The 288358-nt window shown below is 39.2% G+C and overlaps 3 protein-coding genes, 1 non-coding gene and 1 pseudogene across 6 annotated transcripts; 2 read left to right on the forward strand and 3 right to left on the reverse strand.

The window, feature by feature from the left end:
* Nucleotides 1–14324: 14324 nt before the first annotated feature.
* LRP6 (LDL receptor related protein 6) lies at nucleotides 14325–187971 on the forward strand. 2 transcript variants are annotated; one of them, XM_027592991.2, is made up of 23 exons: nucleotides 14325–14660; nucleotides 37935–38328; nucleotides 79330–79527; nucleotides 110412–110608; nucleotides 112339–112470; nucleotides 115034–115430; nucleotides 116564–116735; nucleotides 133559–133775; nucleotides 134347–134636; nucleotides 135924–136150; nucleotides 138727–138911; nucleotides 139561–139887; nucleotides 147402–147604; nucleotides 149469–149680; nucleotides 150744–150934; nucleotides 158713–158922; nucleotides 161347–161472; nucleotides 171690–171926; nucleotides 172783–172893; nucleotides 177399–177629; nucleotides 178849–178985; nucleotides 179645–179742; nucleotides 182528–187971. In XM_027592991.2, exons 1-23 carry the CDS (start codon nucleotides 14606–14608, stop codon nucleotides 182820–182822), a joined length of 4842 nt encoding a protein of 1613 aa, XP_027448792.1. In that variant the 5' UTR covers nucleotides 14325–14605; the 3' UTR covers nucleotides 182823–187971. The 2 variants fall into 2 exon arrangements, with proteins under 2 accessions (XP_027448792.1, XP_027448793.1); XM_027592992.2 differs by lacking the exon at nucleotides 172783–172893 and having other exon boundaries at nucleotides 182528–183214.
* LOC113923195 lies at nucleotides 56198–56304 on the forward strand. The gene has a single exon (XR_003520204.1). It is a non-coding gene; the product is annotated as a U6 spliceosomal RNA (small nuclear RNA).
* Nucleotides 187972–195810: 7839 nt separating the features above from the next.
* LOC113922287 lies at nucleotides 195811–199314 on the reverse strand (annotated as a pseudogene).
* Nucleotides 199315–201142: 1828 nt separating this feature from the next.
* Nucleotides 201143–235902, reverse strand: BCL2L14 (BCL2 like 14). Of its 2 annotated transcripts, XM_027591719.2 has the most exons (7): nucleotides 235800–235902; nucleotides 234127–234181; nucleotides 214699–215135; nucleotides 210502–210675; nucleotides 208337–208407; nucleotides 205871–206137; nucleotides 201143–201955 (listed from the first exon to the last, which is right to left on the reverse strand). In XM_027591719.2, exons 3-7 carry the CDS (start codon nucleotides 215126–215128, stop codon nucleotides 201917–201919), a joined length of 981 nt encoding a protein of 326 aa, XP_027447520.1. In that variant the 5' UTR covers nucleotides 215129–215135; nucleotides 234127–234181; nucleotides 235800–235902; the 3' UTR covers nucleotides 201143–201916. The 2 variants fall into 2 exon arrangements, with proteins under 2 accessions (XP_027447520.1, XP_027447521.1); XM_027591720.2 differs by lacking the exons at nucleotides 234127–234181; nucleotides 235800–235902 and adding an exon at nucleotides 220592–220782.
* Nucleotides 235903–243693: 7791 nt separating this feature from the next.
* Nucleotides 243694–244680, reverse strand: LOC113922180 (40S ribosomal protein SA-like). Its single transcript, XM_027594096.2, has one exon. The coding sequence runs from the start codon at nucleotides 244637–244639 to the stop codon at nucleotides 243752–243754; it is 888 nt and encodes a 295-aa protein (XP_027449897.1). The 5' UTR covers nucleotides 244640–244680; the 3' UTR covers nucleotides 243694–243751.
* Between the last annotated feature and the right edge of the window lie 43678 nt (nucleotides 244681–288358).

Genomic DNA, 288358 nt, shown 5'->3' on the forward strand with positions numbered 1-288358 from the left:
AGAACATAGTCTTGAAGAATAAGTATGAAGCAGCTGAGAGAAAAAGAGGGAGGTATATGCTTCTGCTGAAAGGAATAGCATAATCAAAGACAGGGATTTCCATCAGGACAGCAAGTGCTGGGACTAGAGATTCTCAGCAGATAGCACTGGAGAGAACCACATGCAGAGCTAGAGAGGGAGTCATAACCATACCTGTCTGATTTGACCCAAAATAGTCCCAGCTTTAGCACTGAAAGTCCCCTGTCCCTCAGTTCTAGACAAACCAGGAGGGTTGGTCACAATTGGCTAGAAGCCAGGGTGCAGAAGGTCAGATGTGCCATGAAAAGAGGTACATACTTGATCCATTAGGATGTCACTAAAGACACCAGGATATATTTGGGAAAACTTTACACGGCTGCATTAACAAGAATAGGGACCCCAGTGGGCTAACCCTAAGCAAGAGAAGCAAAGGCCAAGGCAAGCCTCCTGGGTTTTCCTGTCCCACACAAGTGGGAAAATTAAAACACATATAAAAAAGGCATTGTTAAAGAGGGAGGAAGGAAAGGCAAGAAGGCAAGGAGGGAGGATAAGACTTGAAGTCTGGAGTTCTGTGTTCATTGTTTGCACTTACTCACATACATTCTGTAAGCTTCAGCTTCCACATCTGTGAAATGGGATAATACCTACCTCCTGGCTTCGTTTTGATGATCAAACAACAGAGTGCATGTGAAAAAGCTTTGTAAACTATAAAGCACTGTATGAGTATTACTAATAGGAGCCCTATCAAACTCAAAATATATCCAACCACATCAGTCTAGAGAGTGCAATTTGGGTTGTAATTGCATCACATTGCTGTCTGCTTTTTACCAGCACTGTCATCATTAAAACTCCTGTATGTCAGCTGGCTTCAGTGGGGTTGAGGGTGGCTGGGGAGAAGTGCCAAGGGAGAGACAGTCCAGATTCTTCCTTCTCTTCCCACATACCAGAAACATTCAAACCAGGCGAAGTGGGTTTAAAGAACAAGGGCATAGGGACAGAAAGGAATGGAAGGGATTTGTTCTAGATCCGAAAATGCCATTCAAAGGGTTGATATCAGATCAGATCATGCCCTGTCTATGGCCTTTTAATAATTCTCTTTTGCCTATGGGCCACAGCTCACCCTTGTTGATCAGGCCCTTGTTTACCACTCCAGGTTGTCTTTAGTCCTTCCTCCATAGGCGATGTCACAACCACAACAAACTGCTAGCCATAGTGAAATTTGTCTTGGTCTCTTCTTGCATTTTGCTGACTTCCCTCCTTAAAACCTCCAGTATGGGCTCATATGCTACCTCCAACGTGTAGTCTACTTTGGCTTCCCCAGGCAAAGCCAAGCATCAGTGAGCCCGAAGCATCTTGGGTACTTTTCTAGGACAGGGAGGGTGTAACCCTGTGCTGCAGACAAGAGCACAGGGTTTTCAGTCACACTCCGGCTTTTATGGCCAGATGGGCCATTTACTTTTTGGGGCGAGGCATAAGAGAAGCACTGGAGTGGATTGTGAAGAGCAAAGATTCTGGAGTCAGACAGCCTGGCTGTGGGAACTGGGACTAAGCTCTTGGTCCCTAAGTATCCCATATGTCCAATGCGATTAGTACACATAGCATAGGGCAGTCATGAGGATAAAATGAGTTAAAATAATAAAAAAACACTGAGAACGGTGCCTGGCATGTACTCGTTAGCTCTTGTTATTAATCTCACAGTTTCTTCTTTTGTGAAATGGGACTAGCACTCACTGGAGAGAGCTAATATGAGAATTACTCAAGATAAACAGAAATGCTTGGCTTAGAGAAGGTCCGTGATAAATCTTTCACTTGCTCTTTTGGCTCTCGCCCTTTGTATTATACTTCTTCACTTAAGGATGTTTTCACCACTAAAAAAACTCTTAGCTCCTCCAGGGAAGAGAGACACTCATCCATCTTTGTGTCCTCGGTGTCTCTCACATACTAGGTGCTCAAGAAATACTTGGCAAGTGAATTGATAAAAATTTAGTCCTGGAAAAACTCAAAATGGCCTTAACTTTCCCCTTAGCAATATCCTAAAAGGCCACAAAATAGGAATTAAATCCCTAAAAATCTGTATTTTTATAAATCTGTGCAAAATGCATAGTTTGATAATTAGTTTTTTGTGTTTTGTGTTTGTGTCTCCCGGTTGCTGTTTTTGCCTTAGCCTTTTCTCTTCCGTATTTTCATCTTGGGTAGGGTTTCTCAATCCTGGCACTAACAATTCTTTGTTTTGAGACTGTCCTGTGATTGTAGGCTGTTCAGCAACATGCCTGGCCTCTACCCACAAGATGCCAGTGGCATCTCCCACCCCTAGTTTTGACAACCTAATATGTCTCTAGACATTGCCAAGAGTCTGGGAGAGGGGGCAAAATCCACCCTCATCCCCCACCATTGAGAACCACTAGTCTAGGGAATCTGCTTAAACATTTTCAGATAAACTAAATTTTGCTAAGGACTGATTTTTTTTCCCTCTTTTTCTCCAAGGCAAACATTCGGTTCATAAGCTTCCAAATTGAACAGATTCTGACAATGGTGAAGGAAAAGGAATTCTTCCTTCCCTGACTGTAGTATTCCTCTCCCACATCATTCTCAGAAATGGCAAGGTTAGGGGATGGGGGTTAGGACCGCATTTTATTTATCTAGACATATGCCCCCCGAATAGCAATTGCATATTTCTTTTATTTCATTCTGTGGGAAAACGAAAAGAATGTAGTGTTTTACAATTCAAATTAAAGCTAAAAACACAAGCTGTCTGATTTTCTGGGAGTGAGAAGTGGGGGAGGGGTTTTATTATGGTATAGATGCCTGAAAACTTTTCAACACCAGAAAAACTTTTTACGGCATGAAAGAAAAATGTGTATGTTGAGAAAGAACATGAATGCTAAAAACACATTGTTACTATAAATTTCAAATCTGAGACACAATTCACAATGCTGCTTTACTAATAGTGCAATTTTAAACCTATTTAAGCTGGGAAATTTGTTATCAGGTGACTCATACATGTGGGGAAATCCAGTTCATCTGTGCCAAAGATGAAAGAAAGTGATTAGGTGTTTAAAATGTTAAGATTCCATTCAGTCTTGTGAATGAACTGCAGTAATCTTGGATGAGGAGAAAAGAAAGGGCAGTTATTCATCAAGTTGAAAAATGTTAAAGGGCTCTCTGGATTTAAATAATAAAACCTTATATTTATAACACATTTATCTTCCAAATACCATAAGTACTTCTATTTCTTTTTTATTTCGAAACATTCACAAAGTTAAAAAAAAAAAAAGTTAAGCACAGTACAAAGAACTTTTTGTCCTTAATCATTTGGGAGTAAATACAGACCTGAGGCCCCATTACCCACAAATACTTTTTTCTACAAACGAGGACTCCGTCCTATATAATCACGATGCAACCATTAAAATCAGACAATTAACACTGATGCATGACTACTATCCAAACCTCAGGCTCTACTCAAGTTCTGCCAGTTGCCTCAGTGACATGTTTTCTGGCGACAGGATCGAGTTCAGAATCATGCACTGCATGGACTAGTCTCCCTCAGAGAACAATTCCTTGGTCTTTCTTTGACTTTCATGACCTTAACATTTTTGAAGAAGATAGGCTAGTTATCTTGTAACTTGTCCCTTAATTTGGGGTTTACTGGTGTTTCCTTATGATTATATTCAGGTTACACAACCTTGGCTGGAATGTCATAGAAGTGATGCTGCTTTCATCTCATTATCTCCGGTCCCGTGGCACATGATTTCAATCTGCCCCATTACTAATGATGTTCACTTTGATTCCTTGTTTAAGGTAGTATCTGCCAGGCATATCCTCTGTGAACATATTCTTTTTCCTATTGAAACCATGTAAACATCCCATTCCTCATCAAACCTTTGATGTACTCATTTATTTACGTCTTCTTACTTGTAATTTTCTATTTTATTCAGTGGGTGATAATATTTTACTGTCATTTTTAGTTTTGATGCTCAAATTGTTCCTGTCTTGGCCAGTAGAAGGCCCTTCAAGTTGGCTTCTATGTCCTTTTGACACATTCATGTCATTCCTTGAGCCCTGCCTTCCTCTGACTCAGCAAGGTGTGCCAGACTCATACTTTCCCTGCCCCAGATGTGGGATCAGTCATTTCGCTAAGGAGCCCTGGTTCCTCTCAAAGGAAAATGTTATTTAGAAGCCAAGATCTTGATACTAGCTGTGCTCACTGCTATCGGGCTATCACTGCCCCCAAACTTGCGGTGGTGCCTCTAAAAAGGTGTCGCTTGGATCTCCGGCTACAGGGAACATAACTGATTGACAGCCCCAATGATTGCCCCGTGGATCTACCACCTGCTTGCAGTGAGGCCATACTTCCCAAGGGTTACTCCTTGTCAATACTTAAGCACAGCAGGCTCCATGGGCCCATTCCGGCAAGACATAGGGATTCTTCAATGGACAACTTTGACTTGGGAACTCCCCTTCTACCTAGTAAATCCGTTCTTGGAACTGTGCTGCTGTTCAAGCCTTGTCGTACTCTAATCCTTCTGCAAATGTCAGAATATATCTCAGTCTGAAGGATCTCTCTCCCTTCTTGTTTCCTACTGGTATTAGTTACCTCATCACCGGGTAGCAATTTTCCCTGAACTATGTTAGCTTAAAACAAAATAAATATTTACTATTTCACAGTTTTTGCAGGTCAGGAATTCGAGAGCAGTTTCGCTGGTCTGGAAACTCTCATGATGTTGCTGTCAAGATGTCAGCCATAGACAGCATAGTCATCTGATGGCTTGACTTGCCCCTGGAGGATCTGTTTCCAAGATGGCTCACTTGGCTATTGGCAGGAGGTCTCAGGTCATCCCCACACACACCACTAGGATTACTTGAGTGCCCTTGTGACATGGCGGCTGATTTCCTCCTTACAGCAAGTGCTCTGAGAGAAGAAAGCAGAAACCACTGTTAAAAACAAGACAGCAGGTCCAAAATGGGGTCACTTATGCTAAGCCCCATGTCACCAATCTGAGACTTAATTACAGTTTTGGCCTCTCCCAGAAATGAGATCTTACACTCATCATCAGGAATCACCTGGTTAGCACTAGTGAGGTAATCTGCCTGATAGACCCTTGCCATTCCCTGAAGGAAAGTAACTGTGCCATAGCGAATCCACTTTTTGCAGTATGACTCTCTTGTCCCGCTCCCTTCTGCCTATAAAAGTCTTCTGTTTTCTATAGTTCCTTGGAGCTACTTTCTAACTCCTAGATGGGTTGCGGCCCGATTCATGAATCGTTGACTAAAGCCAGTAAGGTCTTTAAAATTTACCCAGTTGGATTTTGTTTTTGTTTTTTGGGTTTTTTTTTGTTTGTTTTTTAATACCACCATGTCTTTTATTGTCTAACCTTAAATTCACACTGTGTCATTGCAGCAATAGGTCAGCTTTATTCAGTGTGGGAGGGGATTTCACAGGGATGCGATGCCAAGGAGTGAGACTCGTTGGGGGCCACCTTGGAGGCTGTCACACGCCTCCAGTACATCTCTTGCACATCTAATCCTGTCTTGGTGGCTCCTTCTCAGTAAACAAACTGACACGTCTGCTTGGTGGACAGAGGTAGGGAATACCCACACCTGTGCGTGCACACACGGTCACGTACACATTTACAGCTATGTTTATTTCTGTATCTATCCACATATATTGAAAACTATGAATTCATATCAGTACATACATACCAATACAGCATCACAGCATCTGTTCTAGTTTTTTCTGTTTCTGTATTTGTAATTCCTTTGTATGCGTTGAGGTACCCGGACCCGTACATTCATCTATTTTATCAAATATGGGAAGTTTTTGGCTCTGATTTCTTCAAATATTCCTTCTGCCCCTTTCTCTGTCTCCCTGGGAACCCTGGCTGTCACCTTCTATGTTGCTGCAGCACTACAGAAGGAGGGGCAGGCAAGGGCAAGGGAAAACATGACAAACCGCTCTACCACGTTTCAGGGCTTGTTCTCTTGATTAAGCATTCGCTTGGTTGCTATAAACCTTTGACTATCTTCTAGAGCTCTGATAAAGGTGATTCTGCTAGTTTTTGCCAGTTTTTTTTTTCAGTGTTAATGGGAAGAGACAGGCCCTTAGATTTCCCTACTCCACCATTTTCATTGACATCGGCAGCAATCTATTGCCCTTGTATTTGTAACTCCCTTCTCCAACAGAAACCGAGCTTCCATTATCCTTAGTTCTTCGTTCGATTAATCTCTCTGGATGTAACCAATATTCTGATCCCATTCTCATCCCCTTCCCTGCATGGACCCCCTCCCCCCTGCTCTGGATCCGATTCCCTGTGACAGAGTACCGTCCTCTGTAGATGTCCTTTCCTCCCGCTGGGGCTAACTTAAGTACTTTAGTGCACAGTATTTTCATTTATCGCTAATTAAAAAAATGTATTAGGCTCAGCCACTGGGTGTCTGCCTTTGGCTCAGGTCATGGTCCCGGGGTCCTGGGATCGAGCCCCACATTGGGCTCCCTGCTCAGCGGGAAGCCTGCTTCTCCCTCTCCCACTCCCCCTGCTTGTGTTCCTTCTCTCGCTGTGTCTCTCTCTGTCAAATAAATAAATAAATAAAATCTTTAAAAAAAAAAGTGTTAGGTTTTACTGGGGGCTTATACAGCCAAGGATGAAATAAGAAACAAGTAGTATTAGACACAAAGGATACTTCTTTTCAAACTGTAACTATAACTAGGCATCCCATGCAATACTCTCAAGCTATAGCCAGTAAAAAGTATTATTCCCATTCAAGGACGGAAAAATGGAGGCAAGAAGGTCACTTTTATGGTACGCACCAAATTTATAGTAGGCAGCTGCAGGCGTACCCTTTCCGATGTTAGGGAACCCTGTAAAACGTCCTTTGTTGCTTCCCTCTTCCAGCAGCAGCAGCTCTTCTAAGTCTTCATCACTTTCCTGAAACCCCCACTGTATTCTTACTTCACTCTGAATAGATTAACTTTGCTTTTTGATTATAGTGGTCCCCCTTCACCATGGGGCATACATTCCAAACCCCCCAGTGGGTACCTGAAACCATGGAGTGTACTGAATCCTACACGTATTATGTTGTTTTTTTTGTTTTTTTTTCTAAACATACCTACTTAAGATAAAGTTTAATTTACAGATTAGGCGCAGTAAGAGATCAACAACAATAACTAATAATAAAATGCAACGGGTGCCTGGCGGGCTCAGTAGGTGGGGCAGGCAACTCTTGATCTTAGGGTTGTGAGTTCCAGCCTCACATTTGGCAGAGAGCTTACTTAAAAAAATAAATAAATAAAATGCAGGGCGCCCGAGTGGCTCAGTCGCTTAAGCACCGACTCTTGATTTCGGCTCAGGTCTTGATCTTAGGGTTGTGAGATTAAGCCCTGTGTTGGGCTCTGTACTCAGCAAGGAGTCCGCTTGAGACTCTCTCTCTCTCCTCTCCCTCTGCCCCTCCCCACACCCGTGCCAAATAAATAAATAAATAAAAGCTTTAAAAAAATAAAAATAAAATGGAACAATTATAATAATATACTGGAAAGAAATTGTGTGAATGTGGTCTCTCTTTCCTCAAATATCTTATTGTACTGTACTTACCTTTCCTTTTGTGATGACATGAGTTGATGCAATGCCTACGTGATGAGGTGAAGTGAGGTGAATGACTAAGCACTGTGACATAACATGAGGCTACTCTTGACCTTCCGATGATAGCGACTGGGGTTGGCTGTGGGTAACTGAAACCGCAGAAAGTAAAACTGCAGGTAAGGGGGACTACCACAATAAGAAAATAGAGGCAATCAAATCAAATAAAGGCAAAGTCTTTTGAATTTTTGTCTCCATTATTCCGTTGCCCCCAAATGTATCACTACAAGGGGCAGATTCGGGTTTTGTGATGCCTGAGCATATACAGTCAGGAAAGGAGGAATTAAAAAAAAAAAGCATACAAAGAAATTTACCTTTGTAAATTTTATAAAAACACATGACCATGTTATATCATTGCCATGATCCCTCCTATGGCCTCTGGGAGAAGCCTGTGAAAGTGCGGGTGGAGGAAGGGAGCTGGAATTTCAGCAGTTTTTGATAGGCACTCTCTTTCTCCCTTATCCGGAAGTGGTGTTCCCCCTCCTCCTCCTATCCAGGGCCAATCCATCCAGTGTTCTCCCTCTCTCTTCTTCTCTCCCTTTCTCCCTTCCTTCATTCCTTCTTTTCCTAAACAAAATCCCACCACACAGAACCTACAGTTCTCTAACTTGCTCTTTGATTAACAGTATATTATGTCTATACTTCCAAATCAATACATATAAATCTACATGATTCTTTTTAACAGCTGTATAGTATTCCACAATGAGGATATACTGTTGTCTACTCAACTATTCCCTATTGAAATGTGTTCAGATTTTTAAAAATTAGATTGAACCATATAAAACTACCATATTTGTAGGCTTGTTTTTTTTTTGCTTTGTTCATTTTTTTTTGGTTTATTTATTTATTTTAGAGCAAGGGGGGAGGGGAATAGGGAGAGAAAATCTCAAGCAGACTCCCTGCTGAGCATGGAGCCTGACACAGGGTTCGATCTCATGACCTCAAGATCATGACCTGAGCCGAAATCGAGAGTCAGATGCTTGACCAACTGAGCCACCCAGGAGCCCCTGTTTTGTTCATTTTCTGTTGCAATGTTATAGTAAATATCTATGTACATATATCTCTGTAAACTTTTGTTCCTGTGGATAAATATCAAGAGGTGGGATGTTAGTTTAGAAGGTGTGTATAAGGCGAAAGATTTTACTCCTTGATTGCATCCCTAAAATGTTGGCATAATGTATGCTCCCATCAGTGACCTTTTTGGAAGTTATAAGTCACAGTGATCTCATTTCAGTGCTTCTCATAGGAGACTTCTCCACCGTACCCTGTATTTGCCATTATTTTTTAAAAAATATTTTATTTATTTATTTGAGACAGAGAGAGAGAGAGAGCAGGGGGAAGAGCAGAAGGAGAGGGAGATCATCTCCAGCAGACTTCCCGCTGAGCATGGAGCCCAACTCGGGGCTGGATCCCATGACCCTGAGACCATGGCCTGAGCTGATCCCTCCGTTTTTTCCTAGATATTTGTATTCCACATGAATCCTCTCGCTTACTTTTCTAGTCACACTAACTGCTCTAAGTAAGGTTAGAGGTTATGGCTTAAGTAAGTAAGTAAGTAAGGTTATGGTTTAAGTAGGGTTATGGCTTCAGGTATAATCTTTACCCTTAGCCCACCAGTGAAGTGGCCCAAAGTTGCCTTCACCTGGATTAGAAAATGCCTTTCTTTCCTGATGTCCTACTGTCATCATCCAGAAAACTGTGGTAGTAGCTATTCAATCACTCTTCAATATTCTACAGTACATTCCTGGGTTGTGTGGTGTGCCAGCTCCACAAAGATCACTGAACAACTCTATTTTCCATTCCTCTCCTGAGTCCAAACTTCTACATCAAAACTGCATACTGGCTATCTCCAGCTGGGTGTTTTTCAGAGAGGACCAATATAAAAGACCCATTGTTTAACTTATCATCACCTCTTTTGAAATCCTCCTCATTTATGCATTTCTTAGTAAATGAGACTCTCATTCACGTGGGTGCATAACTTAGAAACCTGGAACTTCATCCTAGACTACTTCTGTCACTCTTCCTCTCTACCTCCACCTCCCTCAATTCAGATCTGATAGGTTACCAAGTCCTGCGGTTTCCGCCCATATTCCTCAAATCCATGACTGATCTCTTTCCAATCCCCAATGTTGCTGTCCTGACCATCTCTTCCACAGACTAGAAATAACTTCCTCTTTGGTCTTCCTACTTTTTGCCTTGCCTCCCTTCTATTAGACACACTGGGGTCAGAGAAATTATTTAACATGCAAATCAGTTCTCTACCGTGACAAAAAGGCTTCAATGTCCACACTGTCAACAGGCTAAAATCTAAACTTCTAAGCATGACTTCAAAAGCTATTTATTATCCAGAGGCGCCTGGGTGGCCCAGGCTGTTGGGCGTCTGCCTTAGGCTCCGGTTGTGATCCCAGCATTCTGGGATCAAGCCCGCATCGGGCTCCCTGCTCAGTGGGGAGCCTGCTTCTCCCTCTCCCACTCCCCCTGCTTGTGTTCCCTCTCTCTCTATGTCTCTATCTGTCAAATAAATAAATTCTTTAAAAAAAAGCTATTTATTATCCAATATCTACTTAATGGTCTGCCTCGTTTTCTGACGGTCTCTAGAAGCACCCCATGCTTCAGCTATATGGATCTACTTTCAAATCCCCAACATGCCAAGCTCTCTAATAATTCAGTGCCTTTGCACCTGCTACCCTTCTGCTTGGAATTCCTTGTCAGTCTTGTTGGCCTGACCAACTCCGACTTAAATTTCAAGCCTCAGCTCTAGGGTTATTTTCCTTTTTTAAAACTGTGCAGGCAGACAAACGCTTCAGGCAGATGAACACTTAAGTTCCTTACTGATATGTTAACAACCTTCACCATAGCAATTTTAACATTTTAATTATTTGTCTTTATCAATTAGTGTTTCCAAACTAAGTTGTAAGCTTCTTGAGGGTAGGGACCATGATTAATCTCATCTTTGCTTCCCCAGCACTTAACACAGTGACTGGTATTGAATATTTTTAATAGGCACTTGAATGAATGCAAAAATAAATTTGTTAACTAGTGAGAATAATGTGCAGGCTAGGGTCTAACTGTAAGCCATAGGTTTTCACTTAAGTACATTTTAAAAAATTGGAAAAAATATAGAATATATTAATGGAAACTTAAGAACAGAAAAGTAATCTCATACTCTTTTACCATCCTTTTTTTAATTTTTAAAGATTTTTATTTATTTCTTTGACAGAGAAAGACACAGCGAGAGAGGGAACACAAGCAGGGGGAGTGGGAGAGGGAGAAGCAGGCTTCCCGTGGAGCAGGGAGCCTGATGTGGGCTCCATCCCAGGACCCTGGGATCATGACCCTAGCAGAAGGCAGACACCCAGTGACTGAGCCACCCAAGCGCCCCTTATTTTACCATTCTAACGCCTGTTTCAACACACTTATTATTTACTTTTGGTCTTTGCTCTAATATGTGGTAAATAAAAAAATATATATATTTATATTTTACGTAGCTAAAATGTACATGCACTTTCTTATGGTTTTGTTATTTTATTTTTTTTTAAAATGAGGTGTGCTTTTTTTTTAAAGATTTTATTTATTTATTTGAGAGAGCGAGAATGAGAGAGAGAGAGAGAGCACATGAGAGGGGGGAGGGTCAGAGGGAGAAGCAGACTCCCTGCTGGAGCAGCAGGGAGCCCGATGTGGGACTCCATCCCGGGACTCCAGGATCATGACCTGAGCCGAAGGCAGTCGCTTAACCAACTGAGCCACCCAAGCACCCAAAATCTTATGGTTTTAACTGTAAACATTTTCCAACACTGTTGCAAAGTCATCTAAACTATCATTTTTAACAATGTATAATACTTCATTCCCCTACTTAGGTTGACAGCCTAAAGAGGTTAGGCTGTACTCCGTTTCCTATTATAAATAGGAACAGATCCAGGTTTTGTGGGACTTGAAATTTATACAATTTTGAGAGATGTTTTCAGAAAAGAATACAAAATTATCTCACTTTTGCAAACCATCAACCCATTCTTAGGGCTCCTCCCAGGGTTTGGAAGGGGCCTGTGAAAGTGAGGCATCCTGAAGGTTAATTTTCATCAGTTTCACGGTGATTTAACTCCAATTATAAATAATCCTGCAGTAAGTATTTTGAGCATGTGATTTTTTTCCTCTCTCCCATTATTTTCCAAGGTTTCCAAGTTATTATGACACCGTTCACCTTGAAGAAGTTGAGAAAGGAAATGATCACTTATTGAGCACCTATTATATATTGAGCATTTTATATATATTATTTAACCTAATCCTTACTATAAGCCTGAAGGAGGTATGATCCCCACCTTACAGATGAGAAAACTGAGGTGCAGTGTATGTAAATATCATGTCCAAAGTCACACATCTTGAAAGTGGTGGGGTTTGGATCCTGTCTCAGTCCAAAGCTCATGCCTTCTCTTTTCCACTACATTGTGGTGTCTCCACAGCCTTGCTAGCTTCATAGTAATATTTTCTAGGCTGTTGCTGAAAAACCTGGTTCTCAGTTACCTGTTTTGAGGAGGCCAGAAGACAAAACTTGCAGTCTTTTTTTTTTTTTTTTTTTACGATTTTATTTATTTATTTGAGAGGGAGACAGTGAGAGAGAGCATGAGTGGGGAGGAGAGGGAGAAGCAGACTCGCGTGGGGCAGGGAGCCCGATGTGGGATTCGATCCCAGGACTCTGAGATCATGACCTAAGCCAAAGGCAGACGCTTAACAGACTGAGCCACCCAGGTGTCCCAAAACTTGCAGTCTTGACAGGGTTCTTGGAAGAAGGTGGTTTAAAACTGTGGTGGTTAGACTTTCTCAGGTGAATTTGGGAGAAAGTGATTATTTCTGCCCTCTGTCTGCCAACAGACATGTATCACCTTGGTTCAGCACGCATTTCTTGGAAGGAGCATTATCTGAAGTTGAAAGACCTGGGCTGGGTTTGAGTCCTGCTATTCGCTACTTGAGTGGCCTTGGTAAATCATTGAACTCATTTTCCTCCCACATGCAATGAGGATAAGTAACAAAATCTGCCTCACTCCAGGCTAGCTTTGAGTGTCCAATGGGATGATGTGTGTGCAAGCACCTAGTGAACTCCAATGTTAACTGAGGTACAGTAGTGGCCCCTTATCTGAGGTTTTGTTTTCCGCGGTTTCATTTACCGGAGGTCAACCACAGTTGGGAAGTAGATGATTCTGACTATTGTCAAAAGATCAATAGTAGCCTAAGGTTACCTCACAATACGGCATCATTTCACCTCACTTCATCTCTCATGGAGACATTTTATCATTTCACATCATCACAAGAAGTGGGAGTACAGTACAATAAGATAGTTTGAGAGACCACACACATAACTATTATAGTATTTTGTTGTAATTGTTCTATTTTACTGTTAGTTATTGTTGTTAACCTCTTATTGTGCCTAATTTATAAATGAAACTTTATCTTCGGTATGTATGTCTAGGTAAAAACAGTATATACAGGGTTGGGTACTATCCATCGTTTCAGGCATCCACTGGGGGTCTTGGAGGCATCCCCTTATTGATGAGGGGGGACTGCTGCATTAGTAACATTGTGGGAGTTGCTCCACTATCCCCGCCCATCTGCCTCCAGGTAAGTGCCTGTGACAGCTGGACAGAATGCACCTGATGGCTCCATTACGGTTAACTCCGGCTGGAGTTCCTTCCTAGGCTGAAGCTGCCACTTCTTTTTACGGGGGGGAGGGGGGGTGTCTGGGCTGTTACACCTGGAAGCCCAGTGCATCAAGGGCAGCGGAAGCTGTGCAAAACCAGTCTGAGATTCTGGTGAATCTTTTCCTCCTCAAGCTGCGAGCTGATCAAAAATGCCAAACACTTACCTATAATTGCAACTTGTAAAATCCCAAACACGGTCCTTACCAATTGTCCCTTTGCTCTGTCTTAGGTGCTGACGCATTTATCTTGGAATTTTACCTGCCAATTTAGAAATCTGTAGTCCTTGTTGGACCTAATTCTGGGGACAGTCTGTAATTCTGCAAAGCCAGGAAAAAAGAAAAAGCTCTGCTTTGAGTTGGCGTTTGAACATCCTTCACCGTATCACGTTTAAAGCTGGTGTAAGCAGCATTCGTCTTTATTTTCCCTAAAAGAAAAAGGCTTAAGCCCATTTCCAAGCCCGAAGATTGAGCTCACCGCCCCGAGTCGGGACCGGCGCGGCACCCCGAGCACTGCCTGCCGCTCCGCCGGCCGCCAGCCGGCCGCCGCCTCCCACACCCCCCGGGCCAGGTGTCAGCCAGCGGGTGCCCGGACCTCCACCTGGCTCGGCCGGCGGCGACCGCACAAAGAGCGGAGCAGGCGGCGGCCCGGCCGAGCCGCAGAAAGTAGTCCCGACCACGCCGGGCCGATGTTGTTCGACGTCGCTTCACGCCCTCCGCGGGGAGGGCCGCAGCGGCCGGCCCAGGAAAGAATCCCATAGGAATGCGCCGGCGGGAGACCCTTTCCCTCCAGCTCGCCTCTGCTTGCCTGGCGGATCTCCCGGGGTCTCCAAGCAGAGGCCGTGCGCGCCGTCCCCCACTTTCTTTCGTAGCTGCACGGGAGGCGGTGCCGAGGGAGGGGCTCGCCCGCGCGCAGGGAGACCTTCGCGGCGACCCGTGGCGGCGGCGGGCCCGCGGTATCCCTGCGCCGCTGCGTGAGAGGAAGAGGCTGAATGAGGAGCTGCGCGGGGGAAGCGGGGCGCCGGGGGAGGAGGCGGCGGGATGGAAGCAGACGCTGGCGTCGCGCGAGCCCCCGGCAGAGCGGCGCGGTAGAGAGGGCGGCGGCGGCGGCGCGCGCGGAGCCCTGACGTGCCCCTTTCTTTCTTCTCTCTCTGGAAAGCTGGGAAGCATGAGCGTGCAGACCTGCCGCTGCGGCGGCCGCCCCGGGTCCTCGCCTCCCCCTCTTCTGGCCGCCCCTCGCCGGTGAGAGAAGAGAACGCGAGAAGGGAAGATGGGGGCCGTCCTGAGGAGCCTCCTGGCCTGCAGTTTCTGTGCGCTCCTGAGAGGTGGGAAGGGGGGGGCGCGAAAGTTGGTGGGATTTGGGGGGGAGGTGGCCTTGTTTTGTGTGTGACTGGGGGGAGGGGGAGGAAGGGAGAAGGGGAAGAGGAGCCAGGAGAGGCCTGGTCGTGGGGAAGGAGAGAGAAAGGGGCCCGGGAGAAGGGGCTGTGCGCTCCGCCTGGCCACAGTGCAGACCCCTTCCCAGGGTTCCGGCCCTTCCCTGGACAAATCGGAGCCTCAGTGCGGGCTGCTTGTCTAGGTGAATCCCTGGAGCCCCATTCTGTCGCAATGACTGAGGGTCTGTGTGTGTCTTTCTGCCAGGAGTCATCTGGGAGAAGGGTCTTTGTATATATTTTGGCTTTTAAAATGTTTGAGCCCAAGATGCTTTAACGTTGGTCTCCTCTCTCGAAGCCCCCACCTTTTCCGTGTCTCTTACGTGAACTTTTGGAGCCTTCTTACTGTTTTTCCAGGCCTTGTTACTACTAATGATTGGCTTCCGTTGGGGATATAATGATCCTGGGTGAGAGCACAGTTGGAAAGTGACTCCGAGGTTATAGGTCGAGCGTTTCAGCCCTGGGATTCTTCTGAGCTTCAGCCCATGATAAAATAGAAACGTTGCCCTTGTAACCCCTGGTGTTCAGGACTTGCCCCTATTTTCAGAGCATGCAAGTGTACAGTTGGCACTAAGTAGGAAAGTCATCCTTGTGTGAAGAGGAGCCCGTCCTGGGACCTAAGTTATCATTTGCTGCGCTCTCCTGGGGACTGCTTGCACTTTGGTAAATAACATGGGCTATCCTAGATAATTTGCTCGGAGAATCGCATACATTCGATGGCCCTTTAGTTTTTTGAATTGGCCTGTAAAGCTGTCACATACGCTGTGACTTTTATTTTGTGACAGTTCACTAAGGTTTTGATTGGCCCGCAAGATTTCAACAGCTCTTCTCAAACTTACCAGTGTTGAAGAGGTGATGAGTCTGGTGCTATTGAGCATTTACCAGCCGAGGAATTTAAGTACGGATCGATGCAATAGCTCTGGCTTTGGTTTTGTTAAAATTCTCATTTGTGTTCATGGTAAATTCTTTTCAGGTATAAGACCTCTTGAGTCTATGGAGATTTTTGGCTCTTAATTTAACAAGCTAAACTTTTGTTAAGCCTCCAAAACTCGCTAAAGTTTACAGGGCACTTATGATCTTGCACAAATGAGCCCAGTATGCCATTTCTGTGTGTGTATATTTATTTTGGATGAATGCGATTGACTTTTTTTTTTGGAGGAGGAGGAATTTTTTTCCTTTGGTTACTCTTCTTAAGGATTATTACATTTGCATGTTATATCTACTTATACTTAATAATTATTGACTCACTGTAAGCATATTCCAAAGCATTTTCACATGTAACCCCTTAAAGATAGCGCTCACTTAATTTTCTTGGCAGAGAATTTAACGCAGTGTTGTGTCTTTGAGAGGTTTAATAAGTGTATGTTTATTTCATTATAGCATACTCTGTTGAAAGGCGATTTTGCTATAGCTGTGAGAAACGTATTTGACATAAGAATATGTACATTTTTTAAAACAGAAAGTAGAGTTAAATATGAGAGTCAGCTGATTGGTTAAAGTCTTGGGGAAATCGAAGTCCATAACCTGGGATACTTCTGGTTGCCCGGTTGTATTTCTTTGAGGGTAAGAGTGTGATGTAAATGCCATTTGTTTATTTTAACACCAAATTTGAGCCTAGAGTTGGGTTTGTTCCTTCCTGGAGTTTAGAAAAGTTGCACTTGAAGTATTAATTTGAGGTATGGTGTTATGTAACAAGACCTAAGAGTTAATATTTTAAACTCCCTCATTTCTAAGGGATGAAGGAGTCAATAGTTTAAACTCCCTCATTTTCTTAGCAAAGTTTGCATAAGTAGACCTCTCATTTTAAATGTAGCATATTAATGCTGTAAGGTGGTCCTCGAATTTAACAGTACTTGACTGTGAGTACATATTATTTGAACTAAAATGGTATTTTGATGTGAAAGATTTTATTCATATTTTAGATTCGTTTCATTCCTCGATAATGTCGTTCTCTGTTACAATAGTGGCATTAGTTAACCTTGGACTCTGAGGAGAAAAATGTGATTAATTTGTTGCGTTGAAATAATTTTTTTTTCACAGAGGAGTTGTTAACATTGAGAAGTTAACATTGGGATGGTGGGATGATGAGAGGGTTTGGGAGACCTTTTGTCCTGTAGTGCTGTTAAATCAATATCTGAAGGCCAAGGAATAATGCTGTCATCCTCTGGGCTGCATTCCTATCCCTACCATGGGAGGACAGAGTGTGATGGAAAGATTTGAAGATTTCGACACTAAAATCTTGGGTTTTAAAGTCTGTGCTTCTCTACTTAATAACTTTGTGATTCTGGTCTAGTCAATTTCTCTGGGCCTCAGTTTCTTTACCTGTAAAATGTAGGTAGTAATACCGATCTGATTTGCATGTTTAATGGGCATATTAAATGAAATGATGAATATCAATGATTTGCTAACGTTATTTTTGTTATAATTTTTTATTGTGGACATATCCTCAAATGCTAGGAATTTGAGATTTAATTTGTGTAAGATCTATAGATTCTTACAGGTAGAAGAGATCTTGATTATTCTGTTCTAACAGCTTCATTTGCAAGTGGGGATACTCAGATTCAGAGAGATTATGATTTGATTAAGCTCCTACAGCTAATTAATGGTAGAGGGATACTAGGGATTTATTAATGGTAGGGATTTATTGTTCATTCTTTTAGCAAATATGTTTGGAATACCTACTGTATATCAGGCTCTGATGTTATAGTGGCGAGTAAAATAGACATGTCCCTGTTCTAGTGGACCTAACAATCTGGGTTGTCTTCCTTACTATTCTTTTAGTTCCATCTAGGTACTGATTAGAAAAGATTATGTCTCTGATTTTCTAGAGGAAATATTTTTATAAGAATAAATTTTGGAATACCGGTTTGTGTATAATCTGCACATACTTTGGGCTTGAGGAGGTTTTGTTGTTTATAAACATTTTCTGCTACTTAGTTTTTAAAAAAGTATATTAGTTTTGGTGGGATGGTGGAAAATATTGTGCAGACAAGCCACTAGTGTTTTCCATCTTAGAGAAGTGGTCTTTGGAAAAGCTTTTTCTTTAATATCAAATATAAAATCTTGAGGAGGTAGAATGAATTTTGGAGTGGGAATCAGGAGAATTAGATTCTAAGTTTGCTATTAATTATCTGTGTTGTAACCTTGGATAAGTCGCTTAATCTCTGTACCTCTTATTTGCGTGAGGATGATGAATCCTTTTGGAGATGTGTAATTCACATTAACATGTTAAGGGCTCTGAGAGAATGTGAAGTAGAGAGACCAATTTTAATTTTATTTAACCCGCTGTTTTCCAAACTTGATATTTTTTCCATAAATCCTTTTAACATTCTACTGAACCTTTGATCCAAGGAACACACTTGGAGAGAGCTGGACTGGATGGCCCTTTGAGCATGAGGTTGATTAGTGTGATTGATATTTGATGATAATTTCATGTAGTTGAATTTGATAATTCATTCCTACTTCCTTATTTGGCCTTTGGTTTCCTTATCTGGCTAGGGAAAAATTTGATTGGTTATGTGTAAGGTTATAACTCATTGTTATCATGAGGCCTAACAGTGATTTCCCATGGTTTGGTTTCTCAGAGACTTTTTTGTTTTGCTGTAATTGGAGGTTTTTCCATTTGCTAAACTGAAGCATTCTTCCATACAGTTATACATGCTTTGGCTATCAGAAAGGACTGTCTTTTTTTGAATATCAAAGAAGACTGTGTGGAGGGTATATAAATGGAGAATATTTTATGTGAACTTAAAATTTAAACATATTGGAAAAACACAGTAACCTGTTTAGGTCATGGGTAAATATTCTTGAGAAAATTCAATCTCATCATGGAAGTTTCATTGCAAGTTTATATTCAAAGAAGATTATATAATGGGGCACTATAGCAGGAAGGTATGGGCTTTGTTGATAAACCAAGGTCAGATCTTCTACTACTTTATATAGCCTTGGACAAGTTACTTAGCTTTAGTGTCCTCTTCTGTGAAATAGGGATAATACCTTATAAGATTTTTATGAGAACTGATGGAATAATATTTGCAAAGGGAGAGTATAGTGCATAGTCAATAGTAGACTTTGAATAAATTGTTGCTCATACTAAGGTGGCTAAGTTAAAGGAAATATTAATGCTCAGGAAAGACTGGTAAAACATTTAAGTGTCAGGCACTGTTACAGGGAGTCAATAGTTTTAGGCCAGTGGTTTTTGAACTTTTTTTTGACTCTTCTGCAACCAAAGCAGAAGTTCTATGAAATACTTTCACTTCTGATATTTTCTTTTTTAAGTTTTTATTTATTTTTTTAAGTAATCTTTACCTCCAACGTGGGGCTCAAACTCATGACCCCAAGATCGAGTCACATGCTCCATCATCTGAGCCAGCTAGTCATCCTGCTTCTGATATTTTCTATTTTATATAACTAAAATGGCCACTATATTAAATTTATTTTACCTTAAAGAAATGCAGCTTTAACACTGTTCTAGGTGACTATTATAAATAAACTAGAAGGTAAATAGTGCAGCTGATTGTGATACTCATTTACTTATTTAAGAGTTAAGTATAGGCAAAATAATTTTATCAAAACATTGTTTAATTGACAAAATTTTTATTGTATTATTTCGTTACAACAGTTAAAATTATTCAGTTGATAGACTTTTCCCTGCAGGATGGGTAAATGCTATACTGAGTTCCTGCATTGCATGTTTAACTCTTTGTATGAGAGTATTTATATATGTTCTGTAAAATGAGCCTCATCTTAATGACTAGAACACCTCCATGTGAATAACTTCGAAATTTAGTCAAATACGTAGACCAGGCAACCTAAGAATAGGATATTTGCCCTTGAAATTACTAATTTAAAATATAATTCATCATAAATGCAAGGAAAATAATGTATTTGATATTATTTACACATACTTGTTTTCTCAAACTTGTGTTATTTGTGGCAGTGACTATCCTGACAAACAGTTCAAGACATTCAGATGTGAGACAGGAAAATATTAAAATGTGCCTTGGCTCTATTTGGTGAAAATTACTGGTATTTCAGTGCCGTGATCCTCTTAGCTGTAATGTAACTTGCTAAGTTTTTTTTTTAAGATTGTATTTATTTGAGAGAGAGAGAGCACATGCATATGTGGGGAAGGGGAGGAGCAGATGGAGAGGGAGAAGCAAACTCCCTTCTGAGCAGGGAGCCTGAAATGGGGTTTCGGTTCCAGGACCCCCCGCTCATGACCTGAGTTGAAGGCAAATGGTTAAAGTGACTGAGCCACCCAGGTGCCCCATAACTTGCTAACTTTTATTTCTGTGATACTTTGCTTGGAAGGGCCAGGAGATTGGGGATGCAAAGTGAAATCATATTTTTAGGCAAAAATTTTATTAAGTGAATCTTTAAGTTATAAATTGACATTAGGCCTAAAGTTATTGATTATATTCTTAGTAAAAATAAAAATGCAGAGGTAAATATGATTTGCAGTAGTCCTGTTTTTCAAGAAAGTAGTCATTCATATATTAGAAAACTGTACCATTATCAAATTATGTATGTTTGGCCAGGAAGCCATTTTTCTCTGATGGCCTTGGTTAGTCATCACTTTATCACTGTTAGACCAAAATCACATCAAGTACAGGGTATGGGTATAGGAGTCTTTCTCATTATTGGCCAGCTTTATTGGGAGGTGTAATTTAAGTGTATCCATATATCCAATTTAAAGATTCTATATTTTGCAAGTCTGAGAAAGCTACATCTGAACTTCATTAACATGAACTCCTAGCTACACTCTTATATGGTCTGTATTTGTAAGTTTCTTGATTTATGCCAGTGAACACAACAGCTCTTTGTTAGATGTAAAGTGTTTCAGGAATAGATTTTTTTCTTTTCATATACCACTATGAACCAGAGCTTTGCATATATGAAGTATTCTAAATTTTACATTTAAAGCAATATTAAAAGATGTGAATGTTTATGACATTTATACAGTCTGTTTGGAACTTCATTTTGTGTTTTGTCTCAAATTATTTATTAGACATGGTATAAATTTGTAGCTACTATAATTTTTTTTAGCACAGATTAGATAGAGAAAAATAATTAGAAATAAATCAGTGTGTTTATATCTGAGACTGAATTTGAAATGTGGATTATGTAATGTGTTTTCTGGTTTTAGGATATAACTGTTGCATTGGTAATATAATTAGCATGCTCAAGCACTTTTTTAACCCAGTTTTTTTTTTTTAAAGATTTATTTATTTATTCATTTATTTATTTATTTGACAGTGAGAGAGAGACAGTGAGAGAGGGAACACAAGCAGGGGGAGTGGGAGAAGGAGAAGCAGGCTTCCCGTAGAGCAGGGAGCCCGATGCGGGGCTCAATCCCGGGACTCCAGGATCATGACCTGAGCCAAAGGCAGAAGCTTAACGACTGAGCCACCCAGGCGCCCCTTAACCCAGTTTTTTTTTTTTTAAAGATCTAATTCACATACTATAAAGTTCTCCATTTTAAAGTGTCCAGTTCAGTCGTTTTTAGTATATTCACAGGGTTGTACAGCCATCACCACTGTCTAATTCCAGAACCTTTTCATCACCCCCAAAAAGAAACCCTGTACCGCTTAGCAGTCACTTTTCATTTCCTCTTGCCCCAGCCTTTGGTAATGACTAATCTCCTTTTCTGTCTCTATGGATTTGCCTGTTCTGAACATTTCATATAAATGGAATCCTACAATAGGTGGCCTTTGTGTATGGCTTTCACTTAGCATAATATTTTCAAGGTTCATTCATGTTTATAGCACATATCAATACCTCCTTTTTATGGCTGAATAATATTCCATTGTGTGGATACAGGAAATACTTTCTAATGAGTGTGGGTTTGATCATTGGGATCTTCAGAAATTATTTTTGAAATCTCTTTTTGAAGTTATAGAAATAAACATGAAAAAAAAATCTAAGTTCTTGCTTTTCTGCTGGAGAAGTACTCAGTTCACCAGCATCTCGTTTCTGTGTATTGACTTACATAGAGCCCTGTCTCAGTTAAACTTTTTTACCAAATGCATATTAGATTTATAGAATAGAAGGGATATTAACAATTACTGGCCCAAATTCTTCATTTTATAAAGTAGAAAGGTGAATGACTAATGTTAAGTCTAGGTCGCTGGTACTCTGGACAGTAATTTCACATGCAGTGCCTTCTGTATGTACCTCATTTTACTTGGGCCTTATTACAGTTTTGGAAATGATACCAGTCATTTTTAATAGAGGAAAGTAAATGTCAGTGTTGTTTTGGAGTTTGCAAATAGGTGGTTTGTCATAAAACTGTTAAATAAAAACCAGTCTGGATTTAGGTAAAGAGAGACTATTCAAGATGATTATTAAAATAAGGAGAATGCTCTGACTGAAAGATCTGCAAGTGTCTCAAAATCAAGCACAAAAAAAACTTGCGTAGAGAAGGCTAAGCAAGCCAGCAGGACCTTTATATGGGGGTGAGTCAAGAGGGTGGGGGTAAGCAGATTACATGATCAGGATAACTTAACTGGATTTGTTTTCCCCCTGTGGTCAGCTGATACTTGGAATGACCTGTTAAGGGAGGAAGTTCTGTATCTGCTTGCTTAAACTTAGAGCAAGCCAAAGTTTAGGGGCTTGTAAGCCAAATCAGTGGATATGTAATGAACAGTTGTGAGCACTTGGTCAGTTCCCCTGTTTAAAACAAAATTTTTCACTATTAGGGTTATGTTTTAATCAGTTGAGGCTTTTAGCTTTTTGCTATAACAAGAAGAGTATAGACTGGGTGGTTTGTAAAATCCACCCAGTTTATATTGTTTATAAACAATAGACATTTATTTCTCGCCGTTCTGGAGGCTGGAAGTCCAAGATCAAGGTGCCACCATGGACAGTTTCTGGTGAGGATCCTCTCTGGGTTGCATACTGCTGACCTCTCTTTGTATCCTCACAGGGTGGATAGCAAGAGAGAAGAAATAAGCTCTCGGCTCTTAAAAGGGTACTAATTCCACTCATGAGGACTCCATCCTCATGCCCCCCCTTTTTTTACCACTCTTATGACATCATGTAAGGAGGCCTAAATACTCCCCGAAGTCTTCACCTCCCAATACCTTCACGTAGTAGGGGTAGGGTTTCAGTGTAAGAATCTTGGGGGACACAAACATTCAGTCCCTAACAGGGTAGAAGAAGAGTGATTGTGAAGCTGTTATCATTAGATTTGACCTGATTATTTATGTAGGTATAGGCCTTGTGAGTTTGCCTTGCTGGACGTTTTTTTTAATTTGTTTTTTAAAGATTTTTTTTTTTTTAATTTATTTATTTGACAGAGAGAGACACAGCAAGAGAGAGAGCACAAGCAGGGGGAGTGGGAGAGGGAGAAACAGGCTTCCCGCTGAGCAGGGAGCCCGATGCGGGGCTCGATCCCAGGACCCTGTGATCATGACCTGAACCAAAGGCAGATGCTTAACGACTGAGCCACTCAGGCTCCCCGTTTTTTTGTTTTTTAAAGTTTTATTTATTTATTTGACAGAGAGAGAGACAGTGAGAGAGGGAACACAAGCAGGGGAGTGGGAGAGGGAGAAGCAGGCTTCCCGCGGAGCAGGGAGCCCAATGCAGGGGTTGATCCTGGGAGTCCGGGATCACAACCCGAGCCGAAGGCAGACACTTAACCGACTGAGCCACCCAGGCACCCCTGCTGAATGTTTTTGTAAGGAATCTTGGATTGGACTTGAAGAAAAAATGATGATTAAAGTATAATTGACATGCAGTGTTAGGTTAGTTTCAGGTATACACTATATAGTGATTTGACAGTTCTGTACATTACTCAGTGCTCATCATGATGAGTGTAGTCCTCCTCCATCGCTGTACAGTGTTACTGCAATATTATTGGCCATATTCCTGTGCTGTCCTTATCACCGCTGTGACTTATTTATTTTGTAAGAGGGAGTTTGTACCTCTTAATTTCCTTCATTTTCCCCCATCCCCCCACTCAGCTTCCCTCTGGCAACCACCAACTTGTTCTTTGTATTTAATAGTCTGGCTTTTTAAATTTGTTTTGTTTTTAAGATTCCACATATGAGTGAAATCTTATGGGTCTTTGTTTGACTTATTTTATTTAGTGTAATACCCTCTAGGTCTCTCTGTGTTGTCACAGATAGCAAGATTTCATCCTTTTTTATGGTAGAGTAATAGTCCATCGTGTGTGTGTGTGTGCGCGCGCGCGCGTGTGCATGCACACCATATCTTCATCCATTTATCTATTGATGGATACTTGGGTTGCTTCCATATTTTGGCTATTAATAAGTTACGCTGCAGTAAACATAAGGGTGCATATGTCTTTTTGAATTAATGTTTTTGTTTTCTTTGGGTAAATACCCACAGTGAAATTACTGGATCATATGGTATTTCTGTTTTTAATTTTTTGAGGAAACTCCATGTTGTTTTCCACAGTGGTTGCACCAGTTTACATTCCCCAAAACAGTGCGTGATGTTCCTTTTTTTTTCATATCCTTGCCAACGCTTGTTTCTTGTCTTTTTAATAATAGTCGTTTTGACTGGTGTGAGGCGACATCTCATTGTGGTTTTGATTTGCATTTCTCTGATGATTAATGATGTTGAGATTGTTTCATAATCTCTCTTGGCCATCCATATGTCTTCTTTGGAAAAATGTCTCTTCATGTCCTCTACTCATTTTTTAATCAGATTTTTTTTTGGCATTGAATTGTATAAGTTTGTTATGTATTTTGGATATTAATCCCTTATCAGGATAAATGATTGGCAAATATCTTCTCCCATTCAGTAGGTCGCCTTTTTGTTTTGTTGATGGTTTCCTTTGCTGTGCAAAAGTGATTCTGGTGTAGTCCCAATGGATTTTACATTTTTTTTTTTAAAGATTTATTTATTTGAGAAAGAGAGTTCCCCCTCTCTCCTCTCTCCTTGAGAGAAACCCAAGCAGACTCCACACTGAGCAAGGAGCCTACACAAGGCTTGATCTCATGACCCTGAGATCACAGCCTGAGCTGAAACCAAGAGTTGGATGCTTAACCGATTGCACTTACCAGGTGCCCCTGGATTTCACTTTTAAAAAAGCCTCTTGAAGGGCACCTGGATGGCTCAGTTGGTTAAGCGACTGCCTTCAGCTCAGGTCATGACCCTGGAGTCCCGGGATCGAGTCCCGCATCGGGCTCCCTGCTCGGCGGGGAGTCTGCTTCTCCCTCTGACCCTCCCCCATCTCATGTGCTCTCTCTCTCCTCATTCTCTCTCTCTTTCAAATAAATAAATAAATAAATCTTTAAAAAAAAAAACAAAAACCTCTTGAGCCAAGGAACCCCAAGTCAGGAATTCACTATCAGGTTTCACTTGTAGTACTTATAGATTCTGGTGAATTCTTGAGGTTCTCAAACATAGCGTAGAGTTCCTGGGCCTGCCTGGAAGTGATCTCGCTTACTTCACCTGCGAGGCTGGGAACTTTAGGCCAGGTACCAGTTTCCTAAGAGAACTGTGAGCGCTGGCTTCATGAAGTCAGCTATAGCTCCTTAAAACTCTCTGGTCGTATTTAATTAAATGAGCACTGCTTTCAAATACGGCATTCCAGTCAAAACCTCAGTTGCATAACCAATGTTTCCACCTAGGGGACAGACTCTTATTGAACCTGTGCAAATATTTATATTGCTGTGAAAATAAGAATACACAATAAAAGTTTTTGAATTATGGAAGAGTCAGGCAGGGAGAAAAAGATGTTTTATTTCTGTTTACAAAAGCATATTCTGCTTTAAATCATTAATGAGTTATAGATAACATAAAAGAAAAAAGAGTTCTTTATATCCAGAAAATAGAACATTAAAGCATCAGCAATATCTTAAATAAAACTCGTAGTCATCCTTCATCAGTTTATTCTGTCCTATTCTTGTTCGGCTACATCTTTGGTTAGTAGTCTTATGAATCTATCTGCTTCCCCATTAGCTTTTTGGAAATCCTGACTTAGTCCACTGGTGTAGTCTCAAAGTTATTTAAGTGATGCCATCAGAAGTCCAAGAGTACCTGGTTATAGTCCTTTTTCAACAGTCTTTTTTTTGTTGTTGAAGATGAGCACTCTAGCTTATAGCTGATTTGCAAGCATTTTCAGAGAAGCATCAGAATAAAACAAAAAAATTATCTGTAGATGACAAAAGACTTAAAATGGTAGTGATTAAGTTACTCTTGATAAATTAATTGATTAATTTTTATTTATTTATTTATTTATTTTTAAAGATTTATTTATTTGAGAGAGAGAGAATGAGAGATAGAGAGCATGAGAGGGAAGAGGGTCAGAGGGAGAAGCAGACTCCCTGCTGAGCAGGGAGCCCGATGTGGGACTCAATCCCGGGACTCCAGGATCATGACCTGAGCCGAAGGCAGTCGCTTAACCAACTGAGCCACCCAGGCGCCCTAATTGATTAATTTTTAAATGAAATAATCTCCGTGCCCAGTGTGGGGCTCAGACTCGTGACCCTGAATCAAGAGTCATCTGCTCTACCAACTGACCCAGCCAGGTGCCCCAACTACTGATAATTTTAATAGTGAAAGATCTGATGAGAGTTTGTTATAAAACATAATGTGAGTGATGAGGAAATTTGGTTGTTTTGTGGCATGCAAACCAAAGTCAGTTCAATCCAAAAAAGTTTTAGACAAAATATCTATAAGCATAATAATTAACCTTATTTTATTTTTTTTTAAAGATTTTATTTATTTGAGAGAGAGAATGAGAGAGAGAGAGAGAGAGCACATGAGAGGGGGGAGGGTCAGAGGGAGAAGCAGACTCCCTGCTGAGCAGGGAGCCTGACGCGGGACTCGATCCTGGGACTCCAGGATCATGACCTGAGCTGAAGGCAGTCACTTAACCAACTGAGCCACCCAGGCGCCCAATTAACCTTATTTTAAAGAAGAGTGGATATTACATCTAATTTATGTTTATAAATGTATATGATCTTTGCAGAGAATAAAACCATAAAATATGTAATAATCCTGAGCCATATGTCCCATCAAACATATAGTTAGAGCACATCAAGAATATATCAAGATTAGGAAGGGGTGGTGGTGGAGCAGGGTGGGAAGGGAACCAAAAACAACCAAAAGAATATATCAAGATTATTAAGTAAAAAATTTTAGTAAGTCTGGAATAAGTCCTAAACACTTGTATAATAAAATTCCATAAGTAGGTGATGAGAATTCTGATTGAGAAACACTGGCCTATCTGGTAGAATATAGTATATTCAGATATACTGTATATGACCAAGTTAACATAAAAAAATATATATAACTGAAATTATCAGTGATGATACAACAGTATTGTTATCTAATATTAGGCAAAGCAGCACCAGGACTCCTGATAAATAGAAACATATCATGGATGATGAGAGTATTGATAAATTTCTAGACTTCATATAACTTCAGAAGTAATAATAATATTTTACTCATATAGATTTAACCTAGGGAGGGTAAGCATCACTTCTGATTTTGACAGTGCTTCCCATGCAAATCATAACATTGATCAAGTAAACCTAATTATTATTTTTAAAAAATATTTTATTTATTTATTTGAGAGAGAGTATAAGCAGGGGGAGAGGGAGAAGCAGACTTCCCACTGAACAAGGAGCCCAGTGTGTGGCTTGTTCCTAGGACCCTGGGATCATGACCTGAGCTGAAGGCAGAGGTTTAACCAACTAAGACACCCAGGCACCCCAATCTAATTATTTTTAATACCTCTCTTTACAAGGTAAAAGAAGAAATTCTTTGTGGATTCCCAGGAACCCTTTGGGAAATTTCAATAATAGTCATAGGGGCAACATACATCATTTAGGATTTGATTTTGAAAAGGCAGAATGTCAGAAGTTGTCAGGAGATTTAGAGATTTGAACATTTGGTTAAGATCATGGGTCAGTGAGAAGAAATACTTGGCTACCTATTTTACTAAAGTGTCAAAAAATTTTATTTAAAGTAAACATAGGAAGGAACATGATGAACCAAAGCTCTTTCAAAAGTGAGACTGTTTTTTTAAACATCAAGGTAATGATAAAGTCAATTTCAAGCACTGGAAATTCTGATAAGGCAGTTTTTGCCTTCTGGGGAGAGTACTCAGAAGGCAAAGAAAAACCTTTTATAACCTTTATTCATTTAAGATTTATTTATTCATTTTAGAGAGAGAGAGCCCAAGTGGGAGAAGGAGAGAGAATCTCAAGCAGACTCTACATGGAGCCCAGTGCGGGACTCCTATCTCAAAACCCTGAGATCATGACCCGAGCCAAAACCAGGAGCAGACACTTAACCGACTGCACCACCCAGACCCCCCTTATATCCTCTTTATTAAGAACAGACCAATGACTCAAGAAAATTTTGTCATTTAATAGAAGATCAGATTTTCATTTTATGCAAGTAACAATATTTGATACTAAAGCACTTTTCAAAACTCTTACAAAATAAATGCATCAGATCTTAGCCAGCTTTGACCACAACAAAAAAAATTTTTTTCATAAACTTTTTATAACTTTTTTTTTTTTTAAGATTTTATTTATTTATTTGACAGAGAGAGAGACAGTGAGAGAGGGAACACAAGCAGGGGGAGTGGGAGAGGGAGAAGCAGGCTTCCCGCAGAGCAGGGAGCCCGATGCGGGGCTCAATCCCAGGACCCTGGGATCATGACCTGAACCGAAGGCAGACGCTTGACGACTGAGCCACCCAGGCGCCCCAACTTTTTATAACGTTTTATATCCATTCAGGTTTTGTCCTACATCTTGTTCTTTCTGTTCCAGAAAAATTAGTCATTTTACTTTGGGATTATTTTCTTTTTCTTAATAAAAACACATTATACATATCCCTATACAAAGTTCTTTTCTGTCACTATTTCTCCTGTTAGAATCTCTTTTAAATATAAGATTATGACTTATAAATTACTGCTGTTTTACAGAGAAAACGGAGTTGCATAACTGTGAAGAGTCATGCACCATCATTTTGCAGTAGACTGGCAGAGCTTATGAATATACGTCTTACAACTTTTTATTAGCTGTACACTTCTCAATATGGCAAAAATGAATACGCCTATAAATAAACTCAAATATATATAGCTGCTTGGTACCATAAAAGTAAGAGGGGGAAAAAAGTATAAACTTGAAATGCTTATGCTTTATTGTTCTGTCTTAATTAGAAATGACTTTGGTATTTAATAAATACCCATGAATTAATTTACCATAGTTTTTTTTTTTAAGATTTTATTTATTTGAGAGAGAAAGCATGCACAAGTGGAGGGGAGAGGCAGAGGGAAAGGGAGAGAGAGAAACAGGCTTCCCACTGAGCAGGGAGCTTGATGTGGGGCTCTGTCCCAGGGTCCTGGGATCACGACCTGAGCTAAAGGCAGACACTTAACTGAGCCACCCAGGTGCCCCTCCAAATCATATTTTTAACTCAGGTCCCTGAGAGCCCCTCATGAGTCTCTAGTAGGGAAAAGGGAGCCTTAAAGTTCAGGTGACTATAGGGAGTTGAGGGTTTGGAGTGAGAAGGGAAAGGTCTGATACGGTAGATAGAGGGTTGGAGGAGATTGGGGTATTAAAGGAGGATAGATAAAGGATTCAAGAGAACTGACAGGAAGGTTGAGGGTGGTAAAAAGGATAGAGGAAGAGCAGAGGGTAATGGGAAAGGAGAGGTTTTAGCTGAGCCAGTTTGGGGACGTCCCAAGTTTTGCAAGGAGGACATTGAAGTTCTAAATTGTCTCTAGTAAAGTTTTGCCATTTTTGAAGATACTGAGTTGAATTAGTGCTATAATGGTGAAGCATGCAGTCAATGGGAGAAGAGGGTTGGTGCTCAACAGAATGGGAGTTACTTATGGGATTAAATGATTAAATCAGAAATAAGAGTTCAAAAGAGCTGGGAAAGAGTACAAGTGTACCTTGCAGATACTGTGGGTTTGCTTCCAGACCACCATAGTTAAGTGAATATTGCCACAAGGCAAGTCAAATAAATTTTTTAGTTTCCTACTTCATATGAAAGTTATGTTTACACTGTACTACAGTCTTTTAAGTGTGCATTAGCATTATGTCTAAGAAACAACACATATGCCTAAATTTAAAAATATTTTATTGCTAAAAAATGCTGACTATATCCTGAGCTTTCATTAAGTTGTAATCTTTTTGAGGGTGGAGGGTCTTGCCTTGATGTTGATGGCTGCTGACTGATCAGGTTGATGGTTGCTGAAGGTTGGGGTGGCTCTGGCAATTTCTTGAAATAGAAAACAATGAAGTTTGTTGCCATCGATTGACTCTTTCATGAGCGATTTCTCTGTAGCATGTGATGCCATTTGATAGCATTTTACCTATAGTACAATTTCTTTAAAAATTGAAGTCAGTCCCCTCAAACTCTGCTGCTACTTTATCAACTAAGTTGATGTAATATTCTAAATCCTTTGTTGTCATTTCAACAGTCTTCACAGCATCTTCACCAGGAGTGGATTCCATCTCAAGAAACCACTTTCTTGGCTTATCTGTAAGAAGCAACTCCTCAGCTGTTCAGGCTTTATCATGAGATTGCAGCAATTCAGTCACATCTTTAGGTTCCACTTCTAATTTTCTTTTTATTTCCATCACATCTGCAGTTACTTTCTCTGCTGAAGTCTTGAACCTCTAAAAGTCATCCATATGGGTTGGAATCCAAACTCTTGTTAATGTTGATATTTTGATCTCTTTCCATGATTCATGGAGAGGTGGCATCTAGAATGGTGAATCCTTTCCAGAAGGTTTTCAATTTACTTTGCCCAGATTCATCAGAGGAATCACTGTCTATGATAGCTATAGCCTTATAAAATATATTACTTGAATAATAAGACTTGAAAGTTGAAATTACTCCTTGCTTTGTGGGCTGCAGAATGGATGTCATGTTAGCAGGCGTGAAAACAGCATTAATCTTGGTGGACATCTCCATCAGACCTCTTGGGTGACAGGTGCATTGTCAGTGGGCAGTAATATTTTGAAAGGCATTTTTTTTTTCTGAGAAGTGGGTCTCAACATTGGGTTTTAAACATTCAGTAAACCATGTTACAAACAGATGTGTTGTCATCCAGGCTTTGTTCCATTTACAGAGCAGGCGGAGTAGATTTAGCATAATTCTTAAGCACCCTAGGATTTTCAGAATGGTGAATGAGCATTGGTTTCACCTTAGGGTCACCAGCTGCTTTAGCCCCTAACAAGAGAGTCAGTCTATCCTTTGACATTTTGAAGCCAGGAATTGACTTCTCTCCAGCTGTGGAAGTTATAGATGGCATCTTTTTCCAATATAAGGTTGTTTTGTTTACGTTGAAAATGTGTTGTTTAGTGTAGCCACCTTCCTTAATTATCTTAGCTAGATCTCCTGAATAACTTGCTTCTGCTTCTGTATTAGTACTTGCTGCTTTACCTTGCACTTTTTTGTTAAAGAGATGGCTTCTTTCTTTAAACCTCATTAACCAACCTCTGCTAGCTTCAAACTTTTCTGCAGCTTCCTCACTTCTCTCAGCCTTCATAGAATTGAAGAGAGTTTGGGCCTTGCTTTGGCTTAGGCTTTGGCTTAAGGGAATGTTGTGGCTGGTTTGATCTGTCTAGACCACTAAAACTTTTTCCATATCATCAATAAGGCTGTTGTGCTTTCTTATCATTTGTATCTTCACTGGAATAGCACTTTTTTTTTTAATTTTATTTTTTTTAATTTTATTTTATTATGTTAGTCACCGTACATTATATCGTTAGTTTTTGATGTAGTATTCCATGATTCATTTTTTGCTTATGATACCCAGTGCTCCATGCAATACATGCCCTCCTTAATACCCATCACTGGGCTAACCCATCCCCCCCATTCCCCTCCCCTCTAAAACCCTCAGTTTGTTTCTCAGAGTCCATAGTCCCTCATGGTTCATCCCCCCTCCAATTTCCCCACCTTCATTTTTCCCTTTTAATTTCCTTCAAGAGCTTTCCCTTTGCACTCACAACTTGGCTAACTGGTGCAAGAGGCCTAGCTTTCAGCCTATCTCAGCTTTTGACATGCCTTCCTCACTAAGCCTAATTACTTCAAGCTTTTGATTTAAAGTGAGAGATCTGTGACTCTTACTTTCACTTGAACACTTAGGGGCCATTGTAGGGTTATTCATTGGCCTCATTTCAGTATTGCTGTGTCTCAGGGAATACAGGGGCCTGCGGAGAGGGAGAGACACAGGGGAATGTCTAGTTGGTAGAACAGTCAGAACACAGAAAATATTTGTCAATTTTGTTGTCTTACATGGGTACAGTTTTGTGGTGCCCTAAAATAGAGTAGTAGCATTGAAGATCACTGATCAAAGATTACCATAACAAATAAAACAATAATGAAAATGTTAGAAATATTGGAAGAATTACCATAATGTGAAATACGTACGTGAAGTGAGCAAATGCTGTTGGAAAAATGGCACCAATAGACTTGCTTGATGCAGGTTTGCCACAAATCCTTAATTTGTAAAAAATGCAGTATTTGCGAGGTGCAATAGAGTGAAGTGTGATAGAATGAGGTGTGCCTGTATTCCCTGAGCCAAGGAAATTCCCACTGTAATCTCCACTGGAGGAGTCAAGGGAAGATAGAATAGCTGGGAATATTCCTACTCAAGAGTTGGTGTCATTCTCAAAGAGCCAAAGAAAAAAGTTTCTCTGCCGAAAAGCATCAAAGTACCATGTTGCAACAGACTAGATGTCTGGAGCACTGGTTCAAGAGTTGAACTTAAGGAAAGATACATGAATCTCTGGACGGGAGAGGAGTTTAAATAGCATTATCAAGGTGGGAATGGTGTGTGTGAAGTCCAGTCCTCATCCAAGTCATGTCACCATACAAATGTCAAAAATAAATCCCTACTCAGGGAGATTATTCGAAAAGGTTATTGTAATAGGTAGAATTCTCTGACCACAAGATATGTTGGTATCTCAAAATCAAACACAAAAAGACTTTTCTCTTGAAGTGCCAGCAGGATCTTTGTGGGAGAGTGGGATAAGCCGGTGGGGGTTGGGAGATGACATCACCACGGTAGTTTAACAGATGTTTTTTTTCTTGTGGTCACCTTATACTCAGAATGATTCCTTAAGAGAGGATGTTCTGTGTTGTTTTGCTTAAGCTGAGAGCTAGCTAAAGTTTAGGGGTCTGTGGGGAGGAGATAAGCCTGACTAAACTTTGAACAAGTCAATAGGTAAGTAATGGGCATTTGTGAACACTTGGCCAGAATTAATGTAAAATTCTTTTGGGTTTATGACAAATATATTGTTAGATCAGGTTCTGGAGAATTCCTTTTAGATATTAGTAGATCTGTTTACCATATCTCTCTAAGGGCAGTGAACTCTTTCTAGATATTGGGGATAAACTTAGTTATATTGCTCCTGTTCCCAAGGGGCAGAGATCCTAGTTGAAGTAGAAAATATATTTTTGAAAATGCTAATAGCAAAAAAGTGGTAAAGACTGTAAGAGCTCCACCTTTTCAGAAGGAAAGCTGAAGCAATTGGGAAGATTCATGGAATAGATAAGATTTGAATCTGGCCTTGAAGAACTTGCTTGTTGGGATAATGAGAGGGAAGTATGGAGTGGGCAGCAAAATGAATACACTGTAGTGAATGTAGTATGATGTGCTCACAGTCAGTGTCTTCAAAACCAGTTTGTATGATGCAGAGGCTATAAAATTAAGTTAGAGTCTTAGGTAGAAGTCACCTGGTGGTGGCCTGAAGTATTGAGGCTTTTTATTTTAGGCAAAGGAAATCAGAAAACTTTTTGAGTTGGATAAAGTAGAAGAAGTATTAGAAGTGGAAAATGGATGGGAGAGTGTTGAGATCACTTACTATTAATGTAGTTTAGGCATGAGGTCATGAAGGTCTAGAGTAGGATAGTGGTTCTGAAAATGGAAAAGAGGCAGATTTAAGGACATGCTAAAGAAGAGTCAGCAAGACAGTATTTGGCAGACTGGGGGAAAAGGGAGGTGTCAGAGGGATCCACTGTGTACCTGTAAGATTAGGAGAATGGTACCATTGACTCTTGAAGATTTTTTTTGGGCAGGTTGTGGGGGAGGTTATGAATTTAATTTAATGGATGGAAGAGATGGCCAACAAGAAGTTATAGGTGCAGTACCTAAGTTTAGACTGGAGATGATGATGATTTGAAAATTACCTGAATAGACTTGACGAGGTGAACTTGCACATGTTCTCTTCTGTACTTTGCATTTCTGGAACAAGAGAGAATCTTGGGGATACCCATATTTGAGAAGTAGGAGGAAGATTTGAAACTAGAAGGCAGATGAAGCATGACCAGAAAAACAAGAGTAACAGTGTAGTATAAGGAGAATTGTACATAGGTAGGGATATGGTCAACATTGTTGAATGCTACATAGAGGTCAAAAATAAGGACGGAGAAAAGGCCATTGGATTTGTGTGCTTCTGGAGACTTGGAGAGAGCAGTTTTAGTTGAGTGATAAATGGAAAGTTAGTCTAAGTTAGACTAAGATGGTGGTATGAAGTGTATTCAATATTGTAAGATTTTGTGGGGTGCCTGGGTGGCTCAGTCGTTAGGCGTCTGCCTTCGGCTCAAGGTCATGATCCCAGGGTCCTGGGATCGAGCCCCGCATCGGGCTCCCTGCGCAGTGGGAAGCCTGCTTCTTCCACTCCCATTCCCCCTGCTTGTGTTCCCTCTCTCTGTCTCTCTGTCAAATAAATAAACAAAATCTTTAAAAAAAAAAGATTTTGTGGTTAGGAGAAATATAATTCTTTTGGTGATAGCAAGGTTAGTGTTATTAGGACAAAGTTTTTTGATAGGGACCTGGCAGGAGCCATTGAAGAGACAAGAAATAGGGAATAATCCGTAGAGCAAAGTTGCAGAGAGGAAGTAGGGAGACTGAATCAAAGTATTGCTTTAACCATAAAGGAGAAAAAGTAACTTGTCATTTGAGACTGAGGACAAGATAAAGGAGGATAGGTGGGATATATAGAGATTTCTGAGAAGTTTAAATTAAGATGTTGGGGATAATGACATTTACCTTGCTCCCTGCCTCACTGAGATTATTTTAGGAGATGATCTGAGATGGAAGGATTCAAAGCATGGAATTTGTCTTCAGGAAAGCAGAAAAAGTTTAGAAAGGCTACTAGAGAAAGTTTGGTAGAAGTTAATAAAGGAAAATGAGGATTCCTAAGCACCTGTGCAGGTTCCACTGAAGGGATATGTTGGCAGATATTTGGGTTATCTGGCTATTTGGAAGTTAGAAGGTAAGCTCTTTGGAATGGAAGTTAACGGAATGCATGGCATATATGCTATAACTAGGGGTGTGTGTGTGTGGATCCAGTGTATTTCTTTCATAGATTAAAACAATATTACCAGTCAAATTATACCTTTCAGATACCCCATTTAATATATTGCTGAATATCTATTGGTACCAATATCTATTGGTTGTAATATAGTAGAAAGTTATTCAAGTATCAGAAGGGTGGTTAGGGTGAACCCTGGGATTTCCTTTTAATAGTTGGTAGGTTTACATGGTGTTCTTTCTTTATTTTTAAAAAAAAAAAAAAGATTTTAAAGTAATCTCCACACCCAACATGGGGCTCCAAACTCACAACACCGAGATCAAGAGTCACATGCTGTACTGACTGAGCCAGCCAGGCACCCTTACGAATAGTCCCTTAGAAATCTTAATTATAAATAGTACTGCTGGGGTGCCTGGGTGGCTCAGTTGTTAAGCGTCTGCCTTCAGCTCAGGTCATGATCCCAGGGTCCTGGGTTCAAGTCCCGCATCAGGCTCCCTGCTCGGCAGGAAGCCTGCTTCTCCCTCTCCCACTCCCCCTGCTTGTGTTCCTGCTCTCGCTATCTCTCTCTGTGTCAAACAAATAAATAAAAATCTTAAATAAATAAATAAATAGTACTGCTAAATTAAAAGAAGTTAACCCATCCCCCCCATCCCAACCCTTTTTTTTTTTATCCCCTTGTACTTAGAAGGCTTTTGAGGTCTTAAATGATCAGAAAGGTTCTTTGGATTTTGTAGACTAAATGTTCAGTAGAAATATTAATGTTTGACTTGAAAGTGATAAACAGACTTAACAGATGTAGCTAATACCTGATGCCACATACACATTTGGTACACAGTTTTCCAAGGATAGTGCCATAAAGAAAGGTGCTCAATAAATATTAGATTATTATCACTCTTGGATTTTAAATTGTAAGTGCTCTCAGGCAGTTGCTTAGCCCTGTGTAGTACTTAGCATTGTGTCCTTAACTAATAGAGACCCTTTTCCTGATTTTTATAATTGGCTCATAGCATGAAGGGCTCAATATAAGACACTGTGAGTACTGATAAATCATTGTGATGAATGAAGCCTTGAAATTAGTTAAAAGTGAATCTGTGAGGGAAATTTATCAATTTGCCAATAGCAGTATTAGATATATAGAATAAGCAGACAGGGCTCTTAGTCACTTTTTTAAAAAGCTATCTACCTGTTTGTTTTTGACTAAGACAGATGGATTTAAGCTTAGGTAGTAGAGAAATTAATGTTATACTTGTAGATGACAACCACTTGGCAGCCATAATCCATAAACTGGATGAACATCACTTTTTTTCTTTATACTTTTTTGACCTTAATTTTTTTGAAATTAATTTCTTAAAAAAGAGATAGTGATTACTTTTAAATGGTACTTGGTATTGCCTTTGGATGACAGAGTTTTAGACTTTTAGTTTAGTAATCATGAGAGAAGATTATGTACATTATTGCATAACTCTGGCATCATTTTTCCTTCCCTCATTTGTATTCTTCATCGCAGCCTTTAGATCTGTGCTATTCAATATGATCGCTTGTCTATTTAAATTTAAATGAATTAAGGTTAAATAAAATTAAAGATTTGATTTCTTAGTCACACTAGCCACATTTTAAGTGCTCCCTAGCATGTGGCCAGTGGATACTGTATTGCCCAGTGGAGAGTGTATTTCTGTCATCCGAGAAAGTTCTTTTGGATAGTTGTACTCTAGATCTTTAATTACTAATGATGTCAGGAACTTGGAATAGATACTTAAAAACTCCTCAAACCATAGAATTTATACAAGTTCAGTCCTAACAGCTTCAGCCTTCTCAAAGTTTAATATTACTTCTTTAGGATAGGCTTTATATTTAGTTTTGATATTAGGTCTTATTTAGAGGTCATTCTGATGATAATGTAAAACAATAAAATAGTTGTGTCAAGAACTATCCGCCAGATTGTTTATTTAACAGGTTTATTAAAATATAATTGAGAATACAATAAAATGTGCATATGGAAAGTGTATTTAATAAGTTTTGATATATGTACCTCTCACGAACCATCCTCATAGACATAATATACCTATTACCCACAAGTTTCCTCATGCCTCTTTATAATCTTTCTGTATAATCCCTGTTCTTCTTCACCCTCTTTGTCCACCTCCAGACAACCACTGATCTGCTTGCTGTCACAATAGAGTAATTTGAATTTTCTAAAATTTTATATAAATGGAGTCATTCAATCTGTACTTTTTTTTGATCTGACTTCTTTCACTCTGCATTATTTTGAGATTCACATGTTATATCAGAGTCCATGTTACATGTACAAATAGTTCATTACTTTGTATTGTATGGATGTATCACAGTTTGTTCATCCACTAGTTTGTTGATGACGTTTGTGTTGATTCCAGTTTGGCCTTATTTCATATGAGCTGCTATGAACATTTATGTATAGGTCTTTGTATTGACATATGCTTTTATTTCTCTTGAGTAAATACCTAGGCATGGAATGGCTGGATCATATGCTAGGATGTATGTTTAACCTTTTAAGAAACTGTCAAACTGTTTTCCAAAGTGGCTGCACCATTTACATGCTCCCCCGAGTAGAGTGTGAGTGTTCCACTGGCTCCATATCCTTGTGAATTCTTGGTATGGCCAAACTTTTTAATATTATGCGACAGACTGTTTTAATAAGAAAAGATTGTCCTAGTAGAATTATTTCTTTGCTCTTGCAACTTTTTGTATTTAAATGCTGCAAAAATAGTATTTTGTTTGTGAAGACTTTAAGACAGTCTTCTATAGAAGATTTATTTACTCTTATTTTTGATAGTATTTGTTCACTAATGCTGATTTGAAACTGAGTTTATAGGAACCATTACATTTCCTTTCTTTTTACTTACATATTTTTCTTTTTTTGTTCTAGCGGCCCCTTTGTTGCTTTATGCAAACAGACGGGACTTGCGATTGGTTGATGCTACAAATGGCAAAGAGAATGCTACGATTGTAGTTGGAGGCTTGGAGGATGCAGCTGCGGTGGACTTTGTGTTTGGTCATGGCTTGATATACTGGAGTGATGTCAGCGAAGAAGCCATTAAACGAACAGAGTTTAACAAAACTGAGAGTGTACAGAATGTTGTTGTCTCTGGATTATTGTCCCCTGATGGGCTGGCATGTGATTGGCTTGGAGAAAAATTATACTGGACAGATTCTGAAACAAATCGGATTGAAGTTTCTAATTTAGATGGATCTTTACGAAAAGTTTTATTTTGGCAAGAGTTGGATCAACCCAGAGCTATTGCCTTAGATCCTTCAAGTGGGTAAGTTTTATGCAATGTACAAAGCCTATTGCATCTCTGTTTCCTGGTTTCTGTCCGCTAGCATAGACAACCCTCCCTAACCCTAAGAGATAAGAAAGATCAAAAACCAAATTTTAGATTCTTTGAGCTTCTTTGTCAAGTAGACTTGAACGTGGGAAATTATGTTGTGGTCTTAAAGTAAGATGTTTCTGTAAATATTGTAATATTGTGTTTCTCACATCACTTATGGGATAGCCATACATAGAGTTCTTGGTCTGTTTTCTGCATTGAATAATTACGAGAGGATAATTAGAAGGCAGAGAAGGGATGAAGACTTAACAAGTACTTGATAGCTCAAGACAACATAAAAAATCTCACCGATCTTACAACTTTTAGTGTATATGCAATCATTTTGTTATACTAGTGTCTTTTTATTAAACTCTGAAGTGTTATTTAATATGTCAGTATTGAATGAAAAATAAAAATTAAGTTGTTAAAGAACTCATTTCTAGTTAGTTAAGCATATATTTGCTGTAAAGGTTTATTTCTAATGAGAAGGGAAGCTTAAAGCTATGGGTAAATCCCATTAGAAAATGTGAACTGTGTCCTCACATGCTTGTTACTGTGCTTCGCTTCTGCCACATACCATTCCTTGATACTTGTTTATTGAATATGTTGTTATGCCAGAGTCTGTCATGGTAGATAACTAAACATTAACCTGAAATGAGTTACTCATAATTGTTTAAAATGTAAAGATAAGTAACCTGCAAATAACCATTTTAACACTTTGTTTTCTTTGACTTTCAAGTATGTTGGAATGCTTTAAAACATATTTATAGAAGGGAGTGGATTAATAGTATGTAATAGAACGTGGGGGAAAATGAAAGAAAGGTTTATGTGTTCCTTTGTCTTGATATCAGGCCTTATTTGGTGACAAAGTTTAAAGAAGATGCCATGTTGTAGGAAAATTAAAAGATTTGTCTGTCCATGAAAGATAATGTGGGCAACAGTGTAGTGAAACTTTAGGGTGAGAAGTTCTGGAACACACATATATATAATTTATATAATATATAAAAAATTATATTTTTAGAGGGACGTTAAGAAGTATCTGCTAAAGTCAGATGGTCTCTTAATAAAGCATCAGAAAATATAGTGGCTCTCGTGGTAGGAAAAAGGGTTGACTGTCCCAAGGAGGAGGTCAGAGATGTTGGATATGCAGTAAACCGTACTGATGAAAAATTTGGTTGTTGAGAACTTGCAAGATATTTTTGAGAAATGGAATCTGTGTTTTGCCAACAAAGTTTGTGAGTCGCAGAGAGTATTGAAATGTTTGTGAGGTTACTGCTTTATAGAACACGGGGTTTTGGTGCTTTCAGTGGTCATTAGGGAATAGTACTTTGGAGAAAAGAGAAATTTTTTTTTCCAAGATTTTATTTGTTTATTTGACAGAGAGAGATCACAAGTAGGCAGACAGGCAGGCAGAGGGAGATGGAGAAGCAGGCTCCCCCCTGAGCGTGGGGCTCGATCCCAGGACGCCGGGATCATGACCTGAGCCGAAGGCAAACGCTTAACCGACTGAGCCACCCAGGCGCCTCAAGAGAAATATTTCTTAGAAAAATTGTTTTTGACAAATTTAATCTTATAACTGTAAGGGCGATGATGGCAATTTAGTGAACTGTCTTTTAAGTAGTATGTTCAGAGCTCTGTTTTTTGTACTCTTGTTGGGGAGAGAGGGGGACCATCTTTAAGGATTTACAGTCTAAGGACAATAAACTTGGACGAGAGAACTTTTCCTTCTTCAAAAGCATGTTTATTTGTATTATATAGTATGTATGTGGAGAGAGGAAGAGTGTTAAAGGGAATTGGAAGAGCCACAAGAGCTCCTAAGGAGGATGGGTGGATAAAATTGCTTGATTACCACAATTCCAGAGCAGCATCTAAGTCATTTCTACAAGTGATAATGATTTTATGATAGTACATATTCAAGGGAGCTGAATTTATAGGTGATTCTTGACTGTTCAGGATCTAATCATCTAATGATTAAATGAATCATTCTCATTTCGTGCCCTAAGCTAATGAGCTTTACTTCTGGGTGTCAGGTCTGATAAGTGTCTTAGGAAATAAGTTTACCATATTATTAAAAACTACATTAGAGTTTCTGTGGCTTTAGTTTACCCATGAAACATCCCAGTATTGAAGGTGAGAAACTGCCAGAGACTCAGCTGATCAAGAATATTACTGGAAGAATCAATAAAAGTGTGCATTAGCGTTTCTGTGGCTTTAGTTTACCCATGAAACTTCCTAGTATTGAAGGTGAGAAACTGCCTGCCAGAGACTCAGCTGATCAAGAATATTACTGGAAGAATCAATAAAAGTGTGCTTTGAAGGTAGAAAGTAGTATTATTTAAGCTTCTAAGGGATGATCAGTGAACACTATTTTTCCTGAGACCTTAAGTTTTGGTCAAACAGTGAAATACTTTTTTCATTATTTTTGATGGTTGTGGTTCGTGTTGCTTATGTGTATGAATGTGTGTAAATTTCCCCTCTCCCCCCTCTTCTTAAAATCTTTTTTAATTTTTGGAAAGTTATGTGTCATATGGCTATTTTTAAAATTTCACAACTGAAAATAAATAGAATGCAGCCAAATGGTATACATTTTGGTATTTTGCATGATAGAGTGTAAAATTATATTTTAAACTCATGCATTTAAAAATATATTCTATCAGTCTTCGGTGTTGATCTTAGATTTATGTGGTTTTACTGGAAAAGTAATTTTAGATGGAGTATATCACTTATCAAACGGAAGAGATGATTTCCAGATTTATTTTTGCGGGGAGAAATGAAGTTTACTTTCCAGAGAAAGTACATGAAAACAGTGCTGAAGAAAAATGTAGGCTTTATCAGAGTTCCAGTATCCTGGGTTATAAGGTTCAGAAGAGCTGACTGAACTCTCTCACATCAGGTTATGTAAAAGGAAAGCTATTGAATGACTGGTATTGTTTGAGCCCTGGGAACTAGTGCAGACATCTGTGTGCTTTCGCATGTATGGAGTTCTTTGTGTAATCAGTCCATTTAGACTGAAGGAAGATTTTTATTTCCCTACCTAAATTTGGCCTCTGTTAGTCTGAGATTTTTTTTTCTTTTGAGTGATGGCAGTGTAGAATTCAGAATAAGGAACAGGAAAACATGTGTACAGAAATTGTTCCAGGAGTGAACAACCATAGTTACAGGAAGCAGTCCCCTTATGGTAAGAGGTAATTCCTGTTTGGCTGCTCTACCTGTGGAGTTTCTTAGTCTGTTCCACGACTGTACTACTCTTAGTGATGTTGAGGGCCAGCTGTTTCAGGTACAAATAAAGTAGTTTTAAGGGTTTTTTGTTTGTTAAGGATCTGTTCCTATTCCAAATTCTTTTGGATATTTTTTTAAAAAGTTAAACTTTAGTGATTCAGTCTGAAGTGAATTCATACGGAACAGCTTTGAAAGATACTTATTTTTAAAATACATTTTTATCATCTTTAAGAATAATATTTATAACACTAAAGTTCTGCTTTAAAAATGCTTGCAGAACTAACTCAATGGAAAAAATAATGTATAATTTCCCTAACAGTTATATACATATAATTGTCATATCTTGAGTATGTTTAGAAGTATTTTCTACACTGGTGTGTTCCAGATGACTAAAATCATTCCTACCACATAACGGTGTTCAATAAATATTTTTTGAGTGACTGGACCTTATACTTTCTTTCATAATCCTGTTAGTTTTCCCTGTTAGTTTTCCTTGTTAGAGGAGAAAGTGTTTTCTAAGCAAATACAAATTTTAGCATTATCTCGTGAATTCTACCCCAGTATGGTTTTGATTATAGTTGTTTATTTAAAACATATTTAAGATTTTTAGTTTTTTCAACTCAGGTTATCAGGATAATAGAGCTTGTTTTTGTCACATCTAGCTCTCTTATTTACCAGCAAGTCACTTCATTCTTTTGGACTTCAGTTTTCTCATCTCTAAAATGAGGATTCCTTTTAGTTTCGAAATTAAGTTTAAAAAGTGAGGTGTTTAAATAAGTATATTGATTTTTAAATTTGTATTTTACACTTACACATTATGGACATTATACAAGTCCCTAATTTAGGTATGCTACACTTAGAATGTGTTTCTGTGGAACAGATTCTTAAAATTTTGTTTCTACTGCCCTTATTGTATAGGTCATCATACTCAACCTCTTTTTTTATGGCTATTTGACCCCTAAAACCAGTTTGCTGATTTCCACTGGATGTAAATTAGAAAATACTTTAAAATGTCAGAAGATTCTTTTTGTTTGAAGAATGAAAACTGTAGCCAGTTACTTTCAGGCAGATTATATAGATTCAATATAGTTTGGAGGTGGGGTTTTTGAGATTATCCCAAATTTAAGAGCAATGTGTTAGAAAAGCCACTAATCCAGGAAGTCTGGATTAGTGGCTTGGCTTTACCAGCCTCTGGGATATGGTTCAAGGCCCTTGAAAATGGAAAAACAAACAAACGAACAATTTTTTAAGAATAAGTAAGTGTGTGTATATATGTTTATTCTCAAATGTTAGTGTAGGGTTTTTCCCTTTACCTAAAAAACATCTTAACCCTCATCCAATTTTTAGTTCTTTATATCTAGTGATATCTATTACCCTTAGACTGAGTTGTAATAATGTAGTCAAATTTTTTTATGTCCCATATCTCCAGGCCCACTTTCATTGAAGGAACATTGAAAGGGAATATTTGTAGTATAACTAATGACTTTACCTAGCCCTGTCTCTTAATAGCTTTGCTTTTTAAATAAAAGCTTTCCTTGCTTGCAGCACTGACCTTTTAATTCAGCCTTAGCAGAAAGAAGAATGAAATTTTGTGAGATTCAAGAATAGGATACCTTTAACTGAGTATTGGCTTTCTGTATTTTGGTGATCTTATGTACCCTTGCTGTATTCCACTGTGACTGGCTCTTTAGAAATGTAGTTAAATTAGTTTTGACTGGCACCAAGTATTTGTGCTATTGAGCCTTTAAGATTTTGGGAGGAGGAGTTTGCCAGATAGCTAATTTGTGAAATAGGAATAAAATGGTTGTCTTTTTTTTTTTTAAGATTTTATTTATTTATTAGAGAGAGAGAGAGAGCATGCACGCACAAGAGGCAGAGGGAGAAGCCGACTCCTCTTGAGCAGGGAGCCCAACGCGGGGCTTGATCCCAGGACGCTGGGATCATGACCTAAGCCGAAGGCAGACGCTCAACCGATTGAACCACCAGGCGCCCCTAAAATGATTGTCTTTAGTATTGTTTTTTGCAGCGTTTAATATTGATATTATATTCCTTTTAGAAATTTTTCTCTTAAGACTTCCTGATTTTTATACTGTTTGGTTTTTCTACCACTTGGACCGCCCTTTCCTTCCTTCTTCATTAGCTCTTGAAATATGGAACAGTTTAAATAAAGTACATCATTTTCTTTATTCTTTCCCTGAGATTATATCCATTTCCACAGCTTTTGCATAGAAGCAGATAGCCAATTATCCTAAAATATAAAGCTTCATACTGGACTTTGCTTTAAAAGCACTGGTTCTGTGTATGAAGGATCTTGCTCCAAACTCTCAACAACTTACAGTTTTGAAAAATGTCTTGGTAAACTGGGGAAGCCTATTTTCTATCGATTAAATCCTAGAACTGATAGGGAATCTTGAGGATCTTTTAGCTAAATGCCTTCACTTTGTGGCTGAAGAAAACCAAGGCCTTGGCTAAAATAAGAGACAGCCAGATTCTTAGTTGAGATTTTCCAATTCCACATTTGGTGCTTTTTTCTTCATGAAAAGTATCTTGCTGAAGCAATGTGTTTTGTTTTGCAAATTGAATTTCTTTAAAAATGCAACATGATAGCTTTATTTAAAGGAGGATTTTGTAAATTCTTTGTTTTTAGATATACTCACTGTATCCGTTTCTTATTTTACCATTGCTTTTTGCAGCCACTTAATCCATTTGGGTTCAGTTTCCTTCTGCTTTAAGTATGTTCTTGAATATTTCCTTCAGCAAAAGTTGCTTAATAGTAAACTCTTGGTCTTCATCTGAAAATGTATTTAATTTACCCTCATTCTTGGATGATAATTAGTTGATGATAGAATCTGGGTGATAGTTATTTTCACTGTTGTTGGAGGGTATTATGATTTTCTTGTTGCCGTGAGAAGTCTGGTATTTCCTAATTATTGTCGCTTTGTAAATACTTTATCTGTTGTTGTTTTCTGGTTTTGATATTTTGCAGCTTTTCCTACCCTGTGTCTAGATGTGGCTCTATTTTTATTTATCCTGCTTAGAATTCGTGTTTGTAGAATCTAATCATTATTGTTATCCAGTAGTTCTAGAAACAGATTATGCATTATTTCTTACTTTTCCTTCATCAACCTTATATTCCCTTGGAACTCCTGTTTGATGTACGATGGACTGTCTAATTTTGTGCTCCATGCCTCTTAATCTTGCTTTCATATCATCTATCTCTTTTGGCTAGTATGTGGTTTATTTTTTCACTTGTCTTCCAGATAACTAATTCTTTCCTCAGGTGTGCTTAATTTTGCAGTTTAATGAATCCATTGAATTCTTAATATCAGTGACTATATTTTGCTCTTCTAGAAGTTTTTTGTGCCCCTCATTTAAAAGACTTATGATGAGAAAATGTCAGCTTACGTGAAAGTAGAGAAAATAATGTATCAATTTTAGACTTACAAAAAAGTTAGAAAAATAGTACATAGTTCTTTAATATAATATATATTATATAATGTATATTTATATAATTAATTAATATAAGATAATGTAAGATAATAAGATAGATAATAGACATAAAATAGATTATAATATAGTACATATATATTATATATATAAGATAATATAGATAATAAGATAGATAATATAGATATAAAATAGATAATAATATAAAAGTACATAGTTCTGAAATATACTATACATAGTATAATTTTCACCCAGCATCTGTTAATATTAACATTTTATTTAACCATAGAACAGTTATCTAGACCAAGAAATCAATGTCAATATAGTTATTAACTATCTGTATATCATATTCAAATTTCTCCAATTTTCCTACTAGTGTCCTTTTTCTGGTCTAGGATCCCATATTGCATTTAGTTGTTATCTCTGTCGTCTTTCCTGTCTGGGACATTTTAGCAGTTTTTGCCTATGTAACCTTGACCTTTTGAAGATTACTGGTCAGTCATTTTGTAGAATGTCTCCCACTTTGGGTTTGTCTGATGTTTTCTTATGATTTGATTAAGGTTATACTTTTTTGGCAAGAATACCACAGGAGTGATATGTGCTTTTCTCAGAACATCATTATCAACAGGGTGTACATGATGTGGATACTGGTGATGTTACATTTGATTACTTACTTACAGTGTTTGCCAGAGTTTTTTTTTAAACTGTGTTTACTATTTTTTCCTTGTAATAAATATTGGAAGTTATGCCATTATCTTGTTTCTCATTATACTTTTATCCACTAATTTAAGCATTCTTTGATGGTGTTTGCCTGCAACAGTTATTGCTATGGTGTTTGCCACATGGTGATTTTTCTAGTTCCATTGCTCCTCCCACATGTATTTTTAGTTAAATTCTACTTTAATGAAGAGCTGTCTTGTCCTTTGCACTTATTTATATATTGTTATTTATATTAGTATAGACTCATGGGCATTTCTTTTATTCTATAGATTATAGACCATTATTGTCATCATTTCTTGCTCAAGCTGTCACAGATTTGGCCATTGGGAACTCCTTCAAGTTTGTTCCTGGTCCTTTTGATAGGCCCTCATCATTTTTTAAGGACTTTTTTTATGGTCTGACAGCAGATGTTTCAGACTCGTCCTTTTTCTGCTTCATGCTTGGAATCAACCATTCCTCCAAGGAGCTCTGTCTCCTTTTATTGGTATTTAGAAACTAAGATTTGGAAGCTAGGTGTGGGGGTCTTTGCTACTAGGTTTTCATTACCTTTTTTTTTTTTTTAAGATTTTATTCATTTATTTGACAGAGAGAGACACAGCGAACGAGGGAACACAAGCAGAGGCAGTGGGAGAGGGAGAAGCAGGCTTCCCGCCGAGCAGGGAGCCCAATGCAGGGCTCGATCCCAGGACCCTGGGATCATGACCTGAGCCGAAGGCAGACGCTTAACGACTGAGCCACTCAGGAGCCCCGGTTTTCATTACTTTTAAGCCCTAGACATAGTTAAGAAATACATGGATGTGTACACATACACGTAGTGCTGTGTGTTTTCATCCTTATCTATATATTAAAAAAACATGAGTTCATGTGGGTATCTCCATCATAATCCAGTTCCAATCCACCACCAAAATATTACATTATAGTCTTGTCCCTTTTCTTTTTTGGTCAATTCTTTGATAGTGAGAAACCTGGTTTATCAATATAAATATCAAATATTTATCAAATATACAATATATTGTCATATATTGTGTGCAACCTATACTCTTATGAGCAACATATTTACTGTCTAGAATACAATACTATGAAACTACTATCTGCAGAGTCGAAACACTGTTTTCCAAATTTATTTAGGTAATTTCTTATCTGTTGCGTGGCTATATTATTCATTTATAATACATTTGTCATAGTTTGTATTCATTTTGAATATCTCCCCCAATATCCTAGCTGATTTTAAGTATTGGTTTATATTGGAGTTATGTGAAACAATTGCCACGTTTTTAAGAGTTAGAGATGACATAAGTTATATTCTGTGTAGTGTCCTTCTTCCCCATCCCTTCTACCCTGGTCCTATTCTCCCTTTCTTTCTTATCTGTTTCCTCTTATTTATAGATACCTTACTTTCATTAATTTTTGGTTTTATCCTCTTGAAAACCTTTTTTTTTTTTTTTAAGATTTATTTATTTGACAGAGAGAGACACAGCGAGAGAGGGAACACAAGCAGGGGGAGTGGGAGAGGGAGAAGCAGGCTTCCTGCTGAGCGGGGAGAGCAGGGAGTCCGATGTGGGGCTCAATCCCAGGACCCTGGGATCATGACCTCAGCCTTAACGACTGAGCCTCCCAGGCGCCTCCCTCTTGAAAATAGCGCAAATGAACTAATACATGAGTGTTTTCTTGTATTCTCTTTTTTCTTACATGAAAGGGTAACATACTAAAGTACTCTTTTGCATTTTCTTTTTTTTTTACTTAGCAGTACATCCTGAATATCATTCCATAGATCTCTTTCTCATTCTTTTTTGCAATGATAGTAGTATTCTGTTGTATGAATGTACCATAGTTTATTCAGCCACTCTCTTATGTTTAGACATTTAGGCTGTTTTGTTAGCTCAGGTATTTTAAAGCAAACCCACAGTCATCTCTCATTTGTGAATGCTTCATTTTACATTTCTAAAAGAGAAAAACTTTTTAAGATTTTATTTATTTGACAGAGAGAGACACAGCGAGAGAGGGAACACAAGCAGGGGGAGTGGGAGAGGGAGAAGCAGGCTTCCCGCCGAGCAGGGAGCCCGATGCGGGGCTCCATCCCAGGACCCTGGGACCATGACCTGAGCTGAAGGCAGACGCTTAACGACTGAGTCACCCAGGAGCCCTGAGAAAAACATTTTCTTTCATAACCATAGTACCATTATCTTCCACACACCCCAAAATGAACAATTCTTTAATATTATAAATTATTCAGTCTATATTCAGGTATGCAAAATAGTCTCAGAAATGTCTTTTATGGTTGGTATGTTTGAATCAGAATCCAAAACAAGGTTCACAAGTTGTATTTGGTTATACCTCTTAAGTTTCTCTAGAACAGCATCCCCTTGCTACCCCTCCCCCTACCATTTTTTCCCTCTCATCCTGTTGACTTATGGGAAAGATTCTATAGTTGTCCATTAGAATGTTTTAGATTTTGGATTTTTAAGAGATTCTTGTGATGTTTGACTTATTTTTGTCCTTTATATTTCTTATAAAATGAGATTTAGAATAGAAGACTTAAGTGACAAATTCAGTATTTTGCACGAATGCTTCATAGGCAATACAGTACTGAGTACTTTGTATTCATCACATCAGAAACTATATAATGTATTGTCCTACTTGTAGTGATACTGAGATTGTTCGGTAGGTTCAGATGGTGAAAGTTAATATCTTTATTATAAAGTTGAGTTTTTCCTCTTGTATCCTGTAAATAATTTGTGGGATGATCCTTCTGTACCATACCAATATCCAGTTCCTTATCACTTAATTGTTTTACCACTCACTGAGGATCATTTTCTTGTATTATTTCATTAGAGATATTTGTTACTGTTTTATCTCATGTATTTTTATTCCATCTTTTATGCATTTTAATCATTTTAAATATTTATAATTTCTATCAGATTGTTCAGTTGTCTGAAATTCTTAGAAAATCACTTCTGTTCTTTGTTATATTTGCTGATTCTTGCTTAAGGTGAACTGTTTCCTTAGATGTCGTATAGTTTTCGATTATGAGCTGATCTTCAGAGGGGTTGTCTGAGAATCCTGAGTGGCCTCTTGGGGGTGTATATTCCTCCAGAGAGGTTTTAGTTTGCTTCTGCCCAAGCACCCTAGAGGTGTTTCCAGGAACAACTTTATTTTTTTATTTTTAAATTAAAGTATAATTTCTATACAGTAAAATGCACAGACCTTAATCGTGCAGTTTTGACAAATGTGTACATCTATATTATCATCTCGTTCAAGCAGAGATTACTTTTTATATTTAATTTTTGGAGTTAGAAGTTCCTGTACCATGTACAGAGAATTAATTCAAACTCTAAACCTATGTGAGGGCAGTGTTGTGGTTACAGAATTTTTGGGGATTTTTTCCCACCTTTTCAGAGCCTAGGCCAAGACTGAAAAGCTTCTTTGCCTTTCTTTGCCAGTGGCAAATTTTTCTACTTCATTGCTCCCCAAGGGTCTGTGCTTTGCACAAGAATCTTACTTCTAATACAGTGTTCTTATGTGTCAAGGCTTTATCTTCTTCCCTGTTTTGCTGTCGAAACAGAAGTCCCTCAGTTTCTGAGATGAGAAAATCCTACAGGATTGTTGTAGCATCAAACATGCACTGCTTTTTACCTCCCTGTTCATTTTTCGTTCTCTGGAGATTTTCCTACTTTCTGATATTTTAGCTGTACATTTAAGAGTGTTGATATATTTTTATTTGGTATATATGTATGTCTTAATCTTTTTGGGCTGTTTAACAAAATACTACCCAGTAGCTCATAACTGAGTGGCTTATAATGACAGAAATTTATTGCTCACAGTTCTGGAGTCTGGGCAGTCCGAGATTAGGATGCCAGCATGGTCCCCTTCTGGTAAGGGCCGCTTTCCTGGTTCATAGCTGGTGCCTTCTTGCTGTGTCCTCACGTGGTGGAACAGCTTAGGGTTTGCTTTGTAGCTCTGTCCTTATGACTAAGCACCTCCCAAAGACCCCACATGCTAATACTGTCACTTTAGAGCGTTAGAATTTCAACCTGTGAATTTTGAGGGAACACAAACATTCAGACTATAGCAATGTATATAAATCAAATAAAAAGACTAACCAGTGGTTCTAGAGGTTTTGTGAAAGGAGGGATTTCTGGTTATTTTGTTACTAAATTATCAGAAATAGAAATTCTAACTTTATGTTTTTAAATATTGCCTTTTCTTACTGTGGATGTATGTACATGATAGTTGAACATTATTCATACTTTCTAATACGTGTATTAATGACTTCTAATTATAGGTAGGATTGTATAAGTAACTTCAAGGATCATGAAGTGATTTATAGATCTGGTTCACTTCATTTTTATGACTCAATTCTAAATGTTTTCTTAATTAGCCACCATTGTGTGTAATTACATCTTGTAAAGGGTGAAAATTTATCCCTTCAGTTTAGGTTTATTGAAACTGAACATTTCTGAATATTTTTGTTAGGGGAAACTGGATTCAGATTGAGTAACACACTAGATGAGGGGTTTGTGAATATTTTGCAAAATTTATTTTACCCTTGCCTAATTGTAGACATATGCTTTAGAATGTAATAAATTTGTATAAAATAAATTTGTATAAAATGGCTGGAATGTAGTCTGTTGGTTGAGGTATTTTTATTTTCTGTCATAAGACAGTTTGATGTTTTGAAAACTTAATATTTTCTTTACCTACTATAATTACTTCCTAATTAAAATAAAGCCTCTGTCTTCTACCCTTCACTTCATTTAAAATTTATTTTCCAGAAAGTATTGCAGTGGATATCAGGCCAGATACAACAATAAAATTACATTTGTATGGAAACTAGTGAACAGCATATAACAACCTGGTACTGGTTCATGATTTTTGATGAATAGCAGATGTGAATACTATCGCAAACTGGCGCTGTAACCATATATATCTAATTCTTCAGTATCAAGTAAGAATGTTTATCTTCTCTTAAGTCAAAGCCAAAATAGAACCCATTGAAGCCAAAATAAATTAGGGGCCAAATAGACCACATAATTGGAGAGTTAGTAATAATTGTTGCTGAAGAGAGATTTCTTCTATATGAGCCTGTATAGCCTGGCTTTTGAGAAGCCACAGGACATATTTATCAAACACTCTTTTGTTTCCTAAAGGATACTGAAATTGGCTTTTAAAAATAATGCTGATAAAAAGCCTTTGCAGAATGTATGACACGGCTAGTTGAATTTAGCAACTTTACTGTTAAGTACTTTTAGGTTATCATAGGTTTCTAAGCCAGGTTAAGTGCCCAAACAAAACAAGTAAGCCAAAACAAACCTACTCCTTAATCTGTGTACCCTAATTATTTTTTATTTTTGGAAAGATATAGTGATGTAGTCAAGGAGTTTACCTCGTAGTCTAATTTTTTCTTTTTTAAGATTTACTTATTTATTAGAGAGAGCATACGTGTGAGTGAGGGGTTGCAGAGGGAGAGAATCTCCAAGCAGAGCCCTACACTGGGCTGGATCCCTACGCTGGGCTTGATCCCATGACATTAGACCAATGACCTCAGCTGAAACCAAGAGTTGGATGCTCAGCCGAGCCACCCAGGTGCCTCAACCTCGTAGTCTTAATTTTTAAGTCTCTGATTTAAGGGGGAGATTTGAAGCCTCAGTGTCAAATATTCCTTATTCTAATAACAAAATGTTTATGTCATATCCTAACAGAATATGGAGGATGTTTTTTTCCTCAGGAATCTTCTTTTTTCCCTTGCGTCCTGAAATCTCTACTCTGCTATAGTCTGATGTTTTATTCTACTAGTGGATCTTTAAATAAGAAGTTTACAACTTTCTCTTATTGGCTGGTGCCCAATTCCCTTTAAAGATTAATCCTGTATTAAGAATATCAACACCTAAATATTGCTCTTTATTAAGTCTGATACTTTAGTGTGTCACTCAGGCTTTTAGCAGGTGCCCTTTGTCGTAACCCGCTTGATTTCTCACAATCTCTTATGCAGCCTAACGATTACAGCCAGACTTTGTATATGTTATATATTTTAGTGCTGGAAATGGCTTTCCCTTCCCTTTCCGATGCAGCTATAACTCTTGATGACATATTTGACATTCATTGCTCCCCATGATGCTTTGTATTGGCAGCTCTAGCTGTTTCTGGAAATTTCGAAGTCAAAATTATTTTGAAAAATGACAAAAATCCCTAAAGGATCCAATTTTGTTTTCAAATTATCTGTATATAATAAATTGATGTGAAAAAATTGGAAAGTTAAAGTTTATTGGGAATTTTTTTTAAGATTTATTTATTATTTATTTATTTTTTTTAAGATTTATTTATTTTATATATTTATTTTATTATATGCACGCAAGCAGGGGGAGGGGCAGAGAGAGAGGGAGAGAGTCTGAAGTAGACTTCCTGCTCAGTGCAGAGCCCAACACAGGGCTAAATCCCACAACTGGGAGATCATGACCTGAGCTGAAATCAAGAGTCGGACGCCCAACTGCTTGAGCCACCCCGGTGTCCCATTTACTGGGGAATTTTTAAAACTCTTTTATAAACTTGTAATTTTTTTAGTTCAGATAATCTTTCTGACATATAGAATGGACCTTTACTTTCTTTTAGTACCTAGATGTCTGTTACATTTGTAGGGGTATTTTGTCTTTGTACCATGTCTGGATTATGCATATTTGAGGGCAGAACATGCTAGTCTTGTCTTGCACTACACTTATACTAAGGGATATAAATTGGTATTCATTTGATAAAGTTAAAATACTGTGACTCAACTTTTTCTCCTCACGTGGCCCAAATAAAGTCCTCAGATAATCATAACCCAAGTTACAGAGTAAATCTTCTTTATCTACATTGGACACAGAAGATACTTTGTCTAATTTTGGAGGACAAATCCCATTAGATGCTTTCTTTTCTCTGTCTAGGGTTGTTCTCCTCCCCTCATGCTGAATGATGAGTTTGGGTTTGCAAAATGGTACTATCCTTGAGATTAGCTGCTGTAGTTCTCCAACATCACATCCCTGTATAGGGTCCTCTCAGCAGGGCTCAGTAGCTTCCACTCCTTTTGGATCAGCTTCATTGATGCATCCTTGAGTGCCATGAATGCTTCTCTCCTGACTCTCTAGGAGTAAAATTGCTATTTTACTGCACTCCTTGGAGAAGGACAAAGTCTGATAAGGCAGATTCTGAGCCTGAAGCCTAGGGAAAAATATTGTGTGACTGCTGTGGAGAAGACCCAAGCACAGAGTCTCATTCTGCTGTCAGGTCATTGCATTACTGGAGACACTTGTTAAATTTTAGGAATAACATTTATTTATTATGGATACATAATAAATTATGGATAAATAAATTATGGATACGTAATTTAGCTGCCTTTGGGAAAATGTACCAATTGAGGATTTGGTACCAATCTTACTGACCAGTACAAATGAGCACCAAGCTTTATAGAACAGCAAACTGAAACAGACCGGTCTTTGTCTTTTTTTTTTTTTTCTTTTAATAAACTTTTTTTGAGAGCAGTTTTTGGTTCACAGCAAAATTGAATGGAACAAAATATTTCTAATTCCTCCCTTCTGTAATAAAAGTTTTTATTTCATAATCACTTTATTCCTTCTCTAATGCTTTTCCTTTCTTTAACGTAGACCTAAGTTTCTTACTTATATCATTTTTCCTTCTCTCTGCAGAACTTCTTGCAAGACAAGTCTATAGGCAATAAATTCCCTCAATTTTTGTTTGAGAACATCTTTTTTCACTTTTTGAAGAATAATTTTGCAGGGTACAGAATTCTAGCTTGGTAGGTTTTCCCTCTTTCACCTCTCTCAATCTTTTTACTCCAATCTCCTTGCTTACATGGTTTCTGAGGAGAAGTCAGATGTCATTCTTATCCTTGCACCTCTATATGAGGTGTTTTTTTTTCCCCCAAGATTTTTTCTGTATCTTTGATTTTCTAGAGTTTGAATATGATATGCCTAGGTTTTTTGTATTTATGCTGCTTTGCTGTTTGTGAACTTCTTGGATATGTGGATTGGTATCTGACATTTGGAGAAATTCTAAGTTATCACTGCTTCGAATATTCCTTTTTTTCTTTTCCTTCTGGTATTCTCATCATGCATATGTTATATCTTTTGTAGTTATTCCACAGTTCTTGGATATTCTGTTCTGTTTCCCACCCCGTACCCCCCCTTTCTTTTTTTCTCCTTGGCTGTTTCTATGGATATATCTGTAAGGGCAGAGATTCTTTCCTCAGCTGTGTCCCACCTACTAATGAGTCCATTAAAGGTCTTCATTTGGGAAACCTGGGTAGCTCAGTCGGTTAAGCATTTGCCTTTGGCTCAGGTCATGACCCCAGGGTCCTGGGATCAAGTCCCGCTTTGGCCTCCTTGCTCAGCGGGGAGCCTGCTTCTCCCTCTACCCTTCTCCCTCTGCCTGCCGCTCCCCCTGCTTGTACCCTCTCTCTCTCTCTGACAAATAAATAAGTAAAACTTTTCTCTTTAAAAAAATAAAAGGGCATTCGTTTCTGTTACAGTGTTTTAGATCCCCAGCATTTTTTTGGTGCTTAGAATTTCCAGCTCAATGGTCATATTATTCATCTGTTCTTATACGTTGCCTGTCTTTTCCATTAGAGTCCTTAGCATATTAATCATGGTTGTTTAAAATTCATACTCTGATAATTCCAACATCCCTACCATATCTGAGTCTGTTTCTGATGCTTGCCCTGTCTCTTCAAGATTTTTTTCCCTTTAGTTATGCCTTATAATTTTTTGTTGAAAGCTGGCCATGATATACTTGGTAAAAGGAATTGTAGTCAATAGGCCTTTAGCAATGTGTTGAGGTGTTGGAAGAGGAAAAGCATTCTATAATTCTGTGAGTAGGTCTCAGTCTTTTAGTGAGCCTGTGCTCCTGAGTTGTGAGCTTCACAAATGCTTCTCAGTTTGTTTTACCCCCCTTGGTGGGGCAGGATGGCTGCAGGATGCTGGAGTTGGGGAATTCCCTTCCCTTAGATCACTTAGGCCCTGATAAAATCCCAACTGGTTAGGCTCTGGTAAAATTGTTTTTCTTGAGGACAGGCCTTGTTAAGAAGAATAAAATGTGCTGATGTATTTAAAAATGGCTAGCTTATTCTTCCCGCTGCTGGAAGCATGAGGTGATTTTTCATTGATCTTCATTGTGAGGACCTGGTAGAGTTCTTGGAGGTAAAACTTACAAAAGTGTGAGGGCCCCCTCATGACTGGTTCCCTCTGGAATTTTTAACTTTCAGATGTGTCCACACTAAGCCTCTTGCAAGTCAAATATAGTCTCCAGTTTTGAGGGCAGCAATTTGCTTTGTAACCCTACTTCTCTGATGGATCTTAGAATTGTTGACTTTTCAGTTTGTTCAGGTTTTTGCTTGTTAGAATGGAGTGATGGCTTCTCAACTGCTTGCATGCTGGACTGTTACTTTTTGCATTGAAAATCTGAATATATGAAGTATGGGAAAAGACTAATATGATATCTATTAACTAGAAGGATCTTACATAGTATAGTCTGGAATTTTAATTTTGATAGATGAGTTCTGGGAATATTCAGAGGTTTTTATCTGGATTGGGGCAGGCTTTCAGGAATAGAACCTATATACTCTTATTTATACCCTCAGTCAAATTCCTTGAACCATTGGTATTGGATCTAATAATACTGTTATTTATTAAAATAGTTTATCTACAGTAAGCAGATACTGTTTGGACTAGACTGGCCTTGTTTAAAAATCTTTATAGTGAGACTGAGCTGAGTAAGTGAATCTACATCATCTCAGTTTATATATAGGAAGACCAAAGTGGAAGTGAAATCAGTAAAATGAATTCGTAACTGTCTATAAGCTTTCGTTTCTTTATTAATGATAGAAGTGTAAGTGAAACTCTCAAAACTTGGTTGTAGGGGCGCCTGGGTGGCTCAGTTGTTAAATGTCTGCCTTCAGCTCAGGTCATGATCCCAGGGTCCTTGGGATCAAGCCCGGTTTTGGGCTCCTGGCTCCGCAGGAAGCCTGCTTCTCCCTCTCCCACTCCCTCTGCTTGTGTTCCCTCTCTCGCTGTGTCTCTCTGTCAAATAAATAAAATCTTTAAAAAAAAAAACTTGGTTGTAAAATAAGATGAAATCTGTTTTCTTATGTAACTGTAACATTGTTTTATTCGAAGCCTAATCAGGAGCAGACAACTGTTAGTAATCTGGAAGCAAAGTTTTCTCAAATGAGTCTCCTCAGAGATTGTGAAAAAAGTAGTATGTGCATGGAGATAAGACTACAAACATGTAAATCTGTATCCTGTTTAGTAGAATTGAAGATGGCTTTGGAAATGTGTGTGTTTGCCTGAAGTATGAGTGGTAAAATCGTTTGTAAGATGTTTTATATTTATAGAAGATGAGAAGCGTCATAAAAAAGCACACTGTACATTTGTCAAGACCCCTAGATCTTGTGCTCGCTTTGGCAGCACATATACTAAAATTGGAACAATACAGAGAAGATTAGCATGGCCCCTGCACAAGGATGACATACAAATTCATGAAGCGTTCCATATTAAAAAAGAAAAAAAAAAAAAAGACCCCTAGATCTTTACCTCAGAAAGTGAACCTTAATGTATGCAAAGTTTAGAAAAATCATTTAGGAGTTTGGGGGATCCCAGGATATATTGCAGATTGAGACAGAAGAATCTAATTCTCTTAGAAGTTATGAAAGAATCTCACTGGATAGAGTTGGGGAGGAAAAGTGCTGACCTAATTAACTTTGGAAATGCATGGAACCTGCAAGACTAAAGGCAAAAGGAACTGCACATAAGCAGTGTGCTCTAGTTGTCAGTGTTGCTTCCCACAGAGGTACAATGAACAATTCTGATTGCATACTAGAATGAAACAAATAAAATAGATGGTATGTGGTGGGAACCTGGTTTCTTACTGTTGGAGTGGGAAGTTACAGATAAACAATGAGAGGAGGCTAGAATGAACTGAAGACATCAGTATGAGCTCATATTTAACTTAATATACAGTGTACATTTTAAATGAGTTTAGTTCATTAACTTCAAAGCAATCAAAAGTAAAAATTTCAGCCCTGGAGCTAATGTACAGTTTTTTTATAATTAAGGTAGGACTAGTAGAGAAGTATGTTGTAGTTAATATTTTCAGCATTTGGTTTAAAAAGTATTCTAGGATTTGTCACGTCTCACAGAATGTGGGAGAGTCCTAAGTCCAAACATGTGTATTACCATATTGTTGAATGATTTCTGATGAGGGAGATTTGTATTGATACAAACAAATACATAACCCTTGATCATAGAATAATGATTATATTTTGCAGTATTTGTAACTTTCTTTAAATTACTGTTAAATTTATGTGGTATGCTGCTTGCTTCTCTTTCATTCCCAAGAGGAAACACAGAAACAGTTTTGGTGTAGGTAATGCTTGTACCTAATTTTAAATTAAACAGTTTGTGGCAGGATTTGTAGAATGGCCGTTTTCAAGTCCTTGTGGGAGGCTGAGATAAATGACTATAGCGTGCCATATAAGGGCTTGGGAAAATACAGGTCCTCTTTTTTTCTTTTGATGAAATGAAGGGCTTGAATAAAATAATTAGGGAAATAACTTCTTAAAAACCTTGGAGCATCTTTGTAAGTTGTATTATGCTTAGCTAATGGCATGAATGCCTACCACATTTTCTGGGAGAATGATTTAAAATACTTTATCTTGGTGTTGGACTGTGTCAGCTATAATTTTGGGTTCAGAAAATGCAGTCACAATATCATTGAGATTTAATTGATGTTTTTTCTGAATTGATGTAGATTTATCCTAGAAATACTGCTTAGTGTTTCCTAGAGTTGTGTATATTACTTCTATTATTATGTGTTTACTGGGTGTTCTCTGATGTTACAAAGACATATTTATATGGAAAGGTAACCAATACTTTGGTTTTGTTCTCCGGTTACAATAAAGATTTTTTTTTTTTAAATATTTTATTTATTTATTTGAGAGAGAGAATGAGAGAGAACACTAAAGATTCTGATTTAGTTCAGGGTAGAACTTGAGATTTGCTGAGGCTGTTGGTACCTGGTCCACATTTTGAGTAGCAAAGGGTGTGCAGAAGTTTTCTAGAAAGGTCCAGATTATAAATGTTTTAGTCTTTGTGGGCCACATATGGTCTCTGTTGGATGTTCTTTTTTCTTTTTTCTTTCTTTCTTTCTTTCTTTCTTTCTTTCTTTCTTTCTTTCTTTCTTTCTTTCTTTCTTTCTTTCTTTCTCTTTCTTTCTTTCTTTCTTTCTTTCTTTCTTTCTTTCTTTTTCTTTCTTTTTTTTTTTTTTTTTACAACCTTTAAAAATATAAAAACCCTTTTTAGCTAGGGTCATACAAAAAGCAAGGCATGGGTTGGATTTGACCCCCTGACCATAGTTTGCCTATTTTTGCTTTAGAGAAAGGGTGTATGCATTTAGTTGTTGATATAAGCAAAAATTCTAGAATTGATGTTTGTTGTGACTTTTCTGCATTTCAGATGACCATATGATTTTTCTTTTACATATTAATGAGGTGAATTATCGCTGATGGTTCAGAAGTTGGTTGCTGTGGGTTTTTTTTTCCTTAGTTTAATTGGGGTATAATTTTACATATGGTAAAATTCACCCTTTTCAGAGTATGATAATATGAATTTTGACAAATGCATACAATTGTGTATCGCCAAAGATGAAAAAGCTGGACCCTAGTTAAAACAGTAAGAACAGATTTTAATCAGTAATATATTATTGCAACATGGAAAAGAGTACGGCATAAATGGAACTCTACTTTGATTTGTACATGGGTAACTCAGTATTTTAAAGGGAGAATGAGGGAGTAGGGAGGGGGTGAGCAGGGGTTCAGTAGAGTCAGGGGAGTGATAAATTACAAAAAGCTGGAAGGGGAAATTGGTCTATGTGAAACCATCTGGGTTGGCTAACTGGCACTTATCAGAGGCTCCTCTCCTCCCACAGAGATGGGCAGACAGGGGCCCTGTGTTCAGGTGTTGGCTGGAACAAACAGTAAATTCTTTTGGCAGCAGTGAGTTTCTCAGGCAGGCACTTTACGAGGGACTAGGGTCATCTTAGGGATGCAGCCTTGAGCTGTTAGAAACTGTTAGTTAGTATTTTGTTCAAGTCTTTTTTGGCCAAAGTTGAGGCCTAGCTGAGCGACTCAGTGGAGCCTGGCTAGAGTTCAGTCAGAGACTCTTTGTCAATATCAGCACCACAATTGAGGTACAGAACTGTTCCATCACCCCCCAAAATTTCCTTATGCTTTTTTGTACTTACCGTCTTGCCCCCACTCTCAGCTCCTTGAAGTTAACTTGTTTTCTGTTCTGTAGTTTTCTGGAATGTCATACGAATGGAATCATACAGTATGTATAGCCTTTTGAGATTGGCTTTTTTGACTCAGCACAATACGTTTGAGGTTTATCTATGTTGTGTGTATCAGTAGTTTTGTTGTGGCTGAGCAGTATGTATTACAGTTTGTCTATCCATTCATTAGTTCAAGAACATTTGGGTTGTATCCAGTTTGGACAATTAAAAGTAAAGCTGCTATAGCTATTTGTATGCAGGTTTTTGTGTGAACCTAAGTTTTTATTTCTCTTTCATTACTCTTGGGTAAATACCCAGGAGTCAGATTGCTGGGTTCTGTGGTAACTATAATTAACTTTATAAGAAACTGAAATTTTGCCAAAGTGGCTATACCATTTTTTATTCCCACTAGCAGTGTATGGGAGCTCAAGTAACTTTGCATCCTCACCAGTACTTGAAATTGTCAGTTAGTTTCCTTTAAGCTATTCTTATATGTATGCAGTGGTATCTCATATGTGTGTGTGTGTGTGTGTGTGTTTTAAACACTGTCAAATCAGCTTTATTATTCAGAGCCACTTTGCAGAATTCATAGTATACAGCATATTCATTTCATAGGTTGTTTACAATTATCATTCTAGAGATACCAAAGGAAGATTCAAGTATAAATGCAGTGGAGTCTGAGCCTTGCCATATGCTGCTTCTATGCGTGGAGGGTGGTGTTTCCCAGCTTGGTGGGGGCAGATGGCCCCCATTCTGAGGGCTGATTAATCCCTGGGTAAAGTTACCAACTTAGGCTCTCTCAATTTAGGCATATAAGTCAGGGTATGGCTAGTAAAACATAAACTACTCTAGGTTTTTTAGACAGAAACATTTTAAAAATTATATTCCATAATTATAATATTTAAAAATATAGTACTTGGGGTACCTGGGTGGCTCAGTGGGTTAAGCATCTGACTCTTGATTTCCGCTCAGGTCAGGATCTCAGGTCATGAGATGGCGCCCCCCCCATCAAGTTCCGCACTGGGCATGGAGCCTGCAGATTCTCTCTCCATCTCTCTTTGAGTCTTCCCCCATTCCCCCGCCCCATGAATACTCTCTCCCCCCACCCAAAATACAGTTCTTTCTAAAGCTTTTAAATTTAGCCTACAGATCTTAGTTTTTAAATTGTAGTGTAGTTGACATAAAATATGATAATAGTTTGAAGTGTTTAGCATAGTGATTCAACAATTACATACATTATTAAAATGCCTACTGTGATAAGTGTAGTTACCATCTGTTGACATACAAAGTTATTACAGTATTATGGATTATATTCCTTATGCTATACTTTTCATCCATGTAACTGACTTATTTATTAACTGTAAGTTTATAATTCTTAATCCCCTTCACCTATTTTGCTCATGTCCCCCTCCCTAAAACCACTCTCACTTTTGACACCAGTTGCAGATTGGGGGTCCACAGGACTAACTTTAGGTTCAGTAATTTACTAGGACTCTCAGAATTCACTGAAAGTTGTTATATGCTAGTTATGGTTTATTTCAATATGAATAAAAATCAGCCAGGGAAAGAGGTGCACAGGACAGGGTCCACTAGAGTTCCAAATGCAGAGCTTCTAGTTGTCTTCTCCCAGTGGAGTTAGTTGTGTGGACAGCGTTTACTTCTCCCGCGCTGTGTGACAACATGCAGAGTAATGCCAACCAGGTCATTACTTCCTGCTTGACTGACTTTAGTCTCTAGCCCCTCTAGAGATTGGACTTAATACTGAGTGGCCCAAAGCTCCTACTATAAATCACATTGTTGGCCTAGACTATCTGAGGTGGCTCATGGCCTCAGATAAACAAAAAGACTATCTTCAGACAGAGTCTAAAAGACTCTTATCAATGAGATAGTCCAGGGGTTTAGAAATTACCTCTCACTGGCTGAGGGCAAAGACCAGACCTCTCCTAGGGCAAGGTTAATCATTTACTGCATATATGTATATAGAAGTATATTGGTTAGTTTCCAAAGTTTTAGGATTTTGTAGATAATGTCCTCTTACAGGGGCTAGTCTAATTCTCTTGTGGCCAGAGAACTTACTATATATGATTTCAGTTCTTTGTTGCATGGCCCATATTCTTGTGAATATTCTATATGTACTTGAGAAGACTGTTCATTCTGTTTTGGAGTGTTTCCTTTTCCTGTGCAGTGCAGTAGTTTTTGTCTTAAGATTAGAATTTTTTGGTCTTTGAGAATTTTAGAGAGTTTACCAGTAGGTATGTGGGCTATGTCCTCCCTTTTTCTCCCACCTGGGAAAGATAAATTTACTCTCTTGATTTTATTAGTAGTTGTATCTTATTCAGGTTTCTAAAAACTTGTCTTGATATAGTTTTGTAAGCTCATGTTTTTCCTGTGCTTTTCTCTGTGGTGCTTTTTTTTTTTTTTAATACTTTGGGGATCTCTTCTCCCTTTATTTTTCTTATAGTTTCTTTGGATTAGCTCTTTACTTTTCATCCTTTTAGCTTTTAATAATTTAAATGTCTTTAGTACTCTTTTTACCTGTACTTCAAAGTTTCATTATTTGCATCTAATACTTCTGTAATAATATAATAGATTTCTTTGAATTGTGTTTTATTTTTTAGAAATGTGAATCTTAATTTCCAGACAGACAGATATGGATTTTTTTTCCTAGTTATTATTTCTAGGTTAATTAATTACATTTACTCTTCGACATGTGTATTAGTCCTATACTTAAGGTTTGCATTATGGTCCAGTGTGTGGTTATATTTAAAAAATACTCCATTTGGGGCGGATGGCTGGCTCGCTCAGTCAGTGGAGTATGCAGCTCTTGCTGTCAGGGTTGTGAGTTCAAACCCCACTTTGGGTGTGGAGTTACTAAGAAAAAAATAAAAAATCTTCAAAAAAATATTCCATGTGTGCTTGAAAAGACTGTATATTTTGTGGTTTTTGAATGCAGTGTTTTAGATGTGTCCATTAAATCAAACTTGTTTGTACTGTTGAAATTTTCTGATTCCTAACTGATTTTTAAGTCTGATTTATTAAGAGAAGTGCGTTAAAAAATCTTACACTTGGTAATTAATTTGACAATTTCTTTTTATAGATATGCCTATTTTGCTTTATGTGCATTGAGGCTGTGTTTTGAAATACAGGTAGATAAGGAATTTTCTTCCTGATGTACCTCATACCATTATTTAGTGACTTTATTGCTACTACTGCATTTTGCCATAGAGTCCTTTTTGTTAGGTATCACTTGCTATATCCACTTTCTTGTAAATTTTTGCATCATATATAGTGTTCCATCTTTTTACATTATGTGTGTTTATATTTTCTAGGTGTTTCTTTTTTAAGTAGCATATAGTTGGAATTTTTGGTTTGATTTTAAATCCATCATTAAAAATGTATCTTCTAGGGGCACCTGGGTGGCTCAGTTGGTTAAGTGTCTGCCTTTGGCTCAGGTCATGATCCCACGGTCCTGGGATTAAACCTGGCATCGGGTCCCTGCTCAGCGGGAGAGTTTGCTTCTTCTTCTCCCTCTGCCCCTCCTCCCTGCTTTTGCTCTCTCTCTCTCAAATAAGTAAATAAAATCTTCAAAAAAAAAAAATGTGTCTTCTACTGAAGCTTTTTTCAGTCCTTTTACAACTTGTGCTTATTGTAATTGCTAATATAGCTGTACTCATATCTGACTTCTTATTTTGAGTTCCTTCTATTTGTTCTGCCCATTTCTTTTCTTTCTTGTCTTTCTTATTGATTATATTTTGTCAGTTTTTTCCCTTCTACAAATTTGCAGTCTTTTTGAGAATAAAAAAAATATCTTATTTGGAAAAATTTTTTAAATTCTGGGAATTTTTAATATGTACACTTAGGAAATTCTTAGTATACTTTACCTCTGTTTATTACTTTCCTGGCTTATATATTATCATTATCTTGAGTTTAGGTTCTGCTTCCTTGTTTCTAACCCATAAGACATTATTTTTAAAATTTAGATTTATCATTCTATCTTGCATGTTAGAACTCTGGGATAATTTTTCTAAATCTTTAGAATTTCCTTTAGTGAAGTCCTGTTGGGGGCAGACTCTCTCAGGCTTTGTTTATCTGAATCTACCTTTATTTTGCCTTTGTTTTAAATTTTTTTGTATAGGATACAATTCCAGGTCAACAGATATTTTTTCTTACCATGTTAATGGTATTATTCTGTTGTCTGATGGCTTTCTTTGTTGTTGTTGAAACTATCCATTATTACCATTCCTCTCTGATTACAGTTTTAGTGTGATTTATCTAGTTTTAAAAAAATTTATCTAGATTTTTATTATGCTAATTGGTATTTGGTTTCTTGATTCTGTGGACTGATGTCTTTCATCAGTTCTAGAAAACTCTCCTAAAATATTGCTTTTACATCATTTTTCTTTTCTTATAGAACTCTTAACTAGACATTTGTTTTCCTTACTCTTCTAACCTCTCTTTCATGAATCCATTTCTTTGTGTATTTAGCACTAGAGATTATCCAGAATTATCTTCATGTTCATTAATTATGTCTATTATAGTCAGGTATTTCTACTGTTTCCGTGTATGTGTGTGTGTGTGTGTTTTCCTTTTAGCTTACCCATTGAGAGTGTTTAAGTTGGGGTTTCTGGCATTATGTGTATTCTCTCATCTAAGGGGGCTACCTTGTATAGATTATAGAGACCATCTCTCCTCTCCTCCTTTCTCAATTTTTCCTTTCTATGTTTCCTGTGCTCAGAATATTTGCTTTAATTTTTATGGGTACAGACATGCATTTAAAATATTTTTATACTTTTATCTGTCATTTTTTAGGTGCACTTTAGTAGGAAGGTTTCTCTGGGCTTCTAGTCTGTCATTTTGCCAAAAACAGATTTTATAAGTTTTTTTTGTCCTCTCCATTCCCCAATATTTACAATTTCTTTTCTGTACGATTTCATATGTTGCACTGTTTCTAATACTGAGAAGCGTTAAGTATGTTCAGCTTGCTGCTTCTTTTTTGTTTCAGCTTTTTTTTTTTTTAAGATCTTATTTATTTATTTGAGAAGGAGAGAGAGAGCACGAGCAGCGGGGAGGTGTGGAGGGAGAGTGACAAGGAGACTCCCTGCTGAGCAGGGAGCCCAATGTGGGGCTTGATCCCAGGACCCCAGGATCATGACCTGAGCCGAAGGCAGACCCTTAACCAACTGAGCCACTCAGGCACCCCATATGGTTTAGTTTTTTTGTATATTTTAAACACTCATAAACTTACATTTCATACCTACAAAAAAGATAAAAAGAATTACATAATGAACAATGGTATGCCTACTATACAAGCTAAGCAATAGAGTAGTATCAGTACAATTTGTTCTTCATACTGGTTGCTTCCTTGCTTGCACCATACATCATATTAAATTCTTTACTTTTGGAGATGTGAAGTAGAATGAGACTCTAAAAGAACCTCCCACCATGAGTTTTAAAAATATATACTAGATTTCCAATTTGATAAATTTTGAGAGTTGGATTAGAAATTAATTTGTAGTCTGCTCCCATTTTCTTTTTGTCATTTATTTCAACTGAAGGAAAAAGTTTATTGTGTAGCTTTCAGATGATTTTGTCCTTCTTTTCTACATGCTTCCCATCTCTGGTAGATTAATGAATGCCTACTGAAACATACTGTTCAGCTTTTTAAGTGGTGTTTATATAGAATTTATTAACAAATTAATATCTTACCCATTGCTTTGTGTTCTTTTGCAAACTAAATCTTTGTGAAATGAACCTATTTAAAATATATGTTTCTGGGGCACCTGGGTGGCTCAGTAGTTAAGCGTCTGCCTCGGCTCAGGTCATGATCCCAGGGTCCTGGGATCAAGCCCCACATCGGGCTCCCTGCTCGGCAGGAAGCCTGCCTCTCCCTCTCCCACTACCCCTGCTTGTGTTCCTGTTCTATCTCTTCTGTCAAACAAATAAATAAAATCTTTAAAAAATATATAAATAAAAAAGTAAAATATATGTTTCTGATGTTTTAAAAAATAAGTATTAAATAACTGTTTCTGTCTTGTTTCTTCTGTGGTTACCTTAAAGTTTTTTCTTTGACTTGTTTGACTCCAGGGTGAAATTAGAAGTAACTTATTCTTGCCTTTTGGCCCTAGATAGTATCTAGGTAGCTCTAAAATTAGCACCATTATCAGAAGACTGGAGATCTTCTAGATCATATTTCACCCTGATTTTTGGAGTCTCAGAAAGAAATGGACTCAGTAATATTCTCAAAGAGTCTTAATGTCTTCCCGACCTCCACAAAGAGTGGGTTGGCTTTAGGGTGTGTCTGTCTAGCGTGGGTGTCTGATTAAGGTTGCAGACTTTTCTCTACTTGATCTGTGTGGATTTGAAAAAGAGAGTAATAAGTGATGACTTTTATTTTCATGAGTGTTTAAACACTTGGAAGTATACCAATTTTCCCTGGTGAAATCTTAGAATTATTAATTGCTTTTTGAGTAATGCAGTTTTGTTAAAGGCTTCTTTTTTTAATTTTAATTTTTTTTAAGATTTTATTCATTTGACAGAGAGAGAGAGAGCACAAGTAGGCAGAGGCCGCAGAGAGAGAGGGAGAAGCAGGCTCCCCACTGAGCAGAGAGCCCAATGCGGGGCTTGATCCCAGGACCCTAGGATCACTACCTGAGCCAAAAGCAGCCGCTTAACCGACTGAGCCACCCAGGCGCCCCATGTTGGCTTCTTAAATATTGATCTCCTACTTGACTGGACCTACTGAAGTACAAAACAAAAAAATTATAATTATTTTAAAAAATGTTAGTTTTGTGATCTTTTTCACACTTTAGTTAGCATAGCTAAGGGTAGATGCAAGTCACCCAGTGTCAAAGTAATACAATGTCAAAGTGACTATTGTATATATTTTTATGAAAATCATAGGTAACTTAACGTGCCTTTTTTTAAAGCATTTTGACAGCATGTTCTAAACTGAGAATAAGAGCTCTAAAGGGATATTTATTATATTCACTTGTTCATATCCTATAAGTAAAATGAGACTCTCGTGTGTGTAAGATCTTCAATGAATAAGCAAACTTAAAACTCCATTGAGGGTTGCCAGTAAATATTTTTATATGTAAAGAATTGGAATCTAAAAGTTTGGAAATTTGTAATAACAATTTGAAAATCTATTTTCATCCTTACATATCTTTGGATATTTATACTTAGTACAATTTAAGCAGTAATTGTGAAGTCTAAAAATCCCATTTCTTAAGTTATAAAACTTTTGAGGGAAATATGGAAGACTTGTGTGGGAAATAATTTATTTGGTGCTTTGCTTCCTTATATAATCTTCCATAGCTTTAAGAGCTACTTATTAAATAATATTTAGGGCCAGCTGGTTAGTGAGTTAAATATATTAACATCACTGTAAAAGAGTGCTATGGATAAACAGATACTTCAGGAAGTCAGATCCCTCTTCACTCTTTCTAGACCTTAAGTGAGTTAGAATTCTTGGAGGAGCTTTTATTTTTTTAATTAAAGAAAAAATACTGTTTGTTTTGTTGTCCACCTGTTAATGTCCGAGCAGAGTGGGGAAGTGCCCTGGAATTGGGCAGGCAAGCAGGGTGGCTGGTTCGCAGGCCTACACCTAACCCCAGGAGAGGATGCTAGGCAGTGGGGCCTGGCCCAGGCACACCAAGGGCAGTACCAGGAGGGTGGCCCAGGCAGGCAGACCCACCAGGGAACCTGTAAGGCCAGCCCTTGAGAAAGTATCTAAGCCATGGTACGTGTCCAGGCCAGAGCCTAACCCAGGGAGGCAGGGTTGGGGCTGGTTGGTGGCTCCCAGAGCCTAGGGCCTGGCATTTCTAGGGACCTCCCCAAGCTGCTGCTGGAACCCAAGGCATGTCTACCAGTTGGACTCAAGCAGCTCCTGAAGGCAGACATGGAGGTGGTGGTTCTTGTCCTCTAGGTGGTCCAGACAGGAGTTGATCTGATCCACCATGGAGTTGATGGCAGCATATTCTGCTTTCCCAAGGCCATCGTCCTTGCCTCTTGCACCTGCCTCCACCAGCATGCCCAGATCCTCACTGGGGCCCGGCACCGTGGGCTCGGATGCCACAAGGGCTGCGCTGCAATGGAACGTGCCAACAGCCGGTGCCAGTCAGAAGGTCAAGGAGCTTTTAGACAATATTGATATGTGGGTCCCAACCCAGACCCATTTAATGAGAATCTCTGATGGAAGAGCCCAAGTTGCTGATATTTTTAAGAGTTTCTGAAGTCCTTCCCAAATGCTGCCATGACTGAAAATTGGCATCATCATCATCATCACTAGTATTATTGTTATTACTGTGTTTGTGTGTGGAGCGGAGAGCACAGCCTAAGAAACACTGTGCTAAAGAAAACTTGTATTAGTCCATTCAGGCTTCTACAACAAAATACCATTGCTGGTGGCTTATAAACAGCAGAAATTTATTCTGGAGATTGGAAAACCCAAGCTCAGGGTGCTGACAGTTTGGGTGTCTGGTGAGGGCCTGCTTCCTCCATGGCTGTTTTTCACTGAAACCTCACAAGGTAGAAAAGGATAAGGGAGCTTTCTTGGGCCTTTTTAATAAGGGCAGTAATCCTATTCATGAAGGCTCCACCCTTATGACCTAATCACCCCCAGAATCCCTACCTCCTAATACCATTACATTGGGAGGTGAGATTTCAACATATGGGTTTTGGGGGTGACTAGACTTTCAGACCATAGCATAATTGTTAATTATATTTATAATTCTAGTTTCTGAATATTCAAGAACTGGTTATGTCATGGCCATTATGTATTAATGATTATTGGGTTTTGAAATTATGAAAGTGTGAGTAAATCAAACAGGTTAGTTGAGTTTTCTTTCTTTTACACCTCATTATTTCATTGTTTATGGTGACATAAATACCAAATTTTAATGTTAAGTTGGCTTTTCTGTCTGTCACAGAGTGTTCCCTTTATATCAGTTTTCATCAAGATAATGTTTTAGATAAGTGTACAGATGGAAGGTTCAGGATGTAATTTGCCTGATAGTTCTCTGCCAGTCATTCTTATGAATGTTGACATTGGCCCTTAGGAGAGGAGTCCCAGTAGATTGAGGGAAGAGCTGTGAAACTTTTGAACATGCCATTTGTAAGATGTTGGGATGGGGGGACTTCTAACATAAGAGGCTTTGTTGGTAGAAGAGTTGAAGTGACCATCTAAACTTTTAAAGTGATGCTTTTGGATGGTATTGGATCTAAAAATGCATGTTAGTGTTCATAGTTTTAAGTAATAGAAACCTCTGTGGTTTAAACAGAAAAAGTATTTTTAAAGAGGTTATTGGGTTACTCATAAAATTTCCTAAATCGTAGAAGAACCAGGCTTGGAGTCTGTAGCCAGGTACAATGCTAAAAATCATACCACAGACCTGGCCCAGTGATGGCACCACTGTTAGGTAGCATGTTTACCACCGTTTGTACTCTCACTGACATGAGGCAACAGATACTCCTAAAGCTGTTGCTAGTGCTTCCTTCCAAAACTGTATTAAAGAAGGATGAATTAATTCAAACTGGATTTAATGAGCCTTTGCTATTGCCCCCAACCTCACCAGCATGGGTTGCTTGTGGTCCTTGCTGCTGCTTCTCTGCTGTTGCTTCCTTCTCTTCTGCCTCCACTTTCTCTTTTTCTCGGTTTGTCTGACAGGCAAAACCCAAATATTATGCCCCCTGTCCCGACTGCAAGGGAGATTTAGAAAGCAAGTAGCTTGTGCTTTCAGGACGTGCCTCTGCCTCATGAAGCAGAGGATTCTTTAAACACAGGAAGGTAGATGAGACACTCTATAGCTCCCTAAAATGCCAGGTATCCACAGCAGACATTTTGTGAGTGCATGATCATAGGACCTGTGGATATCTTTGCTGTGATTTGTGTATTGTTTCTATTTTTCCCCCTTTTTAGTGTTGAAAAAGTGAATGAGGTATGATGGTGGATATAAAGGAAGACAGTTAACTATAAATTTTGTAACTGGAATGGGCCCCAGGAATAATGTAAGCCAATCTAAAAAAGAAAACACTAATTTTAAGGGTTAATGTTCTTTAGGTAGATGTCATTCTCTGAGAAATCATATTTACTCCTGATAATGAAACCTATTTCTACCCCCATTAGTACTCATAAGAAAGCTGCTATAATACCCACAGTGACAAATGTCTTTGGCATTTGTTCCTGCTGTATCAGGGCAAAGTACAATATAATAAAAGCAGGTAAGATGAGCTTGAGAAATGGGGAAAAACTGAGAGCTTTTCCCCTAAGGTCAGGAACACGGCGGGGATGCCCACTATCACCACTGCTATTCAACATAGTACTAGGGGTCCTAGCCACAGCAATCAGACAACAAAAAAATAAAAGGCACCCGAATCGGCAAAGAAGTCAAACTCTCACTCTTTGCAGACAATATGATACTTTATGTGGAAAACCCAAAAGACTCCACCCCATGGGCGCCTGGGTGGCTCAGTTGGTTAAGCAACTGCCTTCGGCTCGGGTCATGATCCCGGAGTCCCGGGATCGAGTCCCACATCGGGCTCCCTGCTCGGCGGGGAGTCTGCTTCTCCCTCTGACCCTCCCCCCTCTCGTGCTCTCTGTCTCTCATTCTCTCTCTCTCAAATAAATAAAATCTTTAAAAAAAAAAAAAAACTCCACCCCATAACTGCTAGAACTCATACAGGAATTCAGTGAAGTGGCAGGATATAAAATCAATGCACAGAAATCAGTGGCATTCCTATACACCAACAACAAGACAGAAGAAAGAGAAATTAAGGAGTCGATCTCATTTACAATTGCACCCAAAACCATAAGATACCTAGGAATAAATCTAACCAAAGAGGCAAAGAATCTGTACTCAGAAAACTATAGAATACTCATGAAAGAAATTGAGGAAGACACAAAGAAATGGAAAAATGTTCCACGCTCATGGATTGGAAGAAGAAATATTGTGAAAATGTCAATGCTACCTAGAGCAGTCTACACATTTAATGCAATCCCTATCAAAATACCATCCACTTTTTTCAAAGAAATGGAACAAATAATCCTAAAATTTGTATGGAACCAGAAAAGACCCCGAATAGCCAGAGGAATGTTGAAAAAGAAAAGCAAAGCTGGTGGCATCCCAAGTCCAGACGTCAAGCTCTATTACAAAGCTGTCATCATCAAGACAGTATGGTACTGGCACAAAAACAGACACATGGATCAATGGAACAGAATCGAGAGCCCAGAAATGGACCCTCAACTCTATGGTCAACTAATCTTCGACAAAGCAGGAAAGAATGTCCAGTGGAAAAAAGACAGTCTCTTTAACAAATGGTGTTCAGAAATTGGACAGCCACATGCAGAAGAATGAAACTGGACCATTTCCTTACACCACACACAAAAATAGACTCCCAAAATGGACGAAAGACCTCAGTGTGAGACAGGAATCCATCAAAATCCTAGAGGAGAACACAGGCAGCAACCTCTTCAACCTCAGCTGCAGCAACTTCTTCCTAGAGACATCGCCAAAGGCCATGGAACCAAGGGCAAAAATGAACTATTGGGACTTCATTTGCACAGCAAAGGAAACAGTCAACAAAACCAAAAGACAACTGACAGAATGGGAGAAGGCATTTGCATATGATGTATCAGATAAAGGGCTAGTATCCAGAATCTATAAAGAACTTATCAAACTCAACACTCAAAGAGTAATCCAATCAAGAAATGGGCAGAAGACACGAACAGATATTTTTCCAAAGAAGACATCCAAATGGCGAACAGACACATGAAAAAGTGCTCAACATCGCTCGGCATCAGGGAAATCCAAATCAAAACCTCAATGAGATACCACCTCACACCAGTCAGAATGGCTAAAATTAACAAGTCAGGAAACGACAGATGTTGGTGAGGATGCGGAGAAAGGGGAACTCTCCTACACTGTTGGTGGAAATGCAAGCTGGTGCAGCCACTCTGGCAAACAGTATGGAGGTCCCTCAAAAAGTTGAAAATAGAGCTACCTTACGACCCAGCAATTGCACTACTGGGTATTTACCCCAAAGATACAAATGTAGTGATCCGAAGGGGTACGTTCACCCCAGTGTTTATAGCAGCAATGTCCACAATAGCCAAACTATGGAAAGAGCCAAGATGTCCATCGACAGATGAATGGATAAAGAAGGTGTGTGTGTGTGTGTGTGTGTGTGTGTGTGTGTGTGTGTGTGTGTGTGTGTGTGTGTGTGTGTGTGTGTGTGTGTAGGCAGTGGAATATTATGCAGCCATCAAAAGGAATGAAATCTTGCCATTTGCAACGACGTGGATGGAACTAGAGGGTATTATGCCAAGTGAAATGAGTTAATCAGAGAAAGACAAGTGTCATATGATCTCACTGATATGAGGAATTCTTAATCTCAGGAAACAAACTGAGGGTTGCTGGAGTGGTGGGGGGGTGGGAGGGTTGGGGCGGCTGGGTGATAGACATTGGGGAGGGTATGTGCTATGGTGAACGCTGTGAATTGTGTAAGACTGCTGAATCACAGACCTGTACCTCTGAAACAAATAATACATTATATGTTAAAAAAAAAAAGGTAGTAAGAAGGGAAAAATGAAGGGGGGGGATCGAAGGGGAAGATGAACCATGAGAGACTATGGACTCTTAGAAACAAACTGAGTGTTTTAGAGGGGTGGGGGAATGTGGGGATGGTTTAGTCTGGTGATGGGTATTAAGGAGGGCACGTATTGAATGGAGCATTGGGTGTTATATGCAAACAATGAATCATGGAACACTACATCAAAAACTAATGAGGTAATGTATGGTGACTAACAAAAAAAAAAAAAAGATGAGCTTTAGAAGTGAACTGAGGAAATACTCAAGGGTGGTAACGGCAAGATTCTCCTCAAAAACTAATTTCCGGATTCCTGTAATATATCAGACAGTAATTAAAGGCATGACTGAAATAATTTTATCTTGAAAAAAGAAATTGTCTCTACCAGACCATTAAGAAAAAGTCAGTTAGGCTATCTATGTAGAGCTTCTAGCTTTGGGTGATGGGATATTCTCGTATACCCTCTGAGGTGGCCTAGTAGCAAAACGTGTATAGAATAGACAAGTTATATTAGTAGACTCTCTACTAAATAGATAGACTAATTTAACTATCTAAAAATAGATTAGGTATAAACCAGTTTTAAATTTACGGAAATATTGTTGCAGTAAAGCTTTATAAGTATTGTTATAGAAATCTGTACAGTGGGGGAACAAAGGAGAGAGTACTCAGTTTTATTTGGGGAGCTATTTCAGGTTGGCATTTTCTAGCTGAGCAGTTGTTTTCCAGGGAGACAAGGTAATAGCTTTTAGTCAGTAGGAACACTATGTGCCAGACTCTCATGCCATTGCACATTCAAGGAATAGCAAACAGCTTGTTACGGGAGCATAGTAGAAGAATAATGATATTCATTAAAATAAAATTCTGCCTTTATTTTTTAAGGCTATGTGCTCTGTAATAATACACACAGAATGGCCCAAGAGCAGGTGAGTACAGACCATTACTAAGCATTTGAATGCTGACTGTAAATACACTTGCCATTATATGAGATTGTTTTAGGATAGAGGATACAACAATAAATAAAACAAGGACCTGGAATAAGAAGAGGTGGGAAATGTGTAAACAGTCCTAATATTGTATTATTTGAAATGTACAGAGGAGAGTGTGCTTGAGGGTGTTATGAAATGCTTCACCAAGGTGTGGTGACATTTGAACTCTTCTGAAGAATCAGGATATTTTGAAAGTATAGAAGGAGGAGAGAGGCATTCCAGACAGTTAATATATCATCATTATTATATTTAGAGGAGCTCAAAATGCATCACCTACGATGTATAGAATAGACAAGTTATATTAGTAGACTCTCTACTAAATAGATAGACTAATTTAACTATCTAAAAATAGATTAGGTATAAACCAGTTTTAAATTTACGGAAATATTGTTGCAGTAAAGCTTTATAAGTATTGCTATAGAAATCTGTACAGTGGGGGAACAAAGGAGAGAGTACTCAGTTTTATTTGGGGAGCTATTTCAGGTTGGCATTTTCTAGCTGAGCAGTTGTTTGAACTCTTCTGAAGAAGAGTTCTTTCTGAAGACTTCTTTCTGAAGTTCTTCTTTCTGAAGACTTCTTTCTGAAGAAGATTTCTTCAGAAAGAGGATCGTAGATAACAGCAATTTGGGAAAATGCATAATTTGGAGATAATTGGGGGTTCCAGATGACAGCAATAAAGTGAATATCACAATGAAGTGAGTCAAGGGAACTATTCCCAATGCATATAAAGTTATATTTACACTATCCTCTAGTCAGTTAAGTGTGCAGTAGTGTTATGTCTAAACCAACTGTATATGTACCTTAATTAAAAAATACTTTGTTGCTAAAAAAACACTAATCATTTGAACTTTGAGCCAGTCATAATCACTGATCACAGATCACCATAACAAATATAATAATGATGGAAAGTTGAAATATTGGGAGAATTACTAAAATGTGACACAGAGACATGAAGTGAGCAGATTCTGTTGGAAGATGGTTCCAGTAGACTTTCTTGATGCAGTGTTGTCACAAACCTTCATTTTGTAAAAAACATGATATCTGCAAAATGTAATCTAACAAGGTATGCCTGTACTATAGCTAGCAATTTCTTTGATAATAGTAGGGAACTAAATTGATTTAGTATGTTGTTTATTCCCAGGTTTATAAGCTTTATCTTCTAGTAGTGGTATACAGTGTTATTTCTGAGTTAAATATATTCTTTGTATTATGTCCACTAACTTTTAAAAATTAATCACCTAGACTGGGCGTTTAAGGATCATTCTTAGCAATCTAATTTTCTCTGGGATAACCAGTTTATACATGTAGAATTCTGTTATGATGGATATTGTCACAGCAAAGCCATCTCCATGTTCTTTCTTGTCCCTCAATAGAATGATTACTGTACATTTTCTTTAAAGATGAATCCTCTAAAATGAATGCTTTCACTGTCTTATTAATCATCACTTATTATTGAAATATGATACCAACACAAATAATCAAGTAGAGGGGAAGTGTGGAGTTATAGCAGACTTAGTCACAGTTCATTTTTTCTTTATAGTTCTATCAGGAAACATATCCTTGAAATCTCCAATCTCCTCTTCATGTAAAAGCCCAGTTTACTTAACCAGTGTAAGATGGAACTGGCTCAGGGATCAGGAAGAGGAAGGATGCGTGAATTTTGCATGATACCTTTTCTTTTCACTCTCATTAGAATTTTTTTTCCCACTGGTTGTAAAATTTCACCATGTATCTGTCCCATTATGTTCCTAATGACTCTTACACTTTGGGACTGGTTTGGTTTCATATGCAGCTTTTTATTGCAGTTTCTTTTGCCCTGTTACTGTAGTCCAACTTTTTTTGACTATTAACATCCTTTTAATTTTATTTACCTTTTCTATCCTACTTTCCCTTAGTTTTTACACTAGTTTTTCTTTTACTCAATTGACTGGTTCTTTGGATATATAAGGAAAAACAATGAGATGAAGATACTCATTTCATCCTTATCTGAAGTCATCATGTTGCCCCCTAAACTGTCTGTATTCCATATTTTGTTGAATGACACCAACATGGACTCATTCACATTTGCCAACTCTTGAGAGCCATCCTACTCTCTCTCTCGTTTATCTTTCTTCTCTCACACTGATCCATCTTTCAACTTTTGTCTTCATTAGTTCTCATTTGGAATATTTCAGAAGTTTTGTGCTTTAATTTTCTTTCTCTAATTCCTTCCCCCTCTAGCCAGTCCCTCAGTGTTATCACCAGTAATTAAAAGGATAATCTTAACCATTTTACTTTTCTGCTTACAGTCTGAAGTCCCTTCTCACCACCTGTAGGTTATACAGTTCAAGTTCTTTGTACAGCAGAATAGGTCCCTTCTGTGGGACTTCTTTTTTTGCCTGGTGTCCCCCACGGCAAATACACTATATGCTGCAGCTCTGCTGATCTTCTTGCTGGTTCTTGAACGTGTCATGACTTCTGATGTCTTTTGCATATGCTATGTCTTCTTCCTGGAATGCTGTTTCTCATTTTGGCAACTGCCTAAATAAAAGTATTGTTCTTCTGGTAAGCTTTTATTGACAACTCTTTTAACATTTACTAGCTTGATTGGGTATCACTTCCTTGTACTCTTATAGCACCCTGTTCATACATCTCATGCTACATTTATCACTCCTTACTTGGGATGCAGTTTTCATAGGAGCAATTGTTTTGCCTTGCTTATTTTTGTATTATGTCAAGGATGATGCTTAGCTCCTAATAGGTACTTAGTACATTTTTAAAAATTGAATAATATCTTGGCAATTTATAAAACACTTCTCTGTTTTTCTACTTCCTCTGCCTCATTCCCTTTCTATATTAAATTTGTAATGAGTTTTTAATTTAAATGTTAAATAACAGGGAAATTTTAGTATTTATAGATAACATTTATTTTGCATTTTAAATATTTGAACAAATGAAAATATCTGCAAAATTCACTTAAAAATTCTAAACTTTAATCAGATTCTCATCTTAACAAATGTCTGTTTCCCTCTTTGTATTTGAAGCCTTTATCCTTGAAGTAACATGACCTGATCTATTTTTTTACTGTTAAGTAATGTGAGAGTTACCTATTAGCTTTGATAAGCAGCAGCATGTACATAATCTTAGTACTAAAATTCTTGTTGAGCTAAATAATTTTATTAACTTTTTATTTCACCATAAACTAGACACTGGATTCTTAATTTATAAGTTTAATGCTTAGGTTAATGACAATTGTGAGACCTATCTAAATTATATTATACAGAATAGACAACACCACTTACTGCTGTATCCATCTTGATAGTGTGCAAACTGCTGATGTTCAGTCCATATGAGTTCTTCATAATTGATATACGAAGTGTGATAAGTACTATAGCACAGTGAAACATGCTCTAGGAGCACCTAGGAGGGAGAAACACTGGGCAAGCTAGGAAAGGCTTCTACAGAAAAGAAGGTACTTTTGAATTAGCTTTTAAAAATTGTCTCTTGTTTCTTATTTGTGTTTAGGCAACTTTATTGAGATATAACATATGCAGAAATATGCATATTTTTATATTTATAGTTTGATGTTTTGATAAATGTATTTGTCTACCATTACTCCCCCCAAATTTTCCATCACCTCACTCCAGGAAGCTGTTCTAGTCCCTTTCAAGTCAACCTCTGTTTCTACCCTAGTAACTAATGATCTGATTTCTATCACTATAGACTAGTTTTGCTGAATCTAGAACTTCATATAATAGAGTCATGAAGTCACTACTCTCTTGAGTCTGGCTTCTTTTGTTCAGGCTAATTTTAAAAATTCATCGTTGTTGAATGTAAGAATAGTTACTTTTTTTGTATTTCTAAGTAGTATTCCATTGTATAAATATACCAGAGTTTGTATATCATCCTATTAATGGATATTTGTGTTGTTTCTAATTTTTAGCTGTTATGAATAAAGTTTCTGTGAATTTGCATGTGTAGTTGTTGAGTGGATATGTTTTTATTTCTCTTGGATAAATACCTAAAAGTGAAATTGCTGATTCACAGAGTTAAATGTACATTTAACTTTATAAGAAACTGCCAAACTGTTTTCCAAAGTGATTAAACTAGTGGTGTACGAGAGTTCCAGTTGCTCGTCACCAACACTTAGTATTGTTAGTCTTTTAAATGTCAGCCTTTTTCTAGTGAGTGTGGAGTTGGTATATTACTAAGGTTTTATTTATTTATATTTTATTTTTTGTTACTATAGTTCCAATTTCCTTGATGATTGATGAAATTGAGCATCTTTTTATCTGCCAAATGGCTATTCATGTATCTTCTTTTGTGAAGTAGCCAGTGTAAAGTCTTTTATTTGTTAAAAAAATTAAAATTTACCTACATTACATTTACACTTTTTGGACCAGTATTGCTTGGGATAATAGCCCTCCCTGATTGTTTGCCATGGAGAGCACTCTTATTTTTTTTTTTTAAAGATTTTATTTATTTATTTGACAGAGAGCGAGCATAAGTAGGCAGGGAGGCAGGCAGAGGGAGAGGGAGAAGCAGGCTTCCTGACATGGGGCTCGATCCCAGGACCCTGGGATCATGACCTGAGCCGAAAGCAGCAACTTAACCAACTGAGCCACCCAGGTGCTCTGAGAGCATTCTTACTTTTGACAGCATTCCTGGGTATATAGATTTTTCCATTACTTCAAATAAAGTCAGCATCCTCTTGCAGGGCCATGTAGCTGCCAATCTTTAGGGTCTGCCACGTCTGCTTGGGGTAGCGCTTTTGTGCCATAAACCTAGCAGCGTGGGTGGTGGTGTGAGTACCTTATGGCTGAATTATCACATTTCCTCCTGAGAGTTCATTTTCTTTAGTAAATGCTTTTCATTTTGTTGTTTATCCTTTGATCATGTTTCAGAGACTTTAATTATTTTTGACCATCTTTTCCTGTTTTTACTTTGGTTTAGAGGAGAGCCTCTGTGTATTCTTTTTAGTTTTCCTCTAGTCTTTTTCTACAGTGTAGCCAGTTTCTTCTTCCTCAGCTGCCCTACTCCCCCAAACAAAGCCAGTCATTTCACCTCCAATCTTAAAAGTCTTCAAGTGTTTTTAATGTTGCTCTCAGAATAAAAACCCAAAATTTTAACATGGTCTAAAATTGTCTGCCTTGCTTTTTTATATAGTTTTATCTTGCATAAATCTAACCATTCCCCTGCTCCTCATTCTGGACAATATCCAGTCATTATCTTCTTTAGGGAACACTTTGCCTTCTCTTCCTTATAGATCAAGGCCCTGACCTGTGGCATAAGAATTGACTTTGGAATCTGGGGATGTAGGTTTGAATTTCCGCACTTATTAGCTCTGTGACTTTGAGCAATATACTGAGTTGTTTCATCTGAAATACGTACGGTGATGGACAAATAATATTTCATGACACTGCCTAAGTGAGATAGTATATGTAAAACCATTAGCACAATGCCTTGTGTCTAGGAAGTATGTTATTCCCTACCTGCTATTCTCTTCCCATAATTTCACTGAGTAAGCAGTTTATATGAAATATGTATTTGTACAAGTGGAATTATTTTAGTATTACCATTTCACCAACTTCTTGAGTAAAATTTCTACTTGAATTCCAATTGTGTGTGAACACATTTATTGAGTACATAATATCTAGTTCATAGCACCCTCATTACCTTTAAAAAATATGTCTTTAGGGCACCTGGTTGGCTCAGTTGGTTAAACATCCAACTCTTGATCTCAGCTCAGGTCTTGATCTCACAGTTGTGAGTTCGAGTCCTGCATTAGGATCCACACTGGGCATGGAACCTACTCCATGAAATATAACACACTAAGAGTTTTACCTTTAACAAGGAAAATTTTGTTTTTACCTTTGGTATGAGACTATTAATAATAGACTTCCATTTTTTTTATTTTGAAAAAAATTTTAAACTTGTAGAATAGAAGCAAAAATGGTACTATGAAATCCTATATACCCTAACTGCAGTATAGTGATCATATTTAGGAAATTAACATCAGTACACAGCTGTTATATAATTTGACAGTCCCTCAGATTTTGCCAGGTTTCCCAATAATGTCTTCATAGCATTTCCCTCAACTGATCAGTCCAGAATCATGCACTCTATAGTTGCCATGTCTCTTTATTCCTCTTTAATCTAGATTGTTTCTCGGCCATCCTTTGACTTTTGTGACACTGATATTTTCAAAGACCAGTTGTTTTCTAGAATGTTCCTCAATTTGGTTTTCTCCCTTTCCTCATAATTTTGTTCAGGTTATACATTTTTTGGCAGGAATACTGTGTAAGAGAATCTGCATGAAAGATGGTTTGTCCTTGCCAGTGCACCACATACATGACACCAGTTTGGTCCCTCTCTCGATGATGTTAACTTAGATGATGTGCTTATACCATTTTCCCTTTTGTCCTTAATAAATAATCTGTGGGGAGATACATTAAGACAGTGTAAATACCCTTTTTCTCAGTAAACTTTGATCACATAGTTTTTTGCTTGCTTGATGATGCTTGCCTAAATCAGTTATTATCATGGTGGTGACAAAAAGGTAGATTATTAAAATTTTGATAATTTCTAAGGGTTTCAGTTTTAATGTTCCTGAGAGAGCTTTCTTTGTCTAATCGTGATAATTATAAAATACTTGGCTGTTAACCTGCCTTTATATCATGGGTTTATTTGTTTATATGGTTTTTAGGTTCATGTATTGGACAGACTGGGGAGAAGTACCAAAGATAGAACGTGCTGGAATGGATGGTTCAAGTCGCTTCATTATAATAAACACTGAAATTTACTGGCCAAATGGACTGACTTTGGATTATGAGGAACAGAAGCTTTATTGGGCAGATGCAAAACTCAATTTCATCCACAAATCAAATCTGGATGGAACAAATAGGTAAGCTGGCCTCATAAATTTAATTTTAAATTTTAATTAAACATCATGGTGTTTTGATATCATAATCAAATTATAAAGCCTAACTTTATTAAGAAGAAATTAATGTATTTTTGGCTGTCAAAGAGGAAGAAGAGTAGACTTTTAGTTTGCTCTTAAAAGAAGGTAACTACATTTTCATCTATCTTGGTAGGATTTAGAATTTACCGACTGTATTTTCTTTTTCTTTACTCTGAGCTAATTAGTTCTTTAGTGATTCTTAAACAGGGATTGTATTTCTCCTCTCTCCCAGAGTGTGGGAAGTTTTGGTTAACGAGGAGTGGGAGTACTGCTGACATTTTGGCTTTAGTTTATGGGGGGCCAGAGACGCTAAACATCCCGCAGTGTGCTGGACACCTAGCACAACAGTCATCCTACTCAGAACTATCCATAGAGCCCCCAGGTGCTGCTCAGGGAAGCTCATTTGATACATCTCTAGACTAGGAGAGGGCCAGATAGTAAATATTTTAGGCTTTGTGGGTCATAAGATCTCTGTTGCAACTACTTAACCTCTGCTGTTGAGGTGTGAAAGCAGCTGCAGATAATACATAAGGGAACGGGCACAGCTGTGTTTTAGTAAAACTTTATTTACAAAACATATGATAAGTCAGTGGGCCATAGTTTGCTGACCCCAGGACTAGGAAAAAATCTGAATGCATGCTGCACACCAATATTCAAGGAAAACAAAGTTATAATACATAAACATGGATTTTCTAGTCAGATCATGTTCAGATTTTTAAGGGCACTATCTTTTTATGTTCTTGTGTTTGATTATTTTGGTTTCTGGTGGTCTCATTCTTAAGGTCTCAGCAGAAACAGAGTCTTAGGTAGTTGAAGGAATTTTTTCCAAGTGTAAACATTTGTGAGTTATCTGAACTGTGAATCAGGAAGCATTTAGAAGTATTGAAAATCATTGAAGATTTAAAGCATTTATTAAAATAAAGTTTTTGTAATTATGGAGTTGGAGTATTTTTTTGCCTTGTTTTAAAAAAGAATGAAAAGACAACAAGGTGGTTTAAAAATAAGTAGAAATAAGTCAAGAGAAGTAATAAATATATGTTGAATATAAAATGTAATTGCTTTGAATTTCAAATTTGGCTTTAAGAGGGATGGTAGGAAGTAAATCTGGCCATATCATTTTTTTTTTTTTTTTTACTTCCTTGGAAGACTCACACAAAAACTAATGAAACTAGATAGCAAATCCAAAAACATACCATAAAACTAACCTCAGGCATCCAGAAATAAAAGCAGAGAAGAGCAGACCACTAACAGCTACAAGACCTCCCTAGTATTACTGTTTGTGCAAAAGTATGCAGAGAGAGTTGAGTAGGGTGTTTCATAGAACTTAAAAGCAGGAGACCTCCAAAATAGCCTCAACTATTTACTAGACAATGTGGTGGACTATATTAAGAGCAGCAGCTGAAATGAGATGGGGGGGGGTTTGCCCAGTCCAGTATCAACCAAGTACAGTGTGTTCATTGTAAAGACAGGATAGAACAATTTGGCTCCAAATAATTCTTGAAATGAAGCTGCTAGAGATCTCTACCAGCACAGGGTTCTACACTGAATGGAAACAAAATTGAATACAATAGTAGCATCAAAATTGAGCAGAACAGGGAAAATTAGAGGGTCAAAAGAGGAAGAAAAGAGAAGGTTCAGATAACAGCTGGGAGTTCTCAGAAAGGAAACTACCATGTTGTTTAACATTACATGAAAACAACAGAAGAGTGAATTTTGTAAAGTTAGAAAAACTACCTTGAACACCACCTTCTTCTAAAAATTCAGGAAAACTAATTATCCATAAACATGAGACACACAGCAGTATCAAGGTAAAAATCCCATTTAGGGTTATTATAAAAAACATATTTATAACAGTATTTTAAGCTAATAACAACTTTGAATGCATCTTAAGCTTTATAGTTTTTACTCTGCCTCCCACATTTAACGTTTCTGATGTCACAATTTACATCTTTTTACCTTGTTTCTCCATTAATACATTATAGTTGTTTTTACTATAATTTTTTAACCTTCATACTAGATTTGTAAGTGATTTACCCACCAGTATTACAAAATTAGAGTATTCTGAATTTAACCATATATTTAGCTTTTTATGAATAAGATTTATACTTTCATGTTTTCTTGTTTAGTAATTAGCACTCTTTTGTTTCAGCTTGGGGAAGTCCCCTTAACAATTCTTGTGAGGCTGATCTAGTAGTGATTAACTCCTTCAGCTTTTCCTTGTCTCAAATTCTTTATTTCTCTTTCCATTCAGACAGCTTTGCTGGGTAGAGTATTCTTGGTTGGCGGTTGCCACCCTCCTACCTTGGCACTTTGAGTATATTTTGCCACCCCCCTCTGGCCTCCAAAGTTCCTGCTGAAAAATATACTGATGGTCTTACAGGGATTCAGTTGTGTGAAACAAGTTCTATTTCTCCTGTTGCTTTTAAGATACTCTTTTTGTCTTTAACTTTTGATATTTGAATTACAGTGTGTCTTGATATGGGTTTTTTGGGGATTCATCTTATTTGAAAGTTTGTGGGTTATATCTGGATGTCTATTTCTTTCCCTAGGTTAGGGCATTTTTGGGACATTTTCTTTCAGTAAACTTTCAGTCCCTTTTGCTTTATCCTCTCTTTCTGGGACCCTTATCATGTGAGTGGTGGTCTACTTCATGGTCTCCTAAAAGTCCCTTAAGCTATCTTCATATTTATTCTTTTTTCTTTCTGCTTCTTTGGATGACTTCTATTGCCCAGTCTTTGAATTTGCTGATACTTTCTTCCACTTGATCTAGTCTGTTGAACCTCTCTATTGAATTTTTCAGTTTGGTTTGTGTTCTTTCCCTCTTTGATTTTTTTGGTGCTTTCCTATATTTTCTGTCTCTTTGTTGAAATTCTCACTTTGTTCATGCATTGTTCTGCTCACCTTGGTGAGCATCTTTATGACTGTTATTTTGAACTCTTTATCAAGTAAATCATGTATCTTTGTTTCATTAAAGTCTGTTTCTGAAGTTTTATCTTGCTCTTTTGTTTGGAACATGTTCTTTTGTTTCTTCATTTTTCTTGACTCTTTTTGTTGGTTTCTATGCATTAGATAAAAAAGCTCCTTTCCCAGTCTTGATGGAATGGTATTCTGTAGGAGATGAACCTTATTAACAGCCTGGCCTGAGTTCTTGGTTTTCTCTCAGATTTTTGTGATTGCCCAAACTGCTTTCTTTATTCTTAGTGGCTCCCAGTAATTGAGGTTGTGCCAAGATTTGTCAGGTGTTCCAAAGGGTAGGATCACAGCACCTAGATGTAGGTTGATTGGAAGCTGGATCCCCCACGCGGTAACTGGGAAAGTATATAGTTAGGGGCCTTCCAGGGAGAGACTCGGAGATGGACATTTTTGCCTGCTCCCTCTGCACTGGACCCAGGTATACAGCCACTGAAGAGGTTGCTATTTTACCATTTTTAAGAACTACTTCATTGCTACAGTCCTGTGCAAATTATGAATGCAAGCCCCATTGGCTTTCAGAGACAGGTGATCCAGGGCCCTTCCTTTGGGTAGCATTTGTAAAAGCTGGGGCATCAGATGTGTGTATAAGCTGATTGTGTGGAGATACTGGAGATTTGGATTAGGCTAGAGAGAAAAGGCAGAGGTGGTATCTGCAGACTTCCCTGGTCTCCTGGGAGGGTTGCTGTCAGCCCCTGGTTGTCTGCTAAATTAGAAGCCTGACCTCAGGCTACTTTCAGGGAAATAGATTTCCTACAGGGGAATATTGGGACACGGGTGTTTCTGATTGTTTCCTCTGCACTGAACCCTGCTGGGATCAATGTCTAATGTAAGCCTCCTGGTAATAACCAAAAGCAAAAAATCTGTATATATAGAAAAGATTAATAGGAATCTAAGCATACTGCTACAGAAATTCAAATCACAGAGCAAGAGAAGAACAAAGGAACAAATAGAATACAAAACAGCCAGAAAACAATGAACTAAATGACAATATTAGGTCTATACCTGTCAATAACTATATAGAAATGGACTAAATTCTTTTATTTATTTATTTGACAGAGAGAGACACAGTGAGAGAGGGAACGCAAGCAGGGGGAGTGGGAGAGGGAGAAGCAGGCTTCTTGCTGAGCAGGGAGCCTGATGTGGGGCTTGATCCCAGGACCCTGGGAATATGACCTGAGCCAAAGGCAGATGCTTAATGAGTGAGCCACCCAGGCGCCCCTGGACTAAATTCTTTAATGGAAACATGTTGAGTGGCTGAATGGGTAAAAATACAAGACCGCTTTAAGAGAGCACACACTCTGAAAGTGAGGGGATGAAAAGATATGTTACATGTGAATGGAAACCAAAAGGAAGCAGGGATAGCTATACTGCTATCACACAGAATAGACTTTAAGCCACAGACTGTAACGAGAAAAGAAGGTTTATTATATAATGATAATGGGGGTAGTCCAGTAAGAGGATATAACTTTGTAAATATTCATACACTCAACATCATAGTGCCTAAATGACATAAAGCCAATATTAACAGATTTGAAGAGAGAAATAGAAAGCAATGCAACAATAGTAGGGGGCTTCAATATCCCACTTTAAACAGGTAGATCACCTAGGCAGAAAATCAATAAGGAAACATTGGCCTTATTACCTGATAGGCCAGGTGGACTTAAGGAACATTTAAAAACACTCCATCCAATAGTACCAGAATACACATTTTTCTCAAGTGTATATGAAACATTCTCCAATATAGGTCATATGTTAGTCCACAAACAAGTCTTAATAAATTTAAGAAGGCTGAAATCATATCAGGCTTTTTTTCTGACCACAGTGGTATGAAAGTAGAAATCCATTACAAGAAGAAAAGTGGAGAATTATCACCTCATACCTGTTAGAATGGCTGTTATGAAAAAGACAAGAATTAATTGTTGGCAGGCATGTGGAGGAAAGGGAACTCTTGTGCTCTGTTGGTGGGAATGTAAACTGGCATAGCCACTGTGGAAAATAATATGGAGATTCCTCAAAAGGAAAAAAAAAAGACTACCATGTGATCTAGCAATTCCACTTCCGGGTATTTATCTGAAGAAAACAGAAACACTAACTTAAAAATATATATGCACCCCCATGTTCTTTGCAGCATTATTTATAATAGCCAAGATATGGAAACAGCCTGTGTCCTTTGATGGATGAATGGATGAAGAAAATCTTTGAATTCCAAAAAAGAATATTATTCAGAAATAAGAAAGAATGAAATCTTACCATCTGAAAGAACATGGATGGACCTTGAGGGCATTATGCTAAGTGAAAGAAGTTAGAGAAAGACAAATACTGAACTCACTTGTATGTAGAATCTAAAAAAAACTGAAAAAACAAAACAAAAAACCCCACAAAACCACCAAGCTCATAGATACAGAAAACAGATTGGTGGTTGCCAGAGGCAGGGAGTTGGGCATGGTCAAAGGATGGATGAAAGGAGTCAAAAGAAAAAGGTCCAAACTTAAATTATAAAATAAATAAGTCAGGGGGATGTAATGTACAGCATGGCAACTGTAGTTAATAATACTATACTACATACTTGAAAGTTATTAAGAGTAAATGTTAAATGTTCTCCTTAGAAGAAAAATACTCTGTAACTATGTATGGTGATGGATGTTAACTAGACTTATTGTAGTGATCATTTAAAAATATATACAAATATCAAATGCTTATATTTTGCACCTGAAACAAACATAATATATATTATTCCTTAATTTTAAAAAAAGAAAATTGGAAAATTTACAAATATATGGTGATTAAACAAGATCTTCCTGAACAATCTGTGGTTCAAGGAAGAAATCAAAAGGGAAATAAAGAAATGTCTGAGACAAATGAAAATGGGAATTCAATATTCCAAAACATAGGATACAACAAAAACAGTTCTAAGAGAGAAGTTCCTAGCAATAAATGACTGCATTAAGAAACAAAATATCTCAAACAACCTAAATTTATACCTCAAAGAACTAGATAAGAAGAAACTAAGTCCAGAGTTGCCAGAAGGAAGGAAATACCAAAGAATCAGAGTGGAAATTCATGAAATAGGGACTATAAAGACAGTAGAGAAGATCTGTCTGATCAAGAGGTCTTTTTGAAGAGTGGAACAAAATAGACAAACCTTTAGCTAGACTTAACAAGAAAAAAAGACTGAAATAAAATCAGAAATGAAAGAGAAGACATTACAGCTGATACCACACAAATACAAAGGATCAGAAGAGGCTACTATGAACAAGTATACACCAACAAATTGAACAACCTAGAAGAAATGGATAAATTCATAGAAACATACAGCCTATCAAGACTTAATTATGAAGAGGGGCACCTGGGTGGCTCAGTCAGTTAAGTGTCTGTCTTTGGCTCAGGTCATGATCCCAGGGTCCTGGGATCGAGCCCCACATCGGGCTCCTTGCTCAGCAGGAAGCCTGCTTCTCCCTCTCCCACTCCCCCTGCTTGTGTTCCCTCTCTCACTGTCTCTCTCTCTGTGTCAAATAAATAAATAAAATCTTAAAAAAAAAGAATCATGAAGAAATAGAAAATCTGAATGGAGGGGTGCCTGGGTGGGTGGCTCAGTCGTTAAGCGTCTGTCTTCGGCTCAGGTCATGATCCCAGGGTCCTGGGATTGAGCCCCACATCAGGCTCCTTGCTCAGCGGGAAACCTGCTTCTCCCTCTCCCACTCCCCCTGCTTGTGTTCCCTCTCTCGTTGTCTCTCTCTCTCTGTCAAATAAATAAATCTTAAAAAAAAAAAAGACTTAATCATGAAGAAATAGAAAATCTGAATGGAGGGGTGCCTGGGTGGCTCAGTCGTTAAGCGCATCTGCCTTCGGCTCAGGTTATGATCCCAGGATCCTGGGATCGAGCCCCGCATTGGGCTCCCTGCTCCCCGGGAAGCCTGCTTCTCCCTCTCCCACTCCCCCTGCTTATGTTCCTTCTCTTGCTATGTCTCTGTCAGATAATTAAAGAAAATCTGAATGGACCAATTACTTGTAAGGAGATTGAATTAGTAATCAAAAACCTTCAACAAACAAAAGTCTAGGACCAGACTGTTTCACTGGTGAACTCTACCAAACACTTGAAGAAGAATTAATACCAATCCTTCTTAAAATCTTACACAAAATAGAAGGGGGGGAACTCTTACTCATTTTATGAGACTATTATATTACCCTGATAGCAAAACCAGACAAGGAACCTATAAGAAAGAAAAATTACAACATGTATCATACGACCTCACTGATATGGGGAATTCTTAAGCTCAGGAAACAAACTGAGGGTTGCTGGAGTGGCTGGGTGATAGACATTGGGGAGGGTATGTGCTATGGTGAGTGCTGTGAATTGTGCAAGACTGTTGAATCACAGATCTGTACCTCTGAAACAAATAATACAATATATATTTAAAAAAAAAAAGCAAGAGGGGAAGAATGAAGGGGGGGAATTGGAGGGGGAGACAAACCATGAGAGACAATGGACTCTGAGGAACAAACCGAGGGTTCTAGAGGGGAGGGAGATGGGAGGATGGGTTAGCCTGGTGTTGGATATTAAGGAGGGCACGTTCTGCATGGAGCACTGGGTGTTATACACAAACAATGAATCATGGACCACTACAACAAAAACTAATGATGTATGGTGATTAACATAACAATAAAAAATTTAAAAAAATTACAGGCCAGTCTTCTTAATGAATATAGATGCATAAATCCTTAACAAATACTAGCAAACCAAATTCAGTAGTACATTAAAAGGATCATACACCATGATCAAGTGGCATATATTCCATTGACAAAATTCAGTATTCATTCATGTTAAGTCTCAACAAAATGAGTATAGAGGTAACATACCTTAACATAATAAAAACTATATATGACAAACCCACAGCTAATACTATACTCAAAAGTGAGAAGCTGAAAGCTTTTTTTTCTAAACTATATATGACAAACCCACAGCTAATACAGTACTCAAAAGTGAGGAGCTGAAAGCTTTCTTTTCAAACACTCTTGCTATTATTATTCAGCTTAGTACTGACGATCTTAGCCAGTGCACTTAGGCAAGAAAAAGAAATAAACAGCATCCATAAATGAAAGGATTAAGTAAAACTGTATTTGCAGTTACATGTTATGTTATATGATGTTATATAGAGATAATTGTAAAACCACCACAAAACTATTAGAATTAATAAATTCAGTAGAGGTACAGGATACAAAATCAATATACAAAAATTAATTGCATTTCTATACACTAGTAACAGTATCAGAAAGAGAAACTAAGGGTGCCTGGGTGGCTCAGTTGTTTGGGCGACTGCCTTTGGCTCGGGTCATGATCCTGGAGTCCTGGGATCAAGTCCTGCATTGGGCTCCCTGCTTGGCAGTGAGTCTGCTTCTCCCTCAGACCCTCCCCCCTCTCATGCTCTCTCTCTCTCTCTCTCATTCTCTGTCTCAAATAAATAAAATCTTTAAAAAAAAAAGGGAGAGAAACTAAGAAAACAATTGTATTTACTATAGCATCAAAAAATATATGTATATAGCACACAGTAATAGATTTAACCAAGGAAGTGAAAGACTTGTACCTTGAATACTATAAGGCACTGATGAAAGAAATTTGAAGACACAAATAGATGGAAAGATAATCCGTGCTCATGGTTGGAAGAATTAATTTGTTAAAATCTCCATAGTACCCAGAGCCACCCACAGATTAAGTGCAATTCTTAACAAATTCCAGTCAAGTTTTTCACAGAAATAGAATGAACAATCCTAAAATTTGTATGGAACCACAGAAGCCCCCTAATAGCCAATGCAGTTTTGAGCATGAAGAACACAGCTTAGAGGCATCATGCTTCCTAATTTCAAACTACATTACAAAGTTACAGTAATGAAAACAGTATGGTATTGGCATAAAAACAGACACATAGATCAATGGGACAGATTAGAGAGCCCAGAAATAAACCAGTACATATATGAACAATTAATTTATGACAGAGGAGCCAAGAATGTACAATAATGAAAGGATAGTCTCTTCCATAAATGATGTTGGCAAAATTGGGCAGATGCACAAAAGAATAAAACTAGACCTGTATCTTATACCATACACAAAAATCAACTCAGAATGGGTTAAAGACTTAAATATAGAACGTGAAACCATAAAACTCCTAAAAGAAAACATAGGGTAAGCTCCTTGACATCATTATTGGTGTTGATTTTTTGGAATTGTCAACACAAGCAAGGCATTAAAAGCAAAAATAAACAAGTTGGACTACATCAAACTAAAAAGCTGCACAGTAAAGGAAACCATCAACAAAATGAAAAGGCAGCATTCAGAATGGGATAAAATATTTGTAAATTATATGTTTGAAAAAGTTGCTAATATCTAAAATATATAAAGAACTCATACAGCCTGATAGTAAAAAAATCTCATTAAAAAATGGACAGAGGAACTTAGTTTAATTTTTCCAAGGAGGATTTGCACATGGCTGTCAGCTACAGGAAAAGGTGCTAGACAAAGATGTGTGGTATGTATATATTCAATGCAATGTATATATCATTCAGCCATGAGAAGGAAGGACATCCTGCTGTTTGTGATAACATGGGTAGACCTTGAGGACATTAGGTTTAGTGAAACGAGCCAGATAAAGACAAATACTACATGGTATCATATATATGTGGAATCTTTTTTTTCTTTTAAGTTAAACTCATAAAAACAAAGAGAAGAAAAGTGGTTGCCAGGGGTTGAGGGGTAGAGTAAATAGGAAGAGCTTTTGTAAAAGGGTATACACTTTAAGATATAAGATGAATAAGGTCTGAGGATTTAATATGTAACATTGTACTTATAGTTGATAACACTGTACCGTGTAATTGAAATTTGCTAAGAGAATAGAACTTAAGTGTTTCCTCCTCCCCGATAAAAAGAAAAACGAAAAATGCGTGAGATGTGATGATTAACTAGATGGGATCTTTTTACAATTTATATGTGTGTTATATCATCGCTATGTACATTTTAAACATCTTTCAGTTTTATGTCAGTTATACCTCAATAAACCTGAAGAAAAAAATTATTATAAGGCGAAAGAATGAGGAACAGATTAATGTCCTTACACAGAAAACTCTCCAGAAGGATATGCCCACAGAACAGATCAAACCTCCATTTAAAAATGCACTGTCAGTAATTGAGACACCAATATCCCATGTCAAAAACCAAACAAATTAAAATCAGGAAGTTCAGAAATGAGGGATGCTTGGGTGGCTCAGTCAGTTGAGTGTCCGACTCTTGATCACGGCTCAGGTCTTGATCTCACAGTTGTGAGTTCAAGCCCCATATTCGAGCTTCTACGCTGGGCGTGGAGCCTACTTAAAAAACAAAAAAAAAAGTTCAGAAATGAGATGACAGAACTAAGAATTCTAAATAAAAGAAGAAAAATTATTTGAGTGAATAAACAGAAAAGATCTTTAGGAGTTGAAAAGGAAGAAAAATTTAAAGACCAAAAGGAAATGTTAAAAGGGTGGGAGAGGAAGTGACTAATATTGAAGATAGTCAAAGAAGAAACAACACAGATAAAAGACCCTCTTAGGAAGATAACCAAAGCAAGGGAATAGAATACATAAGAAAAACTATAATTCAGGAAAAGTTGCTTAAAACAAGATTTGAAAGTTCAGTTTGAAAGAAAACACTATGGGGGCACCTGGGTGGCTCAGTTGGTTAAGCACCTGACTATTGATTTCAGTTCAGGTCATAATCTCAGAGTTGTGGGATTGAGCCCTGTGGTGGGCTCCATGCTGAGTGGGGTATCCACTTGAGATTCTCTTCCTTTCCCTCCATTCCTGTCCCTGCTTGTGTGTGCTATCTCTCTCTCTCTCAAATAAATAAGTAAATCTTAAATAAAAAAAAAAAACTATGTACCTGAGAATAATAGTCAAAACAAACAACACCAAGACATATTCTAGTAAAATTATTCTGTAGAGAAAAAAAGTACTCTTTCGGCCTCTAAAATAAATTACTTGAAAAGAAAATTGAATTAGCATCAGACTTTCCCACAGTTTCACTTCACGTCAGAATTAAATGGAGTAGTATTTTCAAGATACTCAAGAGTGAAAAAAATGTGAGGCAGGTTTTTTTAAAAAAATACATCACAACTGACTCCTAGTCTGCCACTCTTAACCAACATGCAGGAAGTCAAGAAATACTATTTCCCTGAGTCATTCCTGAAAATGTGGTAGTGTCTGAGCTTTAGACCACCAAAATGATGAGTGAGATATCAAAAAAGGTTTGATGAAGAACATTAAATATATAATTACTTGTAGTATGAAAGTTAAAGGATTCAAATTGAGAGGGTATAGTATGTAACAATTACTTTTAGATAAGGTAAAGTACCACTATAAAAAACTGGAGGGAAAATAGAGGGTACTACATGCAAAAATTTTGTAAAACTCTTCATAGTAACTACATTGGTGTATTGATATTAATACTCATTCTGAGGTTTTTTTGGTGTGTTTTTTTTTTTTTGAGACTGTTTAATGTTGGATTAAGAGAGTAATCATTGGGTGTATTCTATTGCCCTTGCATATGCAGGATTTTCAGTGTGAAAGGAAATAAATGTAATACTCTAGAGGTTAACTGAGGAAAACTGATAATTCTGAGTTTTACTTGGAAGTACTGGCATGAGCTCATTAGGTATTTTATGTTACATGGATAAATACACACAAATACATTTATTTCCTAACTATGACCACTGAAGAGGAATGGGAATAAAACCACCCATATTATAATCTTGGAAAACTGTTCCACCTTAAAAGAAATCATATCTTTCAGGTGAAATTGTTGATTCTGTGTCTATGGCAAGAAGTGTACAAGGTGAGCTAGAACATATGGCATACCAGATAGCAAAAAATCTGTTACAGACTCTAGGGTTATTTTAATAAGCTTGAGAATATTTTAATTAATTATAATTTATTTATATTTATTTATTTGTATATATATTTATATATAAAAATATATTTATAAATATAAATATAAAAAATATATTTATAAATATAAATAAAATATTAATATTTTAATAAACTTGAGAAGCCTCTCTCGGTTCAAGAACGGAAAGAAACTCATCAAGTATGTTTAAATCCTTGAGTTCATAATGATATTGTAGAAAGGAAGTGGTCAGTTTGAAAGGATGATAGGAAACCAATTCATCATTACCCCTAATGTTGGTAATAAAGGAAAAGAAGCAATTTATTTTCCCTTTTCTACGTGAATCTACCAGTAGCTAACAAAAAAGTAGATATGGGAAAGCTGTACCCACTAATACGTGAAAAATAAATGATGTAATTAGAATATCAGCATTTTATAACTTCCAATGAACTATTGAATCTAGGCAGTGAACATCAATGGCTGCTAACATCACAACCAGAAAAAGAATAGACATTATTTGCCTTGCTGTTGGAAGAAAAGTGCACCATCTTTCATTTTGCCAAAGGTATCAGTTCAACATGAGTCTGATTGAACTTGGAATTTGCAGGAGAAACAGAGGACAGAGAAACATATTCAACTGCTATATGAGTTTGCATCAGTGGATATGGACACAGAGGTCAAATATATCCCAGGTCCTTCAACAGATAAACTGTAAAAATGATGATGGAACCTGTAGATTAAAAGAGACTTAAAAGAGGGTTGAGGAAGGATGAATGGGCTGAGCACAGGGTTTTTAGGGTAATGAAAATAATTCTGCATCATACTATAATGATGGATACATGTCATCCATTTGTACAAATCTGTAGAATGGACAACATCCAAGACTGAACCCTAATGTAAACTATGGACCTTGGGTGATTATGATGGGTCAGTGTGGTTTCATCAAGTGTAACAAAAGTACCACTCTGGTGGGGGATGTTGAGGATGGAGAAGACTGTGAATGAGGGTAGGAGGTATGTGGAAAATTTTCTGGGGCGCCTGGGTGGCTCAGTCATTAAGCGTCTGCCTTCGGCTCAGGCCATGATCCCAGAGTCCTGGGATCGAGTCCCACATTGGGCTCCCTGCTCCGCGGGAAGCCTGCTTCTTTCTCTCCTACCCCCCCGCTTGTGTTCCTGCTCTTGCTGTCTCTCACTCTCTGTCAACTAAATAAAATATTTTTTTCTTTAAAAGAAAATTTTCTGTACATTCTCATCAATTTTGCTGTGAGCCTAAAGCTACCCTAAAAAAAATAAAGTCTTGAGACTTAACAGACATAGGAAACAAAAAACAATAGGTCATCAAGACTAAACTTTTCTGTGGATGCACCCTCAGCTAATAAAACTAAAAAGTAAGGAAGTGATTACTGTAAAGTCAGAATAGTGGTTACTTTTGAGGAGAAAGAAGGGTCGAGAAGAGTTTTCTGAGGTGATTAGCAAATTTCTTTCCTGATTTGGGTGAAGGTTACAGGGTGTCTGGGTGAGGATTACACTAGGTTTTTCTGTATCAGCCTTATTTTATAAAAAAAAAAAAAAAGATAAACAAGTTACCTTGAAGCTTCTTAGCAGATAAAGGAAAATGAATTACCAGCATACATTGGAAAGGTGGCAACTTAGGAGTTCTTTGCAAGAAAATGTTTTCATCAGATTAAATTTGAGGAAAAAAATTTTCACATGTAGTCACTAAGGGATGTAATGTATTTTAAAAATGCAGTTTTGTGTGTATGTTAATTTTATATTACTTTCCTGTGGTGGTCTCTGTTTAAAATTGGGGCATAATACGGTAGAGGTAATTCTACAAATGATTAAGCTAATGTTATTTGAGATAGAAATCTTTTGGAAGTTAAGATAAGGGTAGACCTTAGAGTACCCAGGGAAAGAATAAACTCTATATCCCTTAAATAGCCTTCCTTCAGTCATCAGTGTTTTGATTTTTGCTTTTGATAAGAGCATGTAGCAGACCACAGTACCTAGTACTTATTAGGTGTTTAGTAAATGTGGATCAGATGATATTATTTATTATAGAAGAATAATTGTGTGCTGTTCTTTATGAAAATGGTGCTTTCGGTTAGTCATCAGCAATGCATGATCTTTTTAGCTGCTCTTCCAGTGATAATGGATTTGTTCTTAAACTTCCACACTCTCGGAGTTCCTTTTGAGAGAACGCCAATGCGTTTGTCAAAAAGCCATACAAATACTTGAAGGATGCAGTTTGGTCTTGGAAGGAGTAAGCCAATTGATCATCAGTTGAGAACAATATCCTTAACCTTAGATCTGTTACATTCTGCAAAGAAATCTCACACAGAAGTAAAAAAAGTGTCTTAACCCATTCAGTTCTGGGAAAAGCTACATAATTGTTGATTCCAAATCTGAAAAACCCACATGAGCTGTATGATTTCCATGATGAACTGCAAAGATTCATTACTGCCCCTCTTCCTTTAAAGAAAATAAACAACAGGAATTTTTAGTGTATACTTAGTTATTTATATTTGTATATCTCCTTTCAAACAGTCTTCATATAAGCTATGGAATGTAGTTGCTTTTGGACACAGATAACTCAAGGCTCTCATATGCATTTCCTAACCTACATTAATACTCCTAAACACTGTCTTTGCAGAAGGTACATTACCTGTGAGACTGATATGTGCTTTGTGAGATATAAAATTCATAGTTCATTCATCTCCAGTTGCAACAGTGGGAAGACTGCAGTAGGAAAGACTGCAATATTTAGTTTTTAAGAAAAAAGTTATCAACGGGCGCTTGGATGGCTCATTCAGTTAAGTGTCCAACTCTTGATCTCAGCTCAGGTCTTGATCTCAGCTCAGGTCTTGATCTCAGGGTCGTGCTGGGCATGGAGCCTGCTTAAAAAAACAATTATCAATATACAGTTGACCCTTGAACAACATGGATTTGAACTGCACAGGTCTACTTACATGTAGATTTTTAAAAATAAATACAGTACAATAAATGTATTTTGTCTTCCTTATGATTTTCTGAGTAACATTTTCTTTTCTCTAGCTTACTTTATTATAAGAATATAATATATAATATATATACAAAACATTTGATAAATTGGCTCTTTATGTTATCAGTAATGCTTCTGATCAACAGTAGGCTATTGGTGTTAAGCTTTTGGGGAGTCAAAAGTTATGTGTGGATTTTCCATTGCATTGGGGGTCAGTGCCCCTAAACCCTGCATTGTCAAGGGTCAACTGTATTGTTAAGGTGGCATTTCTCCCTAAACTGATCTGTAGATTCAATACAGTCTCAACAAAAATTTCAAAGGAGTTTTTGAATGTGTGTATGTGCACATGCTTGTGCACACATGTGTGCATACTTTTTTTTTAATGGCAAGTTGGATCTAAAATTTGTATGGGAATGTCTAGAACCTATTAAAATAGTTCAGTTGATTTTATTAAGGTAAAAAAATGTATGCCATCTTTCAACTTGATTTCAAGATTTACTGTAAAGATAGAATAATTAAAACAATGAGGTATTAAATCTAAGGATAGAGACCAATGGAACAGAATAGAGTTCAGAAACAGGTGCATATACAGTAAACCGATTTTAAAGTAGATATCAAGGGTGTAAATATGCTATTTTAACCTGCCTTGACAGATACTGAAGAAAAATAATAAACTTTAACATCTTGAGGGAGTAATTAAGGCCTTTTTGGAAAACAATTCCTAATAACTAGAGTCAGGTTTTTAAGTTAAGGTTATTAAAGAACACTTTGTTTTGTCAGTGTTATTAAGCAGCAGTAGGAAATGTGGGGGAATGGTTGGAGGCAAGTTTAGGAGGATGGGTAGGAGCCAGATCATGTGGGTTTAGTATTCTAAGATAAGGCATTTGGAATTTTATCCTGAAAAATAGTAGGAGTCATTGGAGATTTTCAGGTAGCAAACTGACCTGGCTAGATTCATCTTTTAGAAATCCCAATTTGATAGTTGTATAGAAAATGGTTTGAAGATTATTTGTAATTAGTTCACTTCCTTAAATCTTCCAGTAAATCATCATTATTCTCAGGTGAAGTACAAACTCTTCATTGCGACTTAAATGATCTAATTCCTTTATCTCATTTTAGAAAAACGTCCTCACCATTTCCTTCCTTGCACACTAAGACCCAATCCTGATAAACTACCTGTAGCTCCCTGAAGATAGATCTGTGGTGACTCCTTTTTCTGCTTTGAATGGCTGGTTAGATGGAAGTGCCATTCCTTTGAGATGGATTCAGAAAAGTAGAATAGGTTCTTTTTTCTTTCTTCTTTTAATGTTGGAAGAGAGTGAGGTTGAGTTCAGCTTTAGACATGTTTGCAGTTGAGTTGCTTAGAGAAAACTATGGTTATGAAGTCTGGAGAGCTTTGGATCTGTGCGCCTGCAGCTCAGTAGAGCAGTCTCACAGGGCGATACAGATTTATAGTCATTATCAAGTTAATGGCTATTAAAACCATGAACTACAAACATAGGGGAATTTTGTATCAGTACCAGAGACTTAGGCAAAGGTAACAAAATACCAGAAACCTTGAAGAATTTCTGCAGGGTTCAAGATTGAAGGATGTCCCAGTCTGACTGAGCTGTTGTGTGATTAACCATCCCTTTTTGCCTGGGTTTCAGGAAACCCCTCAGACCTAGGCAGACTGACATGGTTCATTACATACTGAACTTGTGAAGAATCTACTTCCCAAAGAAGCAAGTGGAAGAGACTTGCCCAAATAAACAGTAAAACCACAGCTGTCCAGAGATGATGTCTAGAGGTGAGGGTGATGATGAGGAGGAGGTGGGCTAGGGTGAAAGTAGGCCTCATCTGGATTCTGTTAGCACTTCTGGGAGCCATACCAGGTACTGAAGGACACATTATGTTATGGCAACCATACTTGACGTGATTGAGCATGTTAGGCAAAGATCAGAGGTGTAGCTAAAGCTGGCTGTGAATTAGCACAATGGTGTTGGAGAATAAGCAGACTCAACATATATTAAAAGACTTTCTGGTGCTACCAGAAACATGCAAATAAAATACATGAATATGCTATTATTGCTAGCCTCAAATCCTCCTCCCCTCTGTGTGATTTGGTTTCCAAACTAAGTAAAACTGCAAATTGAAAATTTATTTACCTTCTCTCTTCTTGATCTGAAAGCCTGGACCAGGAATTTTTAGGCTATAACAGAATTGATCTCAACTTCCAGTAAAGTACAGACCTCCCTCTGAAATACAAGCAAATAGGGAAAAATAAAAAGGGGCACACAAGAAGATACTACAGTCCAAAGAATGACCTGTATCAAGGAATCAGAGCAAATGTCTTCCTGTAATCTCCTGTAAGATAGAGGAAAAAAAAAATTATCAGAGTTTAAGAGGACACAGTATACATGCAAATAGAGTAAGTAGTATGAAAGAATACATTTAAGTTCAGTAAAAACAATGATAATAAAAAGCATGATTGTTTAAAACAGTTTAAGCATTGAGGACTAAAAAAAACCCAAAAAAGTCAAATCAGTGGAGTAGAATTTAACCTTGAGAAATTCTCCCAGAACTTGGAGAAACAGAGATGAAAATGATGGAAGAAAAGATGTGAGGTCTGGAGGTTGATGCAGGGGTTGTTCATGTGTTACTGCAACAGAAAGATATGAGATATGTAAAGAATCAAAATATACTATTTCCAGTGCTCTTTCCGAAAAAGTTATTTGGTATGCTTTAGAATTAAAATGTGGAGCTTTAGTGAGGAAGTCAGATAATTAAATATTTTTGAAGAATGAAACTAGTTAAACGTGGAGTTAAATCTAGTAATTGCTGTTAATGTGTTTTTAAAACTTAGACCATGAAATATTTTGAAATAGAAGATTAAAAAGTATATAATATGTAAATATCAAGTGTTAATAGTAAAAATGAGAAATGATGATGGGATGGTTAGATGAGGAAGAAGGGCCTGCATGAGTAAAACCATCTTAACGTCTTACCTTCTACATGGGGCTATCAGGAGATACTGCCTGTTCTTGCAATTGATAGTTATCTAAATTGGATCAAATATGACTTAAAGATAATTGAATTTGAGTAAAACAGTTTGTATATCCTCCAGATCCCTAGAGACATAAAGGGAGCACATAAACTCAATTTGTGGGAAAAGTCCATGAAAAAGGGGAAAGGGGGAGAGTAAGGAAAGAAAAATGGGCAGCCTAAGAAGGAGTAGGATCCAGCAGTTATGCTGTTAAATATAGATGCAAGATATAGATTCTATAATCTGAATGTTGAACAATATCTGTTTTTAACCATACTGCCCTATTGTGAAACATTTAAGTTATAATTTTTTACTTCTATAAATATTGTTGGAATAAAGAGGAGCCTTATGAATCTGTATCTTTGATTACATACTTAGAATTAATTACTAGAAGTAGGATTTGTATATCAAGGTACATAGAGATTTTAAGGCCATTTTTTTTCATGAAATGATTTTAATGATTTCCACTGTCACACAGTGTATGTCTGAATCTCTTATCATTTTTTTTTACATTAAGAAAAAAATTTTATCCATTTTGAAATTTTAAATGTATTTTATTGTATTTTTTCGTTACTGGTAAAAGCGAGTATTTTCCATAGTGTTAATTATAGTGGATTCTCATTATTCATGGTACTTAATTCTTTAAAGTTGTTGCGAACACTCAGATAGTGAATACAGAATCAGTGCTCTTGGGAAATACAGAATTAGATTCCTGCTAGCTTGTGGTCAAAACATTTTCATCAGCTGATCATTTCATAATCTTTTTAATGTATGTTTCTGCTTAAAAACACTTCAATATATAATCTTGAGTTTTGAACAATATGGATGTTTATAGCACAATCATTCAATGTAGTGTTATATAGCCATCAAAAATAATGTGAAAGAAATGTTTAATAACATGGTGAAAATCTTTACAATTCGTTGTTAAATGAAAACAGGTCATTATGGTGCGGTAAATGCCACAAATTTACAAAAACTCATTTTTGTAAAAAAAAAATCAAGATGAGAGGATGAGTTGGAGTCTTTCAAAATAACCATTTTTCTCAAGGCAGATTAACCACTGTTGAGGAGAAATAAGGACTTTGGGGCCTTGCATATATTCCCAGTGAAGAAGCTGAGTAATAAAGGGTGCTAAATGCTCTTTATTCTTGGCTTAGTGCAGGTACCTCCATCATTTCTTGGTTTGGCTCAGCTTTTTTCTTTTTATCCTTCGGGGGCTATGATTTAGAGCAAATGGATTTTTACCAAATTTTATTTTATTTATTTTTTAAAGATTTTATTTATTTATTTGACAGAGAGAGACACAGGAAGAGAGGGAACACAAGCAGGGGGAGTGGGAGAGGGAGAAGCAGGCTTTCCGTGGAGCAGGGAGCCTGTTGCAGGGCTTGATCCCAGGACTCTATGATCATGACCTGAGCCGAAGGCAGACGCTAAACGACTGAGCCACCCAGGCGGCCCCAAATTTTAAATTCTAAACCTTTTTGGTTAGTTGGTTTCCCGTTGTACCTTAACTATTATAAAAATAGAAACCAGTTTTTCCATTTCTTGATGTTTGGGAATTGCTTGTATTTGTATATATACATGTATGTATTGTACACATGCTTTAATAAAGGACTAGATGTTCTCTCATTTCTCTTTCCAAATTTTTGTGGGGAACATACATGTATTTCTTTATATAATCAGGAAAAAATAATTACTTTGGAAAAAAAGTAAATACCAGATTTTGATGAAATGGTTTAGATGCCTTTAATGTTTCTCTCTTCTTTCTACTCAGATATAGTATTAACTTTACTTCTGTCTGGCCTACCTACAGTCTTCTTGAACACAGTGTAGTTCCTTCATGTGAGGTCCAGTTAGATGTATAAGACACTATTCAAGTTGTTTATCCACTTTTAAATTATTTATCTTAGTTGTAAGAGTTTTATATATTCTGGAAACACTTTTTTCACTGCATATATGATTTAGAATTATTTCCTTTCAACCTGTGGCTTTTGTTTTTATTTTCTTGTTGGTGTGTTTTGAAGCACAAAAGTTTTTGATTTTGATAAAGTGTAATCCGTTAGCTTTTTCTTTTGCTAAAAGTGTTTTTGATGTCTTTAGAAATCGTCTAATCCAAAGTCATGAAGATTTACAACTATGTTTTCTTTCTACGAGTTTTATTGTTTTAACTCTTATATTCAGATTTATGCTGCATTTTCTGTAAGGCATCTTACACTCTTATGTCAAATGTATTCTCAGGTATTCAGTTATTTTTTATGGTGTTGTGAATGAATTATTTAGTTAATTTCAATTTATGTATTTATTCTTTTAAGATGCCGTATCTAAATGAGGTCATAGGGCGCCTGGGTGGCTCAGTTGGTTAAGCGACTGCCTTTGGCTCAGGTCATGATCCTGGAGTCCCTGGATTGAGTCCCGCATCGGGCTCCATGCTCGGCAGGGAGTCTCCTTCTCCCTCTGACCCTCCCCCCGCCATGTGCTTTCTCTCTCTCTCAAATAAATAAAAATCTTTTAAAAAAATGAGATCATAGAATATTTGTCTTTCTCTGACTTACTTCACTTAGTATAATGTCCCCGGGGTCCATTCATGTTGTTGCAAGATTTCCTTCTTTTTTTTTTTAATAGTTGAATAGTAATCTGTTGACATATACACACCACATTTTCTCTATCCATCCATTTGTCCATGGACACTTAGGTTGTTTCCGTGTCTTGGCTACTTTAAATAATTCTTAGTGAACCTGGGTGTACAGATACCTCTTTGACGTAGTGATTTCGTTTCCTTCAGATGTTTACTCAGAAGTTGAATTACTGGATCATATGTTTCTACTTTTAAATTTTTTTTAAAAGATTTTATTTATTTATTTGACAGAGCCAGAGAGCACAAACGGAGGGAATGGCAGAGGGAGAGGGAGAAGCAGGCTCTCCCCACTGAGCAGGGAGCCTGATGCAGGACTCGATCCCAGGACCCCGAAATCATGACCTGAGTCGAAAGCAGATGCTTAACCATCTAAGCCACCCAGGCGCTCCTTTATTTTTAATTTTTGAGGAACTTCCATACTGTTTTCTGTAGTAGCTGTACCAATTTCTATTCCCACCATCAGTGCACAGAGGTTCCCCTTTTTCCACATTCTTGCCAGCATTTGCTATCTCATGGTTTTTCTTTTCTTTTCTTTTTTTTTTGTTAATGTGTGTCTAGTCCTGTGGAAAGGACTACTGGGGGGCCCATGGTTGAGCTGATTGATCATTTTCCTTGTCCCCATGAGGAGGCTTTTGCCTCTTTCCTCACTGTCCCGCATGGCTTGGGACTAAGCTTTTTTCCCATTTGAAAAGATTTGAGATTCTGTCTGTAGAGTCCCTGTCTGGGTGAATCCAAAGCAGAGATCGCTGAGGGTGAGCATATGGGACAGTCATCAAATATATAGGAAGCCCCACTAGGTTCAGGCAACTTTCTCGGCACTGACCATGACCATAATCCAGTGCACAGAGCAAATAACATTGCTGCCTTCCAGAGGTCCATTCTAGTTGGGAGTCAGACAGTTACACAGTGCAGCCAGTGTGACATCATCCTGCCTCCTTCTAGATATGGGTGAATCTTCCTTCCTTTTTTTTTTATCGAACAATCTTACATCAGTTTCAAGTGCACAACATGGAGACTTGACAAGTTTATACTTTATGTTATGCTTACCACAAGTGTAGCTACTGTCCGTCACCAAATAATTCTAGTACAATACCATTGACTATATTCCCTGTATGCTATCTCTTGTCTTTTTAATGATAGCCATTCTAAGAGGCATGAGGTGATACCTCATTGTGGTTTTGATCTGCATTTCCCTGATGACTAGTGATGTTGAACATCTTTTCATGTACCTGTTGACCATCTGGATATCTTCTTTGGAAAATGTTGTTTTAGGTCTTCTGCCTAATTTTTTTTTTTTTTAAAGATTTTATCCATTCATTTGACAGAGAGAGACAATGAGAGAGGGAACACAAGCAGGGAGAGTGAGAGAGGGAGAAGCAGTCTTCCCATTGAAAAGGGAGCCCGATGCAGGGCCCGATCCCAGGACCCTGGGATCATGACCTGAGCTGAAGGCAGATGCCCAACGACTGAGCCACTCAGGTGCCCCGGTCTTCTGCCCAATTTTTAATTGGATTATTTGTTTGTTTTTGATACTGAGTTATATAAGTTCTTTGTATATTTTAGATATTAACCCCTTAGCAAATACATGATTTGCAAATATTTTCTCCCACTCTGTAGGTTACCTTTTTATTTTGTTGATCACCTCTTTTGTTGTGTAGTGCTTTTTAGTTTGATGAAGTCCCACTTGCTTATTTTTGATTTTGTTCCTAGTGATTTAGATGTCATATCCAAAGAATCATTGTCAAGAACCATGTCAAGGAGCTTTTCCCCCCTATGTTTTCTTCTAGGTATTTTATGTTTTTCAGCTCTTAGATTTAAGGTTTTAGTCCATTTTGAGTTAATTTTTGTAAGTGGTATAAGATAGGGGTCTAGTTTCATTCTTTTACATGTGCATGTCTAATTTTCCCTGTACCATTTATTGAAGAGGCTGTCTTTTCTCCACTGAGTATTCTTGGTTTTCTTGTCAAATATTAGTTGATCATATGAATTTCTGTTTTTTTTCATTGCTAGTATATAGAAATGCAGTTTATTTCTGTGTATATATATATTTTAAATTCTTTAGTATTTTTGTTTTTAGAATCATGACACTTATGAATAATGGCAGTTTTACTTCTTCCTTTCCAATCTAGATGCCTTCTTTCTATTCCTGTTTTGATAGTACTGACTAGATCCTCTGTTACAGTGTTGAATAGAAGACATCCTTGCTTGATCCTGACCTTTGGGGGAAATCATTAATTGTTATTATTATTATTATTATTTTGCCATTGAGCATGATCTTAGCAGTAGGTTTTTTGTAGACACCTTAATGAGGTTGAGGAAGTTTCCTTCTATTCCTAGTTTCTTCACAATATATACCATGACTGGTATTATATTTTGTCCAGTGCTTTTTCTGCATCTATTGAGATGATCATGTGATTTTGTTTTTTATTTTGTGAACATGATGAATTACATTAATTGTTTTTAGTTGTTAAACCACTCTTGGATTCTTGGGGTAAATCCCATTTGGTCATGGTTTAGAATCCTTTTTAGATGTTACTAGTTTCAGTTTGCTGACATTCTGTTGAGGACTTTTATGTCTTTATTCATTAGAGGTATTGGTCTGTAGTTATTTTTCTTATTCTGTCTTTGGCCTTGGTATCAGTATAATACTAACTTCATGGAATGAGGTGGGAAGTTCCTCTTCCTCTAGGGTATGAGATAGATAGTATTTCTGCTGTAATATTTAGTAGAAGTTATCTGGGCCTAGGGATTTCTTTATGGGAAGATTTTAAGTTATTAAGGCAATTTCTTTAATTGTTCTAGGTCTTTAGGATTTTTTTAAATTTCTTCTTGAGTCACTTTTTTTCTTTTTTTTTATTTTATTATGTTAATCACCATACATTACATTAGTTTTTGATGTAGTGTTTCATGATTCATTGTTTGTGTATAACACCCAGTGCTGCATTCAGTACATGCCCTCTTTAATACCCATCACCAGGCTAACCCATCCCCCTACCCCCCTCCCCTCTAGAAGCCTCAGTTTGTTTCTCAGAGTCCATAGTCTCTTATGGTTCATCTCCCCCTCTACTTCCCCCCCTTCGTTTTTCCCTTCCTACAATCTTCTTATTTTTTTTTAATTTTTTAAATTTTTTTCACTTTTGTTAATTTGTTTCTAGGAATATTTCCATTTTGTCTAGGTTGTCATAAAGTTATTCATATCTCCTTATAATCCTTTTAATTTCTGTAAGGTCAATAGTGATGTCCCTCTTATATTCATGATTTTATTCACAAATTTCTCAATTTACGTCTTTTCTCTTTTGGGGGGCCCAGTCTACCTAAAGGATATTCAGATTTGTGGATCTTTTCATAAAATTTTCATGCAGTTTTACTGAATTTTTTTCTCTACTGTTTTTGTGTTGTAATATTTCATTGATCACCACCCTAATATTTTTATTTTCTTTCTTTTGCTAGCTTTGCATTTGGTTTGCTCTCTTTTTCCCCTAGTTTCTTAAGCTTGAAGCTTAGTTTATTGATTTGAGATTATCTTCTTTTCTAATACAGACACTTAAGGGGTTAATTTATAGAATTTACCCTAAGCATTGCTTTGGTGGTATGCCATACATTTTTTTTAAAGATTTTATTTATTTATTTGACACAGAGATAGAGAGCATTAAGTGGGCAGAGCGGCAGGCAGAGGGAGAAGCAGACTCCCCGCTGAGCAGGGAACCCGATGCAGGGCTGGATCCCAGGACTCTGGAATCACGACCTGAGCTGAAGGCAGATGTTTAACTGACTGAGCCACCCAGGCGTCCCTCCCATACATTTTTTAATAAATTTTTTATTTGCTGTGTTTTCATTTCCTTTTATCTGAAAATATTTAAAAGAATTTCTTGTGATTTCTTGGACCCATTGCTTACTGAGAAGACATTAAGGAAGAATTTAGAAAATTCTCATTTGTGAATTTCTCAAATTTTGTTGTTGATTTATTAATGAATTCTGTAGTTCTCAGAAAATACACTTTATATGATTCAGTCTTTTTTTTTTAAGATTTTATTTATTTATATGAGAGAAAGAGAGAGCGCACGTACGAGCACCCTAGGATCATGACCTGAGCCAAAGACAGATGCCCCTGATTCAGTCTTTTTTCAAATTAAATGAGATTTATTCTGTGACTTAGTATGTGGTCAGTCCTGGAGTAGGTTCCATGCATACTTGGAAGAATGTATGTTCTCCTATTATTGGATGAGAATTTTCTTTAGAGGCTAAATTGGTTGATGATGTTCAGATTTCCATACCCTTGATGATTTTCTGTCCAGTTGTTAAAAAAAATTTTTAAGTAATCTTTGTACCCAATGTGGGGCTCAACCCCGAGATCAAGAGTTGCATGCTCTAGGGGCACCTGGGTGGCTCAATCATTTAGGTGTCTGCCTTCTGCTCAGGTTGTGATCCCAGGGTCTGGGATCCAGCCCTGCGTTGGTCTCCCTGCTCAGCGGGGTGTCTGCCTCTCCTTCTCTCTCTGCCCCTCCCCCCACTCATGCACACTCTCTGTCAAGTAAATAAGTAAAATATTTTTTTAAAAAGTTGCATGCTCTATCAACTAAGCTAGCCAAGCATCTCATTTCTGTCTAGTTCTATCCTGTGAATATAGGATGTTGAGTGAGACCTTGGACTGTTAATGTTGAACTGTTTATTGCTCTCTTCACTTCTGTCAGGTTTTTCTTCATTTGAGGCTTTGTTTTTTGTGTGTATATGTTTATAGTTGTATCTTCCTGATAATTTGAATCTTTGTTATTATAAAATGTGCTTCTTTACCCTTGTATATTTTTTGTCTTAAAGTATATTTTGTCTGATAGAGTCACTCCATCTCTCTTAATGGTTACTGTTTACTATGACCTTTTACTCTCAAGTTTGTATCTGTGAATATAAAATGTGTCTCTTGTAGACAGCATATAGTTGAACCTTGTTTTGTTTTACCCAGTCTAACAATCTTTGTCTATACATGTAGAGGTATTTTTTTGAAAAGGAAAAACTGTATATATTTAAGGTGCTCAAACTTTTGCCTTTTTTTTTTTTTTAGAGATTTTATTTATTTATTTGACAGAGAGAGAGGGCGCACAAGCAGGGGGAGTCGCAGGCAGAGGGAGAGGGAGAAGCAGGCTCCCTGCTGAGCAGAGAGCCCAGCTCGGCCTCCATCCCAGGACCCTGGGATCATGATCTGAGCTGAAGGCAGAGGCTTACCCGACTGAGCCACCCAGGCATCCCCCAACCTTTTGCCTTTTGATTGAAGTGTTTATTCACATTCAGTGTTATTAATGATACAGTTGGGCTTACATCTGACATTTTGATGTTTGTTTTTTCATATCTTTTTTTGTTCTTTTCTGCCTTCTTTTGTATTAAGTAGATATTTTCTTTTAGTTTTCGTTTTTGTTTTTTTTTTTAAGATTTTATTTATTTGACAGAGAGAGACACAGTGAGAAAGGGAACACAAGCAGGGGGAGCAGGAGAGGGAGAAACAGGCTTCCCGCTGAGCAGGGAGCCGGATGTGGGGCTCAATCCCAGGACTCTGGGATCATGACCTGAGCTGAAGGCAGACGCTTAACGACTGAGCCACCCAGGCGACCGTTGTTTTCTTTTCTTTTTTTTTTTTAAGATTTTATTTATCTATTTGACAGAGAGAGACACAGAGAGAGAGGGAACTCAAGCAGAGGGAGTGGGAGAGGGAGAGGGAGAAGCAGGCTCCCCTCCTCCCCGGCAGCAGGAAGCCCAACGCGGGGCTGATCCCAGATCATGACCTAGGCTGAAGGCAGATGCTCAACAACTGAGCCACCCAGGCGCCCCAAGTAGATATTTTCTAGTAGATAATTCCTTTGTTGATTTGTTGTTGTTGTTTTTTTTAAGAGTGGGAGAGAGAGTGTGATGGGGCAGAGGGAGAAGAAGAGAGAATCTTAAACAGGCCCCACGCCTAGCACATAACCCATCCCGGGGGTTTGATATCACAACCCTGAGATCATGACCTGAGCCGAAATTAAGACTTGGACACTTAACTAACTGAGCCACCCACATGCCCCAATTTTTGAACTATGTTTTTGAGAATAAAACAGTTATAGTGTTTATTCTAAGGGCTGCAATATGTTTTTTGTTAAAATTGACTTTATGATAATACTGAGTTAATTCCTTTATAGAAATTTTACTCTAGTGTGTCTCCATTCCCTCTCCCTTCCTTTTTGCTGTTGTCATTTATTTATTTTTTACAAAAGATTTTATTTATTTATTTGACAGAGAGAGAGACCATGAGAGAGGGAACACAAGCTGGGGGAGGGGTAGAGGGAGAAGCAGGCTTCCCGCCAAGCAGGGAGCTGATGTGGGGCTCTGTCCCAGGACCCTGGGATCATGACCTGAGCCAAAGGCAGATAGATGCTCAGCTGACTGAGCCACCCAGGTGCCTGGAGTCTTTTTTTTTTTTTTTTGCCTGGAGTCTTTTTGTATTAACCTACATATTTGCTGTTTCTGGTACTCCTTAATTCTTCCTGAGGATTTAAGTTACCATTTGGTCATTTCCTTGCTCCAGGATAATTCTGTTCTCTCCCCTGTCCTTTGTATTTCATATCTTTTTATTTTTAAAAAATTTCTTGTCCTGGCAGCTTGCTTTCTGACATTTCCTGACTCTGATTCCTTTTCCCACTTTTTTTTGTACCTTATTTTTCCATTATCTGTCTTGTACCTATCATTCTCATTTTTCATTCTGCTCCCAGTAATTTATCCTCAGTATGGGGCTTTGTCTGGAAGGGAGCCCCGGAATGTCAGCTTTGAGAGTTCACAGTGGGTTAAAGTGTACTAGCCCTTTCAGCGCCAACCATGAATTCATTGTATTCACTGGTTCTTGGAGTGGCCAGAACCCCTCCTAGTCAGCTGATGTTCTCGTATTTGCCCTACATTTCATTGTTACCTATCTTGTGTGCTCTCCTGTTCTTAGGTCTCCTGAAGGTCCTGTTTCTTCTTTCTGATTCCTCCTGCAGAAGTACTGATGCCAGTCAGGTCTTATGGCTGTTAGTAGTTTTCCATACCTTTTTGGATTTTGGATTTTGTGGTAATATTCTTTTACTTAGCTCTGTTGTGAATGTTGTCCATGGGTTTTTGGTTTTGCTGCCTAGTTGTGCTTTCATGTGGAGGGCTTGTGGAGATTTTCCAAACCAGTGCTGCTACCACTGGTAGCAGTGGTATATATATTAGGTGTTATAACAGCTTCACCATATAACAATGTATTAGGTATTATAACAGCTTCACTACGATGAGGGATACTCCCTTCCAAGGTTAGGTTCACATGTCAGAATTCATGACAGTAGTGCTTTGGTATGACCAAACAAAGATTTATTACCCACACAGGTGGGGGAATTCTGAAACAGGGGCAGAGGACAGCTTTCTGGGAAGAGGTCCAGAAACAGAAAGTAAATACAAGTGCACAGGTGTTCTATAAAGGGTAAGTCCAGTTGGTGCAGAATTTGAAAGAGGCATCCATGAAGCATGGAATACGAAAGAGGTAGCAAGTGGCTCATGTACTTGGGGGTACTGGTGGGATTGAGCCCTATCAGTACACTGCTGAAAATGACAGACACAGGGAAGGGATGATACTCAGAGGTTGTCAGCACTAAATCAAAGTATCAACAGCGGTCTCAGTTTTTTTCCTTTGGTCTTCATAGTAGAGATCCATTTTTTAACTCCTGTTGTTGTGACATACTAATGAAGAACTGGGCTTTGATCTTGCCTGCCATGTTTGTTTTTGGTACCCATGATCAACTCCTCCTTGAAGAAACTTACATTTTCAGGGAGAGACCAAGAGGTGGGCCTACTTAGTAATCCCAACCAGAGAGATGAAAGGTGAAGACTATGTACAGTTATCTCTATTTTCAGAAACAAGTCACCATTGCTTGGATGAATCAATAAATACCAAAGAATATGTTAAGAATGAGTGATAGCCTTCTTAATTCTGCTTTTTGTTCAGCTCTGTTAATTACATATATCATTTAGATATTTAATTTTATCAAGCATTTACTGAGTGTCTAATCATTCCATTTAATTTGTGTACACAGTATTGTGTGAGATCATGGGAATATAAATAAGTCAGAGTCTAGTATTTACTTGATTCTAATATGATATTGATTTTAAGAACTTTTTATTGATTTACAAACTAATACAGGAAATGTACACCTCAGTTGTAAAATGTTACCCCATCTCAGGAATATTAAAATATTGAAAATATATATCCTAAAATTGAGGGATTATTTGTGAAATGTTTATTAAGTACCAAGCATAATGCTAAATCCATTTGCATATATTATCATTTAATGTTTACAGTAACTCAATGGGGATAGATTATTATCTTTCATTTATAGATAAAGAAAATAAAGTTTGCAGAAACGATGTAAGTAGTAAGTGTCAGAGGGACATTGAACTCAGGTCTGTCTGATTTCTTACCAATATATAAATGTTTTTAGTCAGTATATAAAGTGAGTGTATCTTTTAGGGAAGGATTTTGTTGTTCCTGTTTATTTTCCTGTGTTAACTTCTCTCTCTGCCTCTCTCTCTCTCTCTCTCTGTCTCTCATGAATAAATAAAATCTTAAAAAAAAAGAGTGAATTTTAACTTTTTATTTAATAATGTACAAAGGACTTAGAAGGCTTTTTTTTCTTCCCAAAGTTTTTCAAAGATTTGATTATGGAATTTGTAGTTCTTTAGGGTGGTTAATGAAATGCTAAGTCATTTATTACTATTCTTCCTTTTTCAGTTGTGTTACTTCTTTCTTGGCAGCTTCTCAGAACTCTCTTACCTTTACTGAATTTTGGTAGATTTTAGTGTGAAATATGTAGACCTATTTAAATTTGGATTTAAACTATGATTTCATTCCTGTAAATAACATAACCACTTTGGTAAAAGCCATTCATTTAAAAAGTGGAAGAAAAAAAAATAAAAAAATAAAAATAAAAAGTGGAAGAAACCACCTCAGAAGTTGACATTGTGACAGTTCTTCTAGGGAAATGAGAAGGAAAAGTAATCTGCTAGGGGAAAAAAAGAAAAATGAGAGGAGAAAATTGTGGTGATGTGGGCTGGCAGAGTAGGGATGAGTGTCTAAAACAGAAAATTTGTTTGGTAAACTGGTCATGCTAATCTTGTATTCAGTTTTTTAAAAATCGGGCCTGAATTTAAAACACCTTAGGCTAGGACCATTCCATGTACAATAACAGATATTAAGTCTGCTTAGATAAAAATTATCTTATTGCTCTTGAATTTAATTTAGTATGCTGGTGGTCTCTTCAGTATTTTAGATCATCAAGTGATGTCCAGGACCTAAAAACTGGATTATCTTCTCTAAAATATGTGATGTTCTTTATTTCTCTTCAGTTGCTTATACTTCCCATTCCTCCCTCCCAGTCTCTTTATGAAAATATTATATTTGACATTAGATAAATATCGAGTTTTTTTCTTTAATATTATTTTGGAGCAGAACATGATTTGTTCATTTTTCAGGAATATTTACTAATAACTCTCCATGACACTGCAAAGTTCTCTGGTTGAGCACTAATCAGGCTCTCTGCCTTTCCTTTCATATAGTATGGATTGCTTGAGAGATTTTTGGGTCTGTTTCGTCTCATGAACATATGATGCCTGTGGCAGCACTTGTTTGTTTGTTTGTTTTTGCTACCTGACTTGTGGAGATTAAGTAACCATATAGCAGAAAGCAAGCAGAAATGATGCTTTACCAGAGCTAGACTGGGGTTTGCAGAAAGAGCTCCACCAGAACACCTTTTTTAGCCTCAAGTATATGTTTTTACTTTCACTTACCAAAACCATATGAGATGATGGAAGAAACAGGCTCAGATTCTTTGTTTTTACACATCAAGAAGGGGAAAACCTATTGCAGATTTAAAACTACTTCACAGTGCCAACTTTAAACCTTGGGATTTTTCTTTTTGCCCACCTGTCTTCTAACAACATGAATTTTGTGGAAGGATGGAAGATGTGAGTTCAGAGATGGCAATTGACAGCAGTGCTAGTACTTGAGCCTTCTCTCTACTAGTTTGTAATGATCCTGGGGCCTGTTGCCAAGTACTTGGTTGGGAGTTTTGGACACTATGAAAATATATTCAAATTTATTACGTGACTTATTTTTCATAGGTGTGTTTGACCTTGAGATATGTGTTACTTGGGATTTGTGTGTGTTATTGTAGAAAACAAGATGTTTTAATGGGCAAAAGCAAGTTTTGATAAAAGAAAATTTAGAAATGTTTGAGTTTTTCTGTTTTTGTTAATAGGCAGGCAGTGGTTAAAGGTTCCCTTCCACATCCTTTTGCCTTGACATTATTTGAGGACACATTGTACTGGACTGACTGGAATACCCACTCCATTTTGGCTTGCAACAAGTACACTGGCGAGGGTCTGCGTGAAATCCATTCTAACATCTTCTCTCCCATGGATATACATGCCTTCAGCCAACAGAGGCAGCCAAATGGTAAGTGATCCTGATTTTTAAATTGCAAGTTGGAATAGCTTTAGCACTCAGATGTCTGGCTTTAGTGAAGGCAGGAGCAGAGAGGTCATATCCAAAGGTAGTAGGAAGGAATAAAACATGGGGAGAATGTCAAAATATAGTTCAGCTTAAATGGCAGCCTAAACCATTTGTACCTTGTTATCTATGACTGTTGACCACCTCAGCCCTTTGTTTGGGTCTGGGGTTAGGGTGTCTGAGAAGAGAGAAATAAAATAAGAAATTGAGATAGCTAAGCTTATACACAAATGCATTTCTTCTTTATATTATTTCTCTCTAATGTGTTTTTAAAAACAAACAAGCACTTTTCTTAAATAGAAACCTCTGTGAATCTAACTGGTGAATTTAAGTACCTTAGGTTGCCTAATAAAATACCTGCTTTTTCTGTGCACACTCCCCCCACCCCCCACGTCCCTTTTTCTTAGTTTTGCTTCTATTTTTGGTCAACCTTTGCAGTGACTTGGGCTTCGGCTGCTGGCAACAATTTCTTGTAAGAGAGGAGTAGAATTAGGTTTAAAAGGAATATGAGAATGTTAAGTGTTTGGCACTTGTATATAAATAAATGTCTGGCATGTGTCTAAGTATATTTCAGATTGTATTCCATAGCCAAAAATAAAGGATTTGGATTCTGCATTGCTTTGTATTAGCTCTATCCATTTAGGGGGAGGTAGTTAAATAATGAACATATTATATTGGAATCTGATGATCATGAGTCCATAAAAATGTTTTTAAATGTATGTGTTGCCCTTTTGTAAAAGTATTGTATGAATTTTTTATTTTCATGTTTAGCCCTTAGGAATTTCCCTGTTTGTTTTTTGTTTTTGTTTAATGGCACTGTTGATCCTTTATATTTTACTAGTTTCAAAATTTGCAGTTATCATTGCTTTATCTTTCATATTTTGTTGGTCTCCATCTTATGTTGATTTTTTATGAATATTATTATTTAAATCCATCCCTTTCCATAGTTTTGACAAAAGTGCTAATTAATCTCTGCTTCTCATTTTAATCTATTATGTATATCTTTTCCATGTTAATCTTTCCAAAGTGGATTTTTCAACATTCTAATTACTTTTCTTGGCTTTCAGTGCCCTCCACCACAATTTGTTCCCATTCTCTGTGCTCACTCAGCTTTAGCTCTTATTAGTCAACAGAAACCTTAATATCTAGTTAGACTATTTGCCTTATTATCTCTCCCAATGTACAGCCTCAAAGCTTTTATTTATACAGTTTTACCACATTTGAAATGTCCTCCTATCAGTCTTTCCTATCCTTCAGAGGTCCTTTCATGTCCTATGTCCTCCCTGAAAGTTTTCTTCTTTAATCCTTAGTGATTTACTTTCCATTTGACTCTATACTTATTGATGGTCTATCATGTGCAAGATAGCACTTGGTTTCATTGTTTTGTATTTTCTAGTTTGTTAATTTTGGCATACTGACTAGATTGTAAGCTCTTTTAGGGCAGGGGTCTCCTTTATTTCTTGTGTATTCCTCTTTGGGTACAAAATGCTAAGTCAGTTGTCACTGATTAATTCTCTTCCTTGCAAATGGTTTGGTAGTCAAGCACCTGGATGACATTTGGTAGTAATTTGGTTTATCGCAGTTGCTCATGTTATGGTTGTTAACCTTTGTGTACCTAGAGTGAGGGAGGGCATCCATAATCATTGGTATTAATCAGTGTGATTTATATTTGACAGCTACAAATCCATGTGGAATTGATAATGGTGGTTGTTCCCACTTGTGTTTGATGTCTCCAGTCAAGCCTTTTTATCAGTGTGCTTGTCCAACTGGGGTCAAACTCCTGGAGAATGGAAAAACCTGCAAAGATGGTAAGAAGATGGTCTCCAAGAAGGACATATTTCAGATAGCAACTGGAATTCTTTATGATTTATTTTGTTTTCTCTATAATAAGCTCTGTAGGTTACAGTGTTGGGGAGACTGTTGCTTAATCTTTGTCTTCACAATCAGTTCTATAACAGGGGTGTTTTGTGTTTTAGGGCATCTCTTTAATACTGTTTTATAAGTTTAGCATTTTAACTAAATCTTTAACATGCTATTTTTGAAAAAAATTAGGTGCTATTTCTTTTTTTATGAAATGTCAGTCATTGATACCACAATTGATTCTTGTGAAAATGAGTATTGCTTTTCTTAAAGAATATATTTTTAACAGTTGGTAGCATTTGTAAATAAAGGACCTCTGTGCAAGGAAATACTGTTTACTAAACTTTCAACTATAACGACATATCATCAGGTTGGTATATTCCTAAAAAATTATTGAATGATATTTTTAATTGCTTTTTAACAACAGAGAAGTGCTTTCAGAAGAAGAAAAAAATTCCATATTCTGTTTTTAAAGCAACCTCATTCTGTACTTAACCACTGCCTCTTCTCCTTACTCTCTTAATTCCCTATAGAAAGAGGGCATATTGGAGAAATATGTTGATTTAGGACATTTCAAGGGACTTCTGGTTTGGGAGAACACCAGTTCTTCCCTTTTTCTTCTTAATGAGAATATTATTCTTCATTCTTCAACCAGACTGATCACTGTCTGGTTTTCTAGTCACCAGCAAGACCTGGAAAAAAATTGTTACATTTAGCAGTGGCTTCTTTATCTAACTCTGAAAAGCAGAAGCCTTTATTTCAGAGTGGGTTAGGGAGTTCCTGGTAAGGGGGTCAGGGAGTCAGAGAGATGGAATTGAGCTGGTGTACAGGTTATTTGTCATGACTTGGCATTGATAAATTATCCTCATAGTCAAAGGTGAAGCTGGCTGACTCTTGTCAGATGGTTTCCATGGCAAACAATAATTTGGTTTCAATTTAAAACAAAAGGTTTTTGTAATGTTGCTTTTTTGTTTAAAAATGTAGCCTGACTTTAAAACAGAGGATTTATTTTAGCAATAGTGGTTTGTCTACTCACTCACAGCAGGGCAAATGTACATGTTTAACTAGTATTTTGAATTTTAGAGTACATTTTACATGTCGTAGCTTCAAGTTAACTATTCTGTTTTGATCACCTTGCTCAAATTAACAGCTTCACTTTCTATGACTTCTTTGTTTGCAGAGTTTTGGGGCTGGCTTCTTTTGGTAGTTAGCAGAGGCAGTGAATGGTACAAAGTTACTCCTGCTTGTTGCCTGCTATGGCATTTAGGGCTGTATTTTCTCTAAGATTGAGTTCATTTATAATTAGTCCTTGAGTCAAAAAGCTGTTGTTGAGAGCTTTACTCCTCTTCTCAGTTTTTTCAGCTATAATTCTAGATTGATGTGAAGCTAAATGCCAGTATTTTCTTTTAGACACTTCTTTGGGAATCTTTTTTCACTCTTTCAGATGTCAGCTTGCTTACTGTCTTTTATAGTTAGATGATTTTACTGGTTCTTGAACGTTAAAAAATCAAAACAAAAAGATTGAGCTTAATGTCCTCATTCTCAGCTGTGTTTTTATTGAATACTACTTTGAGTTAAAAACATTTCATAAATAAATCTGATTTAAAACTCAGTGAAATAAAAACTTGAAAGTGTTTCTTTTCTAATGATAGTAATAATATATTAGCTAGTATTTATCAAATACTTATATGTTCAGTACATTCCTGAATTTTACATGGATCTTATTTAATCCTCACAGCAGCCCTGTGAGATATAAATGAAGAAACTAGGTTTAGAGAGATGAAGTTTTGCCTAAGTTTGTATAGGAACTTGAATCCAACAGTTCTGTCAGATCTACAACTCTTCCTCTTCACCAGTATGTTACATTTATCTGATTCCCTCTCTTTGCTGCTGCTTTTTCCTTCACCATAGCTCTCTCTGTCATTAATTATGTCCAGCATTGCCCTATAGTTCTCTTTAAGACAGCTTAACTGAAATAAAATTTACATGTTATAAATTTCAGTCATTTCAAGTGTACAATTCAGTGGTTTTTAACTAATTTACTGTTGTGAAACCATCACAATCCAATTTTAGAACATTCTCATCAAACACAAAAGATCTTTGTCTTGGATTCATTTACCTTTGTAAACATACTTCTCAAACAAAGGACCTATATCCTATGTCTCCTTCCTTTAATACTCAGCTACTCAACTTCTTAGTCATTACGTAGTCATTCTTCATTATACCTTTAAGTAGCTGTTATTAATTTCAGGGGCTATATAACAGATGAACCAGAGAAGGAATCAAAACTTGATTTGGAGAGCTGAGCCATTATAGAGCTTGACCTCATAGTCAAGCTGTTCCTGGTTCACTATGTTACTTTCCATTTTCACCCTAAATGGACCCTGAGTATCCTTTTATACTCCTTTACTTTTCAATTCTTGAAGAAATTCTGCATTCTTTATTTAGAGTGACTAAATTTTGCCTGTGGTTTTGAATTTTTTCTTCATTTATCTCACGTTATTGTTCTAGGTGCCACTGAATTACTGCTTTTAGCACGAAGGACAGACTTGAGACGCATTTCTTTGGATACACCAGATTTCACAGACATTGTTTTACAGTTGGAAGACATCCGTCATGCCATTGCCATAGATTATGATCCTGTGGAAGGCTATATCTACTGGACTGATGATGAAGTGAGGGCCATACGCCGCTCATTCATAGATGGATCTGGCAGTCAGTTTGTGGTCACCGCTCAAATTGCGCATCCTGATGGCATTGCTGTTGACTGGGTTGCCCGAAATCTTTACTGGACAGACACTGGCACTGATCGGATAGAAGTGACAAGGCTCAATGGGACCATGAGGAAGATCTTGATTTCAGAGGACTTGGAGGAACCCCGGGCTATTGTGTTAGATCCCATGGTTGGGTAAGAAGCTCTGCTGATAGAAAATTTTGCCTGGTGTTTCTGTTTTCTACAGGTTCCTAAAAACATTGACAAAAACAATATGAAGTATGTGTTGGTTTTCAATAAACAGCTCATCAGTGGCTGTTCATTTTTAGAACATAGTGATTGGAATAAAATCTCAAGTTAAAGAATTGCTAATTTTTTTCCTTGACTGTTTTGAATATTTTTCTAAATTAAGTCAATGCTTGCTGACTTTGGGTGTTGGCTACAGATTTTGCTGAGGTTGCATCATGACCATGAAAAATGTGGAAAGAAATTATTTTCAGAACTCTTTCTCTTCCCCTAGAAGATTTAATTTCATCCCATTTTTGGTACTTCTAGAATGATATGGTAAAGGATATATCTTACTTTTTATATCCCAAGTTATGTGAATGACTTGAATTTTTTGGGGGTCATAACACTCTGACCACAGTTTGGGGAAGAACACAGCTTTCTGTATACTCACCAATGTTATTTGTTACTATGAGATTCATTCTAAGGGTGAACATAGTGACAAATTATTACACTTCAGTGTATATCAATGCTTGGAGCCACTTAAACTCCCAGGAACCACAGCAATTACTTAGCACTACAGAAAGAGTTATTTTGGGAATTCAGTTTGTCATCTGAATATTACTACTGGGATAGCCTTTTTGTGTCAGAGATGACAAGCCAGCAAGAAAAAAAGATGACTGGGGTGTCTGGCTGGCTCAGTCAGAAAAGCATGCAACTTTTGATCTTGGGGTCATGAGTTCAAGCCCCATGTTAGGTGTAGAGATTACTTAAATAAAAAGTTTAGAAAAAAAGAAAAAGAGATGACTGTTAGTGGGAAGGAGCACAAAATATTTTGAAGAAACATAACTAAAAGTGGAATCTCATTATTGGAAGGCATTTTTATGATCAGTTCTAGAAAACACTGATCTGAAAATTTCCTACAAGCATGCATATACTGCTGTTATGTCTTAAACATGAATTTTGAGTATGTTTAAGTCCTGTTTTTTTTTCCCTTCTATGGTGTTAACTGATACCAGTGTCATGTGAGGGGTGGACCTTTAGAGTATCTGAAGGTTACAGTTTATTGTCTGTTTTAGCTCATTTTCTGTATACTTCTATAGGTACATGTATTGGACTGACTGGGGAGAAATCCCGAAAATTGAGCGAGCAGCTCTGGATGGTTCCGACCGAGTAGTGTTGGTTAACACTTCTCTTGGTTGGCCAAATGGTTTAGCCTTGGATTATGATGAAGGCAAAATATACTGGGGAGATGCCAAAACAGACAAAATTGAGGTTTGTTCTTGCTTTTTCCTTTTAAAACCAGTTTTATAATGGTTTTTAAGTTGATGTTAATTGATGCAGATATTTTTGCCTCCTGTCTGGGTTGCCAGAGGTATCTTGTACGGAAATTTTATTCAACTTTCAGGATGCTAGGGATTATGTATTCTCTTCCACTGAAACCTCTAAGATTTCTCAGCTATATTGGCATGAGAAATGGATATTCCTCTATTTCCAGTCCTAAAAGCTTATGTGAGTGATTTTCCTCATTATGGATAAAGCCACTGTATGAATTTCCTAGAGACAGTTTCTGTACAAATCAAATATTATACTGGCAGAGCTGGTCGTTCTGTCAGGAGAACAAAGCTCATATGTGCATGTATAACTTTTGTTGTCACTGGTGTTGGAGGCAGGTGGTGGCATATATTCAGTATTAAGGTGGTTACATGCAAACAGTTTTTAAATTGATTTATGAGCTTTATAGGAGAAAGATTAATTCATCAAAGCTTGGGGGAAAATATTTACCATATGGTAGAATTAAGTTGTAGCAACCAGAATAGAGTTATGGTGGAAACAACCAGTGGTGAATCACAATAAATCAGTGGTTTATCACAGTGCTTTGTAGATGGCATATATCTAGATGTTGAATATGAACTCTAACCTTCACAACTTTGAGTTAAGCTGTGCTATAGGTCTTATGGATCACATACTTATGGCTCACATACTTTCTTTCACAGTATTTCTTTGGGGATGCATGACTCGTCATATAAGGAATGGCTTGGAATGGCTATTCAGAGCCACAGCACATATCTCCTAACAGATACATAATTTTTGCTCCAGAGCCATTATTTTAGAAAGGTAGTTCTTAGGAGTGCCAGGGACTCTGAGGGAATAATGAATTAAAGGGTCTTCTCAGAATGGAAACTTGGAATAGAAAAACCCGTTAGTGTTCCATAAGGCTCAAATACTGAAAACTGTATTTCTTATTCGTGCAGCTGGTTTGCATTAATAGAAAATTTTGCATAGACTTGTCTATACAAATTTCCTCCCTCTTAGTGTTCACTGCCCCCCTCCCCCTTAAATCCAAGTTAGTATTTGAATCTTTAACAGCTTAGAGTGCAGTGCTAATGAAACCAAAGTTATGGGTTCATTTTTTTTTTAGACAGGCTATTAGCTTCCTGCTTGGGTCAGCCTAAGTACAAATTGCACACCCATTTCCGAGCAGTTCACAAATGTGTATTGTTGACCAGCTTTGGACCATACATGAGGGTATAGGTATTACTACTCTTAGAAAAACAGTTTAAAGCTCATGTGTCCTACGAGAATGTTTGTACATAAGCGAAGAACACTTGATTTATTATTTTGTAGGGATTTTTAAAATTCTATATTTGGTATCTTTTAAAACTTACTGTGACTGATTAGATTGTAAATGAGACATTTGTTTCTTACTGGGAATTTTTCATGTCTTTATTTTCCACACTTCAGGTCACTTTCAGTACTTTAGATACAGAAATTTATTCAAAATCACAAATTGTTTAGGAGGGATTTAGGTAGACGAGCGAGAACTTTTGGAGGTTCTGAGTGACAATGAGAATAAGAATGAATCACATCATATAACAACATATAATATTGATTAAACAGGATTTATTTTCTTGGTTTGCAGTAAGTACAGTAGATCTTAAAATTAGCATTCATTCTGGCCTGTTCTGTGTTCTTGAGCTATATACATGTGTATGCAGTGGTGTCACTTCCTCCCTCATTTCCTTCTTTTCTTCCTTGAGTGGTACCAGCATCCTTAAAGCCTGCCTTTCACATCTATTTCTCCTCTTCCAGGTTTGCTCTCTGTCCTCTTTTTGACAGATTATTTGGGGTTAGTGGTACATCTACCTCCACCAGATTATACATACAAAGACCTCCTCTTGTTCTTTCCCCTGGAGATTCTGATGAAGTTTCTCTAATTGAGCATCAGTGCTTTTGTCATTTTCTTTTCATAGACACATCTGAGAAGTAAAGAGAGCAGGTATTGTTATTTATTCTCTTCTTAATTTATGATGATGTGTAAAATTTTTGGTATACGGCTTATTAAGGAAGGAGCACAGCTCTTCATCTAAATTAATCTTGCATAAACTGTTAGTTTCTCTTTCTGAGACTAATGGTGATTATAGGAGCAACTACCACAACCAGCTTTTCATCTCACTTTACTTGATAGTAGGTTGAATATAGTGAACTTGAAAATTTTTGGAAAAATATATAATTTTTTAAATGCTTCTTTTTCTAAAGAGATTATTTGCTAGCCTTCTGTTATGTAGCAGGTGATCCTAACTCTACTGATCTTACCCTGGTCTAGGTGATGACATGCTCCCTTCCAGTCTATCCTCTTAAGAAATCTTCCCAGTGGACTTGTCCAGTCACCTGAAACTAATGTAACATTGTGTATCAACTACAGTTTAAAAAAAAAAGAAAGCTTCCCAGCTTTTTGTCATGTCCAAGAATGAAAGTTGCTTTTTCCTGGGAGTCTAAGAAAATATTAAATAATAGTTGTATAGCCCTGTTCTCTTCTGGAAGACTTTGAGTTCACTTGGGATCAAACTGCCCTATATGTTTTTATAGTACATTTGAAAAGAAAAGATTGTGATTTGGTAAATTTTTATGTAGCAATTGTAAGGCATAGGAAACTCTTTGTTTTGACTGGGTCTTATGGGAAGAGCTCAGAATGTTCATGCTATCTGTGCCATCAGTGGAGATTCCTTAGATCAGGTTCTCACTCCCTTTTCTGTAAGTGGTAATATGGTGATATAACCAGATGCTGGATATATTGGAGAGCTGCAGGTTTCAGATTTGGTTTTTATTGTGCAGAGCTGCAGAAAGAACAAATAGGTTTATCTAAGTTTATAACCAGCTTCTGCAAAGAGGGATGGGACACGGGGTTGCTAATGATGCCACATTTTTTAAAAGATAGTCATAATATTGGCTGGCACGTTAATATAAGGATGTGTTTAGGGACGCCTGGGTAGCACAGTTGGTTGGGCGTCCTATTCTTGATTTTGGCTTGGGTTGTGGTCTCAGGGTCGTGGGATCGAGCCCCATGTCGGGCTCCATGCTGAGCAAGGAGTCTGCTTGGGACTCTCTTTCCCTCTCGCCCTGTGCTCACACTCTCTCTTTCTAAAATAAATAGATAAATCTTAAAAAAAGAGAGAGAATGTGTCTGTTAGGATATATCTGATTTTCCTACTTGTCAGATGATAGTGACCACTTATCTGTAGGTGTTATATAAAAGGTACATGCTGGTACTTGTTTATGCTTCTTATTCATTATGCTAAAATAATTTCATCACCTTTTACAAACAAGCTTCTTATTTATTTGTCTGCACTGAGCTCCCCCCCACTCCCCACCCCCAGGCCAACCCGAGTATTACTATAGTGTTCTGGGGCTTCCTTATATAATCCTAAAGCATTAGCAGAAAGGAACATTTCTGTTTTTCTGATAGGACAATCATCAAATAATCCTTTATTTCTATTTTATAAGACCCTACAGTAGGCAGAAGCACATTGTGTCTTAACAACATTTGTATTTTTCTTGGTCAGGTTTTACTGCCAAAAACATCTGTTGCACTGAGGGCATGCAATACTGCTTTTCAGTAGCAAAGACTTATAAACTATCAATGATAATTTATAAGTTTAAAGCATTTTCTTGCCATTATATAAAGTTAAGAATGTTACATCAGCTTGGGTTATTTTTTGTTTTGTTTTGAGGATACTTTTCTCATTATATACAACTTACCTGATTGACAAAATTAATCACTGTGTTTTGAATCACTGGTTTTATTGAAAATGACATTGTCAGATATTTCTCAATTTATTTTTTTATTATATGCTTTTTATTTCATTTTTCCTTCTTTCATTTCTGAGCTTCTGACAAACACAACACCTACTAGTTATAGATAAAAAAAGATTTCTTACCTACTTTAAGGGGATGTAGATTTGTTTTTACTCTCTTACTATAAATTTCCCTGCTTTGGAGAATATAATGTCCACAGGTAGTTTTTGTCCACATTTAATTATACCTGACACAACTTTGGGAAACAGAGATTATTAGAGCCTTAAGTACAAAGAAATTTTGAATAAAGAGGGTATTATTGTGTAGGATGTGTGCTGAAAACTTGACAATTGGTGAATGATCTAGTTCATATTCTAAGCCTGTAATTGTAGGACTACATTTTCCCCTCATGACAACTTCCTCTGTTTTGTCAATATCCTAATTTGTTTTCCAAGTATTCATATTTCTTTGTAATTTCTTTGTCCGGCATCTTTAGCCTGTGTATTGTGAAAGTCTGTTAAAGTACACAAGGGCCCATTTATGGTTTTTCTTAATCGTTTCTTTCTAAGATTAATTCTTCCTTAAGAAATTATAATAATATAATCATCTGCTGTTGAGATAAAGCTCTTTTGATTATATGACAGGTACCAACAGGTACTTCCTTTTGAATCTTTACCAGTTTATAACATTCAATGCTCCTTAAAATTGATTTTTTTTTCAGTTTTAGAGAAATATTCAAGATAATGAGCCTAAATACCTGCATCTTTGCCCATTTCTACTACTTTACAACACTATATGTGTTGTATGTGAATGTGTATGTGTATGTGAATATATATTTTTCCTCATTTGTTCCTGGCATATTGTAACTGAAGAATATTGATAAACACCATCATTAGATTCCTCAGCTCAACAGAATACCTGGATTAGGGGCTTATATTCATTGAGTTATAAGCATGGTGCTATCCTTTTATATCATCTTGCATCTTTTTAGGGTGTATTTTATAACATATTTTTGAATTCCTATTTGAAAGTTATCTTTTGATGTACAAGTCAAGCAACATTATTTAACTTGTTATAATCTACAGCAGCCAAAGCAGTACATCATCTAATTATATGCCCTGTTGTCTCATTATCCACTCTACTTTGTCTGGCTCTAAAAAAATTATTGCACATATCTAATGAGAGAAACTTGCTTGATGATGAGTATAATCATGCTTTCCTGAAATGCCACAACAAACCCTTAGAGCCTCACCAAACAAGATGCTTTGCCTCACTTAGGAGTTAGTATAGTTTTATCTATGTAAATTAGAAAAATCTCAGTCATGTTATTTTAGTGACCAAGTTTGAACTTGCTCTTGGATCATTTAAAAATGTTCTGTTGTTACCCTTCTCATGTTTTAGTATAAAACCATATAATATATGTGGAGATATTTTTAGCTTCAAACTTCCTTTTTAGGTTCCTTTGGTTTTTGTACTCAAGTAAAAGAGTGCTGATTTTAATGTCCTGCTTTCTTAGGAAGAGAAGTTAGCTTCTTTACAGTTGGTAACGGTATTTAGTTGTTATGAGTGGTAATCTCTAGATCTTTATAGAAAAATTTTGTAATAGTAGACCCTGACCTTAATTCTTGTTTGATTTTTCCATTTAACTGAGTGACCTTAGATAATTCACATAATAATCTGGTCTTTGTATTTTGACCAGTAAGATCATTTAAACCAGATGATGTTTAGGTTTCTTCCCATTATAACATTTTCTGGTGTTTTTTTGTACTAACTGCGTTATTTTAGATTAAGAACAGATAATACATTTGCCTTGGGAGAGTTGCTTAAAGGAAACTTATATTCAGATGACATGAATATTTTCTTTAAATTTTTCCTTACCTACGGTGCATTGAATCCCTATTAACTAAAGAAAACTTGCCTTTTGGGGGTTCAAAATCTTCAGTAACTCAATTTTACTGAAATCAACTTCTTGTAATACTTGTTTATATTTTGTATTGACCTATATACAAGCTGTTCCATTATTAACATGCTTGGGAGGTTTAAATAAATGTTTAAAGCTGTTGTTTGAGGGGCGCCTGGGTGGCTCAGTCGTTAAGCGTCTGCCTTCGGCTCAGGTCATGATCCCAGGGTCCTGGGATCAAGTCCCGCATCGGGCTCCCTGCTCAGTGGGGAGCCTGCTTCTCCCTCTCCCACTCCACCTACTTGTGTTCCCTCTCTCGCTGTGTCTCTCTCTGTCAAATAAATAAATAAAATCTTTAAAAAAAAAAAAATAAAGCTGTTGTTTGAAATTAGCCAAGCATGTAAATGTTTTTACTAAAGGAGTTCATGTAAAACATTATTTTTTAGGAGGTTATTTCTCTATAGGTGGGAAACTATTATACTTTTACAGGGGTCATAGAGATTTACTGTTTTTAGAGAGTTTGGAAAGGGTAGGCAGTCAAACAATTGCAAGGACCACAATTTTGGGACTTCTTGGGAGGGACTTTGCAAAACACTGAGCAGTTAAAAGTGACAAGTATTTTTAACTTCCTACTTAAATTTAAAATTATCACCAGCTATATGAAGATTCTGTGTAATAGTTATTCCTGAAGTTACCCATAATGAAGAAAGGCTTCTCCATTTTTTTTGCACTTTAAGTGTAGTTTACAATTTAAAAATTTAGACCTTCTAAGAATATTACAATGCAGGTTCTCTGATTTTTTTGTTGAACACACAGATTTCCCAAACTGTTCATTCATTGTACTATAATTTTTTTTGTTAGATTTGATTTGAAATAACTAAATCTTAGAGAAGGATTAGAATTCCTTTGGTTGCAGTGAGATTTTCAGTAGACTGGTATTTGTTCAGTATTTCATTTATAATTATGAGCTTCTGAAATTTTCCAGGCTTCTAGAGTTTCTGAGTAGGAATGAAATTAGAGGCTTTATGCAATTAATATCACCCCTATTCAGAGTTTTTTGTTTTTGTTCATTTATTTTTGATTTTTGGTTGACTAAATGCCTTGGCTTTTTTATTTGGTTGAGATTTGTAATATTGCTTTTATGTTTTAGCTACAGTGTTATTCTTAAAATATGAAAAAAACCCTCCTATGCCATAATAGATTTCATTAGTCTCAAGATAGTAAGTAAACAATGTTTCATGGGTTTTCAAAACTGTTTTTGCATAAAAAAAACTGGTTTTAGTTCTCATAAAATTAGCTATGGTTTCTAGATATCATGCTCACAGAAACATTAGTTCCTTCTGCCCTAGGTTTCTCTTCCTAAAATTCAGCATTCTTTGTCACTTTTTGCTTAGTTTGTTTCTTTTATTTGCCTAAGGTCATAAAACTTTCTATTTAGGAAAAAAAAGATGAATTCCAATTTCCTGATTCCTAATACAGTACTTTCGGTGTTGTGCTATGTTGCCTCTTTTTTTAGACTATTCATTTGAGATAATTTCAGACTTACAAAAAATTTGCAATAGATCTCTCAACCAGTTTCATTTTACATACTTACAGAACAGTTATCAACACCAGGAAATTAACATTGATACGATTTCCATTATGCCTATTATATTTATTAATTGGAATTTTCCTGTAAGGAAGAGCTGTTCACTCTCCTCTATTCAGTTTTTTATATGTATATTAATATGGAACCATGGGTATTTATTCTATAAAATTGTAGAATATTATAAGGTTATATTCCATTATTATTGTTGCAAAAATTGTCCCAGAATTGGCATTAGTAGCCCATTCAACTTGATTCCTGTGACCTTTTCACGAGGCTCCATCTCTTTTTTTTAATTGTGGTTAAAAAAAACACATGACAAAATCTACCATCATAACCATTTTTAAGCAGAGGGTAGTGTTAATTATATGCATGTTGTTGTGCAATAAAATCTCTATGACTTTTTCATCTTGCAAAACTGAAATTCTGTCAGACAACTTCCTTTTTCTCCCTGCCCAGGTGACCACCATTTTACTTTGTTTCTAAGATTTTGACTTCTTTAGATACTAAAGTGGAATCATACAGTATTATCTTTTTGTTGCTGGGTTATTTCACTTAGCATGAAATCTTCATAGTTCCTCCATTTTGTAGCATATAACAAGACTCTCTTCTTAAAGGCTGAATTTTCTTTATCCATTCATCCATCAGTGGATATTTAGGTTGGTTCCACCTTTTGGCTATTATGAATAATGCTGCAGTGAACATGGATGTGCAAATAAATATCTCTTTCAGATCCCGTTTTCAGTTCTTTTAGATATATACCCAGAAGTGGGATTGCTGGATCATGTGGTGATTCTGTATTTCAAGGAACCTCCATTATTTTAAAGCACTTTCTGGAACAACAATATATTCAGCTTTATCTTACATTTATCTTGCGTTAGCCCTGGAATTAACTATTACTCTAAGGAGCCATAGTTCTGTTTAATGAAGAATAGTATTTTTTTTTTTTAAGATTTTATTTATCCCTTAAAGAGAGAGCACAAGCAGAGGGGGAGAAGCAGAGGGAGAGCGAGAAGCGGACTCCCCGCTGAGCAGGGAGCCCAATGAGGGGCTCGATCCCGGGACCTGGAGATCATGACCTGAACCAAAGGCAGATGCTCAACCATATGAGCCACCCAGGCACTCCTGAAGAATAGTATTTAAAAATCAATATCTGGGGGCTGCCTGGCTGGATCAGGGTCGTGAGATCGAGCCCCACATTGGGTGGAGAGATTACTTAAAAAAAAAAAAAAAAAAACTTTAAAAAATGAAAGTAAATAAAGCCAATACCTGAACATAAGGCATACTCACTGGTACTGAAGTACTTTGCCTTTCAATAATAAGGTGTTGATTATTATTTCTACTCAGACTCCAAATAGACTTTATTTTAGTTGTGCTTGAAGAGAAAGGAAGAGAGCAGTTTTCCCTTGTTAACATGTTTCCTGCATTAGAGTTTTTTGAAGGCCCTAGGACAGTGGCACTCTCAAGTGTCTCATGAAGCAGTTGAGTATACTTGAACAAGGTGGTGTTGTATTTATCATTATGATGCCTTGAACTGAAAATATGTTAATTTTCTAGTTTTCCTGAGTAATTTTGGTTTTAGAAAGCTTCGGTCACAGCAATTCTTAGCTCTATCTGTAAAAGAGCATAGTAGTTAACTGCAGTTGTTTAATGCTGTAAGCATGACTCCTTGAAAAAATAAAACTACCCAATGAAACTATGATATTTCTCTTTTCACATTAAAAATCTCTTGTATTTACTTGAACTAGGTTAAAAGGCTGTAAATGCAGGACTGTGACTGCCCTTATGCTCTTTTACACAGGTGCATGGTATCTCTTTACTTCCCCTGCCAGTTCCAAAGCGTTTCTCTTTACTTGTCACCCCAGTGAGATCCTGCATGATTGAGTTGTTCTTTCCTTGGATGTATATTCCATTTTACCATTTCTGTGAAATTATATTTTATACCCTATTATCAGTCAGCCTCCAATGAGATCTATTGTCTCTTTATATATAAATATTAATTCACTATTTGTTTTGGATATTGGCTGGAACATTAGAGAGGAATGGTTCATTGTGAGCATAATTTGGATGTCATAGGATTCCCACTCTAGCTCATTTTATGATAGGTGCCTGGTTGTCCTGTTGTCATCTCTTTCTGGAATGTGTCTAGTCAAGTGAAGTTGCATAGCAACAACTTTAGTAGTAGCCTGGCTGCATACCTAAATTTCATGGGTAATCCTGTCTTGACATTTAATAAGCTGATGAAACTGCTCAAAAAACCAAATGTGATAGCTATAGAAGGTTTGCTATTACCTCCTTTCTGTGGAGATATTCTGGTTAACCCACATCTGTTTCCTGTTGTAGCCTATATTCTCAGTGTGGTTTGTAATATTTGGGAATGCCTCAGAATAGTTAAATCCCTACCACAATGTGGTTGAAGCAGTTGAAACCACTGGAGACTCTGGTTCAGATTTGGAGGTAGATTTTAGAAGTGACAGAAGCCCAATTTCAGTTTAACTAATTAAACCACTCTGAGGTAATACAGCGAAGCACACCCTCAAAAGCTGCCAGAAGATTTAATTAGTGTTGGCTCAACTTTTAAAGCATAAGGGTAATCTTTTGGAATCACTTAAAATGGTTCATTTGTTCTGGGTTCAGAATGTACAAGCAAGCTTTAACCAGGATTTGTGTTGTTATTTTAAACATAAGGGGCTTAAAACCATATTTACAAACCTAGTAACCTGTCCAAAACTGTTACTTGTTGGGTATGAGAGATGTAATAGTGCTTTTCTTTGAGACAAAGCAGCATGTTCTTTTTCACTGTGTTGCTTCTGCCCAGTAGAGATTGTGTGGCTGGTAAAAGAAATATTTAGGGAAAAAGCCATTTTCTAATAGAAGTGTCACCGCTACAAAAGTAATGGGAGGAAATAAGAGTTCAGAAAGGAATCACTGGACTCTGTATAAAGGGATTTATATGGTTCTTTAGATGTAAAGTCTCACAATCAGATTTTTTAAGTTGTTGATCCCTTAATCTCTTCAGAGGATTGTTATAATTGCTTTCCACATCATAACAACAAAAATGATAACAGCATTTGTTAATGACAGCTATTATTATTATTATTCAGGTGCCCTTGGACTTGCACCTTATCTTTCCTCCCCCCCTTTTTTTTAATTATGAAAAATTTCAGACATACAGTAAAGCAGAATAAAGATTCTCACGAACCATCAGCTTTAACCATTATTATTAGTACATGGTCAATCTAGAATATTCTCTTAGTGGGAGAGCCAAGGAGATGGCAGGTATGGATTATCTATTAATATAACTGTGGTTGTAATGTTGGGATAACCTAAAAGAAATGAAAGAATCAAGCCTTTGTCCTTGTTCTTATAAGTCTCAGCTAGTGTTGAAATTTAAACTTTCAAATGTGATAAAGACTGAAAAAAAGCATTATTAATTTTTTCCCATCGGAAATAATTTTTTAAAAATAATTTTAACCCATATTAGAATTAAGTATAGTATAGCTGAAGAGGGAGGAAAGACCAAATGGAAGACACTTAATTGTTTTTGTGGCTTTACTGAGCCTGAAGGGTATAGAGGGCAGCCTTGTCACAGCAGGTGTGAGAGGGGACAGAGATGTAATCTAAAGGAGTACGTTAATTTTGTTGTAGGCTGTATAGTCACCGCCATGAAATTCTAATCCTACACAGTCCATTATGTAGCCAGTGACCACACATAGCTGTGGAGCACTCAAAGTGGCTACTCTAACTAGAGATGCTTGAAATGTAAAATACATACTAAGAAGGCCTAGTATGAAAACAAACATAAAAGTCTCAATAAATTTTTAAGTATTGATTGCATGTTGAAATAAAAATATTTTGGTTATATTGGATTAGATAAAATACAGTATATACAGTATTAAAATTAATTTTACGTGTTCCTTTTTCCTTTTCAAAATCTGGCTACTAGAAAATTTAAAATTACACACATGACACATTTGGGGCTTAAATATTTCTCTTGGGCAGCATTGTTCTAGACTTGACCCTGCTGTAAAAACTACAACACACAAAAACAGGAAGATAGGGAGTTAAGGGAAACAGTGTGCTTATAAAATTACATTAAAAAATCTTTAGCACATCTTAATTACATTGTTTAATTGGAAGTAGATGTGATATATCTAGCCTTAATGTGCACTTTATTTACTCCCTCCCACGGGGGGCGGGGGGAGGACTTCTGGTTTTTGCTTTTAAAGTGAAAGAAGAAGGATTAGCTAAAAGGGACTAATGCTCTAGTAGGTAAAGCTACAAAATCCTCAGTAGTGGCTTTTAGGGAACTGTATTTGAGTTCCTGGCCACTGTGCTAATCTAAAGATCTTTGTAAGATCTTTATTACCATTTGTTGTTGTTCGACAGATGTTGCTAAAAACCTTTTATTTTTAATATGTCCTTTGCTCTTTTTTCTTCTTCCTGAGACCCTGGCTTGCACTTAGAGTAGCATTAACACTGATCCAAACACCGGTTTTGACAAGGGCCTAGACCAAAGCGTTTCTAATCTATAATCCTGTATGTGTAATTCTAAAATGAAAAAGCTCTCAAAACCAAGTTATTTCTGCTAATTCATTTGGTGGAAAACCTGACCTGAAGCAACATAAGACTATCTGGACTCTTCATTTATCCCCCTTTATGGGAATATGTGTATGTTTTGCTGCACAAAATATTAACATGTTTGGCAACAAGTGCTGTCCTGGACCCAGGCAGAGGTGATATGCTATGTGCATTGTATTCACCTTTCTAAATACCATTAAAAATCTGAGTTCGGAAATATGGCTGGCCTTAAGGCTTTCAGATAAGAGATTTTGGACTTCCGTTACCATCCCACAGTAAATGAAAATATTTTATTAACCATAATTCTGTATTGAAGATGTTTATTATTAGCACGATCAGAACACAGTGACAGAGGTAAATGAGGTCTTCCTGAAATAGAATTTTGTCATGTCACCCTCCTTTAAGTGCTCTCAGAAGTATCTTGTTTTTTATAGTTCTCATCCTGGAATTTCATACCTGCCGTAGGATGGTATCTGCCTAATGTCTCCTTTGAGTCCCTTTTGTCTTCTTTCTGCCTCAACGCCTTTCTTTCAAAGTCAGTCACACAAGGCATCTTTGACTATGTCTTAACATGTGTTATTTCTTTTATATTCTGGAAAATCCTTTTTTCTTTCTCTTTGTCACAATTCTTCTAATTCTTCAAGATGATTTGAGCTCCTACTATTTCCTACACTTTTTCCTGATAAGCTACAGGCCGGAGAGGGGTATATGTGTATGATTTTAATGTAAATATAGTTTACCTCAACTAAATTGTAATCCCTTTGCTAGAAGAGGCCCTCTTATAAACTTCTGAGCATTCATCATGATGTCTTTCATGATGATTTGCATTCATTAGATATGTTTGTCAGTGCTTGATGTTGGACTGGGGGAGTGGAGTGAGGATCTGGTACAGCAGCAAAAGTATATGTGATCTAATTACCAAATTGTTTGCTCCTTTTTATTTACTGTTTTAGTTATCATACATCTAAGTAGCATAAGCCAAACAATACGATTGGGGGTTGGGAATGGGAATAAGGCTGCAGCCCTGTAATTTTCCACTAGTTGCCAGGACATAGAAAGGGTCTGTATTGTTTTTATACTTCAGTTTAACAGTGTGTGGTTGTTTTGGTGTTTTATTTCCACATATTCTTTTATATTAATGTATCCGTTTTTATTTTGAAATACTACATTTTAATAAATTTATACATTACAGCCATTTAAACATAGCTATATTACCTTAAGGAACTAAAGCATTTTATTAAAATAATTTTAAAGGGCAAGAACTAACATTTGCTGAGCATCTACATATCCAATACTATTCTATATATTTAATATTATTTTCTTTAATCCTTAAATAATTCAGTGATATAACTTCTCTTCCTATTTTACTTGTGAGAAATTGCCTAAGGGTACCTAGTGAATGATAGAGCTTATATTTGAAATCTTAGACTGTCTGGTTGTGCCAAAACATTGTTTGCTTATGATTAGAGATTTGTAGAGAGCAGAAACAGAGAGAGTAACCACTAAATAGAAGATGCTTAATTGTGTAAACTTAAAAGGATCTTTTGGAATTGTGCTTTTGTTATTTTTCTCACTGTGATTTTCAGTTTCATTCTTCGCCCATTATCCAAATTCATACTTAAGCTGCCATCTTTTAAGTTGTTCATTTATCAAAATGAACAAACAGAAACGTTGCAGGCTGAAACAACTGAAAGGAGAGTTGGTTGATCCTATGACGTTTTGGGGGGAAAAATTTAAATTCTATTTTTACAAAGAAGTTCAATATTAGGCATTTAGCGTAGCCTTTAGATCAGCAAGTAAATTTTAATAGGAAGGCCAGTATTTGGGCATAGTACAGCAAAATTGGCGTTAATTTATTAAATGTAAGATAATGCAGAATAATTGTTTAAGATAATACTAAACTAGGAATAAAATCAAGTCAGACATGTTTTAATATATCATAAGCTTGTAAGAGTAGTATTTTAGAGTGTTACAATGCATAATACTTAGCACTGTGTGTTAGACACTCTGATGGGATGAACTCCCCCTAATAGAGAACAGAAGTTCACTGTTAAGTATATGATATTTTAGATAAGGTAGCAGTACATTTTCCAGGAGATGCAGTTGGAAATAACTGCAGTAGAAACTAATGAGACCTTAGATTAGAACTTTACATATTTTTTTTACATAAGATAATAGTAGAAGCTATAAAATTTGATAGGCTTTATTTTTTTAATCAGAGAGAGACAGAGCAGGAAGGAGAGGGAGAAGTAGGCTCCCCGCTGAGCTGGAAGCCCAACGTAGTACTCGATCCCAAGACCCCTGGATCATGACCCGAGCCGAAGGCAGACACGTAACCGACTGAGCTACTCAGGCACCCTGATTTGATAGGCTTTAAAGGGTGGTTTGCAAAGAAGAACTCAGGAAGCCTTGGAAAATATCCAACCAGATTTGAAGAAGGAAGGGGAACCAGTAAAATGAGATAAAAAGCTATCCTCGCTATAGATAAAGAGATAAGGTCACCCGGTGCCATGAAAATCCAGTGCATTTGGATGGTGGTGAAGAGTATCGAATGTTTAAAAAAAAAAAAAAATCAAAAGAGCACAAGAACTGAGAAAAGCAAGGAAGTATCATTGACCATTTTCAGTCGATTTATTTCCTCTGAGTCATAGATTGGAAGTCAGTGGTAGAGAGTTAAGGGAATGAGTGGTGATAAGAGGTGGAGGCAGCTGTTACAGATCACATTCAAAGAGTATGGCAGTAAAAACAGAATCATTCTACTTTTAAACTGTGTCTAAGTTGGGAGAAATTGTATTATGATAAAGGCAGAGAAAAGGACCCTATGGAGAGGGAGATACTGAAGATCCTGGGAAGGAAGGAAGTAGTACTGAGAGGAAGTTCTTATAAGGGGGTTAGAGGAAGAGGCTAGAGGTCAAGAAATAATCTTTGTATTAGGATGCGGGTAAAAATACAGAGTTTTGAAAACTAAACTTTCCCTACTAAAATAAAGGTGTTTCTGTTGTATGTCTAATAAAGGAAAGATTTTCACTCTGATCACAGTTTCCAGGCAGTAATACAATGGGGCCAGAAATTCTTGGAGCTTTGCTTTTAGGAGGGATCAGAAATGTATTCATTCTCCAAAAATAAGGAGTACTGTGGTTTTTTGTTTTGTTTGTTTTTTTTAACATGGATTTAAAATTTGGGCAAGAATACCGTTCATTCATTCAAATGGCTAAGCTGTAGAATCTAAGGATAAGAACTGTTACATAAATTTTCATTTCCATTTTTAGGGAGGTTTCCTGAGTGTCTAAGGAAATTATCTCCTTTTAAAAATTATTTAACAAATATTTGTTGAGTTCTTTGTCAAACTAATAGTAGAAGTGGTCAGCACATAAATGGATGAATTAGGTTCCTGCTATTCTAGAAGTCACATTCTAGTTAGATATGTAAACAAATTATTGACCCTTTTTCTCTGCTTGGTACTTTTACTCTTAAATACCAAAGTAATTTTAAGATATAGACATAAAGTATGTCCAGGAATGATCTCTTGTAAGAAGATATGAATGTAAAAAATCTAGACTCATGTTTCAAATTGAGAAATTATTAACTTTAAACAGTATTTAATATAGGAATTGGAAGAGTGTTTATTAATTCTTTTAAATACCGATTATATAGCTGGCTTAATGGAAGTCCTGTTGTATCTGATAAGAACAGATAAACATTCAGTTAATATAATCTCTTCTATCAGATATAACTGAAATATTTATTGATATATGCTAGTGAAAATACAGGGATATAGCACAGTTTTCCTCACTCAATTTTTAAGTACTTTGTTTTCAAGGTTTGGCTGTTCTTGGAAGGTCAGCAAGAATTTTAAAATTTTAGAGAGGAGAGATAAAGATAACATCTGGTTGTCATTCCATTTAGGCACTCACAGTATTGACTTACGTAGACTATTTCCTACTAATTTTGTGGATAAAAAAATTCATACTTGCATAAAAGATTGTGATACTGTTTTTTAGGAGGATGTGGGGCAGACATTGTTTGCATGTACTTGTTTTTATTACCAGAATAACATTTCTGAAAGCCACTTTGCCTGGCACACAGGCCACTTTAATGGTAGAAATGGTCTCAGCTGGTGACTTGTGTTGGTACTTTAGAAGACTTACTCCATCTTTTAGAACAGAAGATTAGTGCATGTTGCAGGAATGTCAGGGACAGAAAAGCCTTTGCCACTTCCAGGGAAATTGCTGACCTTTATAATGAGAGTGTCAGAATGAATTTAATAATGTTGCTACATAGTTGGAAAGCGTAGGTACATCCTAGTTACTTGAAACTTAGTTGCAGAGAGTGTTATAAACCCCAGATACATTTACAGTTATAATCATAGGAGACTGAGAGATGTATTGAGAGCCCTTTTATCTGTGGGCTTTCAAAAAAATTTTAAATGAAAACAATGAAATAAGCAGTATAGTAAGTGGAAGGAGTCCTAAAAAAGATAACTATGTTTCCAAGCTGTGTGATCCTATATGAATTTCAGTTTCCTTCAGTGTAAAAAAGACAAAACTCTCAGGAATAATAAAATATGTTATAAAACAAAATATGTAATAAAATAATGTGTACAAAGGTATGTTATAATAAAAGCAAATGTACAAAAATGATACTGTAGTTTTAATTTTTTATGTAGTCACTTAATAGAAGAGATACATACTAAGCTAATATTGCCAGAATTTTTAGAAGGAAGGGTAGTAAGAGATTGGAGAAATAGAGATAAAATATGAGCTTATATACTAAGTATTTGAAATCATTCTTGTTAAATTAGCATGTTGTCCTTTTCTGAAAGAAAGCTTTGTAGTAGGAATAACCAAGATGACACTTTTCAGTGTTGATACAAAGGCAGTTGGATTTGTTATTTTTATATGCATTTGAAGAATAAGTACACATCTTTACCTCTTGTCTTTAAACTTAAACTTGAAGGTTATGAATACTGATGGCACTGGGAGACGAGTACTAGTGGAAGACAAAATTCCTCACATATTTGGGTTTACTTTGTTGGGTGACTATGTTTACTGGACTGACTGGCAGAGGCGTAGCATCGAAAGAGTACACAAACGAAGTGCAGAGAGGGAAATCATCATAGATCAACTTCCTGACCTCATGGGCCTAAAGGCCACAAACGTTCATCGAATCATTGGTAAGTAATTCCCAAATTCCCTCAGAGATGGAAACCAAGAATGAGAAAAATACAGAGATAGTGGCTTGTACAGCAGCACTGTAAATTGTTGATGTTTTATGGGAATATAGAAATCATCTGTTAATTCTTTTTTAACCAGGAGTAGGCCTTTTAAATGTAGGCTTAGTATTCAATGTAGTGCATAGGCCCATTTCTGACCTGGGCCCTTGCATCAGTCCTTAGGCAGTCTGGTGGCATCCCAGGAGGTCACCATATTGATGCTAACTTCTTGTGGACAGCCGACTAACATAGTGGATGCACTGCAACTCAGAACTCCTGGGCTCAAGTGTTCCTCCTGCCTCAACTTCCCGAGTAGGTGGGACTACAGGCCTGCACCACTGCGCCTGGCTTTTTATTCCCTATTAATCTTCATAGTGGTTATTTATGTGAGATTAGAATTGATAGTATAGTTGGGAGCAGATATAATCATGTGTTTGTGAACCACACGCCTAGTCATTTTCAAGTGAAAATATGTTGATTGTGTCGATGTGTTTGTCCTTCTGTGCCCTTTTATAATTAATACACCTTTTAGGTTCCAACCCCTGCGCTGAGGAAAATGGGGGATGTAGTCATCTTTGCCTCTATAGGCCTCAGGGCCTCCGCTGTGCCTGCCCCATAGGCTTTGAACTCATCAGTGACATGAAGACCTGCATTGTCCCAGAGGCTTTCCTTTTGTTTTCACGGAGAGCAGATATCCGGCGAATTTCTTTGGAAACTAACAATAATAATGTGGCCATTCCTCTCACTGGTGTCAAAGAAGCTTCTGCTTTGGATTTTGATGTAACAGACAACCGCATTTACTGGACGGATATATCACTCAAGGTTAGCCAAAAGAATTGGAATGTTACAACTGAAGACTAGAAGGGAGAGCTTTAAAATGTCTGAGTCTTCATACTATGATCACTCTCTCTCATTGCTTAGTAAGCAGAATTCAACAAAAGCCCATAACTTTTTAAAGGAAGTCAAGGGGAAGGTCCATTCAGTATTTAATTAAGTGCTTTTTTAAAAATATACTTTGCTTGAGTGTTCTAAATCTGCAAGACATAAACTTCCTCAGCTTTGTTCCACATGAGGATAATGAGTGACATTTTCTACAAGTAAAGAGTAAGCAGTTATATAAATGGCTTATAGAAGCTTGACTCTTAATTTATTTTAAACAAAATTTTGTAGTCTGGCTGAGGTAGAAAACTCCAGAGTTAGAGTATACCTTTATTTTCTTTTTCTTAAAATAAATATTGAAAAACATACTGAGTCAATAACAAGGAGGAGCTCCTGACCAGAAAATCTGGAGAATCATCTTTCCTTCTTCTAGATAGCTCTGGGCTTATTTCAGATAACTTGTGTAAAATTTGTCTAATAGGCAAAAATCATGGAGTATTGGAGCCAGAGTTGAATTTTCTAAAGATGTTCAGTAAAATCTATTAATTGAGTGAATGAATAAAGTAAGTAAATGTATTTTGGCTTGTATTGTATGGCCTTCTAAATTTCCTCATCTTGAAAATAGAGATAATGCCTATCTTGTAGGGATATTTTGAGGAAATATATGTGTACAAAGGACTTAAGGTAGTGCTTGCCAAGAAGTAGCAGCTATTATTAATAGCTTGAATTATGATTTTAAATTTTGGGGGACTCAGAATTACAGTGGTAATAATGTGATAATGGTTATATACATTTTATAATGTATAAGGTTGTTGAGATCTTTCCAGATTGACACATTGAGAGTATGCCATACTCTCAAGAACCTTCAGGAAGCTGACTACCAGTTATGAGTCTACAACATTCTGGTCATGTTTTTCACTTGATTACTAATAGATTATTAATAGATTTTAAAAGCCAGGTCATTCTACTGTCTTACTAGAATAAGTTTTTGGTCCTTAAGAATTATAAAAATGTCTCCCTGGCTTGATAATAAAACTTAAGGGCACAGTTGCATTTATTAGAGATTGACATCAGGTTTTTTCTGTGCTTGTAAATATGTGACTTGTATTAAGAAACTATGCCCTGGCTCTTCTGGATCCTCCCACCCAACAAAAACCAAAACAAACATTCTTTCTGGATAGTGTTTTGTACTTAAGCCATGTGTTTTTGTTGTTAATCTTATTTTTGCAGACCATCAGCAGAGCCTTTATGAATGGCAGTGCGCTGGAACACGTGGTAGAATTCGGCTTAGATTATCCAGAAGGCATGGCAGTAGACTGGCTTGGGAAGAATTTGTACTGGGCAGACACAGGAACGAATCGAATTGAAGTGTCAAAGTTGGATGGGCAGCACCGACAGGTTTTGGTGTGGAAAGACTTAGATAGTCCCAGAGCTCTTGCATTGGACCCTGCTGAAGGGTAAACAACTTTTATGTATGCGTTCTTTGCAACTATGTTGCACATAACCTAATTATGGATTGTATTTTTGATATCTTAAGTAGTGCTGATTAGGAATCTGTTAACTAAACCATAGGGAGGCTTTATTTTAAAACCCTTTAGTTGAGGGGTGCCTGGGTGGCTCAGTGTTTAAGCATCCGACTCTTGATTTCGGCTCAGGTCGTAATCTCAGGGTCATTAGATCGAGCCCCACTTTGGGCTCTGTACTCAGCATGGAGTCTGCTTGAGATTCTCTCTCCCTCTCCCACTGCTTGCACTTGTGCTTGCACTCTCTCTCTCTCTCTCTCAAAATCTTTAAAACCCCTTAGTTGAGATTTCACTGATTTAGAGTAAATTCGCTAAATTTTGCTCTTGTCATTATTAACATTAGGTAGAGAAAGACTAGTGAAATGGATTAGTATTTAAATATTATCAATCATACTTATATGCTAATAAACGCCTTTTTAAAGGTATCAAGTTTGCATTTGCTTGATTTAACTCTCAAGTTAAACCACATTCCAAAACCCACTGAAATAATGCCATGTGCTAAGAAATAGTTGCATTTTAAAAAGCTCCATTTTAGAATAGTCATTAATTCAAAATGGACAATTAGTTTGACCACTGTTATAAGCTTAGAGAACTTTGATATTAAATAGTAAACTTTTCAATAAACAGTAAGTTATTTATAACATGTTATGTTTTTCAAGGAAAGGTGATCCTCTTACATGAATTAGCAAGTTTTAAAAAGCCAACAGCTAAGAAATCTGGAATTTGAAGAATAATTCCACTTTTATTTATTTATTTTTTAAAAGGTTTTATTTATTTATTTGTGAGAGAGAGCGCACAAGCAGGGGGAGCGGCAGGCAGAGGGAGAAGCAGGCTTCCTGCTGAGCAAGGAGCCTCATGTGGGGACCTGGGATCATGACCTGAGCCGAAGGCAGACGCTTGACCGACGGAGCCAACCAGGTGTCCCAGTAATTCCACTTTTATTTTATTTTATTTTTTTAAATATCTTATTTATTTATTTGACAGAGAGGGACACAGCGAGAGAGGGAACACAAGCAGGGAGAGTGGGAGAGGGAGAAGCAGGCCTCCCGCGGAGCATGGAGCCGAATGCGGGGCTCGATCCCAGGATCCTGGGATTATGACCTGAGCGGAAGGCAGATGCTTAACAACTGAGCCACCCAGGCGCCCCCCAGTAATTCCACTTTTAAAAGCAGAAGTTAACAGTGTGAACATATAAGCATATTTACCATATATGTAATTAAAAATAGTTTCCTTGAAATCACATTAATTGCATTATTGGCTAGTTACCATCTTGTTAGAAGGCCATAGCAAAGAAAGTTTTCTGTGCTGACATGTTGTGGTTGGATTATGGTGATCTTTACTCTAAGCATTAGTTACCAGACAGACAAATTTAATAGCTGGGACTAAGGATGCTAGTTTATGTGGCTGCTGGCAACCATGACATTTCTCTCACAGTCGTTTCTCCTTGCTTCTTGTGTGCATGTGCCTGTCAGCTGACAAGTGCAAATACAAACAAAGCCCAGGACTAACTTTAATTTTCAGAAGAGCATGTTCATGCGTTGCTGTCAAGTCAGCCATCAGCTGACGGGCTGAGGAGTGTCTGTCCTCAGGTATTTGATGAGAGGTGGCATGTGGAGTGCTTTCCTAGTCCCAGTACTAAGAATGTCTCAGAACTAGCACCCCACTAGTTTACTTGAAAAGGCATTTAGCTAAGGATTAGGTTCTAGTTCTTGCTCTGCCATGTGACTGAGTTGAAGAAATTAGATCATTCACATTTCTTTTATTGCTTTAACCTCTTTACATCTGTACAAAGCCTATACTGTGGGGTGCTCTAAGGTCAATGTGAAAAACTTGAAAAAATAAAACAAAAGCAAGAGAGTATTCTAAAATTTCACAGGGATTATAGTAGTAGTGTCACTGCCCAGCTGACACGATAAAGCGTGATTCCTTGCTCTTATACATATATTATGTTCCCTTGCACTGTGTGACCAAATACATTTCAAACTTCGCTTTTTAACTTCATTTAAAGGCTATTAATTTTTACCTTTGATGTACTACTACAGCTTGTTTTTGGGGAGAGTTGATTATATAAGTCGAAAAATAAGTCTAAAAATTTAAAAACTCAAATTACTTGTGTTCAGAAATATATAAAAAGATGTAAAAATGTTTGATTCAGAAGTGAATCGGATTCTGAGACAGCTTTAATTTTTTGGTATCTTCTTGAATATTAGTTTTATAAATGCAAGAGCAGCAGTAAGGAAATCATTGGTTTATTTCCAGTTTCTGGGTTTTGGATGGAACAAATTCATTGGAAAGACTAAAGAAAGCTGACTCACTTCCTTTTTAGGATATGAGAAAAAATATTTAGTTGAGGATACCAAAGTAATTGAAAAAATTATAACAATGATTTTGTTTTGTCAAATTCTTTGTTTTAAAGTGTATTTTCTTTGTTTAGTTACTATACGTGAATATGGCCCTTTCTCCCAAATAACCAAAAGTGAAATGTTAAATACCTATTGTTTTGAATTTAGATTTATGTATTGGACTGAATGGGGTGGAAAACCTAAGATAGACCGAGCTGCCATGGATGGAAGTGAACGTACTACATTAGTTCCAAATGTGGGGCGGGCAAATGGCCTAACTATTGATTATGCTAAAAGGAGGCTTTATTGGACAGACCTGGATACCAACTTAATAGAATCTTCAAATATGCTTGGTAAGCTGTATTTCTTTTTATTCAGACAGATAGTATGTTATTCTTTCTATGCAGAAATTTGTGGCTGCTATTTACCATTGGTTAGGTACTATTAATAGAACTTCATATGAATGTCTAGATTCTTCCTCTGTCTGGCATTGTATCCTGTTTATTATTATTAATAGTGGGCCAGGTACTTGGATTCACGTCTCTTTATTTTGTGGAAATTTCATTATTGTTGGGCTTATAATGGAATTTATAACTCCCTAGATATTCCTGAAGTGACTTTTTGTACTAGTAAAATACAGTATATTCATTTCCATCTTTTTATTGAAGGAAGAAGAAAAGTTCAGCTCTCACAGTCCTTTCTCCTTATGGAGAGAAAATAAGACTACAGTCAAAATAGACCATTTGTAGGAGTTTAAAACAAACTCAGTGATTTATAGCAAGAATATAAGTTTGAGGCATGGGGTCAGACTGCAGATGGATTGATTTCAGAGGACTGGTCTGGTTTTAAAATTGCTTTTAACCAAATTGTTCTATTTTAAATTGCTTACAAATGTAATATTTTATATGTTACAATTTTTTTTTCTTTTGGCCAATAAGACTTGTACCTCTCACATGTTTCATACCTCTGCTTCTGCCCTGTCTGCTGCCTTTCTGAAAATAGGACTCAACCGTGAAGTTATAGCAGATGACTTGCCTCATCCTTTTGGCTTAACTCAGTACCAAGATTACATCTACTGGACAGACTGGAGCCGACGCAGCATTGAACGTGCCAACAAAACCAGTGGCCAAAACCGCACCATCATTCAGGGCCATTTGGATTATGTGATGGACATCCTCGTCTTTCACTCTTCTCGACAAGCAGGGTGGAATGAGTGTGCTTCCAGCAATGGGCACTGCTCCCACCTCTGCTTGGCTGTACCAGTTGGAGGTTTTGTTTGTGGATGCCCTGCCCACTACTCTCTTAATGCTGACAACAGGACTTGTAGTGGTAAGCTGCATTCCCCACCCCAAAGCAAAGTAGAATTCAAGGAGAAAACAGGATTTTGAAAACACTGTGTAATTCATATTCTTTCTAGAGTAAAAAGTTGTCGAAGTCCAGAGTTGATCGTTTGTTTAACAAAAGAGAAAGACTAAAGATGGAAAAATGCAAGTTTTTGTAACTTACTATTTGATGATAGCTAGTTGCTATTATGGAAAAATTGATATAATAAAAAAATTAAGTCTTTTGAGCATTAAATATTTAATGCACAATTGCATAGCTTCATTGAGAAAGGCAGTCAAACATGGATTACTCTACATAATTTATATTTATTCATTTTTATAAAAGAAGAGCAGTAAAAACAGTACAGCAAAGAAAATCTTCAAAATACAACTTCCTTGTCCTTTGAAGTTCATAGAATAGACTAAAGGTAAAAAATTTAAGTGTATAAGAGGCCAAGTGGAAAATGCATATGAGTAAATTTAGCCTAGTATGAAACAGTTGTAAATATATGGGGAACTAGAGAGCACATGCTCTGAACGTAGTGGGTGGTCGCTACTTAATTCCAGTTGATGTTACCAGATCTACTCATGCAGTCATGAATCCAGATTTTTTTTTTGGCCGCAATATCTTCTGATATTTAAATATTAGCAATACATATTACATATTAAACACACATAACCACACACACACTGTGCTAATAAGAGCAAAACACAGTGTGTAACAAACACTGTTGGCTTGGGGTAACCTGGTTTATGACTCAAGTATATGTGAAGGCCCATGTCTTGATGGATAAACAAGAACTAATTGGTAGATATGATAAAGAAATAGAGAATTCAATTGGAAAGAGTAAATTCATGGCAGAGAATTGTAGGATATGGTTCACTAGGGTAAATGGTAACAAATCTGATATAGGATATCAGATTAACTTAATTATTCAATTAGTAATATATAACATGCATAATATGTAATATAGAAAATATTACATAAATTATATATTATATATCATATATAAATATATAAACATATTTAAGTATAACATATAATTATAGTAAATAATCTAACAAATAATAATATGATATAAAATAACTATTAACTATTCAATTAACTATTGAAATTATTCTGTGCCTGAAAGTATAAGAAGTCACACAGGAAAGGATTCATTGTGTTCTGACACAAGCCTTCAGTTGTGAAAAAGACTGTAAGTTTATAGTTTAATGATATGGAGTCTTTGCCACATATTAGTTTTGTGTTTTTTTATGTGTGGGGTGTGGGGGCCGGGCAGAGAGAGAGAGAGAGAAGCAGATTCCCCGCTGAGTGGGAGCCTGAGGCAGGACTCGATCCCAGGACCCTGAGATCATGACCTGAGCTGAAGGCAGACGCTTAACCCACTCAGCCACCCAGGTGCCCCAAGGCACAAATTTTTTAAGCCTTAAATTTCTCATTTGTAAATGGGAATAATACTAACTACCATGTAAGGTTGCTGTGAATATTAAGGTATCACATGATCTGATTGCTGTGTGTACGGTATTTGAAGAGAAAAAGATGTAGCAGGGAAGTCAACTAGACTGGTGTGGTAATCAGGTAGACTTGCTTGGGATATTGGCATTGGTGATGGGATGGTGGCAGTGGTGATGGAGAGAAGCCATGGATTAAAGGTATGTTTTGAAGCTAGAGTGAACAGAACTTGTGAATAGGTTGGATGTGAGGAAGAAGAGGAGAGAGAGAGCAAGGATGACTTAGATTTTTGGTTTGAATAGTTGATAGGAGATAGAAGACTAGAGAGGAAGACTCGTTTTCAGAGTGAAATAAAAAGTTTATTTTTCAGCATGTTTGTATTGATTTTCTTATGGAACATTGAAATAGATACATTAAATAGTAGTTGGGTAGAAGAGGGGAGACATGAGGTTGAAGATAAATAAATTTTGGAATTGCTACCATGTATTTAAAATGGGTGAGATTACTTAGGGAGAAGGTTTAGAGCTGGGTCAGCAAACTTTCTGTAAAGGTCCAGAGAGTAAATATTTAGGCTTTGTGAATCATACAGTTTGTCATACCTGCTCAGCTCTGTCCACTGTAGCATGAAAGCAGCCATTATCAAGACATTGCTAAAATGTGTCTGAATTCTGATAAGCTTTATTCCAAAACAGGCAGCAGGCCAAGAAACAGCTATAAGCTATAGTTTGCCAACTCCTGGTGTAGAGACAGGAACAGATCTGGTAAGCTAAGAAACTCTGAGGAGAGAAAGCACAGCCAGAGAGGTGAAGGAAAAGTAGGCACCAGAAATAAGATTGTTCCCAAAAAGAACTGCGTTGAATGCTGCAGAGGTTGAGTTAGGTGAATCCTAAAATAGTAGCCACTAGATTTTTGAATAAGGTGGTTATTAGTAACCCTTAAGAGTAATTGCAGGGAAATAATGGTGAAAGATTAGAGTTGGTCAGAATGTGAATGGAGAAAGGGAAAGGGAGGTAGTACCTTTTTCAAGAAGTTTGACTTTGAATGGAAGGAGAAAATAGAGGTAATGACTGATGGAGGATGGAGACAAGGGGAATATGGAAAGACCTTTTGAGATCATTGTTTTAGCTGCTGATATCTGTGCATATTAGTTGGTGAGTGAAGGCCATGAGAAATCAGTGCTTTCAGTCCCTAATATCCGTCTGTCTTTGGGTACCTTTTGGTGATAGATCACTAGTGTTTCAAGAGACTTTCTGTTGTGTGCTCTTTCTATAATGAGTACTATTTAATATTTGTGTAGAGATATGTTAGATTCCAAGGCAGATTATGAGAGAATTTTAACACAAAGTACTTGCCGTCAGAAAGTTTTCGAGCATTGTGTGTGATTTACTCCTTGACCTGTGTTTCTTCCTTTTTTTTTTTTAAGATTTTATTTATTTATTTGAAAGAGAGAGAGAGAACAAGCAGGGGGGAGGAGCATGGGGAGAGGAAGAAGCAGACTTCCTGCTGAGCAGGGAGCCCGGATGTGGGGCTCGATCCCAGGACCCTGGGATCATGAGCTGAGCTAAAGGCAGACGCTTAACCAACTGAGCCATGCAGGTGCCCCTGACCTGTGTTTCAAAAGTGAAATCCAATTGTGTTGTTTCTCTGCTCAAAGCCTTGCAATGGCTCGCCATTTCACACAAAGTAAAAACCTAGTTCTTATAATGGCCTGTGAGTGCCTACATGATCCATACCCTACACTTTGCATCCCTCTCCTTTTGCTTCTCTAACCTCAGCTTCTACTCTTCTCTCCCTTGTTCTCTTCATGACAGCCACACTAACCTCATTGTTATTTTCGTATATGCCAGTTACTTCCACCTCAGGACTGTTGTACTGCTTCTTGCCTTTTGGAATGTTTTTCCTGCAAATATTTACATGGATATACTTTACCTCCAAGTCTTTGCTTAATTGTGACCTACACAGTGAGACCTGGTCTACCCTATTTAAAGCAAATCATCCTTTCATCCTATCTAGCTCATCCTATCTACCATTGCCAGTGTTCTTTACCTGTACTTTTTCTTTTTCCTGTAACACTTATTACTCTTTGATATCCTATACAATTTATATGCTCTAATATTTATATACTATAACTTCTTTATTATGTTAATCGCTTTTGTCTGTCTACTGGAATATAAACTCCCCAAAGCAGCATTTTTTTGTCTTGTTTTGATTTGTGTTTTCACTTATACATCTTACATCTTAGATGCCTACAACAGTGCTTGGTAAATAGTAATGATTCAAGAAATCATTGTTAAATAAAAGGTGAAGAAGCACGACAGGTCTTGGAAAAATACATGTGCTCTTCCATTCAACAACCTTGTCACCTTGGGGAAAAACTTAACCTTTCTGAGTTTGCTTACCTAAAAATGGAGGTGATAATTTTGGGGATTAACATCTAAAATGATGAGTGACATATTGGAGGTCTTAAATATATGTTTGTTTCTTTTCCTTCCCAATTCTCTGAAATAATTTTATTCTTTTACTTTCAAAATTATGGCTACAGGGCTTTCCATAGTTATTGTCATCTAATGCTTATTTCTTTATGTGTTTATTCATTTATTCTTTCAATGAATATTTACTGAATGCTACATACTGGGCATCATTTGAGCCAGTGGAAAATGTAGCAGTGGATGAAATAGACATCGGTCTCTGCCCTTACGGAGCTTCTATTCTAGTGAGACGGATATTGAACTAAATAAGTAAACTGTATCACGGATTAGAAGGAGGTAAATGTTACGGAGAAATATTAAGAGCAAGAAAGGGTGAGGAGGAGGATTGATTACAACATTAAATATGATGATCAGAGAAATCCTTAGTGATAAAGTGACATTATGTCAAGAACTGAGAGAGGTAAGGAAATGAGAGCTAGCTGGATATCTGGGAGAAGACCTGTTAAGTAAAGGGGATAGCAAATGCAAAGGCCCGAGGAGGGAGACGGTCTGGCATATTAGAGGAACACCTAGGAGGCCAGTGTCACTGACATAGAGTGAATAAAGAGATTAAGTCACGGAGGAAACAGAAAGCCAAATTGTGGAATCCCTTCTTCAGTACTGAGGTGGAATATCTCTATGGCACCTTGGTGCAAATTAGGAAAAGACGTTTCCTTTGGGCAGTCATAGGCACATAGGTGCATGGCTTGGTTAATGTTGTGTGGACTGGAACTTGGTCCCTACTCAGTGCCCTTGGCATAGTGCACAAATGGCACAGTCAGATGCGATGGACTTGGCCTTGTGGTGTATGAAGGTCTTACACGAGAGCATCGCCTCCCTTTAAGCTGCAGGGGAACAGCTGTACCTTCAGAAGAGAACTGAAAACCTCCCTCCTACATAACACCTCATCTTCCAGCTTGTGTGTGTAGCTGTCTTCGTTGTGGGAATGCAAGACTCAGATAGCCTGGATGACAATTTTTTAAAGTACCGTTTTGTATTAGATAAGGGGGTTAGAGGTTACATAAATTAAGATGGATTTAGGTTTACAAAATTGCATATTCTTTGTCATTTTAAGCACTGAATGACTGAATCAAGGCTTCATTGAAATAAGTGAGAACATTAGCTTCCTCTTAGAAATATTGAGCCAATCAGTTGTAGTTGTTAATGTCATCCACAGACTTTTTGAAACAAGCATTTAGGGCGCCTGGGTGGCTCAGTAAGTTAACCATCTGCCTTCGGCTCAGGTCATGATTCCAGGGTCCTGGGATCGAGACCCACATCAGGCTCCCCACTCAGCAAGGAGCCTGCTTCTCCCTCTGCCGCTCCCCCTACTTGTGCGCTCTCTCTCTCTCTCTCTGGGTCAAATAAATAAATAAAATCTTAAAAAAAAAAAACAAAACCAACAAGCATTTATTTGGAGCCATATTTGGCTTTATCTTAATCTACATTTCTAGAACACCTAACTATAGAATCTAATTGAAGATTAAAACTTGATTTAAAAAAAAAAGTACCCAGTAAAACATAGTAGGAGCCAAATATATATTTGATTGTTTCCCAGGCAGGAAAAACGTTGGCAACTAAAACTCTGGAGTCTAAGCCTCATTGTATGTCTTAGTAAAGTGGTGATTATTCTGTTGGAAACTTACAGTTTAGAGCCTGCCCCCCCTTTTTTTCTTGATTTACAAGAAAGTAGTACTGCCAAAAAAATAATTCTTAAAAAAAAAAAAGAAAAGAAAGCTACTCTGTTGTGACATGTATTCTTACTACTTAAGGCATGGGTTCTACTAAAATTGCTAAAAGTTGTTAAGTCAGTATGTGATGGAGTCGACTCCAGATAATGAAGGGTTCCAGTGGGATCATTGAAATACTTACTAAATCTTCCAAGCTGGGTATGGGCTTTTAGCCAGTGAAGAACTTACATAAAGCAGAATTTCTGTGTTGTGAATGTAACATTGTGTGTCAACTATGATTCACTTAAAAAAAAAAAAAAAGAATTTCAGTGTTGTGAATACCAGGTTTCTTTATGAATACCAATGAGTTTCTTTGGGATTGAAGTCAATTGTACATTTGGGTGTAAATGTAAAGTGAACCAGGGAACCACACATAATGGAGTTGTGAAGAGTGGGGCTTAGGAAGAAATAAAGCAAGGAGTTCTGGATTGGCCATTTATGTTTATATCCATGAGAAGGACAAAATTCTACTGGATTCAGTAGACTGAATACCAAGAGAATAGAGTATAATTATGGAATTTTTATATATGTTTTAATGAAGATGTTCAAAATGCTAGTAGACTTTGAAGTTGTTGGTAGCACTGTCAAGTGCTGTTGTTTTCTAGATGTTTGCCTGCATTAAAGATAATTACATAGTAATCAGTGGCTTAGTCCCCAGGAAAGGGAAATTTAAGTCTCTGTTGCATTTCCCCATTTCATAAGTTTAGGACATCATCTTAGCATCAGAGCAGAGTATGTTTTAGTGAAAATATAAATACAAGGTTTTTTTTTATGAGGATTAGAGTTAATGAACATAAAAGATTTCATTATTACTAGTTTTGTGTGTGTGTATATTTGTGAGAGAAAGAGAGAAAATGAGGGAGGAAGGGTGAGGAGAGGAGAGAGAGATTTTTACTGGTCTTCTCTTCTTACAGTTATCACATATACACAGTGCAAAATAAAACCTATATCTGCAGTCCATGAAGGTTTGTTTAATTTCTATTAACACCAACTTTATTATTGCTATTACTGATAATAATAAACAATAGTTATTTTTACTTTACATTTATATAATTTCTCATTGAAGTGTAATTGACATAATGCATTACAGTTTTTAAAGTATCTTCATGGACGCCTGGGTGGCTCAGTTGGTTAAGCAACTGCCTTCAGCTCAGGTCATGATCCTGGAGTCCCAAGATCGAGTCCCGCATTGGGCTCCCTGCTCAGCATGGAATCTGCTTCTCTCTCTGACCCTCCCCCCTCTCATGTGCCTCTCTCTTTTTCTCTCTCTCTCAAATAAATAAAATCTTTAAAAAAAATAAATTATCTTCATATCTGTTGTAAAATTCTTATAGCAACTCAATGAGCAGGACAAGATAGCTATATCCTTATTTTAGAGTTGAGTTAACTTTGACCCAAAGAGGTTCAGTGACTTAGTTATGATCAAGTGACTAGATAGTAAGAGAGCTGAGACTAAAACCAGTCTTAAAGTTTCTGCTTTGACCTATGGGAGCTAGGGTTCCTGCCACCCAGAAGAATAGGTTATGGAAGAGTAGGATTATTTACTTGGTAGACAAGGAGAGTTTTGATATCTTTACCAAATGCTTTTTTGAAATCAAGTCTCCTTTTATACCACACTGGACAAGATGGAACAAAATAGGCTAGGGGCCTGTGTCACTGGGTGAATTCATAACTGGTTTGGTAGCATGGTGCTGATTAGTGTCACCTTGAGGAGGGTTTCTGGAAACATTCCAAAGGGTTTTGTCCTCAACTTTACCTCTTCAGTATCAATGTTTGTTTTGTATGAAATTCAGGCAACAAGCTGATCAAATACTTGGATGATACAAAACTTAGAGTAATTGTGTTTCAAATTTGCTCTTTCTTTAAGCTCCAACTACTTTCCTGCTCTTCAGTCAAAAAAGTGCCATCAACCGCATGGTGATTGATGAGCAGCAGAGCCCTGACATCATCCTTCCTATCCACAGCCTTCGCAATGTCCGGGCCATTGACTATGACCCACTGGACAAGCAACTCTATTGGATTGACTCACGACAAAACATGATCCGAAAAGCACAAGAAGACGGCAGCCAGGTAATTCAGGGCTCAGTTCAAAATCTGTTTCTTTGGCCTGGTAATTGGAGTAACCAACCATCCTATTTTACTTAATTCTTGAGAGAGAGAAAGAGAATGTGTGTGTGTGTGAGGGAGAGAGAGAGAGAAAGAGAGAGAGGGAAACTAAAATTCTGGACCTAGCAGCTTTTTATCCTTCTAATGATCTTTGACTAAACAATTGATGATGGCGTTGGAATAAAAATTGTATAAGGAAAATTTATGCTCATATATTGGTAATGACTTTGTCAGTGCCACTCACACCTGTTCATATAGTTTTTTCCATTATGGTTCCGTTTACATGGAATGTTAGAAGCTTTGAAATCAAGTAGACCTTGGTTTTGATCTTCGCTCTGTCACTCACTAGGATTCTTATGAACTTTTTTTTTAAGATTGATTGATTGATTGATTGATTGATTTGAGAGAGAGAATCCTCAAGCAGACTCCCTGCTGAGTATGGAGCTAGACATGGGGCTTGATCCCAGGACCCCGAGATCATGACCTGAGCCAAAATCAAGAGTAGGCTGCTTAACGGACTGAGCCACCCAGGCACCCCTCTTATGAACTTGTTAGCTGAAAACTATGCAAAGCGTATAGCCCACTATCTGTGACATAGGAGGTAGGGACTCAGTAAATAACAGTTCTTTTATTATTAACTATTTTTAGAAGGTTCAGAGGTTAGGAAATCTATAACACACTCTCAGTAAAATTAAAAACATCTAGGATATGTTATCACTAACCTAATGATGTGGGGAGGCTATTAACTTGGTGACTCTGGGATGGAAATGAAAATACTATCAACAAATCTTGTCTATGCTTACACAGCAGTCACGGTTTGCGTACTATCATACTACATGATTTTCTGTGGCTAAGCAGTTTTAGACTGGGATTACTATAAATAATTATTTGTCTTCCTTATAGCAGTGATGTTGGATTTTGAGTGTATTGAAATTTAGGGAGATTGGATTACTAATTTTTGATGTCTTAATATCTCATGAAAAAAGGGCGAAGAGATAATGTATTTAAGGGCTGTTGAGGGATCCTTGAGGGGGTATAGTTATAGTGGTGTTATTATACAGCCGAGGACACAGAAGATAAACAAGATAGCCTCATTAAGATACATGTTACCTCAGAGTTGCCAAGTACAAGAAATACCATTTATTTGGGTAGGACAGATGAACTAAACCTCTCTAATGGCTTTGCTTTGTTTAAAAAAATGTTTTTTCTGGTGGTTTGAGGATTGGAGAAAGACATGACTGGTAGATGTGGTTTATAGTCCTAATTGCTCTTGTCTCAATAAGCAGTTTCTCCCCTTCAGCACTGTTGACATTTTTTAGGCCATGTAAGTCTTTGTTGTGGAGGGATGACCTGTACATTGTAAGCTGTTTAACAGCGCCCCTGACCCCTGGCCACTAGATGCCAGTTATAGCCCCATAGGTATAGCAATCCAAAATGTCTCTACACCGTTCCAAAGGCCCCGAGTTAAGAACCACTGTGCTTTTAGTGGTATTTCTAAGGGGTGGTTCTGGCTCCATTTGTCTCCAGTTTACAGGAGACAGCTGCCACCTCCTCACTCTGATCAGTGCACTTCAGGTTCCTAGAGCAACTAATACGGCCTCAGCTCCTTCATCTGCCCCATGTCATAATAACCAAAGGGAACATCTGAAATGCATGGTAACAAAGAAGCACATTACCCATAAAAAAATGTATTAAGAAATGTCTGGTGAGACTGGAAAGTTCCTTCTCAGGTTTGTAACCGCGTACGTGTAAGCATTGTGAGTGATCACCTCAGGGGTCTCTGGCTTGGAGTCTAATTTTCTATGTGTATGTCTTTTTCTTTCCTCAGGGCTTTACTGTGGTTGTGAGCTCAGTTCCAAATCAGAACCTAGAAATACAACCCTATGACCTCAGCATTGATATTTATAGCCGCTACATTTACTGGACTTGTGAGGCCACCAATGTCATTAATGTAACAAGATTAGATGGCAGATCAATTGGGGTGGTACTAAAAGGCGAGCAAGACAGACCTCGGGCCATTGTGGTGAACCCGGAGAAGGGGTATGTTACTAAAGTTCATTCAGATATCTTGGCATCCGAGACCCTCATCAGCCTTCCTTTTCAGCTCATGTGTTAATTACCTTTAAGTATCCTGGGCTCCAGTGAAAAACTTGATTTTCTCCATCCACCTGCCCCTGCATTTTCTTATATACTTGCTTTCTCTGATTTTACTGCCTAGAATTTCTTTCCTTAGTCACTATTGCTATAGTTCTAATTTCTAACCATACCTTCAGGACCATTGGAACCTCAACATCCTCTACGAAGTTTTCCTTGATCTACCCCACCCCAGCCAGGTGTGGTTTTCCCCTCTCCCAGGTATCCAGCCCTCTGTATCTGTGCCTCTCTAGTTATGCTTAGCCCTCTACCTTACACTTAATTGTTTTTCAGGTTATATTTTCTACTAGGCTTTAGGTTCCTTTATGACAAGAACTAATACGTTTCCTTTCATTCAATACAGAGATTTACATTTGGTCAACAGTACTTATTTGCACCTGAATGAATAAGGAATTCATCAGAGGATGTAGCTTATTTCAAAAGAGTTACAGGAAAAAGATGAGCTCTAGAAGTTAAATTTGAGAAATAATTCATATGTGACTTATTTTTAGATATGAAATAGACTAATTGAAGAAGGAATTTAAAATTTGGTGTTCAGGTCTTCCTGGTTAACTGTTCTTTTATTTCTTTTATTTTATTTATGTATTGTAATATTCCAAAAACATAGGTATGCCTGTGTCTGTCACTTCATTTTATTTTAAAGTAATCTCAACACCCAATGTGGGGCTTGAACTCAAAACCCTTGGGATCAAGATTTGCATGCTCCACCCACTGAACCAGCCAGGCACCCTTACCACTCATTAATCCATGAAAATTAGCTCCCTAAGAACTTCTATGTACCCTGTGTTACTATTATTGAATGTAATAAAAGTATCCTATGGCCTCTAAAAATATAAATTTTTAAACTTTTAAAAATAAGATTTTAAAATACTCCTTTTATCTTAAGCATATTCTCATTTTGTATGGTTTCTTACTTTGCTGAACTTACTGTTTCTTCCTTTCTTTTCAGGTATATGTATTTTACCAATCTTCAGGAAAGGTCTCCCAAAATTGAACGGGCTGCTTTGGATGGAACAGAACGGGAAGTCCTCTTTTTCAGTGGCTTAAGTAAACCAATTGCGTTAGCCCTTGATAGCAGATTGGGCAAGCTCTTTTGGGCAGATTCAGATCTCCGGCGAATTGAAAGCAGTGATCTCTCAGGTACCCAAGAAATGTATTTCCTTATTTTAATTTGAGTTATTGAGATGATTCATTAATAGAATTTGTATTTTTCTTCCATTGTATTATTTTTATGCACGTTTCTTTACAGTTCTGTTTATTAAAGGGTAGTTAGCATCATGTTGGTTGGGAAGTACTTTTTCTTTAACCATCAACGTGATTAGTTCCTCTCTTATCTAATAATTTCCTAATTTTCTTGATTTGGGCTCTGTAAATAACATATTTCTAATGCATCACTTCTCCCTTCCTAATTCTTATGCTGTGGTTTATGTTCTTATCTTCTCTGGCCTGAGGTCTAGCCAGTGAAATCTCCTCCCTGCTGATTTTCCCCCCTGAAAGCTTATACGCTGTTCCTAAATTAATTTTCTGAAGCATGGTTTCTAATCATGTCACTGCTACTAAAAAAATCTTCAGGATAGTCTCATAACCTGAAGAAAAAAGTCTAATTGTATTTTCACAAACCCATCGTCAAACTCAAATAATCTTACCATTGCTGGTGTTTTAACCAAATTAAATCATTTGTTGGTTCTTCAGATTTACTTTCTTATTTGTTTTCACACCTCTGTCTACAAGCATAGTTACTTCACCTCCATCCCCGCCCCCGAATTTCTGATGTCCAAATAACTCTGTGTGGCCTTACTAGTGATCAGGTAAATGAAATTAAAATAATACACTATTTATGTCTACCAGAGTGGCAAAAATATGTTAAAGTTGATTATAACCAATATTGGTCAGAATGGTAGAGAATGGCATGCTCTCATGTACTTTGGTATAAGTGGAATTGGTAAGATCTTTTTGGAGGGCAATTTGTCAGTGAATTTCCCTTTTAGATAGCTTTTTTTTTTTTTTTTACAGAAATACCCATTTGTACAAGGGTCCCTGCTTAGCGTTAGTTATAATAGTCTGTCAGAGACAAATACATTCTGGTATATCTAGTGTATAGAATATTACAATCATTCAAAAAAATGCGGTAGATTTGTGTGCACTGACATAGAAGGATAATTTTTAAAAACTAAGTTGCATAACAATGTTTATTAAGACCTAATTTTTTTAAAGTTTATTTATTAAAGATTTTATTTATTTAAGAGAGGGAGTGAGTGAGAGAAAGAGCAGGGGAATAGCAGAGGGAGAGGGAGAAGCATATTTCCCCCTGAGCAGGGAGCCTGATGATGTGGGGCTGCATCCCGAAGGGAGATGCTTAACTGACTGAGCCACCCAGGTGCCACAAGTTTTTTTTTAAATTTAAATTAATTTTATATATGTATACACACACACTATATTTGATGACAGCTTGCCCTCTAAAAATATTTATACTATGTATACACCTGTGTACATATACACACATACCAATAGGTGTACATACTGTTAAGAAACATATGAGTATATATGTTTGTATTTTCCTCATGGAATAGGCAAGCAGATACACCTTGAGAAAGGTCTGGAAGGCTAGCGTACTATGTTAAGAGTATTTATTTCTGTATCATTTGAATTTTTATATGTTTGAATACATTTGTAATTTTTTTAAAAACTAGAAAATACTCTTATCTTTTCAGGTTCAAATGCCTCCTTCCATTATGCCTTCTCTGAGTCTAGTCATGCACACATTTATACATGTGTGTACACATACCTCACATGGTATATTCTTTCCCTCATCTGATCACCTGTAATCTCTTACGTCCCCTTTAATTTGAATAATAGTTATTTATGTCAGTGTTTTAATTCTTATTAGTCTTGAGGGTGGGGTTTTCCCCCCTTCTTTCCTTTTCTCTCTTTCTTTTCATTTGTGATGTTTGTTTTTCATTTGAAAAGTAATACATGTCAATTAAAGACAGTTTAGAAAAGAAGAAAAAAATCCAAAACACCATCATTAGTAACACTTAGTAACACTTTAATTTCCATTTTTTTAATGCATTTTTTTCCACCCTTCATTATGAAATGGTTCCAACATACAGAAACTATAAAGTTCCTGCCATCAGCTTTGTTAAATCTAGTGTTTGGGGCCATATTTGCTTCCCTTCATCCTTGTCTTCCTTGAGATGAACCGTTAGAGAGAATTCTGAAGCCCTTACGTATCCCTTCCCAGTTCTTTTCTCCTCCCTCTTTTCCCTGAGGTAACTTTTGATGTTTTTCATTGCCATGCATATTTTGTTCTGTGTGTGTGTTTTTTACCATACATACACACATATGCATTTAAACTTTTTTTTCACTTTTTAAACTTAATATAATAGTCTCATGTATTCCTTTGTAGCTTGCTTTTTTCAGATATATCATGGTTTTGAGATAATCCCTGTTGATCCACAATTCTATGTCATTTATTTTTACCACTAAATAGTATTCATTGTATGAATCATTCTACACTTTATTCTATCTAAACTGCTGTTCCCAGTGTTTATGGCATTAAAAGCACTTAGTGAGTATTCTTGTGCAGATATTTGAACATTTCTCTGTGGCCTAAACCTTGTAGTAGTATTGCTATGTAATGTGCTATGTATACATTCACCTTGAATAGATACATCCAGGTTGCTGTTCAGTGATTATATCAATTTAAAATCCTCACCAGAAGTATAGGACTTGTCCCTCCAATATTTGGTATTGTTAGACTTCTAAATTTTTACCAGTCCAATAGTTTAAAAGCTATATCTCATTAATAAAATTTGCATTTCCCTGTTTGATATTAACTTATTGGTCATTCATGTTTCTTCCGTGAATTGCTATTTGTTGCCCATTTTTCTATTACTGATTTTTAAAAATTCTTTATCAGACTATTAATCCATTATCAAGTTACATATATATTGGGAGAGAATTGGCATGTTTAAGAAATTCAGTCTTTTCATCCATGACTGTAGTATATCCTTCCATTTGTTTAGGTCTTGTTTGATAATTTTTAGTCCATCTTTACACTTTCCTCTGTAGAGAAGGGTATATATTGCATAAATCTTCCTCCAATTTGTAATTTACCTTTTCATTCTTCCAGTGGTATCTTTAGATGAAAAAGTTCTTAATTGTAGTGCAATACAGTTTACTAATTTTTCCCATTATGATTAGTGCCTTTTATGTTCTATTTAACAAATCTTTGCCTATTGCTGAGTCACAAAGATATTTTGTTGTGTTTTTTTTCCCCCTAAACTTTGTTTAACTTTTCTCATTGAGATATATGATCCATTTGGAATTTATTTTTGTGCATGTTGTGAAGTAGGGATTAAAAAAAATTTTTTTTCCCATATTACTCTTTGATTTAACATCAGTTTTTGAGAAGATGATTCTTTCTCCACTATTCTCTAACATCATCTTTGTTATAAATGAAGTGACTGTATTTGTATGAGTTTGTTTTTGGAATCTAATGTTCCCTTGGTCACTTTGTCTTACGTGATATTTTATTGTCCTAATTGTTAAAATGTTTTAAGAAATTTATCTGGCAGTGTTTGTCTTTAATATTTCTTTAAGATGGCTATTGTTGATTCTTTGTATTTCCATTTACATTCTAGAATCTGCCTCTGAGTTTCCACTAAAAATGAAAGAAACCTAGTAGAATTTTGACTGGGTTTGCTTTGAATTTACAGGTCAATTTAGGGAGAATTATTATTTTTTATATTAGTCTTCCAAACCATAAACATGGTATATCCCTCCATTTATTTAGAACTTTAATTTCCCTCAGTGTTTTATAGTTTTCTGTGTAGAGATCTTTCCCATCTTCCATTAGAGGTATTCCTTGGTATTTGAGGCTTTTGAATGCTTGTGGTAAAGAGTATTTTAAATTTTTAATAGTTCATTTTCTGACTGTGGCTGGAATATAAAAATAGTTTCCTTTTGTCTCCCATTCTGTTATATTGAGCTCGTTCCCAGGGACCTTGCTAAATTCAGTTATCTGTGGTTTCTTAAATCATTTACCTACAAATTAATGAAAGTTTCTTTTTCCTTGTTGCGTTATTGCACTGGCTACAATGTTGAATAGAGTAATAGAATCCTTGGGTTTTTTGGTTTTCTTGATTTGAGGGAAAGCATTCAGTACTTCATGATGAGGAATTATGTTTGCTAAGGTTTTTCTGTAGATCACATTTTTATCAGATTAGGGAGATTCCCTTCTGTTCCTAGTTTGCTAGAATAAATCAAACTTGGCACGATACATTTTCCTTTTTATATATTGCTGGATTTTGTTTAATTAAGATGTTTGTGTCTGTGTTCATGAGAATGATTACCCTATAATTTTCCTTTCTTATAATGTACTTGACGTTTTGCCATCAAGGTTACATTGGCCTCATGAAAAGAATTGTTTCCTCTTTTTCTGTTTTCTGCAAAAGGTTAGTATAATGTTGGTAGTTGTTTTTTTTTTTTCTTCCTTATATATTCACAAACAATCAAACACTTTTGTCATGGGATCTCTTTCAGCTTTATATCTTTAGCCTCCCACAGAGCCTTTTACTAGGATTATATTTAGTACATGCATAGTTTATTGAGTAAATGAACATGTCTTTTCATTGTTGGTTCCAGTGTTTTACTTATAACTGCCATTAAAGTAGATCCAGTCCTCATCATATCTGGAATCCTGCATTGACACTGTTGACAACTCTTTTTTCTTAAGGACCACTTGAAACCATCCTTACGTTACCACCAGCTAATCTTTTTTATTCACTCTTACTATTTTAGGTTTAATTTTAATTTTCATCAAAGTGATACATGTAAATATTTGTGGAAATCAAATGCTTCTACTTAGTTTATAACAAAAAACAAGTCTACTGTTCTACGTACTCTCAGTTCCCACTCTGAGGCATCTACTTTGTTATAACTTGCTTTTTTAAAACAGCTATTTCTTGATTTTTCAGTTTTAGACATCACAAGTTGACTTCCTTTGATGGAAAATAAAATATTTGCTGTTTTAAACTGTATAGCCCCAAAATATTCATATGAACTCTCTTCCCATCCTCCCAGGATAGTTATAACATAATTTTTAAGGTCATAATTGTTATTGATGGCTATGAAAATATTACCATTAGCATGTTTCTTTCTATAGCTTTTTTTCCCCTGAAGTTAATCTTGTCTAAATATTGTTTCAGTACCTACAGAACAGATGCATCAAGCAATCCATCTTTTTTCTTTTTAATTGGAAGCACTACCTCTTTATCATCTTGCTCCAATCTGGATTTGCTTGCTTTTTAAAGGCCAGCTTCCTTTCACTATTATTCTGGAAATGCACTTGCCAGTTCTCCTTGGTGCTGAAACCTATTTACTGGATTCCATTTCTCTGGCTAATTTCTTTTTCTTGATAGAACACATCCTCTGTTAGCTTCTTGAAAGGAGTTTATAGGAGGTTAAAATTTTTCATTTACTTGTCTGAATTTTTTTCCCCTCACACTTGGTTGATAACTTGGATGTATATAGCATTCATGTTCCATAACTATTTTCTCCCAATTTTGAAGGCAGAGCTCTATTGTCTTCAAGCATCTCATGTTGTTGGGAAGTTTGATGTCATTGTGATTCCTGACTATTTATAGGTGATCCTTTATTTTCCCCTCCAGAAGCTTTTAACATCTCTTTTTCCCAGATGTTCTAGAATTTAATGATAATGTGCCTTCATGTGATCCCTCTCTGACTTCCCTTTCTTTCTTTCTTTCTTTCTTTCTTTCTTTCTTTCTTTCTTTCTTTCTTTCTTTCTTTCTTTCATTGAACTGGTTACTAGGTGAGTCCTTTCTCTCTGGAAACTTATATCTTGAGCTCTGGAAAGTTGGTTTTGGGTTTTTTTTTTTTTTTTAAATGTTTCTTTAATGATTTGTTTCCTCATTCTGGAACTTTTACTCAGTTGTTGGATCATGACTATAACTGTATTTTTCTCACTATCCGTCTCTTTATCTTTTTGTTATGCTTTCTGAGAGAATTTTTCAAATTTATATTCCAGCCCTCCCTTTGGATTTTTTTCCAGGTATCATATTTTTAATTTCCAAGGACTCTTGTGTTCCGGGATGCCTTGCCCCCATCAAAACATCCTGTTCTTTAGGTTTTTGTTGCTATTGATTTCGTTTTTTTTTTCTGCTTTTAATTCCATCTGTTTCTCTAAATTCTTTTATTCTGTTTGTTTTGGACTTTGAATATAAAGTCGTTTTCTTTAAATATCTGGTGATCCTTAGTTGTCCGTATTTAATAGTGAGGCATTAAAATGCTGCCTTTCCCATTGCTGCTGCCTGTGAAGGAGTGGACCTCTTATGGACACCTGGCTGTTTTCTAATGGGACTCCAAGGTGACACTATCTGAAGTTCTTTTCTCTTGGATACCTCAGGTTTTTTATTTGATTATTGTTGTTGGTGGTTTGTTTTTCCTATAGGAATATCTTCCGGTCTTCTGTAGGAGGATAAAAGCTGGCTGCTAGTATTCTTGGAATCTAGTGGGAAAAGGGCACAACTTACATTGGAGAATCTCCCCAGTTAGAAAGTAGACTTTTCATTAATTCCCCTGTAAAATTCCATGTATGGCACTACCTCTTTGTCTGGTATGTTGAAATCTGGTTCAGCCTCTTTAGAAAGTCTATCTTCGTCTTCTAGTAAAGGAAGGGAGGAGACCCAGGAGCTGAGTAACTTCCTGTACTTCTTTTCAGTCAGTCCTTTTCTCTCAGCCCCAGCCATGTAACTCCTCCTTTTGCTCCGTCCTGAATTCCCTGCTGCTTCCAGTTTCTGAGCTAATTGATTTTGTTGTTGGCTTCACCAGCTGCAGGCATTTAGCTTTCTCTGGGCTGCTGTGTCCCTGGTCTGCTCCAGCTCCTGAATTCTGTATCATTTTGTGCTCTACTGTCCTGTTTGCCCTTATGGATTATACCTTCATTTTCTACTACAATTTTAGGAAGGAGCCTAAGAAAACTTGTGTTTAACCCACCTTGGATCTGCATGATGACTTAGGCAGCGCCTTCTCATCTGGAATATCTCCCCATTTTTCTCCCTTTTTAAAACTTAGCTTTATGCTTGCCTCTTTCCTAGAATTTCCCCTGATATTTCTAAAATACGAACTAATGCCCTTCTTTGATTAAACTCTCATCATTTAAGAACATTGAATATGTTCTATAGATATTTGAAGGACTATTATGGGGAGCAGGGAGGGAATGAATATATATTTTTTCTTTTTGAATGAGGGAGAAACTATGGGGATGGAGAGAGTGGGGCACAGATTTCAACACACTGAATGAAAGAATTTTCTTATAGTTCAGCAGTAGAACAGTTGCCTGTTAAGAGTTAACATCCCATGTCTGGGATGTTGTAGAAAGAATTCTTATTTTGTGGTGAGGTTTGAACCAGGTAACCTTTGAATCAGTCATTTTTTCTGTGTTCTGAGTGGCCAGATGGAGTGTGAGTGGAGTGGTTCTTCACAGAGGCCTCAGGTATACTCAGCAAGTAGGGGAGGCCAAGAGCTCAGAGCTCCGGGCTCTATCCAAAGAAGTCCCATTTTTATCTGATTTATATGCTAAGGCTTTTCATAAAATGTAATTTGAGAAATGGACTCTGCTTTTAAAAAAATTTGAAAGTTACTCTGTCTTTTCCATGTTTCTGTGAACTAGACTATTTACTATGTATTGGGCACTTACTTTTGTTTGTACTTAAATGTCTAGTTTGTTCTCTGGTATGTATATATCTTCTCAGAATGATTTTTAATTTTTGTGATAGATACCTTATATTTTCCATTTCAGTACTTTTGTTGGAATCTAACTGGTATTTGATCAGTAGTTGCTGAATGTATGATTTGACCCACATGAATCATTTCTGTTGCATGTTCTCCTTTCCAAGGTGCCAACCGGATAGTATTAGAAGACTCTAATATCTTGCAGCCTGTGGGACTGACTGTGTTTGAAAACTGGCTATACTGGATTGATAAGCAGCAGCAGATGATTGAAAAAATTGACATGACAGGCCGAGAGGGTAGAACCAAAGTCCAGGCTCGAATTGCCCAGCTTAGTGACATTCATGCAGTGAAAGAGCTGAACCTTCAGGAATATAGTAAGTGCTGATGGCATACTGTTAATTGCAGGACTCATGTTTGTTATAAGAAATTAAGATAGAATTAAGATGTTCTTCTGTGTCGTCTTACCTTTTTAAAATTTTACCTTTTTTTTTTTAAGATTTTATTTATTTGACAGAGAGAGACACAGCGAGAGAGGGAACACAAGCAGGGGGAGTGGGAGAGGGAGAAGCAGGCTTCCCACCGAACAGGGAGCCCGATGTGGGGCTCGATCCCAGGACCCTGGGATCATGACCTGAGCCGAAGGCAGACACTTAACTAACTGAGCCACCCAGACATTCCTTCTTACCTTTTTCTTTAAAGATTTTCATACACTTTTAATTTTGCCATTTTTTAAACTCTGTGTTTTTAAAGCCTACATCAAACTCACCTGGGAGCTTTTTCAAATTAAACACCTTTTCCCCATAAAACAAAAGTGGGGGAAAGAAGTGGTCTGGCTCATTTTTAAAAATTTCCTCAGATACAACAAGGACTGCTTGTCATGCCTTCTTTCTCACCTTCAGCCCCTTTAAGAATACTGGTATAAAGTATATATATTTCTTTTGTTCCCTGTGTGCCCCCATAGTTTGAACAAAAGCAATAATTATATTTACATAATAATGAATATAGTTATCTTGGAATAACCTTATGAAGCAAAAACAAATTAAAAATTAGTGTGTTCAGAAGTTTTTGAAATGAACTTAGAAAAGACTGATTAACAAATGCTTGGTTTTCTTCCTCCTAGATAAATTTCTCAATTCTCAGCTTAGAAAAGTACCCATAAATTTTTTTTTAATTTACTGAAAGCTTTTAAATATGGCTTATCATCTTGCCTTAATTTCTTGTTAATATCAAAAGACTTCTAATAACAGTCACTACTATGGGTGTTGTGTGATTGTACCAGGAATGCTAATGTTAAATGAAATATTAAAGAGAGAACTATTGAACGCCTGAACTTCTCAACCTGAGGCTTTCAAATCAAACTGGAGTATGAAAGGGGAGAATAGTGGAATGAGAGCACCATTGCTTGTTCAGGTCTTCATTTTGTTGTCACTGTTCGTGAACTTAGAAGTTAGAGGCATTTGAGAATTAGAGTTAGAATTGTTGTCATTCTAAGTTAATGCATGTGACTCATGCTGAACATTTAATAGAAATAAGGCCTTAATTTCTAAGCTATTCAGTTGACAAATGAATATTTTATTGCAGAAAATCTCAATGGAGGTTTTCAGAATTTTAGGGGGATGTCTTTTTTTATAATTAAACACTTAAATATGGTTTTATATTTGGAAAAACATTTTTTTTCAAATTTCTAATAACATTAACAAGAGTGAGATTTTTGTTTATCGGAAGTGTCATGGGGGGCACCTGGGTGGCTCAGTTGGTTAAGCATCTGCCTTCAGCTCAGGTCGTGATCTCAGGGTTCTGGATCAAGCCCTGTATCAGGCTCTCCACTCAGCAGCAAGTCTGCTTCTCCCTTTCCCTCTGTGATCTCTCTTACTTTCACGCTCTCGCAAATAAATAAATAAAATCTTAAAAAAAACAAAAACTGTCATGGAATTAAAAGGTTGTGCTATATGTAGGTAGGTTGTATATTCTAGTGTAATATGACTGATGTCTGTTTTGGGACATCTATGTAGTATAACCTGTCTGCTCAGTTACAGATAGCTGCCTCCCTGAGTCTCATCAACACACTGAAGCAGGGCTGATGTGTTATTGAGAACACAGATAATAGATGGGTGGCTACATTAGATGCTGGTATTTTGATGACAGATGTCAAGTTGCTTATAACATAGGCTAAGTAGAAAATTCAGAGCAACTTCATTAAATCCAATTTGTAAAATAGACTTTGAAAAGTTGCCTAAGTTCGTATTTATTTAATTTATCCCAAATTTAAGGAAATGAAACATTTGTAACATTGCAAGTTACCTTTTACAATTGACTAAGCAAATCATTTTGATTGGTTGCAGTCCATGTGAACTTGTTTTTTTCTTCTAACGTAACAACTCTAATTTTCCGTATTTCATTAAACTATAGTTTTTGAGTAAAATCATCTTTTAGAAAGGTAGAATTTCTGAGTTAAAATCTTTGGAAGACTTTTTATATTTTAAGTAGAATAATGTCCAGGTCTCTGCATTCTCCTTAGCAATGTTTTTAGTTTCAATAATCAATTTTTTATATATATAAATATTTAAAGACAGTGGTTAGATATAAATATTTTGCATTATTAAATTGTCCTCATTTTCTTGTAATTGTGTAGGGATACAGTGAGGAATTATATTGTTAGTGGGATTAAAGTCCAAGGTAATTTTACATTTAGTTTTTCTTGGTAATTCATAAATAATTGATTTTGACTAAGCTGTCCTTTCTTCCCTTCCTCCTTCCCTCCCTTCCTTTTCTTTCTTCTTCTTGTTTTTCTTTTTCAGGACAGCACCCTTGTGCTCAGGATAATGGTGGCTGTTCACATATTTGTCTTGTAAAAGGAGATGGTACTACAAGGTGCTCTTGCCCCATGCACTTGGTTCTGCTTCAAGATGAGCTATCATGTGGAGGTAAATATGTTATTTTCTTGTGCAGGTCCAAATGCCAATTAACATGTTCTATGACTTAATCTGGCATTCTGTGATTTGGCAATGAAATTGCTCTTTCTCCTAACTTGATTAGTCACTTATATTCCATTCATCTGCACTATCTTAGCCTTTTGGGTTATTCTGAGAGGGAATGCATCATGATATGTAACAGATGTAACCTAATCTTGGGACTAAGGTGGAGGTGCCCTTATTTTGGGGCAAATTAATTTTGTGAATGAATGTATTTCCTAATAATAAAGTAGCTTTTTTTCACCCCAGAGTGTATTAAAATGAATTAATTCTACCTCCTGTAATCTCCATCTACTGATCTAGATTCTACCAAGTTTACATATCATTGCAGGAAATGTATCCAGTGAAAAGAACATTCTTTTATTCACACCTATTGGTAGTTCCCTATTGTTTTTACTTATTTACCTAGCAAAAAAAAAAAAAAAAAATTAATAGCACTCTAATAATGTAGTGAAATTGGTTCACTCACTCATGAGAGCATAACAAATCGGTACATTCCTTTGTTAAAGCATAGTGTGGTGCCTGTCAAATAAGTAAATAAAATCTTTTTTTTTTTTTTTTAAGAATTTTTATTTATTGGGGTGCCTGAGTGGCTCAGTCAGTTAAGCGTCTGCCTTTGGCTCAGATAATTAAATGCCTGCCTTCAGCTCAGGTCATGATCCCAGGGTCCTGGGATTGAGCCCTGCGTTGGGCTCCCTGCTCAGCATGGACCCTGCTTCTCCCTCTGCCTCTGCTGCTCCCCCTACTTGTGCTCTTTATCTCTCTATCTGTCAAATAAATAAATAAAATCCTAAAAAAAAAAAGATCTGGGTTGCCTGGGTGGCTCAGTCATTAAGCGTCTGCCTTCGGCTCAGGTCATGATCCCGGGGTTCCGGGATCGAGCCCCACGTTGGGCTCCCTGTTCAGCCGGGAGTCTGCTTCTCCCTCTCCCACTCCCCCTGCTTGTGTTCCCTCTCTCACTGTGTCTCTCTCTGTCAAATAAATAAAAATTTTTTTTGGTAATTTAACATTGATTTTACTGTGGAGGTAAATGAAATACAGAATCTTAATTCATCTACCTGACCTTCAAGATGTGTTTTCATTTGAGCCTGCCTTACCTACTCATCTCCTTTTGTATCTCACTTTATTTTTGCTTGGCTATTTAGAGTTTGATGATTACTGTTGCATGTTCTGTTTTGTTTTGCCTCAGTGGACCTGTGGTATTTCAGAGATGTTTTTTTCTTTTCGCATGCCGTCCTAAATCTTTCTTATTTTTCAAGGAGCATCTCCTCATAATCTTTAAGTCTTAACTAGCTCTTATTGTTCTGCCCTTTCTCTGAATTGTAGCACTGTTACCACAGTTTGCCTGATATGTAGTTCAGAGTGATGTTTTGTGTATATTCATGAGTCTCTGCCCATCATCCCCAGTCAAATTCAAAGCTCTATAAGGACATGGACCATATATTTTACCTATTTTTATTCTCCACATGATCTGGTATAGTGCTGAATACATAATAGGCTCAAATTCCCTCTCTAAATAATATCTCAAATTCCCCATGTAAAATGTTCTCCTGTAATTTACAGTATTCTCTATTTTAAAGATAAAAGGTTTGGGGTGCCTGGGTGCTTCATTTGTTTATGCATCCAACTCTTGGTTTCTGCTCAGGTCATGATCTCGTGGTCATGAGATTGAGCCCCACTTCAGACTCTGCACTCAGCGCCAAGTCTGCTTCAGATTCTCTTCTTCTCTCTCCCTCCCTTACCCGTTCACTCTCTCGCAAATAAATAAAATCTTTAAAAAAATGTTAAAAGGTTTTCTGATCCATAGTCATATTTAAAAAGTTATGTTATCTAGTGAATTTACTAACAGGTTTTTAAAAGAATTCAGTGAGCCTGTGATATAGTAGTAAAGGCAATGGGCTAAAACTAGGGAGACTGTCCTTCTGGTCCTGTCTTTTATTTTTAATTATCCCTTGTTTTTAGGAAGCTCTGTGACCTTGGGCAGTCACTTAGCTTCTCTGAGCCTCAGTTTCCTCATTTGCAAAAACAAGGAAATTGGGCTTGAATGGCAATTCTCCGAGTGACCTCAGCAACTTTTACATTTTTAAAAATTATTGAGGACCCCAAACAGCTTTTGTTTGCATAAGTTATGTTTATCTAGATTCCGTGGTTAAAATTAAAACCAAGAACTTTAAAAAATATTTATTAAAAATAATAATAAACCCTTACATGTTCTCAAGTTAAACCTGTTAAGAAAGTTAACTATATTTTCTGAAACAAAATAATTTTGGTGAGAAATGTGACATTGTTTTTACATTTTTGTAAATCTCTTCAGTGATGGCGGGATTCTCATGTCTACTTCTGCATTCAGTCTGTTGTAGTATGTGGTTTTGGTTGAAATATGTAAGGAAATTTAGCCTCATACAGAAGTGTAGTTGGTGGAGAGCTATAGTAATAGACTTTTCAAATAATTATGCATATATATTGAATTCTATACCAGATATTACAATGGTAGTTTTCTGTAGGTTTAGTTGCCATGTGGAATTTGAAACCATATTTTTTCATAATCTCTTACATTAAAATCCATTGATCTACTTTGTGCTCTGAATGGATATTTTACCCAGGCATGATTTTGTAACCTTACACCATGGTCATTTGGAATACTAGAATTCCAATCAGAAATTCTAGATCTTCAGATTTTAGACAGTATCAAAAACACATGTTTATATCACCACCAATCTCATTAGAAAAAACTTTTAAGTAGGGGGAATCTTTCAAACTTACAGTGTTGGATACAGGTTTTCCAAAATACAATTTCTGGTTGAAAGCTCCAGTGTTATAATATGCTGCAAAAGTACAGTGTTATGATTTGCCATTGTTTTCTTTGAAGTAAAAGGCTCACTAATTCATTTTTTATTTAAATTAATTAACATGTAATGTATTATTAGTTTCAGTGGTAGAGGTCAGTGATTCATCAGTCTTATATAATACTCTTATAAGATATGTGCTCACTACATCACTTGCCCTCCTTAATGTCCATCACCCAGTTACTCCATCCTCCCACCGCCTCCCCTCCAGCAACTCTCAGGTTGTTTCCTGTAATTAGGAGTCTTATGGTTTGTCTCCCTCTCTGATTTCATCTTGTTTTATTTTTCCCTTATTCCCCCATGATCCTCTGTTTTGTTTCTTATGTTCCACATATGAATCAGATCATATGATAATTATCTTTCTCTGATTGACTTATTTCACTTAGCACAATACCCTCTAGTTCCATCCATATCGTTGCAAATGGCAAGATTTCATTTTTTTTTAATGGCCTAGTAGTAGCCCATAGTATATATATACCACATCTTTATTCATCTGTCAGTGGACATATGGGCTCTTTCCATAGTTTGGCTATTGTGGACATTGCTGCTATAAACATTGGGGTGCACATGCCCCTTCAGATCACTACATTTGTATCTTTGGGGTAAATACCCAGTAGTGCAATTGCTGGATTGTAGGGTAGCTCTATTTTCAACTTTTTGAGGAAACTCCATACTGTTTTCCAGAGTGGCTGCACCAGGTTGCATTCCCACCAACAGTGTAGAAGGGTTCCTCTTTCTCCGCATCCTCACCAAAATCTGTTGTTTCCTGCCTTGTGAATTTTAGCCATTCTGACTAATGACAATTATCATTCTGACTAATGACTCTGACAATGAGGTTGTATCTCATTGTGGTTTTGATTTGTATTTCCCTGATGCTGAGTGATGTTGAACACTTTATCATGTGTCTGTTGGCCATTTGTATGTTTTTGGAGAAATGTCTGTTCATGTCTTCTGCCCATTTCTGTTGAGTTTGGTAAGTTCTTTATAGATTTTGGATACTAGCCCTTTATCTGATATGTTATTTGCAAATATCTTCCCCCATTCTGTTGACTGTCCTTTGGTTTTATCAACTGTTTCCTTTGCTGTGTAAAAGCTTTTTATCTTGATGAAGTTCCAGTAGTTCATTTCTGCCCTTGCTTCCCTTGCTGTTGGAGACATGTCTAGCAAGAAGCTACTGTGGCAGAAGCCACAGAGGTTGCTGTCTCTCTTCTCCTCTAGGATGTTGATGGATTCCTATCTCATATTTAAGTCTTTCCTCCAGTTTGAGTCTATTTTTGTGTAAGGTGTAAGGAAATGGTCCAGTTTCATTCTTCTGCAGGTGGCTATCCAATTTTCCCAACACCATTTGTTGAAGAGACTGTCTTTTTTCCGTTGGACTTTCTTTCCTGCTTTGTCGAAGATTAGTTGACCATAGAGTTGAGGGTTGATTTCTGGCTTCTCTGTTCTGTTCCATTGATCTGTGTGTCTGTTTTTGTGCCAGAACCATACTGTCTTGATGATTACAGCTTTGTAATCGAGCTTGAAGTCCGGAATTGTGATGCCACCAGCTTTGCTTTTCTTTTTCAGCATTCCTTTGGCTATTCAGAGTCTTTTCTGGTTCCATCCAAATTTTATTTGTTCCAGCTCTGTGAAAAAAGTTGAAGGTATTTTGATAGGGATTGCATTAAATGTGTAGATGGCTCTGGGTAGGATAGACATTTTAACAGTATTTGTTCTTCAGTCCATGAGGATAGAACATTTTTCCATTCCTTTGTGTCTTCCTCAGTTTCTTTCATTTGTGTCCTGTAGTTTTCTGAGTATAGATCCTTTGCCTTTTTGGTTAGATTTATTCCTAGGTATCTTATGGTTTTGGGTGCAGTTGTAAATAGGATCAACTCCTTAATTTCTCTTTCTTCTGTCTCATTGTTAGTGTAGAGAAATGCAGCTGATTTATGTGCATTGATTTTATATCCTGCCACTTTGCTGAATTCCTGTATGAGTGTTAGCAATTTTGGGGTAGAGTCTTTTGGGTTTTTCACATAGAATATCATGTAGTCTGGGAAGAGTGAGAGTTTGACTTCTTTGCCAATTCAAATGCCTTTTATTTCTTTTTGTTGTCTGATTGCTGAGGCTAGGACTTCTAGTACTCAACAGAGTAGTGATAGTGGACATCCCTGCCTTGTTCCTGACCTTAGGGGGAAAGCTCTCATTGAGAATGGTATTTGCCATGGGCTTTTTGTATAGGGCTTTTATGGTATTGAGCTATGTTCCCTCTATCTCTACACTGTGAAGAGTTTTAATCAAGAAAGGATACTGTACTTTGCCAAATGCTTTTTTTGCATCTATTGAGAGTATCATATGGTTTTTGACTTTCTCTTATTAATGTAGTGTATCACATTGATTGATTGGCGGATGTTGAACCACCTTGCAGCCTAGGGATAAATCCCACTTCGTCGTGGTGAATAATTCTTTTAATGTACTGTTGGGTCCTTTTGCCTAGTATCTTGGTGAGAATTTTTGCATCCATGTTCTTCAGGGATATTGGTCTGTAATTCTCTTTTTTTGGTGGGGTCTTTGTCTGGCTTTGGGATCAAGGCAATGCTGGCATTATAGAACAAGTTTGGAAGTTTTACTTCCATTTCTATTATTTGGAATAGCTTCAGAAAAATAGGTATTAATTCTTCTATTTGATAGAATTCCCCTGGAAAGCCATCCGGCCCTGGACTCTTATTTTTGAGAGATTTTGATTACTGCTTCAATTTCCTTGCTGGTTATGGGTCTGTTAAGGTTTTCTATTTCTTCCTGTTTCCGTTTTGGTAGTTTATACATCTCTAGGAATGCATCCATTTTCTTCCAGATTGCCAGTTTGTTGGCATATGATTGCTCATGATATGTTCTTATAATTGTATTACTTCGGTGTTGGGTGATCTCTCCTCTTTCATTCATTATTTTCTTTATTTGGGTCCTTTCTTTTTTCTTTTTGTTAAGTCTGGCCAGGGGTTTATCAATTTTATTAAGTCTTTGAAAGAACCAGCTCCTAGTTTTGTTGATCTGTTCTACCATTCTTTTGGTTTCTATTTCATTTCTGCTCTAAACTTTATTATTTCTCTTCTCCTACTGGGTTTATTATTTTTTTAAGATTTTATTTATTTATTTGAGAGAGAGAGAATGAGAGAGAGAGAGAGAGCCCAAGAGGGGATAGGGTCAGAGGGAGAAGCTGACTCCCTGCTGAGCAGGGAGCCTGATGTGGGACTCGATCCCTGGATTCTGGGATCGTGACCTGAGCTGAAAGCAGTCGCTTAACCAACTGAGCCACCCAGGCGCCCCTCCTACTGGGTTTAGGCTTTATTTTCTGTTCTTTCTCCAGCTCCTTTGGGTGTGAGGTTAGGTTGTGTATTTGAGCCCTTTCTTGAGAAAGGCTTGTAGTGCTGTATACTTCCCTCTTAACTGCCTTTGCTGCATCTCCATCCCAAAGGTTTTGAACAGTTGTGTTTTCATTTTCATTTGTTTCCATGAATTTTTTAAATTCTTCTTTAATCCCTGTTTGACCCATTCATTCTTTAGTAGGATGCTCTTTAGCCTCCCTGTATTTGAGTTCTTTCCAAATTTCCTCTTGTGATTGAGTTCCATTTTCAAAGCATTGTGGTCCAAAAATACGCAGAGAATGATCCCAATCTTGTGGTACTGGTTGAGACCTGATTTGTGGCCTACTATGTGATCTCTTATGGAGAATGTTCCATGGGCACTAGAGAAGAATGTGTATTCTGTTGCTTTCAGATGGAATGTTCTGAATATTTGAAGTCCATCTGGTCTAGTGTGTCATTCAAAGCCCTTGTTTCCTTGTTGATTTTCTGCTTAGACAACCTGTCCATTGCAGTAAAGTGGGGTGTTAAAGTCCCCTACTACTATTGTGTTATTATCAATGTGTTTCTTTAATTTTATTAATTGGTTTATATAATTAGCTGCTCCCATGTTAGGGGCATAAATATTTACAATTATTAGATCTTCTTGTTGGATAGACCCTTTAATTATGATATAGTGTCCTTCCTCATCTCTTATTACAGTCTTTGGTTTAAAATCTAATTTATCTGATATAAGGATTGCCACCCACCTTTCTTTTGATGTCCATTAGCATGGTAAATGGTTTTCCACCCCCCGACTTTAAATCTGGAGATGTCTTTGGGCCTAAAATGAGTCTCTTGCAGACAACATATCAGTGGTGGTGCTTTTTTTCCAGTCTGATACCCTGTGTCTTTTGATTGGGGCATTTAGCCCATTTACATTCAGAGTAGCTATTAAAAAATATGAATTTAGTGCCATTGTATTACCTGTAAAGTCACTGTTTCTATATATTATTATATATATTATAATTCTTTTATTTCTCCAGAAGGAGATTCTCTAGTGTCTTTTATGCTTTTTTCAAGTCCAACTAGTGTCTTTATAATTGTCATTCTGAACTCCAGTTCCGACATCTTACTTATGTCCATACTGATTAGGTCCCTGGCAGTCGGTACTGCCTCTTGTTTTCTTTTTTGAGGTGAGTTTTTCTGTCTTGTCATTCTGTCCAGAGAAGATTAGCTGAACAAGAGAACAAAATACTAAAATGGCAATGACAACCCCAGAGAAATACACACTAAACAAATCAGAAGAGACCCAAAACAGAAAAAAGAAAAAAATTAAATTAAAAAAAAATAGAATATAATCAGACAGATGAATAGCAATACACTGGATCCTGTGTATATTTTGGTCTGTTTGTTAGAAAACTAGGTCCAAAATTGTAAGGAAAGAAAAACTTATATATGTACAAAAATAAAATTAAATACAATTAAAGGATAGAATGTAACTGTAAAAATGAAAGTTAAAAGACAAAAGAAAAAAAAAGAAAACAAGAAAGATTATAAACAGGTGAACAGAACAGAGCAATACACAATATACTATATCCTGAGTGTATTTTGGTTGGTTTGTTAGAAAAAAATTACATCTCAAAATTGTAAAGAAAGAAAAGCTTATACACACACACACACGCACACACACACACAAATAAAATTAAATACATTAAAAGGATAGAATGTAATTGTAGAGATAAAAATTTTGAAAAGACTTTAACAAAAATAAGAAAAGTTAAAAAAAAAAAAGAATATCAGACAGGTGAAGAGAACAGGTCCATACGCTAGATTCTGGGTGTATTTTGGTCTGTCAGAAGAAACTGCATCCCAAAATTGTAAAGAAAGAAAAACTTATATACAGAAATTAAATACAACGAAAGGATAGAATATAACTATAAACATGAAAATTACAAAAGCGTTGATAAAATAAGAAATTGGTTGAAAAAGGAAAGAGACAAAAAAATTAAAATTGAAAGACTAAGGAATCATGGGGGAAAAAACATGAATTCTATATACTGTTTTCCCCTAGCGCTGTAGTTTTACAGTTGTATATGATGATTAGTAAACTTGGATTAGCGGGATGTTTTTGTTGGTCTTCTGAGGGAGAGGCCTATTGCGTTGATTCTCGGGTGTCTTTGTCCCAGGTGGAACTGCACCACCCTTGCCAGGGGGCCAGGCTAAGTAAGCAGCTCCAGATTGCTCTATGTGCCTTTTGTTCCCTGAAGGCTTTCTGTGCTCTTTAGAGGATGACAGTGAAAATGGCAGCCTCCCAATCTCCAGCCCTGGAGCAGAGAGCGGGGGCCCCCACTCCTCAGTGTGCCCTCAGGGAAAAGCAATCAATCACTTCCATCTCCCTGGTCTCCAACTGCACTCCGTGCTCACCCAACTTGTGACCAGGTATTTCTGTCTCAGGCCCACAACCCCGTTTCAAGGCTCCAAACCCTGCAGACTTGTGTGGTTTGCACTTGTGCCGCTCCTGGGGGAGAGAGTGGGGTCTTGCTGCAGTTCTGCTGCCCACTGGGCCCCCTGCTCAGAGAGGACGGTTGACTTTATTATGTTTAAACCCCACGGTGCCTGGGTTGGTGGTATATGGCAACCCCAAGCTGAGAGCCCACTCCTGGGCTCGCTGATTGCAGCCACATTCCTTGCTCCAGTGCCTGGGAACTCTGCCGCAGTCAGGCACCCCTTGTCTTCCTCTGACCCCGGAGATCCTGAGACCACACTGTCCCACCTAGGATTCCACCCCACTTCGCCACTTGAACACCTTTCAGGCAGGGACATCCCTCACCAGAGCAGACTTCTGAAAGTTCTGATCTTGTGTTCTGCTGCTCTTATCACTCTCGGGTGCCGGCTTATGGAGGCTCCCTCCCCACTCAGTTTATCTTCCAATATATGGCCTCAGATTTACTTCTCTGCACCTCCTACCTTGCAGAAAGTGGTCACTTTTCTATTTGTAGAGTTGCAGCTAGATCTCTGGTTGAATTCATAGGTGTTCAGAATGATTTGATAGCTATCTAGCTGAATTCTTGGGACTAGACGAAACTGAGGTCTCCTACTCCTCCACCATCTTGGACTGTCTCCTCGCTAATTCATATTTTTTTAAACTTCTTGCCAGATACCTAAGTGTAAATAACTGTAGTTTATTTGTCAGTTCTTTCAATTTTAAAATAAAAATGGTGTTCCATTTTGGGTTGAGCTTAGAACTCAAAGTGCTTTCCTGTGAGAAACCATCATACTGAGGTATGCAACATGAGCTTTATACATACTTCCCATTTTATCAAATGCTATTGAAGAGACAGCATGTATTCCAAGAGTTGATTTTAATATAGTTAATATTTTTACTGGTTCATCAAGAACATTATTTAAAACTGGCTTTTTTTTTTTAAACTGTGAGTGTGTGGCTGTGCAGAATGCAGTGACTACTAATAACAGTTTGATAACACTTGAATTTGCTCCTTTGCCAAGACTTTTACCAGCCATTCCTTTTGTTGAGTCAGGGCAAGTGTAGTGAGAAAGGCAAGTGGCATCTCGGTATTATTATAAAATAGTTTTGACTTTGTAGATCCTCTTTCCTAAGGGTTCCTGGGCTGCTCTTTGAGAACCTCATCACTAAAAAATTTATGAATTGTAGGCTAACTTTAAAATATTTGTAGGTGGATGATTATGGTGGTTATTCCTCAGTTATGTGTGAGATTATAATGGATTGCAAATAATCCTACTTGAATTATAATATACGAGAAAACTTTTTTCTGTCGTATAGTTTTGCAAGTTAGTAAATCTAAGTGTAGTAGTGTAAAAATTGTATTTATTTTCTGGTTAGATGGGGTAGTTTACAGATTTTATCTATGAAAAAGTGTTTTGCATATGTTAATTATTAAGTGAGCTTCACTCAAGTGTATTTGTACATTTGTGTGACTGTTGTGTTTTTGTCACTCCTCTCCCCCTTGTTCATTTGAAGAACCCCCAACATGTTCTCCTCAGCAGTTCACTTGTTTCACGGGAGAAATTGACTGTATTCCTGTGGCTTGGCGCTGCGATGGGTTTACTGAATGTGAAGACCACAGTGACGAGCTCAATTGTCCTGTATGCTCAGAGTCCCAGTTCCAGTGTGCCAGTGGGCAGTGTATTGATGGTGCCCTCCGATGCAATGGAGATGCAAACTGCCAGGATAAATCAGATGAGAAGAACTGTGAAGGTATCTGAAATTCCTGGGGCCTGGTTGTGTCGTCTTTTTTTCCATTAATGTTCAGTTGTTTGAAATTCAGAGTATTGCTTTGGCTCAATGGTAGATTTGGGGTTTTTTCAAGTACATTTGACTTTATTATGTTTAAACCTAGTAGCATGTTCCAAATTGTTGTTTTAATCCACTTATCATGCATAAGGTTTATACACTTTAATAAGCTTTGCAGATTGAGAGATGAGGCCCAAAAGTTAGACCTTCAGTATGTAAAAATAGTCCTTGTTTCCATTGAACTCTGAATCAGATTTATTTATTACAATGTAAAATAATTTCATATCTTCCTCTTTGCACCACTAACCTTTAACATGGTAAAAACAAATTCTCTATAATTTTTTAGTGTCTAGAAATGCACGTAGAGGGCACCTGGGTGGCTCAGGCAGTTAAGCTCTGCCTTCAGCTCAGGTCATGATCCAGGGCCCTGGGATTGAGCCCTGGTTCGGGCTCCCTGCCCAGTGGGGAGTCTGCCTCTCCTTCTGCCCCTACCCACTGCTTGTGTGCACTTTCTCCTCTCTCTCAGATAAATAAATAAAACAAAGAAAGAAAGAAATGCATGTAGATAGAATTCTTTAATTCTTAACAGAATTATTAGTGAAAGATGAAATTTAAAGAACAAAATAGGAAATTTCCTGCTGGATTTCTTTTTCTACTCTTTTCTCTCTACCAATGGAAATCCCCAGAGAATAATTTTTAAGTTATATTTTAAAGTCTAATTTGTTTTTCATTTACATCTAGAAAGTACTTTTTGACTCTTGCCAGAGTTTGACTTTACATGCTAGTAAAAATGAGAAAACTATTTACATTATTTCCCCAGTGCTTTGTTTAATTGATCAGTTCCGCTGTTCCAACGGTCAGTGCATTGGAAAACATAAGAAATGTGATCATAATGTGGATTGCAGTGACAAGTCAGATGAACTGGATTGTTGTAAGTAGGACTAAAACCTTATATATTACTCTTACGGGAGAATTTTTAAAATACTTTTTTCCTTTTCTTCATGGGTGAGTTTCACTTATAATTAGTATTTCTTTATTAAGAAGCAAGCATTAGGGGCACCTGGGTGGCTCAGTCAGTTAAGCATCCAACTCTTGATTTTGGCTCAGGTCAGGATCCTCAGGGTGATGAGATCAAGCCCTGCATCGGGCTTCCTGCTCAGCTGGGAGTCTGCTTGAGAATCTCTCCCTCTACCCCCTACTTGCGCTCTCTCTTTCTCCTTAGAATAAATAAATAAAAATCTTTAAAAAAAAAAGAAGAAGAAAAGAAACCAGCATTAATGTTAAGCTAGTTATTTGTACCAGGATTTTTTGTTTTGCTTTTAATAATTCCTTAAAGACAGCAGTTTTCTTTGCACAAAAATCTTCACAGGAACATTAAGGAAAGCATCAGAAAAGAATAAATATTATTTTGCCACAACTAAAGTTAGTAAAGTCTCAAACTATTTAGATATGTAGAAATCAGTCAGTGGTATGAACTTGAGATTCTGAACATTATCCCATGTTTATCATCTCTGACTTTTTTCTTGACATGTTTCCACCAGTTTCTCAGTGACTTTAAGAGCTTCCTTAAAATGCACCGTAGGATTCTTATGCCAACATATACCCCTATGCCTAAAGACTCTAGGGTACATAACTCATAGTTTCTTCAAGGTTCATAACTGTTGACAAATGCCCTGACTTAAACTATATCCCGAACTGATAAACTTAATTCTGAATGGAATTCAGAATAAGTCAGGTCTGGGGGCACCTGGGTGGCTCAGTCGTTGAGTATCTGCCTTCGGCTCAGGTCATGATCCCAGGGTCCTTGGATCAAGCCCCGCATCAAGCTCCCTGCTCCGCAGGAAGCCTGCTTCTCCCTCTCCCACTCTCCCTGCTTGTGTTCCCTCTCGCTGTGTGTCTCTCTCTCTCTCTGTCAAATAAATAAATAAAATTTTTAAAAAACAGAGTAAGCCAGGTCTACCCTGTCAAACTGATTTAATGAAATTTAGGTAGAATTCATTTAAAAACTCTTTACACATAATGAAGACTTTAAGCTGGTATTTTTACAAAATTCAAATGGGATCCTTACTAAGACTTTTAGAACTTACTCATTTATTCAGCAGACTTTTACTGAATACCTGCCATGTGTTGAGGGTACATGGTTCCTGTACCAAGTTTCTCAAAGTCCTCTCTGGTTGAGCTAGTAGTAAGAATAAAGATTTTAAAGCCAAATAGAGATGGATTTGAATTCTAGCTCCACCTCTTACCAGCAAATTATTTGTTGTTAAACTTGAGTTGCTTTATCTTTAAAATGAAGATAATACTTAGCCTGGTGGTTGTAAGAAAATTAAACAATTCAATGTATATAAGCTCTATAGCCTGGCTCATAGTAGACACTGTTGATAAAGGAGTGTGATAAGTGGTATTAAATGTGCTATAATAGAGATCTGTACAAGTAGTAGCATCAAAAAAGAGAGTGGTCAGATCTTCAGGAATGAACATGGGGTTCATCAAGGAAGACATCTTAGAAAAATGATACTTAAGATTGGGTCTTGATCAGTGAATAGTGTTAATTATATAGGTAAATGGAGAGATTATATTCCAAGCTGAGAGTATGCTATTCAAAAACAGAGTGGACTAGGCACCTTTGGGAAACTACATATAACTAGGACTGCCAGAATACAAGCTGTGTCTTGAGGAGGGGTATCAGCAAGAGAACATAGGTAAAGGTAAGATCAGAGAAGACTTTGCTTTTCTTTGAAAGAGCCTAGACAGCATCCAGAATAACGGAGAGCCATTGAAAAGCTTAAGTAAAGGACTGGCATGGCTATGTAATTGTGAAAGCTGTAAAAATAGATGGATTGGAAGTATAAGATAATAGGCAGGGAAATGTTAGATTGATTGCTTTCACACGTTTTGATCACATCAAGAGGAATACAGTGATGTGGGTGTACACATAAAGAAACAAAAGTGTCATACAACAGTACTTACCCATATGATATAGAATGTATTCTGAAATTTCCTGTTTTAAAATGCTGATTGCAACTCACTAAATTGTTTTCACCATCTAATGACTTGCAGCCTCTAATTTAAAAATACTTAGGAGGCTATTATAGTTCAGGCAGAAGATAATTATCTAAATCAAGAGGAGCACTGGTAGTGGAAAGGAGGGGATAGATTTCAGAAATAGAGTAAAAAAGGTTTTGCAACCATTTAGATGTAGTTGATAAGTTTAGGTTGACTCACTGAGTGACTGGAGTCATTAACTAGAATATATAGCACAGACTGAAAACTGAAGGATCATTCCGTATCTTGGGCTCCAGATGTAATATTTGTCTGATACAGGTTTTTTATTACTTTTTAAAAATTTAATTTAAATGTCTTTGATTTGCCACAGGTGCCATCATTTATTTATGATCTGCTTTACTCCTGGGAGCCACAAAACCTGTTGGATATTGGTGAAGATAAGTGCAGGGTAGATAGGTTGCATTCAAGTTGTCAATGGGATATCCCAATGAAGCTGTTCAGGAAGTGGTTGTCGATTATGTGGGTCTTTAGCTCAAGAGAGAGATTTGGCCTCTTCAGTTTATTAAAGATAATTAAAGCTGAGGCGTTGTGGATGAAGTCTCAGAGAGAGTTAAGTAGAGGAAAATAGTGGGACATAGAACTCTGGCAAGAACTCTGCACTTAAGAGACGGAAGAGAAGGAAACAAATAGAAACAGAAAAAGAATAATCAGAGCTAGTAAAACTAAGAGAGTGGTATTTTGGAAGGATATTGATTAGACATTTTTGAGAAGAAAAGAGCCATCGGTATTGAATGTTTGGAGAGGTCAGTAAGATGAAGAGTTTAGTGAATATGGCAAATAGGAGAACTTTGACCTTTGTCAGACAAGTTTTACTGTGGCCGTGAGGATACAAGCCTGATTTCAGTGAGTTAAGATGTGAAGACTAAGAATTGGAGATAGTGAGTATAAACTATTCTTTCTTGAAGCTTGGCATTAAAAAGCAATGCCAAGGCACTGGAAAGGAATAAGAAAGATAGATGGCTGTTCACAAGGACTAGGGAGAATCTGCACCCCGGAGTCCATAGACAACATATGTAACTGGCAGCCCCTGCATACTCTGTAACTTAATGATAGCATTTTCTCTCATTTAATCTGTCGGAGGTCAAGTTTAGCTGTGTGGGTGGGAGATTTAAGGTAAGATGAAGCAGAAGAGAGGTTTTTAAACATCTGTAGGTGTAAGGCCCCTGAATGGCTCAGCTGGTTAAGCCATCTGACTCTTGATTTCGGCTCAGGTCATGATCTCAGGGTCATGAGATTGAGCCTGTTGTAGGGATCTGTGCTCAGTGGAGAGTCTGCTTTAGATTTTCTCCCTCTCCTTCCCTCTCTGCCCCTCTTCCCCGCTCACACTCTTGCTCTCTCTCTCAAAAAAAATTTCATACACACACATAAAAGATCTGCAGTGTGAGATATAGTCTGACTCTTCAGAATGGAAGGATTTTCCTTCCAAATAGAAGAGTAACGCTCTAAACTTGACGAGCCCTTTTACTATTTACCTTTACCTGTAATATTGATGCCTCTGGCTTCTAAAGCCTCATAACTCATGGATCCGGTAAGCAGGGTCTTCCTCTAGTGCTCTCAGGCTCTGGCCTTTGTAAGTACTCAAGTATCAGAGACCTTACGTTTCTTGCCCTCAGGCAATAGATTCACTCTGAAGGTACCAGCATATTGGGCCTGAGAGCTAATGCTCTCTTTAGCTTCTAATCTCCCTTCACCAGGCCTGTATGTCGCTTTTCAAACCTAAAATCAAGCTCAGAGCTGCTTTTGGCTTCTTCATTATGCCAGGTAAAACATTTGATGACTTTCCTAGGTCCATCCCTTTCGGCCCTAAAATTTTCTCTGAAATTCAAAATAACCATGTTATTTTATGATATACAAAATGAAGTAGGATAAATTTTATCTGTGTATTTAGAACTTAATGATGTTTAAATCTATGATTCACTTACATCTTTGTTTTTATGAATTTATAGATACACTTTTCAATGTATTGTTTTATTTCTGTCTTCACTTAAAGATAGTTCATTTTGTGGGCGCCTGTGTGGCTCAGATGATTAAGCATCTGCCTTCGGCCCAGGTTATGATCCCAGGGTCCTGGGATCGAGTCCCGCATCGGGCTCCTGCTCCTTGGGAGCCTGCTTCTCCCTCTGCTTCTCTCTCTCTCTCTGTCTGTCATGAATAAATAAATAAAATCTTTAAAAAAAAAATAGTTCATTTTGATTTCTAATGATATTTACCTATATACCCAATGGGGCATGGTGTATAAGTATTCATAGAAATAAAAAAAATAAGTTGTCTTCACTAGCTCACATTCTACTCAGAAGCCCTCTTTTTGATAACTATTTTGAGTCTACAGTTGTTTCTCCTTTATATAACTCTACTGCATTCTCATTTTAGATCCAACTGAGGAACCAGCTCCACAGGCCACCAACACGGTTGGTTCAGTTATTGGAGTAATTGTCACCATTTTTGTGTCTGGAACCATATACTTTATCTGCCAGAGAATGTTGTGTCCACGTATGAAGGGAGATGGGGAAACCATGACTAATGACTATGTAGTTCATGGACCAGCTTCTGTGCCCCTTGGTTATGTGCCACATCCGAGTTCTTTGTCAGGATCTCTTCCAGGTGAGTTAAGACTGATCCGTTGAGAATCAAGTCTGGGATCCTGGCAGGATTGCCAACTTTCCACTGTGGAAACAGGATATTGCCTAGAGTCTATTCCAAACTAGACTACTTTGGGTTTAAAAAATTCTAAGAACAAATGTTCTCTTTTACTTTTAGCACTGTCTCTTTTTATGAAAGGTTATAAAGCAAATGCATAATACCCGTATTTATACATACCAACTGCGTGTATTGCACATACTACATGTACTGCATTTCTGGATGTACTCTCCTGAAAGTAAATAGCTAGACATTTGTTGAAGAGTCATAAACCACAGGTCCTTTAGGTGCCCTACCAGGGGACCTCAGTACTATGGAGCCCAGCAATTAAAGGTGGGAAAAAAATAGATTAAGATTCCTTTTCAGCAAAGATTAGAAATAGCTGGGTGATAACAGGGAGGGATATATTATCTTAGGCTATGCCTAAACAATAACTAAGTAGCCAGAAATTCCATGTGTTTGGGTAGACCATATTGCCCTAGGGAAGTACGACTTTCTTTTCAGTGCCTTCTGGTGCCCATAGTGAAAAGAAGCCTTTTTTTAAATGAATATGGAGAAGGAGGCAAAAGCTCTCAGAAAATAAGAACTTACTCTGGGTGTAAATCTAAGAAAACAGATACGATTTTGAAACTATTAATGATAATGATTCCTTGTTGCTATACCTATTTTCAGTTAGTGGAATATGGGAATCACTTGGAAAATAATAGAATTTCTTCTTTCGCATTGGTGGTTGTGATTCCAACATTTGCATCCAGAAGATGAAGAAGTAATCCGTACTTTGTATTAATGCCCTTAAAAGTGGATTTAGTTTCCTCTTAAGTAAATCTGTTCTTTAATCTATCCTGCTTTACAACCTCCACTCCCCAGAGTCGTTTTCTTCTGCAAATCCTCTAAGGTTGAAAACTTCTTATTTTGAAGAGCTCTGCTTCTATCCTTGGAGAGAAGGGATAGGAACTATTTACTTAGCCTTGTTCTAGGCCAGCTCTCAGCAGTGTTCATGTTTAGAGAACATTCATTTCCCTTCTCCATTAAGTATTTTTGATTATTAGGAAAAGAGGGCATAACTGTTTTAAAATCAAACCATTTGGCTATTGTTATTTGTAATCCTAGTGTTGAATAAAAACATGCGTGGAAATAATTTTTATAGATCTTATTCATCTTCAGTATTTATCCTTCATTTTAGGAATGTCTCGAGGTAAATCAATGATCAGCTCCCTAAGTATCATGGGGGGAAGCAGTGGACCCCCTTATGACCGAGCTCATGTCACAGGAGCATCATCAAGTAGTTCTTCAAGCACCAAAGGCACTTACTTCCCTGCAGTAAGCAGTCTGTTTTCCTTTGTTTGACTTTGAATGCCAAGATGAATAGGATCCTAGATTTTTGACCTATTTAAATGGGGGTACTCAATGATGGTAATGTAAAGAGTTTTTTAGTATACAGTTTAGGCATATAAGGCTCTCAGGTGAGATTTACCACCACCACGCAAGCACTCTTAAATCTAAATCTTTAAGTTTACTGTGTAGTAACCAGCATATTTGAAAGCACTAGGCAGTAATTTCATAGTTTGGGTAAAAGTAGAACTACTGAATAGTATCTCCTGAGAGGCTTAGAATCTACATTCTGTGACCTCCCCAAAAAAGGAAGCATACGTGGTATTTCTCCTCAGTCAGTAATGTTTCTCTAAACATTTATAATTTAAAAAAATCAGAACCCAGCTGTGCTGAACTTAAACCAGTGACGTACAGATTTCCTTCTTATCACACTGCACTGTTGAGCCGTGATGAAATTGTTTTAGGAAGTGGAGAGCCCCACTCCTAAAGTACTATTTGAGGTCAGTTCTTTGGGAAAGAAAGATTGTGCTACCTGTGTAATGGAAAGGAATACAAACAGATGAAGCAAGAGCATGTAGGAAAGTCTAATGGTCTTTGTGTGGCATAGACTATTGTTAATTTAATAATTTAATTATTTTTCCCTTTAGATTCTGAACCCTCCGCCATCCCCAGCCACAGAGCGATCACATTACACTATGGAATTTGGTTATTCTTCAAATAGTCCTTCCACTCATAGGTCCTACAGGTAATACATATCTTCCTCTAGTATAATCAAAGTATTTATTAGAAGAAAGAAGTACTCTGGTTGTGGATGTGATATAGCCCTGCATAAGTGGATGATGGTCACTGAGAGAGAATAGGCATCTTGTTTTGGTAATGCTAATGTTGCCCCTACCACACATCCTTTTCTTTCGGGCATTATACATTTTTTTTAAAGAGAGTCACAAATGCTAGCTTTTAGAGTAATAAAGTAGAGCCCCTAATTTTTTTGGTAGTATTCTAAGGAAAAGTTACCCACCAAAATAACTGATCTCAAAATAGGTTACTGCTCAAGTTAGGTTTGATTGATCATCTAATTGACGTAAGATAGTCGATTGACATAAGACTGTCCAATAACCCATTCTTAGACTGTCAGTCAAACCTAACTTCAGAGACTTGTGAGAGCTGTAAGTAACAGGGGGCCGAAGAGCGTAGAATTGGAGAGAAGTCGAGAGAAGCTGAAGTTCAGCCCTTGCTTCATTCACATAGTGTATTACAAGCTGGAATGAAAAAATTCTCATAAAATTGCTTGGAATAAATCATGGCTCACTAAAATAAGTGAAATATATTTGTAAGACAGAAAGGGGGGAAATCATGCCTTTCTGCTGATTTGTGTCTGTAGAGCATATTGAGCAGGTGAAGTACTAGGTATTAAATTCTTAGTCTTTTCATCCTCTTTCAATATATGTGCTGCCCAAGGGAGCACTCTTTTCATCTTCTTTCAAAGGCCAGCAGAAAGTCAGCAGCTTGATAGTCTCTAAATGCTGAGTGTTGTGTTTATTGGCATCCCTCAAGTGCCTGTTATCTTCTAGTTAAGGTGTTTCGTAGACTTCTAGTCAAATTATCCTGATATAACCTTACAGATATATAAAAACCAAGTGGAAACTGTTTATAGTATCTTACTCAGAACTTGGATTTCAATTTATAGATAAGACTATTTGAGACAGGCTTGATTCTGAATTGATGTTTTTATGTTTTATTATAAATGTTGCTTTCCTTGCCACTAGTTTGATTGTTCAGTTACAGAAACCGTAAACTGGAAAAACAAAATGAAAGACTTAAAATTTTATTTTTAAAAAATTTTGGGGGGGCACCTGGCTGGCTCAGTTGACAGAGCATCCAGCTCTTGATCTCAGGATCAAGAGTTCAAGCACTGTGTTGGGCCTGAAGCCTACTTAAAAAGAAAAAATAAATGAAAAATTAATTTATTTAAATTGAATAAAACATTGTTTGATTAAAATGAACATAATTGCATCAAAAACATTTCTTACTTGACCATTTCCCAGGTCTCAAATTAAGCCCACTTTTTTTCTTCTGAGTCACACTTCTCATCATTTGTTGAGATTTTTGTCCAGACTGGAACATAAAAGAATTTTGTTAATTTTATTTCCTTTCTTCTTAGCTGTTTTTTTTCCCCCCATGAAAATGGAAGTGTTGGGCCTTTTAAATGTTGAGCCAAGAAATTTCACCAAGACTCAATGCCTGATTGGACAGAAAGATAAAACCTAAAAAGTACTATGACATCATGTCAATATTGATAGTAAAAACGCTTGAGAACCTGCTCAGCAGGTCATGTAACTTTTGGTCTTTTGGCAGCCATTTTTTTTGAGGCAAACCCTGGGTGATATCAAATGGTTTATGTCTTGGGATAGTATCTTGTGGCAGTCTGTAGTACTGGGCATCTTATGGATTGTTCCTTCAGGTTTACACATGCTCCTGTCCCTCACTTGTGGGTCACTTTGGTGACAAAGCATATGAAGAAACCTTGGTTGGAATAAATATGAAATAAGATCAGCTCTACAATATTTGGAATATAAGTTGTATATGAGGTTACAGATAGAAGCAGAAACGATAGGAAAGCTAGCACTTTTAGCTCTTTTCACTAGTGTGTTCATGTCTTCTCAGTTCCTTTTTTATTAGTTAACCATGCTGCAAACTTGATTATAGCTATAGATTATTTGAAAAGGTGGAACAACAAGTATAAGAAGTAAATTAGGTCTCTAAATACATATTAGAAAATACACTGGTCCTACATGGATATTTAGAATTGATCATTTTGTTGTTAGGACAGTATGCTTGTCTGTACACAAGGGATCAAAACTCTTTCCCCCAAACCATAGCACTTTGTCTTTGCTGATAGTAACAGTAATGGGATAGATATGCCCCTTAGGCTGTCTACCAGAATTCAGCATGGCTTTCACAATATTTGTTTTAAAGAGAGAATGAAGTTTTCAGACATCATTAAATTATTCATTAGGTAAATTATAGAGCAGTTAAAGAATGTTAAAAGAATACTAACATGATTGAGTAGGATCAAATATGTGAAGACCCATTCTTCTCACAGACTGTGGAACAGCAGAAATTGGTGAGGTCCGTCCGCTGTATAGACTAAATGCAAAATGTGCGTAACAGATTTTCCAGAGATGATCATTAAGTACAACTTTGAATAGTTCTTTGTTATTCAGTGATACAGTTTAACTTGAAGAAGGTATAAGAACACATCCAGAGGCTAGGTTGAGTTTACCTCTGCATTCCCATCCTATCCATTTTTAAATGCCTCTAGTCACATTTTATTTGCAAATATGAAATACATGCTGTCTTCCTCCTTTAATTGGCCGTTGCAAATTGCCTCCTGGTCTGTACAAATTTAAATTGTAGTAGCGTATTCTATTCAAAGTGAAGTTTACATCTAATACTTCTGTATTCTGATAGGGAAAACAGCTGTTCTGTAAAACTAAGTGTCTGCTTCTCTTGATTTTCCCCCTTACCAGCTACAGGCCATACAGTTACCGGCACTTTGCACCCCCTACCACACCCTGCAGCACAGATGTTTGTGACAGTGACTATGCTCCCAGCCGGAGAATGACCTCAGTGGCAACAGCCAAGGGCTACACTAGTGACTTGAACTATGACTCAGAGCCTGTGCCCCCGCCTCCCACACCCCGAAGCCAATACCTGTCAGCAGAAGAGAACTATGAAAGCTGCCCACCTTCTCCATACACAGAGAGGAGCTACTCTCATCACCTCTACCCACCGCCCCCCTCTCCCTGTACAGACTCCTCCTGAGGAGGGGCCCTCCTCCTCTGACTGCCTCCAATGCAAAACTGTAAATACAAATTTGGTTGAGATCTGGAGGGGGGGAGGGAGCTATTAGAGAAAGATGAGGCAGACCATGTACAGTTAAAAATTATAAATGGGGTAGGGAATACTGGAGATATTTGTACAGAAGAAAAGGATATTTATATATTTTCTTAAAACAGCAGATTTGCTGCTTGTGCCATAAAAATTTGTATAAAAAATAAATTTGTACTAAAAGTTTTATTTTTGCAAACTAAATACACAAAGCATGCCTTAAACCCAGTGAAGTGACTGAGTACAAAGGAAACAGGAATAATAAAGGCATCACTGACCAGGAATGTCTGGGCTTTATTGATACCAAAAAAAAAAGAGAGAGAGAAGAAGAAGAAGAAAAATTTAAGTCCATCTGAGAGTAGCAAACCATAGATACTTGGAAGTAGCCAAATAGCCTTCATGTTAACTAACATTTGAGGGCCAACAAGTTTAAGAAATCACAAAAGGAAAAAAAAAGGAATTAAAACTAACTTTGAACAAAGGGCTTTGTTTTCTCTAGGAATCCAGTTATTTTAGTGAGGAAAATAGGTATTTATAAAAATCCCTTCTGGGTGTTGCTGTTGTAGGAGATCAGCTGTCCAGGAAGACGGTGTGGGGCTCTTTGTGTGTGCAAGTCTTCCGTCCCTACCTTAGAACCCACAACCTCTGTCAAAAGAATTAATTTTTTCTCTAGGCGTTTTTACCTTGCTTCCTCCCCCCAGCAGCTTTGTAGGCCATTTTGCCAAGATATCACAGTTTATTCACAGTTTTTTATCTGAGGATTGATTAAATGAAATTTTCTAAATTAAGATTTCATTTTAATATTTCTACTAGCTCCATTCCTCTGTAGGCTTAGCTCTTGAATTTGACTGCTGTTTTTGCATAATGATCAAAGGGTAGGCATATTATTGCTCCTCTTCCAAGATTGTTTTAATGCTCATTAAAATCTCTTTTTACAACACATATAGGCAATGTTTAAGAATTACAAATTTAACCATTATGTTTTTGTTGTAAATTAATCATATATCCTTGCAGTACTTTCAGCATATAATATCACAATATGAAATCATTTATATATATATATATTTTTTTTCCTAGTAAAACATTTAAATATGTTCCGGTTAGAGACAATCTATTTAAAAAGAGAATTTTTTTGTTATCATTAAGTTTTCCCTTTATTAACTGTTTGTGACATTTTCATGTTCTTTAGGCCAATTTTTCTCAGAATGATGTCTACATACATACCTCTTTTAATGTGTGACATGAGTTTAATATCTTCCTGTTACCCAATGTGAATGTTAGATTGTTTTCAAATTATCCACAAATTATTCTTAAACTCACCTCGTATATTTGTGTGTGTTCTCTCTTATCCCGTTACAGATTAAGATGATTAAACAAATTTACCAGTATGGGTTAAATGAGAAGGCCAAATAGTAACTTCTCAGCTGTCAGAACTTGGGTGGAGGGGAATAATGGAAGGCTCTTCCATGATCTGCCTGACCTGTGTGGTCCTTGGGCTGCTGCATCCTCAGCTCTTAGGGCTGACATGTGGGATGATTCTAGCACTGCTCTGCCACCTTGCCACAGTCAGTTTCCTGCTTTTTACATGTTTCCAGCACTTCTCTGCTAAAACTGAATGTGTTTTTAAACTAATGTATTTTTACTTTAACAGATGTCGGTCAGTTACTGAATGATTTTTTTTTTTTAATTCTGTCTTGCTGAGGCCTCCTTTCTGGATTTCAGGGCCCAAGAGAAAACAATGGAAGAAAAGATTCAGAATTTTGGCGGGGATGAAGTAACTTTTTAAGCAATTAAAAATACCTAAGGAAATTTTTTAAAGAGAAAAAAATGTGGTTTAAGAATAATGCTTAGATTGTTGGGGACACCTTATACGAATCAGGTGCACTTGATTTTGCATATAAATAAATGGTGATCCATCAGTGTCTTGCATTTCAGTCAGACAAGCATTAACTCTTCCTGTTGGTGGACAAAGTGCTCACAGTCTAACAGAATGGACACTGGAGTTGCATTCTGTGACAGGGGGGCCTTTGATGCTTAAATGAAGATGGAAAGGTTAGCAATAACTGGGTATCAATTAGAATTTGAGAATTCTATATGTTTACATTTTTTAATGTGCATCTTTATCCGGTGGGCTTCCCATGTGGAAACTTGCACTATAACGAATTAAGAAGAATATTGCCTTGTTATATCTCAGTCCAAGTGCTTGTACTGCGATGGCAATGGCCTCTTCTTGCAAAATACTGATTTGTGTGCCAATTTGTTTGAAATTATTTGAAGGCAGTTCCGCTTAATCTCAGAATCCTCTTTCTGGGGTAGTTGAGATGGATTCTTAATATTTGGGGGAGGGTACCTTTAAATGAGAGAATTATCAAAATTCAGGAAAGATTGGACCTCAGGTTACATGGACAGTTAAGCTTAAGTAAACTCTCTTGATTATTAAACACAAGAGGTTTAATTGGAGAAACTGAAGATAAAAAATAAACACCACAAAAAAAGTGGAAAAGGGTTTGGAATTTGATGTATCGCTATATTCCCTATCCATGATGAAAAAAGGAATAAAATGTTACTAGATTCCTTAAATACTAAAGTATTTAATTTTGAACATATGTCTTAAAGTATGCCTATTTACTGATGTGATTGAAATTATCTGAGAAATGAGCTCTAGCATAGCATATTTTTTGTGCACTATATAGTAGACTAGTCTTCATTGAGGTGGTCTTTTTAACTCCGAACTTTTATAATTTAGGACTTGTCTCCTTCAGAGCCCTGGTCTTCTGAACAGTGGCCCAAGGGATTTTGCTGCTTAAGTCACAAGGAAAAAAATGGAGTTAAGGGATAGAAGGGATTCTCAGTATTAATTTTTCTTTCATGGAATTTTCTTACGCCTTTGACACTTGGCTGCTCTTCTATACTAGCATTCGTGAGATGTCTGTCTAGCAGAAAATTAGAGTTCCTTATTTTAATTTTAATATAAAATACTTTGTGATATACCATCAAGAGGTATATGGGATCCTTGAGTACAGCTACCATAAAGGGACGATATATACTTAGAAATGACTTTACAGTACATTTTCATCTAACAGGCCAATAATTTGGGAGCGGGACTTTTAAGCAGTAAAATTGTAGCATGAATTGAGGATTATATTTGTTCATCATTTTAAAATCCTCCAAGGTCAGTAATTTGTATAAGGCCCATCTGCATTAGGTAGCAATTAGTTCTGGGGTAAAATCTTTTTGTTTTGCCATCAAGGCCTATTAATGAAGAATACTTCAAGGCGAGTTAGTAGCTGTGGCTTCCCTAGCCTGTTGATGAATCTGTGTATGTTTATGTAACGGGACACCAGCAATCATAATAAACTACTTCTGCTTCTCTGTGATGGTTGTGCTGGTGGCGTCCTGTGCCTAGATTCGATTCCTAGAAACGAAGTGTTTCAAATTGTTATTTCTCCTGCAGGGGAAGCTTGCCACTTCATTGATTTGCATGCCAAAGAGCTGCGTATTGGTTACCATTACACATCTAACAAAATTGAGAAACAAAAGTCTTGGGCTTTTCATACCCCCAAGCTTTTAATAAGCATAAGTCTGTATGATGACATACATAGTATGTTTGGAGTGTGGCTATGAGTATGTGAGTATCAGTTGGCCAACAAATGTTTGGGCATCCACAAGTGAGACTATACACTAAGTGTAGACAGGGACTGAGTCAGGAGTTTATAATCAAGCGTTGTTTAAAACATGTTCTCAGAATTCTTAAACTCAAATTTAATTTTATTTGGTATTCCTTTCTTTATCCGAAGCCTAAAATGAGCCAAGAGAAATAACAGATGATTTTAGAAAGTACTGGTAGCATATGTGTGGTTTCTGACTTCTGGGATGGCATCATTTTATAATAGTCCCAAAATTTGGCTTATGAAATTTTCAGTTTTAGGGAATAACATTTTACATTTATAGTTTAAAACTTTTAAATTATGAGCATTGTGAATGCATATAACTCAGGATATTTCCATTGCCTTGATTCTGCATCTCATTAAACTAAGCCTGCACCTGAGTAGAAGAATCTTAGATCTAAGATTCTTACTGACTACTCTTGCCCTCCATAAGTCCAGGTAAATTTTGCTCAGCTTTTCTTTTTCATAAAGCATCCTTAAGCTATTGTTAAGTTTATTGCTGGAAAAAATCCTCATGACTTTACAGATACAACTATAGACTATGTGATTTCTTGTACTCAAGAATATAGACCTAACAAAAACTAACTTGTAGATTTTCACTGCTGCCTAAGGTTTACCCAGAAGTTTACACCAAAGATTTAGAGACAATGTGCTTTTGCTTATGCCTAACTGTCCATTTTTTTAAAAACAAATATAAGCAGGGCAGGGATATCTATCTATCTATCATCTATCTATCTATCTATATTTATAGTCTATCTATATCTGTAGATAGATAGATATACCTAAATATGAATGTTACAAGGAAAAGAAAGTGAATAAATCTAATTTTACATGAAATTAAGTATCTGGGGTTAGGAAAATTTGAAAAGAGTTAAGAGGATACCAAGAAGCTTAAGCTGGACTAGCCTTATTTGCAAGTGAAGGATCTGGTGCTGCTTTCAGATGTTTATCCTTTGTGTTTTTAAATTTTTTCTTAAGCTTTAATCTTTGTTATTGTCTTTAAGTCACCTGGTGTTCTTGTTCATGGACTTTGGTACGATGGTGCTTTGCAAGGATGTATTTATATTTTAATGGCCAACATTTGGTCAGCCCTTGTCCACTATTCACTTCCCCCTTTTTGTAAAATAAGTGCTTTAATTGTAAACTGTATAAAAATACCTTGTATAAATCCCCTTTTGATTATTACAATAAGCTGAGTTGTAATAAATGAAATGTTGATTTTTATAATAAAACAGTGGAAAATAAAAGCGTCATTTCTTTTTAGCAAGAAATTAAAACAGCTGATTGTGCTTTCCTGTGACTTGTGTTTCAGAGGCAACAAAACCCACCTTTATTGTTTGCATTTCAAATAAAATACAACCTTGGAAGAGAGGTTTGAGAAGGCCTGTTGCATAGTTCAGTGTTTGGCCATACCTGTATTGGGAACAGAGAATAAGGAAAACATTTTGTGCTTCCTGCTCTGGTTTTCAGTCAACTCCTGGAAGGAGCCCTGCTGTGGACGCTGAACAGCCCCCTTCTCCAGATTAGATTTAAAAGTGAACATTGCTCCTCCTGATGCAGAGCCCAATATGCTATGATACTGAAGGGTAGCAGAATTTACCACCTCAAAATATGCCACTTAGGCATCTTGATTGTTTTGAGTCGGGTAGGCACTTTAAAAACAGCAAATACAAATAGAGGCTTTCTTTGAGCTCCCCTTATCTGCCTAAAGACAGCTCCTCTAAAAGGAACACAACTTGTCATAAATCATAAATTCCCCTCCCTGAGAGTTTCATCAACAGGGAAAATTGATTCTTATCACAGAAGAGGAGACTAGAAAAAACAGCCAGATGAACTTTGCCACAACTATCATCCCTCCCACCTGCTCTTCTAAGGGCCCATTCATCTTTCCTAAAAATCACTCTTCCCTAAGAGGCCTACATCATCCCTCCCCTTTTCGTATTAATATGCTACTTAAGCCTGAGTTCTAAGCTATTTGGGGGAGTTTCTTGTTATCTCCCATGTATACATAGAGTGTACATGTTAATAAATTTCTGTTTTTTCTCTTGTTAATCTGTTTTTTATTACAAGTGTCTCAGCTAAGAACTTGGGTAGACAGAATATTATTTTCCTCACAATACTCTTTCCAGAGAGGGTTGAAAGAACCAAGGAGAACTCAAAATCACTAGATCCCTGCGTGAGTGAAATTTTGCTGGTTTGACAGGAAGAGAGGAAAGTTTTTTTTTTAAAGATTTTATTTATTTATTTGAGAGAATGAAATAGAGCATGAGAGGGGGGAGTGTCCGAGGGAGAAGCAGACACACTGCTGAGCAGGGAGCCCGATGCGGGACTCGATCTCGGGACTCCAGGATCATGACCTGAGCCGAAGGCAGTCGCTTAACCAACTGAGCCACCCAGGCGCCCCAAGAGAGGAAAGTTCTATTACTTGGCATTAGTTAAGCTCAAATATCAGGGGGTTGGATGAAACTAATGTTAGTGTAAAGGTCTTTTCTTCGCAGATGCTCTTGAGTAAGTGAGCTCACCTTGACTTCTTTGCTGACCCATCCCATTCTTCTGGAAAACAAAGATCACAAGTTGTGCTGTTACCAATCTAGTCAAAGAAAGGAGAGGCAGACCTTGGTTTCGGTTTGCCGGATTTGAAGGCAGGCTCAAGAATGGGAAGGACAGTGCAAGCTGTTGGGTCCTTCTCTCTGCAGGTGGGTTTTCTGCTAAGTTTATACAGTCTTTTTTATTTTAATCCTTTGTTTCATGTACAGTTTGCGTTATTTCTGTAAAGTGAAAATAAAGGGTGAATGACTGTTGATGGGGTTCAGGACATGATACCCCGAATTATGGCACCTTAGCATAGTGCATATTTTAAGCTGAAGGAATCTGAGAAATGGCATGTGCAGGAAGAACACTCTGACCTTCCCCCGAAGCAGGTCACAAACCCTAATGTGAGAAGTGCCCTCCCTGTACTCAGAGGAAAGGAACATCCTTACTTCAGAAGACAAAAGGACACAGGAGAGGAATCTGAACAAGCCGGCCTTGCTGAGTTTGCCTCGGTTTGTTACACATAGCCCATACTCTGTTCTATCATATCTTCCCATGACTTCCCAGTTTTCATCCAACCCAGCATAAAACACAGGTTTAAAGAGTGCCAGGGTGGCTCAGTCGGTTAAGCGTCTGCCTTCAGCTCAGGTCATGATCCTGGGGTCCTGGGATGGGGCCCACCATCGGGCTCCCTGCTCAGAAGAGATATTCCTTCTCCTTCTGCCTCTGCCTGACGCTGACCCTGCTTGTGTTCTGTCAAATAAAATTAAAAAACAACAACACATGTTTAACCATTTCTTTGGGTCTTCATTTCTTCATGAGGGCTCCTGTGTTATGTAAAACTTAATACATTTGTATGTGTTTCTCTTGTTGATCTCTTATGTTACAGGGATCCAACTCAAGAACTTAAAAAATATTTTTCCTTTTCTACGCTGTATTCAGATTGCTGTTGGCATGCAGTCTCCACACCACCACCACCCTGCCCTCCTCCCCCACCCTGCAAATTATCTACCCAAGATTTGCATTTGTAAATTAATCATTAATCACCTAATAAAGCCAATCTTTCCCAATTAAGAGGCCAAAAATAAGGGATAATTTTGCTAAGATTTGTGCAGCATTTACTTGTGCACCAGGTACTATGCTAAGTGTCCCCCCACCCTTTTTTCCCTTCAATAATCAGCTGATTAATACCCAAGCTTGACAGGAAATGCCCAGTCTGAGTATGAAAATCTCCAGTGCAAAATTTTGATCAGAGGCAGTTGGCAGTGGGTGGAGGAAAAAGGACACTAAATTGAGATTGAGATTCTAATCTCTGTTCCATTTTAATTAACTGCCAAGGCATGTCCAAACTCATTTAATCTCTCAGTATTTGTTGGTATTAGGCTCTAATAGGGTTTTCTGAACCCTGACTCTTTAATTGGCCACTTCCACTACCTGTTCCAGAGAGCTGCTTGTACTTAAGGCATTCTAGGCAATGAATAGTATTACAAGGTAGAGTCTGCTGGAGGCCAAACACCTGTGAGGTATCTTATTCTGTGCAGGTGTCTATTGGAGGAATCCTTCCTTCTTGGTCCCTTCTCTAGTCTTGCTCTGCATTCCAGAGTAATTTATACCTCTCACAAGAGACTTTGAGGCCCATCATACACTAGCTGTATGGCAGACAAAAGTTTAAGAGCTTTTTGACTTCTGGTCATCCTACCAAAAGCTCCCCCACTACCACATTACCCAACGTCGTGGCCTTGAAGACTTCTGTGTTTTGTCCTGTAATTAAGAGTCCTTTTTTCTTGGGGGTTCCTTGGGAAGGAAAGGATTAGGGGGCCTCAAGTTTTATGCAATCCTGTAATTCTTAGGTGCAGATGTCTATCATGGCGAGGTTTCTAAGAAAGAACTCAATTTAGAGCTGGAGCTCTTTATATTTTCTCTCATGTCAATTTTGTCTTTTTATGTCTTTGAGGAGTTTGTCCATTTCCTCTAAGTTTCAGTTTATTGGCATAAAGTGTGTCTCATCCTTTCAGTGTCTGTTTTCATTTCTGACATTGGTAATTTGTGTCTTGGTCAAACTGAAGGTATATCTATTATTGATCTTTTTTTGGAAAAATCAGCTCTTGTTCTTATTCTTCTCTATTGTATGTTCGTTTTCTGTTTCATTGTTTTCTGCTCATTATTTCCTTCATTTTACTTATCTGGATTAAATTTGCTAGTTGCTTAACATGAAAGCTTATGTCACTGATTTTAGACCTTTCTTTTATGATAAAAGCATTTAAAGCTGTCTGTTTCCCTCTAAGCATGCTTTAGCTGCATCCCACAAATTTTGATGTTTTCATTATCATTCAGTTAAAACATTTTCTAATTTCACTTGTGATTTCTTCTTTGAACCGTGGATTACATAAAAGTATGTATAATTTCTAAATATTTGGGGGTTCTCCAGATATCATTTTGTTATTTTCAGATTTAGTTCCATAAGGGTCCTAAGTACTCTGTATGAGTTTAACTCTAGAATTTATTGAGACTTGTTTTACGGGCCAGACTATGGCCTATCATAGTGATCATAGTGAATGTTTTAAGGGCACTTGAGTAGTGTTAAAAAGAAAATCACAGGCCCAAAAGGGAGTCATTTATGCTAGGCCACATCAACAAACCAGAGTGTAATGCTTAACTTAATTGCAGTTTCAACTTCCCCCAGAAATGTAGTTTTAACCTGTCAGGAATTTTCTGGTCAGCACCAATAAGGTAATCCGTCACATGGGCCCTCCCCAATCCCCAAAGGAAGATGAAGCAATCCACCTAATATCCTTTTGTTCCCCAAAGGCAGGTGACATCACCCGAAGTAATTCTTTTTCCTGTTTATGACTTCCTTGTCCTCCCTTTAAAAACCTTTCCTTTTCTGTAGCCCTTTGGAGCTATCCTCTACTTGCCAGATGGGATGCTGCCAATTCATGAATGGTTCAGTAAAGCCAATTAGATCTTTAAAATTTACTTGGTTCAATTTTTGTTATTTAACAATAGTATTCTGCAGTTGTTGGATACGGTGTTCAATAAAGTTCAATGAGATCAGTTTGGTTTATACTGTTGTTCAAGTCGTCTAGATCTTTGCTGATTTTCTGTTCTGTTCTATCAATTACTGGAAAAGAGTGTTGAAATCAACCGTAATTGTGGACTTGTCTATTTCCCCCTTTTAGTTTTGTCAATTTTTGCTTCATTTTGAGCTCTGCATGATTTAGGATTGTTGTCTTCTTAATAATTCACCCTTTTATTATTATGTAATGTCCCTCTTTGCCGCCATATTCCTTGACTTGAAGTCCACTTTGACTGATATTAGAGGCAGAGGCAGAGGGAGTGGGAGAGGGAGAAGCAGGCTTCCCGCGGAGCAGGGAGCCCGATGTGGGGCTCGATCCCAGGACCCCGGGACCATGACCTGAGCCGAAGGCAGACGCTTAACGACTGAGCCACCCAGGCGCCCCATCAATTATCTTTTTTAAAAAATTTACTTATTTTCTTTTTTAAAAATTATCTTTTAAAAAAATTTAAACATGAGAAAAATATTTTTACTTACCCATATAGTTATCATTTTTTGATGCTCTTCATTCCTTTTTTATAGATCTGGGTTTCTGGTATAATTTTCCTTCAGGCTGAAGAAATTTCCTTTGGCATGTCTTACAGTGTTGGTCTGATCATGACAAATTGTGCTTTTGATTGTCCAACATGTTTTCATTTTGCCTTCACTTAAAAAAAAATTTATGACAGCTTAATTGAGGTATAATCAACATACAATAAACTGCATGTATTTGAAGTATACAGTAATTAATTTTGTGTTGTATACACCCACAAAATAATAAGACAAGGTAATGGACAGTTCTATCACCCCAAAATGCTCATGCCTCTTTGTAATTCCTTCTTTCCATCCCTCCATTCCCACGTAATCCATAACCTGTTTTCTGTCACAATAAGTTAATTACATTTTCTAGAATTTTATATAAATAAATTTATAGTGTGTGCTTTGTTTAGCTTTCACTTAGAGATTCACATTCATGTTACAGCACATACCAATAGTTCATTCCTTATTTTTTTAAATTGAATAGTATCACATTGTATGGATATACCACATTTGTTTACCCATTCACCTTTTGATATTGTTTCCCATTTAGGGCTTTCACAAATATAATTACTACATTTGGTACAAGTTTTAGACCAAATTCATTTCTTTTGAATAAATTCCTAAGAGTGAAATGATTGGGTCATATGGTAGATGTTTAACTTTTAAAGAAACTGCTAAAATGTTTTCCATTTTGGAAATGTAAAATTTTACATTCTATTTTTCTTGAGTGAGCTTTGGTAGTTTGTCTTCTAAAAAATGTGTCCATTTTGGGGACCTGGGGGGTGGGCCTGGGACCAAGTCCCACGGGGCCCTGCTCAGCGGGGAGTCTGCTTCTCCTTCTCCCTCTGCCTCTGCTCCTCCCCACTCCTCATGCTCTCTCTCATATAAATAAATAAAATCTTTAAAAAAAAATTGTCCATTCCATCTAAGTTGTTGAATTTTGGCATATAATATTCTCTTATTATCCTTTTAATATCTGTAGAACCTATAGTAATGTTCCCTCTCTCATTTCTTGGTAATTTGTGCCTTTTCTGGTCAATCAGGCTAGAGATTGTACTGATCTGCTCAACAAACCATCTTTTGGTTTCATTGCTTTTCTCTATTTCCTTGATTCCCTTTATTTCCTTTCTTATACCTACTCTGAATTTGCTTTTTCTAGTTTAAAGTACAAACTGAAGTCATCAGTTAATGACCCTTCCTTTTAATGTAGGTGTTAAGTGCTATAAATTTCCCCTCAAGTATTAAGTACCCCCCTAAGTATTTAAGTTCCCTTCATGAATTCTAGTATGCTATGCTTTCATTTTAAGTTCAAATTTCCTCTTTAACCCATGGGTGATTTATTTTTTTTAATTAATTTTTTTTTGATGTAGTGTTCCATGATTCATTATTTGCGTATAACACCCAGTGCTCCATGCAGAACGTGCCCTCTTTAATACCCATCACCAGGCTAACCCATCCTCCCAACCCCCTCCCCTTTAGAACCCTCAGTTTGTTTTTTCAGAGTCCATCATCTCTCATGGTTCATCTCCCCATGGGTGATTTAGACATGGGTTATTTAATTTTCAAACATTTTAGGGATTATCTAGATATCTATTACCAATTTATAATTTAATTCCACTGTGATCAACAAACATACTTTGTATTATGTGAATCCTTTTAAATTTACTGACATTTGTTTTATGGCCCAGAATATAGTTTGTAAGTGTTCTGCATGCATCTGAAAAAGATGTGTTTTCTATTGTTGGTTTTAATGCTCTATGATGTCAATTAGGTCTAGTGGGTTAGCAGCATTGAAGGCTACAGTAGTCTTACTGATTTTCTGTCTACCTGTTCTATCGATTATTGAGAGGCATTGAAATCTCTATGATTGTGAATTTGTCCTATGTTCTTGCAATTCTATCCGTTTTGGTACTTTGAAGCTGTAATTAGATTGTGACACTATGATTTACAATAAGAAATATACATTTGGTTTTTGTCCCTGCTCCTCCCAGCACAGAAGTAATAAAACCCTTGGAATTTCCTAAGTGATGAGAGCCATGAAGGTGTTTATTGTTATGTTAATGAGGCAACTTTTGGAAAGTCCCTGGGTGACCTATGGATGGGTTGTCAAGGGAACCAACACTGTGAATTGGGAGGGTGGGACTGAAAGTTCCCACTGACTCGGGGGAGGGGAAAGGGCTGGAGGTTGAATCAGTTGCCAATAGCTGGTGATTTAATTAATCGTGCCAATGTAATGAAGCCTCCATAAAAACCCAAAAGGATGAGGTTGGGAGGGCTTCCCGGTTGGTGAACACATGTGGGTACTGGGAGAGTGGCACACTCAGAGAAGGCATAGAAGCTTTATGCTCCTTTCCCCATACCTTGCCCTATGCATCTCTTCCATCTGGCTGTTCCTGAGTTCTATCCTTTTATAATACAGCAGTAATCTAGTCAGTGAAATGCTTCGCTGAGTTTTGTGAGCTGTTCTAGCAAATTAATTGAACCCAAGGAGGAGGTCATAGGAACTTCTGATTTATAGCCTATTGGTCAAAAACCTAGATTGTGTCTAAAGACTGTGTTTCGGGAAGCCAATCTCATGGGACTAGGCCCTTAACCTGTGGGCTCTGACATTATCTCTGATAGACAGTTGAATTGAGCTGAACTGTAGGATAACCGGCTGGTGTCAGAGAATTCCTAGTGGTGTGGAAAAAACACACTGGAAGGTGCATAAACATTAGAATTGTTATGTCCTCTTGAAGAATTGACCTTTATTATTATTAAATGACAATTAATAATATTAATATTCTTTGCTCTGAAATCTGCTCAACTGATGTTAATATAGCCACTCCATCTTTCTTTTGATTAGTGTTATCATAGTACTTTTCCCATCCTTTTACTTTTAATATAATCGTGTCTTTATATTTATTTTATTTTTTTTTAAAGATTTTATTTATTTATTTATTTATTGAGAGAGAGAGAACGGTAGAGAGAGAGCACGAGAGGGAAGAAGGTCAGAGGAAGCAGCAGACTCCCCGCTGAGCAGGGAGCCCGATGCGGGACTCGATCCCTGGACTCCGGGATCATGACCTGAGCCGAAGGCAGTAGCTTAACCAACTGAGCCACCCAGGCGCCCCTGAGACTTTCTTGATCAAGAGATTTTGTGAGAGAATTTCTCTTTCGAGACTTCTAGTGTACAAGTGTCATTTTTCTTGGTTTTGCTGCTGATGTCAACCTCCGCCAGGTGTCGGCACAGTTCTTCAGGAGAGTTCTTCTGAGGCACTTTGACCTTGACGGTTTTCACTTCGGTGTATGCCTGCGGCCCATACTCTGCTAGCTCCCGGCCGCTCCCGGACATCTTGTAGCCACCGAATGGGGACTGGGCCCCAAACACATCATAGTAGTTGACCCACACAGTGCCAGCCTGGAGGGCTTGGGACAGATAATTGGCCTTGTCCAAGTCCTTGGTGAAGACAGCTGCAGCCAGCCCATAGTTGGAATTGTTGGCTCTCCCAATGACTTCCTCTATGGTCTTGAACTTCAGGATCTGCATCACTGGCCCAAAGATCTCCTCCCTGGCGATAGTCATGCTGTCTTGCACATCTCCGAACACGGTGGGCTGGATGAAGTAGCCACGGTCAGCAGCCGCCCCTCCACCACACAGCAGCTTCGCCCCCTCCTCCTTCCCAGATTTGATATAACCAAGGATCTTCTTAAACTGAGTTTCATCCACCTGCGGCCCCTGCTCAGTCTGGCTGTCAAAGGGGTTCCCGACCACACGAGACTTGGCCCGGGCAACGCTCCTCTCCACAAACTCGGCGTACACATCTTCTTGCACAAAGGTCCGGGAGCCCGCACAGCAGCACTGGCCCTGGTTGAAGAACAGGGCGAAGTGGGCCTGCTCCACAGCCCAGTTCATAGCTGCATCTGACATGATGATATTGGGGCTCTTTCCCCCCAGCTCCAGGGTCACTCTCTTGAGGTTACTGCTCCCTGCGGCAACCTGGACTAGGCGGCCAACCTCGGTGGAGCCTGTGAAGGCCACTTTGTCCACATCCTCATGGGAGGTGATGGCGGCCCCAGCTGTGGGGCCAAATCCAGGAATAATATTGACCACGCCAGGGGGAAAGCCAGCCTCCTTAATCAGGTTGGCCACATAGAGGGCAGTCAGTGGAGTCTGCTCAGCTACCTTCATCACAACCACATTTCCGGTCGCCAGGGCTGGGCCGAGTTTCCAGGCTTGCATCAGGAGCGGGAAGTTCCACGGAATGATCTGCCCGCACACCCCGACGGGTTCATGGCGGGTATAGCTGAAGAAGTCCCCGTCGATGGGAATAGTTTTCCCGTGGTACTTATCAGCCCAGCCAGCGTAATAACGGAAGCATTTGAGAACCATGTCCAGATCCACCCGGTAGGAGATGACATAGGGCTTGCCGTTATCCAGGGTCTCCAAGGCTGCTAGGTAGGTCCGGTCCCGCTCAATCAGATCAGCCAGGCAGTTCAGCAGGCGGCCCTGTCAGACGCATCCATGCGGCGCCAGGGTGAGCCCCGCTGGAAGGCGGCCCGGGCAGCCTTTACTGCCCTGTCCATGTCTTCCTTGTCTCCTTCGGCTACCTGATGGATGACTTCTCCGGTGGATGGATTGATGGTGGGGAATGTTTTCTTGCTGACAGCATCATGCCACTCATTGTTTATGAAGATCTGGTTGTAGAAGACTTCAGGCTGCTGGTTGGGGGCCGGCACCGCCCGGGTGGTGGCGGCCGACAGGAGACGGCGGCCCAGGCGGGGCCCGAGGCCAGCGGCGGCGAGCGCAGCGGCGCGCAACGTGTTGCAGAGGGCGCGGGCGTGCAGGACGGTGTGTGCCCGGCAGCCGGCTGGCCTCGTGTCTTTATATTTAAAGTGGTTTTTTGTAGACTACAGATAGCTAGGCCTGGCTTTTTAAATCAACCGAGTAATCTCTGCCTTTTAATTGGGATATTTAGACCATTTTCATTTATCATGACTATTGATACGGCTTGATTTAATATACCAAACTGTTATTTGTTTCCTTTTTGTCTTGTCTGTTCTTTGTTCCCCTTTTCCTCCTTTTCTGCTTTATTTTTAGATTAAGTATTTTTTATGATTCCATTTTATCACCTTTCTTGGGCTTATTAGCTATAAACCTTATGTGACTATGTAGGTGTATGTATATATTTCAGTGTTTTTTTTTTTAGATTTATAGCATACATTTTTAACTTACCAGTCTACTTTCAAATGAAATTATACACTTCATGTGTAGTATGGACCCTTACAATTATGCTTCCATCTCTCTCTTCCCAGCCTCTGTACTATTATTGTCATATATTTTATTCTGTGTATAAATGCTACAACATATTATTATTTTTCCTTTAAATGATCCATTATCTTTTTTAATAGAGCAATTTTTATGTATTTTTTTTAAAGATTTTATTTATTTATGTGACAGAGAGCACAAGTAGGGAGAGTGGTAGGCAGAGGGAGAGGGAGAAGCAGGCTTCCCACTGAGCAGAAAGCCCAAAGCAGGGCTTGATTCCAGGACCCTGATATCATGACCTGAGCCGAAGGCAGACGCTTAACCAACTGAGCCACCCTGGTGCACCAATCCATTATCATTTTTTTAAAAAGATTTTATTTGTTTATTTGAGAGAGAGAGCATGAGGGAGAGCGCGAGCGAGCAGGGGGGAGGGTTAGAGGGAGAAGCAGACTCCCCGCTGAGCAGGGAGCCTGATGTGGGACTTGATCCCAGGACCCTGGGATCATGACCTGAGCCAAAGGCAGACAGACGCTTAACCTACTGAGCCACCCAGGCGCTCCCCATTATCTTTTAAATAAGAGATTTAAATAAGAAAAAGTCTTATATTCACTCACATTTATCATTTCCAGTGCTCTTTCTTTTCTGTAGCTAAGATTTCTATTTGGTATAATTTTTCATCTGCCTAAAGTACTTCCTTTAATATTTTTTGTAGCTTAAATCTACTTGTGTGGAGTTTTTAGCTTTTGTACATCTCACAAAGTATTTCACCTTCTTTTTTGGGGGTATGGAATTCTGTGTTGACAGTTTTTTTTTTCTCTGCTATTTTGAAGATGTTACTTTACTTTCTTCTGTCCTATATCGTTTCCGAAGAAAAATTTGCTGTGTTTATTTTAGTTTCTCTGTATGTAGTGTACCTTTTTCTCTGGCTTCTTTTTTTATTTTTCAAGATAGAAAGAGAGAGAGTGAGTGAGGGGTGGTCAGGGGCAGAAGAAGGAGGAGGAGAAGCAGACTCCCTGCTGAACACAGAGACCAATGTGGGGCTTGATCCCAGGACCCCAAGATCCTGAACTGAGCCAAAGGCTCAAAAAATTGTCTTTATTTATCTGTCCTTTTATAATGTCTCGTTGCTGTTAATTCAATCCAGTGTATTTTTCATCTCGGAGTTACAGATTTCTTCTGATTTGAGTCATATGTATAATTTCTATGTGTTCTTCACATGTTCAGCTTTTCCTCCAGCTTATTGAATATATGGAATATGGTTACAGTAGTTTTAATGTCCTTGTTTAATAATTATATCAACTGTATCATTTCTGGGGTTGTTTTTCTTGATTTTTCTCATTGTAGGTCTCATTTTCCTGCTTCTTTACATTGGGTGTCAGACATTGTGATTGTTATCTTGTTGGGTATTGGATATTTTTGTGATCCTATAAAGATCTTGAGCTTTGTTCTGGAACACAGCTAAGTTACTTGATTGCAGCTTAATCCTTTTGGTTCTTGCTCTTCATCTTTGTTGGACAGAGCCAGCATGTTTAATCTAGAGCTTATTTTTTCCCCACTACTGAAGCAAAATTCTTCTGGGTATTCTACCTATTGCCATGCAAATTTTGAGGTTTTTCCATTCTGGCTAATGGAAATAGGGACTACTCCCAGTCCTGTGTGAACTTGAACCTTGGAGTGTTCCCCTCAATAACTTCTTCACATGCACATGCTGATCAGTATTCAGCTGAAAACTTGAGGGGATCTCTCTGTAAATTTCTGGAACTTTGTGTGCCATTCTCTTCTGTCCATTATTTGTCCTGCAGACTTGATCTCCCTGGCCTTCCTGGACTCCAAGGCTCTATCTCCTTCAGTCTGGGAGACTGCTGAGCCCTATGTGGGTTCCCTTCCCTCCAGCACAGCCTAAAAACTCTATCTGCAGTACTCTAGGGCAATCACAGGGCTCACTTTATTTCTCATCTCTCAGGGACAAGTTCTTCATTATCTGATGTACAACGTCTTGAAAACTGAAAACTAGTCTTTCATACATTTTGTCTTTTTCTTTTTCCAGTGTTTTAAGCAGGAGATTAAACTCAGTTACTATTACTTCATCTTGGCTGGAAGCTGCAGATAATATTGGAACATTTGGCGAGTTTGTTAAAATGACACATATTTTGGGCCATAGTCCAATCTCAATGATTTACAGGTTATAGCAGTGAGGCTGAGTTATACATTAAAATGTGCCAGGCATTAGCTAGACAAAGTTAAATTAGACATAATACTTGTTTATAAGAGTTTATAATCCACTGCAAAAGACTGGTTCTCATGGCATAATGTATTAAATATAATGTCTATAAACAATATGTTATGGAACATCCTTTTGAAGACGTCCAAATATAGCCCTATGGCAGCCAAGGGAGGGTTAGAAAATGTTTCCTGGAGGAGATGAGGGAGTGAATTTGGAAAGATGGGCCGGAATTAATTGAATTAGTGGACATAAGGGGAGAGAGGACCAGGAGGCAAGGACATGCCAAGTGGAGAAAGTATTGTTATGAAGGCTTAGAGGTACAAGGTTGCATGATACATTTGGGAAATTGCAAATAGTGTGGAATGACTGGATCAACATGGGAGAAGAGGCCATCTCCAGTGTCTCCATCTGTAAAAGGAAACTTCTTTATCCCTAACACTTACGATTTTTCTCTGTGTATGTGTGTGTGGGGGGGGGCAGGAAGTAAAAGAGAATAACTCATTTTAATTAAGATGGGTAGAGCAGTGAAGCATGGGATATTAGATAGGTCCAATTTTCCCATGAAGCTAAAAGTAAGTCTGATTAATTCATCCATTTATTTGTTCATCAAAGGTTTATTAAACACCTGTTTTATATCAGGCTACATTCTGGGTGCAACAGATCCAGAAAGTTTTAAGATAATTTGACAGCATTTTTAAAGTTATTTTAATAATTGTTGTTTTAAATAATTGTTAAACAATTGTGAAACATATTTCACTTACTATAGAACCTCATTCTGAGCAGTAGCAATTTCAGGAAAACAATCAGTGATTGCTTTGAGAAGAAATTTTCATCTTAGCTGAGGGCAGCACATAATACTGAACATAACTGAACACTCAGCACTAAATACCAAGCACTGTTGTAAGCGCTTTTTATAAATTAACTCATTTGATCCTCAGAGAGATCTTAGTACTATTACTTTTTACTTATTTTAACCACAAGATATTCTTTTGACAGTGGTTTTTCCACATATTTATTTTACCAGTGACTAATCATTACACTACCATGAAAAAATAACAAAGAAAGTTTCAGAGACCTTGAGAAATAGAGGTGGGGTCACTGAGACGGTTAAGGGTGGTAGGAGTAATTATTTTCTGCCAAATGCAACTTTTTCAAACTGCAAAAGAATTTTTCTAGGGAAGTGAGTCAAAAGGCAGATATGGCTCTATCTCCCCAAACTAGTGGATATAGCAGTGAACTCGGGTCTCTTTGAACTATGTTTACCAACATGAATAGCAACATTTTCCTAAAGGTAGGCATTGAAACAATGCCATTATTAGGCCATCGCAAGTGTAGTTTCAAAATAAACAGTACTAGAAACCAAAGAGTAAGCACATGCACGATTTATCATTTTGCCCTCATGGGATCAGCAAATTTCTGTAACAAAATTTCCCTAAATTGGCCAACAGAGGCAAGATGACAGTTTCTGTTCTGAACATTTGAAAGGAAAATTACCACTTGTCTTCCTAAGACTTTCTCCCACACTCAAGGGAGGACCTGAAAAACATGGATGTCACAGGCCATGCTACTACCCATTCTATGACCTGGAGACAGACGAGGCCTCTCCTCATGCCTCTGGATTCACAGGAACGATGATTTGGAAACTTCAATGCTCCCTCTGCCTTGCACATTTGTATTTCCTCCCACACTCTATGGTGAGACCAATGTAGACAGGATCCCAGTTGGATAATGAGTATTCCAGACGACAACTCTTCTGATTCTTCAGTCTACCTCTTCATGTGCTATTCCAAATACTTTTTCCTAGAGGGGAAACAAGAGAAACAGACTCATAACATTCCAAGTTTGATTCACGGTTGAACTGAAAACATATACCTGTGAACTCTGCTCTCATGTCCCAGGCATGACCCAGGGTTTGGAGACTATGATAGGGTTTGGGGGAGGGTTTGGAAAGATGACCAGTGTCCTTGGTATTCTGAAAGGGAAACATATGCTACGGACTTATGTTATATATCCAAGGCTAACAAGCTAGATGGGAAAAGGCTTTGATGCTGTATTTAACATTCAAAAGAGTAGATGCTGAAAGGTTGAGGACTGTGGAGGTTGCAAACCTCTCCTTACAAAGTGCTGTAAAATGGATGAGGTTGCAGGACCACAGAGTAACTGTTTGAACAGTGTTTTACAATGAGGAAAAAGGGCCAACAAGTGAATTGAAATCTCATGGTAGCTTGTTTAGCATGCCTTTTAGATACAGTTGCTATTCATTTGATTGACTAATTCATTATGTTAGGAGTACTGGCTGAACATGTGAACAACGTATATAGAAGGAACAGGCATAAAATACTTAAGAGGCGTAAAATACTTAAGCCTGCCCTCAGATTTGCAGTTTAGTTGGGAAGATTAGATACATTTGCATGAAATGCGGAATACTGAGATAGTCAGGAACCCTGGAAACCTTATGCATGGGAATCATTTTCCTCCTCCTTCACTACTACAAGGACACCCTGGGGAGCCAAAATACCAAGGGTCAATGGAAGTCCCTAGACTCTTGCCACCCCGCATCATCCTTCTTTCCTGTTCGTGGACACTGAACACAAGTCTCAGTCCACATCTCCTCCACACTTCAATAGCGCCTATCAATCAACTCGTAAGTATTCTTTTATCAACATCCTCCTTATTTTTTCCAAGTCCTCTGTCAGCTTTGGGAAAATTAGTCCTTTCTTATTCTTTTTCCTCCCTCTCCTAATTTCCAGCTACATGTTCCAAATTAAACCTAAATGTGGCCAAGATTTAAAATTAGGATTTATGATGGCCCGGAAAAGTAAACTAATAAATTACAAATGATAAAAAAAAAATGCTGTCAAATTCTAAAGCTTTTGAAAATGCCCTTTATTATTTCTACCCAAAATCCATCTATTTTCTCTAATTAGAACTGTTTTGCTCTCTAGCACCAGCAGCCAAATTAAAAAATAAGTAAATAAAAATATATTCTTCTTTCCTTTTTATTTGCTTACTAGAATTAGAACCACCATTTTTCGTAACAGATTTACTGAAATATACCACAGGATTCATCCTTTTAAAGTATATAAGTCAGTAGCTTTTGGTATATTCATAAAGTTGTGCAACCATCACCCTTGCTTGATTTTAGAACACTTTCATCACACCAAAAGAAACTCCTTATCCATTAGCAGTCAGTCACTCCCCATTCCCTCACCTCTCATCTGTCTCAGTGAATTTGCCTATTCTGGACATTTCATGAAAACAGAATCATACAATATAGGGCCCTTTTGTCTAACTTCTTTCACTTAGCATAATGTTTTCAAGGTTCATCTATCGGGGACATTAAGAGGGCACATGATATAATGAGCATTAGGTATTATATAAGACTGATGAATCACTGAACTCTACCTCTGAAACTAATAGTACACTATATGTTAATTAATTAAATTTAAACTTTTTACAAATGGAATAAAAGGTTCATCCATCTGTTCTGTTCCTTTTCATGGCTAAAAACTATTCCATTGTATGGGTATATCACATTTGGTATTTCCATTCATCATCCATCACTGATGAACATTTGGGTTGTTTTGGCGAGTATAATAATGAATGCTGCTAGGATCATTCATGTACAAGTTTTTATAGGAACCTATGTTATCTATTTTCTTGGGTAGATACCAAAGAGTAGAATTGGTAACTCTATGTTTGATACTTTGGGGAACAGCTAAATTGCTTCCAAAGGGGAAGCGTGGCTAGTGAAGTGATACCTCATGGTGTTTTGTTGTCATTACATTTTAAGTAGGCTCCAAGCCCAGCGTGGAGCCCAACATGGGGCTTGAACTCATGACCCTGAGAGATCAAGACCTGAGCTGAGATCAAGAGTCGGATGCTTAACCAAGTGAGCCACCCAGGCACCCCTCATTGTGGTTTTGATTTGCACTCCCCTAATGTTGAAATGACGACGTAAAGCAAGCTTCTCTTCATGTGCTTACTGGCCATTGGAGAAATGTCTATTCAAATCCACTGCCCTTTTTAAAAAATTGTGTTTTGTCTTTTTATTGTTGAGTTGTAAGAGTTTATTACATATTCTGAATACAAGTTCCTTATCAGATATGTGATTTGAACATATTTTTTTCCCCATTCTGTGGGTTGTCTTTTCACTTCTTGGTAGTGTCCTTTGAAGCAAAAAGATTTTAAATTTTGATATAGTCCAATTTATTTTTTCTTTTGTTGTTTGTGCTTTTGGTGTAGCCTTTTTCTAGAACACTTTTGGCATTTCAGCTGCATTAACTAACTAAACAGACTTTTGAGAACTGGCCTGTAAGCCCAGCTGATACTTACAATCTCTTTGGGAAAAATATACCTACACGACCAACAAGGATGGTTCTTTCCTGTATATAATTATAGTGCAGACATGAAGTGTTGTAGGAGGTCAGAGGCTGGTGAGGCCTTTAAGCTAGACTGGTCAGGAAAGCTCTGGGGCAGGGGAGGGACTTGAGGGGGTCTGGAAGAAAGAACAGTTAAAGCCAAAATAGTGTCAAAGAATCTATCCTTCTTTTAGCATGAGTTAAGGCAGCTTGAGTTGAGAATACTTGAGGGCCTCAGTTGTTCAGATGAGCCACTTAAGGCTACCATATCTGGTGCAAATGTGGAAAACAGGAAGGAACAGAAGACTAGGTAAGCTCAACAGGCAGCCACCGAAGACCATGGTGGGCACTTCAGCGCTTTGGCAAGATCAGCTGTACTTTCCTTCTGGTAGCCCAGAGACCAAGCCTGTTTGGAGGCCATGTGTAGAGCAGACTCAAACCTGCTACCCTTGGACCATTTTGGTGGAAAGAGGACTAAGGGTAATGTGGGACAAAGGTCTGTCCTTCCAAGGAAGGGTCTGAATAGACAAAAATACCCTGAGCCTACTGAGATTTAAAGTGATGCCTTAAAGCGTTTTGAAGAGGTTAAACTTAAAAGAGGTTATGGCAGCTTGGAGGAAATCTCAAGGAATGAGGATAAAGGATGGGGGAGAAGGCATGGGGGTGAAGGTGTCTGTTTTGCTCGATAGCAAGGAATTAGACACAAATTTGGGGCGCCTGGCTGGCTCAGTGGGAAGAGCTTGTGACTCTTGATCTCGAGGTGGTGAGTTTGAGCCCCACATTGGGTGCAGAGATTACTAAAAAATAAATAAATAAACTTCATTAAAAAAAAAAAACCAAAAAGACACAAATCTAACAGTTTGCTTTTGGTTTGTATCAAAATGTCCTTGTCAAAACGGCTGGGTCCAAGCAGCAATGACCAAATATGTTGAGCGCTCTCTCTCTCTCTGCCTGTCAGCATCTGAGGGAATAAGGAACTGTCTGCCTCTCCTTGTCTCACTGCCAGACTTCTGCTGCCTGCACAATTCGTGAAAACAGAAATTACATCTATCTAAACATTTTATATCTCACCATCTCTTCATTTCCTGTTCTATCTGACCAGTGCTTTTCCTCCAACATACATACCCCCTGTACCCTTTGGGAGCCCAGTAAATATTTATTAATGATGAAGATAATCACTAAAAATATGTTCCCATCACTGGGATCTATCTCTTGCCACTCAACTGTTCTAAATCCTTGGGAGCTGCTTCAAAGATGTGTTCCCTTCACTGAAAAAAAACAAAAAAACCCATAACTTTCCATTCCACCTCCTCTGGATTCTGGGAAGATTCATTTTGAAATAGGATGCACTTACCCATCCACCCTGCTGCTGGACCCAGGGTGAGAAGTTGTCTTTCAGGTACTTGGTTCCAAAACCCAGCACCCTGTTCATGGGGTGGTTGTCGATGGCAGTGAGCTTTGCCGTGGCGTCTATTGCAAGGGCAGCCTTAAAGCCCCGAGCTGTGACCTCTGATTCTCCCCTGGTGTCCACACCCCGTAAGAAGTGGTCTGTGATGGTCTTGAAAACAGGGTAGGATAGCTGGTTCTGGAAGCTGTTCATTAAAGTCTTGTCCTTCTTCAACTGCGTACAAGACGATATGCGTTCAGTTGAGCAGCCTGGCCCCGTGAAACAGACTCTAGCTCAGCAGTGGGCCACCAAAACACCCAGTGGGAAACCCTCGATTCCAGTCATACAGAAATTACTTAGTGAGCGAGGGCTACATGTTTCTTTGGAAATCCTCTAGTTCTGTCTTTGAGGAATGCTAAGCTAAGCAGCTTCTCAACAAATATTGTTTCTAAAAGGGACATTCTGGGGGTGCACCTGATGCTATGTAAAGGTTTTGGTGGAGCAATGTTCTTTACGTGAGCCCAGCCCACCCCCCAACTTCCGTTGAGACACAGGGGGCCCGTCTGAATTATAAATCTGAAGAAGAAGGGCTAGTGTCCTTGACAGCAAGAATGGACTCCTTTTGAACAGTGACCCAGTTGAAGAAGCTAGATTCAAAACCCCAGTGGGTAGCTGGAAGCCTGGGCTTGCTAAAACAGTGGAAGAATCAAACACCAGAAAGAAACACCTTCTGCAGAGGACCCTGGCCCGTCCCAGCGTTGCTCCTTTGGGTTGCCCCTGGCTGTCTGGCCTCTCAGGAAGGTGCTGGATGAGGCTGACATGGGCTCTCAGGGATGAGCGGCTTTGCAGGCACCCTGCAGCCACGGAGGGAGCGCCCCCCCCCCCCATCGTCACTGTCCTGGCCTAGTGGGAACCCGCACCCACACAGCAAAGTCAGACCCTCTGTGTGTTGCTACCAAAGTCTGCTACTGGGGAATCAACCATGTTCTCTACATAGAGAATGTAAAGTTACCACCCCAAATCACCAAGAAAAGCGAGATTTTTTAAAGTGGTAATTTATGGGGTGAAAAGGAAAGCATCTCTCTCTCTAACCACGGAGGTTGGCTTTCTACCACCTCCTGTCCCTTGCCTCCATGACTCAATGCAAGTCACTGCTTAGGGAGGCTGGGAAGGAGGCTGCCATGAGAGAGCCACAGAATCTTCAAGCTGTAAAGAATCCTGGAGGATCTGAATAGGTCCCTCCCAGTTCAAGTACTGCGCTGCTGGCTGGTCACTGGGATCTCCTTGAAATTCTTCTGGTGACAGGAAGATCATTCCTTCACAAGGCAGTCCTGAGTGCTAGAAAGGTCATTCCTAAAATGGAGAAAATCGATCGCCCCATCATTCCTTATCCATTGATGTTAGTTCTGGAGAAACATAGGAGGGCGCATTCTGTGTTCCTTCTCTGAACCCCTGTTCATCCTCTACTTGCGGACCTGAAGCTCACATAACCTGTTCTCTTTTCTTTATCTGATATCCCTGGTTTTCTCCGTTTCTCATTCTGCACCATCCCGGTCACCATCCGCTGGGCACACCCCTGACAAACGCATTGAGAGAGGAGCTGCTGAGCATGTTGGGACTGGGGAAGGCTGGCTGGCCAGTTAGTGCTTTTCCCCTCCTGCACAAGCCCCATGGGGCCTGACTTCCTCCCACTGATCCTGGTAGGACAAGGAAAAGGGTCCACAGGCCAGGGCCTGACTGACGCGCCCTGGAGACTACTCGACAGTCTGTGGGTAACCACACAGAACTTCTCTTTGACTACAGCGGGGTCCTGCTCACCAGCTCTGTATCTGAAGGCGCTCTCATACCTCCCTGACCAGAATGATGGGGTCTCGACTTCTAAATGGCAGGAAGGCCAAAGTGTTCCAAGTAACACTTAACCCGCACCCCCCCCCCCCCCCCGCCCCGTCCCCAACCGCCCGCCCCCGCCCGGCCAAACTGCTAAGAAAGACCTTGAGCAGACAATAGTCCGGCCACTCTCAGGGGAGATTTCGGGAAGACCTCCAGCCTTGGAGCTGGCGTGGACATCGATATCCAGACTGCAGGGCAAATGCAAGGGTCTAAACTTCCCCAAGGATCAGTTACATGGGGAACTAGATTCATAATTCTATTCAGCAAATTTTAATTTATTGGTGTCTTTTCTTGCAATAACAAAGTTACATTTTTCATTTCCAAAAATTCCAGGGAGGCTCCAGAAGGTTTACTTATGTTTTCCAAAGTGATTCATTTTTGAGATGCTGCCAGCATGAAGAATTTTCACTCCAAGGGAAATAAAATTTAGGACTAAGTGGAAATCAGAACTTGCAAAGGAATACAATCTGGAGTACAATTCCTTTCTCTGTCCCAGTGGCGTGGGCACAGAAAGAAATCACATTAGTTCAAGAAGCTCCATACCTCTCTTTCCAAGTGATCCCCTGAATATTTCAGCAGCTCAACGATTTTGGCTATAATTTGGTCTTCTCCATCTGTCAGGGGAAAATTCCAGTTATTTTTTTTTTTTTTAAGAAAAGATATAATCTTAATTCTTTTTCCCCCAGGGACAATACGTGTAGCCAGCTTAGGGATTGAGGGAGACATGTGCTTTGTAATTCTTAGCAACTTAACTCTTGCCTCACCTTGCGTGATGACGCACAAACCACTCCAGCCACCCTCTCCTACAGACCCCTCCTTTCCTTTCTTCTTCCTTTTTCCCCTCAGCAACCCCCTTCTCACCACGAAATGCATCATATATTTATTGTAAGAATGTTGTTGAAGACGTTAGTTCCACTGCTCACGATCCTATCTCTGAAGATATTTAGGAGAACTTTCTCTCTGGTCTGTAGGATTCCCCTGAGCAGATGTGCTTTTTCCACGTGGACACCATAAATTCCATTTGGTTCATATTCCCCACTTTGTGCTGCGAGAAGGTGTAGAGCCAAGTTTGTGGCCCCCATCGAAGAGGGGGTACAGTCTTCCTGGCCTGCATTTTGGGAATTAAACTTATTCCTAAATCCACCTTCTTTCCCTGCTAGTGTTTTCATTTTCCACTATCTTTCAAGTGGGATTTATTTGATCTTACTAACAGTGCATACTTTGCTGTCTTTATAACCAGGTGGGGTATAAATAAATAAAATGATTAAGTTCTCCCACCCTGAAGGCTAAAAATGGCAGGTGGATAGAGAGACGGCTACAGTTGCTGTGGGGTATATGTTGGAACGGGGGGCCAGGGGAGGGGGAGGTGGAGTATGATTTTTCTTATCTCAAAACAAGCCAACCACCGACCATGAGGAAAATGGCTGTTGCCACAGAACAGACTCCAAACAGAGAAAAGCTAGTTACTGATCCAGCGGCACTTTCCACTTATGGCCCAATCCCTGAAGTCGTGAAGTCTTCCTGTTTGTTCTAGATAAGAAGGAAAGGGAGGCCAGGACATCATTCCAGCCCGTCACATCCCAAGAAGGTCCAGCGAAAGGCAAGGTAAGTGGGAAGTCTGAGACTCAAGTCCCGTGGGAGAAGCAAGAACGCGGGTCCCCATCGCCCGTGTGGAGTTTTTCTCTGTTGCTTCTGCGTCTTCCCGGGGAAAGGTGCTCTAACAACAGCCTGGATTTCTCATGTGCACGGAGGCCAATAGCCTTGGCTTGAGCTTGCAGCGGGGTATGGCTTTATGTCACCCAGGAGATCACAATAAAGTAGAGACACCTTTCTTCTCTGAGCACTCAGAGGGACCTCCTCTGGCCACTCACTCTAAGCCCCACAGCACAGCACGATGCAGGCGGACTCACTACTCTGCTTCCAGGCTTGGGAGTCGCGGACACCAGCTCCTGGCACATGGGCACCCTGCCAACCCAGGGGGCCGTCTCTGCCCCAGCCCCTCTGCTGCAGTTTGGGGAAAGGGAGCCAGGAGCAGGGACAGTGGTCAGAGAGGGAAAGAAGGACCAAATGTCTCTTCCTGTGGCATTCGGTTCTGCTCCCCTCAATTCCTGCCCATCCAATGGGAACTCCGGTCCTCGCTCCTGCTCCAGTTTTGCTGACAACTGACTGCCTTCTGCTCACTACTTCTCGTGTCTGCTTCATGGGCTGCACCAGACCTGGTGTCTGACAATGCCCTGCTTTTTCCCAGGAGCCCCTGGCAGTGTTAGAAATCCCCGGGCTGATGTGCCATCTATACCCCGTGCAGTTCCATAAGCAAACTGGCCATTGCCCTTGACCGTCGCCCACATGACTGAATCGAGTACTGCATTGCCCTCTGTGGACAAGGTGGCGTGCCCACTTTCTACTTCTACCCCCCCCCCCCCCCCCCCCCCCCCCCCCCCCCCCACCGGGAGGAGACTTCTCTTTGCACTTCGCAGGGAGCTTGGCCTGTTGCTTCAGAGTGTGGCTGGCACACTCCCCTGGGCCTGGGCTGGTCTCCAAAGCTAAAGGTCGGCGGCGCCTCCAGCACGTTGCTGTCATGCCTTTGGTCCAGGGCAGCAGGGATGCTTCAATGGCAGAGCCTGGTGCTGGCTAATACATTGATGCTTGTGCACCTCTGCCTGGCAAACACTCAACCCGACCCAAGCGTGTGGAAGGGAAGTTTTTACCTTTCTTAGTACTGGTGGCTTGAGGCTGGGAGCACTGGCCCTGGCGGTGGGGGAAATGATGGACAAAATTCCCCTTGGACTTGGAGCTTTCTCCCTGGAACTCTTCGGGCGGGGGCCAGGAATAAACGATTTCAGCAACACGATGGGCGATGGAAACAACTTTGGGGTCCACAGCTGAAACGAGACCAAATGGGGCTGAGCGGCCCTTCCCAGGAGAACTTTGTCTAGCTCATTGGTATGCACAGTCGCCCGAAATGAAAAGGCCAGCCTAGAGGGAAACTGTGGTGTGTGCATGCAGGGGGGAGGTGGGGGGGGGAGGCCATTCTTCAGAAAGCACTGGGAGTTGCCTGGCAGAGGCTGGGGTGGGGGCAGAGTGCACCGAGGAATGATTGCCACCTTGAAACAATTGCCCTTCTGCACCCTCTTTTTGAAGTCTTGCAAAATTAGGGTCCCCTTTCCTCTCTGCAAGGGAAGAAACACAAAAGAAAGTGCTTAGTTCTTTGCTTGAGGGAATGCTCATTATGCTTTTATTTTTATTCTTTTTTTTTTTTTTGGACATCCTTTATATCTTGAAGAGCTGGCCCCTATGTGCATAGGAGGGCATTCAATAGTCTGACAAGCCTTTGGGGGTTTGTCACTGAGGAAAGAGAAATATCCCTGCTCTCAGGCCATATTCATTATTCAAAGCCCATTATCAAGAAAACACCGAACTCCCCTTGCTCTTGCTCATATAGTTACGTGTCTTCTCTCTCCTCCACGTCTAATGGGAAACATCTACTTAACGTCGATAGGGAAACCAGGATACATAAAGTGCTATCCACAAAATGCTTTCCTTTAAAGAAGGGCATAATGGTTTTCTTAAAAAGCCACACTTTTTCATGCTTGGCACATCGGGTTCAAAAACAGATAAGGAGAGAACTGAGAGAGAAGAATTAGGAGAGAAGTCAAGGAGAAAAGGACCGATGCTTTTCCTTCTGATTTTAACAATCAAAGCAAATATATACTTTTCACCTTATTGCAGCCCAACCAGCCTCCTATGTAATGCTGGCCATGCATGGCCCCTGGCAAGGAAATGGGAAAACGGCTGAATCCCAAAGCCAGTGGGAGCCTTCCCTTGTGTCCGCAGAAAATGGGAAAGGAAAGCTTCTTCCTCTGTGACCCTGTGCAGCCTGTCTGTGGTGGTCAGCGCGTGGCTCTCCCACCAGAAGTCACACTGTCCCGATCTTGCACTCAGAGGAAGCAGATGAAGGCCCCAGAGGTGGTCCCTCCTCATCCTCCAGCCCCCATCCTGTGGCAAGGTAATCAGGAGACCACTGGCGGGCACAGAAATAGCCACCCTGGCTCGCTTGCTTACAGCATATCCATTTCTATGAATTGGTGGATACGGAGTGAGAGAGGCAGGTGACGTATGCGCAGGAAACAGGATAAGCAAACACATTTCGACTCAGATGAACTAGCTCTAGTTGAGATTCCCATTTTAAAAACCTTAATTTTAAACACTGAGAAAAGATTCCCTTCTTATTAAGAGTTGATCTCATCTGATAGGCAAGGGAGAATTGGATGGGGTAGGGAGAGACAGAAAGGTTGCCCATCCTTTGGGGTCTATTTGGGGGGGGGGTGTCACTATGGAGCCAAGGAGAGAAAGAGAGCACAGCACAGTTGAGAGGGTGCCAGCCAGCCTGAGGCATTTATGTGTTTAAAAAAAAAAAAAGGTTTATTTATTTATTTATTTTAGAGGGGGAGAGAGAGAAAGAGTGCGAGCGGGGGGAGGGGCAGAGGGAGAGGGAGAGAGAATCTTCAGATTCCCCGCTGAGCTCAGGGCCCAATGCAGGGCCTGAGGCATTTGTTTTAAATAGAAGGGGTACGGCATTTTTCTATGGTTGAGACTGCTATTTCCTTCCCTGTAAGAAATGAATTTTCTTCCTCCTTGGCAAGAGCCCCACCCGAGGTGTTACAGGCAGCAAGGGTTGAGCTGAACAGACTACATTTTCTAGCCTCCCTTACAGTAAGGAGTGGCCAATGAGAAGTTAAGAAAAGTTGAGTGTGGGTTCAAGAAAGCTCTCTAAAAGGGAAGGGAATTATCTAGAAAGAAGACACCATTTTGTGGCCCCCACACCTTGCTTCCTCCTCCTCCTGCTTGAAATGAAGTCTCTGCAGCCAACTTGGAATGCAAGGTGATTTTGAGGTTGGAAGCCACTAGCCAAGGGATGGCAGAGTAAGAACCGCTAATGATTGCTGGAGCTGCCATATGAGCCCTGGGATGCCAAACTTTAGTCTTCTCTTATAGGAGAGAAAAAGAATCTCTACATTATTGAAGCCACAGTTATTTGAGTTTTCCACTCTATGTATCCGAACCTAATCGTAACTGTAACATTCCACATGTAGCAAATCCTAGCTGTGGACAAACAAGGGTTCACAAGTCAAAGGACCTGGGTTGGTACTGACACCCATTTTTCTACCTCCTAAGACCTCTCACTTCTAGGCTTTGATCTTGGGACATAGCTTATAGTTCTGAGGCCTGGTGTCTGAATCCTGGACACAGCAGCGAGGTCTAAATTGTGATCTTCAGTTAAAAGAACCCAGGTGACACCAACTGCTAAGCTCTGATTTATACGTGGCAAAACAGAAATAGAACGCGAGGCTCTCTTGAGTCACATCTAATGTAAAACCAACTAACCACCACATAACGCACCAAACAAGAAAGTGGGCAAGAGAAAGGTAGGAAGGGAGGATACACTGAACATAAATGTCTACGGCAAGGGCTCCCTAGGAAGTAATCATTTCTACTATTTTAGAGAATATCTTTATCTATATAAAGATCTTGAAATTTTACTAAATAAAAAAGGTCAAATGACACTTCCGTGGCTATGAAATACAGAATGTCATCTATCTCAGGAAACCAGAAGATTAAATTCTGTAAATGCTCCCTCTGCGTCTCAGGGAAGTCCAAAGGATAGGCAAGCAGAAAAGCCTATTTAGGTACCTCCAAACTGTTGATGCCCCAAGCTCAGCTACCATCTCCAGCAGGAGCTTGCTCTATCACTGGGGGGTGGGGAAAGGAGGAGTTCCCCAGATAATCTCACCCCTAACTCCTGTTCTAAAATTTTATTAGTCTATGGGACTAATAAAAGTTTGGGAAATAAAAGTTTCCTTGGTCCTAGTGAGTGATCAAAAACCGCCAACTGTGGGCTGATTCTCCAAGTAAGCCGGGAGAGTCACACCATTTTAAAATTGAGACATTACTGCCACCTGTTGACTAATTACTGACAAGTTAGCCCAGCAATCAAACTCAGCAGGAGAGGGGGTTTTCTTTCAAAACCTGGGCAGCAGGGACTGGGCATTGTTGAAGGGGAAGAAGATGCTTGTGCCAAGGTTTGTGGATGAAGGGCAACTCTCTATGGTGAAGTCCTTCATGAAAATGTTTTATTCAATATAATGTATTTTGTCCCACTGAGAAAAGGTTTTGTCAACATGCTTCTCAGCTGGGGCACCTGGGTGGCTCAGTCTTCGGCTCAGGTCATGATCTCAGGATCCTGGGATGGAGTCCTGCATGGGGCTCCCTGCTCAGCGGGGAGTCTGCTTCTCTCTCTCTCTACCCCTCCCCAGTGCTCATGCTCTCTCTCTCTCTCAAATAAATAAATAAATAAATAAATAAATAAATAAATAAATCTTAAAAAAAAAACCCAAACTAAAATGTTTGTCAGTTTTTGTTTTTGTTTTTGTTTTTTTAGAGTGCTTTATACTTTGAAAAGTATTTTTGTATGTAGCTACGTGGTCTTGCCATCCACCACCCTAAGACGTAGGGAGGGTGGGATACCCCAATACACAGCTGGAAACAGAAGCCCAGAAAGGGTGAGTTGACTTACCTCAAGAAGAACGGCAGCCTGAGCCCCCACATAGGGCTCTTCCCTCCATACTGGTCTCTGGCACAGAGGATCAGGACTTAGGGCAGCAAGCTTATTTCTAGACAGTGCAGCCAGAAAACCAGTCCTGCCACCCTTCACTGACAGCCTCTTACTTTCTACTCAGTCTCGAGAAAAGCAGGGCAATTATTCTGAACATTAATAAGTTGGGTAACTCCACACAGTGGAGTGCCCTGCCTCAGGCCACATTACCAGCTGAGAGGAGATGAAATACCACGAATACAAAGAAGGGAAAGATTTTGTCCTGGGAGAGAAGCAGCCCCTAAAAGCCTACCTTCCCGCTCGGCATGCTGCTCTACGTTAGTGAGGGACCTAGACCATTGCTGACTCTGAGGACCAGCCTGATGTGCTGTGGCACCCTGCAAAACGGGTACAGGTGAGCTCGGTGCATCTTCCTCCTTCTCTATTACTCCAAAGAGTGTTCTCCAGGAAGACTTTTTCTTGGCCAGGTTTAGGGGCTTCTCGCTGCACGGGGAATCTCTGCAAGGCCATGACACCTGTGTCCGTGACTCGTTTGCTGACCAACCCCCCAGTCCTTTCTGGGACCAACTCCTTGTTCTCAGCAGCTTCGGCAAGAAGATGGCGGGGCTGTTCTTGAAGACATGGTGTTTGGCATAGAAGGCCAGGATTTTGAATTCTATGCTGCTTGTGTCGTCATCATCCAGGGGGATCTCCTCCAGGTCACAGGAACTGGTGGTGCACATGGCGGACCTGCAACGACAAAGTCCACACGTGCCCTCTCACCCGTGGGCATGCTACTCTCTGGGAGTCAGGAGGCACGGGCCTGGAGCTCCACGAACATTTATTGAGCACCTACTCTATTTTGTGCAGGGAGGCAGGAAGTCCTCAGAAATGGAAAATCCAGGGTTCTTTGTGAAAGACCAGGATGAGAAGGTACACAGACAGCTCCACACAGAGTGGGCGAGGAGGGGGGATCAGAGGTGCAGAGAGCCAGTGTCGGGGGGAACAGGGAGCTTCCGAGAGACGGCAAGCCAGGTCTCCTTGACAGACCGAAAGGGTTTACGCAGGTGGGTGGGACGGGGTGAGCAGAGGGCAGATGACTCCGGTTGAGGTCAGGATGAGTTTGAAGAGTGGTGAGAGAGCAGCAGAGCATGCACAGGCACTCTGTGAGGACGGAGGGGGGCGGTGTCTGAGGGGTGTGGAGGGACAGGAAGTGAAATGGCCACGGGACCAACCATGGGGGCCTTTGACTGTGCCGCTGAAAGCTCTGCGTTTTCTCTCGGGCTCCATCAGCACATCGCAAAAGGAGCCCTAGACCACGGGAGACAGGTAAAGGGCTTCTTGGGGGAGGCTGGGTGGGCAAAGAGGGAGGCCGACTCAGCAAAGGCAAATGTCTGCGTCAGTCCCTGACCCTTCCCGTCCTCTCTTCCTTCTTCCTTTATCCTCTGCCTTGGCTTGTACACATCTAAGCCCCACACACCTGCCTCAGGTAACTGAACATAAGCAAAGCTTGGGGGCTATGGCATGAGGTAGGGGTCATGATTGCTTTGCTCCCACCGTTTCATCATACCCCCATCCTCTTCCAGGCTTGGACAATCTGACAATCTTTCTTCCCTCACTATCTCCCAATTTCACGGTCACATGATGCACCACGTGCCGCCTCTGCTGTCTGGAGTCACTTCACCATCTCCGGAAAGCACATGCTCCTTCCTGCTTTTCCACCTCTGCCCCCCCGTGGCCCGTCACTCCTCCCCTCCCCCCCGCCTCATGGTCTCACAGGCCCCACCCCGTGCGGTGTTAATCACTCCTCATTAGGACCCTTTCCCAAGTTTGTCCAGGTTTATTCTCTTCTCCCCAACACAAGATAAGCCCCAGGAGGGCAGGCATGTCTGTGTGCTGTTCTGTCTCTGCCACAGGCCCGGTGCCTACAATAATGCCCGGCACAAAAAGGCACTTGACAATGACTTGTGGAATTTTTTTCCTATTCCGAGACAGACTGGGCTCAAATCCTGGTTCTGCCATTAGTGGGTATGTGACTTGCCTCTATGCCTCAGTTTGTCGTGTTTAAAATGAAGATGATAACCATACCCATCTCATACTGCTATGAAGATTAAATTAGTATTTTTTTTAAGATTTTATTTATTTGACAGAGAGAGACACAGTGAGAGAGGAAATACACAAGCAGAGGGAGTGGGAGAGGGAGAAGCAGGCTCCCCACTGAGCAAGGAGCCCAAAGCAGGACTCAATCCCAGGACCCTGGGGTCATGACCTGAGCTGAAGGCAGATGCTTAACGACTGAACCACCCAGCCCCCCAAATTAGTTAATATTTGTAAAGCATTTAGAGTAGAACTTAAGTGTTTGAACAAGTGCTTGATTAAGTCTTTCATTAAAGAATATTTATGAAATTCACTTTGGGCACCACTGTTTTAGTTAAGCTCCAAGGGGGTTTCAGATGGCATGGGGGGAGGGCAGCATTTGGAATGAGAAGCTGGGTTGAAGACTGCTTTTTTACTTACTGGCAAAGGGGACTGAGGCAAATCACTAGCCTCTCTGTGGTGTAGTTTTCCTGTTTATAAGATGTGACTCATATTATCTAAGTCATGGAGGAGAACGAATTACAAACTGTGAAAATCCTTAAAACAAGTGTTGGTCTGTACAGAGTAGTGGTTTACCTGTTGGTTTCTTGAGTTAGATAATCTAGTTCACATCCTGGGTCATCTGTTTACTAGCTGTGTGACTGGGTGCATTTCTTAATTTATTTGGGCCTCCATTTTCCCATCTTCAAAATGGGGATAAAAAAAAAACCCTGCTTCATCAGCTCTGTATGTGGGTAAAAAGAATTAGTGTGTGTAAATCACTTAAAATAGTGCAGGGCAGATGATAAATGCTCAAGAAATATTGGCATCCATTATTTATTATTTTAATAGGTGACTTTTTGTTATGTAAATATTAATGTTTCTAAAAGCAAGCTCATCAAATGCAGCAGTTAAAACTAACTAGTGACAGGGTGCCTGGGTGGCTCAGTCGTTAAGCGTCTGCCTTGGGCTCAGGTCATGATCCCAGGGTCCTGGGATGGAGCCCCACATAGGGCTCCCTGCTCCGTGGGAAGCCTGCTTCTCCCTCTCCCACTCCCCCTGCTTGTGTTCCCTCTCTCGCTGTGTCTCTCTGTCAAATAAATAAATAAAATCTTTAAAAAAAAGAAACTAGTGACATACAATATTAGGTTTAGTACAAAACCCACCCTCTTCCTATAGGTTCATATATATATGTATATGTATATAGTGTATGTGTGTGTAAAGTATATACTCTGTAAGTTATGGGACCTGGCCGGCTTTTCCAGCGCCTAGCACAATGCCTGCCACATGGTAAGTTCTCCACAAATATTTTTTTGATGAACGAATGAAAAATAATTATAGAGCTGCCAGAGAAAAGACAGGACATCCTATTAAATTTGAATTTCAGATAGATAAACATTTTTTGGTATAGATATGTCCCCAATATTGTATGGAGCATGCTTATACTTAAAAAAAATATATCGGTTGTTTATCTGAGATGCAAACTAAACTGGGTGTCTTGCATTTTTATGCAAAGCTGGCAACTCTATGAACAAAAGATGTAGCTTAGAAATACTGAGAACTGAGGCACACTGTAAGCGACTAAAGTGGACCAAGGGGTGGTGGGGAGTGAGCAACCTGAGACCAGCAAGAGAGGCAGCCAGAAAGGGTGAGGCGAGCAGGATAGGTGACCAGAACTGGGGCAGCGGGCGGGGTGTGGAAGGAGCTGCGCCCAGACAAGAGCCCAGAGCTGAACTGTGTCAGGACAGAAGTAAGGAGGTTTTAAATATGAAGCTTCCTTTTGAATTGGGCAGCTCAGGATGGTATTTCTAGGCAGGAAATACACTCAGGTTCCGCAGGATATATGTCCTGGGTGGGAGGGTGCGCCCTCTGTTCAAGACATACTATGCTTCCAAAGACACCTGCATGTAAGTTAAAAAACCCCAAAACTTTCTAATGTAGCAGGAAGACTGGAAAATTGTGTGTGTGCAGCACTGATGGAGGAAGGGCCTGACTTCTTTAAGAAACAAGTTTGCTGACTGCTGATGCAGGAGCAACATCAGGAAAGGGGAAAACCAATGAGGTCAAGATGGAGCACAAGGTCTTTCCATTTCGTGAAAGAGATTTTTGTCGTATCATGGGCAGGGAAAGAAACAGAGTACTTGCCCCCACCCCACCCCCCAACTGCTGGGGGCCAAAAATGAGAGAGAAGCAGAAAGCACTGCAGGGCTCATTCCTCTGGAATGGCCCCGATGAGGCAACCCCACTGTGGGGTGCGGGGGGTGTGGGGGTGCGGGCCGGGGGTGTGCTGTGACCAGGGCCTGGAAAGCACTGGGCTGAAACAAAATAGTGGACACATCAAAGTATTGGTTCCAACACTTTAAATGCATTTAACAAGCAGAGGGTTTTTCCCCCCCTACTGATCCTCATTGTGAGTGAAGGGAGAGTTACTGTGAGCTTTGTAGCTAAGTCTTATTTTAAAGCAGCACTGGGTTAGTTTATTACAGGTTGGATCCCTAGTGCTCTCTGCCATTCGTGTTGAAAGTAAAAGCCCGACTTGTGGATTTATGGAAACTTACACCATACATGTTATGCACATATATGGAAAGGAAGCCCGGCTCCCCCACCGGCTGGATCAGACCCACGACAGGAGAATCCGCTGCAGAATAACACCTGTGAGGCTTATGCTAACTCAGGGACTCCGGGGGCACAAGCCTCCCCCTCCCACCTTCTGTTCACATCCGTATCTGGAACAAACGGCCGCAAATCTACTTTCCAAAAGCAAGGTTACCAAGCTTAGCTTCTTGAATTTGCCTCTTTTCCCTCTCTCATGGTTCCATTCCCCCCAACCTCCTAAATGGCCAAAGTCCCCCCGGGGTGCCCGCAGCCTGGCCTTGGGGAGCACTGGCGGAGCCGAGAAGGCCAAACCTGCTGGGAAGCTCCTCTGTTGTTATCATCAGACACGCTTTGGGAATTTTTAGCAGTGGATTCACTTGCTGAGATTAGATTTCACTTCCCTTCCCATGGCGGGTCATGCAGAAGCATGAGTGCTTCATGGTTCCAGCAGACGCTGCCACGAGTGCCTGGAGCAAACTGGGCAGAATTTGGCTCAGTCCCCTGTGCTCTGGGCCTGCCAGGTGGGGGGGCAGGGCGGGGAGGGCACCTGCACAGGCTCAGCAGAACGGCTGACTTCCACTGCTCGGGACAGACCGGTGAGGCCCGGGTGTCACTCACGCCCCTAGACACTCATCCCCGAGGGGGCTTCCCAAGCCAGATGGTCAGCTAAATTATGTCTGGCTGCCTGGAGCCTCCCTGTCAGCACCCTATGCCCCCTCGGCCCTTCGGAGCCTCTCTGCCCTTTTCCCTTCCTCCCTGAACTTCAGACTTCCTAGTATCTCCATGCCTGTCCCCTGTTTGTCATTTCTGAGGATGACCTGTTTTTTAATCCTAAGGGTGAAATGAGGTTAACCTGTCTTCATTTTCCCCACCAGAGAAACTAAACTGAGAGAGCCTTGGGGCACATTAGTGAAAAAGCACCCAGGCTCAGAGTGGGGCGGGGACTCAGAGAGGAGGGAGCTTTCTAGAGGGAAGGGAGAGGGATTGCCCATTTTACTGGGGCCTTGTCCTCAGGGAAGCCAATGAGGGTCAAGCCAGAGCTAGACCACGTTCCCACCAGGTGCTCGGGCAAACCCAGGGATTCCTGTCCTCAGCCCCATCCCTGCTCTCGGCGAGGGAGTCGGCATCTCCATGGGCTCTGGCCACCCACCTGCGGTCACGTCATCACACAAGCCGTCACACACTCAATGAGAGGGGACTGCATAATGTTAAAAAGTGATTCAGCCAGTTATTTATGCTTAACTGCACTATCTCAAACCTTCTGTAGCAAAGGAGAAATGAAAGAGAAACCCCATATATCTTTCTCTCCTTTTCCTGGAAACCCCTCATATATCTTTTCTCTCCTTTTCCTGGAAATCACCCCAGATTCTCAGCTGTCATCTTGCTTCCCGAGACTGACATGATAAGAACTCTCTAATAATCCCTATAAACCTCTCCCTTGATTAGATTTGCCTCCCTAGCAAAACCAGGACTGAAGACCCAACTGTGTCCTCCTGGGAAGGCTGAGAACCAAGACTGGTGCTTCCTGGGTTTACCTGGGAATGCGGCTGGCACGGGTTTCCGCCTCTTCAGGTCAGGTGGCAGCAAGGATATTTCTAGACCTGAGTCTCTCTACACAGAACTTAAGAGGAAACTTTCACCAGGTCTTCTTGGCTTCTCACGGAGGGAGGCTCATGTGATCGAGACTTCCATGGGCTATAGCCTCCTCAGGTTGAGGACCAAGGCTGAAGTGAGGCTCAGGGAAGGACTGTCACTTCCTCCTTAAGCCCTGCCCCCAGCTTTTTAACTGAAGGAGGGGCCGACCTTTGCCCACGTAATTTGACTCTAAAAGTAGTTCTGCATCCTTTATCAAAACCTTGGGCTGCCCTTCTGGAAGATTAAGTGGGTGTTTTCCTGATAGTTCTTTACATTCTTTACATTTCATCAGTTCATCAACATTAGCAAATGTTTACAGGCCACCTGATAGAGGACAGGCATTGTCCACATACTTAATCTTAATACGGAGGGGCAGGTGCTAGGATTCCCATTTTACGGATGAGGAATCAGGCTCCGGGAAGCAACGTATTTTGTTAGTGGTGCCTGTCAGTGGAGCTGAAAGCCAAAGCCTGGCCCTCCTAGCTTCACGTTATATATCCTGTTACCCCTCCTCTGTGATTTGAAGATTATATTCAAATGGAACCACTGGACAAGCCTTAAAAATGGACTCTAACCCCAGCCATGGAAGCCACAAAAACTCATTTTCCCCCCCACAATTTTAAAGATGGAGTTCCCTATGTATATGAAAGAAGAGAATTAAAAATGATTTTACATTCTATCCAGATCCTTAACTGAAAGAGACATTTATGGCCATACGTGTGATCGTGAAACCTTGGGAGCCTGCCAGTAAAACGTGAAGATGAAGGAAGTGTGAATGGGGAAAGAGGAATTAAGGCTAATTTCATAAAAGTGAAGGAAGAACTGGCCGTTTAAATGTTAGGCAAACAGATCCAGGAGAAACAAACGGAAAGTGGTTATGGGAAAGTCAGTTCTTTGGTGACTCAAAGTGAGTGTTAACCAGCAAACTAGTATTTACAGCGTATGACATGTGGACGTCAGTCAACTTAGGGGGTCACAAAATATTAAGAATGGTTTTTCTTTTTAAAAAAACTTAGTCATTTTGGGGTCCCTGGGTGGCTCAGTGGTTTAAGCGTCTGACTCTTGATTTTTGCTCAGATCATGATCTCGGGGTCATGAGATCAAGCCCCACATGGGGCTGTGCGCTCGCTCAGTGGGGAGTCTGTATGAGGTTCTCTCTCCTCCCTCTGCCCCTCTTCCCTGCTCATGCCTGTGCGCATGTGCGCACATGCTCTCTCTCTCAATAAATAAAATCTTTTAAAAAACCAACTTAGATTTTAAGAAAAAAGAAAAAGAAGATAACAGGAGAGGAAGAAAAGGGGAGTATGTCAGAGGGGGAAACGAACCATGAGAGATGATGGACTCTGAAAAACAAACTGAGGGTTCTAGAGGGGAGGGGGGTGGGGGGATGGGTTAGCCTGGTGATGGGTATTGAGGAGGGCACGTTCTGCATGGAGCACTGGGTGTTATGAACAAACAATGAATCATGGAACACTGCACCAAAAACTAATGATGTAATATATGGTGATTAACATAACAATAAAAAATTAAAAAAAAAAAAAAAAAAAATTTGGGGAATGAGATGAAAAAAAAAAAAAAAAAAAATAAAAAACCAACTTAGTCTTAAAAAAAAAAGAGAGAGATTCATTTGAAACGGTTCAAGAATCAACAAATGCATAGCATCAATAACTAAATCGCATAGTATGGGCTAGAGTCGTATAACTTAGCAACACTGGTTGCAGAAACCTTTACAATCCCATGAGGTCTTGGCAAGGTTAAGTACAAACACAAGAAAGGGGCATCTGGCACAAGGAGGTAGGCTCATCAAGGACAGAGAACTCCCGTTAATCATTCAAGTTGGCAACTCCCATAACCAACAAGCTAGCACATAATAGGGACCAGCCTAGAGCTGGCACCAGAGGAATCGACAGAGAAACCTTACTAAAACAGCCCTAATCTTCCATTAGTTTCCCCCGTATATTTACCTTCCCACAGTCTGCCACCCCAAAAGCCCTAAAGCCCTTTTACTTTGTCTTATCACTTCTATACAAATTTCTTTCCCCCGCTCAGCTTTATTGAGGTGTAACTGACAAATAAAATTGTAATATGTTTAAAATGTACAACATCATGATTGGTATATGAAACTATATCTGCTACATTATGAGAGGATTTTCATCATGGAGTTAATTAGCATATTCATCACATCGCATACTTTTTTTTTTTTTGGTGAGAATGCTTAAGTTCTCTCTTAAATTTTGATTTTGCAATACAGTCTTATCAACTATATAGTCACCATGTTATACATTAGATCCTCAGACCTTACGCGTCTTAGAACAAAGTTTGTAACCTTTAACCTCTTCCTATTTCCCCACCTCCCAGCTCCTGGTTCTACCCTGTTTCTTATGAGTCTGTTTTTGTTTTTCAGATTCCACATATAAGTGATACCACGCAATATTTGTCTTTCTCTGACTGGCTTATTTCAGTTAGCATAATGCCCTCCAGTTTCATCCATGTTGTCACAAATGGCAAGATTTCCCTCTTTTTTTAAGGCTGAAAATACTCTATTTTATATCTATTTCTTGAGGAACATTCACATTGTTTTCCATAGAGTGGGTTCCAGTTTACATTCCCACCAACAGCGGACAAGAGTTCCCTTTTCTCCACATCCTCACGGGCATTTAACATTTCTCGCCTTTTTTTTTCTTTTTAAGATTTTATCTTATTTATTTGAGAGAGAGAGTGAGAGAGCACAAGAGGGGGTAGGATCAGAAGGAGAAGCAGACTCCCCGCTCAGCAGGGAGCCCGATTCGGGACTCGATCCCCGGACTCTGGGATCATGCCCTGAGCTGAAGGCAGTCGCTTAACCGAGTCACCCAGGTGCCTTCGCCTTTTTGATAATAGACAACCTAACAGGTGCGAGCTGGTACTCATCGTGGTTTTGATTTGCATTTCCTTGATGATTAGAGATTGCACGCATCTTTTCATGGGCTGATGGCTATCAGTAACTCTTTCTTGGCAAAATGTCTGTTGAGGTTCTTTGCCCATTTAAAAAATTGGTAGTTTTTTTTTGCTATTAAGTTGTAGGAGTTCCTTGTAAATTTTGGATATTAACCCCTTATTGGACATATTGTTTGCAAATGTTTTCTCGCACAGCATATGCTGACTTTTCATTTTGTTCATGGTTTCCTTTGCTGTGCAGAAGATTTTCAGTTTGATGTAGTCTCATTTGCTTATTTTTGCTTTTGTTCCCTTTGCTTTTGGTGTCAAATCCAAAAAATCAACACCAGGACCAATGCCAAAGAGTTTAACTCATATGTTTTCTTCTAACAGTTTTTACAGTTTCAGGTGTTACAATCAAGTCTTTAATCAATTTTGTTGATTTTTGTGTGTTTCATTCATTTGCAGGAAGATATCCTGTTTTTTTTGAGAGACTACCCTTTCCCTATTGCATATTCTTGGCTCCTTTGATGAAAATTAATTGACCATATACACATGGGTTTATTTTTGGGCCCCCTCTTCTGTTCCATGGATCTATGTATTTGTTTTTATGCCAGTACTGTACTGATTTGATTGCTACAGCTTTGTAATAGAGTTTGAAATCAGGAAGTGTGGTCTCTAGTTTCATTCTTCTTGCTCAGGATTGCCTTTTGTGTGTGTGTGTGTGTGTGTGGATCCTTATAAGGATTATTTTTCTATTTCTGTGAAAAACGCCACTGGGATTTTGATGGGGATTGCACTGAATCTGTGTATGACTTTGGGTAGTATGGACATTTTAACAATAATTCTTCCCATCCATGAGCATGAATATCTACCCATTTATTTGTGTCTTTTTAAATTTCTTTCACCGGTGTTTTATAGTTTTCAGGGTATAGATCTTTTGTCTCCTTAGTTAAATTCATGGGTAAGTACTTTATTATTTTTGATGCTACTGTAAATGGGATATTGTAAATGGGATTGTTTTCTTTTTCTTTTCCACTAGTTCATTGTTAGTATATATAAATGCAACTGATTTTTGTATATTGCATTCTGTATCTGAAATTTATTGAATTCATTTATTAGGTCTAAGAGGTTTTTTTTTGGTGGAATCTTCCGGGTTATAGTATGTCATCTACAAATAGAGATGAATTTACTTTTTCCTTTCTTGTTTGGATACCTTTTATTTCTGTCCCTTGCCTAATTCTCTGGCTAGGACTTCTAGTATTATGTTGAATAGAAGTGCCTAGAGTGGGCATCTTAGTCTTATTCCTGATCTTAGAGGGAAAGCTTTCAGTTTTCACCACTGAGTATGATGCTAGCTGTGGGTTTGTCATGTTTGGCCTTTATTATGTTGAGGTATGTTCCTTATATACCCAGTTTGTTGAGAGTTTTCATCATGAGATGAATTGAATTTTGTCAAATGTTTTCTCCGAGATGATCATATGATTTTTATCTTCCATTTTGTTATGTGGTGTATCATATTGATTTGTGAATGTTGAACCATCCTTGCATCTCTGGAATAAATCCCACTTGATTATAGTGTATTGATTCTTTTAATGTATTGTTAAATTTGGTTTGCTAATATTTTTTAGGGTTTTTGAATCACTGGGGATATTAGCCTTTTCTTTTCTTGTAGTGTTCTTGTCTGGTTTTGGTATCAGGGTAATGTTGATATTATAAAATGAGATTGGAAGTGTTCCCTTGTCTTCTATTTTTTGGGAAACTGAGAAGTATTGGTATTAATTCTTTAAATATTTGGTATAATTTACCAATGAAGCCATCTTCATTTTCTTTGCTGGGAAGCTTTTGAGTACTGATTCAATCTCTTTACTAGTGGCTCTTAGTTGCCTCTCTCTTTGTGATTAACCATGCTTTGTTCTTAGTGGCGCCCAGTAGTTGAGGGTGTGCCTGTCAGTGTCCCAAAGGGGAGAATCATGGTTTGCACCTAGATGCAGGCTGATTGGAAGCCAAACCCTTAGGGAGCAGCTGGGAAAGTATGTAATTAGGGCCCTTCCTGTAGAAACTGGGAGACGGGCTTTTTTGCCTGCTCCCTTTGCACTGGACCTCAGGGTATAGCTGTGAAGGTGGGTGCTCTTGCACCCATTAAGAACAGCTTCATTGTTTGCTACAGTCCTGTGGGATCTGTGAATGCAAGCCCTATTGGCTTTCAGAACCAGGTGATCTGGGGGTCTGTCCTTTGGCCGGCATCTGCAAAAGCTGGGGTGCCACACATGTGTGTAAGTTCCTTCCAGGGAGACACTGGTGATTTGGAATGGGCTAGGGGGAGAAGGCAGAGGCAGGCCATGTTGGCTATCAGAGCTGAGTGATTTGGCAGCCCATTTCTCAGGTGGCAGCCTTAAAAGTTGAGGCACTAGATGTGTTGACACATCTAGATCCTTCCAAGGAGATACCAACAATTTGGTTTTATTATTGGAGCCAGTAGGAGGGAGGAGGCAGGGAAAGTGCCGACCAGCTCTTTCAGGCTCCAGGAAGGATTGCAGTTAGCACTTAGATGTTTGCTAATTAGAAGCAAGACCCTCAGGCAGCAGCTTGTAAAGTGCACTTTCCTGGGTAAGACTCAAAGATGAGGATTTTTGCCTATTCCCTTTGCTCTGAGCCCTGGGGGATGGCCACAGCCAGTGCTTGCATGCCTGTTAATAACTGCTTCTTTGTCTGCTATAGTTGTGTAGATGTATTGTTCTTCTGTTAAGATGCTATATAAGCCCCAAGTTCTAGCCACCCCTTTGAGTTACTCATCACCGAGTTTCTCCCATGTGTATGTAAGCTGTATGTGTTAATAAACTTATATTTGTTTTTCTGTTGTTAATCTGCCTTTGTCTAATTTGCAGGGTCCCAGGTGAGGTACCTAATAGGCTAAGGAAAACGGTTTTCTCCCTCCTCTACACCTGTAAGGAAATCCTGTAAGTTGTGGTTAGAATGTTCGAATGAAGACAAAATAAAGGAATTGAAGCAATAATGTTGGGGGGTTGGTATAAACAGAAGGAAGATGGATAATGGTTACAGAGATCACACTGGCATAGAAGCAGAGTTTAATTGTGACAGCAGATTTAAACTAACTTGACTTTTGCTAAACACTCCCGATGAACAAAGAGAACCTCATACTTGATGCTAATGTCATCTCTAAAGTCAAAGGAAGAAATGGTGATAAATTTTGCCTACACTTGAATCTTAGACTTGGCAGAGAGGAACTGGTTAGTCTACTAGAGGCAATGGGAAGCTTAGGAGAAAGAATTAATGTTGGCTTAGTGTAGAATTTAGCGATCATGAAGATAGAATTCTGGCCTAGCCAAGCATTGCCTTGTAGACTAAAGATAGGCATGCTTTCATGGCCACAGGCACCAACAGGCATCATGGTGGCTTGTAATTTACTGAGCTTTTATCAGTGATTACCTCAGCTGTGTAATAGGTACTTGTTATGTCCATCTTACAGATGGGGAATTTGATGCACAGGGAAACCGAGTACAATTGCCCACCATAATACAACCAAAAGTGGCCAAGTTGGGGTTTGAAGGAGCCTAGGCGGTGAGGCTTCAGGGTTCAGGAACCTAACCACTGAAACTGACTGTCTTCCTAATACTTGCGTTATAGATCTATCCCTGATCATTGATGCTTTTCAATCATCTTTTTGATTTTCCTTTTTTTTAGGATTTTATTTATTTATTTGAGAGAGAGAGAGAGTGAGCACGAGCAGGGGAGAGGGGCAGAGGGAGAGGGAAAAGCAGACTTCCGTCTGAGCAGGGAGCCCTATGAGGGGCTTGATCCCAGGACCCTGAGATCATGACCTGAGCTGAAGGCAGACGCTTAACAGACTGAGCCACCCAGGCGCCCCTCTTTTTGATTTTCTTAATTCACTTTTACTGCTGTTGAGCTTGGTGTAGGGAAAAACAAGAAGATTTTGAAATGGACAAAAAGATATTAATGGATATCTTTTCAATGGAATGCTGGAAACTTTGGAGATTATTTGATTTTATACCATCGGCACCTTTGCTTGCTTTCCATGGATTGGGTTCTTTTACAACTCCGTAGAGAAAAAAGCTGACTTACAGGAGACTGATAATAATGCAAAGTGTTCCTTCCATTAAAATGCAGATGGTTTCCCAGTGGAATGGGGTTGTTGATTGTCCTGAGGGTATTGACCCGTTTTTCCAGTTTGCCTTTGTTTGTCAGTTGATTCCAGTATTCCTTAGCTGACTATAAATGTGTGGCAGTTTGAGAGTTCACCTTTGAACTGGTTGTAATATTATACCAGTTCCACCATCTGTTAATGAGGTAAATAACAATATATGACACATGTTCTTTTGTATTATGTGGGAACTGACAAAGATTCTCTCTCTCTTTTTTTTTTTTTTTGGACCACATTCTAGCCAGGCTCATTCTGAGTCTTTTATTGACTAGGCCTCAATCTTGGCCCAGAAAAACTTGAATGGACCACTAACATAATTTCCAAGACCACATGGCCACATCCCTACAGTGGCCTGAGCTAGGCCCCCTTAAAGTGCCTGCTGAGCAAACTCAAGGATCACAAAAGAACTTACTGTTTGTTCAAGCCAACACCTGAACACAAGGCCCCTGTCTGCCAGTCTCTGGGAGGGTAGGAGCCTAACCAACCCAGATGGTTTCACATGGACCAACCCTCCCCTCCATTTTGAAATTTTTCACTCTCTTCTGCTCACTGGCTCTCTAATCCCTTTCCAATCACTGGCTCTCATTCGCTCATTCACCCCTGAACAAATCCAAGTTTCGTTCATTTCACATTGGACTCTTTTCCCCATTGCAATAGTACTTTAGTGTTTAAAATCTGTCTTTAATTTTTCCAAAGAAGACATCCAAATGGCCAACAGACACATGAAAAGGTGCTCAACATCGCTCAGCATCAGGGAAATCCAAATCAAAACCTCAATGAGATACCACCTCACACCAGTCAGAATGGCTAAAATTAACAAGTCAGGAAACGACAGATGTTGGCGGGGATGCGGAGAAAGGGGAACCCTCCTACACTGTTGGTGGGAATGCGAGCTGGTGCAACCCCTCTGGAAAACAGTATGGAGGTTCCTCAAACGGTTGAAAATAGAGCTACCATACGATCCAGCAATTGCACCACTGGGTATTTACCCCAAAGATACAAATGTAGGGATCCGAAGGGGTACGTGCACCCCAATATTTATAGCAGCAATGTCCACAATAGCCAAACTGTGGAAAGAGCCAAGATGTCCATCGACAGATGAATGGATAAAGAAGCTGTGGTATATATACACAATGGAATATTACGCGGCCATAAAAAGGAATGAGATCTTGCCATTTGCAATGACATGGATGGAACTGGAGGGTGTTATGCTGAGTGAAATAAGTCAATCAGAGAAAGACATGTATCATATGACCTCGCTGATATGAGGAATTTTTAACTTCAGGAAACAAACTGAGGGTTGCTGGAGTGGTGGGGGGTGGGAGGGATGGGGTGGCTGGGTGATAGACATTGGGGAGGGTATGTGCTATGGTGAGCGCTGTGAATTGTGCAAGACTGTTGAATCACAGATCTGTACTTCTGAAACAAATAATGCAATATATGTTAAGGAAATAAAAAGAAGAAGATAGCAGGAGGGGAAGAATGAAGGGGAGTAAGTCGGAGGGGGAGACGAACCATGAGAGACGATGGACTCTGAAAAACAAACTGAGGTTTCTAGAGGGGAGGGGGGTGGGGGGATGGGTTAGCCTGGTGATGGGTATTAAAGAGGGCACATTCTGCGTGGAGCACTGGGTGTTATGCACAAACAATGAATCATGGAACACTACATCAAAAACTAATGATGTAATGTATGGTGATTAACATAACAATAAAAAAATTAAAAAAAAATAAAATCTGTCTTTACCATAATCCAGGGTCCAGCTTTGTTTATTTCACCTTTGAAAAAGTATCTCCTAACAGTGGTTAAATCACTTAATTCTCTGCACCTCATGTTCCCTTCAGGCTCTTCTTTGATTGTCTAATTGAGAGGCATTTGGATGGAGATCTTGAGGTTCTGGCATTGGCTGTTTTTAACCACTTAGTTATTGACCCATTTACAAATAATAACAGTATCATGAAGGCTCAGGCTGTCTAGGTGAACTGGTTGGAGCTGAATCCTGATTCTGCCTCTTACTAGGTAGTAAGTAGAAGGGAGTGATCTGGAGAAGGAAGCCAAGGGAAAACATTTGATTTTGAGGCCAAAAGGTAGTTCTTGCATGAGCTCTCATTTTAAAAGAACACATGCAAAATGTGCCCAAAGGAGTCATTAAAAAGTTATTCTGTTGCTTGTTAAAATGATAAGGTGGACCATATTCAGGACTAGGTATAGGGACCATGTCAGTGAAGTTTATTTTTCTTTAAAATTTTTTATTTTTATGTTAATCATCATACATTACATCATTAGTTTTTAATGTAGTGTTCCATGATTCACTGTTTGTGTATAACACCCAGTGCTCCACGCAGAATGTGCCCTCTTTAATACCCATCACCAGGCTAACCCATCCCCCCACCCTCCTCCCCTCTAGAACCCTCAGACTGTTTTTCAGAGTCCATCGTCTCTCATGGTTCATCTCCCCTCCGATTTCCCCCCCTTCATTCTTCCCCTCCTCCTATCTTCTTCTTCTTTTTTTTTTCTTTAACATATGTTGCATTATTTGTTTCAGAGGTACAGATCTGTGATTCAACAGTCTTGCACAATTCACAGCGCTCACCATAGCACATACCCTCCCCAATGTCTATCACCCAGCCACCCCATCCCTCCCACCCCCCACCACTCCAGCAACCCTCAGTTTGTTTCCTGAAGTTAAAAATTCCTCCTATCAGCGAGGTCATATGATACATGTCTTTCTCTGATTGACTTATTTCACTCAGCATAACACCCTCCAGTTCCATCCACGTGGTTGCAAATGGCCAAGATCTCATTCCTTTTGATGGCACGGCAGTGAAGTTTTGCAGCAGGGGAGGGAGACTGGGCTTAGTTTTGAATCCAACAGGGCCAAGTGGGACTTCCTAGCCAAGGAGCAAGGTGGAGGGGTCAGTGCATGGAAAATTGCCAAGAAGAAGAATTAGGGATAAGGGGGGCAGAAATCTGGCTAAACCAACCTGATAAGATTCTTGGCAGGAGGCAGGCCAGGGCGGCCAGACATTCCCTGGGGAATGGTTGGGAATGAAGGAATCTGGTCAGATATCAAGGGTGATCTGATATCAAGGGTGGGAGATTCCAGCTAAACCAACTTGGCAGGATTCTTGCAAAAACTGGGCTCTTGGAGAACATGCCCAAGGATGGGTCCTCCTTGGGCTCAAAGGAGCCTGGCTATAGTTCAGTCAAGACGAGAGTCTTTGTCAGTGGCTAGGGCAAAAAGCAAATATAAAAGAGTGGAATAGGCCTGGAGTGTCAGCCGCTGAGGTTCTTGAAAATATTAATGACAAAAGATGGAGCACCTGGTTGGCTCAGTCAGTTAAGCGTTGGCCTTCGGCTCAGGTCATGATGGAGCCCCACGTCCAGCTCCCTGCTCAGCGGGGAGTCTGCTTCTCCTTCTCCCTCTGCCTCTCCCCCGCTGTGTGGGTGTGCGCACGCAGGCGCGCTCTCTCTCTCAAATAAATAAGTAAAATCTTAAAAAAAGAGAATATTAATGACAAAAGAAGAGTGCTTTTTTTTTTTGTTTTTTTAAGATTCATTTACAACAGAAAGCAGAAAGAAAACAGAACCATTCTGGTTCAATGTGACTTGTCTCTTCTCTACTATGGAAAACAGTCTCAGTGGGAAATGATAGAGAAAAGTTGAAGCTTTCAGTCAAGAGGAGATAGCGGAGGTGTGTTATCAGCTCTAAGGAAAGACAGGCCCAGTGCGGGGAGCTCCAGGGCCACTGTAGTGCGGTGGCGCCTAATGACTGGACATGACTTGTACAGTTTTTAGGGAGTTGGGGTGCCTCAAAAAGCTCACCTACGGCAATTCCCTGCAAAATCCTGCACTGCATTATTAAACAGATGATTTACGAACCATTAGAATGGGGGTTCCGAGTGTTCACTGAGAGTCCGTCAGGGCAAACTCATCCCTGACACGGGTCGGGGTGTGTTTGATAAAGTGCACGCTCACTCTGGCAAGGTTTTTGATAAAGATTCTCATGAGATGCATATGAATAAATTGGAGAATTGCAGTCTAGATGACACTGTAATTGCAAAACTTTTTGGGTTTATTTCTACTGATTTCTACTCCAAGTGTGTGCTGATGGAATGAAGAGCCTGAGCTCTCTGGATTGTTTTCTTTACATTCGCCTTTCTTTCCTCAGTGTGTGAGCTCGGGCAAATTACTGCACTTCTCGGGCCTTTCAATATTATGTAAAAAAATGCCTCCATCTCTGTATGACTACATGGATAATTGGTTCATATATGCCTGGTGGGACATGATTTACCTCTGAGTTCTGTCCTTGATTCTGTTTGACATTTCTTTCTTTCTTTCTTTCTTTCTTTCTTTCTTTCTTTCTTTCTTTCTTTCTTTCTTTCTTTCTTTCTTTCTTTCTTTCTTTTTCTTTCTTTCTTTCTTTCTTTCGAAAGGGCACAGGGGTTTTGACTTTATTTTTTTTAAGATTTTATCTATTTATTTGACAGAGAGAGAGACAGTGAGAGAGGGAACACAAACAAGGGGAGTTGGAGAGGGAGAAGCAGGCTTCCTGCGGAGCAGGGAGCCCAATGCGGGGCTCCATCCCAGGACCCTAGGATCATAACCTGAGCCCAAGGCAGACACTTAACCCAGGCACCCCTGTTTGACATTTCTTTGTGATTGACTTAGATAATGACCACCCAGGCGCCCCTGTTTGACATTTCTTTGTGATTGACTTAGATAATGGCAAGGTTATGGATGACGCAAAGAGGTGAGAAAGCCTGTGGGTGAGTTCTGGCCCCACCTGGATATGAACCTTGCGTCTGTCACTTCCTATCTGGATGTCGAGCAAGTTTCTTAAATTCGCTAGCCTTGATTTTCTGTCCCCTTAAATGGGAATAACAGTAACAACAACAACAATCATAAAAGACTTCAGGTAAAGACTAAAATACTCTAGAAGATACTATATGAAAAACATTCAGTTAAGGAATGCTCCAATGACCACTAGCTGTTCATGTTATATTATTACTGAACTGAGAGAGATAATATTGGCTAACATATCGTGTTTCAAAATTATTGTTGGGTGAAACTATGAGCTAAAACCTAGCCTATCATGAGGCTTAAAGAAAAACCCAGCATTTGGGATTAACTAATTAACTACATGTGAGCAGAATGGGACTGACCTGGTTTAAGACCAGCTCCTGTCAAAAGTGTTTTAGGGGCTTTAGGTGAGCTCCAGCGTGGCATGAATCATCGATGTGCTCTGGCTGCCAAGAAAGCTGATGTTGTCTTAGGCTGAGGTAATAAGAATGCATAAGGAGCAACGGTGTCACAGTACTCTCTCCTGGTGAGGCAGAGCGTGTCTACAGAGCTGTGCCCTGTTCTGCCCTTGTGGTTTCTAGTGAAGAAGTAAAGCAGGGAGCCAGACTCCCTGAGTTCAAATCCCAGCTCCACTGTAAGACTAGCTCAAGGAACTTTGGGCAAGATATTTAATCTCTCGGTGCCTCTGTTTTCTCATCTGTAAAGTGGGAAAACTCAAACTTGTACTTATCTCATAGGGTTGTTCTGAGGATTTAGTGGGATGTAAGTGTAAATATGTAATGTTTCTAAAGGTGTGTGGCTCATAGTAACTGGTATTCTAAGAAGGACACCATTCTAAGAAGGACATTGTCAGGATCCCAAAATGACACAGTCAGAGGGGTGAAGGGTGCTGTATCAGTGTGACAGGCAGAGCAGTGAAGGAATGATCCTCTTCTTATCCCCCCCCCCAATCCCCTGTCCCAAACACGCACACAACTCCCTTGATATGGGGAGTTTGGACTCTTGCCTAAGTTGGAATGCTCCAACTCATACCCTTTTGGGTCTCTATCACTAGATGTTAGAGATCATTTAGTTTGGGCCCTCATTTTATTTTATTTTTTTAAAAGATTTTATTTATTTATTTGAGAGAGAGAGAGAATGAGAGAGAGAGCACACGAGAGGGGGGAGGGTCAGAGGGAGAAGCAGACTCCCCGCCGAGCAGGGAGCCCGATGCGGGACCCGATCCCGGGACTCCAGGATCATGACCTGAGCCGAAGGCAGTCGCTTAACCAACTGAGCCACCCAGGCGCCCTTGGGCCCTCATTTTAGATACGCTCAAAATCAAGTAGGAAATTAAGAACCAGGGTCTTCCAGCCCATATTCTCTGCTTGGTTTACCACCCGCCTCTTTCCCTGTATCTGCTTGTCAAAGTCTTTAAAGTTCCAGCTCAAATCCCACTTCTTAGAAGCCTTTTCAGATCCCCCCAAGATGAACTGGTCTACACTTTCCCCAGAGCTTCACCATAGCAAGTTCTGAACATTTTTTATAGTACTTACCAGTCTTCTTTGTATTAGAGTTTTTTATCCATGCTTCTGCCTTCACCCTGTTTACCTGAAGAGCAAAGAGACAATTTATTCACTTAGCATGTGCACTGTGCTCTGCTCACATTAAGGCCATCAGGAAATGTTCATTGACTTGGTTATTAAGGTTATGTAATGTGGGCCATTTATCCTAGAAGAGAGAAGATTTAAGGGGAATGGAACTGGGTCTCAGGGGGAAGAAGGATTAGATTTAGCTACTTCGCTCCAGAGAGCAGAACAAGGACCGGGGACTAGGAGTCACCAGGGGGCAGATTTGATCTGGCTGATTGGAGAGAATTCTTCACATGACAGTCCTTTAATAAGGAGATGGGAGCCTCAGGAGAAGTGGGATTCCATCAGTGAAGTTATTCAAGGAGAGGCGTATGTGGTAGGCAGGAATGTAGGATACATCCCTGAGCTTCCTTGTTAGCTAGCTGCATTTCAACATCACTAAAGATCTTGGTGCCATGTTAGGGTTCACATGGAATCCCAGACACAGCAGATGGGAGGGGTGCCTGGTGCGCTAACTGGTGTGAGACCGAGCCCAGTAGACCTGGCTCTAGGGATGGCTGGGTCTCACTCAGGTGCCTTCTTGGCTCTCACTAGCCCAGTGTGCAAAGGGGACTGTACCTCCACAGAACCCAGCTGCTTTCCCCACTTGCTTTGTTTCTTGCAATATCCCTTCTCTCACCTTCTCTCGTTCTGCTCTTTGCTGTCCTGTGCACCTAGAAGGTCAACTTCATGCTGAACTTTACTACAGTGAAAAGTCCTGAGTGTCTCCTGGTTGTATCCTGAAACCTCGAAGCCTAGCTTCAGATTATAGCATTATTCAAACCTTATCAAGCACTTCCACCTGGAGGCCCTGAACCCATTTCTTCTAGTCTCTTAGCCTTGAAGCTATAGTTTTTCTATTCCTTCTAGCCATTCCATTTCATTTTCAAATTACGGGTCTCGCGGGCGCCTGGGTGGCTCAGTTGGTTAAGCGACTGCCTTCGGCTCAGGTCATGATCCCGGAGTCCCAGGATCGAGTCCCGCATATGGCTCCCTGCTCAGCAAGGAGCCTGCTTCTCCCTCTGACCCTCTCCCCTCTCATGTACTCTCTCTCATTCTCACTCTCTCAAATAAATAAATCTTAAAAATAAAACAAACAAACAAACAAACAAAAAAAAACAAATTACGGGTCTAGCTATTCCTTTCTTGCCTGGGTCCCAGATAGACTTCTACAAGCTTTTGGCTACAACCTTTTCATTTTCATAGGCTTCTCAACATCAAGTAGGTACCTCTCTGGTATTGCTCTCAGGACCCTGTTTTCCCCGTTTTCGAGGCTCCTTTCCAAGATGTCTCCCTAACTGCTGCATACCCAGGTATTGATTGTGATCTCCCATTGACCCCCCAACCCCCGAAGTCTACCTAGTTTTCTTTACAACACGGTTTTGCTTCCTACCCTTGGCCCTGAGTACCTCTGCCATCTGGCCTCATTCATAAGGTTCTTGCTCAGAGAGTCCAGGTCACTAGAATACATCAGCCTGATACATTTACGGTATCTGCCAAAGTATCTGCCTTCATAACATTCATTTCTAGGCAATATCAGACTTAAGAGTGGGTTCTATTTCAAAAGTTCATTTGTAAGGGACTTGTTTGGAACTCACCTTTTCCCCCTGCAATAGTGTTCCTCATGGTGGTTAATTTTGCCAGGCCAGTCCAGGAGAGCCCACTTAATGTGCAGGATTAAGCTGAAACACCAGAACCATAGAATCGTTAAGAGTAATAATAGTCATACAGAATACAATCACAGTGTAGAACAGTGTTTCTATGGAGAAATATTTTCAGAGTTCTCACTTGGAATGCTGGAATTCCTTTAATGGCCTGCAGTCAGACTAAGCATGCCCCTTGCTTCCATCTTAAAAGAAAATAAAGCCACTACAATTTATTGAGGGATTACTATGCACCAGGCAGGGTAAACTCATTATGTGAATTACATTGTTTCATCCTCACATCAACACTGATGAAGCCACGTAGGTACTGCTATTATCCATCTTTTGCAGATAAGGAAATGGGAAGCCCAAAGAACTGATCTCAGTGGTTTTGGACAGGGATTCAAATGAAATAAAGTCTGGTGAGTGCTAGGAAAGGCACAGGATTCTAGAAGATGTAAGGGGTGGGAAGAGACTCAGATGCGGGTGGCAGATGGAGTAAAGACTGAGTCTGGGGAGGGTGGAGGCACGTGGCGGTGGGACATTTAGAAGCAGATTGGCTCAATGTAGGAAGGTTTTAGATGTTGTATATTCTCTTCCCCTGTGACCTCTCTTTGGCCAAGAAACAGTCAGATCCTGTTGTAAGGTCCCAGAAACAACACAGAATAGCCACAGCCTTACTAAGTGAAGGAAGAGTGGTGATAGGTGGTTTTAGTCCTGGAGGTGATCTGGGATAGTGCCATAGAGTCCTTTATGGCCCCAGCTGTTCCTCTCTCCCTGTGCCCATGTGTGTGACTTTGTGGTGCCCCCCCATCATGACTAGAATGATCTGCTTTGTCCTTCGATTCTGGGCTAAGTTTGTAACTTGCTTCAGCCTTTACAATGTCAAAGCCAAGACCAAAGCCTGGGCTTGAAAAGATTTGTCCGTTAGAGCTTGCTTTCTTGTGCTTTCTTGTGCACTGTGCAGTAGCTATGAGAACATATCCAGGCCTGCCTGCTGAGGATGAGAGACACATGGAATGGAGTCAAGTTCCCCAGCTGAAACAGAGGAACCCAGCTTCAATCTGCTAAACCCCTACAGACATGAGTGAGGCCAGCCAAGATCAGCAGAGCCACCTGGTCTATATTAGCTGAACCTTGCAGACTTATGAAAAATAAGGAGTTTTTTTTGGTTTTAAAAAATTTAATTTTGAGATAAATGTAGATTTACAAGCACTTGTAAGAAATAATAAAGATCCTGGGGTGCCTGGCTGGCTCAGGTGGTGGAGCATGTGACACTTGATTTCAGGGTTGTGAGTCCAAGCCCCACGTTGGGTGTAGAGATTACTTAGAAAAATAAAAAATAAATAAAATCTTTTAAAAAGAAGAAATAATAAAGATTCCATGCACCCTTTACCCTGTCTTCCTCAATGGTAACATCATGAAAAACTATAGTACAGTATCATAACCAGGATATTGACATTGATAGTCAAGATACAAAATACTTTGATCATTATACAGATCCCTCATGTTGCCATTTATAACCACATCCCCTTCTTTCCTGCTCCCACCTGCTCCATAACCCTTGGCAACCACTAATCTATCCTCTGTTTCTATCATTTTGGCATTTCAAGAATGTTACATGAATGAAATATCTAATATGTAACCTTCTGGAACTGGCTTTTTTTTTCACTCAGCATAATTCACTGGAGATTTACCTATGTTATACATCTATCAATAGTTTATTACCTTTTACTGCTGAGTAGTGTTCCAAGGTCTAGATGTACTACATCTGTTTAATCATTCATCCACTGAAGGACATCTGGATTGTTTCTACTGTGGAACTATTATGAATAAAGCTGCAACACACATTGGTGTACAGATTTTTGTGTAAATGTAAGTCTTCATATCTCTGAGATAAATGCCCAGGTGCTCAATTGCTGGGTTATAATGGCATTTTAGTTTAAAAAAACACCTGCCAAATCCTATCATTTTACATTACCACCAGCAATATATTAGTGGTCCATTTTCTCTGCATCTTTGTCAGAATTTGGTATTGTTGTTACTTTTTATTTTAGCCATGCTGGTAGGTATGTGATGATTTCTCATAGTGGTTTTAATGCATATTCCTCTAATGGCTAATAATGAAGAACATCTTTTCATGTGCTTATTTGTCATCTATCTTCTTTGGTGAAATGTCTCTTCATGTGTTTTGTCTGTGTTCTAACTGAATTTTTTGCTTTTTTTACTGTTGAATTTTGAGAGTTCTTGATATATTCTAAGTACTCATCCTTTGTCAGGTATATGGTTTTCATATATTTTTCTCCCACTCTATAACTTGTCTTTTCTTTCTTTCTTTTCTTTCTTTCTTTCTTTCTTTCTTTCTTTCTTTCTTTCTTTCTTTCTTTCTTTCTTTCTTTCTTTCTCTCTCTCTCTCTCTCTCTCTCTCTTTCTCTCTTTCTCTTTCTCTCTTTCTCTCTTTCTTTCTTTCTCTCTTTCTTTCTCTCTCTCTCTCTTTCTTTCTTTCTCTCTTTCTCTCTTTCTTTCTCTCTTTCTTTCTTTCTTCCTTCCTTCCTTCCTTCCTTCCTTCCTTTCTTTCTTTCTCTCTCTCTCTCTCTCTTCCTTCCTTCCTTCCTTCCTTCCTTCCTTCCTTCCTTCCTTCCTTCCTTCCTTCCTTCTTTCTTTCTTTCTTTCTTTCTTTCTTTCTTTCTTTCTTCTTCCTTCCTTCCTTCCTTCCTTCCTTCCTTCCTTCCTTCCTTCCTTCCTTCCTTCCTTCCTTCCTTCCTTTCTTTCTTTCTTTCTTTGTTTCTTTCTTTCTTTCTTTTCTTTCTTTCTTTCTTCTTTCTTTCTTTCCTTTCTTTTCTTTTTCTTTTCTTTCTTCTTTCAAGTGGGCTCCATGCCCAGCATGGAGCCCAATGTGGGGCTTGAGTTCATGACCCTGAGATCAAGACCTGAGCTGAGATCAAGAGTTGGACACTTAACTGACTGAGCCACCCAGGCGCCCCTGTACCTTGTCTTTTTTATCTTAACAGGGTCTTCTACAGAACAAACATTTTAAATTTTGATGAAATCCAATTTGCTAGTTTCACCTTTTATGGATCATGCTTTTGGTGTCAAGCCTAAGAACTCTGCCTAGCTCTAGATCCCGAATATTTTCTTTTTTTTTTTCTAAATGTTTTATGGTTTTACATTTTACATTTAAGTCTGTGATCCATTTTGAGTTCATTTTGTTAAAAAGATTTTTATTTATTTGTCAGAGAGAACACACAAGCAGGGGCAGTGGCAGGCAGAGGGAGAAGTGAGCTCCCTGCTGAGCAGGGAGCCCGATATGGGACTTGATCCCAGCACCCCAGGATCGTGACCTGAGCCAAAGGCAGCCACTTAACTGACTGAGCCACCCTGGCGTCCCTTGAGTTAATTTTTGTATAAGGTGTGAGATTTAGGTTGAGGTTCATTTTCTGGTCATGGATGTACAATTGCTCCAGCACCATTTGCTGAAAAGGCTGTCTTTTCTCCATTGAATTGCTTTTGCACCTGGTCAAAAATCAGTTGTGCTTATTTGTGTGTTTCTGCTTTTGGGTTGTCCATTGTATTCCATTGATCTCTGTGTCTATCCCTCCACCAATACCATACAATCTTGATTACTGTGGACTTATTCTTTCCACTTTTTTTCTTCTTTTTCAAAATTATTTTTAGCTATTCTAGTTCCTTGCCTTTCCATTTGAATTTTAGAATAACTGCCTTATCTGCAAGAAAATCTTGCTGGGATTTTGATAGGAATTGCGTTATATTTGTACATCAATTTCAGGAAGATTGACATCTATGCTGCATCTTCATCTATATTCTATATTCCATTTATGTTTATCTGTCTTTATCAACATATCGATATTTCACCTATATTGAATCTTCTAGTTCACAAACACACTATATCTCTCCTTTTATTTAGATTTAAAAAAATTTTTTATTTTATTATTTATTTGACAGAAAGAGATAGAGAGAGAGCACAAGCAGGGTGAGTGGCAGGCAGAGGGAGAGGGAGAAGCAGGCTCCCCGCTAAGCAGGGAGCCGATGTGGGGCTCAATCCCAGAACCTTGGGATCACGACCCGAGCCGAAGGCAGATGCTTAACTGACTGAGCCACCCAGGGGCCCCCTTTTATTTAGATTTTTTAAAATTTCTTTCAACAGCATTGTATTTATAGTTTTCAGCACAAAAGTCCTGTGTATATTTTATTAGAGTTACATTCAAGTGTTTCATTATTTTTGGGGTGATTGTAAATGGTACTATATTTTTAGTCTTGGTGTGCGTCCACATGTCCATTGTTAGTATACAGAAATAAATTGATTTTTGTATGCTTATCTTATATCTTGCAACTTTGCTGAACTCAGTACTCAGTGCTCTGCTTTTTTACTTTGTTTTGTTTTGCCTTATTGCACAGGGTAGAACTTCCAGCACCATATTGAATAAGAGTGATGAGAGTGAATATACTTGTCTTATTCCTATCTTGGGAGGAGAAAGCATTCAGTCTTTCACCATTAAGTATAATGTTGCTGTGGGCTTCTTGTAGATGCTTTTACCAAATTGAGGAGTTTCCCTTCTATTCATATTTTCCTGACAATTTGTATCATGAATAAATGTTGAAATTTGTCAAATGTCTTTTCTGCATCAATTGATATGATCATGTAATTTTTCTTCTGTAGCTTGTTAATATGGTTAATTATACTGATTAATTTTTGAATATTGAAAGAGCCTTCTTTTTTTTAAGATTTTATTTATTTAATTGAGAGAGAGACAGAACACAAGCAGGGGGAGGGACAGAGAGGGAGAAGCAGATATCCTGCTGAGTGGAGAGCCTGGTGTGGGGTTCAATCCTAGAACCCTGTGATCATGACCTGAGCGGAAGGCAGACACTTAACTGACTGAGCCACCCAGGCATCCCAGCATTAATTCTTTAAACATTTGGTAGAATTGTCTAGTGAAACCATTTGGCGGGTGCCTGGGTGGCTCAGTTGGTTAAGCGTCTGCCTTCGGCTCATGTCATGATCCCGGAGTTGTTCCCCGCACCCCCCAGCCCCCCATGGAGTCCTGCATCGGGCTCCCTGCTCAGCAGGGAGACTGCTTCTTCCTCTGACCCTCCCCCCTCTTGTGCTCTCTCTCTCTCTCATTCTCTCTCTCTCAAAGAAATAAATAAAATCTTTAAAAAAAAAAGCCATTTGGGCCTGGAGATTTCTTTTTTTTTTAATTTTAAAAATATGAATTCAATTTCCATATAGTCATGTGACTATTCACATGGCCTATTTCATTTTGGGTGAGTTGTGGTAGTGTGTGTGTGTGTGTGTGTGTGTGTGTGTGTGTGTTTAGGAATTGGTCTATTTCACCAAAGTTGTCAAATTTATGTATGTAGAATTGTTTGTAGAATTCCCTTATTATCCTTTTGATGTCTGCAGGGGCTATAGTGATATCTCCTATTTCATTCCCAATATTGGTAATTTGTGTCTTGGCCCTCTTTTTCTTTGTTAGTCTTGTTAGAAGTTAGTCAATTTTATTGATCTTTTCAAAGAACCAACTCTTTTGATTTTCTCCATTGATTTCAATTTCATTGATTTTTGCCCTTGTCTTTATATTTCCTTCCTTCTCCTTGCTTTGAGTATATTTTGCCTTTTCTTTTTTCTAAGTCCTTGAGGTGGGAGCTTAGATTATTGATTTGAGACTTTTCCTCTTTTCTAATGTATGCATTTAGTGCTATACATTTTTCTCTTAGCATTGCTTTACTTTGTTTCACAAATTTTAATATATTACATTTTTTTTCTTTTTTTTAGAGATTTTATTTATTTATTTGAGAGAGAGAGAGAGAGTGACCACAAGTTGGGTGAGGGTCAGAGGGAGAAGCAGACTCCCTGCTGAGCAGGGAGCCCAGTGCAGGACTCCATTTGGGGACTCTGGGATCATGACATGAGCTGAAGGCAGACGCTTAACCGACTGAGCCACCCAGGTGCCCAATATATTACATTTTCATTTTTTAAAAAAGATTTTATTTATTTATTTGACAGAGAGAGAGAGTGCACAAGAGGGGGAGTGGCAGGCAGAGGCAGAGGGAGAAGCAGGCTCCCTGCTGAGCAAGGAGCCCGATGTGATGTGGGGCTAAGACTTCTTGGATCCGTGAATTATTTAGAAGTGAGTTGTTTAGTTTCCAAGTATTCAGATATTTTCCTAATATTTTTCTGTTATTGATTTTTAGCTTTGTTCTATTTTTTTTCAGTTCCTTTAAATTTGTTGAGGTTCGTTTTATTGTCCAATTTATATCTTGGTGTATGTTCAATGGGCACTTGAAAAGAATGCGTATTAGAATGTATATTCTGCTGTTGGGTCAGGTGTTCTATATTGGCTAATGATGTTGGAGAGTTCTTCTACACTCTTGCTGATATTTGCTTTAGTTGTTATATCAATTGTTTAGAGATGTTGGAGTTTTCAACTATAATTGTGCATTTGTCTATTTCTTCTGTCAGTTTCTTCTTCACATATTTTGAAGTTCTGTTTTTTTTGGTATATACACAGAATTGCTATGACTTCTTAGTCGATCGACTCTTATCATTTTATTTATTTATTTTATTTTTTATTTGTTTAAAGATTTTATTTATTTATTTGAGAGAGAAAGAGAAAGAAAGCATGAGTGGGAAGGGGGAGCGGAGGGAGAGGGAGAAGCAAGCTCTCTGCTGAGCCTGGAGTCCGATGCGGGGCTGGATCCCAGGACCCGAGCCAAAGGCAGATGCTTAACGACTGAGCCACCCAGGCGCCCCTCTTTTATTATTTTATAAAGTACCTTTCTGTCTCTGGTAATTTCCTTTGCTCTGAAGCCTACTTTATCTGATATTAATATAGCCATTCTTGCTTTCTTTTATTAATGCTTGCATGACATATATTTCCCCATCCTTTTACTTTCATCTACCTGTGTCATTATTTGAAATGAAATTGTTGTAGACAGCAAATATAGTTGGGCAGGTCATATTTTAAAATCCAATCTGCAATCTCTGTCTTCTAGTTGATGTATTTAAACCAGTTGTATATAATGTAGTTATTGATATGTTATGGCTTAAGGTATTTTGTTTTTGTTTTCCATTTGCTCTCTGATTTTTGTTTTTGTGTTTACTTTCTTCTGCCTTCTTTTGGGTTAGTTGAACATTTTTTCCATGTTGATTTATCTATAGTGTTTTTGAATGTATCTCTTTGTATAGCTTTTTTAGTGGTTGCTCTAGGTATTATACTTTATATACATAACATCATAGTCAACTGGTATCATTTTACCAGTTTGAATGAAGTATAGAAACCTTTCCTCTCTTCACATCTCTTTCCTTTCTTTTTTTTTTATAATAGTCTTAAATATTTCCTCTACACACATTAAGAACTACATCAGTGGTATAAATTTTGCTTCAACCATCAAACATAATTTTGAAAACTCAAAAGGAGAAGGAAAGCCTATTGTATTTATCCATATTTTTGCATACTGTGTACTCTCTTCCTTGCTTCATGGTGTTCCAAAGTTCCTTCTCTTATTTCTTTTCTGTTTAGAGAACTTCCTTCCAACATTCTTTTAGGATAGTTCTACTGGTAACAAACGTTCTTTTTTTTCCCCTTTTATTAACATATAATGTATTATTTGTTTCAGGGGTACAGGTCTGTGATTCATCAGTCTTACACAATTCACAGCACTCACCATAGCACATACCCTCCCCAATGTCCATCACCCAGTCACCCCATCCCTCCCATCCCCCACCACTCCAGCAAACCACAGTTTGTTTCCTGAGATTAGAGTCTCCTATGGTTTGTCTCTTTCTCTGGTTTCATCTTTTTTTTTTTTTTTTTACAAACTTTATTTTCCGTCAACCTTTTCCATTTCTATTTCCATTTTGTTTGCCTTTGTGGAAGACCAGCTTAAGACCACTCAGTGGTTGTTCCTACCCATTCAGTGGCCTGAGCAGTGGGAGCTGCAGACCAGTCTTCAGTGGCCGGCTGGGCACTCCAGTCTTCAGTAGGGAACTGCTGAAAAGGCACTGAGGGCACCTGCGTGCCTTCAGACCAGTCTGTGACTTCAGGCTGAGTAGCAGTGAACTCAGGAGCTAGAGCTGTCCATTCACCCTGAAATTCCTCCTTGGTCACAGCCTTTTCAGCAGCGGCCTGCTCTTCCTTTTCAATCTCTTCAGGATCTCTGTAGAAGTAGAGATCAGGCATGACCTCCCATGGGTGTTCTTGGGAAATGGTGCCATGCATGCACAGAACTTCCCTGGCCAGCATCCACCACATCAGACCCACTGAGTGAGCTCCCTTGTTGTTGCAAGGGATGGCAATGTCCACATAGCACAGAGGAGAGTCTGTGTTATACAGAGCAATGGTAGGCAGGTTAACATAGGACGCCTCTGTAAGAGGCTGGTGGTCAGCCCTGGGATCAGTAACCACCAGAAGTCTTGGCTCCCGGAAGGCTGCCTGGATCTGGTTAGTGAAGGTTCTAGGAGTGAAGCGGCCTGCAATAGGAGTGGCTCCGGTAGCAGCAGCAAATTTCAGCACAGCTCGCTGGCCAGTATTCCTGGACGATATGACACTGACATCAGCTGGGTTTTCAATGGCAACAATGGCACGAGCTGCCAGCAGAAGCTTCTCCCAGGTTCTCTTCAGATTTATGATGTAGATACCATAACTTTTCCTTTTGTAGATGTACTGTTCGATTTGAAAGTCAAGGTTGGTGCCACCTAAATGGGTTCCTGCTGCAAGGAATTTGAGGACATCCTCCTCCTTCATTTGCAGGACATCAAGGGCTTCGGACATTGTGAAAGTTTCCCTTTAAGTTACGACGGGAACACAAAACAACACCGTATGGACCCTTCCCCGGGTAGCTCGGAAAAGCTCTCTGGTTTCATCTTGTTTCATTTTTCCCTCGCTTCCCCTATGATTCTCTGTCTTGTTTCTCAAATTCCTCATATCAGTGAGATCATACGATAATTGTCTTTCTCTGATTGACTTATTTCACTTAGCATAATCCCTCTAGTTCCATCCATGTCATTGCAAATGGCAAGATTTCATTTTTCGATGGCTGCATAATATTCCATTGTATATATATATATATACCACATCTTCTTTATCCATTCACCTGTTGGTGGATATCTAGGCTCTTTCCATAGTTTGGCTATTGTGGACATTGCTGCTATAAACATTGGGGTGCACATGCCCCTTCGGATCACTACATTTGTATCTTTGGGGTAAATACCCAGTAGTGCAATTGCTGGGTCATAGGGTAGCTTTATTTTCAACTTTTTGAGGAACCTCCATACTGTTTTCCAGAATGGCTGCACCACCTTGCATTCCCACTAACTGTGTAGGAAGGTTCCCCTTTCTCCACATCCCTGCCAACATCTGTCGTTTCCTGACTTGTTAATTTTGGCCATTCTGACTGGTGTGAGGTGGTACCTCATTGTGGTTTTGATTTGTATTTCCCTGTTGCCGAGTGATGTTGAACACTTTTTCATGTGTCTGTTGGCCATTTGGATGTCTTTTTTGCAGAAATGTCTGTTAATGTCTTATGCCCATTTCTTGATTGGATTATTTTTTCATTGGGTGTTGAGTTTGGTAAGTTCTTTATAGATTTTGGATACTAGCCCTTTATCTGATATGTCATTTGCAAGTATCTTCTCCCATTCTGTTGGTTGTCTTTTGGTTTTGTTGACTGTTTCCTTTGCTGTGCAAAAGTGTTTTATCTTGATGAAGTCCCAATAGTTCATTTTTGCCCTTGCTTCCCTTGCCTTTGGATATGTTTCTAGGAAGAAGTTGCTGCGGCTGAGGTCGAAGAGGTTGCTGCTTGTGTTCTCGTCAAGGATTTTGATGGATTCCTGTCTCACATTTAGGTCTTTCATCCATTTTGTGGCTATTTTTGTGTGTGGTGTGAGGAAATGGTTCAGTTTTATTCTTCTACATGTGGCTGTCCAATTTTCCCAACACCATTTGTTGAAGAGACTGTCTTTTTTCCATTAGACATTCTTTCCTGCTTTGTCAAAGATTAGTTAACCATAGAGTTGAGGGTCCATTTCTGGGCTCTCTATTCTGATCCATTGACCCACGTGTCTGTTTTTGTGCCAGTACCATACTGTCTTGATGATTATAGCTTTGTAATAGAGCTTGAAGTCTGGAATTGTGATGCCACCAGCTTTGCTTTTCTTTTTCAACATTCCTCTGGTTATTCGGGGTCTTTTCTGGTTCCATACAAATTTTAGGATTATTTTTCCAGCTCTGTGGAAAATATCGATGGTATTTTACTAGGGATTGCTTTGAATGTGTAGATTGCTCTGGGTAGCATAGACATTTTAACAATATTTATTCTTCCAATCCATGAGCATAGAATGTTTTTCCATCTCTTTGTGTTCCTCAATTGCTTTCATGAGTATTCTATAGTTTTCTGAGTATAGATTCTTTGCCTCTTTGGTTAGATTTATTCCTAGGTATCTTATGGTTTTGGGTGCAATTGTAAATGGGATCGACTCCTTAATTTCTCTTTCTTCTGTCTTGTTGTTGGTGTATAGAAATGCAACTGATTTCTGTGCATTGATTTTATATCCTGCCACTTTACTGAATTCCTGTATGAGTTCTAGCAGTATTGGGGTGGGTTTTCCACAAAAAGTAACATGTCATCTGCAAAGAGTGAGAGTGGTAACAAATTTTCTTAGTTTTCCCTCATCTGAGAATATCTTGATTTCTCCTTAGTTCTAGAAGGGTATTTTTTGGGGGTATAGAATTTTGGATTGACAGTTATTCTTTCACAACTTGAAAAATATTTCACCACCTCCTTTTGGCATCTGTGGTTTTCTGGTGAGAAGTCTGCCATTCTAATTGTTTTGCCTCTGTTTTTCTCTGGCTGATTTCAAGATTTTTCCCTTGTTTTCAGTTTTCAGAAATTTGGCTATGATGTATCTTGGTGTACATTTCTTTGGATTTGTCTTGTTTGTGGCTTGTGCAGCTTTTTGAAACTGTAGGTTTATGTCTTTTGGCAAATTTGGGAAGTTTTCAACTATTATTTCTGTGGTAATTATTTTCTCTCTGTCTTCTTTCTTTTCTCCTTCTGGGACTCTGATGACATGGATATTAGATTTTATTTTTCTTTTGTTATTGTCCATGGGTTCTGGAAGTCCTATATAGTCTTTACTGACACCATGGTGGAGGTGGTTTTATAAACTTTGGGTGATGGTGAAAATCCTGACTCTCCACTACGCCTCCTCCGATACCACCTCAGCAGAGAAAGGAGAGGCTCCTCTTTACTGCCAGGTGGAGAAGGAAGCCCAGGCTCCTCCCATGGTCTGCACCAGGGATTTGTTCAGTCTAAGGAGGTCAGCCTTGTTTCCAAATGCCAGGCAGAGGTCTGGAGAGACTGAGAGCACAAGCAGCTTGAACCATCACTGTTAAATGGGTCCTAACAGGCCAATGAATCCTGGCTCTGGCTCACTGCTGTGTCTTTTGTTTACACTCACAGCCTACGTATCATTGCTATGGCCACTGGATCCCTGGGGCTGGTGGGCCTCACTGAAGAATGTGAGGACAACACTGAAGAATTCCATTTTGCAGTGTTGTTAAAAATGCTCCAGAAACCATCCTTGAGTGTGTGTAATTAAACACTTGGCAACTGTATCTGTAGAACTTATCCCTAGAATTAGATTTGTTAGATCAAAAGATATACTTTACAAGCCATTCTTAGGAGATAAGCCCTAGGTGCATTAATTTTTTCCCTATGGTTATGTTAGAGTTTTTATTCCTCGATGTCTCTTAGCTTTTGAAAATGCATTTTCTTTTATATAATTATCTTGAGGTTGTTTATACATTTTCACAATTTGGTTTCCTCTAGCAATCACAGTTTTTTTGGTAGGTGTTCAACTATTTCTTTAATGTACAAGCCTAGCTCTTTTTATCCTTACCCTCCAGATCTTATAATATTGGAAGACCTGAATTTACTTCTCAAAACCTTGGGACTTATGGAACATAAACACAATCCCAATTTGTTTTACCTTCTTCCTCTTTATATTTACTTTGGAGAATCCATAGGGGCTACCAACCAAATGTGGGTTTATCAAATGTTTAAAATTTAGCACATATTTATAAACTTGCTAAGGCATATTCTTACTGGAGGCAGGTGCCACATTCATAATAAAATAGTTATGAAGAGTTTTTTTGGGGAAATGTATTATGAAATTGGAGAAATTGAAAAATATGTATGTAGACTTTAAACACATACTTTTATCTGAGCTCCATCCCCATCCTTCTCTCTCCAACCAAAATCATAGTGAAAAAAAAAATGGCTTAAACCCATAAAGACAAAGAGAATTGGAGGGGAGACAGGAAAGAGTAGAAGAGAGATATGTTCACACCTGGGAGATGAAAAGTCTTTTGAAGGATGGTAACCGACTTAGCAGATAGAAGAGACTGAAACCCAAGTGCCTGTGGAAAGGAAGATTGATGAGCAGCAAGAGGTTTGTTCCCTAGAACTCCTTGAAGGGTTCTGGAATTGGAGATACTAGCCAAGTGGAAGGAGCAAGGGTGAATCATGAATCTGAGAAGAGGGAGATGGTTTGAAAGTTTCCCTAAGGACGTATTATGCCTCTGAACCCACACCATTGTGGGACAACCTCTCTCTAATCCCTGTAGAACAGGGGAGTTCCTTCTCTGAAGAAACTGACCAAAGTTGGTGGCTCTGGGCCATGTAGCTGGTGAATCCCCATCATCCCCCCTGCTCCCACTATGGTGCCAGGCTTATTACATAGACCCAGTTCACCAACCCCATCATGTTGAAGAAGATCAGAGTGAAAAGTCCATGGAAAAATTCAATGGCTCCAGAGTAAATACTCACACATGACAATTGGGAGGGAGGTGTGTATCTCCTAATGACAGAGTGACTCAACACCTGATCACTCTTCCAGCCACTAGGTGACAAATCTGATCCAACCACACAACCTTTCCAAACAACTACTTGGTGTCTCTTTTTTTTTTTTTTTTAGGACCAATAAAATTTTTATTTTTTTGGTGTCTCATTTTTAAGCCAAGAATCATCAGACTTTTGAGAGACACCATCAAAATAAAAGACAGAGAACAAAGTGTGTGTATGGGAAGACTATCAATTACAAGAAAAAAGAAATGTTGTAAGGAAGGGGCAAAAAATTTAAAGAAAAATTATAAGTATCTTTAGAGAGATGAGATGGTATTGCAGCCATGAAATGAGAATGGGTGCCATTAAAGCAGACAAAAACAGGGAAATATCAGAAAACAAGAAAGAGAAAGAAATGAAAATGATCAGGGGTGTCTGGCTGGCTCAGTTGCTGGAGCATGTGACTCTTGATCTTAGGGTTGTGAGTTTAAGACCCATGTTGGGTGTAGAGACTACTTAAAAATAAAATCTTGAAAAAAAGAAACTAAAATGATTAGGGTAGAAATAAAAAATTCGAGTTTGGAAGATGAAATTGAGGAATTTTTGCATAAAGTAGTAAAAAACCCTGGAAAATAGGACACTGGGTTGGCTCATTCCTCTTTTACAACCCACTTTTCTCTTGTCACTCTTCAATTCCCAGACCTTCTTGTAGTTAGATTTGCGTTTTGACACTTTTTTTAAAAAAAGATTTTATTTATTTATTTGACAGAGAGAGAGAGACAGTGAGAGCAGGAACACAAGCAGAGGTAGTGGGAGAGGGAGAAGCAGGCTTCCCATCGAGCAGGGAGCCTGATGCGGGGCTCAATCCCAGGACACTGGGATCATGACCTGAGCCGAAGGCAGACACTTAACTGACTGAGCCACCCAGGTGCCCCTCGTTTTGACACATTTCTGATCAACAAGTTGTAAGTTGAAGTCTGCAAGGGATTTCTAGAAAGGCTTTGTTTTCCTGATACAAATGCCACCCTTTCTGCTTCCTTCCCCTTCCTCTTCATTCCTGCCTTGAGTGTAGATGTGATGGCTGGAGCTGCAGCAGTTATCTTGTGGCTATGCATGAGAGGCCAAGAGAGTCTCAGAAATCTTTGCCCTGACATTCGTGAGCCGCTGAAATAATACCAGTCTAACCACATCTTTTGACTTTCTGTGTGAGAAAAAAAATAAATCCTTAATGTGTTAAGCTGTTTAATTGGATGTTCTTATATTCCTAGATGAATCATATTCCCTAACACAGAGAGAAAAGTTAAAAAACTAGAATATCTGGGGCACCTGGGTGGCTCAGTTGGTTAAACATCTGACTCTTGGTTTTGGCTCTGGTCATGGTCTCAGGTGAGATGGAGCCTGGTGTTGGGCTCCTTGCTGAGTGTGGAGCCTGCTTGGGATTCTCTCCCTACCCCTCCTTCTCTGAAAACAAAACAAAACAAAATAAAACAACAAAACAAAACAACAAAACAAAACAAAAAAAACCTAGAATATATGTTCAAATGGTCCAACATTCAACTGTTAGGAGTTTTGGAAAGAAAAAACAGAGATAATGGGTGGAAAAATATTACCAATGCAACAAAAGAAGAAAATATTCCAGAACTAAGCTTTCATATCTCAAAACAACACATTAGCCCAAGTCACTAAAAATCACCAGGATGTAGAATGGAAGTGCTTCACAGTTTGCTTTCAGATAAATGGGGCAGAGGTCAGGAGACTGGCTTTACTGCAATAAAAGAATGTATAGTAAAAAGAATGAACACTGCGTAGATATTTGAAAGGTGTGTCGGTAAGCATTCAACCAAAAATGTTATATTTTAAGAAGATGGGAACTTGTGGAAACATAGTAGTATCTCGGGTATCTGTTTAACAAAGTGGTTTAAATTTGGGCTGTTGGTTCATACCTGGAAATTGCTATGTTTTGTTTTAAAGTTTGGCTATTTTGAAAGACTATGTACTTCGAAATTTTACAGATCTGGTTCTGATCCCAAGTTGCGTGGTGTAGGCATTTCCTTAACTTCTCTGTGCCTGCTTCCTCATCAGCATGGCTACCTTAGAGGTTATTGTGGGGACTAATAGGAATTCTGTATTTAGAACTCTTGGCATAGAGTTGGGATTTCTTTTTTTTTCTTTATTTCTTTTTTTTTTAAGATTTTATTTATTTTTGAGAGAGGGAGAGAGAGAGGGAGAGAGGGAGAGAGAGTGTGAATGTGGGTGGGGCAGAGAGAGAGGGAGAAGCAGACACCCTGTTGAGCAGGGAGCCAATGCGGGACTCTATCCCAGGACTCCGGGATCATGACCTGAGCTGAAGACAGATGCTTAACCAACTGAGCCACCCAGGCACCCAGAGCTGGCATTTCTTAAATGTTAATTCCCTTTCATGATGTTTCTTAAATTGATATTCTACCTGTATACACACACCACAGCCTTCCATTCTTCCCTCGTCTTAGTTCATAAGAACTCGAGTTACCCAGATTATGAGGATTATCCAGTCTGTTGGTTCCCTAATTAGGATTCCCCAGACCTGGGAAAGTTGTAACGAGGGTCTGTGAGTTACCTTCAATATTCTAAAAGCATCCCAGGAATCATACATGTCCTGGGTATTAAGAAAAGGAGCTATCAAATGTCTTTGCTTTTGTCTAGGATGTGAACTCATCGTGGTTACTCCAGTTGCTTCATGATGATCAGAAGCACTAGTGGGCATTTACACATCTGACTATGAAAGGTGGAAAAGTTATTAGTTAAATTTTTAGAGATGCCATTTGGAAGGCAATGTCTTTAAAATTCATGGAGTTTAGGGGGACAATAGTGAAGAGGGTAACAATTCTTGGGCAGTCAGGTCCACAAAGATTAAGTAACTTGCTGAAGTTAACACAGTGGATGAGCAGCACTGCCAAGCCTAGAACTGATTTCTCCTGATGCCTAGGTGACAGCATGTTTCACTACTGACAGAAGCTCTCCAGACCATCTTAGCTTCCCACCATCCTATGTACGGTGACAGATGGTAACCAGACTTACTGTGGTGATCACTTTTCAATGTATACAAATATTGACTCATTATGTTGTACACCTGAAACTAATATAATTTTATATGTAAATTATACCTCAATAAAAAAATATTGCTTTGGAAACCTGAAACCCAGGTGTTCAATTCTCTTATATGCTTGGACCCCAAAAATCATGGGGAAGAAGAAAGTATTCCTGACGCTTTGTCATGATTTACAGGCACAGCCAGAAATTTCTCTCCTATTTTCCTTTCGTCAATTAGAGAAATTTGTACCTTAGAAGATTTTAATATAGTATTTTTAAATTCTTTTTAAAGATTTTATTTATTTATTTGAGAGAGAGAGAATGAGAGACAGAGAGCACGAGAAGGAAGAGGGTCAGAGGGAGAAGCAGACTCCCTGCTGAGCAGGGAGCCCGATGTCCAACTCGATTCCGAGACTCCAGGATCATGACCTGAGCTGAAGGCAGTCGCTTAAACAACTGAGCCACCCAGGCGCCCATTTTAAATGCTTGACTACTTAAGAGAAAAGGAAAGTTCTGTTGCTTGTCTATATTGTTTTTGTGCCTGTGAAAAAACAGGGAGTTTTCAGCCAAGGCAAATCAAAGTGGCTGATACTCCCACAAGAATGTAGAGCAGGCATGAGCAAGGAGTACGTACCTGCCTGGAGGCTGGAGCCTTCGATGAACAACAGAAGCGGGAAGAAAACTGCTCGGATGAGCTATGACCACAAGGTGGTGCTACACACACGCTTGTCAAATCCAGCAGTTTTTCCAAATCTGGGGACTTTTCCCTGACTTTCTGAAGCAGGAAAAAAACAACAAAAAATATGGGTAAATCCAGTACTTTTCAGCTTGGAAGAGTGGGGCTGAAAGAAAGTGGTTAAAATCCCCAAAGCACTTGCCCTCTTTCATTGTGTGGCAGAGAATCCACTTGTGCTCTTCGGGTTCACTGAGTAAATAAGGAGCTGGCTGACACCTCAAGTGAGTGCGGACTCAGGAAGTGACTGGCTCCAGCAGCAAGAAAGCCCGACTTACTCTGCGAGGGCAAATCACTCCAGGATTAGGGCTCCAGCCTCGGCTGTTATTTGGCTGTACTCCTCTACGCCTGGCCCTCTGACCTTAGGGGAAAGGCAATTTCCATTTCTATACAGGGAACTCATTTCCTTTTGTGGCTTCCTTTATTTTATTTTCCTCCCAAGAATTGTGAATTCTCAACCGGTTGGGGCCTGGGAGGAGGAGGTGGATGGAGCAGTGAACCAGCAGTGCCCTTTCTTCCTTCCCACCCTCCCCGAGGTAAGACCCTCCAGCACCTTAACCTACCGTTTTCCTCCAAAGGAAAAACGGAAATAGTATATCCATGCCCATTGACATCATGGATTTTCCTGCCAGTCCTGATTTAAAATATCTTGAAAGTTTGCTTTCAAAGGACCTATTTGGGTTCAAGGAGGAAATAAAACCTCGCGCCTCCTACCCTAAAGCTTTTCCTGGTGCCGCAGAAAACACCCTGGGCTATCTGCCTCTGACACCTTTGACCCCAGACCAATATGATGGCACCCAGGCCAGCTCCTGGCATCTCTGCTGATTTAGCAATGACTCCACCAGGTTCTACACCTGCGGCACCGCTCCGTCCCCGCCCCCCGCCCCCCGCCCCCCACACGGAGTCACACCCAGACGCTGTTTGGCGGCTGCTTTGGAGGAAGCAGTGTTCCAGAACAGTGGTTCTCATACCTTAGCATGCATCAGAATCACCTGGGGACTTGTTAAGACAGATTGCTGGGCCTCACTTTTTGGTTTAGTAGGTCTGGGGTGCAGTAAAAAAAAATTTGTATTTTTACCAAGTTCCCCTGTGAGGCAGATGCTACTGGACTGGGGACCAAACTTCTAGAGCTGCTTTTTTCAGAGCACAGAGCTGGTGGGGGGAAAGGAGCAGCAGTAAGAGGCCCATGGCTGTTCTTTGGCTGGTCTTTTGTCCCCGTGGCGGAGCAGGCCGGGGGGTGGGGGGGGGCATGTGTGCCGGAACTGCAGAGGCACCAAGAGGGCCTGACCTCTTGGGATACTGTAAATCTTTACATTACCTTGTAGAATAGTGGTTCTGAAACTTGGCAGCACATTGAATTCACTTTGGGAGCTTTAAAAAATATCCTGACGACTGGCCTCCAGTCCCTGAGATCTTGCTTTAATTGGTTTGGAGGGTGCTTTGGGCATTGGACCATTTGAAAGCTCCCTTGGTGTTTCTGATGTGCAGCCTGCGTTGAAAAACCCCTGTTCTAGGCTCTCCTCTCATTATATTTTTATAACTAATCCTCAGTGAGTGGAAGCACGAGTCATCGGTCCTGGAAACTTCCAGCTCCCTCTCACACCTCCCTACCTCTTCCCACCTTCAGGCTGGAATACTCTTGAACGGCTCTGACTTTTGAACTCCTATGTTTCCTTCAAAACCCGGTTCAAATATGTCTTTCATGGTGGAGACTTTCTTGGCTTCCTGTGACAGTTAATTGCTTCTTTTCCTATCTCCTGAAGCACTTTGCGTGCACTGGAATTACAAGTTTTTAATTTCACTGTATCATGATTATTTGCTTTCATATCTTTTCTCCTCACTCCATGTGTACCCCTCAGGGGGCTTAATAAAATCTGCAATTGAATGAATCCCTTGGTTGGAGATAAGGTTTGAGATGCAAAAGGTCTGGAGAAGGAAGTTTATTAATTTTGATTCTGTTCAGCAAACTGAGTGCCTACTGAGGGTAAAATTCTGGTGGGTGCCTGGGAGGCAAAGCTGAGTGAGCCGAGTGAGTTGAGTGAGCAGTGACCTTGCCCTTGAGGGATTGCTCCTGAAGTCTGGCACCGGATTCTAATATGTGCTCTGCTCTCAAGTTGAGAGCCGCTGAATTACGGTAAGCCCATGCTAGGTGCTTTTAAAATCGTGGATGTGACCATCTCCATGACAGTCTTGCCGGCTAGCTATTGTTGTCCCTGTTGTATGGATGAGAGAACTTAGGTTAAGTGCGGTCCACAGCCACACAGCAGGTAAGTGGCAGAGGGATGCAAGGACCAAAGCCACGCTGCTTTTTGATGGGGTTCTACACCTCTTTCCTCTGCTGGACCTGGGTGTTTCTTGTAGGCACCGACATGGTCTTAGTAATTTTTGTACCCATAGCACTTGACACAGGGCCTGGCATCAGAAGGTGCTCCGTGGATGAGGGACAAACTGAACCGTGTGACCTCACTCCCCCACACATCTGTGTCATCCAGGGGGACACAGTGTTGGCGCTGACACATTAAGGTGAGACGCCACTGTTGCCACTCAGGAGGGCTTCCCTGGGGTCAACAACCAGCAGCGGGTTCACACATTGTGTGAGAGCCCTGTTGCAGTCAATCTTTGGCCTGCTAAAAACCATGTCACATTCTAATTTTACAGTTACCTGCTTCCCAGGTCATGTGTTTGATGGTAATTTCCCATTCTGGATCTGCCATCTTTGTTGTCTTCTGCCATTCTTCCCGCTCCATGTGGTGGACAGAGTCTCCCTTTGTTTTCTTCAGCAGGGCCCTCTTCCCACCAAGTGTTCACACGGCAGGCAGGTCCGAAGCCTGTCTCCTGCCTTCCGTGCATCTCGAAAAAACAACACTGTAAACTGGCTCTGCTTCCCCTCCCATGGGGGTAGATCCCAAGCCAAGTTCAAGGGGCTGGCTCCATGAAGCCATGGAAATGGTACCCATTGGCTGGTTTCCATAAAGCCATGGAAGTGGTACCCGTGGGCGGGGCTCCATGACGCCATGGAAGCGGTACCCGTGGGCGGGGCTCCATGACGCCATGGAAGCGGTACCCGTGGGCGGGGCTCCATGACGCCATGGAAGCGGTACGTGGGCTGGGCTCCATGCTTTCCCGCTGAGAGTGGTAGCTGGCTGTGTGTGCCCAGACAAATCAGTGCGAGCAGCAGCATGACCGCTGTGAACCTGTTCTGTTAGAGGTCTCCTGTACCCCTGTTTCCTACCTCCTGTATTGTTACCATCCTCCCCTCCATCCTGAAAACCACTGCCAAAACCTCCTCTCTCTTACGAGGACCGCTTTATAACAGAGTTCCACTTTTATTATTTTATTTTGTGTACACAACAGATCTGTAAGTTAGGTGGGGTCTAATTCTACCATCTTGCCATTTGCTCTTGATTTTAGCCATCTATTCTTTCCTTCCCCCCCTCTCCTGTCTCCTACTGGATTAATGAAGTATTTGTTAGTATTTTGTTTTATCTCCTCTATTGGTCTTTTATTTTTTTTAAGCATTATTTTTTTAAAATTATTTTTGTTTTTCTATTTTTTTTTAGAGAGAGCAAGAGAGCAAGTGTGAAGAAGGGGCGAGGAGCAGAGAGAGAAGGAGAGAGAGAATCTTAAGCTGACTCCACACTCAGTGCGGAGCTTGACGTGGGGCTCAATCTCATGACCTTGAGAGCATGACCTGAGGCGAAATCAAGAGTCTGCCGCTCAATTGACTGAGCCACCCGGTGCCCCATCCTCTATTGGCCTTTTAGTTACAACTTTTTGTTTTATCTAGTGGTTAGTGAAAATATGCACCTTTAGCTTATCACAGTCTGACCTGAATGAATATAAGACTTCATGTGAAATATAAGGATCTTATAACAGTGCGCTTCCATTTACCTCGCTCCTGTCCTCCGTGATAATGTTAGTATACATTTTGCTTCTGCATATATTATAGACCCAGGAACACATTGTCATTATTTTTGCTTTAAAGGGCCAATGTTTTTTTATGTGTTTTAAAGAAATCAAAAAATGAAACAAGAGTGTTGTATTTCTGCCCTGTATAGTTACCATTTTTGGCACTCTTCTTTCTGTATTGTAGATCTAGGTTTCTATCTGATATCGTTTCCCTCTGGCCTGGAAAACTACCTTTAACTTTTTTTTTTTTTTAATTAGAGGGAGAGAGAGAGCATGAGTTGGGTGGGGAGGGGAAGAGGAGCAGGGGGAAGGAAGAGAGAGAATCTTAAGCAGGCTCCACGCCCAGTGCAGAGCCTGATGCAAGGCTCGATCTCAGGACCCTGAGATCAGGACCTGAGTGGAAATAGGGAGTTGGACGCTTAACTGCCTGAGCCACCCAGGCACCCCTCCCTTTAACATTTTTTATTGTGCAGTTCTGCTGGTGATAAATTCTTTCAGCTTTTGTTAATCTAAACATATATTTATTTGCCTTCCAATTGTGTTTGTCTTGTTTAAGATATATTGAGATTCTTGGATCGGTGGGTTGGTATTTTTCATTATATTCAGAAGTCATTACTTTTTTGGAAATATTTCTTCTTCCCCAATTTCTCTCTGCTTTCCTTCAGAGACCTCAGGTATGCCTATGTTAGATGGGTTAATATTGTTCCACGTGGAACTGAAGCTCTGTTCTGTTTTGTTTTTTTTTTTCCATTTCTTTTTCTCTGTGTGCTTCAATTTGGTTACTAATATTCTGTCTTCAAGTTTACCAATCTTTTCTTGTGCAATGTCCAATCTGCTGTTAAGCCTATTGTGCATTATTTCAGTTACTGTACATTATTAAGTTCTACGGTTCCCATTTTGTTCTATTTTGTAGTTTCTCTGATAAGATTATCCGTCTACTCATTCCTTACGTCCATTCTTTCTCTTTAAATTCTCGAACATATTCATTTTTTGTCATTTTAAAGTCCTTGTCTACTAATTCCACCTGTATTGCCTCTGGGATTCTTTCTTTTGACTGCTTTGTTTCCTTCTTGTGACATGTTATCCTTCCTTATTACATGCCAAGACTTAGAGATTTTATTGTCTTCCTTTAAGGAGTGTTGGGTTTGTCTTGGCAGCTGGCTACTCTTGGGTCAACTTGATGGTGCCAAGCGCCAGTCTTTGGCTTTGTTAAGGTGGGTCCAGTGCAGCCCCTCTCCAGGGCCAGGTGGCTCAGCAACTAAAATGCAGCCTCTCCTGAATCTCAGTTGAATGTCCAGAGCAGTCATCATGTTCTCGCCACTACGGCTGCTGAGAATATCAGTGTCTCCCCCACTGTGTGACCTCTGGGATCTCTGTCAGGACACGGCTCACCAGCACTTGTTTTTCCATGGGCCTTGGTGGTTCACTCTGCACGTGTGCAGCTCTCTTTTCAGCCAAAGACTCAGGTAGTCCTTGCATGGGTTTCTGGGTTTCTTTTTTTGTGTGTCTTTCTCCTTTCTAGTACTCTGCCCTTCTGACTGAAGCCCCTTGTACAACCCACATGTTTAGTCTTTATTTCTCCCGCCTTGGCTTGGGTTCTACCTCCCTGTGATGTGGTTTGGAAAGCCCCCAGGCAGAAGGCCAGAATGAACGTGGATTTCACGTCTTTTGTTTTTCTTCTCGCAAGGGTCCCATCCCTGCACCATTGATAGTTTAGTAACTGAAAACAGTTGTCTCATATGTTGTGTTGGGTTTTATTGTGGTTTATAGTGGGTGGGTAACTCTGATATCCCTTACTCTGTCATGAGTATGCCACAAGTTACTCTGCAGTTAGGCGGACATTACTAGTCTATTTTATAGTGGAGGGACCTCAGGCTTGGAGTCCATAAGTGCCTTGCTCTAGATCATACCAAAACCAGCTGAGTAAGGGGTGGTGCTCAGACTGAAGCCCATGCCTGGGTTCTAGAGCAGGGTTCTCAACCTCACTTCCTCTTTATGCTTCCCATTTCCCTTTTCCAGCAATCTCTTGTGCTCAGATCTTCAGTTCTGTCATATTTCACATCGTTTCTCATCTTTGTGGCTTTGAACCTTGCTCTACCTTATCTGGCAAATTCCACATTTTTAATATTCACCCTCCCTTGGTGCTTCTATTTATGTCAGAATATCTAGCCATGTTTCTTACTTATTTTTGAATTTCCTCAGTCCCAAGCACTGTACTTTCACATAGACGTCTTTTCATGTGTTAACTGAGCTGAAGAAGAAATTAGTTTTATTTCATTCATCTTTCCACCCTTTTCCCCTATGTGCCATTGAAAACAGGTACTCAAGGAGGCCCAGGTGGGGAGCAGAAGTCCGTAGGTGTCAGAGGAAGGCCCCAGAACCTGGCTGCCTCTCTACACGCAGCCTGAACAAGCTTCTCTGTGGATATGGGATGCTGGCTGATGATTCATGCAGTTCTTTATTCTTGGCACACTGGGATTAGCCCACTGCCTTTTCTCTTCTCTCTATACCCTTCTTCTCCTGGAAACACTTCCATAAAGATCCCCTTTATTATCCATTTCGATCATGCCACTAAAATCTACCCACTCCATTTTCCTTACATTTCTAGCACACTCAAGAATTTTGTATGAGATTTCCTATTCTTGCTCTTTCTCTTTTCCTCTCGTTTCCTTCTCTGTACAAGCTCTTCTAGAAGCCTTTCTGTGGTACTTTAAATTCCATCATTTCTATTCCAATTTCTTCATCTTGGTCCCTTGGTTGATTGCTTCTATTTGGATTCTGGGTTTCTTTTTATTTATTTATTTTCTATTTTTTTTAAAAGATTTTATTTATTTATTTGTCAGAGAGAGACACAGCGAGAGAGGGAACACAAGCAGGGGCAGTGGGAGAGGGAGAAGCAGGCTTCCCATGGAGCAGGGAACCTGATGCGGGGCTCGATCCCAGGACCCTGGGACCATGACTTGAGCCAAAGGCAGAGGCTTAACGACTGAGCCACCCGGGCACCCCTGGTTTTCTTTTTAAAACCTTTGATTTCAGGGCCACTTTCCTTGACACTCACTTCCTCATATCATTTTCTATCATGTCTACCACTGCCATCCTGGGAGGATTAGAGACCTGCCCTCCCCTTGATCTCTCTTCTTTTACTTTGTAGTCTCTTCTTGTCCCATCAGGAATTTACCCCCTTCTTTATACCTCTGCCAAATGTCTAGTTTTTGAGAAGTGAGTTTTGGCTATTACCTTCATCAGTAAAAATGGGAGCATCGTTTATATGACATGTCACAACCCCTATTCTTTTTTTTGTACATAAATAATGTCAACTCCCCTGGCTCATTTCCTTTTGGTAACTGTAGCCAACTGTTGGCATGTGTGTTTAAATAAACATTTTGTAATCCTATGCATTATAACATGGGTTATTTGTTGGGGCACTTACTTTAGATCATGTATTTCTTTTTTTTTCTCAAGAACCAGTGGAAATCTTCCTTTTCTGCCCTGACCCATACCCACCTTGTGGTGTTTTGGAATGGGGTTATTTTTATATATGACTTTTCCTTTTCACATTTCTTTTGGGGGTTATAAGGATTAATTTGGGAGGATATGCATATCCATGAATTGGACAGCTTTGTTTCTTCAATTCATAAGCATCATTATGTATCATCAGATCCAGATTCCAGAACTCTTTAGAAAATTCCCATTATAAACTATAAATAAAAATCTTACTCCTTTAAAATTGTCTGGTAAGGAAACCCACAGATCTAGGTCTTCTCCATGTTTCTGGAGAATGATCTGCTCCAAACAGGTAATACCCAGACTACTTCTTGCACAAACTTATGTCCAATTTATCTTTCCCTGGAGTCCTTTAAGTGGTAATTCTTGCCTTCTTTTTAGTGGTAGTTTCTTTTCTTTTTTTTTCTTTCTTTAAATTTTTTTATTGTTATGTTCATCACCATACAGTACATCATTAGTTTTTGATGTAGTGTTCCATGATTCATTGTTTGTGCATAACACCCAGTGCTCCACGCAGAACGTGCCCTCTTTAATACCCATCACCAGGCTAACCCATCCCCCCACCCCCCTCCCCTCTAGAACCCTCAGTTTGGTTTTCAGAGCCCATCATCTCTCATGGTTCATCTCCCCCTCCAATTTCCCCCCTTCATTCTTCCCCTTCTGCTATCTTCTTCTTTTTTTTTTCCTTAACATATATTGCATTATTTGTTTCAGAGGTACAGATCTGTGATTCAACAGTCTTGCACAATTCACAGCGCTCACCATAGTGCATACCCTCCCCAATGTCTATCACCCAGCCACCCCATCCCTCCCACCCCACCCCCACTCCAGCAACCCTCAGTGTGATTAAGATTAAGATTAAGAATTCCTCATATCAGTGAGGTCATATGATACATGTGTTTCTCTGATTGTCTTATTTCACTCAGGATAACACCCTCCAGTTCCAACCACGTGGTTGCAAATGGCAAGATCTCATTCCTTTTGATGGCTGCATAATATTCTATTGTATATATATACCACATCTTCTTTATCCATTCATCTGTCGATGGACATCTTGGCTCTTTCCACAGTTTGGCTATTGTGGACATTGCTGCTATAAACATCGGGCAGCATGTACCCCTTCAGATCCCTACATTTGTATCTTTGGGGTAAATACCCAGTAGTGCAATTGCTGGGTTGTAGGGTAGCTCTATTTTCAACTTTTTGAGGAACCTCCATACTGTTTCCCAGAGTGGTTGCACCAGCTTGGATTCCCACCAACAGTGTAGGAGGGTTCCCCTTTCTCCGCATCCCCGCCAACATCTGTCGTTTCCTGACTTGTTAATTTTAGCCATTCTGACTGGTGTGAGGTGGTATCTCATCGAGGTTTCGATTTGGATTTCCCTGTTGCCGAGCGATGTTGAGCACTTTTTCATGTGTCTGTTGGCCATTCGGATGTCTTCTTTGGAAAAATGTCTGTTCATGTCTTCTGCCCATTTCTTGACTGGATTATTTGTTCTTTGGGTGTTGAGTTTGATAAGTTCTTTATAGATTTTGGATACTGGCCCTTTATCTGATATGTCATTTGCAAATATCTTCTCCCATTCTGTCGGTTGTCTTTTGGTTTTGTGGACTGTTTCTTTTGCTGTGCAAAAGCTTTTTATCTTCATGAAGTCCCAATAGTTTATTTTTGCCCTTGCTTCCCTTGCTTTTGGTGATGTCTCTAGGAAGAAGTTGCTGTGGCTGAGGTCGAAGAGGTTGCTGCCTGTGTTCTCCTTTAGGATTTTGATGGACTCCTGTCTCACATTTAGGTCTTTCAACCATTTGGAGTCTATTTTTGTGTGTGGTGTAAGGAAATGGTCCAGTTTCATTCTTCTGCATGTGGCTGTCCAATTTTCCCAACACCATTTGTTGAAGAGACTGTCTTTTTTCCATTGGATATTCTTTCCTGCTTTGTCAAAGATTAGTTGACCATAGAGTTGAGGGTCCATTTCTGGGCTCTCGATTCTGTTCCATTGATCTATGTGTCTGTTTTTGTGCCAGGACCATACTGTCTTGACGATGACAGCTTTGTAATAGAGCTGGAAGTCCGGAATTGTGATGCTGCCAGCTTTGCTTTTCTTTTTCAACATTCCGCTGGCTATTCGGGGTCTTTTCTGGTTCCATACAAATTTTAGGATTATTTGTTCCATTTCTTTGAAAAAAGTTGATGGTATTTTGATGGGGACTACACATTCAATGCAATCCCCATCAAAATACCATCAACTTTTTTCAAAGAATTGGTGGTAATTTCATACTTCTATTTTGAATTTTTGTTTATCCTGTTTTTGTGAATTTAACTAGTCTTTGAAAACTTGTTTTAAATTTCTTTTCCTTTGTTTCCTTTTTTTTCTGCCCGCTCCTCCAGGACTTGGGATCATGTGCAGTGAGTTGGCCAAGCCTGTCTCTCTATCACTTTCAATTAGCTATTCCTCCTGTTCTAGTTCCTCTTTCATGCGCTTCACAGAACTTTACCCCTGCAGTCAGGCTTATCCATGTAGGTACATTTTCTCATTAGAAACTACCTTCTAGATATCTCCTCAGTACACAGATCACCATGGCCTGGCTTCTTTCATCGGTTCCCTTTTACTTTTTTACCACCACCAGCTGATATCGATCTTCTTTATTTCCCCTGTTTCTCCCTGACACTCTGCTAACCCCAAGTCCCAGGTATCTTCCTTAAATCCATTTGAGCAGATGTTCTCACCATACCTTTCATTTGCACCTTTGAAGCCAGCCCAGCTGGTCCAGCCTCCATGTTTTTATGACCTGCTCCTGCGCAGTCTGCCTATCCTCTCTCCACCAAAATTTATACACCAGCGGGCTATGGTTTTATTCTCAACACCTGAATGTTTGACTTCACATTACACTCAAATGATTTCTTGGGCTTCATCTTCTATAGGTCTTTATCCTATATAAAAAGCATAGGAAAATATCTCAAGCTTTTCTCACAACAGTTCAGTCTCATAATTCCTCAGTCTCAATCCCATAATGGTCAACTGTTACTGGCTCTACCAAGATGGTTAATAACTCACCAAATCTCATTAGTTGAATTATAATGTATTTATGAACAAGGTCCTTAGATTTGACCTGACCTGGAATCACTAGGAAGTTCCTATAGTATCTTGACCCCTTTTTACTGATAAAGTCTCTAAAATAAATCCTATTTCTCTGGTGGTCTGTCTGAACTTCATACTTCTTACTATTTTTTATTTCTAGGGAGGTCTGCAAATCTATACTTTGGGTTGAAAATTGAAAATCAGGTTCTCTACCACAGGTCTCAGACCGCAGGGGAATTTAGAAGGCATTGCATGGTCGTTATGCCCAGAGTCTGGGCAGTATGGGGGAACCTCTTACTTTGTTCAGTTCCCTATGTTATTTGGATGAAAGTTGAGACTATGGCCCCATATCTAACTCAGAATTTCTCCTAAGTTTGGGGGCTTCATTTTTTTCAGTCTCCAGACTTATGGAATTGGGACTTCTTTGTCTGCATTTCTGGTTGATTTTATGGTCAGCAGAGCTGGTGACTGTCTAACTGGGGTAGTAAAAGACTCCCACGTTTCAAACCCACTGGTGCCCTTTTATGATCGCATCAACAAATGTTGTTTATGGTCCCTTAGTGCACCGTTGGCTGGGTTGTTAGGCTCTGGTTTTAAGACCCTGATGTTAAAAAGCAAATATTCCCAAAGACTCTTATCAAGTAATTTCTTAGGGAGGGCCCTGATCGTTCCACTGTCCTTGGCATCTGATGACATGGATTTCTATTCTGGCTCTTCTGCTTAATAACTGATCAATCTATAAAGTTTTTGAGGCTCAGTGTCCTCATCTGTAAAAAAATGAGTATAACAGGGCACCTGGGTGGCTCAGTGGGTTAAGCGACTGCCTTCAGCTCAGGTCAGGATCCTGGAGTCCCCGGATCGAGTCCCACATCGGGCTCCCTGCTCGATGGGGAGTCTGCTTCTCCCTCTGACCCTCTTCCCTCTCGTGCTCTCTATATCTCATTCTCTCTCTCTCAAATAAATAAATAAAATCTTTGAGAAAAAACATGAGTATAACAATACCTACTTCACTGAACTGTTCCCAATTCAATGAGGACTTTGGAAAGGCATTGCTATTACACAGTGCTAGGTAAATGGTAGTCATTTGTGCTTCTTTTTGTTCTTCCTCTCGCCTTAACCTTCTTGGTAGGTGGTGAGGGGCATGACTAGCACCCAGAACACACAAAAGACAATGACAAAGAATGATTATAAAAATAAAGGACCCCATCTTTAGGGAAAGAGGGAAAAGTCTACCCCGAGGTAGAGAGGGCAGCACAGGACAGAGGGTGAGAACTGTGGGTAAAGAAGTGAAGGAAATATACATATCAAGCAAGAGGGGCCCTTCTTTTTTTACCCTTTTGTGGAGTGGTGGGTGTCAGCACTTGTTTTATCATAGGAGGTTGAGAAGGGAATATACTATACAGCTTTTTGATTGGAGCATTTTCTTTTGGAAGGGCCAGGATAATATTAAGATCATGAAGAGTGTTAGATTCCAAAAGAATAGACATGGAATTGTGGACAAAATGCGGAAGGCTCACAAAGGAAAACTGCTCCCACTCACCAGCTTTGCTTAGGATGGACCCTAGTTTTCTCTCTGATGTTGTGTGTATAATCCCTTAGTCACCTAGCTTGGAACGGGAATCAGTCTGAATACAGACTGGCAGGTTAAACTGGTCAGCTGAAGGACATGAATGTTGACCATGGAGCTGTGTCATACTCAGAAGAAGAGCTGTGGGGCTCTGATGTGGGACCCTAGCTGTGGCCCTTCTCTTTCAGAGGTCTTCGTGGTATTGGGCATCAGAGGAATGGGTTTGAGTCTGATTGTGTTCTCTCCTACCCATGCAACCTTGGATATGTCTCCTGACCTCTCTGGCCTCCTAATGTTATTCCTAATATTATCTAAGATTACTACTTATGTCACTTATTACAATATTGTGTTAATGTTACTGTTAATGTTTTCTGTGATGATTAAGTGAAAGGTATGTGGTCATTTTTTAAAGTTCCACACAAATCTTATTTTTCTATAAAATTTGTATGGAACTTTATTATTTTAAAGTTGAACCATATATATGCCAACAGATAAGGCAACTGTAGTCAAAACAGGCTAAGTGAGTGTTAAAGCAATTAGGGACGGAGGTAGGAATGGACCCTAGGGGAAGGGAGTGGAGGGGAGCTCAGAGGATTGTGGGAACGTCTTTGAACAGGTGAACAGGTGAGTAGGTTCTGAAAGCAAGGGACAGTAAGACTGGCAGTAAGAGGCTCTTTGTGTGTGTCAGGCATTGGCGAGGAGAGCAGAACACAGAATGAAGTCTTTCATAAATGAGTTACTGCTTGGCCCCATTCCCAGAATGCCTGCAAGCCGAAACTGCCCAAGGGAAGGGGCCTTCGTTCATCCACAAATCCTTAGATATTCTTTTAACAAATGAGTTTGTGTGGATGGTAGGGAGCTCTAAGGAGTCGGAGGAGGTGAAGTTTTCCTCCCTTAAGCCAGAAGAAGTATAGTTGGTGAGACATACCGGGAGGGAGGGAGGCTGGGAGCAGGGCAGGGGGAGTGACAGCAGTAGGTGGGCAGCATGATTCCATCCTTGGAGTCATCTGGGCCTGGCCAGTTGGACGGAGCAGCCCTCTGTGTTAAGGGGACCGATTCTTTGATGTCAGCCACCATCTCTCCCCTAGCATGTTTTAAAGGTGGGGCATCTCTTTTCAGGGCTGTGGGCTGGCTGCTCCTAATATCTTTTAGTAAGACCTTCCCTGGAAAGTGATAGACTGAGACAGGGACACGCTCAGGAAATAAGAAGAGGAGGGGCTAAAGCCCCCACAGTTTCGTATTTTTTGTGTGGACCCCACAAAGGTTTGGTGTCTCTGTTCTAGTGTCTCCCTGTTCCCTCCCTCCTTCCTTGCACCATTGTCTACTCTCCTCCTCCCCCTACCTTCCCTCGACTGTGATGTGATTCAGGCTCAGAAAGCCTGTGACTTATTTTGATACCTGGGCAGACAGTTCTGATTTCTGCTCCCTGTTTGAATTCCAAAGGGCTTAGGGCAGTGGTGTACTGGATTTAGCTCTTTCCGACATGTAAGAGCCAAATGTTAATTTTCCAGACTCTGTGAGTCAGTGGACATCTTGAAATAGACAACTTGAAATAGGCCAAGGTGGGAGTATTTACACCATGGGAATTGGCAAATGTTATAAATCAGGACCTTTTTTCCTGGCTAGCTGGTTGTTAAACTGTTCCCAGCACACTACTAGCTAAGAGGAATGCAGGGTCCCAAGCAGTCCTTTGGAGTGGCTTCTGTTCAACTTCTGTCTAATTGGTCCCTAGAGCTTCCTGAAAAGATCCAATGAGCCTAATACCCAATTCAAGGTATCCACCCCCTTTGGGTGCTAGATTCCCTGGGAGAGAGTAGCAGAGGGAACCGATGCTGAACTCTGCTTTGGGCTGGAAGTGACCAGGCTCCTACTCCAGGCTTCCAGCCACCATTAGTCTCTGGCGAGACTAGAGAGAACTCCTCTGGGGGCTGAGTGGCCACTGTCTTTAATGGGATGGCAGGATCAGGCCCAGGGCTCCAAGACTGCTCAGAACTCCATGCCAGGACTCCCCCCACTTTCCCTTACTTATCTTTGGATGGCAATCACACAAGACCAAGACGTCAAACTGTCATGAACTTCCTAACCAAGGAATCTGGTGTTTGGCAGGTCCCCAGGCATCTGACTCTATGACTTGTAACCACCTGGACCTTATTTGTGTGTTCAGACCCTGAAAGCACGGCATATAGGATCTGCTCTGCCCCCCACCACCAAACCTTTGTCGTCTGATCCTTCATCCCCACCTCTTCATTAAAACAAATCACAACAAAACCCCCAAACTAAGAAACGAACCAAATGACATTGACAAAAACCAAATGAAACCCCCCTTTGAGAAAGGAAACCCCAAACATCATTCTCACCAACCACTCCAGGGGGAAGCTAACTTTCTGTCTTCCAGAAAATGATAGAAACACGCTATTCGGAAAGCACCCAGCACATGAATCACGGATCCTCCCACGACTTCATCTGCACGAAAATAGACACTTCATCTGCTTCCATTCCAATTTTCCTGCCCAGAAGTCATTATCCTTCGGTGACATCAGAACTGGTTGCTCCAAGGGGTGGTTGCTGGTGAGGGCAGCAGGAAGTGCCAGCAGGTTGGGTCCCCGGGCGTGCCGCTTCTGAAATGTCTCAGGAGGGCGAAGGGTGAGAGCCGGGCTGGGATGCAGGGAGGGAAGACAACTGACAGAGGACACACTCTCAGGGATGACCAAACTGAGCCCCTATCTACTTTCTGTTAGGGACCAGAGAGGGCAATTGACCTGCCCCTAGTCATTCCACGAGTGGGCGGAGAAATGAGCCAGAGCCAGAGCATGCCGTGTCCAAAAGTTCTACCAGACGTGACAGCTGGCAAGGTTTGGATCAGGCTGCCACCCTTGCCATAGAGGTAGGTTGGTGCTCAAGGGAGTGGGGCAGCTGAAACATCGCTTTGCGGGGGGAAAGAGCACAACATGGGAATCAAATAGATGGATTCTCATCTGATGCTGCCCTGCCAGCCATGTATCAGCAAGGGCTGGAACTGGACCAGGGATTGACAAACTACAGCCCAAAGGCTCAATCTGGCCCACTGCCTGTTTTTGCACAGCTGGTGAACTTAAGAAATGGCTTCTGTGTTTTTAAATTATTGAAAAAGAAATGAAAAGATGTAACATTTTCACGACACATGAAAATGATACGAAATTCACATTTTCGTGTCCATAAAGTTTTATTAGAATGCAGCTGTGTCCATTCTTTTACACATTGCCTGTGGCTGCCTTTGTGCTTCCCAGCAGAGTCGAGTAGTTTGTGACGGAGACCACACGTGGCCCGCAAAGTTGTAAGTATTTACTCGCTGTCCCTTTACAGAAAAAGTTTGCCAATCCCTGGGCTAGATGACTCTGGAAGGTCCTTGTGGCTCTCACTTTCTAGATAGGGTAATACATTTGCATTTGCCAACCCCCCGCCCCCCCACCCAACTTCAGCCATGGTTCTCCTTGTGAATTCTCCATCTGTTCCTACTACTTGCTGTTGGTGTTGGATTTAGCGCAAGGGAAGCAGAATTCAAGGAGGTTGTGGCTTGAAACCCTGGGCTCTCATAAAAGGTAGGGGGGGCAGGGAAGAATGAGAGGAAGGTGACACTGGACATGGAACAGAAAACCATTTCTTAGTTTAGTCAACAGGGTTATATTTTGATCCACTGAAAGTTGAAACAGCATAGTGTTGCCTTTCCCTTCATGTTTCTAAAAGCTCAGACGCACAGCAGAATTTCTGGTGGGCTGGAGACAAGGACTAGCCTTTGGGAAGGGTCTTTAACAGAGTAGACTCTGAGGAGGGGAAAGGCCATTTCCTCCCGAGCCCTCTCTTCTCCTCTTAGCCTTCATGTGGTAAGACCAAATCAGGAGACCCGAGTCTGGGAAGGTTCTAGTCCCGCAGCCTGGAGAGGAGCCCTGGACCAGGCTCTGCCCCTGCAGTGAGATGGGTCCTGTGGCCCAGGTTCTCCCAGCCTCGGATCCCAGCCTTGCTCTTTGGTCCCCTCTGTCCTGTGTTCATTGACTATGTTCTGTGCCCAGGAACTGTGGGGCAAGTCACTCCACTTGGGGCTGTTTCTTTAACCAGAGAAGCCAAGCATTGTGGAAATGCTTCCAACTACAACTTGTGGGCAGCTCTTACTACACTGCTTCTGCTCAGTTCCCATTGTCAAAAGAAATTCACAACACAAAATAGCTTAGAATTTTCTTTTTCTCTACTGCAATGTAAGACACAGAGATAGAGGGATTTTGTGTGTGTGTGTGTGTGTGTGTGTGTGTGTGTGTGTGTGTGTGTGTGTGTGTGTGATGGACTCAGGGCACTGTCACCACCCTTGGAGCCACAACCAGTCCCAAACACCCAGAGTTGAGAGCAGTTTGGACCAGGTTTCCATCCAGGAATCTCTCCTACACCTCATCTGACAAGCAACACTGAGTCTTAGTACGTTCTGCCCCCCCCAAAAAAGTGCTCCTCTCTCATTGATGACTTCTGTCATGTTCTCCTCATCCCTGACCCAGCCTGTCACAGAGGACTTCTCCAGCTGAACATCTGATTTGTCATGATCCTCCATACTCTGCTCGCCCTCTTGGGGACCCCTCCCAAGAGACATCTTGGTGTTGCAGACAGAACGCGAGCTTTGCCAGAGGTTTGAACTCTGGGCATTGAGCTATGTGACTTTGGAGAAATTACTGAAATTCCCTGTATCTAGATAAAGAAAATATGACTTTGTAGCATGGTTGTGCTGATGAAATGAGATAAATGTGTAATATGTCTGGCACAATGTTAGCCCTTACAAATAGGATTTACATCCCACCCATGCCACATTGGCTTTCCTTTCTGTGTTTCTTTAATGTAGCTTCTAGAACGGAATGCAATATTCCAGATATGGCTTGAACAATGCAGAGTACAGTGGAGCCATTTCATCCCTATTTAGGACAACAATCTTCTTCTAATGTGGCCTAATGTGACCTTGGCTTGCGTTGTTCGTGTTGTTTGAGACGGCCTCACTACTTGGAAGAGCAGTACTGGGTTGGGAGTCAAGACATCTGCATTCTTTTCCAGTTCTTTCATTCATTTTCCCGACAAACGTTTATTGAGCTTCCATTGTGTACCACAAACCAGGGGTAGAGCAGTGAACAACATAGACAACTGCACCCCAGCGAGGAAGCAGGCGGCGTACAAATGGCTAAATGTATAATACAGTGCCAGGGAGGGATAAGAATAACAAATAAAAATAAACCAAATCAAACAAACAAAAAGCTGGCTAAGGGATTGAGGGACTCCTGGCACTAACTAGTTGTATAGACTGGGTAAAGCAAAGAGATTGAATCAGATCTTTCAAACAGTGCTCAGAAGAGCCCCATGGGTTTGGGAAGGTGCCTTCGGGGTCTTTACTAGGTGAGGTGAATTGCTGGGAAAGGGTGCTGACTCATCAGACCCTTTGCCTCTACTCCTACACAGAGCAGGACCAAAATGTCTTCACTTGGCCTGTGTAAAATACTCATCAACGAAAACGATCTATTATTTAAACAAAAGCTTGAGATCCTCTATACTGGATAGTCTCCGGGTTCTCTGCTAGCTCAAAGGCTGTGAGAATTGCTAGGATTTTTTCATTTGAACTGCTGCTAAACCAGATCTCCCTTGTTGGTCTAGAGAGTGGTGTAAAATAGCATTTACATCTATTAGTGTGATTTTTTATCTTCTTAGTTTTGGTCTATTGATCTGGTAGGCCGAGATAATTTTGCAACACGAATTCTAACATTCTACATATTAGTGATACCTCCTAGCTTTGGTTTTTCTGCAAATCTGTTTTATGTGCCTTTTACATCTTCATCCAGGATGTTTATATAAAAATGTTGATTAGGGTGGAGCCTGGGGCAGAGAACTTAGATTCTTTAGCAGATTACGTTTGAGGTTGATCTAACCATAATCAGTGGCCTTTGAATTTTATTATGTTCAAATGGCTATAGACCTGTCTGAGTATCATAGCACCCAACAAATATTTCCTCTTCTTACCTCAATACTATCTCATTTTCTATACTTATTTAAGGGCTACTATCTATCAAGGTCTGAGATCGACCCTGGGGAAACAAGATAAATAAGAAACCAGGGGTTCACAGCTAGTAGGCAAGATGGAAATACAAACCAATAGTCATAGCCATATGAAGAGAGCCAAAGGGCACTATGACCCAGGACGCTGGGAGGAAGTGCTCAGCTTTGCCTGGAAATATCAGAGGGACTTTCTCAATCAAGAAGACATAGCGGGATTATCTCATTCAAAAAGGAACCCATGAGAAATGTCCAAAGTCAGATGAAATCTAGATAAGTGACGCCGACGGCAGCCTTCTGATCTAGGTACTCAATACATGTTTCTTGGATTTAATTTTTAAAAAGAGGAGACATTATCTAATAAATCAGGGGGCAGATGAAATCGAGGTCGGAGGGGATGGAGGCGTTAGCTGAGGGCCGTGGGGAAGCTGAGCTCAGGCAGGAGCAGTGGGAGCGTAGAGGAGAGATCACAGGGGCAGGAAAGTACGGGCTTGTTGAGAAAACCGAGAGGAGGACTGAGGGAGAGTGAGAAGTTGTCCAGCACTCTAGATTTTTCTGTCTCGGGCACCTGGATGCCTTTTGGTGCTATTATCCAGGACCACCAAGAGGAATATGTTCCAGGGTCACAGACCTACGAGAGATTTGGTGGAATATCTTTTTTCCCATAACCTTTTCCCTTCCAATTCTTTGCTTTCAGATTTCTGTGGCTAACTGCTGACTTGGGAGAGGATGACTTTTGATGGGTGTCAGGAGAGCGGGGAGAGCAGTGGAGAGATCCTCTCTCCCCCAGGGATGCTTACACGGCGACATGCCCTCTTCAACCTGACCCGGCTGCATCCTTCCTAAACTTTAGCTTCAGTTTCGAAGTGCAAGGAGTATTTACCTGTCACACACTTCTGTTAGGGTTACCCATTTATTCCGTTCTGCCAGGGACTTTCCCAATTTTAACAACAGAGGTCCCTTTAGTCCCAGGCAATCGGAACGGTAGGTCATCTTAGATGTACTTGAAGTGCGAGGCGCACTTGGTGTATGCACAGAACATCCTAGGCAGCCTGGGGCAGGAAATGCAACTGCTGGAACACAATGTCGCTCTTAAGTCTTATCTGCCCTGCGAGAGGTCCACGGAGCCCGGGGGAGGCAGCAGGGAGGAGCCAGGCTTTGTGTGTTGTTGTCCCCATCGAGGTCATCCCAGGGCAAAAACAAAAACAAAAAACGCAGAGCAGACTAGAGGGGCTTTTGAGCAAAGCTGTGAGTTGGCTGCAAGTTGGTCCTGTCCCTTATCGGTGGAGCTGAGCCAAACCTCCCCCACTTTACTTTCCGGAGCACGTAATTGAATGGAGAAATTGAATGGAGAAATCCAAGAAGACAAAACAAAGGGTGGAGCCGGGCTCTCCATCCCTCAGACCACAGTTGCTCAGGTGCAGAAGCTTCCCGGGGAGCTCTGCTTTCCTCACAAGTAGGCTCCCTTTTGCTGAGAGGTCACCTATTGCTGCAGGAAGCCGGGGGAACAAAATGGACAGAGCCCCAGGGGTTAATCGACTGCCTTCGGCTCAGGTCATGATCCCAGGGTCCTGGGATCGAGTTCCGCGTCGGGCTCCTTGCTCAGCGGAAGGCTGCTTCTCCCTCTGCCTCTGCCTGCCGCTCCCCCTGCTTGTGCTCTCTCTCTCTCTTTCTCTCTCTGTGTCAAATAAATAAATAAATAAATAAATAAATAAATAAATAAAATCTTAAAAAAAAAAATAGAGCCACAGTCTTCTATGAAAATGTGGGGTCCCTAAAACCAAATGACCGTTGACATCCAGAGACAATGGTGGGCAAGGAAGGCATGTGGCAGGTTTTTATGTCTGCCTTACACACGCACTCCCTGGGGAGCCATGCAGGATGGTGACATTCTGCCTCTCTTCACTTCCTGTATGAAGCCTAAGAAAGTCTTTGGCAAATCGACTCCTAAATTTATTGTTCAGCCGAAATCCAGCAGCCCCCTGGCACCCCACCCTCTCCCCCCAACAAAGGTTAAATAGTTCCCACAGGGTGCAAGAAAGGGTTATTGAAAACAGCAGGGTGTTTTTTTTTTTTTTCCTTAACTTCAGCACTTCTGGTAAATCTCTGATCCAGCATCTAGTGGTTAACCACTGATACAGGAAATGACATTTAACGTTTTTATCACTCAGCCAGAAATGGAAGAACAAGGCAAGTCTGTGTTTAGGGAAGATGGATGGTTGCCCACCACCTTCATCTTAAAGGCACACCATATCTTTTTCTGATTGCTTGGGTTGTTGGCGGTTCACTTCCCCCCTTGGCCCACTGGCTTTGCTGACAGTGAAGCAGGAATGGCAGGAGAACAGTCACAGCCTTGCCGCTGAGGATGGGGATCCAACTGTTGTCAGCTATGAAAAGGATTCTGAGCAGCAGTTGGCTCCCCTTTTTCAGGAGCCGTTGCATGTGGGGACAGGCAGGAGGAAGTGAGTGGGGATGCCCGTAGTCCCAGGCACTTCGAACCACAGCATCAGTCTGGGGGGGCAGGTGAGGTGTGCAGGAGGGTTGGGGCTGGGTCTGGGGCCACCTTGTCAAGGTGAGACTTTGAGCAGAGCCCCCCTGTCTGTCGCTAAGTGGAGGACAGTCCTCGGAGGGTTATTAACCCCCTCTGAGACAATCAGCAAAGCAAGAGTGTTGAAAGCCACAAACCACAGTGAGAGAAATGACATTGACACTTCGTTTCACTTGCAGTTTCCCTGGGTCACTGGTTTCTTCTCCATTTCTCGTTGCCCTTTTGGAACGAGGGGTTTTCAGGGCAGCTGCTAAGGGGGTTCCTTGGAAGAGCATGAATGACAGCAGCAAGGACAATAGTAAGCACTAACACTGGAGTGGGACTGGATTCATGATCTTGACATGCTCAAGGCCTGCAGGTGCTAAGGGCTGAAGCCAGCCAGGGTGTGAAACCCGGTCTCTCTGTTGCCAAAGCCATTTACTAGTAAGCCGGGCCCCAAGCCCTGCCTCCACCATACCCGCTGGGCAGAGAATCAGGAACCTGAGGGGTCTAACCCTGGACACCCTAGTTGGGGTGGGAGGGAATCAGTCAGTGCATTGTTGGCAAAGAGAACTGTATCCCCATATTAATTAGGGCCCACATTCTCTGATAAAATCCCCCAGACACCTTCCTTCTCTTACTAGAAACTAGCATGATCCTGTTTTTCTGACCTTGGCTGATTGAATTAAAAAAATTAAAAAAAAAAATGGCTTGGGTACAAAGTTCTCCTGCTCTCTGCTGCCCTCCTGCAAATGCATCTCCATCAACACGAGGAGGCAGGGTGGTAGAGTGGGTGAGCTCTGCTCTAGGGGGCAGCAAAGCTGATCTGGGTGTGTATCATCCACCAAACTGACTGCTCCCAGCGAGTCACCTGCATTTCTGCTCTGCGTTTTTCTGGAAGGCATCGAGGCAAGGACCACTCACAGCCTCTGGGAGCCTCAGTTTACCCATCTGTGTCCTTGCTGTGAAGAGGTAATGAAACCTAAAGAGCTCTGAAAATAAACGTGTCCTTCCAAATGTACACTCTCCTCTGCGCAGAGAAGTAAGCTGCTGTGTGGTATCAGAGATGTGTTCGGGTAACAAATACTGAGCGTGGTTTCCTGTGCAGGGCACTGGGGAGCAAACACCAAACCCGGCATGTTCTCTGAGCTCAAGGAATTCTAGTCAACCCAATGGTGCCCTTCTGGGGCCACCTGCTAGAATCATAAGCAGGAACGTACAGAACACCCATGTGCAGACCCACCTGGAGAGCTCCTTGTTTAACTGGCACTCACATTTTTTTTAAAGATTTTATTTATTTATTTGAGAGAGAGAATGAGAGAGAGAGAGAGAGAGAGAGAGCACACACGAGAGGAGGGAGGGTCAGAGGGAGAAGCAGACTCCCTGCTGAGCAGGGAGCCCGAGGCGGGACTCGATCCCGGGACTCCAGGATCATGACCTGAGCCGAAGGCAGTCGCTTAACCAACTGAGCCACCCAGGCACCCCGGCACTCACATTTTTTATAAGGTTCCTTGGTGGTTCTGATGTGCGGAGTAGACAGCTACTGATCTAGATGGAGGTGTGGATCAGTTAAATAAACAGACACCGGAACTACAACTTGGATTATTATATGTTCTGGTTTTGGCAAATACAAGTTGCTGTGCATGGAACAGGGCCCCTTCCCCCCTCGAGAGAGTTTGGGGAGATTTTGTGAAGTAGGAAGCCTCACAGGCTCAGATTTCAAGAGCAGGAATTAAGCAGGTGACCCTGGACCCAGGGGCTGAGGGGAGGGTAAGAGGGTTTCCAGGAAGAGTGAGAAGCATTTTCTAGGTCCAGGAGTGAAAAAGAACAAGACATTCACATGGGATTGCAAGTAGTCCAACGTGGCTGGAAAAAGCCAGGTAGGAAGCTCGGTGATAAAGCCAGAGATGTGGGGCACCTGGTTGGCTCGGTCGGTTAAGCGTCTGCCTTCGGCTCAGGTCATGATCCCAGGGTCCTGGGATCAAGTCCCGCATCAGGCTCCCTGCTCCGCGGGGAGCCTGCTTCTCCCTCTCCCTCTGCCACTCACCCTGCTTGTGCTCTCTCTCTGTCAAATAAATAAAACCTAAAAAAAAAAAAAAAAAAAGCCAGAAATGTGGCCAGGGCCAGCACACGAAGAATATGGAAGGCAGTATTAGGAACTTTGGCCTTTATCCTGAGGGAGAAAGGGAGCTAATGAAGAGTTATCATCAGAGAAGAGACTGTGATCCATTTTGCCCCGAACCAGCTAGGAGAACCAGTTGTGGTTGCGTGAATACCAGAATCTGATTGTGTGACCCCAGATAGGAAGGTAACGGGGCAGAGGTAGGAAGGGAGTTAGAATATGCTTCAGTGGGAGCTTCCTGAACTACATTAGTGGTTATGGGGATAGCAAGAGGTGGGTGGATTTGAGAGATATGAGAACACGGAATCATTTTGACGCGGGAGTGAAGTGAGACAAAAGTCAAGGATAACTTCCAGGTTTTTGTGGAGGCCAACGGGGTAGATGGTGGTGCTGGTCCCTGGGCTGGTCATGCGGGAGGCTCTCCAGGCAAGTGAGTAGCATTAGCCTGCCAGCTTCTCACACAGAACCTTAGGAGCTAGCCAGGACTGGATGCTGGCAGCTCAGGGTCTCTGGGGCCGACTTGAGTCTCCCATGGGCGGCTCAGAGCTCCTGGAAACATCAGGGGAGAGTATGTATCTCAGTGAAAAGATTAGGGCAATTATTGAATTCTTCAGAGCTTGCCAGCCTATTCAGATTCTGCTGTAACCTGGTTCCCTCACCCCTCCCGGCCCCCACACACATTCGAGATGCTCAATGCCCCAGCTAGACCAACCCCAGATACTGACCAACGATAATAACAAATGTCCATTTTCTGTGACCTATGACATCTCTATTTTCTCCTTTAAGTGAAGCCTTCTGACCCCCATTGACCCATAAAGGAAATCTTTTATTTTATTTTTTTAAAGATTTTATTTATTTATTTATTTGGCAGAAAGAGAGAGAGAGAGAGAGAGCATAAGCAGGGGGAGCAGCAGAGGGAGAGGGAGAAGCAGGTCCCCCATTGAGCAGGGAGCCCAAGGTGGAGCTCCATCCCAGGACCCTGGGATCATGACCTGAGCTGACAGCACCCAGGCGCCCCTAAGAAATCTTTTAATGACACAAACACCTAAAAATATCCTTTGTGATCCTTGTCCGTGTAGGTTCCCTATAGACTCTATGTCTTCCTTCTCCCAGAAACTTGTCCTCTCCAAAGACTCCTCCCCATCTCTTAACACACATTGTGTGTCTCCACTCCCTACAGCCCGCTGATGCCACCCTCTCTTCCCTGCTTTGTGGGCTGTCTTAGTCAGTTTGGGCTTCTATAACAAGTGACCCTAGACGGGGCGGCTTAAACAATGAACATTTATTTCTCACAGTTCTGGAGGCTGGAAGCCCAAGACCGGGGTGCCAGCATGGTTGGGCTCTGGGAAAAACCCTCTTCGAAGTTACAAACTGCCAACTTCTCTCTGTGTCCTCACAGAGAGGGTGACAGAGCTCTCTGGGATCCCTTTTATAAGATGCTAATCCCATTCACGATGGCTCCACCCTCATGACCAAATTACCTTCCAAAGGCCCACCTCCTAAAACCATCACATCGGGGCTTAGGATTTCAATGTAAGAATTTTAGGGGGACACACGTTCTCAAGGTAGACTACACCCTTCCTCCTGTGACCACTCCTTTTGATTCTTTGTCTTCTAATCTCCCTCCCTGTGCCTCTGCCCTCCACTTTTCTTTCCTTTCTTGGGCTTCTTTTTTGCCCTACCTGCCATCTTGTTATTCCACAAATATATCAGAAACTTCCGCAAAGATGACAGAGTCAGCTCCTATGACTTTTATCTTGATTACTAGGGTTGCTCAGTGTTAAATATGACAGCATAAGGGAAGATGCCTTGCAATGGTAAATCACCAAATATAGGTGATTTGATGATAACAGTAACAGGCTTGGAAGGTTTCTGCTTGTTTAAAGCATTGAGAGACAAAGGTTGAAGAATAATGAGATTAGATCCCTGAGCTCCCCTGAAAATTGAGGATCTTCTGAGTTGATCTTTCATAATTCAGATTCTAAAATGAGATGAAATGTTGGAAGATTCATGTAAAATTTGGTTTGCCACGCCTGCTCTTCTTGTCATTCATAAAAAAACTTGTCCTGCAGACCATATACATTTTTGTTTGTTTTTTGCTATTGTTACCTCTACTTGGAGTTTTTCAATCCATCACACATGCATTGAGTGTCTTACTATATTCACTCATTCTTTGATTTGCTCATACTGTATTTATTGAGTCTTACTATGTAGTGGACAATATACTAAGTACTAGAGATCCAACAGTGGGCAAAACTAGATAGGGTTCATGCCCTCTTGAACTTACATCTTAAGGTTGAGTGTGGAAAGGAACACAGTAAAATAGTCATACAAATAACTGTTAATTGCTAGTTTATGCTGAGCACTATGAAGAAGCCCACAGTGCTATGAGAACATATGATGGAGGGAGTTGATCTAAGTTGGGGGAAGACTTCTCCAAGGAAGCAGTGCTTCTGCTCAGATCTAAGGGATGAGGAGGGGTTAACTAAGTGAGGCAGGGGGTTTCAGGCGGAGGCAAAGACATGGGGCTTGAAGGTGGAGGGTAATAGGGAATATGGCATAAGCAACTGGGAACAGGCGGACTGTGTGAGTTCTGTGGGTATGTTCAGGATTTTGGTTTTGTTTTTAATCTTAAGGAGTGGAAGTCCTCAGAAATATTTCAATTGAGATGGTGTAAGGTTTGCATAAAGGTAAATAAAAAATCATGGTTCCATCCTCTATCCTCAAGAGATCTTGGTTTATGGAAGGAATCCAATTCATGAACCAGTATGAAACAGTGGGTGCAAAACCTTGTTAGAATTATATATACAGTGCCATGGAAGCATACAGAAGCAAGATATTTTTTCTGGGTGAGGAGTAGTCAGAGAAAGCTTCAGAAAAGAGGTAATATTCGAGCTGGGTGTTGAAAAATAGTAGGAATTTTCCAGGTAATAAGGAGTGTGGGAAGGGGTGAGGAAGCAGGGAGAAACAGCACATTTTGGGAAGAAGACATTGCATATGCAAATACCCAGGCATGAAAGAGTGATAGAGATTTGCATAAAGACCAGTCATCTGGTGTGGATGGAACCAGGATGCTCTAATAGTCATTAGGTATATTTAGCAGTATTCCACCTCTCTTTCCTTTTGGACCTGTGGTAGCTTTTCACTTTCCACCAGGCTTGAGTTTAGACGTGGCCAATGGAAGTAAGCAAGGGGACGTCTGTTACTTCCAGGTAGAAGATTTAAAAGCTAGTGCCTTCTTTGCCGCATTCTCTTTTTCTTTGACCATTAACAATGTTCCAGAGAGTAAATGCTTTGTCAGACTGTGTCCTAAAATGAGGCCAATGATGATGGAGGCAGAGCCACCAGCTGATCTGCTAGGGACACAAGGATGAGCCAGAGACAAACCTCTGTTGTAAGCCACTGGGATTTGGGAGCCCTTTGCTATTGCACCATAACTTAGTTTATCTTAACTGATACAGGGGCCTTTCAAGAACTGTGAAGGGTCTGGGATTTTATATTGCTTATAAGCTAACAGCTACTGTGCCAGAGTTGTATGGATGCTGGCTGAAGACAAGAGATTCCTGAATCAGAGATCAAGGCTTTTGTTCCTTCCAGCACAATAAGAATCATGAGCTTCATTGTTGCATTGGCTTTCCTTGTTCTCCAAGTCCCTTTGTGTCAATGTAGCGTGCCCCAGATGGATGCTACACTCGGTGGATTTGCGTCATAGGTGAGGAACCCCAAGCTTAGGAAACTCCAATCTTTTATAATGGACAGCAAGCCAACCTGTCCAACCTTTGTCCTGGAGGGGGATAATTGTCTTTGTTGTACTGGAAAGCAAACAAACTTTCTGTCCACTCTGGAGGGGATCAGTCTCTGTTTTCCAAAGCTGCTCACCACACTAATGTTCCAGAAAAGATACCTGGAACAAAATTTGCTTGTCCTTCTGTTTGCAAGAAGTGCGGAAATGTGGGAGACCCTTGGAGAATTGTCTCCCAACAATATCTTCGGATAAATGGAAGAAAATTAATTTTGGAAGACCTTTGGAGCCCCATTAGTAAGGATTTCATACTTTGAACTTTGTCTAGTAGGCCATGGGGAGCCATCAAAGCTTCTAAAATGTGGTATGGAGAAGAGAGAATGAATTGAAGAAGGAGAATACTAGAATTAGGAGAAAGATTAGGGTTAACTATGTAGGTTTGGGAGTTTTAAGATCTGAAGGGAGCTAAAACCATGGGATTGACCTCTACTTGGATAAATTCTACAACATTCAAGGCTCAGATCGAAGGACATCTTATTTAGTAGCTTAAAAGAATTATTTTTATTTTTAAATAATTATTTTTAAAATTTTTATTATTATTATTATTACTATTACTTAAAGATTTATTTATTTATTTTGGAGAGAGAGAGAGAGGACAAACGTGAGTAGGGGGAGGGGCAGAGGGAGAGAGAATCCTCAAGCAGACTCCTCGCTGAGCATGGAGCCTGTTGTGATCCATAATCCCAGGACCCTGAGATCATGACCTGAGCCAAAACCAAGAGCAGATGCTCAACCGACTGAGCCACCCAGGTGCCCCTAAAAGAATTATTTTTTAAAAACAGAAGCTTTTTGTCAAAGAAGTTGAGTGCAGACTTCCAACCAATAAGACACGTGCAAAGAGATGTACTTCGGTTAAAGCAATTATGGGAACCCTGGAGCCCTGCTGCTTGCCTCCCCACAGTCCCAGCAGACACCCAGAGACTCCTCTCTAGAACCCTTGGGAGCCACAAGCCACGCTTTGAATCCACCTTTCTTTTCCCAGTTGGTGCAGGCAGGATTAATTGCTCCTTCCTCTCTATACTCTCAATACTTTGATCTTATCACCAGAGCAGCATTTATCACCTTGACACCTGTTTGTGGAGAACATCCCTAGTCCCCATCTCTGTATTTTCCCGTGCCCAGCAAGTGCCTGTCCCACTGGAAGGCTCTCGACCAATGTTTGCTGAATAAAATTGGATTGATGGTAAAAACACATTGATGAAACAAATAAATATAGAACTACAGTTTTTGGTCAAGCCTTGCATTTTAAATTTAATGAAATCTGATAGACAATTCCTGAGATCTAACCCCGGGCCAATAAGAACCAAGGAAATACTGAAATAAAAGGATAGCTCTTTCCATAGCGAAACAATTTTAGTTTTAGTTTGTCTAATGTACCAACAAATGCTTTTTCAAGGCACAAAGAGCTTTTTCTTAGAAAGGAGACCATGTTTCCAAATAAATAACTTCCTCCAAATTGGACTGAGAAGATTGCCAGACCTTCCCCAAGTATGTGAGTCCGACCAGTCACCTGTGTTTCCAACAGGCAGGAAGGGAAGCCCTGTGTTTACTCTGCTAACATCTGCCAGCAGAATATTTACTTTTGAAAAACAGAATAATTTTAAAAAAGTTGAGTATGTTCTACCTAGCTTTTACACCTGTGGAGTTCACAGGTGATTTGTTGAGCACAGCCGTCCCTGGTATCTGAGTACTCTGCATTTCACGGGATTTGTAGTTGTTCGTGAACAAATCCGTATGATTTTGGGGTAAAATTTCCATTCTATCATGCTCTGGTTCTGTCCTGGCCATTCTCTCTCTGTCTGTCTGCCTGAAAGATCAGCCCTGAGTGCACGTAAGGAGGGAGGGAGGGACAAACCCAAGATCCCACTGTGAGAATGGATCCAGGGTTTGTAAGGGCAGAAACTTCAACAATTTTTGGAGTAAATTCTAAGTAAAAGAATGTAACATTAGGAATGAAAAGTGAATATTTAGAATGAGAATAGAAATCATCACAATAATATTTTTAGTAACTAACTATGCCATGACATGCCTTTATAATTTTATTTTAACATTTATTTTGGCTATATACTGCGTTTTCATATGACAACAATTTTGTGATATTTTCTATAGGTTGAATACGAAGATTATTCAGTTTTTTATCTAGCAGAATTAATGAAAAAATTTATTTTTATTACTGATAACTTAGAAAAATTTCTTCCAGCTTCATAACTTGTGATTGGTAATGCCAAGAAAATGTTTAGCATTGCCAAAATTGGCAAATCACTATCATGTTTCTTATAGGAACTGGAAGATTTCAGGGCATTTGAGATTTTCTTGTAAGTTTCCATCTTAAATACTCTTTGAATTGATCACATCCATGTCCTCATTTTTCTGCTATATTATGAATTTATGTCATCATCATCCATGCCAGTATTTTGTGTCAAATCAGCAAGAAACTTAAATATTTTCTCAGTGTATTCCTATGATTCACTTTTCCTCATTAATTGGATTATCAAATGATCCAAGCACTTATTACTTATCATTACTTCTGCTTGAAATGCATTCCTTCTCTTCCTCTTAGTGAATTACTGCCTTTGGTGTGATCTAATTTTATTTATTTTTTGTTACAATTTGCTTCTTGATATTAAGATAATATCTATTGATTTTATTACTCATCTTTATTGTTTTTAGTTTACATTTCATTATTGTTTTCATCTGAATATTCTCATAGTTCTTTAATAAATAGACATTAAACTTTCGTCATAAGGGTATAATTTCTCATTTGTTTTATTACAACATTACAAAACATCTCTGGATGTTGGAGAGAGAGAGGAAACAGGTTGGATTGTGACCGTAACCTCGCACCCAGATTGAGCCAGCAGGGACCTTGGGAGGGCGAGCTGGGAGTTTGGTGGGTGTTACTTGTGAACATGAAGACTTGTTGGAGGTGGGGGCAGTTCATCTGGGTTGGAATTGCTACTAACTTGTCAAAGCAACCCAAAGAAAGGGAATATCAGGATAGGAAACCAAGATGAAGATGTCAGAACAGAAGCAAGATAGACTCTCCTTAGAGAGTAAGAGGATACTTCGAACAAGAGGCAAATACGATGGAAAAGGCCGGCTGGTCAGGAAGTCATGAGCGAGTACTAGAGGCCACAAGTGGGTGGTTAGGCTGGAGTATATTCAAAGGTGGGAGCCGGACCAGGATTCTTCCAGCAGTTGCAAGTGGGCCTGATAGCACTGCAGTCACTGCAGTCTTGGTGATGGTGGCTGAGGTTCTTCTCAGGGAGCCCGAGGCAAGAGAAGATTCCTTCCTTCTTTGTGGGGCCATGAGTGATGTGGAATCCTAGATTCTCCCCTGGACCCTAAGGGGCTGAGCTTTTCTTTTCTTTTCTTTTTTTAAAGATTTAATTCATTTATTTATTTGAGAGTGGGGGGAGGAGAAAGAGGGGGAGGGAGAGGAACCCAAGCAGACTCCACCCTGAGGGCAGAGTCTGACGAGGGCACCATCTCAGGACCCTGGGACCCTGAGTACCAAGAGTCTCGTGCATAACTGACTGAGCCACCCAGGCACCCCGGGGCTGGGTTTTTCTAAAGCAGATTGAAATATTTTGAAAGGAAGCAACAATGTATAACTGACCATGAATTTTGGAGTCAGAAAGACCTGGGGTTGAACCCTGACCATGTAACATCTTACCAGCTAATTCCCCTTCTGCAAAAATGGGGATAATAGTACACATTTTGGGGGTAGATACTACATAAATCTTATAAAATAATGTGATGGTGAGCATAATAAATTCCATAGTTGAATAATCTAGGATATATGTGATTGTTAAAAATGTTATAGTTTTTTTTTTTTAAGATTTTATTTATTTATTTGAGAGAGAGAGCACAAGCAAGGGGAGCGGCAGGCAGAGTGAGAGGGAGAAGCAAGCTTCCCAGTGAGCAAGGAACCCGACTCGGAGCTTGATCCCAGGACCCTGGGATCATGACCTGAGCTGAAGGCAGGTACTTAACCAGCTGAGCCACCCAGATGCCCCTAAAAATGTTACAGTTTTTTTAAAAAAAAGACATATTTTAATACTTTTGCTGTCTTTTAATACTTTTGCTGTCTTTTCTTTTTTCTTTCTTTCTCTCTCTTTCTTTTCTTTCTTTCTTTCTTTCTTTCTTTCTTTCTTTCTTTCTTTCTTTCTTTCTTTCTTTCTTTCTTTCTTTCTTTCTTTCTTTCTTTCTTTCTTTCTTTCTTTCTTTCTTTCTTTCTTTCTTTCTTTCTTTCTTTCTTTCTTTCTTTCTTTCTTTCTTTCTTTCTTTCTTCTTTCAGATTTTATTTATTTATTTGACACAGAGAGAGAGAGAGAGCACAAGCAGAGGGAGTGGCAGGCAGAGACAGAGGGAGAAGCAGACTCCCCACTGTGCAGGGAGCCTGACATGGGGCTCAATCCCAGGGCCCTGGGATCATGACCTGAGCCAAAGGCAGATGCTTAACTGAATGAACCACCCAGGCACCCCTACTTTTGCTGTATTTTCATTAACTTAATTATTATTTCCCAAATGAAAAGAAAGACATAAGATTGACTTATCTCAGATAGGTCTTAGAATTCTGAATTTCTGCCTTGGCCTGTTTGCTTATACTGCCAATGCTGTGTTACACACACCCTCCCCACACTTTAATGGACATCATCAAAAAATAGAGCCAGAGTCTTTGACCTAATTCTAGAGCTTAAAGAAAATATCTGAGTTCTGATCCCCTCAACTTTTTTTTTTTTTAACAAGTAGATCTCTGTTTTTGGTGTGATGATTCCTGATTTTGGAAAGGAGTCTGTTTAAGTTCTTGGTGTATTGATGCTCATTGGCTCTAGCATCTTGGATTGTTTTGTTAATATTGCTTTATTTTCTTTTATACCATTATTTGGATTTAGTCTTTTGATGTGCTCTCCTGTAATGTAATCACAGGTTCAGCTGCAAGACATCAGGTGCTCCATCCTCTCATGAAGGAGAAGTGAGGTGACTCATCCAGAGCATGTTCTCCCGGAATTAAAGCCAGGAAGATGCACTGGGGCCCTTTGTCCTCTTGTGCTTCCTCACCTTCACCTTTCCAGTGTGTGTGAGATTTAAGTTCTGTTTGTGATAGTCTCACCTTGAGAAAGTAAGGAAAAAGGAGCATAGGTATCTGTTTGGGAGATTAGCCCAGGTTACAGCCTGTGTTTCTTGATTTTGGCTCAGGTCATGATCTCAGGGTCGTGAGATCGAGCCCCACATCAGGCTTCACGTTCAGTGGGGAGTCTGCTTCTCTCTCCCTCTTCCTCTGCCCCTCCCCCCTGCCCATTCTCTCTCTCTCTCTCAAATAAATAAATAAATACATCTTTTAAAAAAATAAAAAAATAAAATTGGGATCACACTGCATACAATTTTATGCAAACTTGTTTTCCTCACATAACAATTTGTTATGGATACCCCTCCAAATCAAAATAACCAAGCCACACTTTTTCATAGCTTCATAGTAGTCCATGGTATAGATCTACCAACATTTATTCAATCTCCATTTGATAAATATTCAAGAAGTTTCTAGGTTTTCACCTTTAGACATAATGCTGCAAGAAGCATTCTTTTTTAAATAGATCATTATGAACTAGTATTCCCCCTCCCCACCCCGTAGGACCTATTCTTTTTTTAAAAATTTTTTATTGTTGTGTTAGTCACCATACATTCCATCATTAGTTTTTGATGTAGTGTTCCATGATTCATTGTTTGTGCGTAACACCCAGTGCTCCACGCAGAACGTGCCCTCTTTAATACCCGTCACCAGGCTAACCCATCCTCCCACCTTCCTCCCCTCTAGAACCCTCAGTTTGTTTCTCAGAGTCCATCGTCTCTCATGGTTCATCTCCCCCTCCGATTTCTCCCCCTTCATTCTTCCACTCCTGCTATCTTCTCCTTTTTTTCTTTCTTAACATATATTGCATTATTTGTTTCAGAAGTACAGATCCGTGATTCAACAGTCTTGCACAATTCACAGCCCTCACCATAGCACATACCCTCCCCAATGTCTATCACCCAGCCACCCCATCCCTCCCACCCCCCACCACTCCAGCAACCCTCAGTTTGTTTCCTGAGGTTAAGAATTCCTCGTATCAGTGAGGTCATATGATACATGTCTTTCTCTGATTGACTTATTTCACTCAGCATAACAGCCTCCAGTTCCATCCACGTGGTTGCAAATGGCAAGATCCCATTCCTTTTGATGGCTGCATAATATTCCATTGTGTATATATACCACATCTTCTTTATCCATTCATCTGCGTAGGACCTATTCTTAAAGGTGGGCTTGCTGGGTCAAAGGTCATGTGTCTGTGAATTTTTAAAAGCTATGGCCACCTTGCTTTCACCTGGCCACCTTGTGTCTGTGAATTTTTAAAAGCTATGGCCACTTTGCTTTCCAAAAAAGTAGCAATTCACATTCCAATGGCAATGTGTGAGAGTGCTTGCTAGCACAGAATGTTACAGGTTTTTAATTAAGAAATTTAAAAAAATATTATCAATCCAAAGTGTGGGAACAAAAGCATCTCCTTGTTACTTGATTTTGCATTTCCTTGCCTACCAGTGAGGATAAGTATCTTTTCATATGTTTATTAGCCATTTGGCCTCTTGTGGGCATTGCCTGTTCTATTGTATTGAGTTGAACATGAATCATTATGTGCTGCAGGTATTTTTCCCAGCTACCATTTTTCTTCTTATCCACCTTTATTTTTTCTAATTTTATTGAGGAATAATTGACATACATCACCATATAAGTTTAAGGTGTACAACATGATGGTTTGATTTACATATATTGTGAAATGTTTACCACAGTTGGTTCAGCTAATATCCATCTTCTCATATAGATGCAATAAAAAGAAAATAAAGAAAAAGGGAAAAAATATTCTTGTGATTAGAACTCATAAGATCCAGCTATCATTTGATTTTTATTTTGTTTACTTTTGTCCTCTGTCAAAAGATATTTTTTAAAAAATTCTGTACATAGGACGCCTGGGTGGCTCAGTAGGTTAAGTGTCTGCCTTCCACTCAGGTCATGATCCCAGGGTCCTGGGATCAAGTCCCACATCAGGCTCCCTGCTTGGCGGGGAGCCTGTTTCTCCCTCTCCCTTTGCCTGCCACTCTGCCTACTTGTGCTCTCTCTCTCTGTCTCTCTGTCAAACAAATAAATAAAATCTTAAAAAAAATAAAAATAAAAATTATGTACTAGGTTTATCTCTCTTAAACATTTAAAAACTACCCAAGCAATATTAGTTTTTTTAGGGAAAATCTTTAAACATAATAAAGCCAATAGAAAAGAAAATAAAAATCACCCATTGACATACCACTCACAGAAAACCGCCCACTGATCACTATGTTTTGGGGGATATACCTCCTGACTGTCTTCTACATACAACTCCTTGTTTTAAAATATCACCACTGAGAGAGAGGACTCTGAATGGATATAGTGATCAGAAGAGAAAGGGAAATGCAAATATGGGATTCATTTCATAGTTGTGTAACGCATTCAGGAAGACGCATATAACAGATGAGGGTGTGATGGGTGGTACTGATCAGGGGGGACATTTATTGCTCATATTGTCACACTGCTGGAGCAGGGGCTGGGTTGATCTAGCTGAACTGGGTCTGGGTTTTGTTGTAGTTTTAGTTAGATTCAATTCACCTTTTCCTTCAGGATTAAAGCAGGAGCGGGACTTTCAGAAGTGCTGAGAATTGGAACACTGGTAGACTTCTGTTCTCCTTATATTTTATAATATATATGTAAAAGCTACCAGCTTTTGAATGTCTGGGACTCTTCCTTGCTGTCCATCCCGGAGGCTTTCAGCTCCTCAAGAGATCTCTCTTCCTCTGGCTTCACTGCCCTGTGAAGTGCCTTGGGTGAAGACTGGGGGATTCCTCAACTTTCCTGTGCTTCCCCTCCCCCAGCCTTCAGAAGGCCAGTGAGGTACAGTTGGTAAAGGCTCACGTGCCTCAGAAGTATTGCTTTCTGCTCTCCTGCTGTCTCCAGCCTTTGGGAAATTCTGCCTTGCAATCAGTGAAGGCCTGGGGAACTCGAGAGCAATTTCTTCCAGCTCTCAGCCGACCTCCAACCTTAGGAGGGTCGCTGCCCTCAGAGCACTTGGTGAGGTCTCAGTGTGCCTTGCATGCGTTCACGCAGCTCTCCAGCCCTGCCCTCAGGCTTTAGCAGCCTGCTGCTTTGTACTTGGAAAAGGCTCCAGTGCCTTTTGCTGGGGTAGGAGTGGGGCCGGTGTGTGGATCTCTGAGGTCTCTTGCCTTGCCCCTAGCTTATTGCCGACTATCCCCCTGCACTCAGTGAAGGCCTGTGGAGAAGTTAAGTAGGTGTCAGCTTGGTCTGTGACTAGAGCTCACTGGTATTTTCATCTGTCAGGTTAGCTCACACATAGCTAAAAGTTTATAAAAAGTTTGAGTGGTTTCTCCTTCTCTCTCTCCATGGCAGATTCCTCCTCTTGACAATGCCAGGGATGAAAGAAGCCATAGTCTCTTTTCTCCTAAGAAAGTGTTTATCACTTTCTGGAATTTACTTTGTTTAGATTTGTGTCCTCGGCTCTCTGATGAGTTTTAAAGCTATCATTAGTGGTTTCTGTAGCTTGTTCTCAGTATTAGTGGCGAAGGATGATCTCTTGTGACTTTTTACATTCTAAATGGAGGCATCATACTTGGGAATATATAAAAAAAATAGCTACTGGGACCTGCTAATTAGCCTCTTGCTAATATGTTTGCCATTTTTATGATTTTGTGATAGAAGTTTAATTTTAACAATTAATACCAAATGACTGACATTAAATCAGGAAATGACACAGGGAAGCTGAAATTCTAGTCTTTTGAGGGCCCATCACCTTCACCCATGAAGTTGGGGAGTCTTCTAAGCTGGTATTTGCCCTGGCCTCAGTGGCATACTCAGCAAATTGGCGTTCCTGCTGCTCACTTTCTCAGTGGGCTCTGTGTGAACATCTCTACAGGCCTCCCAGGATCTGTTGACTGGCCTACTCTAGCTGAAGGCTGCATGGTTGCTTCATTAAGTAATTCTGAAATCAGCCATTAGATCACAAAACTTTAATGGAAGGAGAAGAAGAAAAATAGCATATCCTCTTTTGCAACATATCATCTATGCTTTCCTCATATATGCCAGCACCGCTTCCACTTTTTTCTTAGTATTGGGTTTTTTTGTTTTTTTTTACTGGGCAGAAGGTCAGCTCTTAGAAGCTCATTCCAGTCAAGCCATAGATACCCTCTGAGAAAGGGTGTCATACTG

The sequence above is a fragment of the Zalophus californianus genome, chromosome 9 (genome assembly GCF_009762305.2).
Source record: "Zalophus californianus isolate mZalCal1 chromosome 9, mZalCal1.pri.v2, whole genome shotgun sequence".
Lineage (NCBI taxonomy): Eukaryota > Metazoa > Chordata > Mammalia > Carnivora > Otariidae > Zalophus > Zalophus californianus.

Coding starts and splice junctions, on each gene's coding strand:
- BCL2L14 (XM_027591719.2), bottom strand. CDS start 215,128: ATGTGCACCACCAGTTCCTGTGACCTGGAGGAGATCCCCCTGGATGAT. Junction 206,138..208,336: donor GGGATCACTTGGAAAGAGAG/GTATGGAGCTTC, acceptor TCTTGTACGCAG/TTGAAGAAGGACAAGACTTT. Junction 201,956..205,870: donor TCCAGCAGCAGGGTGGATGG/GTAAGTGCATCC, acceptor TTTCCCCTCTAG/GAAAAAGTATTTGGAATAGC.
- LOC113922180 (XM_027594096.2), bottom strand. CDS start 244,639: ATGTCCGAAGCCCTTGATGTCCTGCAAATGAAGGAGGAGGATGTCCTC.
- LRP6 (XM_027592991.2), top strand. CDS start 14,606: ATGGGGGCCGTCCTGAGGAGCCTCCTGGCCTGCAGTTTCTGTGCGCTC. Junction 136,151..138,726: donor GCATTGGACCCTGCTGAAGG/GTAAACAACTTT, acceptor TTTTGAATTTAG/ATTTATGTATTGGACTGAAT. Junction 158,923..161,346: donor GCTGAACCTTCAGGAATATA/GTAAGTGCTGAT, acceptor TTTCTTTTTCAG/GACAGCACCCTTGTGCTCAG.